This window comes from Magnolia sinica, chromosome 6 (assembly GCF_029962835.1).
Source record: "Magnolia sinica isolate HGM2019 chromosome 6, MsV1, whole genome shotgun sequence".
Taxonomy (NCBI): domain Eukaryota; kingdom Viridiplantae; phylum Streptophyta; class Magnoliopsida; order Magnoliales; family Magnoliaceae; genus Magnolia; species Magnolia sinica.
In genome coordinates this window covers 103,175,358-103,444,366 of record NC_080578.1, presented here as the reverse complement: position 1 = coordinate 103,444,366, position 269,009 = coordinate 103,175,358, and the positions used below count along the sequence as shown (strand labels likewise).

Genomic DNA, 269,009 nt, shown 5'->3' with positions numbered 1-269,009 from the left:
CACCTTGAGGTTTATTTACCCTCCAATCTTTTGATGAGGTTATACGTAGGGATATACACCTCGCCTCAACCATTAGTTGACCTAAGCTCGAACTCGGCTCGGCTCAGTCCTCAAACCTGACGGGCCAGCTTGGTTCGGTCAGTAGCTCGGGCCAATACGAGCCGAGTTCGAGCCAAGATCAAACTGAGTTCACCTGTGCAACATTTTCACAAATAGATGAACTGCACCTTTAAAATCTCACTATATATAAAACAACAGCAGTGATTTTACAGGTATTTAATAAAACACCTTCTAAGCAACATAAAAATTGAAAAAAAAAAAAAGGCATTCATTTCATATACATACATTCTTTGCCACCAGCCACACTTCGTCGAGTAATTCCATCAAACACCTGGTAAGCAACATCATAATCAAAGTAATCAAGTCACCGATTTGGTGTAATCAGAGTTCGATTCAAGTTGGATTCAATTCGAGTTGATCTGTGGCTAACTTTTTTTTTTAAGTTTTTTTTTATATATTTTTATTAGCTTTTTAGTACACCCATTGTCAAATCACACTTCACTATTAGCCACCCCAATTAGGGAATCGATGCCAAGACCTCAGTGTTGAAACAAGGTATCTTTCACTCAGTCTACCACTTGAGCTAACTCAAACTCATTTTTGAGCTCAAAAAATCAGCTTAACTCGGCTCAAACTCAACTTTGAATCGAGCTTTTTCGAGTTGAGTTGAGTGAACTAATCGAGCTAGCTCACTTCACATACACCCCTAGTTACATATACCTGAATGAATGGAAAAAATAAATGTCAGTTTGATCCAAAACTTTTATATCCCATGTGGAAGTATATAATTTTTTTCCTGGCGAGTGGTCCACCTTAGATTTGGATCTACTATATATTTTTTGTCTCGTTCCCGAGTTGATCGGGAAAGAGAGACATACGGCGCTGATATACAATACATACATCAAGGTAGTATAAGATTCGGATGTGGAATAGTCATAGGACGTTGTTGTGCATTGGATATGGAAATCAAGAATATTAAATACATGGCGTACCTGACTGAGACGTCATTGTTGTGGATAGGATCGCTGAGGTCTTCCTCTCCTTATACCCTTTAAAGAAGTCGTGATGGCGCTGAAACTTCTGTCGGTGGTGTTGGATTGGAGACCCAACCCTATTTTTATAAAACTTAGGGCAGAGGAGTTTGAAACCCATCAAAACTCCTCTCCTTATGGCTCCACACGAATTTGACAATCTTAGTTCCTCTAAAATACTGCTTGTGCATCACAGTTGTAGCACTTCACCCCTTACACAAATTTCTGAATGTATCATAATATAATGAGGCTCACTGGTATGCCCGATCACATTATCCAACCCATAGGACAATCCAAACCGTTAATTAATAAGGCCCACCTTATAGAATTCTTGCAGGTAGGCCCCACCTCAAGTCCGCACCATGTAGAGTGAGGCCAGGGCTACACCTAATCCACTCCCCATAAAAACTATCACAAAGTTCCTACATCACGAAGCCATGTGGGACCCACCGTGATATGGTATAAAATCTACTATCTGTTAGCTTCACCAGCTCATGTTACCATAAGAACCCATCAAATGAACCAGATCCAAAGCTCAAGCAGGTAACACCACAAATAAGTGATGGGATTGATTGCCTATGCTTGAAAGCTGCTTGGGCTCAAATAAGTTTTGGATTTAGCTTAAATTTGTGTTTTCCCTTCATCATAATCCAAAACACTTACCAACGAGTTTGATGTGACATAACACCACTGTGTTCACTGGGAAGAATCTTCCAATGAGGGCCATTTCAATACCCATTGTTCCTATGGTATGAGCCACTTAGGTCATGGATCCACCTCGCTCGAGGCTTTCTACATGGACATCAATGTAGCCCTAAGAACCCATGTGTGGGAAATTCTACCTCTTACCTCGAGGGTTTAAGATCCTTCAGACCTATCGTGCTATATGTGTTTTATCCACTCTATGCTTTTCATCGACTTGGTTTTGAAGGTCTAAGCTCCTTGGTGCCTATTGTACTATGTGTTTTGTCCATCTTATATATCTGTGTTTACCAACTTGTTTTACCACACACATTGACAGATAACGACTCCTACCATAAAAACTTTCCTAAAACCCCATCCAATGTTTATTTTCCACAAATCATTTATATGTCTACTCTCAAGTCTGACTTAAAAGGGAAAACACACATACATCTTGATCCACGACTACTATAGCTTTGGAAAGTATTCAATTTCCATTGTTTCTTGCAACGTGGTTCACATAAGTCATGTAAGGTCTCGATTCATCTCAAGTTTGAATACACGTCTTAAAAAGGGCAGTCAAATTAATGAATGCAATGTATATAACAATACATCATAATAGCCATGCAAAAGTTCAAGGTTTCAAAGTCCCTTTACTCAATCTGCATCTTCGCAGTACCCATGCCAGTTTTCTCACAACACCTTATAGAGAGGGTTCTCACAACACAGCCTAGCAGGTTTCGTTAGCTCATATGAATGTGATAGCCTTCTTGTTTTTCACACACACACCCCTCCCTCATACACTCATGCACTTGCACCCTTATACCAGGGGTTGTTTGGCATCGTGGATTGGAGGGGTTTTAGATTCCCTTGGTTGTTTGATAGCATAAAGTAACTAGGGGTTTCTAATCCAGGGGGTTTCGGTTTGCAATCCACAAGAGCATGGATTACACCTAAAAGCATTTCAATAATTGCAAGTGTAACATATGCGTCGCTATACACTATCATTCTATTGGGCACATGGCCCACTAATGATAATCAGCACAGTCCAAACATTGTCCATGTAAATCAGCATCGTCCAAACATTGTCTATATTAATTAACATTTAAAAATCGTTGGTTAGTCATTTAGACATGATCTTGTGCCTATGGTCCATCTGAGACTCGGAATTTCATCATTTTCAAGCAAAGCATATATTTCAACAGCTTATCACAACCATTGTATCAAAAATTATATATCTCACTAATTAAAGATATTAAAGTTAATTTAGTAATTAAATTCAAATCCCTATAAATATACATGCAGAGATATTTTTTTATTAAAGTTGATTCTCACTCCAGGGTGCTAAACATACTGGGAGGTTTGTCAATCAGGGGTTTTCTAATCCCGTGGGTTCTGAATCCAAAGGGTTCCAAATCCACTCCCACAAACAGGCCCTAATACACTCGCAGGCACAAGAGGTGCTCGAACTTGTAATTATATATTTTTTTTAAATGAGTAGATCCAAAATCAAAGTTGGCTCATTGCAACAAAATGTAAGAATCGAAACACCTGTCATTGAAATGACAAGTGATGTTTATCTCAATCCAAAACTTCTTTGGGCCCACTAAGGTTTCAAAGGCAGGTAACCAGTGGACATTTTTCTTTTTGGTGTACTCCACCTTTAGATTTTAATTTGCCTGGGCTTTCATCCATCTTAGCATGAGTTGGCAAAATTTATGAATGAAGTGGATTTCCCCCCACCAAATCCAAATACACTTTTTTGACTAACCATTTCAGCTTGACGAGGTGGACTAGATGAATGGATTGGATGGCATATAAACACCACGATTCACGTTGGATGTCCCATACCAACTGCTTCCAATGGTGGGACCCACCTGAGTTTTGGACGATCATGATTTTTTATTCCGACGTGAACATGAGGCAGTGTAACTGATGGATGGGGTGGATCTCGTGAAAGTTACACGCAGCGCTCGGTCAACTTCCGGTCAGCACCCACGCGAGGTATGGTCGCGCGGTTGTTAGGTTCACCGCGGCGACAAATCTCGTTCTCGCCAAGGGAGATTTTCAGATTTGAACGTGTTTTCTCGTGATTTAATTGAGAAAATCTTCGCTGGAAATAAAGTATAAAAAATATAAATAAATTTAAATACAGATACATATAATTATAAGTTGAACTATTTTTTTATAAATAAATTCATTTACGTACAAAAAGCACTTGTAAATCATTATTTCATGATATCGTTTGATCAATTTTTCGAGATGCTCACGATATTTTCAAATATCGGAGGTATTTCTCACATTGGTGTTTGATATCCACTCTGTCCGTCGCCCCCACATGTTCATCGTATATTCCGAAAAAAAAATGGCCTGATTCAAAACTCAGTTGCGCCACAAACTCATTACTGAAATCTCTAAATTCGTGTGGAATTTTTCAATGGTTGTGGTGTGGCCCACTTGGGTGGCCGATGGCATGCAACCCCCACCGTAGGATGTTCCTGGGCAGTCCGAAGGAGCTAAGTGGGTCCCACCGTGGTACTCGCGAAAAATCCACCCGTCCATCTGTTTTGCCAGCTCCTGCTAGGATACGAGCCTAAAAGTTGGCAGATCCAAAGCTCCAGCGGCTACACGAAGTAAAAGGTAGGCTTTTTGCCAGGGCACCCCTTCAGTACATCCTTGACTGTAGGGCCCACCATGATGTATGTACCTTAAATCCACGCTGTCCATCCGTTTTGAAAGATCATTTTAGAGCATGTTATAAAAAATTAATTAGATTCAAATCTTAGATGGACCACACCACAGGAAATAGTGGTGATTGAATAATTACCATTAAAAACTTATTGGGGGCCGCCGAAATGTTTATTTTCCATTCAAACCGTTGATAATGTCACTTGGGCCTGGATTAAGGTACCACACAAATATTAGCTTGATCCAAAACGTTGTGGTCCACAATAAGTTTTCAATGGTCAATCACAACTGTTTCCTGAGGTGTGGTCCATATGACATCTGGATCTACTTCATTTTTAGAATAATGGCCTAAATGAACTGTCAAAATGAATGGACGTCGTGGATGTAAGGAACATACATCAAGGTGGGCCCCACAGACAAGGATCCACCAAAGCCGCGCCCTCTCTGCAGTAATCCGCGCACTCGAGTGTTGATTGGGCTGATTTTTACTCGTGGTGTGACCCACCCGAGCCGTGGATTGGGGCTGATTTTTTGCCAGGGCCTACTACTGAAGGAACTCACCTGATGCAACATGGTGGGCCCCACATAGCCGCCCAAGCTGGCAGGTTGCATCGTACGGTTGAGCTCTCAGGATGCGTTGTTTGTGATTTTTTTTTTCCAGCGGTTGGTTTCTCTGATATGGCCCACATGATGAAAATAGGCCTCGGATTGGCTTGGATGCGCTGCACGTGTGTCACCTTACACGCGTGTTCGCACTCGGAGAACCTGATTTCTTCATGCGCGAATCTCTGTCGTACTCCCCGTTGGTATGCGTACTGAACGGGGTGGACTTTTTTTGCCAGAGAGGATGACCAGCAGGGGAAGGCGTGCGAACTTTCCATCAAGGCCTTTACCGCCAATATGCCACGTGTACACGACATCCTACCGTGCAAAAGGAACGACCCAGAAGGGACACTATTCATGCGGAAAATCAAACTGATCCACCCATTGGTTGGGTCATTACCGTTTGTTGAGTTAGATCGTCAGTTGTAAATTGATTCTGAAGGTGTGGCCCACATAATAATAAGGAAGGCCTGATTTTTGTGCCATATGATATTCATGACGTGGTCAACCGTTTTCATGGTATAGATATGGCATGTTGGCGTGGATGATAGGCTTACGTGGCCCCTAAGTAATCAATTCTCTTCTTCTACAACAGCCTCTCAAACGTGGCAGCGTGGTACACGTACGAGAGATCTAGCCCACCAGCGGATCCGCCAGGCTCATAAGGTCGGCCGACACATCTACTGAATAAATGGACGGTCCATATTTGACGTTCACGTGTGACCAACATGATGAGTACACCATCCCGATTTTTGGGCAATCGTACGGTCACGTGGACTGCCTGCGATGGATGATCCTGATCTACCAGTCGTGTGCAACGTCGCACGTCCGTACTCTCACGCGTGCGAGTACGTCGTAGCTTCCCGAGCAAGGAAAAGAGAATGCGGTCCGCAGCCTTCTTTAGCAGCCATCATATAACGCGGATAGTTCACGAGCGCTACAGTTTCCGCGGGCCATGCGAGTACAATAGGTACCACAGCGAGGAGAGATGGAAGAGCCGACTCGCAGCCACGTGCGAAAAAACTCGGATTGGGTACTACCCCACCGTCAAAGGCAAGGGCCCCAAGTGAACTCCGTGATGAGTAGGTTTTATCCACACCGTCCATCCATTTTTTCATACCATTTTAGTGCATAAGACCAAAAATCAGCCACATCCAATGCTCAAGTGGATCACACGGTGGAGATTACACCCCTAGTGTTGAAAGCTTCCTGCGGACCACAGAAGTTTTGTATCAAGCTTATGTTTGTGGCACACTATTATCACCGCTGCTTCCTGTGGTGTGGACCACTTGAGCTTTGGATCCAAATAGGACTACCTCATTTTTAAGCTTATATTTAGGAATGAGATGACAAAATGGATGGACGGTGTGGATAAAACCCATACATCACGGTGGCCCCTCTGAGTCTGTGTTGTGCCAGGCTTGGGACAAGCGTCCGCGTCCCGTGCGAGCGTGTCGCACACGTGGGGGATTGGGACAACTCGTTAAGACAAAAAACCGGACGTTATAGTGGACCAGCTCGGTTTTAGGCAATGATCCTGAGGCAGCGCATCACTCTTGTACCCTTTTTCAAATCCTTTCAAGAAGGAGCCTGTGAGAGGATGACACGTGGCATGAAATAAAGATTGAAAAGGTTTAAAAATATTTTTAAGATATTCGATTTTTTTTTTTAAAAAAATATAATTGAAATATAGCTAGTGCTAATTTGGTGCTACACAATACCAGTATATTATTCACGTCATCGGAAGGTAATGGAAATAACGTGCCCGAATATTTAAGAAGTTTGAAGTGCGGCCCATGAGACAAATACAAATTTGTATATTAGTAACAAAGTATATTTAATGGAAGATGAATAATAGTAAAAGAGAAACATAATAATTATTCAATTTTCGTAACCTTTGACAATAAAAGAAGAAATTTCCAAAAAAAGTTATAGTAAATATCTATAAATACCAGAGAGAATTAGTAAAAGACATCCCATCCAACAAAACAATACACATTGAAATATATTAATTTACTTTATATTAAGTTATCATGAGAATAGTGATAATCCAATAGTTATAATTATTAATTATAATTCTTAGTTGTAATCTTAACATACCTTGTAAATTAGACTTGACATTTATTTAATATTAGCAGTTCTTTCAAAGTAGGCATTCTTACCATCATTTTTAGTGATTAGTTATAAGTTATTTTCTTTTATCTTATTGCATTATCAAAATGTCTTTCCTGTGAAAGACAAACTATAAATTATCATCGAAGCAAGGATCATGCCATCTTAAAATCGCATGATCATTATAAATATTTTGTAAGTGGTTAAGTAGTCGATTGATCTCCACGAATTATGGTCATATACATTCGTATGGGGGGTATCTACTTATTTCAATGCCCGGGGTCAAAGTCAATCGATTTGAATCAAGCCAGATTTTCGCATGCCTGCACATACGCACATGACAGATAACAAACTAAGTGCCAACAATTTTTTGCATGCACAGCGGGATTACAAAATATACTTGGTTCTCATAAATATTCTTTTTTGCACTAGCCGTGTAAAAATCAATGATTGTTTGCACGTTCGATGAGACACTTATCGTGAGTATACTTACCGATGCAATAATTATATGGAATCATGAGCCGAATAGGTGGTCATAATACTTTTATAGCAACTAATATTATTTTAGCTCATAAACTAGTTGTTTTTGCTCAAGAGAAAGAGTTACAAGTGCAATAGGTACTTGAGCAAGTGAATCCACCACCACCAAACCCTGATAGGGCATCGACAACTCGAGTCAAACCTTTTGAGATAATATTAGTCGGGATAGTTGAAGTTCAAATGGGAATTCAACACATCACATATGAACAATCATGAGTTCAAACATAAGCCTTTAATAGGTCGATGGTTAGTCATACCGATAGCATGAATCGGTTGATGAATATGTTTGCCGAAATGACACCTATTGTGCCTCAACAACATGTCGATACTAGTTCTGTTGAGAATCTGACACTAATACCCCCAATACATCCAACGCCACAAGTACCCCCTCTACAGCGAAATATGCATCCTACCCTTATTTTGGTACTGAACGTGTAAAATTCACTACCACCTGGGGATTTCAAGGGCCCTAAATGCGAGCATATAAACTTTGTCCATAAAGTCAAGATTCAATGGATATTTGTGGGGCAGCCTGTGCCAATAATCAACCTTATAATGAGGAACAATACCTATTTGGTCTGAATCCACCGTTGATGGTGAGACAACAAAATTGGGACCACAATCAAATTCTACAATTGGTCCAGGAGATAGTAAGTCAGGTTCTTAGTCGAACTGCTACTATAGTATATCACGAGCTACATCCTGATTGGATCGATCATCAATATATATTGCCAATGAATTATCAATATGATTTTACACTATTTACAGGCGATACTAGTCAACCAACCATATAACATATATGTCGTTTTATTATATAGTACGGGAGAATTGGTCAATAATAATTACAACAAACTATAAATATTTGGACATTTACTAACTGGAGTAGAATTTACTTAGTGGTCAAATTTGTTACCAAACTCCATATAATTTTGACAAGAAATGGAAGAAAAAGTTTCACACCAAGTTCTTTTGCAATGACATAAATTTTTTCATGGTCAATCCTACACATTTTCGGCAATTATCAGGAAAATCAATCAAAATTTATATCGCTCAGTTTAAAAGAGAAAAAAACCGATGCATAATGGTCACGGCCGATGCCTTATTAGTTTAAATGACTCAGGATGGTTTATAATTTAAAGTTAGAAATAAATTAATCGGGATATGATTTATCAATTTATACGATCTAACAAAAAATGTCTATCGATGTGAAGCTTTGCTTTGGGAGGGGAAATGATAGAAGAATTCGTTAATATGAACACACTATTATGATCATAATTATGACGTGGCAATTGCGGGGGTAGTGGTTAAACAACCATTTATATGCTCAACATTGATTAAAACATAAGCAATCACGTAATCCAACCATAAAATTCAAAGGACATACACCTTTGATATTATTCGGGCTGACGAAATCTTATACATTATGTCGACCAAGATATTTATTATCTATCAAACATAAGATTACTACGACCAAAGAAATTTTTTTTAAAAATAATTATTGAACCTAGTGTCGTTCTACTAACAAATGCATTATTTTTATGAATGTTATCCAATACAACATCGACAAAGGATTGCTGAAATTTCTTAAAAAGGTGAAAGAGTTAATGTTGATTAATACTGATTCATCTCCAGTCAACATGAAAGTCAATATAGCCACGATTGATCATCATAGGTTAGTTCGGATACGACAAAAAATTAACCTTGGATTTCAAAATGATCAAGCCAACGAACTGGAAGTTGGCAACAGAAATGAGCAATTTATGTGTGCGGCTGAGAAAACCGGAGAATATCTAAAGGTAGTAAACTCAGTTTGCTAAATGTCATATTTGTGTAAGCAATGTGCAAGGCAGATTCAACTAATGTAGGCGATATTATCGACCAAACTACCAAGCAAAATCATCGGTCTATTAGGGCAGTGACGAGGGTAACTCTATTTACCAACAAAGCGACAAGTACAGGTCAACTTTTGGACAATTGGTGGTTAAACCTTGGCATGATCGAGATATAATATAGAAAAGGCTAATCCATCAAAAGTTCCTAATTATACCAAAAGGAATTACATGTACTTAAAAATTGACATTGGCAAAGGCAATATGCAACCAAATGAAGATAATTAGCCATTGTGAGAAGAGAATCTCAAATGATGGGTATGCGAATACAATCGATGTTGGTCACTTCAAAACTAAAAAATAACAAAAAAAACAATTAATATGGTCGAACTTTATTTGGGAATGGGTTTAGCAAATAATGACCAAATTTTTTTAAAATAAGGCATAGGTACTGAACAATCAACCGAATATCTCGGTAATAAATATTTTTTGAATAATCTTTTAGTTGAGGGACTGCTTGCAAAAATAAAGCCATTGGGACTAATCTCATCCACACCGAATGAGGCTGTTAGGTCAGAAATAGTAAAAGAGGTGGACAAGTGATTGAATTCGAATATACTTGGGGATGATGTTTTAATTTGGTTATCCAGTTTGGGTCATTCTCGTCGGTTGTATTGGATTGCAATATGATACTCAAATTACCACCGACTTTTTAAGCTAAATTGTCTTAACCAAAAAGGATGGAAGGCGATGTGGAAGAATTGAGTCCTCTTGTAATCATGCAATATGCTTCATTTGATTCGGAAGAGGACACCAAGAATGTGTTGACTGTTTTAATTGAACCAGGGTCACCCTCTTATAAAATAGTGTGAACGCTGGGAAATCGGTGCCCACGATGGTTTCGGTGATTCAATGAATGACACAGGGGGCGATGGGGCTAATTCGAATTGTTATGTGATAGTCTTGGAGTCGCCATTAGCCACTTGATTCAAAATCCCACGGTCGGCTAGAACCTGCAGAATGTACAAGGCCGGAGAATCCGAGGACCCTCTTGCCTTAAATAGACTCCTGATTTGCGGTTTGAGATTCTAAGTAAGGGACCTTGGTGACAGAGAGGGAAGGCGTTAGGCATCCTCTTTGCCCGTACAGATGTACGGTCTCTAATTTGTGTGGTAAAACAGTCTAGAGGGATATGTTGATAATGTTGAAAATAGGACTAGGTAGACCTGAATTTTTGATATGGCAATATCCGGAACTCCAGCAAGCTGTAGAGCATACGTTCGGGGAATGCCTAAAAGAGTTTTGAACATATATGATAATGATGAATGTTATTAAAAATGGACTAGGCTAGAATGAGTTTCTGATGTTACAGGTTCCAGAGTTCTGACAAGTCATAGAGTATACATTCAATGGTAATCTAGAGGAGCAAGGGAGTTGAGAAGGGAAATAATAGTGCGATATGAAATATGAATGCTAATGATGATTGCATGATCTTTGGCTTGCGCTCAAAATGGCTTGGATGTTTGGATAGGCCATGGTTTGGAATGATTGACCCAAGTGAGATTGGGAGGCTAAAGAGATGGTTGGAGGAGGCTAAAAGGGGATTAAAGATGAGAGCTTGAGAACTCAAGTACTCCTCTCACTCTCACTCACTTTCTCTCTCTCTCACTCTTGGTGGATTAGTAGTTGTGTTGTTGTTCTCCTTAAATGAAGAGAAGTGAAGGTTATTAATAGCCTTTTGGGATGTCATTTTGGTAATTCCAGAGTTTTTTAGGGTGAATGCTGATGTGGCAGCTCGTGATTGGTTGAGGGAAAGGTAACGCCACATAGCATGCTTTCATAAGCTCTTGGGCTTTGGTATGATGGTAGATTTGGTGAAAAGTTAGGGGTAATTCTTTATGAGAGTTAACTTTTGGAGGGGAGACAGCTGTGTGCTCAGAGGAGACACCTGTCGGGAGAGGACGTTAATCAGATTACCGCCGGCAATAATTAGACTACCGCTTGGGTATGGTTGCTCCCGCGGTTTAGCCGGTGGGCATATTTCGAGCCCTAAGATCAGCCCGAAGCCCATTTTTGGATGTTTGACTCAAAATAACTAAAAAATGGATAGACTTTTGGGCATGCTCTGGCTCAAATGTTGGCTTGAATTAGGGTTTCTGGTAATGTAGTGATTCAGGTTTGGTTAGGGTTTGGATCAAGTTCGAGGAATGACTGCGGTTGAGGTTTAGGTTCAGTTCCTAAGGGTCATCCATGCCTTATCATGTTACTAGCCTGGGTGGGGTGTTTACAAATAGTAATTGAAATACTGACTCATCTTTGATGCAACATTTAAATCCACCATATATTTCTGCACACTTTGAATGATGTCCAATCACTAGGGTCCTAATCAATGATGAAGCTGTTCTCAACATACTTTTCAGTTGGAATGATGGCTAAATTGGGTAAAACTCAATATGACTTAACTCCGATCAAAGCCATGGTGAGTAATTTTGTTGGAGAAGTAACACGAACGCATGTTGTTTTGCCAATTGAGCTGATGGTGGGAACTAAGAAGGTGCTGGCCATTTTCCTGTGATCAGCACTTCATCAAACTACAATGATTTACTTGGGACTTTTATAGCTTCTGAGCAAGTTTCTCATTTTGAGCAACTAACTTTGGTTTCTTGCCAAGGAAGTCTTAACACTGAAGTTATTTTCCTACTTAGACAACCAACAACCGATAGAGAAATCTAAGGGGAGGAGGATCTCCGCATGGTCTTTATTAACTCAGAGAAGGCTTATGATAAGGTCCCGAGAGAATTAATCCAGTCTGAGAAAGGAATTTTGAGAAGATTTATTGACATGATCAAGTGATCAAGCATGCATAGCAATAATAAATGTGAAGACTACTAACGGAGAAATGAGCTCAATCACTCTAGGCTTGCCCTAGAAGCTGGCGGTGAGTCCGTGTCTTTTTACATAGGATAGCTATAAGACTCAAAATGTAGAGTAGTTAAGGAACAACTTGTTCATAGGAAGAGTATAGCTTAAATGAGGATGTTGAGATGAATGAGTGATAAGATAGATAAAATTAGAAATGAATACATAGGAAGGAATTGTGTAGCACAAATAGGTAATAATATGAGAAGTAGACTTAGATGGTTTAGTTATGTGCAAAGAGAAGACTTAATGACCTATGGTCTAATTGATGTTATGACCCTTGATAGAGTGAAATGGCGGAAAAGGATTCATGTAGCCAACCTAATTAATTGAGATAAGGCTTAGATGGTGACAAAGACAACATATTTGGCAAATCTCCACTAAAAAATGAACATAAAATTTGAATTTCCCAAATCCCTCACCCAAACAGCTTGTTAGAGAAGTAACTACTTTTTTAGGGCTATACACTAAGGGATTAATTGGCAATTTCAAAATGGGCACACTCATCCAACATAGATGGCCATACATGCATGGTGTAAGACTCGTATCCTAGTTCGTACCGTTCTGATGGCTTCCGCGGTCCTTCCGGTCAAATTCTGGCAATCTTCGACCTGTATCCAACGTTTGCGCGTGATCCTAAGCTGGGTTCCGCACACCAAAGTCGGCTCAAACCGAAACTTGTACTTTAACGACCGCGCCATCACCGCAATCCCAACGCCGCGACTGCGTACCAAACCGATACCCAGGCCAGGAGATGTGGGCCTGCGTTCATTCCGAAGAAACGCCGCGCGTTGTGAATATCGAGGGAATCTCTACGATATGTCCCATCAATCAATGTCAAGTACAAGCCATATCCCAAGTATAACAACCCATCCCTACCTTTTCAAAAGTCAACTCTCTCTCTCCCCTCACCATTCCTCTTTTTTTCCATTTTCAACCACAACCATACCTCCCATCACCCTTTCCTTACAACCACCACATCACCCCATCCCTTAAGTCACTACTTCTCTTTCTCTCTCTCATTTCATCTCTTCACTTCCCAAACAACACACCATCCCACGTCCAAGCTCTCTCCCTCTCAAACAACATGTGTGGCCCACTTTCCCTACCCTCTCATCTTACATCTCAACCGTTCATTCATCATCTACCACTATCAAACTTGAAGGCAAGGAGCTAAGGAAGATATGGAAGTAAGAAGAAGGCCTAGAGGTGGGTGATCTTTGAATTTCTACCGTTGATTTCATAATTAGGGGACCCACTTGTATGAGGGACCCAACTTGATGTATGTGTTGCAATCATATGAGGGACCCATAGTGGCGGGGTCCCTCCATCTACACCGCTTATTTCTCTCTTCTTCTCTTTCTCTTTCTCTCTCTTTTATGATGGGTGTGGCCCACTAGATCCACACCGATCATAGACCCACTATGATGGATGTATTTTAGTGATGGCGTCCACCTATTTTATCCAGCCCATCTAGTGGGCCTGGATGATGAGAAAACACAAATATCATGTTGATTTGAATAGGTGGGCCACGTGCATGTGGGACCCACCATGATGCAGTATTTATCCATGCTGTCCAGCGTCCCTAGACGCTGGATTAGGAGTGGCTAACATGGAGTGCGTGTACTGACATGGGCGTGGACTGACAGCTAACAAAAAAAAAAAAATTTAAGTTTGGGGTGGGCTGCTCATGCAGGTCCCACCTTAATGTATGTATATAATCCACGCCATCCATTTCACTTCTCAACCCATTTTAGGCGTTGAGCCAAAAGATGAGGCTAATCTGATAATCAAGCAGGCCATACCATAGAAAATAGTAGTGTGTACGTTAAAACTCGCCTTAATGTTTTTATTTGCCAAAATATGCTGCGTATTGGGCTTGATGCGTTTGTATTGAGCCACAGAGACCAATGGGCGGGGCAGATTTCCTTAATGTGGGCCCCACCTCTGAAAAACCATGGGAAGATGAAATTTTCAAAAAAAATAAAATACACAGGCAGCGCTGACACTGCTCTGCAGGCGCAGGCGCTGACGGACGGATTGGGTTGGGCCACGGGTCCCAGCCATGGACCCCACCATGATGTGTTTGAACATCAACACCGTACATTTTGATGGGCTCCTTCTAATCAGGGGCCACCCCAAAAATCAGCCATATCCGCCACTCAAGTGGCCCACATCATAGGAAACAGTGGTGATTGCACGGCTGCCATTGAAACTCACTTGGGCATTGCAGAAGTTTCAGATCAAATATTAAATTTGTTTTTCCTATTCGTTTAGGTTCTTTGACCTTATCAACAGTTTAGATTGCATATAAATATTACGGTGGGCCCCATGCCTATTTGGCCTCGTCAACAGATTGGATGATAAATAAACATTACGGTAGCCCCTGGTCTGTGGGACCCCACCAACAGGCTGGGTGTAAAATAAACATTATGATGGGCCCAGGTCCACGTGACCTCATCAACAGGTTGGGAGGAAAATAAACATTACAGTGGACCCCATGTTTCTGTGACCTTGTTAACGGGCTGGATGGAAAATAAACGTTATGGTGGGCCCCACGTGGGACCCACTGATGTATGTATTGCAATCCACACCTTCCATTAGTGTGGGCCCCACCATGGGGTATGCACCTCATCTATGCCATCCATCCTTTCCATCCCTATGGGATCCACCATAATGCATGGGTTGCATCTAAGCCATCCAACCACTTTTAAAAGATCATTTTAAGGCTTGAGACTGAAAAAAGAAGAAGGCAGAACTAGGATCAGGTGGACCACATTATAGAAAAAAAATGGGTTTGAATGTCCACCATTAAACCCTTAGAAATTTTAATGGTGAGCATCCTTATCACCACTTATATTTGGGTGTGGCCCATTTGATATACGCATGGCCCGTCGATGAGACCCACCTTAATATAAATATGAGGCCCATATTATAAGGCCCATTGTGATGTATGTAAGGCCCATGTGACTAGGCCCATCTTGATGCATTTGTGGCTCGTCGTTGAGGCCCACCTTGATATATATATGAGACCCATGTATAAGGCCATTTGATGTACTGGATGCCTATGGGTCAAGGCCCAATAGGACGTACATAAAGCCCATTGTAGCGTGATTCCACCATGGTATATGTGTTGATTTTATAGTGGGTTATACCTTGGGAGCAATGATGGTTAGATATCCACATTGTAAGGATGATGTTGGTTAAATGTCCGCATTGTCACTCTCTCCCTAGGGCCCATTGATAGGCCCATACCTATAGCTTATAGGTCGTCTAGGTCCATCTTCGTTTTGATCAGAGCCCATCACCACATAACATATTTAGTATAGATCCATGATTCCTGATCATACGCATCATATGTATGCCTGATATGAGAAGTGACTGATTATAGCATATGCCTTCGGGCAGATCGTTTATGGGCTCCCTGATAGGTGGAGTTGGCCTACATGAGTGCGCGGTACGCGAAAGATTATTGCATGTCTGGTAGTATGATTTATGCATATGCATTTGAGTGGTTGTGATTATTATGTGCCCTAGCGACATCAGGGTCATAGCCTCCACAGACACATCATGGGTGGTTGGATTGAATACCAGAAATATTGTTACTAAGCATCAGGGCGTCATAGATATCCCTGGGTGAAAATTCCTAAATCCTATAGTACCAGAGGACGACTCCAACGTCGAGACCGAGTGGATATATGAGCGCACGAGGGCCCAATACCAAGAGGCCACGTCTCCCACTGTGTCGTGGTCAGTTGGAAAGGGGTGTGGCCTTACTCGCCTGAGGGTAGGGGGCAATACTAGGCTGAGTTTGACCAGCTCGTGAATGGGTCCGCTATCGACGTGCCGGATAGGTATTGATAGACTATTGGCCAGGCGGATAGTAAGGTTTCTTACGCTCACTTGGACTGTGCGGCTATGAGAGCAGCAGTGCCATTTGGAGTGTACCAAACCCCGGTGATTATCCAGAATGAGAATTGTACTGATATATGATGAGGATTGACATGCTTGAGTTGCATCTCACATCGCATGGCCTTGTTATGGCCGATAGCATTCATATCCTACACCGCATAGCCTTGGTATGGCTGATTGCATTCATGTACTCATCAGCATGATTCCGCATTACTATGACCTTGCATTCTGAGCATGCTTTTATTGCGTACACATTTACACCACCCTCTATGCTTTCTATAAGCTTATGCACGATTGATGCGTGCAGGCGACGCCAAGATGCAGGCGACGCAGGAGACGCCAAGACGCAGGCGTAGCTTTGCCGCAGTTGGAGCGTGCAGTCGAACTTTTGGAGTTTCCGTTATTTGCGCTATCTTACATTTCCCTTTATACGCATTGTACTCAAAAGTTTTTTATCATAGTGGATTTTGTGATGGTGTTCTTGTGGTTATTGTTCGTGGGTTATGCTTTTGGTTATGCTCATTACAAATCAAATTGATGATTAGAAATCCTCCTTATAGCATCCCAGGATCGGAACTTGATGTATGGGTGCCGGGAGCCGAGAATGGGGTACTACGGAGGTTGTCGACGCCGGATTCGGCGATCGAAAATTTTGTGAGCCCGGTTTCCGAGTTCGGGGCGTGACACATGGCTTCATTAGATCTTGACTGTTGGATTTGGGCCTCTAAGAGCTTACTACTAATTAGATGGTTAGGTCCATTTGATGAATTTGATTTTCTTTTTTAGCCTAATTCTCCATCTACAATGTGCTGCAATGTAGACAGTTTTTATTTGTTTTATACGTTTATGCCATATATATATGATGTGCCTCACCACTATCAATAAAATGAACTATCACCTTAATCTTGTCCATGTCTCAAGCGGGATACTCTGATAGTCACATCAGCCATTCAAATATTGTACATGTCCAGCAAGATCGATTGTCCAAATAGTGGGCCGCCCATTAGGGATGGGGTAGGTTGAAAGACTCAGTGATAACCCATTTGGTTTCACCTGTTCATTCTGGTCCATTGGCTCTAATCAGGCCGGCTACATAACGGTATTGATTAGTTTTTGAAAGCTTGTAGGATATACCATTCTTCTATAATTGATGATTTATGTCTTTAAACTTTTTAATAATTTATGCAGGGGCCAGTTATGTGGATCTTGGGCATTCGATGCTATTAATATGTATGGTTTCTATAGCGGACCTTTCCCGTCTAAGATAGTTGTTGGGGCTGAAAGATACATTACCCTCTTCAAGAAAGTGAGGAATCATTGTTCGGTAGCCTTACAAGAGGCCAAGTTTGTAAAGTTGGCCATAAACAGTATGGACATCTAGCTTTGAAAAAAGTTTGAAGCCATGATGTTTGAATATCTTTTCGAGCTCTCTACCCATGCTAACAAATATGAGTGGATTCTTTACGAGGATAATTAAATGAATGCATTGTAAAGGACCTATTATCAGGACCTTAATTACGATTTAGCTGTTGTTGAGGTAGCGGCTAAGAGACCGTTTATTTATCCGACCTAAACAAGAAAAGACGTTTAAACCCTACAGGAATGGATCCTTGGAAGAATACCTCTAAGTTTAACATGGAGTGTTCTTTAGATATTACTAATGGCAGTGAAATTTGTGACCATCTTTTGGAAGCTAAATTTTTTAACCTCCTGGATTTTAAAAAAATTCCATCAGCTAAATATTTGAAGTGTTGTGTGGATGCCTTGGATTCTGCACAGTCTGGGAGATGAAGCAAGGCTCTATCGATTGGTCCGAACTGGGTTTCGGTCTAACCTACAGAATGTAAGATTTATCAGGAGTAGAGCATGACTCTATCGGTCCGACCAAAGGTGAGTTCGGTCCGACTGACAAATACAGAATCTATTACACATTTTTGTGTAAGTTTGGGCATTTAAGTCTAGTTTTGATTAGAGCTTTTCAGATACAAGTATTTTCTGGGTGAAAGAGTTTTATACACTTGTAAAGGCATGGGAATGGATTTTTCTCAAGGCATAGGAATTTTCCTAAGGTGTGCATTACAAGGGGAGATCGTATTGCTTCTATAATTTGAGAATGTGAGTGGTGTAACTCTAAGGTTTCAATTATATTGGAGATCTTTGTCGCTTTGTGCCATGGTTTTTTCTCGCAATGGTTTTCCACGTAAAATTGTGTATTTGTGATTGTTTGATTGATTATTTTCTATATATTTTGATTATTCTATCTTTGTTGAATGTGCTTTGGCAAAGTGCATGATTGACAATAGTATTAGATTCGAATTTTTAATATCTACGGTTGATTTGGGTTTATTGTGAGTTCAAAATTATAATAAGTGGTATCAGAGCGTTAAGTTAAGGACGTTTGGAAATTTAGTGAAGATATTAAGGTTGAAGTTTGATATTAAAAATTTTGATGAGAATAATAATTTCAATTTATAGCAGCAAAAGGTTAAGGATATTCTAGTGTTATAAGGGTTGAGCAAGACATTATTGGAGAATAAATCAAAGAAAATGTCGAAAGACGACTTTAGCGAACTCAGGGAGAGGGCTATGAGCATCATCTGTCTATGTCTATCGAATGAAGTCATATATAACGTTTTGGACAAGGAATCAGCCCTGAGTATGTGGAAGAAACTAGAAGTCTCTTTACTAACAAGTTGTTTGTGAATAAGCAACTTTACGAGCTACAAATGAAGGAATGATCTAATTTTTTAGAGTATATGAATTCGTTTATGAAGATATGTGACGAGTTATTAAGGCTCGGAAAGATGATCAAGGATGAAGATAAAGTGTTACTACTTCTAGTATCGCTTCCTACATCAAACAACCATCTCGTTATTACTCTACTATATGGAAAGTGTACATTGAAAATGGAGAACGTCATCGCAGCTCTCATGTCTAACAAGGTGAGGAAGAAAACAAATAATGAGGATTCTCGGGCGAAGGGGTTAGTTGCGAAATGTGGTCAAGGACGTGGGAGATCCGTGGAACGATCTCCATCTAACAAGAAGTCTGGATTGAAATTGAACGCTAATGATGGATGCTTTTACTATGGTGTGAAGGGGCACTTCAAGAGAAACTGCCATAAACAAAAGGATGACCTAGAAAGAAAGAATAAAAAGAACATGAACAAATCGTCTAGTGTAGCGCAAGAGAGCTCAGAAGGAGACATGTCGGTCTCCTCAGGTACGAGTCATCTTACAGATACGTGGATACTCAATTTGGAATGTTCATATCATATGTGCCCAAATAGGACTTAGTTCAATACCCACAAGTCCTATGATGGTGAGAGTATTTTGATGAAGAATGACACTGCATGTAAAGCCAATGGAATAGGGACCATTAATGTAAGGATGTTTGATGGAGTCGTATAGACTCTTAGTGATGTCAGGCATGTCCCTGATCTGAAAAAGAACTTGATATCCTTGGGTGTTCTAGATAAAAATGGATACACATTCTGTGGGACTTAATCTATATGCGGAATAGGCCCACAGATCTTTCTGTGCATGGGACATGGCGATTAGGGGTTCAGATAGCTTACCTAGTTGAGATGCCGCCATGGAAGCCGGATAAGAACACCAGAATACCAGAATTCCTTTAGAGCTTAGGATCTTCCTCTCATTCACACCCTTTCTGCAAATCAGTAGATGAGACTCGAATTTCTGCTGTGGTGTAGGATTGGGGACCCAGCTCTCTTTTATAGAGTCTGTGGAGAGGGAGTTTGAAACCCATCACAACTCTCTCTCCCATGCTCCACATTGTAGCATCTCAGTACAACTAAAATTACTGTCTGCGTAAGACAGTTATAACATTCCAGCTCTAGTCGCAAAGCTGCGCAGATAGACTGCGCATCGCATCACCTGAAGTGGGGCCCAATGTTCTACTCAATCATCCAGTCCAACTGAATGACAATCCATACCGTTGATCAGTAAAGCCCACTAAACAGAGTTCTTACATTCTCCCACTTGGGCCTCATTAAGCAACGTCAATGATAGTCATATAGAATAATTTTGAACTTAAGTTTTGATCCTTTAAGAAAATATCTAAATGGTTAACCAATGAAACAGTTGGACAGTATGAGTAATGCTATTTAATCTGGTCCATTAAGACAGTCAGTATCGAAACGCGGTAGTCATCACAACATTTAATTTAGGCGAAGTGAGTCTAAGCGCGATCACAAATACTTTCAATCTTAATGACATGGATCACGAACTAGGAACTGTGGTATAAGGATTACACACTTTAGTGTGATAATATGTGTCTATCCTTAAGGGGTCCTGAAGCTTTTTCATGTCTCCAACGAGACACAACTGTAGTTCTACTTACTTAAAATTTGCGCATATATATAAATAAGCAGAAATAAATCTTTATATCAAAATCATCTAAACAAACTGTATAAAATGAGATCTCTAAGTGTCTATGAAAATCAAAGTACGCTCAACTCCCACTAACTGAAAACATCTGTGGGATCAATGACTCCCATGGATGTTATATGCTCCTGAAATGGCGTGATAGGGAGCCCTTTAGTGAGTGGATCTGCAATCATTTGCTTAGTGCCGATGAATTTCACGGACACTTGATGATTCTGAACTCTTTTCTTTACAGTAAGGTATTTGATGTCGATATGCCTCGACCTTGACGAATGCTTGTTGTTACTAGAGAAGGAAATAATAGTCGAGTTATCGCAAAATATTCTCAATGGTTTCGGGATATGCTCCAGTACCCACAAACCTGAGAAGAAACTCTATAACCATAGTGCCTGATTAGATGCATCATGGCAGGTAATAAATTCAGCTTCCATAGTGGATGAGGCTGTGGTAGACTGTTTCACGCTTTTCCACGACACAGCTCCTCCCACCATCATGAAGATGTATCCTGAAGTAGACTTCTTAGTGTCAACGCAGCCTGCGAAGTCTGCGTCTGAATATCCGATCAACTCCAATTGATTAGATCTTCTGTATGTGAGTCCGAAGTCTTTCGTTCTCTGAAGATACCGTAATACTTTCTTTGCAGCTATCCAATGTTGCATTCCTGGATTAGATAGATATCTTCCCAACATTCCAGTGACATAGGCAATGTTCGATCGCGTACAGACTTGAGCATACATGACGCTCCCTACTACTGATGCGTACGAAAATTCTTTCATTCGATTCTTTTCTAAATCATTCTTTGGACACTGAAATAAACCAAATTTGTCGCCCTTCACAATGGGCGACTTTCCTGAAGCACAATTTTGCATGCCATACCTTTCGAGTACTCTAGTAATATAGGCCCTCTGTGACAAGCTGAGCAGTCCAAGTATTCTGTCACGGGGAATCTCAATGCCGATGACATAAGAAGCTTCACCAAGGTCTTTCATTTCAAACCTTTGAGATAAGAATTTCTTAGTGTCGCTCAACATCCTAGTATCACTACTAGCTAACAGAATGTCATCAACATACAAAATCATCATAACGAACTTACTCCCACTGGTTTTAATGTAGATACATTCATTTGCAGTATTTTCTACAAAGCCATATGAAGAAATTACTTCATGAAACTTAAGGTACCACTGTCGCGATGCCTGTTTCAACCCATAGATGGACTTCTTAAGTTTGCAAACCAAATGGTCTGAGCTAGTAGCTACAAAACCTTCGGGCTGCAACACGTATACGTTCTCATTCAGATCCCCATTGAGAAATGCAGTCTTTACATCCATCGGATGTAACTCTAAATCCATATAAGCTACAAGAGCTATTATGATCCTAAATGAGTCTTTCTTGGATACTGGTGAGAAAGCCTCCTTAAAGTCAATGCCCTCACGTTGGTTAAAACCCTTGGCAACAAGTTTGGCTTTATATCGTTCGACATTACCTTTGGAGTCCCACTTGGTTTTAAATATCCATTTACAACCAATCGGCCTTATTCCAGTGGGTACCTCTACAAGATCTCATACTTTATTGTCCTGCATGGATTTCAACTCATCTTTCATGACATTAAACCAACGAGAAGGATCAGCACTTTGTTTGACTTGTGTAAAGGATTCAGGATCCTTTTCCACCCCTATGTCAAAGTCGTGTTCCTATAAGTATACGATGTAATCGTCTCGATTTACAGGCCTTCTCTCTCTTTCAGATCTTCTTAATGGTTCAGCTTGTTAGGTCTGATTTTGATTTTCATCAGTGGTTTGTATATGAGGTTCTACGTGGTGCTCTGCAGTGACTGCAGAATCGACTGCATCATTAATGTCCACGTGATCTGGATTGACTATGACAGGAGTTACAGTCCTTTATTCCTCAAATACAAAATTTCTTATGTTCGTGCTCTCACTGTTTTTAGTGTCCTCAATGAATCTGGCATTCCCAGTCTCAACAATCCTGATGGAGTGGGAAGGACAGTAGAATCGATAGCCTTTTGATCTTTCTGGGTATCCAATGAAGAAACAACTTATGGTTCTAGGATCAAGCTTCTTTTCATGCGGGTTATAAATTTTGGCCTTAGCAGAACAACCCCAAATATGTAGATATCAGAGACTTGGTTTTCTCCCATTCCACAACTCAAAAGGAGTTTTGCTTACTGCGTTGCTGGGAACCCTTTTTAATATATGAACTGCAGTTTTGATCGCATCACCCCACAGAGATTCTGGCAATGTTGAATTGCTGACCATACTTCGTACCATATCCATAAGGGTGCGATTACGTCTCTCAGCAACTCCATTCTGCTCTGGAGTACCAGGAATAGTGTACTGAGTAACAATGCCACAATCTTGCAGGTATTTAGCGAATGGCCCTGGATTGCGTCCTGATTCGTCATATCTGCCATAGTATTCACCACCACGGTCAGATCTGACAACTTTAATTCTCTTATCGAGTTGATTTTCAACCTCGGCCTTATAAATTTTAAAAGCATCCAGGGCATCTGATTTCTCACTGATAAGGTATAGGTACCCAAAGCGAGAGTAGTCATCTATAAAGGTAATGAAATATTTGTGGCCACTCTATGAGGCTATAGGGAATAGTCCATAGATATCTGTATGTATAACCTCTAATAGATCTACACTCCTGGTTGCACCTTTCTTTCTCGTTCTAGTCTGTTTCCCTTTTATGCAATCAATGCATACTTTATAGTTAGATAAGTCTAGAGAATGTAAAATTCTTTCTCGCACAAGCCTGTCTAATCTCTCACGAGATATATGGCATAGCCGCCTGTGCCACAACATGGAGGAATTCTTATAGTCTAATCTTCGCTTGGATCCCACTACATTTCCATGCAAGGTATTAATATTATAGACGTGAGAGGCAATCGAGTCTAACTGGTATAAGTTGTTTACTAAAGAACCGGTTTCAACTTTAATCGAATTAAAGTAAATACTAAAACTTTTATTTTCAAAGTGGAACGAATATCCCAACTTATCCAAACAGGAAATTGAAACTAAATTGTGCCTTATAGACGGCACACAGAATGTATTTACTAAATTCAAAAAATGACCTAACTTCAACTTAAGCCTATAGACTCCTATTGCCTCCACGTCAACTTTGACACCATTGCCTACGTATACTGAGCGCTCCACATCAGTTGGTGGCCTGGCTTGTAGTAATTCCTGCATAAAAGTGCATATGTGAATAGTAGTTCCTGAATCTATCCACCAGGAATCCGCCGACACATTGGTCAGATTAGATTCAAAACAAACAAGAACAGAATGATTACCTTTCTTTATGAGTCAATCCTTAAAACCTTCGCAGTCTTTCTTTAGATGACCCGTCTTTTTACAAAAGAAGCATGGTTTGCCTTTAACCCGTTTGCGTTTAGATCCATTTCCAGATTGATTCTCATGGTTTCTAGATGGAGGACCAGAGAATCCATAATTAGAACCTTGTTTTCTCTTCCTTTTACCTTTATTCCCTTGCCCATGCCCTTGTCCTGAAGTCACCATATTAACATTTTGAACTTTTATCATCTGTCCGATCCTGTCTTCTTCTTGGACGCACTGAGTGATGAGTTCATCCAATGTCCACATGTCCTTCAGAGTGTTATAGTTTACCAGGAACGTGCCGAATTGGGGAGGTAGGTTGTTCATGATTAAATGAACCAGTTGATCATCAGTGAGTACAAGCCCTAGAGCACGGATCTTAGAAACAACTTCGATCTGCTCTACAATGTATTCACGAATGTTGCCTTTTCCATCGTAGGACGAGCGAGTCAATTTATTCAAAAGAATGCCCACTTCAGATTTATCAGATTTCTTGAATCGTTTTCCCATTTCAGTCAGGAAAACTTTAGCCTTATCTGTTTCAGGCATGGCACCCTTCAATGATTCAGAAATTGAATACTTAATGACTTTCAGGCATGTATCATTTGATCTAAACCATGCAACCCATCGATTATATTCAGCTTCAGTGGCATTATTAGATGGCTTTGGCGGTTCTGGTGTTATCAGAGCAAGATTTAATTGAAGACAACCCAGTACAACTTCAATGGTGTTCTTCCATTGAGTATAATTAGACCCATTTAAGGCAGGGACTTGATGTGTATTAGTTGGAATTGAGACTGAAATATAAGAGATACACATATACTCACATTAGTTCATAGTTTCACAAAAGCAATTTTGTGAATGTAAACAAATACCAGGCAAAGTTAATCAATTAAGTTGCTAAGGGAGGCATCAATTGAATCATCCAGGATGAAAATGGGCCCAACTATCACATCCTGGTGAAAATCTGTTACATCATCATCATTCCTCCTATGGGAGGAAATAATAACATGTTAGTGATCCTCCTGAACATGAAGCTAAGTGATGTCAGTGATGTAAATCTGAGACACTTAACACCTGTGGGTGAGATGAGTCTTTTAGTTTTACATTACTAGCACTATTTACTTCACCCGTTCACGTGTTTGCCAAACGGTAATCATCTGTGTTTTCGTTACTGCATGCATGAAGACGTGAACGCAACTGTATGCAATCATTCTAATCCAATGTTACAAGTCTGTATTTGCAGAATTTTTATCGATTGAGGTCACTATGGTGGCTAACATAACCAAATCCAAAACTACACATTTAGACTTTAAGATTGCTTTTATAATTCCGCCTCTCTATGGATTATATCTAAATTATTCTGATGTGGCCCATAAGATATTCAGTTTTGATCATTGGAAAATGGATGAACTATAAAGAGAAACTGTCAGATATGTTTCGCTTCCTATGATCCAATGGTCTATGTAAGACTATTAAGGATGGGTAATGGGCCTAAATAGGGATTTCATCAGAATTTGATCTGTATGAGCTATACATCATCCTTAAGGCACTCATAATTAAATTAGAATTATCATAAGATGGACGGTAATAATCAACGATCTGTTTAGTTCAATTATAGTGTATACACACCCTTATCCCACCTAGTGAATATTCTATATGAGATGCCAATGGAATGCATCATGGATGGTTTAGATCAACCATTACTATTTATAATGTAAACATAATGATTACAATGTCAACTACATACGAGTTTGGCCCAACAGCCTTATGAAATATTAGGCTCGTAAAGGTTATGGAAAAATTGGGCCCATGAATGTCTATAGAAGACTAATGGCCTAAATAGGCCTATTTGTTTTGACAGGGCCAAAACAAAATACCTAAGATTTCATAAATATGTGGGATTTAATGGGCCTCGAACTGATGTCAGGCCCATAATAAATATCAGGAGGATCCAAAACTCGAGACTGGGCCCCTGAATAAGCATTAGGCCCAGTTGAAAATCCCGCACATATCAAATCGGGTCTAAATCTAAAACCCGAATACATGAAAATCGGGTCTGTAAATCCCATCCTTATGTCGAGCGGTTTTCGACCTAACATACGAAAAACCCAAAAATGCAGTCGCTCTCGACCGTAAGAGGGAATCGATGGGAGAGAGCTCGATCACGAGCTGTGCTGCCAGCATCTGCCAAGAGACTTTCTCCATGCGACGTTAACGGCTGCCGCAAAGAGAGATGGAGATGCTGGTGTGGATGAGGATGAAGTAGAAGACGCATAACCGTCCAACAGAGATGGCGGCTACAGTCTCCATGGTCATCTCCCAGAAATACAGGTAAGGTATATGAAATCTCCAATTTGGGACTATCGTATGCGAATCTGAGCTTTGGAATCTGGAATCTGAAAACGTTAAATAGATGTGGGTTTCGTATTTCCAGATTACCCTAATTACTGGATCCAGATTTGGAGATTCGAATCTAAATCCCTAATAAGTCTGATTTCAAAATCCAGGGATTCAAAAATTCCTAATCTCAACTTGATTTTGGGGTTGTATATCTGAAATCCCCAATTTGAGATTTGGGATTTGAAATCCCTAATTTATCTGATTTGGGGATCCAAATCTGAAAACCCTAATTTCCTGATTTGGGGATTCCGAATCCAAAATCCTTTATTTTACTCATGTCTGAATTCCGGGAACAATCCCTAATAGTTGATTTCTGAATTCAGGGAAAAAACCCTGATTTCAATTGTTCCAGGAATTCGAAAATCTCTAATGCTGATGTGATATGACTGAATATGATCATCCATACCTATGCACAGATGGCTCTGATACCAACTGTGGGACTTAATCTATATGCGGAATAGGCCCACGGATCTGTCTGTGCATGGGACATGGCGATTAGGGGTTCAGATAGCTTACCTAGCTGAAACGCCGCTATGGAAGCCGGATAAGAACACTAGAATACCAGAATTCCTTTAGAGCTTAGGATCTTCCTCTCCTTCACACCCTTTCTGCAAATTAGTAGATGGGACTCGAATTTCTGCTGTGGTGTAGGATTGGGGACCCAGCTCTCTTTTATAGAGTCTGTGGAGAGGGAGTTTGAAACCCATCACAACTCTCTCTCCCATGCTCCACATTGTAGCATCCTATTACAACTCAAATTACTGTTTGCATAAGACAGTTATAGCATTCCAGCCCTAGTACGCAAAGCTGCGCAGATAGACTGCGCAACGCATCACCTGAAGTGGGGCCCACTGTTCTACTCAATCATCCAGTCCAACTGAATGACAATCCAGACTGTTAATCAGTAAGGCCCACTAAACAGAGTTCTTACACATTCACCACATCTGGCGGTATAATTAAGGTCACTAGATGTGCAATATGGTGTTAATGAAGGGACCTAAAACGATGAATCCGCATAAGTTAGTTGGGAGCACAATTATAAGCGATGTTGCTACCACCCCACTCACAGAATCCGGCACAGATGACACAAATGTATGGCATATGCGATTAGAGCACATAAGCGAAAGGGGTATGGTGGAATTTTATAAACGGAAACTATTAAATAGAGTTAATGTGTGCAAGGTGGATTTCTGCGAGCATTGCATTTATGAGAAGCAATACAAGGTAAGGTTCAAGACTGCTACGCATACTAGAGCAGTGTGCTCAATTACATAATTTCAATGTCTGGGGGCTAGTGATTGTACCATCTAAGGGAGGAGTACACGATTCTTTGTGAACTTCATAAATGATTACTCGAGGAAGGTTTGGCTCTACTTCTTAAAGCACAAGTTTAAAGTGTTTGTCAAGTTCAAGGAATGGAAGGAGGAACTAGAGAAGCAAACGAGAGACATGTTAAGTGTCCCAGATCAGATAACGATACAGATTATAAAGAAGCAGAATTCATGCAATTCTGGAAGGAATGGGGCATCACAATGACTTCTCAACTCTAGGGACCCCATATAAGAATAGGATGGTAGAGAGAATGAACAAAACTCTATTGAAGAAGGCGAGAAGTATTTAATTACATACGAGGCTATCTAAAAGCTTTTGGGCAGAAGCAGTTGACATGCTTTATTGTGAATCAGTCACCATCTATAGCGCTGGACTTCAAAGTTGCAGAGAAAATCTAAACAGGTAAGGATGCTGATTACTTATGATTGAGTATCTTCGGGTGTCCAGAATATGTCCACGCACAAAGTGGACAGAGGATAAAGTTGGATTCCAAATCTAAACAATGCATCCTTATCGGGTATGAGAAAGATGATAAGTGTAACGTCCTAGATTTTTGCTGTTTTGGATTTCTAAAAACCCTTGAAAATTTCTCATTATAATTAGCTCACGTTGTGACTAACTGACCCTTAATACTCGAGGTGAACCTATACACTAGTGGTACCGGATAAGGACTTATGATATAATGTCGGTATCTTATCTTCGCCAATATATTGTATGAATTGAAAATTAATAATCACTTGACTAATCATGCACATCAATTGCATTGCATTAGATAGGATGTTGCGATTTGGCATTAGAGTCGCTTGAGAGGGAGTGTTGGCATTTGTGAAATATGCATTGAAGTCGCTTGTGAGGGAGTGTTGGATTGTAAGCTGTATGCACCATTCCATAATCTCATTCGTGCATTTAACATGAGTATTTAGGAAATGCTTGATTTCTTATTTATCATTAATTGTGCTGATTGAGTTGATAATATGTGTAACTCTGGACTAATGAAACTACCGAGTTAGCTACTCACTCCCACATGGGACGGTGTTTTAAAACACCAACCAGACGATGTTGTTGATGTAGGTGCTATCGAGATTTTCAGTGAGTGTACTTTATGTGTTAATTTTGGGTATGTATATTGCAGCTTGTATAATCCTCATTTGGGCGAATACTACTTTTTCTATTGTATTTTGACACTTAGCCCTATATTCATTATTTTTTGTTATCTCTACCTTGCTTTGGATCCGCTAATTTGAATTACGCTACTCTAATCGCTCGTGTGCGAAATGAATGTGAATCTTAATGAAGTCATATGTACATTTTCATTTGGCTCACACTCAGGAACTTGGGACCAGAGTCTCTGTACTCGGGTGCTGATTTTTGGGGCGTTACAAGGTATAATAACCCTATGATATAATCCTAAAATATGTTCTTTAGGATTTAATGATGATGCGAATGGAATGACGCAAATAGCTGCAAGGCTTTGGCTATCTGAAGTAATGACAAAAAGATTACTCACGATCCAAAAAAGATCGCTCTCATTAGTCCAACAAAGAAACATGACCATGGAAATCTCCTCTTAAAGTTTTCCAAGACAATTGGAGGTTCCCCAATCATTCAATACATGATCAGGCCGAGCAATAGACCTAACCAATCTATTAGAAGGATTATCCGATATTATTTTTTCCTTGACGACAACCTTTATTGTAAAAGCGTCAACGATCTTTTTCTAAAATATTTAGAAACAGATGAAGCAATGATCATAATGGGTTAAGTTCATGAATGCATTTGCAGAGCTCACCAAGCAGGGTAAAAAATGTAGTGGCTTATTTGCTGACATAGCTATTATTGGTCGTTGATATTGAAAGATTGCATGAAATATGCAATAGGATGTCAAGCCTGATAGAAGCATAGGTCACTCTAGGACATCCTAGTTGAAGAACACTATCGTATTGTTAAACCATGGCCTTTTCAAATGATGGACCATTAACTTGATTGGCAAAATATCCCCCCTTTCATCTAATCAGCATAGCTTTATAATCGTTGTACCTGACTACTTCAACAAATGCATTGAAGCTAAACCGGTGAAAGGGGAAGGCCAGGAGGATGTAATCGACTTTATATAAGAAATACATTATACACATATTTGGAATTCCAAAATGATTATAGTTGACAAGGGAGCCACATTTTTGGAGAGCTAGGTAAAAGCATTCGCAGAAGCTTGTAAATTCAAGTTCCTTATTCTACTCTATGTTATGCTCAAGTTAATGGTCAAGCCGAGTCGATCAATAAAATTCGAAAAACTATGTTGAAATGCATTATGGTAGATAACCCTCGGTCATGAAACAAGACTTTTTTAGAAGTTCACATACTATCTCTCCGATTAGGTTTTTAGCATTAGCTTACCCCACAAGAATTTATCAAATTAATGATGATTGAAATAGAAGAATTGGATAAGGTCAAGACACGGAGTTTGGATTCGTTAAAAGTTCAGAAGACCATGATAGCTGAGGCTTATATAAAAAAAGTGAAAGAAAAATCATTCGATGAAGGAACACTTATATGAAAAACTATCATTCCTATTGGTACTAAGAGCCTCGTATAGAAAGTGGTCTCCAACTTAAGAATGACCATTTATGGTAAAGGAAGTATTACACGGAGGTTTTTATTTGTTGCAAGACCTCGACAGCTAAGAAGGTAGTGATATTATCAACGACCGTTGTTTTAAAAAGGTACGTCCTTAATTTGTGGGAATCTATGCAAAGACAAACCAAAATAGCTTAAACACCGGCAAAATAAATATGCAATAGAAGGTTCATCAATAACTATAGGCTCCAGTGTAAAAATATCTTTCATTCAAATTGACGAGATAAGCTTCATTACATCCACTATATACTCAAAGGAGAGAGCCTTTGTAAACAATAAACTACCACCATCACCTAACCCACTACAGATGAAAGTAAGGGTGAGGTATTTTTCTTTGGCGGATTATCCAAATTTCGGCAAGCTCAAAAGAAGGGAAGCCCATGATAGTTGGCAGGACAAGTGACAAGCAATCCTTTAAGCTTTGACCTTTGCACATAAAAGGTGTTATTATTCCACAACGCCATTTTATGTCCAATTTAATGTGTCATTCATAACATACAACATACAGTAGGCAAGACCTTTGGTAAGAAACAATAAAAGATAAAGTTTAGAGAGGTAAGTATGAGCTTTTGCCAATGAAGTCCAACTTGTAGTAGTTGTCGATTCTTATACTTGCAAACGCTGGGATATTTAGAAACGTATGTACAACCGAAACTCTAGAGGTGGTCATACTCTCGATGACACATGGTAAACAAGTTCGAGTTGGGCACTGGATGACTCGAGTTGTTCGACTTGTTCAGACCCGGCTTGACCCGAACCGAGTGGGTGAGTCGATCCGAACCGAGTAGACTTCGTCCAATCCGAACTCAAAACGAGTTGAGTTCGGGTCACCCAGTAACTCAACTTGACTCAACCCGAAATATGACTCGGTACTAACCTAAATCGACTGAAACCCGACTAGTACATATATTAAAAAACCTAGATTTGACGTTTCAGATCTGAGATGCTATGTAGTTGATGGAGAGGCTACCATTCTGGCACGTGCACCTAAATTTTGAGTTGTGATTTTAGCCCGCGGATACCCATCGCACCCGACCCGACTCGATGCTGACTCGACCTGATTCGGTACCTGTGACCGGGTCAAACTCGGCTCGGGTCAGTTCAGGCCAGACCTGGACTTGGATCGGGTCAGTCATGCTGGACTCAGTACAGACTCAAGTCGAGTTCGAGTCAGGTATACTTCAAAATCGAATCGAGTCGGGTTAGCCTTAACTCGATGCGACTTGACTTGATGCCCAGCTTTAAAACAAATACAAGCTACATATACATAAAACACTCAGAGAACATGCATAACCTAGTATAAGACTAGGGCATCATACATAGTGACACATGGCCAGATCTAATTGGCCATATGTAACTATATATTCATAAGCGGTAGGCTAAGAGAAGAAAGCCATTTGAAAATGGAAATATGACGATACACATCATCATAATGGTTAGTTGGTCCCATCTTATAATAGAATCATATCAAGCTAAGGCCGTTAATTGATCAGAACATCAATCCCGAAAGCTAAGGAACCATGTGCAAGGCTACCATCTCACCCAAGTCCATAAACCATCATATAACAAAGAGCTCCAAGACGTCGCCATTTCAAACAAACACAACTCTTTTCAGTTCATTTTATGGTATGAGACCAAAAAAAAATGAGGTATATAAAAATCTCAACCGGACCACATCATAGGAAACAGTGTTGAATGACGTGGATCATTAAAAACTTTTTGGGGGCCATAAAAGTTTTGGATCAAGTTGATCTTTGGTTTTTCCCTTCATCTGAGTCTGTATGACCTAATCAACAGGTTGGATGTCAAATAAACAGTACAGTGGTCATCAGGAGGATTTTAATGGTGGATCTCCAATCACTATTGTTTTCCCATGGTGTGGTCCACCTGAGATTTATATCCCTTTCATTTTTTGTATCAACGCCTAAAATGATATGTAAAAATGGATGAACGGAATGGATGAAACACATACATCATTGTGGGGCCCACAGAGCACTGACCACTAGCCCGAGGGCTGATGGCAGGGGGAGTACCCAATCCATTTCCCTCTGTAGGTACCACTGTGATTTATGTATTTTATCCACACCGTCCATCCATTTTTGAAGATCATTTTAGGGCTTCATACTAAAAATGAGGCAGATCTCCATTTCGAGTGGAACACACTAACGGAAAACAGTAGCGATTGAATTGCCACCATTCAAAACCTCCTATGTCCGATTGTAGTGTTTATTTGACAATTTGACATCCAACCTCTTGATTAGGTCATAAGAACCTGGATGGATGAAGGGAAAAAATAAATATCAACTTGATCCAAATATTTTATGGCCTCCGAGAAGTTGTTAAATGTGTGAGTTCAATCAACACTGGGTGGTCCACCTGAGATTTTAATCTACCTTATTTTCACGCGATAAAATAAAATGGAAAAATGGATGAAGGGCATGGATGAAACACACACTTCACGGTGGGGCCCACAGAACAGCTACCAGTGGCAGGGTCACAGCTCAGCCGATCCATTTCCTCTCATGTCATCCTACGCAACTATATTGGGAAGGGGACACCATTGATATAGCTCGTGTGGGTACTAGTCGCGCGAAGACGAGCACTGACACTCTTCGAGCTCCCAGTTATATTAACGGTTAAGATGAAATCAAAGTTATGTGCCCCCGAAATGATGTATTTATTATATGTAAACCGTTCATCCATTTTTAGATATCATTTTAGAGCATGAGCTAAAAAATAAATCATATCTAAATCTTAACCTAACCACACCACAAATAGTAGCGGATAATAATGTTCATCGTTAAAACATTCGTAGGGCCCACCATAACGTTTATTTTCCATCCAATCTGTTCATAAGGTCACAAAGACCTGGATGAAGATGAAATCAATTATCATATTGATCCAAAACTTCTATGACCCCAAAAATGATATCAATGGTAGACGTTCAATCCCCTACTTCTTTCTACTTTATCTTTAGATCTGTCTTATTTTTCTTCTCAAACCTTAATACGAGCTCTCTAAATGGATGAACGGTTTGGATGTAACAGATACCTCATGATTGCGGGATCTGCGGTTAATGTCACAAGTTCCGTGACCCACCATGATCCAAATCTTCCGTCCATTTGATAGGATCATTTTACAGCTTGATCCCAAAAAACAAAAAGTAGACATATCCAAACCTCAGGTACACCACAAAAATCAATGGAGATTTAACATTTATCATTGAAAACTTCTTCACATATAATTTGTATCAATCTGATATTTATGTTTTTCTTTCATCATGACTCTCTAATTGGTTAGATTGCAAATAAACATCATGTTGCGGTGGAAATCATTATCCCTACTTCTTTCTTTAGTATGGATCATTTGAACTATGAATCTACTTCATTTTTTGACTCAAGCCCTAATACAGTTTGACAAATTGATGGATAGTTTTTGATATAACACATACATTACAGTGCGACGCAGATTTCCTGCACAAGCCTTTAGAAGGAAGTTTAGGCACTGGAAACCTTGGTGGGCCTACTGTAATGTTTATAAGAAATCACCCCATGTTTTAAGTTCATCTCAATAGTAATGATATTAGTAACATGGATGGCATCATGTAAACATATGTCGAAGCCAAGAGGGAGGTTTTAACTGTAGTAATTTGACTAATCACTTTTCCTTTAGTGCAGCCCACTTGAGTCTTAGATCATGTTTATTTTTTTTCTCAAGTCCTAAAGTGAGCTCACAAAATGGATGGATAGGATAAATTTGTCACAAACATTAGGGTGGGCTTCACTAAGGTTTCCACACAAGGAACTTCACCTCATATCCTAAGCCTTTCCAAGGAAGTTCCGGCACGAGATGTTGTGTGGGGCCCACCACCATGTTTGTATAAAATTTACCCTATTCATCCGTTTTGTGAGATTATTTTAAGTCATACAACCAAATTGAAGTAGATCCAAAATTCAAGTGGGCCACACTAGAGGAAATAATGGGGATTTAGTGAGAACCATTGAAACATTTTTGTGGCTATAAAGTTTTGTATCATGCAATTATTTTATTTTATTTTTCGGTATTTTCACTTCATCCTAATGTTAATGAAGTTATTAATGGTTTGTATGGCATATAAACATCAAGGTGGAGCTAAAGAAGGTTTCAAATGTAGGAATTTCTTTCCCCTATTTTCCCTATCGATGTGACCCACTTGATTTTTGAATCCACTTGATTATTTATCTCATATCCTAAAATGAGTTTGCAAAATGGAGGAACGAGGTAGATTTTTGGCAAACATCACGGTGGGCCCAAACTAGCATTCTTAGGCAAGAGCTTCCTGCGAAAGGCTTTGTCAGGAAATCGGCCTCCCTGTATATCTCTTTTTCCAAATTATTTCAGACCACTATCCAGAAATAAAATAGATAGAATTCTCAGATGGACCATGCTAAAATAGATGCAATTCTCAGTTGGACAATACTATAAGAAAAATTGTAGATTGACCATTAATGGGCCACGTGTTCTTAGTTTGGATGGATACAAAAGTTACATAAACATGACGATGGGCCATAGGAAGTTTTTAATGATAGGGCACTCAATCACTACCGTGTCGCTCTTCTTCTTTTTTGGGCTCATGCAATAAAATGATATGGAAAATGGCATGGATTAAAAAAAAAAAACATATATCGTCATGGCCCCCACAGTAAGTGATGCACTATCTTGGGTGAGGCCACACCACCACAACTAATCCGCTCCCTAATTTGCAGTGACGGTTGGTCCTTGTTACAATGAGGTCCATAAGATGCATCTCAATCCACCTTAACTAGAAGACCCCTCATCTTCACATTCCATGGTTGAAAATTGTTTCTTTGAGTGAACTTTTCTATTTCATACTTCATGTTTGAACCTTTCAATAACATGCTTCAAATTCAAACTCGAAACATAACATTAGCTCTGATACCACTTGTCGAGAAATCACGAAAGCAAACTCCGAATTCGAATCAAACATAAATGAAATAAATGTAAACAAGCACCACAAAGAACACATGACTTTTACGTTGAAAATCCTTGCGTGAAAAAACTACGACACAAGGCGACAAGCAAATCTACTATGATAAACAAATCACGAGATATGATTGCACTTACACATATGAGAATCCCTTGAAAAAAAACATCTCAAGAACCCTAAATTTCTTTCTAGAACTCCTTAATGATGTCTTTAGAATATATGATCCTAATTACAACCATATATATAGTGTTATAATCAAAATAGAAAACAAATTGCACAATTACGTAAAATTGTGTACGCTGCCAATTTAAGCATCGATCGATCGGCATTGATCGATTTCAGTCTCACATGTTTGATCGCTCGAACATACTCAAAAAGTATCTAGAGAGTTTTCAAATATTTGTAAATTTTTTTGACCTATTAATTTGAAAGTTTGATCGGACGAGATGGTTCAAAACTGTCTCGAGACCAATATATATAATTTGGGGTGCTTTCGATTAATCAATAATCGATCGATCGAACCCTGATACATGTACATATTGAAGACATCTAACAACACATCTCACTTGAGTTTTGAATCGGCCTCATTTTTTAGCTAACATGGGCCGGCAGAATGTATAAACAAAGTAGATTTCTAGTAAACATACAGTGGACCTGCATAGGTATTATCATTGGCTCTGGCAGGAAATCCCCTCCATAACTAGTACACTTGTCTGTGACCCCACCTCATGAAGATTTTGTGGTCCGAGATATGTGGGGCTCATAGAGATGTCAGTGTCCACCCCTTTTGCAAGACAACAATAGGACATAGTTTTAAAAATTACTTAGCTGGACCACACCACATGAAACAGTGAAAACGGAAACATCCACGGCTTAAAACCTGCCGGGAGCAGACCATGATGTTTATATGCCACCTAATCCTATAAACAGTGGGCACAATATCATCGTGATACAAAACTTATATGACCCCACAAAGTTTCTAACAGGGAGTCGTGTAGTATGGCCTAAGGCATTGAATTTGCTTTAATTTTTTGGACTCCTTTAATATTGTGATCTCCGTAAATGGATGGGGGTGGATTTATCACAACTACTTCTGTGGGCCCACATAACTCCCAACCACCCAAGCGAATAGTGGACAGAGTAAGTCTGCACAATAAACTCCGTTGGGCCTACCTTGAATATATTTGGCTTATCTGCACCTTACATCCAATTTTTTCAGCTCATTTTAGAAGTTGAGTCCAAAATTCAAGTATACCCCACATTCAAGTGGACCACACTACAGGAAACGGTAGGGATAACGGCGTTTATTTGTCTGCCAACCCACAAGCCAACTTGTTCATAATGACACACACACACACACACATGAATGAAGGGAAAACACAAATATCAGCTTGATCCACATATTTTGTGGCTCATGAGAAGATTTCAATGGTTGGTGTTCAATTCACATTGCTTCTTTTAGTGTAGTCCACTTGAATTTTGAATATGTTTCAATTTTGGACTCATATTGTTAAAATAAGCCGTAAAATGGATATAAAACATGGATAAAACTACATAAATTGCAACGGCTAACTCCAGCCACAAGAACTCCCCAGCAAGTGGGAAGCGGATTGGCAGGTGTACCACACGTCAGCTATATAGCTTGTGTACTGGTGTCAGCAAGTTCCATAGGTCAGATCATGAGGTATGTATTATATCCAAACTGTCCATCCATTTTACTAGTTCATATTAATGCTTGAGCCGAAGAATAAGGCGGATCTAAAAATCAAGTGGACCACACTATAAAAAGTGGTGGGGGATTGCATGTCTACCATTGAAACTCTTTTAGGAGTTACATAAGTTTAAGATCAATATGAAATTTGTTTTTCCTCTTCATCCCGGTATGTTTGACCTTATGAACAGATGGGATGGAAAATAAAAATCACGCTTGAGCTGAAGAATAAGGCAGATTGAAAAATAATCATGAGGTATGTATTATATCCAAACTGTCCATCCATTTTACGAGTTCATATTAATGCTTGAGCCGAAGAATAAGGCAGATCTTAAAATCAAGTGGACCACACTATAAAAAGTGGCAGGGGATTGAATGTCTGCCATTGAAACTCTTTTCGGAGTCGCAGAAGTTTAAGATCAATATGAAATTTGTTTTTCCTCTTCATCCAGGTATGTTTGAGCTTATGAGCAGATTGGATGGAAAATAAACATCATGGTGGGCCCTACTAATTTCTTAACGGTGAAAATCATTATCCCCCGGCTATTTTAGGTGTGGTCCATTTGAGCGTTGGATATGATTATTTTTTGGATAGTGCTTTAAAATAATCTGAAAAAATAATCTCGTGTGGATATAATAAATACATCATCGTGGGGCCATGTAACTTTGATTTCCTTGGAACCGTTCGTACAACTCGAGCTCGAGGAGCGTTGGCGTCGTCTTCGCACAACACGTATCTACACCAGCTATATAGCTGGCGTGTGGTACACCCACCAATCCGCTTCCCTGCAAGTGGTGTTGGTCTGAGCCAGACCCTAGGGTACATCTCCATGCATGCATTGTGCATTGACACCATCATCATGGCCTAAAAATTAAGTAGACCACCACAGGAAACAATGGTTATTGAACCGCATACAGATATCAACTCATCCAAGACTTTTGTGGCCCACGAAAGGTTTTTAATAGCAGTAACTGTCCACCCGAAATTTTTATCTGTGTCATGTTTGGGACCATGCTCCACAATATAGTTACAAAACATATGGACGGCGTGGATATACAATACATACATCGAAGTGGGTCATACAGTCATGCTCGCACCCACATCAATGGTTCCGGGGTCGCAGCCGCACTCCACGGGACCACAACAACAACCATCCCCTCTTCTCTTCTCTCATCCGGAGTCGTTTGGCACCCACAAAATCTTCGATTTCGTAAAATGTCGTCGAGAAGAGCTGCCGCTGCCGCCGCTCAAAAGGGTAAAACTCTCTCCTCTCCAGCTTCTATTGAAATTACCATTTCTGCCCTTGATTCTAAAATCATAGAGAACAAGATCCCTACTCCCGTCAAATTCAACCATTTGGTGAATGATTTATTCAATTCGATTCGAGCCGGTGCTTTTGTGAGGTTAGAGGATGCAGTGGGCCTCTTCAATCGTATGGTCCGCACGCAGCCGCTGCCTTCAATCCTGACCTTTAATCGCCTGTTAACTACTATTGCTAGAATGAAACACTATTCGACCGTGATTTCTTTGCATCGAGAGATGAATTGGTTAGGGGTCCCATCTGATATCTATACATGGAACATTCTTCTCAATTGTTCGTGCCGCTTGAATGGCGTCGGTTTCGGTTTCGCTGTTCTCAGCAACATCCTGAAACGTGGCCATGAGCCAAATGCTGCGACTCTGGCTACTTTTATTAAGGGGTTTTGTATGGAAGGGCGGATTGGGCAAGCGAGTAGTTTCTTTCTGAAGACGGTAGAAATGGGATATCCTTATAATGTGGTGTCGTTCGGGATACTAATCGACGGTCTTTGCAAGTCGGGGAACAATGCAATGGCTCTTGGGTTGCTTCGGAAAATGGAGAAGGGAGCAGGTAAATGTAGTCCTGACGTTGTTGTTTATAACACAATCATCGACAGTCTATGCAAAGATGGGCTCACAAAGGAGGCCCTTAACCTCTTCTCAGAAATGGTTGGTAAAGGGATTTTGCCGGATGTTTGTACTTACAATTCTTTAATTCATGGACTATGCAATTTAGGGCAATGGAAAGAAGCAATGAGTCTGTTCGAGGAAATGTTGAATCGAGGAATCTCTCCTAATGTGACAACCTTCAACATACTGGTGAATGCTCTTTGCAAAGAAGGAGTGGTTAAAGAAGCCCATGGATTGCTAGAATTGATGACTCAGAGAGGTGTGGAGCCTGATGTAATCACATACAATGCATTGATGAATGGCTACTGTTTTATTGGCGAAATGGATGCCGCCTTAAAGATATTTGATTACATGGTGTGTAAAGGTCATAAGCCTTGTGTTGTGACTTATAGCATGTTAATCAACGGCTATTGCAAGAAGCAGATGGTAGACAAGGCTATGCAGCTTTTCCGAGAAATGCCTTGCAAGGGATTGAAGCCCGATGTTGTTACTTATAATTCTTTAATTCACGGACTATGCAATTTAGGGCAATGGAAAGAAGCAATGAGTCTGTTCGAGGAAATGTCGAATCGAGGAATCTCTCCTAATGTGACAACCTTCAACATACTAGTGAATGCTCTTTGCAAAGAAGGAGTGGTTAAAGAAGCCCATGGATTACTAGAATTGATGACTTAGAGAGGTGTGGAGCCTGATGTAATCACATACACTACATTGATGAATGGCTACTGTTTTATTGGCGAAATGGATGCCGCCTTAAAGATATTTGATTACATGGTGTGTAAAGGTCATAAGCCTCGTGTTGTGACTTATACCATGTTAATCAACGGCTATTGCAAGAAGCAGATGGTAGACAAGGCTATGTAGCTTTTCCGAGAAATGCCTTGCAAGGGATTGAAGCCCGATGTTGTTACTTACAACACTCTTATAGATGGGCTGTACCGGGTACGGAGAATTGTGGCTGCACAAGAGCTCTTCAATGAGATGCAAGCTCATGGACAATGTCCAAATCTCTTCACATACACCATTTTGATGGATGGGCTGTGTAAAAGTGAGTGTCCTGTCGAGGCAATGAAACTACTTAATGAGATGCAAATTAGAGGAATTGAACTAAATAATGAAGTTATTGGTGTCCTTATCTATGGGATGTGCGAAGCTAGGGAACTTAAATATGCGAAGGAGCTTTTCAGTTGGGCCTCCACCAAAGGCTTGGGGAATAATGTTAGGACATATAACACACTAATCAATGGCCTTTGTAAAGAAGGGCTTTTGGAGGAAGCTAATGGATTGTTCTTACAAATGGAAGAGAAGGGTTTCCAACCAGACAGTGTCACCTTCAATGCTTTAATTAGGGGCTTTCTACAAAAGAATGAGACCCTCAAGGCAATGCAACTTCTTGGGGAAATGGCTAAAAGACACTTTTCTACGGATGCATTCACCGCAACTATGTTAGTGGGCTTGCTTACAGAGGATGAAAAAGGTCAAGAATACCTGGGAATGCTTCATAAATTTGTGCCCTAGGGCGAAGGAGAGGTGATTTGGTGAACATCGATTCAACATCAACTCTCTCTCTCTCTCTCTCTCTCTCAAGTTGTAAAGGCCCATACCATAATTGTAACAATAGTATCTGTTCTGACCACTGTTACTGTTAGGGAATACCTTGCTTGTAAGAGGTTGATACACATTCAACTCCTCCCATGTTCCTTTGAGTTCCTGTAATATTCACCTAGCAATTTATCTCCTTGTTGGAAAGAAAAAAACCTCTTCAAATAATTGGTGTGGATTGAGTGATGTTTTTATTTTTATTTTATTTTTTATGAATACATCTCTCATGGATAGAGTTGTACATGAATCGAGTTAGCTCAGTCATCTCGCTCAACTCGACTCGGTAAAGCTCAACTCGCCTTAGTTCGAATTTGGATTCGAGAGCTCAAAAAAAATTTCAAGTTGAGTTCAAGCTTGCCTGAGCTCGACTCGACTCAGATCGAACCTTAACTCGAATCGACTCAGATTGAATCGGCTCAATGACTCGGTTATTTTGATATTGATGTTGCTCGCCTAGTGGTTGATGAAATGACTCAGTGAAGTGTTGTTTCGGGTGCATACATTCTCTGCAGGATCGGCTGGTGGCGAGGAAGGAATGAAATCGAAACAAATCACTACAAAAAAAACTTTACATTATAAGACTGCCCTCATATCTTGATTTTGATGTTGCTCATTGTGTGTCTGATGAAATACCTGTAAAGTGCTATCACTGTTTTACATTTTGTTTGAAATTGAAGATACACTCTATGTGTTTGAGAAAATGTCGCACAAGCTTGAACTTGTCTGAGCTGTTGATTGAATCAAGCCGAGCTGGCCAGATAGGCTCAAGAAACGAGCCGAGCCGAGTTCGAGCTAGGGTTAGCTATTGGCTGAGCCAAGCCGAGCCGTGCCAAGCTCGTCTCGGTTCAACTCATTTACAACTCTACTCATGAAGAATCCTAAACCTTATTTTCCATATATAGAAACATCTCTAACAGACATTTCCATACTATTCCACAAGCACGTCACGATCTGAGCATTGTCCTAAATCCATTCATCATATTTACTTCTTTTCATCCAATTTCTCCTATTGTTCCCCTTGGCTGTTAAGACTCGTATAGATTTAGAATACTGGCCATTTAACTTGATAGTGGATATTCGAACCCTCAAAAAGTCATATGGATTTACGAACGTGATTTTTGCTTACCCTTCATATCCATTACAAATAGAGGCAATAAAAATCAGAAGAAATGGATGTACAATGCTTATGGAAGTAAGGGCTAATGCTTTTGGAAACTTGAATGCTTCAGCCACACAATCCAACACAATGCGTACACAATACAAGATGCACCAATCAGCCCATGCACCTTAACCAAATACTAGAAAGAACTACGATCATGTACACATCACCAACACCATTCACACATAGGCCATTGAAGAGGACAATGCACTAAAAATAACCCTAAGTTTCTTAAAAAGCTATGAGCACAAGAGAACATGAAGGAAAGGAAGAGAATGTTTTTGATAGGTAAGGGAAAAGAAAGTGATTGGAACTTGATCGATTACCGCTCTAATACCATCTAGTTTGATGTAAGAGAGAAGAAAAAGTGGAAAAGGGAACAAAGAGAATGGGAAAGGAAGAGAGTTACTGTTGGACGTCCCCCACCCTCTTGCTTATATTTACTTAAATCATAAAACAAAGTCTGTATCCAAATTTGGAACCTCCCTTTCAAATTTTGGATAAACAAAGTGTTCACAGAAATCAAGGCTTGTATCAAAATGGCAGTAGAGATTGATTTGTTGTTCGAATATTGTGAGAAAATTCGTTTTGCTATAATCTAAATACGGAAGAAAAAACTACAAATGGTGCCGAAAAATATTTGAATAGAGTAAAAAATGATAGCATTTTTATAAAGTTGCAGAAGGAATCTCAGGAGTTGGTTATAGGTGTAGGGAAAGATAGCTCGAGCTCGTCGTTGATAGCGAATCAGAATATGGAAGATGATGGAACACCATATCAAGCAACGGATGATAAATCATTGTGTTGTAAGTCCCTCATTGGTGGGCAGAAAGGTGGAGGGAATAAAAGAGAAGAGGTATTGATGCATGGTAGTAATAATACCAATGTCAGTCATGGCCAAAGCTTTCAACGGGTGTGGGTCTCTTTAGGGAGGTCAAGAAGCTTCGAACGAGAAGTCGAGCAATAAGCGTAGGGTACTTTTCTTGTTTTAATGAAGGAGAAGAGAATGGTGACATGTGGTCGTGATGTCACAAAAAATGCTTTTTAGCGTAGCAAAGTTTTAAATGAAACTTTTAATGTGGGCCTCACATTGCGTGTGGAAGGTGTATCGCGAGTGGTTTTGTTAACACAAATGGGAACCACACGTGTGGTTTGCTTCACATAGATGGGGGAAAGTAGTGACGGCATGTGCTTGAAATTAATATAACGATATGGTGGTTTGTCTCTTTCTTCTTCTTCTTCTTTTTTGACTTCGGATTGCTAGGAGAAAGAGAATATCTTCAGGAGCAATCAAACGTTTCTATTTTGAAATTATTGGAGGATTAAATAGAGTTTGGAGAGTGCAATGGGGTCTACGTTAAGCATCAATCAGTTGAAAGTTCCGACCAAGTGATGATGATTCATAAAGGTACACTGTCGTCATTGTTAGATCTACAGAGGCAAGAGGAAGATGAAGAGGCATTGACAGAGAGTTTGGCAATGGTTGATCTGATAGTTTCTCACGAGGTGTAGAAGAAAGAGAGGAGCTCAACAAAGAGAAGGACAAACACAATTTCTCTATGAAGATAATAAGTTGGAACACGCGTCATCTGAGGTGTCTGTAAAAGAGGGCACATATTAGGAATAATTGTAAACAATACAAGGCTTAAATAGTAGCTTTCCAGGCAAGGTATTTCGTATAGGTAACTATGGCTGTCACGGTCACCACCATTACCAATATGGGTATCGGCCGTAACGGCCGATACGGGGGGCATAACGACCATTACGGCCTCCATAATGGTTGAATTTATTTTTTTCCCTGAAAAGTTTTGGAATAATATAAATATTCCAAATATTTATTCTTTTTTAAAAAAAAAACATGTTTATGGTAGCATAACAATCTACTCTTTTGGCGAGAGTGTTGTATCTGGTTGTTTGGTGAATTTATAAACATGGTTACATGTGTTTGGTGAATTTATGAACATGGTTACATGTCTCTAATATTTACACATTACAATTAAGCAATAGAACTAGAAAATGTAAAAAGGCATAAATAACATGTTTTTTTTTTTAAGAAGAAAAAAAAGACCCTTGAAGCTTCTATTCGCCTAAATCGCTTCAACCTATGGTTTTAATCCTAAAAAAATATAGTAAGAGTGGTGGAAATCTGTTGTAGAATAATCTAAAAAAGTTTTTAGAATGAGAAAAGTGAAAAAATGAATTTAAATAGAAAAAAGTTGTCATTTTTTGACCGTTATGGGGGTAATGGTTGTTATGCCCCATAATGGCCGTTATAGCCCCAAAAAAGCCAATTGCCCCGTTACATCCCCGTATTGTGTAATGGTCATTGCCATTACGTATACGTATCGGCCTTTATGGCCATATTAGAATAAATACAGAACACTTTACTTCCAAGAATCAAAGCTGCAATCATATGATTAGAGGATAGTGGATTTGTTGTCCAGGGAAAAATTCAAAGGCTGGGTGGCGTAAAACACAAATTGTTCAATAGGTAGAATTTTAACTATCTAGAACTCAAAGTTGTGGTCAAAGGAGAACTATTGGGAGGGGCATTTCTCCCTATTTCTGCTAGTAAAAGAGGTTTTATCAAGTTTTAAGTGGGTTTTTACAGTTGTCTACGAGCCAAATAGATTGACCTCATGACAATTATTCTGAGCTGAATTGGATTCATGCCAGAGTAAACAATAGTTGCCATGAGTGGTGGGTGGAGACTTCAATGTTGTGAGATTCTCTTTTCAAGAATCAAGTGGCAACCATATAACCAAAAGCACGGGGAATTTCTCAAAATGGATAGTCTATAATGACATGGTAGATTTACCAATGGGCGAAGTAAAATTCACGTGATCTAATGGTCAGACTAGGGCAGTTAAGTTGAAGTTGGATTGATTTTTGCTCTAAACGGATTGGGTTGAAAAGTTTCCTTTAGTTTTTCAAAGAGTTCTGTTTAGGCCAATATCCGATCACTGCCCGATCTTTTTAGAGATGAAAGATGAGGATTGGGCCTTGGGTCCTTTTATGTTCGAGCTTGCTTCCTTAGTGGTGTAGGGTTTCTCGGATAAGGTGAAAGTATGTGGGTCTTCTTTCTCAGTTTGGGGTGGGGCCAGTCTCTCTTTTCCAGAAATTAAATTTGCTTAAGGGAAAGTTTTTGTTTTTTTTGGAAAAAGAGGTTTTGGAGAACTAGGAGGAGGAATCCTTGAAGAAATTCAGATACTTAACGTAAAAGAAGAGGGAGGCGAACATTCAGTTGATGAAATGGCATGGAGAAAAATTCGTAGGGCGAAGTTCAATGCGAGCTTAGGAAGGAAGAAATCAAATGGGGACAATATTCTAGGACTCTTTGGTTAAAAGTGGGAGGCAAAAATACGAAATTCTTTCACACAATGGCTAGTGTGCGAGCTCGGAACAACAAAATTAAAAGTGTGGTGGTTGAGGGGGAAAGGGTTGAAGGGAAAGCAAGGGTATATGCATTGATAGTAAAACTTTACAATGAGCTTGTCTAGGGAAGATTGGGAAAGACCAACATTTGATAATCTTCCTTTGGGTTCTATTTTGCGGGAGGCAGCAGAGTCTCTAGAGGAAGCTTTCACAGTTAAGGAAATAGAGGCAACCATTTCGGATTTGGTGAGTCAAAAGCCCCTGGTCCTGACGGCTATTCGATTGCAATTTATCAAAAGTTTCGGGATCTATTAAAGGCGGATGTGATTGATTTTGTAGAGGTTTTTTTTTAAAGGAGTACTAGCGGTGGAAGTAGGGACCACTTTTGTTGCACTAATCTCAAAAACACAAGGGGTGGAAAGCTTGAGGGAAGGTTCATTTCCGACTACATATCTTGGGTATCAATCTGTATAGGAAAGTTGGCCAAACACCTATAGGATAAAGTAATCGAGAGATTTGAAAGAAAGTTATGAGGTTCGAAGAGAAGGCACTTGTATTTGGGAGGAGGGTTAATGGTAATTAAGGTGGAAATGTCTAACTTACAAGTCTACTACATGTCCTTATTTAAGTATCCGAAAGCGGTGGTGGAGAAGCTCTAAAAAATTTTGCGGGATTTCTTGTGGAAGGGGGCAAAACCAAAGCATAAGTTTCATCTTTTGAAGTGGGAGGAAGTATGTTAGCCATGGGATGGAGGAGCCGGTCTTAGGGTCTTGGGAGAGATGAATTTAGCATTATTGGGTAAGTGGGTGTGGAGGTTTGGTGTTGAAGATGATAGTTTATGGAGAGAAGTGGGAAGAAAGTATGGATTTCAAGAAGCTTCTTGGTGGATTAAGGCATCATCATTGCATAGGGCACTGTTTCTTTGGAAAGCGGTGGCCTCTTTAAAAAATTAGGTTTGGGAAGGAGTGGGGGTTTCTTTAGGTAATGGTGAGGGGTGTAGATTTTGAGAGGATGTTTGGCTACATGATAAAAAATTGAGGGAGTTGCTCCCCCTTTTAGCAGGGCTTTTGCAAGAGGTTAACTTGTCCGTGGCAAGGTGTTATTCTTTCCAAGGAGCCCAGGAGAAACTTAAATGAGGAAGCGGTAGAGGAGTTGTTGAGATTGTTGGAAATGTTGAGCAAGGCATGCCCTTTGGTCTTACAAAGAGATTTGCCCTTTGGTCTTACAAAGAGATTTGATCTGGTGGTTAGAAGAAAAGTCTGGCAAGTTTTCAGTTAAATCTCTCCACCAAATGATCAGTTGCAGGTTAAATGTCAACGGGGTTAGTCACACAACTTAATCTTTGGAGATATGGCACTCCTTTGAAGGTGGCTGCTCTAGCTTGGCTAGTGGGAAGTAACAAAGTGCCTACAGTCGACAATTTTCTCAAGAGAAAAATGATTCTTCTAAATGTGTCTTATGTGTTACCAGGATGAGGAATCAGTGAATCATCTATTCGTTCATTGTGTAGTTGTAAAGAAAGTATGGGAGGGGTTTCTTGGCATGTTTGGTTCTCGGTGGGTCATGCTGTGTTCCATAGACTCTTTCTTTTTGTCTTGGCATGGTGGGGGTAAAGGGTAGATCAACATGGAATGGGTGATCAAACCAAAGGCTATTGTGGCAGATCAGTTTCCTTAAAATTGGGTAGATTTTTGTAGTTTCTCTTTCTTTTTCTTTTTTCTTTTTTTACTTTTTCTTGTAATTCTTTAGGCTTTGGCCTCTTTGCAATAAAATCATCAAAGTTCAAGGAAAAAGAAAAAGAAAGAGAGACATAAATACCTCCCACGTATTGCAATTTAACATGTGCATTGTAAGTGTACCAAATATGACTAGAGGCTACATGATAAATAAAGAGACTAGGTGGGCCATACAACTTTATGGTCCTTATTACTATTATCTAGGTGTGCTATACGATTGTACACCCACATTCGTCAACATTAACATAATTGATGCATGCGGGTTTCTTCTCCTTCTGTTTGCTGTAATTTTTGTTTGTTTTAATTAGTTTATGCATGGTTAATCTCCTTCAATCTGACAAACAATTGATTTGCATGTTTAGTTTGAAGTTACAATCTGGTGGTAGTAATCGGTCACTCTGATCTTTCCCTCTCCATCTTTGTTTCAGTGATTCTCTATTTGCTGAGCTAAAATTTATCTCCCTTTTTTATATTTTTTTAATACCCTTTTTCTATTGAAGGTGATGTCCATGATGTTGATTATGACAATGGTGGTGGTGAATATGGTTATGATGATAAATTGATAATATTGGACTATGTTGTTGAACAACAGATTATGATGAAGAACGTAGCATTGGGATATGCATGTTGGGTGGAATGGCCTTGGTAGTTTTGAGTGTGATCAATTGTTGGAATTGTATATAGTGGCTGGAATTTATCATTTATTGTTTATCTCTACTGCCATTATTTTTCAGATTCATGATGAAAGTCAGGCCCTTGATTGAGTGGAATGGCCATGGGATAAGGCTTAGATGACGACGACGACAATGATGACCTCTGCTGCTATTGGATTTTCTACTTGAAGTTCTGAATATATGTTAGTCATGAGTTTTGGTGTTGATGAAGATAGAATGTGGCTTTTGTTTTAAGGCTCCATATTTGATTCGCAGCTTCTTGTTTTGACAATTAAAGAGCTTTAATTGCCCTTTTCAGGAGTTTGCACTTCTATTCTTCATATGCTCAGTTGGTTTTCTGTGGGCTTCTATCCTTCAATCCTTCAGCTCATGGGAGTGAATTTGGTGGTGCTATGCTTGTCATGAGCAGTGGGGTTTTGCTGGGCAGTTTCATATCAAATTCCATGGTTTTAAGCTGTAGTGCAGAATTGCAGGCCAGTAACAGCCCCACGGATCTGTTGTGATTTTGATTGATTCATAGAGTTTGGTTGTTATCATCAAATGGAATGGCCCCATGTGCTATTTGTATGGGCTGCTCAGATGTCAGACACCCTTTCAGTGATTCATGCGTTGCAGTATCTTTTTGTTTTTGAATTGATGCAGTTGGAGCCGATTTCTTTCTTACTTCTTCTTACTTGGTTTCTTTCTTTTCTTGTCTTCTTTTTTTGTTAGCTGAGTGCAGATGATGTCCAATGTTAATGGTCAATCTATGCATTAGTGGCTAGCTATTGCCGTCTGCTCAGGATAGTTTATTTTACAGTGGATTCATTGATGGAGACTAGGTGCAGGCCAGTGGCAGCTTGATTTTTCTCCAATTTTCTGTGCATTCATGGCCTTCTGATGTTGGTATAGTGATGTCTTAGATACGGGCAATTCGTCTAACTTTGAGTAGTTAAAAGTAGCCCACTTTCTTTATGCATTGTCAATTTGCAAACTTCATGTGAGAAGCTTTTCCGATCTCCTTGGCATAGGTTTATACACTGATGCAGGGAGGGACATGACGAGGTCAATCACGATCTTCCTCAGGGGATATCTGCTCTGAATCCATGGAGCTCTTTGGATTCCTAACAGAGCTTCCTCAAATTCACAAGGGATAAAAGTAGAAATAATTTCTAATAAATTCAATACAACTTGATTGATGATAAAAAAATGAAATTACAAGTCTTTAAATAAAGAAGTCAAACCTAGGATGGAGTTTTAGACTTAGACTCCAACTCAAACACCCTAAAAACGTGACTTATTATAAAGAGTAAACTTGCTATCTATAGACAACCTCTATACCTACTAGACCTCATGGTTTTTGGCTAACTGAGATTTATATCCCTTTCATTTTTTGTATCAACGCCTAAAATGATATGTAAAAATGGATGAATGGAATGGATGAAACACATACATCATTGTGGGGCCCACAGAGCACTGACCACCAGCCCCAGGGCTGATGGCAGGGGGAGTAGCCAATCCATTTCCCTCTGTAGGTACCACTGTGATTTATGTATTTTATCCACATCGTCCATCGATTTTCGAAGATCATTTTAGGGCTTCATACTAAAAATGAGGCAGATCTCCATTTCGAGTGGAACACACTAACGGAAAACAGTAGCGATTGAATTGCCACCATTCAAAACCTCCTATGTCCGATTATAGTGTTTATTTGACAATTTGACATCCAACCTCTTGATTAGGTCATAAGAACCTGGATGGATGAAGGGAAAAAATAAATATCAACTTGATCCAAATATTTTATGGCCTCCAAGAAGTTGTTAAATGTGTGAGTTCAATCAACACTGGGTGGTCCACCTGAGATTTTAATCTACCTTATTTTCACGTGATAAAATAATATGGAAAAATGGATGAAGGGCATGGATGAAACACACACTTCACGGTGGGGCCCACAGAACAGCTACCAGTGGCAGGGTCATAGCTCAGCCGATCCATTTCCTCTCATGTCATCCTACGCAGCTGTATTGGGAAGGGGACACCATTGATATAGCTTGTGTGGGTACTAGTCGCGCGAAGACGAGCACTGACGCCCTTCGAGCTCCTAGTTATATTAACGGTTAAGATGAAATCAAAGTTATGTGCCCCCGAAATGATGTATTTATTATATGTAAACCGTTCATCCATTTTTAGATATCATTTTAGAGCATGAGCCAAAAAATAAATCATATCTAAATCTTAACCTAACCACACCACAAATAGTAGCGGATAATAATGTTCATCATTAAAACATTCGTAGGGCCCACCATAACGTTTATTTTCCATCCAATCAGTTCATAAGGTCACAAAGACCTGGATGAAGATGAAATCAATTATCATATTGATCCAAAACTTCTGTGACCCCAAAAATGATATCAATGGTAGACGTTCAATCCCCTACTTCTTTCTACTTTATCTTTAGATCTGTCTTATTTTTCTTCTCAAACCTTAATACGAGCTCTCTAAATGGATGAACGGTTTGGATATAACAGATACCTCATGATTGCGGGATCTGCGGTTAATGTCACAAGTTCCGTGACCCACCATGATCCAAATCTTCCGTCCATTTGATAGGATCATTTTACAGCTTGATCCCAAAAAACAAAAAGTAGACATATCCAAACCTCATGTACACCACAAAAATCAACGGAGATTTAACATTTATCATTGAAAACTTCTTCACATATAATTTGTATCAATCTGATATTTATGTTTTTCTTTCATCATGACTCTCTAATCGGTTAGATTGCAAATAAACATCATGTTGGGGTGGAAATCATTATCCCTACTTCTTTCTTTAGTATGGATCATTTGAACTATGAATCTACTTCATTTTTTGACTCAAGCCCTAATACGGTTTGACAAATTGATGGATAGTTTTTGATATAACACATACATTACAGTGCGACGCAGATTTCCTGCACAAGCCTTTAGAAGGAAGTTTAGGCACTGGAAACCTTGGTGGGCCTACTGTAATGTTTATAAGAAATCACCCCATGTTTTAAGTTCATCTCAATAGTAATGATATTAGTAACATGGATGGCATCATGTAAACATATGTCGAAGCCAAGAGGGAGGTTTTAACTGTAGTAATTTCACTAATCACTTTTCCTTTAGTGCAGCCCACTTGAGTCTTAGATCATGTTTATTTTTTTTCTCAAGTCCTAAAATGAGCTCACAAAATGGATGGATAGGATAAATTTGTCACAAACATTAGGGTGGGCTTCACTAAGGTTTCCACACAAGGAACTTCACCTCATATCCTAAGCCTTTCCAAGGAAGTTCCTGCACGAGATGTTGTGTGGGGCCCACCACCATGTTTGTATAAAATTTACCCTGTTCATCCGTTTTGGGAGATTATTTTAAGTCATACAACCAAATTGAAGTAGATCCAAAATTCAAGTGGGCCACACTAGAGGAAATAATGGGGATTTAGTGAGAACCATTGAAACATTTTTGTGGCTATAAAGTTTTGTATCATGCAATTATTTTATTTTATTTTTCGGTATTTTCACTTCATCCTAATGTTAATGAAGTTATTAATGGTTTGTATGGCATATAAACATCAAGGTGGAGCTAAAGAAGGTTTCAAATGTAGGAATTTCTTTCCCCTATTTTCCCTATCGATGTGACCCACTTGATTTTTGAATCCACTTGATTATTTATCTCATATCCTAAAATGAGTTTGCAAAATGGAGGAACGAGGTAGATTTTCGGCAAACATCACGGTGGGCCCAAACTAGCATTCTTAGGCAAGAGCTTCCTGCGAAAGGCTTTGTCAGGAAATCGGCCTCCCTGTATATCTCTTTTTCCAAATTATTTCATACCACTATCCAGAAATAAAATAGATAGAATTCTCAGATGGACCATGCTAAAATAGATGCAATTCTCAGTCGGACAATACTATAAGAAAAATTGTAGATTGACCATTAATGGGCCACGTGTTCTTAGTTTGGATGGATACAAAAGTTACATAAACATGACGATGGGCCATAGGAAGTTTTTAATGATAGGGCACTCAATCACTACCGTGTCGCTCTTCTTCTTTTTTGGGCTCAAGCAATAAAATGATATGGAAAATGGCATGGATTAAAAAAAAAAAAAACATATATCATCATGGCCCCCACAGTAAGTGATGCACTATCTTGGGTGAGGCCACACCACCGCAACTAATCCGCTCCCTAATTTGCAATGACGGTTGGTCCTTGTTACAATGAGGTCCATAAGATGCATCTCAATCCACCTTAACTAGAAGACCCCTCATCTTCACATTCCATGGTTGAAAATTGTTTCTTTGAGTGAACTTTTCTATTTCATACTTCATGTTTGAACCTTTCAATAACATGCTTCAAATTCAAACTCGAAACATAACATTAGCTCTGATACCACTTGTCGAGAAATCACGAAAGCAAACTCCGAATTCGAATCAAACATAAATGAAATAAATGTAAACAAGCACCACAAATAACACATGACTTTTACATTGAAAATCCTTGCGTGAAAAAACTACGACACAAGGCGACAAGCAAATCTACTATGATAAACAAATCACGAGATATGATTGCACTTACACATATGAGAATCCCTTGAAAAAAAACATCTCAAGAACCCTAAATTTCTTTCTAGAACTCCCTAATGATGTCTTTAGAATATATGATCCTAATTACAACCATATATATAGTGTTATAATCAAAATAGAAAACAAATTGCACAATTACGTAAAATTGTGTACGCTGCCAATTTAAGCATCGATCGATCGGCATTGATCGATTTCAGTCTCACATGTTTGATCGCTCGAACATACTCAAAAAGTATCTAGAGAGTTTTCAAATATTTTTAAATTTTTTTGACCTATTAATTTGAAAGTTTGATCGAACGAGATGGTTCAAAACTGTCTAGAGACCAATATATATAATTTGGGGTGCTTTCGATTAATCAATAATCGATCGATCGAACCCTGATACATGTACATATTGAAGACATCTAACAACATATCTCACTTGAGTTTTGAATCGGCCTCATTTTTTAGCTAACATGGGCCGGCAGAATGTATAAACAAAGTAGATTTCTAGTAAACATACAGTGGACCTGCATAGGTATTATCATTGGCTCTGGCAGGAAATCCCCTCCATAACTAGTACACTTGTTTGTGACCCCACCTCATGAAGATTTTGTGGTCTGAGATATGTGGGGCTCATAGAGATGTCAGTGTCCACCCCTTTTGCAAGACAACAATAGGACATAGTTTTAAAAATTACTTAGCTGGACCACACCACATGAAACAGTGAAAACGGAAACATCCACGGCTTAAAACCTGCCGGGAGCAGACCATGATGTTTATATGCCACCTAATCCTATAAACAGTGGGCACAATATCATGATACAGAACTTATATGACCCCACAAAGTTTCTAACAGGGAGTCGTGTAGTATGGCCTAAGGCATTGAATTTGCTTTAATTTTTTGGACTCCTTTAATATTGTGATCTCCGTAAATGGATGGGGGTGGATTTATCACAACTACTTCTGTGGGCCCACATAACTCCCAACCACCCAAGCGAATAGTGGACAGAGTAAGTCTGCACAATAAACTCCGTTGGGCCTACCTTGAATATATTTGGCTTATCTGCACCTTACATCCAATTTTTTCAGCTCATTTTAGAAGTTGAGTCCAAAATTCAAGTATACCCCACATTCAAGTGGACCACACCACAGGAAATGGTAGGGATAACGGCGTTTATTTGTCTGCCAACCCACAAGCCAACTTGTTCATAATGACACACACACACACACACATGAATGAAGGGAAAACACAAATATCAGCTTGATCCACATATTTTGTGGCTCATGAGAAGATTTCAATGGTTGGTGTTCAATTCACATTGCTTCTTTTAGTGTAGTCCACTTGAATTTTGAATATGTTTCAATTTTGGACTCATATTGTTAAAATAAGCCGTAAAATGGATATAAAACATGAATAAAACTACATAAATTGCAACGGCTAACTCCAGCCACAAGAACTCCCCAGCAAGTGGGAAGCGGATTGGCAGGTGTACCACACGTCAGCTATATAGCTTGTGTACTGGTGTCAGAAGTTCCATAGGTCAAATCATGAGGTATGTATTATATCCAAACTGTCCATCCATTTTACTAGTTCATATTAATGCTTGAGCCGAAGAATAAGGTGGATCTAAAAATCAAGTGGACCACACTATAAAAAGTGGTGGGGGATTGCATGTCTACCATTGAAACTCTTTTAGGAGCTACAGAAGTTTAAGATCAATATGAAATTTGTTTTTCCGCTTCATCCCTGTATGTTTGACCTTATGAACAGATGGGATGGAAAATAAACATCACGCTTGAGCTGAAGAATAAGGTAGATTGAAAAATAATCATGAGGTACGTATTATATCCAAACTGTCAATTCATTTTACGAGTTCATATTAATGCTTGAGCCGAAGAATAAGGCAGATCTTAAAATCAAGTGGACCACACTATAAAAAGTGGCAGGGGATTGAATGTCTGCCATTGAAACTCTTTTCGGAGTCGCAGAAGTTTAAGATCAATATGAAATTTGTTTTTCCTCTTCATTCAGGTATGTTTGAGCTTATGAGCAGATTGGATGGAAAATAAACATCATGGTGGGCCCTACTAATTTCTTAACGGTGAAAATCATTATCCCCCGGCTATTTTAGGTGTGGTCCATTTGAGCGTTGGATATGATTATTTTTTGGATAGTGCTTTAAAATAATCTGAAAAAATAATCTCGTGTGGATATAATAAATACATCATCGTGGGGCCATGTAACTTTGATCTCCTTGGAACCGTTCGTACAACTCGAGCTCGAGGAGCGTTGGCGTCGTCTTCGCACAACACGTATCTACACCAGCTATATAGCTGGTGTGTGGTACACCCGCCAGTCCGCTTCCCTGCAAGTGGTGTTGGTCTGAGCCAGACCCTAGGGTACATCTCCATGCATGCATTGTGCATTGACACCACCATCATGGCCTAAAATTTAAGTAGACCACCACAGGAAACAATGGTTACTGAACCGCATACAAATATCAACTCATCCAAGACTTTTGTGGCCCACGAAAGGTTTTTAATAGCAGTAACTGTCCACCTGAAATTTTTATCTGTGTCATGTTTGGGACCATGCTCCACAATATAGTTACAAAACATATGGACGGCGTGGATATACAATACATACATCGAAGTGGGTCATACAGTCAGGCTCGCACCCACATCAATGGTTCCGGGGTCGCAGCCGCACTCCACGGGACCACAACAACAACCATCCCCTCTTCTCTTCTCTCATCAGGAGTCGTTTGGCACCCACAAAATCTTCGATTTCGTAAAATGTCGTCGAGAAGAGCTGCCGCTGCCGCTGCCGCTGCTCAAAAGGGTAAAACTCTCTCCTCTCCAGCTTCTATTGAAATTACCATTTCTGCCCTTGATTCTAAAATCATAGAGAACAAGATCCCTACTCCCGTCAAATTCAACCATTTGGTGAATGATTTATTCAATTCGATTCGAGCCGGTGCTTTTGTGAGGTTAGAGGATGCAGTGGGCCTCTTCAATCGTATGGTCTGCACGCAGCCGCTGCCTTCAATCCTGACCTTTAATCGCCTGTTAACTACTATTGCTAGAATGAAACACTATTCGACCGTGATTTCTTTGCATCGAGAGATGAATTGGTTAGGGGTCCCATCTGATATCTATACATGGAACATTCTTCTCAATTGTTCGTGCCGCTTGAATGGTGTCGGTTTCGGTTTCACTGTTCTCAGCAACATCCTGAAACGTGGCCATGAGCCAAATGCTGCGACTCTGGCTACTTTTATTAAGGGGTTTTGTATGGAAGGGCGGATTGGGCAAGCGAGTAGTTTCTTTCTGAAGACGGTAGAAATGGGATATCCTTATAATGTGGTGTCGTTCGGGATACTAATCGACAGTCTTTGCAAGTCGGGGAACAATGCAATGGCTCTTGGGTTGCTTCGGAAAATGGAGAAGGGAGCAGGTAAATGTAGTCCTGACATTGTTGTTTATAACACAATCATCGACAGTCTATGCAAAGATGGGCTTACAAAGGAGGCCCTTAAACTCTTCTCAGAAATGGTTGGTAAAGGGATTTTGCCGGATGTTTGTACTTACAATTCTTTAATTCATGGACTATGCAATTTAGGGCAATGGAAAGAAGCAATGAGTTTGTTCGAGGAAATGTTGAATCGAGGAATCTCTCCTAATGTGACAACCTTCAACATACTGGTGAATGCTCTTTGCAAAGAAGGAGTGGTTAAAGAAGCCCATGGATTACTAGAATTGATGACTCAGAGAGGTGTGGAGCCTGATGTAATCACATACAATGCTTGATGAATGGCTACTGTTTTATTGGCGAAATGGATGCCGCCTTAAAGATATTTGATTACATGGTGTGTAAAGGTCATAAGCCTTGTGTTGTGACTTATAGCATGTTAATCAACGGCTATTGCAAGAAGCAGATGGTAGATAAGGCTATGCAGCTTTTCCGAGAAATGCCTTGCAAGGGATTGAAGCCCGATGTTGTTACTTATAATTCTTTAATTCACGGACTATGCAATTTAGGGCAATGGAAAGAAGCAATGAGTCTGTTCGAGGAAATGTCGAATCGAGGAATCTCTCCTAATGTGACAACCTTCAACATACTGGTGAATGCTCTTTGCGAAGGAGTGGTTAAAGAAGCCTATGGATTACTAGAATTGATGACTCAGAGAGGTGTGGAGCCTGATGTAATCACATACAGTGCATTGATGAATGGCTACTGTTTTATTGGCGAAATGGATGCTGCCTTAAAAATATTTGATTACATGGTGTGTAAAGGGCATAACCCTTGTGTTGTGACTTACACCATGTCAATCAACGGCTATTGTAAGAATCAGATGGTAGACAAGGCTATGCAGCTTTTCCGAGAAATGCCTTGCAAGGGATTGAAGCCCGATGTTGTTACTTACAACACTCTTATAGATGGGCTGTACCGGGTACGGAGAATTGTGGCTGCACAAGAGCTCTTCAATGAGATGCAAGCTCATGGACAATGTCCAAATCTCTTCACATACACCATTTTGATGGATGGGCTGTGTAAAAGTGAGTGTCCTGTCGAGGCAATGAAATTACTTAATGAGATGCAAATTAGAGGAATTGAACTAAATAATGAAGTTATTGGTGTCCTTATCAATGGGATGTGCGAAGCTAGGAAACTTAAATATGCGAAGGAGATTTTCAGTTGGGCCTCCACCAAGGGCTTGGGGAATAATGTTAAGACATATAACACACTAATCAATGGCCTTTGTAAAGAAGGGCTTTTGGAGGAAGCTAATGGATTATTCTTATAAATGGAAGAGAAGGGTTTCCAACCAGACAGTGTCACCTTCAATGCTTTAATTAGGGGCTTTCTACAAAAGAATGAGACCCTCAAGGCAATGCAACTTCTCGGGGAAATGGCTAAAAGACATTTTTCTGCGGATGCATCCACCGCAACTATGTTAGTGGGCTTGCTCACAGAGGACGAAAAAGGTCAAGAATACCTGAGAATGCTTCATAAATTTGTGCCCCAGGGCGAAGGAGAGGTGATTTGGTGAACATTGATTCAACATCAACTCTCTCTCTCTCTCTCTCTCTCTCTCTCTCAAGTTGTAACAGCCCATACCATAATTGTAACAATAGTATCTGTTCTGACCACTGTTACTGTTAGGGAATACCTTGCTTGTAAGAGGTTGATACACATTCAACTCCTCCCATGTTCCTCTGAGTTCCTGTAATATTCACCTAGCAATTTATCTCCTTGTTGGAAAGAAAAAAACCTCTTCAAATAATTGGTGTGGATTGAGTGATGTTTTTATTTTTATTTTATTTTTTTATGAATACATCTCTCATGGATAGAGTTGTACGTGAATCGAGTTAGCTCAGTCATCTCGCTTGACTCAACTCGGAAAAGCTCAACTCGCCTTAGTTCGAATTTGGATTCGAGAGCTCAAAAAAAAATTCAAGTTGAGTTCAAGCTTGCCTGAGCTCGACTCGACTCAGATCGAACCTCAACTTGAATCGACTCAGATTGAATTGGCTCGATGACTCAATTATTTTGATATTGATGTTGCTCGCCTAGTGGTTGATGAAATGACTCAGCGAAGTGTTGTTTCGGGTGCATGCATTCTCTGCAGGATCGGCTGGTGGCGAGGAAGGAATGAAATCGAAACAAATCACTACAAAAAAAACTTTACATTACAAGACTACCCTCATATCTTGATTTTGATGTTGCTCACTGTGTGTCTGATGAAATACCTGTAAAGTGTTATCACTGTTTTACATTTTGTTTGAAATTGAAGATGCACTTTATGTGTTTGAGAAAATGTCGCACAGGCTTGAACTTGTCTCGAACTTGTCTGAGCTATTGATTGAATCAAGCCGAGTTGGCCAGATAGGCTCAAGAAACGAGCCGAGCCGAGTTCGAGCTGGGGTTAGCTACTGGCTGAGCCAAGCCGAGCTGTGCCAAGCTTACAACTCTACTTATGAAGAATCCTAAACCTTATTTTCCATATCTAGAAACATCTTTAACAGACATTTCCATACTATTCCACAAGCACGTCACGATCTGAGCATTGTCCTAAGTCCATTCATCATATTTACTTCTTTTCATCCAATTTCTCCTATTGTTCCCCTTGGCTGTTAAGACTCGTATAGATTTAGAATAGTAGCCATTTAACTTGATAGTGGATATTTGAACCCTCAAAAAGTCATATGGATTTACGAACCTGATTTTTGCTTACCCTTCATATCCATTACAAATAGAGGCAATAAAAACTAGAAGAAATGGATGTACAATGCTTATGGAAGTAAGGGCTAATGCTTTTGGAAACTTGAATGCTTCAGCCACACAATCCAACACAATGCGTACACATTACAAGATGCACCAATCAGCCCATACACCTTAACCAAATACTAGAAAGAACTACGATCATGTACACATCACCAACACCATTCACACATAGGCCATTGAAGAGGAAAATGCACTAGAAATAACCCTAAGTTTCTTAAGAAGCTATGAGCACAAGAGAACATGAAGGAAAGGAAGAGAAGGTTTTTGATAGGTAAGGGAAAAGAAAGTGATTGGAACTTGATCGATTACCGCTCTAATACCATCTAGTTTGATGTAAGAGAGAAGAAAAAGTGGAAAAGGGAACAAAGAGAATGGGAAAGGAAGAGAGTTACTGTTGGACGTCCCCCACCCTCTTGCTTATATTTACTTAAATCATAAAACAAAGTCTGTATCCAAATTTGGAACCTCCCTTTCAAATTTTGGATAAACAAAGTGTTCACAGAAATCAAGGCTTGTATCAAAATGGTAGTAGAGATTGATTTGTTGTTCGAATATTGTAAGAAAATTCATTTTGCTATAGTCTAAGTACAGAAGAAAAAACTGCAAATGGTGCCGAAAAATATTTGAATAGAGTAAAAAATGATAGCATTTTCAAAAAGTTGCAGAAGGAATCTCAGGAGTTGGTTATAGGTGTAGGGAAAGATAGCTCGAGCTCGTTGTTGATAGCGAATCAGAACATGGAAGATGATGGAACACCATATTAAGCAATGGATGATAAATCATTGTGTTGTAAGTCCCTCATTGGTGGGCAGAAAGGTGGAGGGAATAAAAGAGAAGAGGTATTGATGCATGGTAGTAATGATACCAATGTCAGTCATGGCCAAAGCTTTTAACGGGTGTGGGTCTCTTTAGGGGGGTCAAGACGCTTCGAACGAGAAGTCGAGCAATAAGCGCAGGGTACTTTTCTTGTTTTAATGAAGGAGAAGAGAATGATGACATGTGGTCGTGATGTCATAAAAAAATGCTTTTTAGCGTAGCGAAGTTTTGAATAAAACTTTTAATGTGGGCCTCACATTGCGTGTGGAAGGTGTCTTGCGAGTGGTTTTGTTAACACAAATGGGAACCACACGTGTGGTTTGCTTCACATAGATGGGGGAAAGTAGTGACGGCATGTGCTTGAAATTAATATAACGATATCGTGGTTTGTCTCTTTCTTCTTCTTCTTCTTTTTTGACTTCGGATTGCTAGGAGAGAGAATATCTTCAGGAGCAATCAAACGTTTCCATTTTGAAATTATTGGAGGATTAAATAGAGTTTGGAGAGTGCAATGGGGTCTACGTTAAGCATCAATCAGTTGAAAGTTCCGACCAAGTGATGATGATTCAAAACGGTACACTGTCGTCATTGTTAGATCTACAAAGGCAAGAGGAAGATGAATAGGCATCGACAAAGAGTTTGGCAATGGTTGATCTGATAGTTTCTCACAAGGTGTAGAAGAAAGAGAGGAGCTCAGCAAAGAGAAGGGCAAACACAATTTCTCTATGAAGATAATAAGTTGGAACACACGTCATCTGAGGTGTCTGTAAAAGAGGGCACATATTAGGAATAATTGTAAACAATACAAGACTTAAATAGTAGCTTTTCAAAAAAGGTATTTCGTATAGGTAACTATGGCCGTAATGGTCACCACCATTACCAATATGGGTATCGGCCATAACGGCCGATACGGGGGGCATAATGACCATTACGGCCTCCATAATGGTTGAATTTATTTTTTTCCCTGAAAAGTTTTGGAATAATATAAATATTCCAAATATTTATTCTTTTTTAAAAAAAAAACATGTTTATGGTAGCATAACAATCTACTCTTTTGGCGAGAGTGTTGTATCTGGTTGTTTGGTGAATTTATAAACATGGTTACATGTGTTTGGTGAATTTATGAACATGGTTACATGTCTCTAATATTTACACATCACAATTAAGCAATAGAACTAGAAAATGAAAAAAGGCATAAAGAACATGTTTTTTGAAGAAAAAAAAAAAGAAGACCCTCGAAGCTTCTATTCGCCTAAATCGCTTCAACCTATGGTTTTAATCCTAAAAAAATATAGTAAGAGCGGTGGAAATCTGTTGTAGAATAATCTAAACAATCCTTATCCGAAGGTGTAGTTTTTGGTCCAATCAGATGATAAAAATATGTGATGTATTTGGTTAACGATGCATTGAAAATGGAAATATAAAATCTGAAATATTTGTATGCGTGTTCAATTTCCAAGTAAAATTTTGAGTACCTGCGTATCATCCAACACACTCTACCCGAGTATCAAAGTTGTACTCTACTTGAAGCTCCACATCAATGGCTTCTCTCTCTCTCCGCCTTCTCTCCCCTCATTTCTAAGGTCTGCTAAAAATCCCAGAAGAGAGAAGAAAACCATTTCACCAAACTACCCCTACCATGAAGAGGTATTTACAATCCCTTTCTAGAATCGCTTCCAGAAACCCTAGTTTCTCCTTCTCCTCTTCCTCTCCTTCTACCTCAACGCCCTGGAACCGTTCGATCTTCGCCTTTCAATCCACAGCCACTGCCCCGGACTCACAGGAATCAAGACCGCCGATCATCCCCACCGAACGCGTCTCGGCGATCGTCGATGACATCTCCGGTCTCACCCTCCTCGAAGTCGCCGATCTCACCGAGATCCTCCGCAAGAAGTTCAACGTCGAAGAGATGCCGATCATGACCGTTATGATGCCCGGGATGGCCTACGGCGGGACCCGGGGTGGGGCGGGTGGCAAGGGCGGGGCGAAGGCGGAGGAGAAGAAGGCTGAGAAGACGGCATTCGATCTGAAGCTCGAGGGATTTGATGCCGCGTCAAAGATCAAGATCATCAAGGAGGTCAGAACTTTCACGGATTTGGGGCTCAAGGAGGCGAAGGATTTGGTGGAGAAGGCACCGACCCTGCTGAAGAAGGGGGTCACGAAAGAGGAGGCGGTGAAGATTATTGAGAAGATGAAGGAAGTCGGAGCGAAAGTTGTCATGGAGTGAGTGAGGATTCTCTCTGTTGTAATTTTTGTTTCACCTGCTTCTGTTCTTTCTCCCAATGTTGGGATAGTTCTTTTAGTAGATTGGATTCTCCCCCCTCCAATAGAAGTAGAAATGATCGGTTTTCTTACAATTCTCAATTTGGAAAATGGTTTACAATTCTCAATTTGGAAAATGGTTTTGATGCACTTCTGAATCGATTTGCAATTAGGGATAATTTGGCAGCTTGGACTTGGAATTATTATATAGGGGTCGTTTGGATGCCTAAGAAGTTTTTAATTTATAAACATTTTACACCTAACATATAATTTGATTACAGGTGTAAAGTGTTTATATGCGGTTCTGTTTGGCTTTAAGCTATAATATGATTATGGGAAATAATTGTCTGTGCTTGGATAACTTGAAATCTATTTACAGCCTGTGTTTAGGTATTCACTCACAACATAGCTTGGGAGTGGTAAATCCTTTAAAAATAATTAAAGGACATATACAATTTTTATGTAAAATAGATCATTGGGATAAACCCAAATCAATAAAGCCCGTGACCAATTTTTACAGTAAATAAATCATTTGGTGGGCCACATAAGTGGGCCCACTAATTCAAACACAATACTAAGGTTTGACAACATCCCAATAAATGAGATGTTTTAACCCTAGCAACAGTAACAGAGAGAGAGAGAGAGAGAGAGAGAGAGAGAGAGAGAGAGAGAGAGAGAGGTTTGTCTTCTTCTTTCGCTTTGGGTCCTTGTAACCATTGGAAGATGATCCGCAACTCTATCTGCTTTGATTTTTTATATATTTTTTTTTTTGAATTTTAGTTCTTGCCTTCCTTTACTTGTAATATGAAACATGACTTTTTCTCATGTTTCATATTACAACTAAAAGCTGTAACCGGATTAAGGCCTGCAATCTGATTGCAGGTAGATATACCTAGTCAAACGACCATTGTAATCTAATTAACTATAAACAAAATCGTACTTGAGCACTTTACAGGCATTCAAACGACCCCTTAGGTAATCAAATTACAAGGGCTGATTGGATGGATATATCTGTTTGTAATCAGATTGCGTGTTGTAATCCGATTATAACTTTTACCTGTAATCTGAAACATGAGAAAAAGTCATGTTTCATATTACAGGTGAAGGGATTTCAGGCAACAACTATAATTTTTGAAAAATTTCGAAGCAGGGAGAATTGTAGATCATTTTCCCACACGGTTACAAGGACCTAAAACGAAAGAAGAAGATGAAGAAGAAGAAAACGAAGACAAATCTCTTCCTCTCTCCCTATTACTGTTGCTAGGGTTGAAACTTTTCATATGTTGGGATATTGTCAAACCTTAGTGTTATGTTTGAATTAGTGGGCCTACTTTTGTGGCCTACCAAATGATTTGTTTATCATACAAATCGACCACATGCTTTATTGATTTGGGCTTATCCCAATGATCTATCTTACATAAAAACTTTATATGTCCTTTAATTATTTTTAAAGGATTTACTACTCCAAGCTCTGTTGTAAGCGAATACCTAAATACATGCTGTAAATAGATTTCAAGTTATCCAAGCATAGTTTCCATGTAATCAGATTACAGCTTAAAGCCAAATAGAATCGCATGTAAACACTTTACATCTATAATCACATTACTTGTAATCGGATTGCAACTTAATGACTTTACAAGCATCCGAACGACCCCTAAAATGAGTTTCAGGTGTAAAATGTTTATATGTTATTTTGTTTGGTTTTCAGGCCGTTTAGATGCCGGTAAAGTTTTAAGCTATAAACACTTTACACCTGAAAAGAGTTTCAGGTGTAAATTATTTACATGCTATTTTGTTTGGCTTTTAAGCGGTAATCTGTTTACAGGCAAGCAGATTATGTGTTTGGCTAACTTGTAAGGTGTTTACAATGTATAAAATAGGTATTCACACAAATAGAACTTGGGGCCTTAAATTTCCCGAAAAATGGAAAATTACATTAAAAGGATATGATTTTTATTATTATTAACTTTCCCTCTTGAGCCTTAGGAGAGCTTCAAAGCATGCATTGGACGGATTGGATGTCCTTCACCCATCATAGTTGGCCTCAAACGCAATCCGGAAGTTTTTAATGGTGGACATCCCACCCTTCCCTCTCGTGTGGTCCATTTGATGATCAATCGTGTGGTCCACAACTCATGAGATGTGGGGGGTGTAGGTAGGAGAGCATCAAGAGAAGCACATGATGGATAGATTGAACATACTGTACACATGATGGTGGGTTCGAAACATCACGAGTGCATATCAACCTTTGTGTTATATTATGTATAAATTTAGCTGTAAAGGCTTTACCCCTATTACGAAACATGGCTTTTTGCCAAGTTTCGGATTACAGCTATAAGCTGTAATGTTGATGCAGGACAATTAATCGCTTGCTCTAAAAGCTTGAACTGCTAGAGTATGACGAATTAATCTCTTTATCTCATAGCCCAGGCTCCACATCTCATGAGTTAGGACCTTGGCCGAACCCCCTTCGTGGGCCCCAAATCACATGGGCCGCCCACCCCGAGTGTGTCCCGGTATCCCACAGGGGACCCCACTCAAGCCCGGTGTGAAATGCGCAGTAATCACCCCTGGTAAGGAGTCTCGAACACGAGACCTCCCCCGTGGGTCCCAAATCGCATGGGTCACCCACCCCGAGTGTGCCCTTACATCCAACAAGCGACCCCACTTGAGCCTAGTGTGAAAATGCCTCTGTATTAATCACCCCCGGTGAGGAGTCTAGAACACGAGACCTCCCGCTCTGATACCAATTTGATGTAGGACAATTAACCGCTTGCTCTAAAAGCTCGAACTGTTAGAGTATGACGAATTAATCCCTTTATCTTATAGCCCAGGCCCCACATCTCATGGGTTAGGACCTCGGCCGAACCCCCTTCGTGGGGCCCCAAATCACGTGGGCCGCCCACCGCAAGTATGTCCCCGCATCCCACAGGCGACCCCACTCAAGCCCGGTGTGAAATGCGCTTTAATCACTCCTGGTAAGGATCTCGAACACGAGACCTCCCTCGTGGCCCCCAAATCGCATGGGTCACCCACCTCGAGTGTGCCCTTGCATCCAACAAGCGACCTCACTTGAGGCCAGTGTGAAAATGCCCCTGCATTAAATGTGTTTATAGCCTGTAAAGCCTTTAGGGCCATTTGGATGCCTGTAAATGGGGCTAACTGTTAATGATTTTCAGGTAAATGGTTTACAGTTCGTGTTTGGATGCTGAAAAATGCATGTAAATAATTTAAAATCATTTACAACTTTCAGCCCCATTTGATTCACAAACAAAAAGTTGTGATTTCATTTACGGGCTCTCCATTTACAGCCTAATGGCTATAAATGGAACTATTAGCTTTCTATTTACAGGGGACTCAAACAATTTTTTGGCTATCCAAACACAAACAATCATTTACCTGTAAATCATTTGTGGCTTAAAGCAAAACAGGACAGGCTGCAAATGATTTACACCTGTAAATAATGTAGCACTTGAAACATTTACAGGCATACAAACAACCCCTTAGAGGCAATTGCAGGTATCCGAGCAGCTTTTGCAATTCAATTACCTGGAATCCCTTTACAACTTGAGGATTTTACAGGCATCCAAATGACCCCTAGGGTAACATATTATGTATTTGGCTAATTTGTAAAGTGTTTACAATGTGTAAAGTGGCTATTCACAACACATAGAGCCTGGGGTAGTAAATTCCGCCAAAATATGCAAATCACATAAGAAGGGTTGATTTTTTTATTATTTGCCATTGGAGAGTATCAAAGTATGCACATACTGGACGGATCAGATGTCTTGCACCCATCATAGTGGGCCCCACATAATCTGGAAGGATTTGTGATGGGCATCTCATCTCAAAATTTTCCCCTCATGTGGCCCATCTGATTATCAATCGGGCCGTCTTTTTGGGGCCATGGAACAACATCAAGGGCTGCACATGATGAACAGATTGGATGTAATGTATACATCACAATAGGCTCCATACATCAGGCGCGAGTATCATCTATTTTGTTCTAGTATGTATAATGTCCTTTTTTTGAAAAGGATAAAGACTTCACCTGTAACCTAAAATATGGCTTTTATTCCTGGAAAAAAAGGGTGGGTTTATATTTAAAGTGTTTACAACTTGTAAACATTTCACATGCAAATATTCCATCCAAACACCTACTTGTAAATTGTTTACCTGTAACTCCTTTACAATTAAGTATTTTATAGGCATCCAAATGACCCCTTAGTTGTGAAGGGTTTACTAGTAGGTGTCTAGATGGCAATACTAGTAAACTCATCCTTTTTTCAAGCTTAAAATCTAGTTTCATATTACCGGTAGTGTTTTTACAACTGAAAATACATTATACATAGTAGAATATGGTTGATAATACTCATGCTATATGGGGGCCATCATGATGTGTACAATACATCTAATCTGTCCATCATGTGCATCTCTTGATGCTCTCCTATGGCCCTGAAAAAAAAAAAAAACGACTCCATTGATCATTAGACAAGCCACATGAGATGGAACATTTGGGATGGGACACACTAGATTGTGCATGAGGCCCACTTTGATGGATGCAAGATATCCAATTTGCCTAGCATGTGCATACTTTGATGCTCTCCTGGTCCCTACAGAACTTAGGTCTTTTTTTAAAAAAAAAATGTGATTTGCAGATTTTGTCAGGATTTACCATCCCAAGCTCCATGTGGTGTGCATACCTACTTTATACATTGTTAAACACTTCACAAATTAGCCAAACAAATAATTTGTTTACCTGGTTATCAAGCAACCTTTCAATAAAACAGAACTATGATCTATTATCCTTAAAAAAAGTGTTTACCAATAAACAATTCAGGACTTAAAAAGTCAAACAGAATAGCATGTAAACAGTTTACACCTGAAACTCTTTTCAAGTGTGTAAAGTGTTTACAACTTAAAACTTTACTGGCATCTAAATAATCCCTTGAGAATTCAAACCTAGGTTTTGAACTCCTTGAGATTTGGATTCTATCAATTGTGTCTGGCAACCTGGATTTGTGAAATCCTATATTTTTCTGGGGTCATTGTGATCTGAAAATGACATCTAATCCATTTAAAATGTGCACCCTCTCACGTTTCCTTGGCTGCCAAAAATCAGGTAGATTGAAAGCTCAGGTGGGCCACACTGGAGGGAACAGTTGGGACACCCACCATTAAAACCTTCCGGATTACCTTTAGGCCTGTCTTCATTATTTATTTATTATTATTATTTTTTATATGCGGGCCAATCCTTTCAGGAGATGCATCAGACTAGGATGCATGGACACTCTAAAAATCAGGCCATTCTTAAAGTCAGGTGGGCCACGCCAAAGGGAACTGTTTACAAAATTTAGTAGTTGGGTTGGATTTTTGCAACCCAGCTTTTAGAAAGGAAGACAATGTGGCTCGAAATCTGAATTTGAAATCCAGCCAGGCAAAACCGAGGTTACCAAACGTAAAGAGTGATGTCCAAATCCAGGGTGCCAAACAACCTCTTAGGCTACACGTTGGACTCGAAAGAAAGGGTACTGCAATTCAAGGACTTCTCCATCATTAAAAATACTAGAAACATGGTTAATTTCCTTTGTTAGTTCCTCTTGTAAACCAAATGTTTGCAATTTGATTCACTTGCATATTCAAACACAGGCTATGTGAGTTCTCTAATTCATGTCTAAGGTTGTAAGAATGGCAATTCACCCAAATTGTGTAGCTATTCTGCTCATTTCTTGTACTAATAGAAACAAACTCGCTTTGCAAATTGCCCATTTTTTAGTTTCACTAACCATTTGAACCCCACTTCTTGTACAGCTAGGATTGAATTATTGGTGTGCTCTTTCTACGGTAGGTCATCCATGGCACAGCATTCCACATGGGGCATCTGCATTTACCAACAGTACAGTCACTTGTACTCGGGAGTTTCCGTGAGCCAAGAACGGTCATTGCAGAATTCTCTAGAGTAATTCTTTAGTTTACTCACAAGTATTGCCGTATACATGGACGGTGGAAGATAGTTGATCTTTTCTTCTTCGATGAATCAATTGAATGTCTTTTCTAAGCAGGGGGTGGTGCATCTAAAAAAAAACGCCGTAGGGATGTAAGTGGATCGTCACGAAGGCAACACATAGGTCCTTGGAAGAAATCTAGGATTTGGGAAGGGACTCAAGGTCATATGGTTGGGATTTAGGGCCTGTTTAGGTAAGAGAGCTGGGAAATTGTTTCATGGACTGTGTAGGAGGTGCTGTCACATGGTTTTGTAATGTGAGGAAAGGGTTAGACTAGGGCTTAGGAATGTATTTTGGCCTTTTGGAGTTGTGTATGGGTAGATTATCTTTTTCTTCTTCTTTTTTCTTTTCTTTTTATCCCCTTTTCTTTTCTTCTTTTGATGAGGGGTTGTGGTTGACTGCAGTTGGTGAATTTTTTAGTTGATAATAAAATTTTAAGATCATTAGAATCAGTGCATATATTACACAACCAAGGAAAACCCAACTAATGCTTATGGATTGCTTGACAGGTCGCGAGTTTGAATTAAGATTTATTGAAATATAAACTGAGGAAATGTGACGTTTTCATTGTTTGTTTTTGTTTCTTGAAAATCCAGTTTTCATTTTCGAAAAATGTCAATTTTTTGTTTCTTTACTAGACTTTAGAAATGACATAGAAATTGAGTAAAATGAGAGGAAAAGACTTCTCTTTTTATAAAGTGCCCCCATATGGTAGTGACATGTGCCACTGCCCATCTTCTCAAGTGCTCCACATGCACAACCATCCATCTTCAAGTGTCCCATGCGTGCCAATATGTCACGTGTAGTATTTGCGCCATCCATCTCAAAGCGCCACACTCGTGCAATTGTGTCATATGTGTAACATGTGCCATCACCTATCTTTTTATTCGCTCCTGTTTCAATGTGTCGCACCCACACCCCAAGGTGCCATGTGCAACATATCCCACTCTCATCTTCCAAAGCTCTACATGTGTCACATGTTATTGAGTCATTTGTGCCAAATGGCCAGCCATTTTTATACGGTTCACATACATGACATGTGCCAATGTGTGACATGTGCAACATGCACCCCGACTACTTTTAAGCACCCAACATGTGCAGATGTCCATTCAAGTGCCCCATGTATACCAATGTATCACAAGTGCCACAATTCATCTTAAAGCACGGTACACACACACATGCCAATGCATCACATGGTCAAAATGTTCAACCACCCATCTTTAAGCGAGTCAACCCTCATGGGCAACATGCGCCACCCTTATCTTCAAGTAACCTATGTGTGCTATTGTGCCACATGTACGACCATCCATCTTTAAGCACTCCACATGTGACACACGTGAACGTGCCAAATGTGCAATATGTGTCACCATCCATCTTTAAGCATCCACACATGCCAATGTCCCATATGTGCCAATGCGACACGTGCTGCAATCCATTCATCTTCAATGCACACATATGTTACATTCCATCTTTAATTAGAGTTTTATATATATATATATATATATATATATATATATATATATATATATATATATATATATATATATATATATATATATATATATATATTCCAAACAATAGATATGGAAATGAAGATTAAAAAAAAGAAGAAGAAAATCTTGTTGAAAAAACAACCAATGGAAATGGCTTTTCATTTCTTATCGTTTTCTATATATCTGAGAAACACCATTTTCCTCAAAAAAGTAAAAAATAAAATAAAATCCACTAATCCAAATAGCTCCAAATGGCAGTTGAAAGGGTGGATTACACGGTAAGTTGTATCGAGTTGGCCGAGTTGTTCAGCTGACTTGATGAGCCCTGTCAAGTCTGGATCAAGACTCGGCTCAAAATCTCATCAAGTCGAGTTGATTTGGCCCAGTTTTGAGTTGAAGTCAGCAAGTTTTCAATCCACGCTGCGTATTGGTTGTTTCTACATCCATCCAATATGTAGTAGTACTTTGGTCATTTCAGCAATGATAGGAAGTACTTTAGTCTTTATTCAGCAACCAGTTAACTTTCTTTGATTCCCCTCACGTCACCCACTTTGGTTGAATCAGATCCTCTTCCCCACTTGTGTCATTATTTGAACAGTAATTCTCAAATCCAAAAGTGGTTGCAACTAGAGCATCATCCAAACGCACGGATGCTTGTTCCAAACGGCTATTCACCTACCTGGAAAACATCTCTGAACATATTCCATTTCCTACTCATCAGCACCGTGTTCAACTTGCAAATTAGTCCTAGTGTCAATATCCTATAACACCAACCAGGTCACAATCTCTACCTTGAATTACAGTAGCAGCTCACCTCACAGGAAGTTTAGCCATCAATTCTCAAAATCCATGCACAGAAATATATAATAGATGAGACCCAGATGCTGGTAGTTTGAACAATGCAACTGTCGAGGTGTCGAACTTCCATTCCGTCTTGGGTGATTCCTTCTAAATGGTGGAGGATTAGGAATTGATTTATTTCCTATATGCTTTGACATAAACTAGTCCGAGCGAGATACTTCCTCTTTGATCATGATTTGGAAAGGTGTTCACTCCCCAAGTATAGGGTTGTGATGTAGTAATAAACTCGGTAAGACCGAGGTCGAATCCACAGGGACTGATACCTGTACGTTTCCTGAAACTAGGTAGAAATAGAACCAGACTAAGATGTGACCTAAACCAAATAGAATTTGATGAATAATGGTGAGAGATTGATGTAAAACTCTAAGAAATTCAAGGGAAGGAAACTAGGGATTCAGAGGATCCACTTGTAGAGATCATTTAACTAAACTTGATCTGGTTTTCAAGAGATGAAAGGTATATGAATTAGAATGGATTCCATCATCTAACCATGCCCAAGAGACAAAGCAAACAACATGATTAAACTAATTACCAACCAATCAAAAGTACATGAAAGTTAGGAAGAGTACTATCATCCAACCATGCCCAGGAGACGATGGTGAACAGCAGGCCTCGACGTCATAAACATCAAAAGAGAAAAAGAGATATTCAAAGCCATTGAAACCCATTTGTAATTTCAACCAAAACATTAAAGATCGAGAAAATATTCTTTTAATAATCAACTCAAAACCAAGTTCAGTTCATAAATTTAAATGGAAAGCAGGAAATAGTGTCTCCCATCTCGCTACAGGCTTCACCTCTTAGCCCTAGCTAAGAGGATTAGCCACACATGGATGGGCTGATTAAGCAACAAAATAAAAATAAACTGGAAAAGAAAAGAAAAGAAGAAAACACTTATTCTTTCTTCACGCTCTCCCGTTCCAGCATCATATTCCAGCCAAGCCAACCTCTGGACACGTCTCTTCAATCCTTCTCCAAACAGTTACAGCAGCAGACCACCTGTGCTCTCTGTCTACAACCCAAAAACCGATCACCCTGCACTCCACCTTCAGCTCCTTTCCTCAAGAAAACAAAACCCAAAGCTCTTCCCAGCCGTGCACTCCAGCACCTTCCTTCCTTTCTCTCCTCACGTTGCCAGAGTTTCCAAAAACTAATGCTCAAAACGTGCATCAGCAGCCGGGACTCCTCTTCCTTCAAACGCTGCCTCCCTTCCCAAAAACTAAGCTTTTTCTTTTCTTTTCTTTTTTTTTTTTTCTTCCAACCCCAGATGCCCCGTTCAAGCCTTCCAAAACTCTCCCATCCCCCTCTCCGAATCCTCTTCTTCCCTTATATAGAGCAGGAGGGTGTGCAGGAAGGCCGGAGTCCGCGGACGACTTGGCTGCGGAGACGCCGTTTACGCACAACAGCTAGATCGGAGTCTTCCCCTACTCTTCTTCTTTGCTTTCCTTCCAAAAGGACAACGTCCTCTGGGGGCTTTCGAGCAGACCTTCATGATGAACGGTTCAGATCGTCCGTCCGATCGGCTCCACGAGCGCACAATCTGCCGCAAAAACCGGACGGCGTCGGTTGCGAAACAGAGTGCGTTACGTACTTACGCTGGCTGATGGTGGGGCCCACATGGCTTTCGTTTTTGGAAATCCACACCGTCCATTCATATCAGCTCCAAAAAACAGGTAGGATGCACTGTTTTTGGATAAAAATCGGTGCGGTCCAGGGACGATTTCATTCAGCCGTCCGTCGCTCTTTTGGGGCAGCTAGAGATCAGTATCCATTGTATCGTCAAATTCTGTCGCCTAGGACTTAGTGAGCAGGCCGTTATGGACTCGATGAATGGCTTGGATTCTTTATTTGGCCAATGGGTGGGGCCCACAGGAAAGAGCGCAAGATTTTCTTCCTTCCGCAGGGAGGAATTTGAATCGGAGAAGGAGAGCTCGGTCAGCGCTTGCTGACCGAGGTTTGGATTTTTGGTGCGCGCCCGGTGCACCTGCACAACATGTACGTGCACTACTATATGGGTCCCACAGAGATGTTTGTGAGAAATCTACTCCGTCCATCTGGTTTTTCACACGATTTAAGGCATTGAAACCGAAGATGAGGTGTATCCAGAGATCAGGTGGGCCCCAGATCAGAAATTTATGGGCTGATCTGTCCGTTGGGCCACTTTCACAGTGATCCAGGAGCTGAAATTTTACGTGTACGGTTCATTTATGGTCCTCAGGCCACGTATGAAGTTTCGAACTGATCAGATGGTGGGAACCCTATAATCTTGCATTCTGGACACTTTTCAGGCCACTTGAGCTTCGATTCCTCGATTTCCGCGGACCCCTGGTGTATAATTTCGTCGCTCTTGGTCTTCTAGAGTCCGTCCCATGCTTTAGTGTCATCAGATCGGTAAATTCATGCTTTTTAGTGTCCTTTCCCAGTCCAAGCTCATGAAGACGCCCTGCATCACAAATTCAATTAAATTAGGCTATTAAACGGTGCCATGCTTGTAAATCCATGCAATAAATGGGTCTGATATGCAATATTTGACCCTCAACAAAAGGCGTCTTGGCTCTATCAACATTTCCGCGAGCATCTTGTTTACCATCTCTCTGCAAATTATCTGTTTTCTCATGAAGAATAGAGAACTGCTTTGCCTCCAAAGCATGCCCAGAGAGGACACAAAGTCATAGATGGTGGGTGATCTCCTTGCTACCATCTAGTCCTGATTTTCTCTGAACTAACCATCTCCCTCTTGGTTGATCCCACCATTTTTTTTTTTTTTAACACACGCACACACACCCAACACACTCATGCCTTAGTGGGATTTCACCACCTATGGATAGTCGAACCCTTGACCGGGTGTTGACACTCCTGGGAGTCTACCACCGGAGCAAGAGTAAGGATCCCTCCATGCAAATGCTTGCATACACTGAGTTAATTTCGCATTCGTAAATCTAACAAAGAGTTTCCTAGAGGCAACTGTGATTCTCATTAAACATAGTTTCTCCCACGAATGAAAATTTGAATTTGGAGCCTAATCTACTTGAGATTTTTCTTTGAAATGTCATTCAATTTCAAACTAGAATCCCATTGGGGAAGAACAAATACCACCCATCAGCCATATTATCCTGCATGCAAATCCTTTTACAGCAAGCACTACCCAAGTGCAGATTGTTTGCCAGCCAGCCAAGTGTATCCAAGCTACTTGGAAGAGGAGAGAGCACACGAGCAAAAGAGCTTGTATTGCACTATAACTTTACAGGGTTTAAAACTTATTGAGGTTTGGTTATGAATGAAGATTCCTCACTTCTTGTATAGAACTGAGAACTCTTAAGAATATTTACATAGATGCCTAGGATGATAGTCATATAGAGATCATCCAACGGTTAAGAACACTCTAGAAACTTTTCAGAATCTAACTCTTCTTCTAAGACTTCACTGAAGATTATCCCATTTGCATATCAAGCATCATATCCAGCCAGAGTATCAAATAACCCCACTTGGATGATTTCTTTCATACTCTAGCATTGTATGATAGATGATATACATGTACTCACAAGTTACTTAAATTGCATATGTGACATAACAGTAACTAAAATAAATTGTCCAAATTATGGTTCCCTGTTTAGATGTATCATGAATAAAAAATTACGTTCATTTGATTCTTTGACAATAAGATTGGTGGACATATATTGGATGGTTGAAAATGAAGAATAGCTTATGGTCCTATTTGAACAAGCAAATGTTCACAAATCATAGGTTATGATTGTTGACCGTGATTTCACAGCAATGAGTTCCACACACAAGAGTGAACTTTATGCAGGTTTTAATGAAAATATGGAGTGAAAAAGAGACCCCTATATGTGTCCATTTATACAAAATGATGGGTCATATCTTCATCATCTAAGCCTTATCTCAACTAATTGGGTCAGCTACATAAATCATTTTTTGCTATTCCACTCTTTTAAGGGCCATAACTTCAATTCGACCATAGGTCATCATTCCTTTTTTTTACTGCTTGAATTTAACCCACTTCCGTTAAGCACTCCCCTTTGCTATCTTAGAGCCATCAACTAGTATCAACTTACTTCTAATAGCCAACGCAATTCATGATCTTCATTGCACATGACCAAACTATTTAAGTGTATTTTCCCTCATCTCATTACCTACTGGTGCTACTCCTGAATTTCCTTGGATGCAATCATTTCTAGTTCCATCTCCCTGTCTTGCCACTCGTCATCTTAACTTCCTCATTTTAAATGCATGAATCTTATGGACATGTTTTTCCTTAACTACCCAACATTATATTCTATAAAAGCATGGCGGGTCTTATAGCCATCCTCTAAAATTCCCTTTCAGTTTGTGCGGTACATGATGATCTACATGATGATCGCATGAAACTTTAGAGGCATATCTCTATTTCTTCCACTCCGCTTCAATTCTATGGGCCTCACCTTTTCAATCTCTCAACTCTTATGAATTATCTTCCTAAGGTATCGAAAGTTGTTATTGTGGAAAACTACGTGGTAAACAATCTTAATTAATTCTAACATTAAAAAATAATCTTAATTATTATTTTTTCACTTTTATTATTACTAAAATTATAGTCCATATAATATGTTTTAGTCTAACAAATTTTAAATCATTTAGATTCTAAGTGCCCTTCCATCAATGTTGCTTTGTGCTTTGTGTTTACATCATTGCTCATCTTGTCAATCAAAATTATGTCATCTACAAACAACATACACCATGGTAGATGCTCTGTTAACTCGTCTATAACCAACATGAAAGCTTAATGCCAACCTTAGTACAAAACTATAATGAACGAAAACCCACTTCTCTCTCTTATAATGATCCTCACATTTGTTATCGCCCCCTTATGCATATCCTTAACCAATGGTGGGTTACTTATCCGTACATTTTCCTGTGCTGGTACCTACTCAAGCTTGAAATTTGCCTTTTTAAAGCTGACTTCCTACTATGAACCGGCACAAAAATAAATAAAAAAAATAAAATAAAAAAATAAAATAAATGTACGATATTGATTTCATGTGGTTACCTTGGGGAACCCCATAAAGCTTTTGTTACACAATCTTCCCACTAGTATACTTCATGGAGACTACATACAAAGAGAATGAGAAGTTCAAGTGAACTACTCAGCATCAAAGAATTGAAAGACAAAAATATTTAGTTACAAGTAAAATCTAAGCCATCTGCAGGCTTTTCTGCAAGTGAAAATTTTAAACCATACATTGAACAAGAACCACGTTCTCCAGTCTCCAAAATACTCCAACTTCATTATTTCTTCTTATATCCTTTTAATGGAGGTAAAAATGCCTAAAAGCTTTTAGCACCATATATAATATAGATATGAATAAATAATATTTGGGCCAAATGGACTACTTGCATTGGTTTTGAAATCTTCTTTCATAAAAAAAAGAAGTCTACTTTTGTATGTTATTGACAGAATGAAAAAGCTTCTCTAATCAATGTGAACTTTTAATGGTGGCCAAATAACATTAATTGTCGGTTGCTGATAGATTTGGGGGTCACTGATTGGGTGGTGACCCAACACCACCCACCACAGAGGGGACCGCTCTAATATATGTATTTTATATCCATACCATCTATCTGTTTTACCAACTCATTTCAAGGCACTATCTAAAAAATGAAGCTGACTCAAAAGCTTAAGCTGATAACACCATAGGAATTGTAGTGATTGAATGTTCACCATTAAAAAACTTCATGAGACTGACAATTTTTTTGAATCACAATGATATTTAATTTTTCTCTAAATTCTGGTAAGGTGTAACCTTAAGCACAAGTTGGATAAAAAATAAACATTATCATAGGCCTTGGGAAGGTTTCAACGGTGGATGATGACCTCATCATCGTTACTGGTTTATTTGGTGTGGCCCATTTGAGGTTTGGATTTGTTTAAGCTCATTCTTGCCAGAAGAAACAAATGAACAGTGTGAATATAAATCACACATCATGTGGGCCCCACAATGCTCAACGCCACCTAACTGGGTGGGGCCTTCGATCTCCAGGACGGGATTCAAGGATTTGTTAGTGCTTGATGTGGTGAGATCTAATGGGGTTACGCACTATTGTTAGAGATGGCCTACGCAACGCATGATTTGCATGTTAGAAAGTGGTTTGGCTCACGCAACGGATGAGTTTTTTTATAATCAATCAATCAGCGACGTGGTACGACGTTGACCATAGGGCCTACTTCGAAATGTATATCCACACCGTCCATCTATTTTTTTCATATTATTTTAGACAGTGTTCTTTAAAGAAAATAAGAACAAATTTCAGATGAACCACACCATAGGAAACAATGGTCATTGAACACTCACCCTTAAAATCTTCCTAGGTCCTTCGTAATTTTATTTTGACCATCCAACCTGTTGACAAGGTCCTGGATGAAAGGTAAAAAACAAATGTCAGCTTAATCCAAACTTTCGTGGCCCACAAAACATTTTTAGTGATCAATAACTACAATTTCCCATGGTGTGGCCCACCTGAACATTTTTTAAGCTTTATTCATGTGAACTGAACATCTACCCCATCAGTCAGATGCATCATTCCATGGTGGGCCTAGGTTTCAAAAATCAAGTCAATCCGTGACTTGTGTGGGCCACACCACATACAGAAGTTGAGAGGGGCTACCCTCCATTAAAAAATTCATAATCATTTTTTGGGTCCACCGAGATGTGGTTTGCAAATCCAGCCCCCATCCATTATGTGTGTCCCACTTGGATGAGGGTTAAGACCAAGTTTCAGATGCATCCAAATTTTAGATGGGCCCCGCCAAGTGATTTTATATGTTTTAGGCATGTCTTCACATGCTTTAAGATGGTATGACCTACCTGAGTTCTGTATACGGCTGATTTTTAGGATATCCCATAATTTAAAGGGGAACCATCAAATGCACGGTGTTGATGTTCGACAAGCATCACAGTGGGGCCCACACAGCTCGACCTCATGGGAAGTTCCCATGAGCTCGACCGCATAGTACCTTTTCCCATATATATATATGAGAAATTTACGACTGTGGACCCCACCTTTTATCCAATGGTTTTTACAAAACAATACAAACTTAACATACGCACTTAGACCTCCTCGTACGGCCACCGAATTTGAGGATGAAAATACCCTTGCCTTCCTCTGGCTGGCGTGCAGAGACGAGCGCTGACAGACGATCCAGCGATGGGGAACTCAGGTGGGACCCACTGTGATGTTTGTGAGAAATCCTCCCTGTCTAAATTCATTCATAGGGTCACAAAGACCTGAATGAAGAGGAAAAACAAATTTCATAATGATCCAAAACTTCTGTAACCCCTAAAAGGGTTTTGATGGTAGACGTTCAATTACCCACTGCCATTTACAATGTGGTCCACTTGATAGCTAGATTTGTCTTATTTTTCATCTCAAGCCTTAATACGAGTTCGCCAAATAGATGGACGGTTTGGATATAACACATACCTCAAAATGGGACCCACAAAAATGGGGATCACAACAGGGAAGAAAGAAGAAGAAAAAAAAAGGATCCAGCGAGTTGGGGTCGACCGGGTTGGGGGCCGGTCGACCGGGTCATAGCTGGGCCTATGGCTACGGATTATAATCGCAGCTATAACTGTAATGCTATGCACTTTTTTCTTATTCTTTTTTTTTAAAAAAAAATTTTAATTTTTTACATGGAGAACTTTTTCCCCCTTACATTTTTCTCTAATACATAATTATGTAAATATGTATATATAAGTATATAAAAATATTTTTCTATCTTTTAATTCATTTCTTTGTCTATTTATTTAACAAGCATATCTCCTAAACTAGAATGATTTACTTAACTTACCACATATGATTTTAGGGTAGGAGAAGCTAATTTAGCCAACCAATCTAGTTATCTCCTAAACCTCTTTTCAGTTTCCCCCGCTGATTTTCTAGCTTCCCCCACTGATTTTTCAATTTGCCCCGCTGATTTTCTAGTTTGCCCCGTTGATTTTCTAGTTTGCCCCGCTGATTTTTCAGTTTCTCCCGCTGATTTTCCAGTTTGCCCCGCTGAATTCCTAGTTTGCCCCGCTGATCTTCTAGTTTCCCCCGCTGATTTTCCAGTTTGCCCCGCTGAATTTAATGATTTGCCCTGCTGAATCTCATGTTTCCCTCGCTGAATATCAAGTTTGCCCCGACCAATTTCATATTTTCCCCACTAAATTTCATGTTTTCCCCATTGAATTTAATGTCTCCCTCACTGAATTTCATGTTTGTCCCGTTCAATTTCATGTTTGTCCCGCTGAATGTCTAGGTTTCCTCCCTCAATGTCTACGTTCCCTTCCACAAATGAGGTTTTGGTGTATACATATTGCGATGAAAACGGAAGGGTATTACATAATCCGATGAACATGATGTATTACAAATAAAACACCATTGTGGGGCGTAGCAAGCGTAATCAGATTATGTACTGAGTTAATCAGTACGCTCCCATTATACTAAGTAAACTAAGTTGGTCCCACATTGAATGTATATAGTATATCCACGCCGTCCATCCGTTTTTCCATTTATTTTAAGGGGTTTAGCCCCCAAATTGAAGCATATCAAAAGATCAAGTGGATCATACCACGGGAAACAGTGGGCATAATGATTTCCACCGCCGAAACCATAGTCGGCCCAACAGTGATGTTTGTTTGTTATCAAACCTATTCATAAGATCATACAAATATGAATTAATAGAAAACACAATTATAAGCTTGATCTAAAACTTCTGTGGCCCCTAAGAAATGATCAACATTAGAAGTTCAATTCAAAATTTCATGTGGTGTGGTCCATTTGAACATTGGATATGTTTAGATTTTTCGGTTTAAGCCACGAAATTATTCGTTAAGTTTGTCCCGCTCATTTTCATGTTTGCCCCACTGATTTTTCAGTTTGCCCCACTGATTTTCTAGTTTGCCCCGCTGATTTTCTAGTTTCACTCGCTGATTTTCCAGTTTGCCCCGCTGATTTTCCAGTTTGCCCCGCTGATCTTCTAGTTTGCCCCGCTGAATTTAATGATTTGCCCTGCTGAATCTGTAGTTTGCCCTGCTGATTATCTAGTTTGCCCTCCTCAATTTCATGTTACCTCCGCTGAAATTCAAGTTTGTCTCGCTGAATTTTATGTTTTCGTAACGAGGTTTAGGCGTGCTTCTTTGAAGATGACAACTCTCTTCAAGAAGAAAATGTGACCAATTACACAAGCAGGACATCTAGAGTTTGTAGTGCTAGATGAGCCCGCTAAGCATGCATGCAAATATGCCACTATCCAATACCGAGTGAAATAGGACATGTTCGAGTATTTATTGCCGAGAATAGGGCATAGCTCATTGATGCATGATTACACCACTCACATGCCAGCAAAATTATGCCTAAACTGGACTTGAGGCCTAACTATTATACATTATCTATAAATAGGGCTGTACATCGAGCCGACCCGAGTCGAGGTGGGCCAAGCTCGGCTTGACTCGTCCATGCTATACTCGAGTTTGAGCTCGAGCTCGAGCTTGCCTTCGAGCTCAACATTGAGGCTTGGCTTGTTTGCCAAAACTTTCGAGTCGAGTTCGACTTGAGCTAGTGGTTCGAGTCGAGTCGAGTTTATCTTGAGTTTTGAAACTCAATTGAGTCATATGCAAACTAAATTGTCTAAAAGTTATGCGACTTACCTGTAACCCAGGGTTAGATGAATTCCCTATAATCCAAAGGGATGCAGATTGCCCACAACAACTTAGGGTAGGAATTCTTTACTATTGAAAGCTATGTGGGTCTCATGTCAATTCATTTTGACTACTCTTGTTATGATATAAGACAAAAAATGAAACAAATCTAAAAAAATGAATTGACTACTCTCATTATGATATAAGACAAAAAATGAGACAAATCTAAAAAAACAAGTGGGCAAGACAACCAACCCGGTCGACCCCAACTAGCTGACCCAGTTTATCAAGTCCCTGGACCAAGGTACTTATGGCTACAGATTCGTGGTACCTATGGCTACGGTTATAATTCGTAGCCATAGAGTCCGCTAAATCCGTAGCCATAGGCCGGCTTACTTAAAAACAAAACTAGCGAGTTGAGGTTGACCGGGTTGGGACCCGGTCGACCGGGTCAGAGCTTGGCCTATTGCTACGGATTATAACCGTAGCCATATCTGTAGTGCTATGTACTTTTTTCTTTTTTCTCTTTTTATTTTTTTTATTTTTATTTTTTACATGGAGAACATTTTCCCCCTTGCATTTTTCTATAATACATAATTAAGTAAATATGTATATATAAGTATATAAAAATATTTTTCTATCTTTTAATTCATTTCTTTGTCTATTTATTTAACAAGCATATCTCCTAAACTAGAATGATTTACTTAACTTACCACATATGATTTTGGGGTAGGAGAAGCTAATTTAGCCAACCAACTTATTTTCCAAGATTCTATCGGGTCGATGCTCGAAAATCCATTTCATTCAGTTCGTGGTCAATTTCAATCACTTCGCGGTTCCTAGTCAATTTCAATCCTCCACTTGGAATCCTTCACCAGAACATGATTGCGACCATTTATCTTTGAATCGTTGGAGTAACATACTCTCTAGTACATTACCATTTTCTTCTGCCCCTTCAAAAAAATCAAGACTCTTGATTGGTGGAATAACATACCCTCTAAATCACTACCGTCTCCTCCCCCTTCATGCAAATGGAGATTCTCAATTGGAAGATGGTCGCCCACCTCCTCCACTTTAGATCCTCCACCTAATGATGAAAGTGACCCTTTCTCTATTGATGAAAATGATGTCTCCAAATTCATTTCAAAATAAGAAGCTCAAGCGAGCCACGTGATAGAAAACAGTGCAGATTGAAAGCTATCAAAATGAAAAAAAAGTCGGGATCGACCGGGCCTGACCCGGTCGACCCCAACTCACTAGACAGTTACCCGGTCGACCCCATTTAGGTGAAATTTATCTAAATGGGGTCGACCGGGTCACGACCTGGTCGACCGGGTAACTGTCCAAGAAGTTGGGGTCGACCGGGTTAAACCCGGTCGACCCTGACTGTTTTTTATGGCGATGACATTCATTCTCCACTGTTTTCTATCATGTGGCCCATTGAACTCTGGATCTACATCATTTCTATCATGCTTTAACAATCTAATTCATGGTTGCCCAAGGTCGTCAAATGGTAGATATCAAGTGACCGTTCCAACAAATGCACAATCCAATTGACATTTCTAATATTCGTAGAATTGAACGTTATGATGTTTTTAAATAGAACGAAACGACATAGGCAATCAGAACTCTTAAAAAAAAAAAAAAAAAGATGATGAAATTTTATAAAAGAAGAGAACTAGAGAACCATCATTCATTCACCAAGTTTGAGAATCCCTCCACTTTCACCACATCAACTCAAACCTGAACAACCATGGTCCCAAATCATCTTACTCCACTTCCAAAACAATCAGGCAGTGTCTTTAAAATGTTGGCTATCCAGATGTCATTGTCCTTTCTAGATAATGCGTAATAGTTAAGCCTTAATTCAAATTTAAAAATCACAGGATTTAGACCTATCAATGACTCGGTGGGGTTTGTATTCTCGACCGGACAAAGGGGAAATAAAAAATAAAGAAAAGGGAGGGTTTTGCTGGAAGGTGGACAGTCACAGAGGGGGAAAAGTAATCGGAGAATCAGATCCGGTCGGATAGGATGAAGGAGCAGGGAGAGGAGAGAAGAAATAATCAGATTTTTGGTGGAGATGGGGCTGACAGCGTTGGAAGGAGCGTCTGTTTTAAAGCAGGGGCATTTTCGTCATGTACAAGGGCGTCTGTACACCTGAGGAGTATTCTTGACAACTAAAAAGAAATGGGCTTAAAAAGATTGTGGGCCATATACTGGTCGTACAGATGGAAATTTCTCTTTATGTTCTTCACTTGGTTAGGTATGTATGGGAACAATGGACTAACTCAGATTATCAATGAAAGTGTTTCCACTTTGGTTTATGATGTGCAGTAGTGTATGGATGTTCTCATTTTATCACTTTTAATCTCCTTCATCATGCATCTCAGATTGATTCTGTCATTCCTCATCCCAGGTATGAAAATGAGTTAGGGAACCATAAAAACAGCGGGGCAAACTAAAATATAAGCGGGGCAAATTGAATTATGAGCGGGGTAAACTAGAAAAGCAGCGGGGCAAACTAGAAAAACAGTGGGGCAAATTGAAATATGAGCGGAGCAAACTAGAAAAACAGCAAGGCAAACTGAAATATGAGTGGGGCAAACTAGAAAAACAGCGGGGCAAATTGAATTATGAGCAGGGCAAACTAGAAAAACAGCAGGACAAACTGAAAAATAAGCGGGGCAACCTGAATTATGAGCGGGGCAAACTAGAAAAACAGTGAGGCAAACTGAAATATGAGTGGGGCAAATTAGAAAAACAGTGGGGCAAATTGAAATATGAGCGAAGCAAACTAGAAAAACAGCGGGGCAAATTGAAATATGAGCGGGGCAGACTAGAAAAATAGCGGGGCAAATTGAAATATGAGCAGGGCAAATAAAAAAACAGCGGGGCAAACTGAAATATGAGTGGGACAAATTAGAAAAACAGCGAGGCAAACTGAAATATGAGCAGGGCAAACAAGAAAAACAGCAGGGCAAACTGAAATATAGCGGGGCAAACTAGAAAAACAGTGGGGCTAACTGAAATATGAGCGGGGCAAACTAGAAAAACAGCGAAGTAAACTGAAATATGAGCGGGGCAAATTAGAAAAACAGTGGGGCAAACTGAAATATGAGTGGGGCAAACAAGAAAAACAGTGGGGCAAACAAGAAAAATAGTGGGGTAAACTAGAAAAACAGCGGGACAAACTGAAATATGAGCAGGGCAAACAAGAAAAACAGCGGAGCAAATGTCGGGTCTCGTTTGTCCACGTCATTTCCAAGGACTCAAGCTAACAAGATATGCCAGATTTTTCTCTCCCAAATAGACTGCGTGCTATGCTATATGACTTTTTAAAGGAGTAGTTCTATATTTTAGCTTAGTTTTTTAAAGAAAAAATGAAGTTCTTTATGATGAATAATCACGTATATAATTAATAAAATCATAGATAATAAAAATAAGTCCTATATTGAAATATAATAAACTAATGTAATAACAAAAATATTAGTACGTAATGGATTGACACGTAATTGAAACAACAAATCAATGTAATAACAAAAATATTAGCACGTAATTGAAATATAATAAACTAATGTAATAAGTCTTATATTGAAATATAACAAAAATAAAGTTCTTTCAACGCTCTTATTCATTTTCACATTTCATTTCAGGGCTTCCGCGATGTGATTGAAATTGACCACGAATTGAATGAAATGGATTTTCGACCAATGACCCGATGGAATCTTGGAAAATAACTAGGTTGATTGGCTAAATTAGCTTCTCCTACCCCAAAATCATATGTGGTAAGTTAAGTAAATCATTCTAGGTTAGGAGATATGCTTGTTAACATAGACAAAGAAATGAATTAAAAGATAGAAAAATATTTTTATATACTTATATATACATATTTACATAATTATGCATTATAGAAAAATATAAGGGGAAAAACGTTCTCCATGTAAAAAATAAAAATAATAAAAAAAAGAGAAAAAAGTGCATAGCACTACAGTTTTGGCTACGGTTATAATCCGTAGCGATAGACCCAACTCTGACCCAGTCGACCCCAACTCGTTGGATTCATTTTTTTTTTCCTTCTTCTTCTTTTTCTCCTGTTGTAATTCCCACCGATTTTTGTAGGTCCCATTATGAGATATGTGTTATATCCAAACCGTCCATCTACTTGGCGAACTTGAATTAAGGCTTGAGGTGAAAAATAAGACAGATCTAGCTATCAATTGGACCACATGGTAAAAGGCAGTGGGGAATTGAATGTCTACCATTGAAACCCTTTTAGGGGTTACACAAGTTTTTGATCATTATGAAATTTGTTTTTCCTCTTCATCCAAGTCTTTGTGACCCTATGAATGAACTTAGATGGGGAGGATTTCTCACAAACATCACAGTGGGCTCCACCTGAGTTTCTAATGGTTGACGCTCACTCAACACTGTTTCTTGTAATGTGGTACAATTGAGATTTGGATATATCTCATTTTTGGTCTCATACCATAAAATGATCTGGAAAAATATATGGACGGCATGGATGAAAAGTATACATCATGGTGGGGCCCACAGACCACCGACCATCCGCCATTAGCCGGTGGCATGTGGAGTAGAGTACCGAATCTATTTCCCTCAAAAGAAGGGGTATTTTCGTCCTGAAATTCCGACTCGGTACGAGGAGGTACAAGTGCGTATTCTAAGTTTGTATTGCTTCATAAAATCTGCTGGATAACAGGTGGGTCCACAGTCGTAAATTTCTCTTATATATATATATATATATATAGAAGGGCAGCCGGAGGCTGATTGGGTACGGCCCTTGCCTGTACACAGCTCGGAATAGGCTGAGGCTCTGAGGGTCCCACCGTGGTGTACGGGATAATCCATACCGTTACCGTTCATCTATTTTTTCATGTCAATATAAGATATAAGTGCAAATATGAAGGAGATCCAAGGCTCAAGTGGGCCACACCATAGTAAGCAGAGGTGATAATTATGTCTACCGTTGAAACCTTCCTAAGGTCCACCGTGATGTTTATTTTCCATCCAACCTGTTCATGGTCACGTAGACCCGGATGATGGCAAAACGAAAATATCATCTTGATGCAACTTGTGCGTCTCGCATGAAGCTTTTAACGGTTGACGTTTGATCCTCACCGTGTGGTCCACTTGAGACTCGTATAACCCTCAATTTTGGGATTTTATCGTAGAATGACGTGGCAAAATGGATGAACAGTATTTCTAAACCAATACATCAAGGTGGCCCCTTAGAGCCCCTGCATGTTGCGAGCTGGGACAGGCGGGGTAGTACCTAATCCGTGTACGTCGCGCTCCCGACGCATGGTTCGCATGTTGTGTGCTGGACCAATCAAACCTAACCACGTCAGCGGCTCACTGAACTCTGTATTTCCCTGGCTCCATTGACTGGGCGCGGCTTCGTCGAAGTCGATTGCGTACTGAGTTACTCAGCACGCACGCACGGCGTGGATGTAAGGCACGTACATAACGGTGGGCCCCACAGTCAGGTATCCCACCCATCTCTCGTGGATCACCGAAACCGCGCCCCATCGACTCCGGTTCCCAAGTCAGGACGGACGGTCGTGAAATTTTCTAAGAGCCTGCGTATCATCCACCACACTCTGCCAGAGTATCAAAGCTCTTCTCATAAAAGAGTCCGTACGTCTTCTTCTACTTTACGCTGCTTGTTCTCTCACAGAGGGCGAAACAAACGAAGGAGAAGAAGCGACAGCCAAACGATCTAAGTCTAACGACGCGAGTCTCTCTCTCAATTTCTCAATTGGAATCTTCAAGAAGCTTCTCCGTCTCTCTCTTGATTTCTCAGTAGGTATCTTCTAGAAACTTCTAACTCTCTCTCTTTCAATTTCTAGGTAGGAATCTTCTAGAAACATCTCTCTCAATTTCTCAGTGGGAATAGTCTAGAAACTTCTTTCTCTCTCTCTCTCTCTCTATCTCAATTTCTTAGTAAGAATCATCTAGATACTTACCCCCCCTCTCTCTCTCTTTCATTTTCTCAGTAGGAATCTTCTAGAAACATCTTCCTCTCTCTGATTTCTCAAGTAGGAATCTTCTAGAAATTTCTTCTTATCTATTCTCAGTAGAAATCTTGTAGAAAGTTCTTCCTCTCTCCTTCTCAGAATTCGCTTTTATAACCTCCATCACTACACAATTCTAGGGTTTTTCTTCTCCACTTCTGTTTTCTTGTAATGCTAGGAGCTGCCGTACATTTCTAGGGTTTCATGTTTGCCATTCCTACCTTTTACAGAAAAAGGAAGAACAGAATCGGAATGTGGAATGCAACTTATTTGTGAAGAGGAATTGTACTATTCTCCCAGCTCGAGGCTTTTTCCAGTGTACTCAGGAGTTTTCGTGGTTCAGTGATCCTGACCGTTGGTCTGTTGCATCCTGCTGTTGATTGACCATGCCCTGAATGTGTCCTTGATTCAAAGTAGCTATGCATCAATCTCAGGCTTTCTTTAAATTGCAATGCAGTGTTGTTGTGTTTCTCCTTCTAACCATCTATTTGGAGGCCACTGAGGTGAAGGTTAGGTTTCGAGGAGATGTTTGGGGCATGGTCTATCTGTAGTGAGGAACAGCAGAACAATGACCTGGATAGCTGAACCGTGGACTCCATTTTGTTCTAACTGGAATTCTAGGTATACTGTGTGAAGCATTGGGTCGAGAATCATATGATTCCTGATTAGTAAAAGCAACAATGTTCGATGAATTTAATTGATTTCAAGAAAAAGAATTCGTTTGTGACTAGGTTGAACAAATGCTGGCTCCTATCAAAGAAATCCCGTAATCATTGTGGCCTTGTTCCAGCTCAGGTCAACTTTACATGTTGCATTTCTCTGATAATATGAAAGTAGGAATTCTCATGATTGCTTGGCAAAAGTTCAACGACCAGCTGCCTAATGGACGTGAACCGTGTCCCTTTACCTTGGCTTGGGCAGACAGTTGGACATGGCTTGAATAAAAACTACTTTAAAAAAAACCTTCATTGCATTGGTGATGAGCATTATTTTCAAATTGTTGGTGAATGTGCTTATTGATCGGGGCTGCTGTTAGAATGATCATCTCTTGGATAGGCCATTCTTTGAAACATGATTTTTGAAGCATGCAAAATGATCCAATAGGGTCCATCAAGTTGGCAACCGACATTATTCTAGCCCTTTCCCCCCAACTTTTTAGGCTAAATATATTTCAGTGTCCAATTTTGGATGGTCTAGACTATCCAATCTTTTTGGGTTTCACATTCACAGATGGGGGCTAGTAAAGGTTGGTGAAAGTTTAACGCTCTTCACCAATGTGGAAGTGGTTAACAAAGCCTGTAATTAAGTTACCATTTGGTTGACAGCCCTGAAATAATTTTCTTAAGAAAGCATATCTGTGGAACTGACATTCTAGGGTATCAGTTCTTGAAAGTTAATTTTATGTAGAATGGTGTTTGGTTGAGACTGTTTTACTGCCTTTTCCCCTTACAATGCTGTTCGGATGTTAGTGTCTTTTATTTTTTATTTTTAAATGAAAAGAATGCAGCAGGATAATGAGGATGATGAGCTTGTGGCGGGCCTTGTATCATATTGCATTCAATAGGTTGGTGAGGGTGATAGTTTGGGCATCATAATGATCATCATTTAAGCACAATCATCATCATCATCTAGGCACCACCGCCACCGCCACCTAAGCAACATCATCATATGATCAGAATACATCTTCACCATCACTTATCATCCATCGCCATCCAAGCATAATCAATCGCCACCATCTGAGTATCATCATCACCGCCATCATCATTTGAGCATATCAACCCCCCCCCAATATATATATATATATAAATCATCCATGGACACCATAACAGTTCCTGTTACTTTTTTTTTTGAAAAAAATTTGTTTCAGCCCCATTAGGGGCTGTTACGGGTCGTTTTTATCTTTAACGGCCATTATGGCCGTTTCAGCCCCTTCACTCGTAATGTTTATCACCATTACTGTTACCTAACCATTTTGACATACCATGATGGACACACATGCACCAAAATTTATTTAAGTAGCCCCTGCAGGAGTTGGCATCTATCGAACAATCCCGATTCCTTGCTCCTTTTATTATCATAAATTATTTCTAACTAGCTGCTTTTATAAGATTAGCGCTGTTGACATTGATGAACTCCTTGCAAACTAGTGCCAGTGCTATAATTCTCCCTCGGGTTCCCTCCAGGCCCTATGACCTTATTTGGCTTACAGGCTTGGTTTGAAGGACATGTGTTTGTGATTTTTTTTTTTTTTTTTTTTTTTTTTTTTAAATTTTATAATTTGAAAGTTTGAATATCAATAAAGGTACTTCTCTCCCTTCAATATTTCTTGTGAGTATAAACTTGTTCATTTCTTTGCGATTAGAGCGTCGAGATCTCATTGATTCGATAACTGGGTTGCACCAAGTGGCAATGAGATGGTTCTTATGAAACAGAAGCCACTTGAGTTCTTGAAGTAACTGTCTCTGTGGCCTATATGTTGGGTGGTGTGGCCTAATTAGGGAGCTGAGAGATTCTAGTATAAGATACTGTAATCCACATTGTCATATCATATCTATATTCTTATTATTATTGTTATGTATTTTTTGCCTTTCCTTTTCGTTCAGTATGGGTAAAAATGTCAAAGTAAATGGCAGCGGCACAGGAATGATGATACAATGATGACCTATTCAGTACTCATGACAATGCACAATGTATGTATTGGATGCACCGTGATGTAAAGAAGTCTATAATGTCAAGGTTGAAACATTCTGCTTTCTATGATGTGTTTTGTTGTATTGGGATCTTTTTCACTCACAGGAGGTGTTCTGTTGTATTGGGATCTCCACAATTTTTCGTATTTCATTGTAACAAGTCAACATTTATTTATCCATAGAAAAATTCAAGGTTTAGTGTTGCGTGATGGCAGTTTGGGTTGAAGGGTGGTCGATGCCTTTTTTTCAGTGAACGATGTGGAGAAAGGGCATTTCACATCATAGTTTGGCAGAAGCTGAATTTCTGCTGCCGGATCAAGTGAAGTTTGAACAACCGAATCCCAAAGGTACAAGTAGTACATACTTTGTGATACCTCTACCTTATGTCTTTTATTATTATTATTATTATTATTATTATTATTATTTATAATTGAAGACCTTTGGCTAGTTCATTTTCATGACCACAAACCTTTCTCTTGAAGTCCTGATTGGCTTCTCTCTACATTGTTTCTACAATGCACATTCTTGCATTTCGTGGTGAAGTGCATGCTGATGAGTCACATGCCTTGTTGCCTAGCTTAAATGAATCCACGACGATGACATACTTTCTACTTTCTCTCTATTAAATTGATGTGTAGACCGTTATCACCAACTTGTGTTATTAGGATTGATCTTAATAAGCTACATGTATCATTTGTAACTACTCACCTTTTCATGCAAACTTTATTGTGTATGGAAGTACTATTCTATGGTGTTTCTGCTTAGTTGTGTGTCTCATATCTTTCTCAGCTTCTCTAATGAAATTTGTTATTGACAGAAAAGAGATGATATAACATCTTTTTGGCTAGCCATTTGACAAGAATTGATAATTGTTGCATTAAATATGGGAAACTGAGTGGAAATGACAATTTGAAAGAATTTTAGGCGAGTTTATTTTATTTTATTTAATTTAAGTGGTTGAAACTAAAAATATGATTTCATGAGAACTATAGAGAATTCATTGATTTATTTTGGTGTTAAGGTTTTACGAGTCTTGAGCCATCCCTTGCGAAGGAGGTTTGATGCAGGACAATTAATCATTTGCTCTAAAAGCTCGAACTGATAGAGCATGACGAATTAATCCCTTTATCTCATAAGCCTTGGGCCCCACATCACATGGGTACCGCCTCACATGAGCCACCTGCCCCGAGTGTGCCCTTGCATCCCATAGGCAACCCCACTCGAGCCCTGTGTGAAAATGACCCTGCATTAATCACCCTCGGTGAGGAGTCTCGCACATGAGACCTCCCGCTCTGATACCACTTTGATGCAGGACAATTAACCACTTGCTCTAAAAGCTTGAACTGATAGAGCATGGCGAATTAATCCTTTTATCTCATAGCCTAGGCCCCATATCACATCGGTTAGGACCTCAGTCAAACCCCCCTCGTGGGCCCCACATCACATGGGTACTACCTCACACGGGCTGCCCACCCCAAGTGTGCCCCTGAATCCCACAGGCAACCCCACTCGAGCTCGGTGTGAAAATGCCCCTACATTAAGGCTACTGCCTTATTGAAAGATTGCTAGACCCAGAAATCAATTGTTGAAAGCTGGACCATTGTGCTAAGGCAACGATACCTCCCTTGGGTGAGATATTTATGTTCAATAAGGGCCGTTCATCGTTCATTAATTTTTTTTTCCTGAAGAGTGGTTGCAAGTTGGCTTTTTCTATTATTCTGAGAGATACAACAAGGAGATGAGTTGGTACTTCCTATTTCCAAGCAATCTTCTATTATTAGGGGTTTCAAATTTGTTTGTTTAGACGTCGAATCGGAGGTGGAAGTGCTGGTTGATTAGCTAAATGACAGACCACTTCCCGGGAGGAGGATGAAAGTCTAGCTTGTGAAATGGGCCTAGGGTTCTTTGATTGTTGGGGGAAAAATCCCCATATTGAATCCAAGGGTGGGGTTGTGAGCACTCAGGAAGTATAGAAACTTGATGTGTCACGCCCCGAAATTCGGACAGAGAGTGTGCACCCTCTGACCCGAGTTACGGCACATGACTCGTACACCAAGTGTACTAAAACCATTTCTTCATATCGTTTTCCAGAGGCTTAGTTTATATTTACTCTAAGCCCACCATCTCAAACATTTAGCAAGACATCTTTCATTCAATCATTCCAATCATACATTTATACGAATCCCCAAGAATTTATAAACCATTCAGTTCACGTATTTATGTTATTTAAAAAAAAACTAAGCATTGTACAACCACCCACCCATTTGGGGCTTTATTAAACCATTGACTAACAATACTGTAAAATATTTAAGATTTCCCAACCATTCAACTAAAATTGGCTAAAAAATATAGCAAATGATAATTCAACTAGATATGCTACTTAGAGGTGTACACGAGTCAATTCGAGTCGAGGTTAGCACAGCTCGACTCGGCTTGGCCACTTGCTGACCTCAGCTCGAACTCGGCTCGGCATGGTCCTCGAGCCTGATTGGCCAGCTCAGCTTGGTTCGGTCAGCAGCTCGGGCCAGTTTGAGCTGAGTTCGAGCCACGATCGAGCTGAGTTCACCTGTGCAGCATTTTCACAAACACATGAACTGCACTTTCAAAATCTTGTTGTATGTAAAACAACAACAATGTATTTATAGGTATTTCACCAAACACCTTGTAAACAACATAAAAATCAAGAAAAAAATGGTGTCTGTTTCATATACGTACCTTCCTTGCCACCAGCCACACTTCACTGAGTTATTTCATCAAACACTTGGTGAGCAACAACAATATCAAAGTAACCGAGTCACCGAACTGAATCAATCCGAGTTCGAGTTGAGTCGAGCTCGGGCAAGCTCGAACTCGGTTCGAAATTTTTTCGAGCTTAAAAAATCAGCTCGACTCGGCTCAAACTCAGTTTCGAACCGAGTCGAATCGAGCTTTTTCGAGTCGAGTTGAGCGAGTTACCGAGCTAACTCTGCTCGTGTACAACCCTAATGCTACTGATTTATCACATTCAGCTCGTCTTCATCAAGATAGGGCCATTGCCCTTGTGGATCGTCTGCTGGTTTACCTTCCTGCCCTAAAACTTGAGTAAATGTTTCATTGTCCGCTAAATCTATACGGTTTTTCTGTCAGTATAACGTCAGATGGCTAAGTCCAGTGAGTGAACCCATCATGGTTCTTGCACATCATAATTAAAATAGTAATGCATGAATTTCATGAGATGCATGAATGCGTGAATGTATCAAGTGGGTTGATCAGTCCACTTGCTTGAGTTGGATTCCATTAACCCGCATCTCCCGTTTTGGGGTAGGCTTCCACCATCTTGGTGGGCATCTACATATTGTGGGCATCTAGGGATAGTCCCCTAGGTCACCCGATCTTGTAAGTACCTATAGGTCATCCATTGAGTGCCCCCCTGGTATTCAGCGCAGTGTGCGATGCATGAGATGGATGCATGAGAATGACTAATGCATCATATTAACGATTGTCACATATATATAATAGTATACAACATTTCGATTCTAAGCAGATTCAACAAAGCACTCGATACTAAGAATCACAATCAACAAAATAACCAATCAACCAACTATTTTAATCACAACGGAGAGGAAGCATGTCGGGATCACTCACCTAAAATTTGGTGATGTGGATTTCGAGATGTTATCCCCAGATCAATTAGTTTGAAATCACCTAAATAATTGAAATTTAAATCATATTTCTATTGGTATACATCAGTGCAATCAACCCACTCATGGTTAATCATTTCCCTAAATCTGAAATATATATAGAAATCATTGTCATTTACTTTATTTTTCCACAAAATTTTGGAAAGATTTCATCCCAATGTGGGGCACAATCCAATTAACCAAGGTGTTCTGATCATCCCAATATTATATGAAAAACAAAGCTTGTTAATAATTTCCATCATGCAAATAAGACTTCAAATTTTTAATTAAACAGAACATTCCAGCGTATTGTCGACTGGTCGAACCAATTAGTCGACACTAACTTTGACTGGTTGGGGTTCAATCGATACCTACTTTGATCGGTCGAAATAAATATGAATTTTAACAAAATTCACTGGACAGTTTCTGTGCCTTTCGATCGGTCGAAATACCCTTCAATTGGTTGAATTGCCCTATCGACTGGTCAAACACATTTTGATTTTTGGGATTTAGTTGCTGGACTAACTAGGCTGTTTTCGACTGATCGAAATGATCGCTCGATCAATCGAATCGACCCTGCTGGAATTTTCTAGATGATCCGAAATTTATAACTTTTTAAGTTTCCTTATTTTTCTTAATTCCTCTTGTTTTAAATGATCCATTGATCATATGAGACAGTTCTGAGCCATCATTGACATCACAAAGTCCCAATTTAGGAATGGTAAATAGATTGCTTATATCTGATCCATCCATACTTTCAAACTTTAATTCAAGTATGATATGTATGATTCTACCATTTCATCTTTATGGCCATCAAACGGTCATATCCATCCATACTCCTTGGACAAAAAGTTAGATCTATCCCAAATGGAGCACAAATGGTGGGGATCAAATTCGATCTGTTTGATCACCATCTTAGAATCGAAGGTATAACATGATTCCTATGGTTAGATCTGATTGACGTAACCATCATAAGATTTGATCAATATATAAACGGTTCGGATTAGATCTAACACCACTGATGGTTCACACACAACTTATTATATAATTTCGTGTCTATGATTAGATCGGATTAATATGGCCCCATCCACTGATCAGATCGATCTGAAAATTAGGGCTCTAATTTCTTTCAGTCCTTGGGATCAAATGATCCGTTCCGATCCATCCTAACATAGTCCGATCCATCCTAACGCAGTAGGATGCAAGCAATTAAATCCATTCATAAACTACCATTGCCTAGATATGAAATTCTAAATCATCTCTTTCTTAAGATTTCTCTATGCACCTATGCAATGATCGTGTGACCTATCCACACCGTCCATTGCACAGATTGGGCAAAAATAAACAAAATAACATGAAAATAAAAAGATCCAATGGTTGCAACTTACTTGATTAAGCCCCTTCTAGAATCTCCTCTATCTCTAAGGTTTTCTCTCTCCTTTGATTTTTCTACAGGAAACCTCTCTTGTACCCATTTTTAAAGAGAGTTTTTCTAAATAAGATAGGATGAGCACATCCTCCCTTATCCAGAATTTGAAATCTTTGTGTCATTTGGCAAAAAGTTATTATTATTGCCCCAGGAATCAATCCTCTGACCTTACCCGCAACCGAGAGTCGCGGCGGCAAGAGTCAATCCTTTGACCTCTCTCACAACAAAGAGTGTCTGTACCAAATTAGTTATTGACTTGTTTTTATTCTTAACTTAAAAATTATTTTTTACTACTAATTGCAATTCTAAGTGCACGAAAATTCAGGGTCGTTACATTCTACCCCCTTGAATAAAATTTTCGTCTTCGAAATTTACCTGAACTATTCTTCGAGTAGGTGTGGATACCTTTATTGAAGCTGAGCTTCCTGTTCCCATGAGGCTTCATATGATCCATGATGATTACATAATACTCTGACCAACGACACTGTCTTGTTTCATAACACATGTTCCTTTCGGTCCAAAATGCGCAATGGTTTCTCCAAGTAAGAGATCTTCTTGAAACTCCAGATCTTGCCAATCGATAACATGCGAAACGTCCCTTTCGTACTTCTGTAACATGGACGCATGGAAGATGTTGTGAACACTTGCTAACTGTGGTGGCAATGCAAGTCTGTATGCAACGGCTCCCACTCGAACCAATACCTCGAAGGTCCGATAAATCGAGGAGCAAGCTTCCCTTTTGTACGAAATCGCATCAAGCCTTTTATTTGCGAACACTTAACATGGTCTCTTACTGGAAATTCCAAATCACGTCTTCGATTATCAACATAACTTTTCTGCCGACTTTGACCTGCTTGAAGTTGCTTCCGGATAGGTTCTACATTCTCAGTTGCTTCTTGAACAACATCTGACCCAATTAATCATTTCTCCCCTATTTCAGTCCAACAATTTTGGCGCGCAGCATGGACAGCCATATAATGCTTCATACGGAGCCATCCCAATGCTAGTATGGTAGTTGTTATTATAAGCGAATTTTGCAAAATGTAAACTATTGTCTAAACTTCCTTTGAAATCGAGAGCGCAAGCCTGTTATAGGTCCTCAAGATTCTGGTTTGCACACTCGGTTTGACCATCAGAATGTAGATATGTTGTGCTAAAATCCAGTGTCGTGCCTATGGCTTCTTGCAAACTTTGTCTAGAATCATGAGGTAAAACGAGGGTCGCGATCTGATACAGTAGAGCTAGGTACTCCATATAGTCTCACCACTTCTTTGATGTATAGCTTGGCTGGAATGTCCATTGAATAATTTATACGGATGGGAATGAAATGTGTTGATTTTGTTAATCGATCCACAATCATCCATGTAGAGTCATGCTTCTTTTGTGTAAAGGGAAGTCCAACTATGAAGTCCATAGAAATACAATCCCACTCCCACTTAGGAATCTTCAGAGGCTATAACAATCTTGATGGGTTCTAGTGATCGGCTTTTACTTGTTGACAAACGAAACACCGTGCACCATAGTCAGCAATATCTCTCTTCATATTTGGCCATCAAAATGAACGCTTCACATCCTGATACATCTTGGTACCTCTTGGATGAATGATAAATTTGGTCCTGTGTGCTTGCTCCAAAATTTCTTCATTCAATTCTGGGATATCTGGTATGCAAAGATGGTTGTGATATCGAATTCCTTTGTTTTCCCATACTTCCCATTCTGGTACATCCTTTGGTGCTTAGTCACCATTTTTTATAACCATTCATCACCTTTTTCTGCTTCTATGATTCGTTCCTTCAACGTCTGTTTCACGATTAAATTACATAGGCCAACACGTCACACTCGATACTGTAGCTCAACATCGAAGTCCTTCACTACATGGGAGGAAACAAAAGAAAATAGAGAGGGAAGAAGAGAAAAGTGAAAATAATACCTTGAAGAGGAGAGAGAGAGAGAGAGAGAGAGAGAGAGAGAGAGAGAGAGAGAGAGAGAGTCACTCCGTGGCTCCACACCAAACTCCAATCACGTGAGGAATTTTGCTCCAAAACAAAGTAAGAAGAAAATTTCATTCAATAACCAATAATATCCTAGGCTTCACACATTAAAGCCTTATGTGCTCTATTTGGGGTGTTTTTACAAAAATACCTTTTATACTATAAAATGTCTAAAACTCTCCTAATTTTAGCTAAATCATAAAATAAACCAAAGTAATCAAACTAAAGAAAATAACTAAATCTAGTGTCCAATATGAGTCCATGTTTAAGACGACCCAACAATCAAAATGGTTTAATGGTCAAGATGGTCCATCGTGCAAAATCCAATGGTCTGATGTGAAATCAAAAGGTCTGATCGATATATGCAATCGAGCTAACAGTCCATTACTCTCAACTAAGCAGCCCACATGCATCTTCCCAGCGTGGGGTCTTCAGAGATGCACAATCATGCATGTGGGGTCTTCAACGTGGCTAGGAACTCGAATTGGGCCCACTGGGCTCCATGCAATAATCACTAGGGTTGTAAATGGTTAGTTTTGGGGCGGGTTTAGCCAAAACCAAACCTGTCCATTTACTAATTGGGCTTGGGTCCAAATTTTAGATCCAGACCCTTTTAATAAATGGGCGGGTTTGGGCCAAGTCTGAGTCAACCCCATCAGACCCATTTATAAATGGGTCCGGGTCTAGTAGAGGGAGATCCACCCAGATCCATTTATAAATGCGTCGGGTCTAACAGGTCTGTTAAGGGATATCTAGACCCCGAACTAGTCTCACTTATAAACGAGTCTAACAGGTCTGGGTCACCTTGATTATATATCAAAATTAATCAATGCCAATTAATGATAAGAATTAAATTTAGCAACGTCTCATAATAATAAAAATGCAAATAATGGTGTAGGTAAAGATTGGAATGATAAAGATGATTATCTTACTTGGTTAGTTGGTCCTCTTTGGCCATGGTGCATATTCTCCTTGAACTTTTCATGGGGTGCATTTCTCATTTTCTCATGTTACTTGTCAAGGTATGTAAGCATTTTTACCGGGTTTAAAACCGGGTTTGGGCGGGTCCGGGTCTGGATGGGTCCCCTGCAACATAGATCATACATGCCTATTTGCTAAATGGGTTTGGGTCAGGTCGGGTCGGGCTAATAATATAAAGGAAACCAGATCCAGACCTTTTTAGCAACTAGGTTTGTTCTTGGACCCAGACTCGTACCATTTAACAAACGGGTCGGGTCAGGGTACCCCATTAGATCCACCGACCCATTTACAGCCCTAATGATGACCTAGTCATAAAGAAATTGGGGTAGCTCTCCTCCTCCTCCGATAAACTCTAAAAGGTGCTCAGATGTTGGTGGGTTTTTGGGCGATTTCAGAAGAGAGAAATGGGAGATGTTTTTATAATGTCACCTATAATTATGAGTGGGTGATAAGGAGTGTGAGGGGCTTTGATTTAGAATGGGCTTTGTGTATGAAAGTCTTCATTTTGCCTTCATAATTCGGTAGGGGGCAAGGTATTCAAAATCGGTTACGTATAGGCTATAACGGCCGATACGTAACGGTAGCGGTTGATACCGTTACCCGATACGGCCTCGAAATAGGGCACCTCTATTTTTTGGGTTTGTGACGGTCGTTATGGTACTGTAACAACTGTTACGGGCCATAACCCTAAAGAAAATGAGAAAAAAACAAAAAAAAAACATACTTTTTCTTTTCTTTTCTTCTTCTTCTTCTTTTTGGGCTGCTGCCCTTCTTCTTGTTTCTTCCCATCTCTCTCTCTTTTTCTCTTTCTCTCTCCCTCGCTCTTTTCAGTTTTCTCTCTTCTTTCCCTCATTTCTTTTCAGTTTCCCTCTCTTCTTTTCATTCTCCCTCTTAGAAAAAATGAATGGACCGCATGGCTTTTTCACAGTAACGCACTTAATTTTTTTTAATACTCTGCAGTGCACGCAGCGCAGTGCGCTTGCACTGTTTTGTTATGTGGGGCCCACCTTGATTTACGTGTATTATATCCATGCCGTCCATCAATTTTTCAGGTTCATTAGGGCACGATCCTTAAAATGAAGGGATCCAAATCTCAATTGGACCACGTAGTTAGGATTGAATGCCTGCCGTTAAAATCTTCCTAGGGCCCACTATAATGTTTATTTTCCATCAAACCAGTTGATAAGGTCACATAGACCTTGACCTTGATGAAGGGAGAACACAAATAACAACTTGATCCCAAAAGAAATGTCTTAAGAAAAATTTAATGGTGGGAATTAAATCCTTATTTTGTTGTCCAACTATGATTTAGATCAACCTCATTTTTTGGACCATGCCCTAAAATAAGTTGTCAAAAAGGATGGACCACATGGATATACAACAAATGCATTGAGGTGGGCCCCACTTTTAAAGGGATACTCACTAGTGGTCCATCGAAGATTTAGATCTACCTGAATTTTTGGACCATGTCTTAAAATGAGTTGGCAAAACGGATTGACGGCATGGGTATCCAAATACATCGAGGTGGCTTGCCTGACCCACTAGTGGTCCACCTGAGATATGTATTTACCTCATTTTTTTTCCAATGCCCTTAAATGAGTTGCTAAAATAGATGGATGACATGGATATATAATACATAATCGAGTGGACCCCACGTACATGGCCCTAAAAAATTTTACATGAGGTATATATCAACTCAAAATTAAGCAATTAAATTTTGGGACCATTGTTGCTAAGTCACAATCCCAAAATTAAATTGTTTGAACAATTTTCACCATTAGTTTGCAGACACCTTTTTTTTGGAATAGGACCATTTGATAATTTTCATTTTTCATTGTCCAATAAATGTCTACCAATTCATTAGCGGGATAAGTGCCAATTGATTGCATTAATTTGAGGCTATTTTAGGGCATCAAATAGTCCCCAAATCAGCCCCGTATCGACAACACTATTTACCCCAATTTAATTTTAATTTTTTTAAAAAGATCTATGGGGGAAAATGATAAGGGGGTAGCTGTCACTTCGAGATATTTGCAAGTAAAGCATGTGTACCAGGTGTTAAGCGGCAAGAATTAGATGCCACTTCTGCCAAATTCATTTTCATTAAATTGTTAGATATATGAATTACATAATAGGATACAAAAGTCCCTAAACTCTTATATATTGAAATGAAATGAATGTGAGTCACGAAGTATGAAATGCACTAGCATTATAAATAAAAGGAAAACTTGAAAATATAAGATGTTTTGGTATTACATTCGTTATGGTAAATTTATTTAGATATTATATAGTTAGAAAACTAAATATAAAAGGTTTGCAGTTAATTCCAGGTTGTCAGGTTCATAAATCCATCAGACAGCCCGACATAACATTCTCACCAAAGATTGGACTGTTACACTACCATAAACATCTTCAAAATTATAAATGAATGCATAATTGGAATATTAAGAATATTCTGAATTTAATGGATATTTTTCTTGATTTTTTTGACAAAAAAAAAAATAAAATCGACTGTTACACACCCTATATCGGTCGACACGGGGCGTATCCGTATCGGTAACGGTGGGGACCGTTGCGCCCACCGTTACTACAATGGAACAACTTGGTTGGGGGTTTGTTTGTTTTGTTTTTGTGTTTTCTTTTTATTCGTTGCTGCCTTTTGGCGCTTTGTTTTAATTTTTTGTTACCTCTCAAAAAAAGAAAAAAAAGGAAGAAAAAGAGGAGAGTGATCAGGGTTAACTTTGAGATTTTTCTTCTTCTTCTTCTTTATTCATTTTGTTTTTAAACTTAAACCAAAAGAGGAGAGTAATCCGTGTTAATCTTGCATGCCACCCTTTCAGCTTCTCTTTGTCAATCTAATGAGTGGAAAATATACCTTGAGAGTCTTCCCCTTTTAGTATTGGTCAATGGAAGCAAGTATTGGCTTGGAATTATGATTCTTGGTCTTTTTGAACAAGTCTATCTATTTCTCTTTAAATGAGTAGTTACCCCCTATGATTCTTAGTGTATAAAGTTTTTCAATGAATACATCTATCCTTTAGCATACCATTAACCTTTACTTCTTCAAAGTCATCCCACATTGTTGATATTTTATTTCCTCTTTCCGAAGTTGAAAACACTTTTGCCCTCCATGTTAAGGGGAGATGTGGCTGATGCACTGCCATCGATGGTAGTTGGGACTTCATCACTAGTTTATAAATACAAATATAAGAAACTAATTTTTAGGCATTTATCAAAACAAAGGTTAGATAAATTATAATGCTTTCATTTTTCTAAATTGTAATCTTCACCTGCCACTCCATAGATTGTAATCCTTTCCTAGAATTGCCTAACTGTCTAAATCAATCACTCATTCAAGGTTGGATAGATTGTAATGCTTTCAATTTTCAATTTAAATGCTATGTCAAAATTGCGACAACATCTCTCATTCTCTCTAGAAATATTGATCTTGCATTTGATTTCCATGTCAAGTATCCACACAAAGTGTGGACATTTGACGACGAAAATAAATGTAAGAAATATATCCAAAGAAAAATGGAGAGACGAATCAGAACAAGCGTATGCATTTAAATTAGAATTAAATGAAAGCATTCCAATCTATCTAACCTTGAACTGTAAAAAAAAGAAGATAATTTGAGGATTTCTATGCCTCAAAAACACACATTGTATCTATGTCTAGCAATATAGAAATCCTCAAACGGGTAACTGATTATCCTATACTATAGAACCTAATAATAAAAATCTAATATACAACCTAACAATAAGAATAAAAATTTAACAACAAAAATCTAACCTTAACAATCATATAACTAACAATTTAAGTATTTAACATTAAAAATCTAATATACCATTTAACAATAAAAATCTAACAACCTAACAATAATTATTCAACAATAACAATAACAATTTAACATTAACAATAACAATAGCAATCTAACAAAAAAATAATAATATTAATAATAACAATAACAATCCAACAACCTAACAATAATAATAACATTCTATAACAATCACATAAAAATCTAAGAACCTAATAGTAACAATAACAATCTAAAAGTCATAGGGACGGCTGGGTGGCCATTGACAACGGCCAACTGTTAGTCATGGAGAACCGGAATGGTCGGATGGCCATTGATAGTGGCTCGGTGTCCAGCTCAGGTAGGCACCCAAAATTAAAATGACATGGAGAATGACTGGGTTGTCAGTAATGGAGAACATGGATGGCTGGACGATCATTGATAGTGGCTTGGTGTCTAGCTCGGACAGGTGCCCAAAATCGAAATGTGAGAGAGAGAGAGAGAGAGAGAGAGAGAGAGAGAGAGAGAGAGAGAGGATGCTTCGGATGGATAGTCGGGCTCACCTGCTACAGGGATGGCTGGACAGACAGTCAGGGCTCAGGACTCGGGTTAGAGAGAGAAAAGGGGGCTCAGATCGGGCTGGGGCAAGAGGGGAGTGGGGGGAGCTCAGGTCGGGCTAGGGAAAAATTGAAAGGGGGGGGGGGGGGGTGGTTTGTTTCATGTTATATATAATTAAAAAAATAAAAAAAAGCCGAGTTGAGCGAGTTAACCGAGCTAGCTCAGTTCATGTCCAACTCTAGCTAGATGCTTTATAAATGAGAGTGAAAAAGTAGAGTGTTTCCTAAAGGGCTAGATTTTTAGTTGTTGAGTGGGCTGTAAATGTTCCAAAGCTTAAGATTGAAATCTTTTCTTTCTTGGGATTTAACTAGGTTGCCACCTCGGTGGCTCTATTTTTAGTTGTTGTTGTTTCTTTGTTTCTTTCTTTTAGTAAATATTTTTTTCTTGTTATCTCTCTCAAAAAAGAAAAACAAGAAAAAAAAAGAAAAACGAAGGAAAGAACAATAATAATTATCTAATGATGATTTTTATGAGCACTATTGAAACATGGATTTCAGTTTTTGGGTTCTTGTTTGCATAGCAAGTGGAATGATCGTATTCCTCTCACAACGACAGTCACTTAGGTTCTTGCGCCAGGATTCAAATTATGAAAAGTGTAATGATTGCTTTGTGGAATCCATCCTTTTCTTTGCTATCCAAACAATAAAAATTGTCACATCAAAGGAAAACTGTTTTCCTGTTCCATTGTTTGGCATGGAATCCCTGTTATCCAAACGTGGCCTTATATTTATGTCCGAGTCCGACAGCAAGCAGCTTGGTCCCAGGTTTCATCTTGAAGGCTGGGCTTGGACAGATCCAGACCCTATACCTGCCTATTGACAGCCCTACTGAAAACTGTATAGACAGCTAGATGATGCTTCAATCTGATTGCATTTTCCGCACTTGTTCAACATGAATATCTGAGCATAATAAGAAAAAAATGAACTAGCAGTTCATGGATGGCCAACCAATGACGATTCTCAAATTCCGCAAATTCTGTGCGCATCACTAACTACTCATTTCTTGATTCTTTAGACTCATTCCTCTGCATCATCTAAAATCTCCCTTGCACATCAACCTTAGCTGTGTTTTCATAACCAGGACTTTTGCATTTCCAGAAACTAGAACTCACGATGACCTTTGAAGTACTCATGTGACTGTCGAGAAGTCCAAATTTGTAGACCATTCATCTCATTTCTTATTGTAGAACGTGCAAGAAATCCATTTGCTGATCACCGGTTCTGGGAGTCCATTGGTTATCTTCGAGTCTGTCTTTTTGTGCATTTTGATCTGGGGACATGGTCATCTTTTTGGAATAATTTACATTTTTGAGTCTTGTCTTTTTGTGCATTTTTTTCTGGGGACAAGTTCATCTGTTTGGAATAATTTGTGTCACTATCTCCCTCTCTCTCTCTGTGTATCTTTTATTATTTTGTTAGAAACACTGCAAGTCACTCTAGGACAAGGTAGCAACATCTCTCTCTAGTTTGTTGGTCCAACATGGTCATATGAAGGAACCTTGTATAAGGAAATCTTTGAGCTGGTGTGCTTTTGGTGTATTTTTTATATGCTGCTCCTGGAATCGTTGGTTTCTTTAATTGGCAGTTTTGAGTTCTTCTCATGGTTCCCAATGCTATCAAGGCATATTTTCTTCTGTGCTCTGCTATTTGTCACTGCTTAAGGATGTTGGCTCTCTTCATATTCATGTTATTTGTGTCTAACCCTTTGTATTTGGAAAACAGAGCCATATACCAGGGTATACAAAAGGGCAAAAAACTGCAATGGTGAAAAGGATTTTCGTAATGTGGCTCTGGTAGCAGGTGTGTGCAGTGATATTGCAAACAAAGAAATAAGGTCTCACTCCAATGTAAAGGACTATTCAGATCCATCCACTTTACGCAGTCTACTGGAAGGAGTGGACAACAGTGTGTATGGAAGTGTTACCAAAGAAATTGAAGACATCCATACTCAATGGATGTCAGTTTCAGCTTTGTGTCTGGCTCCAGTATCTCAGCCTTCTACAGCCAGATTAAATGGTGACCTCCCATTATTGGGGCGGAGGGAGGCGGACCTAGTGTTAACAAATCAGCAAAATAGCCAATCCATCTTTCCAGGTATAATTGACTTGGACGTTGATTTATCTGCAAATAATGAAGTTTTGGCTGTAGAAAATCTCAAACATCACAAATCATCTTCAGAAGACCAGCAGAAATGTGTTGGTGGAAGTTCTGCATATGTGCCTGGTTACCGTAGCTCCACAAGTCAAGGCAAAATATCAGATATTTCATGTGACATTCCTGAACTTTCGTTGTATAAAAAAGGGACGGATAAAACATCCATTGTTATTATCGAATCAGATGAAGAAGATGGTGTTGGTCAGATTATGACTACGCATGTTTCCAGTGCTAAACTTGAGCCATGCAATTCGGAAGTGTGGTTGGGGTCTCAAAGTGAAAACTTCTATAATATAGAGAAAGAAATGAGTCGGGGAAACATTGAGCTTGGGTTCTCTATGATGGATAGCAGCGTTACTATTGAAGCGAACAAGCAGTCTTCTTATCTATATCAGAAGGTTGTCTTGAGTGCCATTGATGAAAATCCAATTCATGACGTAGTGGTATGTTATTTCTGCATTTATAATTCCATTATTTGCATTGCTGAGAATGCGTGCATCGAATGGCTGTCTGTGACAATGTTCAAATATCACCATGTGTGTGTGTGTGTGTGTGTGTGTGGCAACTATTGTTTCTTTGGGGACATTCTCCGTGGACTTTGTGAGTTTCATTATGGTTATTGAAGGACTGTGCTTGGCTGGTGATGACCCCATTTTGGAATGAACACCTGCATCCAGTATATAGGATTTTAGATGCTTGTGATCTGCAGTGTCTAATCTCTTATCCTTGAATGGTATAGTTTGATCTTGCTGTTAGCAAGAAAAAAATGAACTGCATAGTGAATCCTGAAAGTTTATGTCACACAACTTTTTCTCCTTTTTTGGTAGGCAACTGATGCAGCCCTGAATGGATTAAATTCTCAACCCGCCCAGAGTTGCAGCAACGGGATCGAGTTAACACGGAAGCGAAGGAAAACCAAGACTAAAATACATGCTTTTCACAAGAAAGCTCAGCGTGGATTGCACGTACCCAAAAAAGCTAAACAAGAAGGGGTAAAAATTCCTTCTCGTATTTCTCAAGCAATTGTTCTAGCAAAGATAACAGAAGTTCCCTTTCTTCTTCTTGTGTTCTCCAAGTAAGAAACTTCATTAATAAGAAAATCTTTTCCTCTCTAAATTAAATCCACAGATTAGGAATTTATTGAAGAGGGTAGAAGGGGTAAAAAGCCCCTCTTATTTTTCAAGCAATAGTTTTAGCAAAGACAACCCAAGTTCCCTTTCTTCTTTTTGTGTTCTCCAAGTAAGAACCTTCATTAATAAGTAAATCTTTTCCTCTCTAAATTAAATCCATAGATTAGGAAGTTATTGAAGAGTGTAGAGGAAAGAAGTTCTACAAGCCTTTCCATGTCTACTGTGTAGTATGGTCCTACTTGTCAACACGTTTAGGATTTTATACAATTGCCGAGAATTCGACAATTTGGATGTGGTCTGGATATCACGTTATGGGCCCATATGGCCTTGGTCTTATGGCCAATCGTTGTTGGCCTCCTGTCATATGATCTCGACCCTCCACAAATCTAAGGGCCATGAAGTCCACATCAGCAAGCATTACAAGTTTATATAATTTATAACCAATTTTCCTAATGGCGAATAAAATAAATTGAGTGATCCTCTGAGGGACTGAAATTCTTCTAGTAGTACATTTGTTTCTGTTTTTTCTTTTTTTAAGTCTTAAATATAACCCTTGTTTTAAAGAAAGTGATTGTTTCTGAATTTCATTTTTTATTTTTAAACTATTATTTGGATTTGTTTTGTACAATTCTTAGGTTGTCTTCTTTTCACAGAAAAAATCTTATTGTAATTCTTGTCTTTCAGAAATTTGGTTTTTTGACTTCAAATTAATTTACTGAGCCAAAGATAATCTTTTACCCTGCAGATTCATCCAATAAAAAGAAAATAGGTTAGAAGTTTGGTTAAATCGTCATCATCATTATCATAGCTATCCAACCGCTTATGTTTTGATTTACGAATCCTACTTTGCTAACCGTTATTGTAAGGCCCTATCTTTGGTAAATGGTAAGTGAAGAAGACTTATATCCTTCTCACCACCTCAATCCAAGTTCATTTAGGTGTTCCTCTTATCCTTTTTTTCTGTGTTTCAGGCCCTTCAAATCCCATGAATGTTCACCTCCTTACAGGAGCCATCTTTTGTCTTCATTGCAGATGACCGAACTATCTCAATATGCTCTCCACATTTTATCCATTATCAGGACTACTCATAGGCTACTTCTGATGGCCCTATTCTTGATTCTTTGTTTATCTTCCCACTCCATCTCAACATCCTCATCTTTGTAATGCGCAATTTTTGCTCACACTGCTATCTAATTGCCCAATACTCTGCCTATATACTATGGTTGAATGACCGTCTTATAAAATTCTCTTGGGAGTGTGGGTAAATGATTCATAATTGTATGAACCTTGCTCTGTGCAGAAATGAAGGTTGCTCTTATCTTATGCAGGTTGGACATTCCACTGAGAGTAAATTTGAAAGAGAAGAAGACAGAACAAATTGTAATGAAACAAATTCTAATGCTAAACAAGAAGATGATGAAAGAAATGGTGATGAAACAGCGCCAGAAGAGGCAGCACAAGCAGGGTTTGATTCTTATTCTCTCTTACAAGATGATTTTTTGACCATGAAGAGCTTTCATAAAGGCGATATGGAAAATGATGGCCTCGCAAATATTTGGAATGAAATGACTCTAGCTTTAGAGTATTCTAAGGTATCGTCATCCCTTATCATTCTTTATATTGACAGAAATCTGTATTTTCATTTCATTCCTCTAAATATAGCTCTTCCATGGAGAACCTTTTTATTCTATCTGAGAAGCGAATGTACTTGGTAAGGGCTAAGGACTACTGGTTGTCTTTGTGGCTAAGGATATTAATTTGTGGGATTCTGTACAAAATGATATATCCATCTATTTTCCATATCTCCATGTACATGAACATGCCTACTGCTTAGATATGTATCCACATAATCATATACATATACACAACACATGCATATACCTTTAGCAATTTTTCTGAGGTACCTTTTCGTTTATAAATATCTGATTTTCACAAAACAATTGCTGCAATTCTTCAATTTCTGTGATAATGCTTTTACCTGGAATATAATCAGATTTTTTTAAAGGTTGGAATAAAATCATATTTGTGCTTTTGTCCTGGGTCGGCAAATCTTAGATAGTGCCTTTATATCTCATGAATGCCTGGATTCGAGGCACAACGGGGGATCTAAAGGTAGGGGTGTACATGAACCGAGCTAGCTCGGTTAGCTCACTTGACTCGACTCGAAAAAGCTCGATTCGACTCGGTTCGAAGCTGAGTTCGAGTTGGCCCCAACTCGACTTGACTCGACTCGACTCGACTCGGATCGAACCCAACTCGAATCGAACTTGAATCGAACCAGTTCGGTGACTCGGTTACTTTGATATTGATGTTGCTCACCAAGTGTTTGATGAAGTGACTAAACGAAGTGTGGCTAGTGGCAAGGAAGGTATGTACATGAAACAAATACCCTTTTTTTCTTGGTTTTTATGTTGCTTGGAAGGTGTTTGATAAAATACCTGTAAAACCATTGCTGTTGTTTTACATTCAGTGGGATTTTGAAGGTGCAGTCCAGGTGTTTGTGGAAATGCTGCACAGGCGAACTCGGCTTGATCTTGGCTCGAATTGGCCCAAGCTGTTGACTGAACCGAGCCGAGCTGGCCAGTCAGGCTCGAGGACCGAGCCGAGTTCGAGCTGAGGTCAGCTAGTGGCCGAGCCGAGTCGAGCTAAGGCCAACTCGACTCGATGTACACCCCTATCTAAAGGATTACTGTGCAAGTTGGATATTGAGATCACGTCTATTGAAGCTTCTTGGATTATATGATGCAACATATGGGTTGTGGGCTGAAATGGAGGCATTGGTTTGTGAATGTGTTGGTTTGGCTCACTTCTTGATTCTTATAAATGGATCCACCAAAGGATTCTTCAAAAGCTCTAGGGGCCTTTGTCAAGGTGACCCCTTGTCTCCATTCCTTTTTCTTATGGTAGTTGAGGCATTGGGGAGAATGGTTGTCAAAGGGCAAGAGGAGAACTTCATCGGTGGTTTCAAGGTGGAGGGATTGCCACCCCTATCTCTCACTTCCAATTTGTGGATGACAATCTTCTTTTTCATGATGCCGATCCCATCATGGTGGAAAGTTTAAGAACGATTATTTGATGTTTTGAGGCAATATCTAGACTCAAAGTCAATATTACTAAAATCAAAATGTTGGGGTGTGGATGGACATCGATTAGGTCGACTATTTTGCTGGTATCTTTGGATGTGAGGCCAGATCTCTCCCAGCTTCATTTGTGGAACTCCTGCTTTGTGATAGACAACACCTTTGGGATTAGGTTGTTGAAGAATTCGAGAGGAGGCTTGGTGTGTAGACAAGTCGGTATCTCTCACTTGGAGCGCGCATCACTCTTGTCAAAGTGGCTTTGTCAAATCTTCTATTATATTTTATGTCACTCTTTAAATTTACTTGATTAATTGGAATGATGTGTGCAACCCTTGTATAAAAGATCTTAAAACCTTGAACTTGGGCTTGTTTGGGAAGTATCTTTAGAGCGTTTTGGAGGAAGGTGAAGTGCTTTGGAAGTCGGTGTTCAAAAGCAAATATGGATGCTTGAATAGTGGGTGGTGACAAGGGAATCTTTTGCTTATAGAGCCTTCACATTATGGAAATGTGTTTCCTCCATGAAGACGACCTTTGAGGAAGGTTGGTTTCTCTTTTGGTAATGGAGAAAGAATTCGGTTTTTGGAGGACTCTTGGGTAGGCTCGCCCCATCAAAAGTCGACTTTTCGAGAATCTTTAGGTTGGTTCCGGCCCCAGCCCCGGCTATTATGATTGCAGATTGCTTATTGATGTAGGATGATGGAAGCTATCCTAGGATGCAAGATGAGAGATCAGTTACACATTAATTTCAACAATCAACATGTAAAATCAAGCATACCCACATAATAGATTCAGAAATTTAGATTTATAACACTAAGATCCTAGGTTATGACATATGCGGTGTATGAAAATATAAAATGATTCAAGAGTGGCCCACTTGGAAATGGGGACTTCCAATCTAGCATGAGTAGTGCAACAAACATGTTGATAGATAATAATGCAAGCAAAATTCTGGTTTGGGTAAAGTTTCACAAAAAAATTCTGATTTTCATTAGGGTTTTTGCATTCATGGATGGAGATTTAGGACGGGGGTTTCTAGGGATTCAAAGGATCTAGGTATTAGGGAGGTTTGGAGGGAAATCAAAGAGGGAAAACACCATACGGGGGCCCACAAGTGGCTGTCCGTACGGATGCACGAGCACGCGTATGCATGTGCGGATCCACACGTGGCTATGTGAAAGGAAAGAAAGAGAGGGTGGTTTAAGTAGGGTTTTGATGGGTTGCGAATGTTGTAAGGGAAGGGGAAGGAGGAAAGACGAGAAGAAGAATACTTTGTTGGAGAAGAGAAAAAGGAAGAATGCACCCTGGGGAATCCAGCACCAAATATCTTGGATTTGGTGCGCATTTCTGCACCCATTGCATGTGAAGTTCACATACAAATGTGTTGTAGGCAGTGTTTCAAATATCAGCAATATTATTGATAATATTGCCAAATATTATTAGTATTGCCGGATCAGCAATACCTAAACTGAAGTAATATAGAAAATTTCAAATATCATTGATAATTTCATTATTATCGGGAATGTGGTGATACAAGCTATATTTTGGTCTCTGACAGTATAGAAGTTCCCTAGTCTAGGTGATACTGGCGATACTTCTGTAGAACTCTGGAAATTCGTGAGAATTAAAATCATTGATTTGTGTGTGCGTGCGCGCGCGTGGGTGTGTAATTTTTGTTCTTAGTTGATATCCACCACTCCTTTTGGTTTTTTGTTGAATCAAAGCTTGGATTGTGGGGAGAAATCTCAACTTGAAGTGAAGGCGGGCCAGAACTCAAAGGTGACAAATTTTTGTTTGAAAGGTAGCTGGGGATTGAACCCTAGATCACTCACACACTACACTGTCCACCAGCTCATCTAATGAGTAGGAGGCCAAAGGTGACAAAAAATCATAGAACTTCATTCTTTTTCAAATGTTAATATGGATTGCAAATCTCTATGCATGATTCTAGTGCATTGATATGGATTTATGATGAATAAATCAACATTTGAGTGAATGAATAGGGGAAATTGGGGGAATCCTAGTTTCCTTCATTTTAACCCCCGTAATTGAGAATGGATTCTTTTACTTGTGTTGTATGGTATTTGAATGATCTGAACTCATTTTGGATAAAATCGCCCACTGCTTTTTTCCCCTGACAACACATGGTTTTGGACGTTATAAAATGGAAACTTATTATGTATAGTTGTTTATTGCAATATTTTGATTTCCTAAATGTGTAAACATGTTTCCTAAATAGTTGTCCACCTCTGTACAAATGTTTCCCTGATTCGGCAATATTTTATGAGTCATCGGCGCATGTACTGATACCAATATTCTGAACACTAGTTGTAGATGAGCATCCTCACATACGCACAGATGCAGTTTTACATAGTTTCTATTTGAGGTTGGGTTGGATGGTAGCATTTATAAACAATTATTTGTCAGTTTTTTGCTAGGCACTAGTGATTTTTGCTTGAAATTATATGAGACATGCAAGCAACTTACCTTTTCGCCAATACATGCCAGAAGCATGTGCTGTTATAGCACAGGTGTATGACATATACATCGTTTGCAGTATGTTTTGGGGCTCTGGAATGTCTAAGTCAATTCCTCTAGGATAACCTCTTGATGTTTTTTTTTTTTTTGTTTTTTGCGGCTTTTGCTAGGATGCGGCTGCAGATGGTTCAGTTCCTGTACAAGAAGGAGAAGAATGTGATCATTCATGTTTTCTGAAAGATGATTTGGGCTATGTTTGCCGTATATGTGGAGTTATCCAGAAAAGCATAGAGACTATATTTGACTACCAGTGGATTAAGGTACTGAAGTGCTTGACTTAGTCATTTGTAACATTATGGAGCTGGAAATTCTGTTCATCTCTAGAGGGCTGTTTGGTTACAGGGACAACCATATAAAAAAAAAAAAAAAGACTGGAGCAAGCAATAAGAGTTTCATTCTGTACAGAAACTTAGATTTAGTTTCAGAATCGCCAAAATATGCAAATAGTTATTTTGTTTCAAGAACTCATCAAATTTTCTCTTGTTGTTTGGACTCTTTTGTTGGCTTTGATTATGATCTTCCGAACCAACTCTTAAGTCAAAAAGCATTGGCCCTTCCTGCTTTGCAGTTTTTGTTGAAACTCTGAAACTCTCACCTGTGTACACTCAATTATCCATTTTCCTAGATGCAGTTGCATGCATCTGCAGTTCCATGAAAACCTATTACACAAGCATGCATTTCCTCCTCACAATAGTTGTGAATCAATATCAATATACTTTGATTGGTTGTGCACTGCTATTGCAAATACTTGTGAAGATTGATATATTATACACTGTGGATTTGCCCCATCAAACTGGTTGTACTTTTTTGCATTTGTCATGTCCCTCCTGGTAGAAAATGGCATAGATCTGTGAAACCCTTTGGTGCAGTGCAGACAAAGAACAAAGGCGTGAAGCCTGGATAGTGGAAGTAAAAGCAGCTCTAAGCTGCTAGTTCATACAGCAATTGTCAACAAATCAATTTTCCGGGTTTACTAAAATACACATAACTCAAATTTATCGCAGCACAATAAATTTATTGTCTTGAAAATGGTGTAAGAATAACTTATAAGGAATCTAATTGTGAATCAGGAACCTGAAAATATTGTAGGTTACAGGATTTCAAACAGGTCTCTGAACAATTATTTCTGTTCCTAAAGGCCATTTTCTAAATAAAAAAACGTTGTCAAATATCAGATTTAAAATAGCATTCCAGAAGAAACATGAAGCCTATTATACTATGGTGACAATACTGGTCAAAAAGGGCTTTTGACATATAAATCCTTGCCTTTTGGCCTATACTGAAATTCTCCCTACCTTTCGAGTATTCCTAAATAAACCTCTACTTTTTCGACCCCCAGTAGTATTTCTGTCGCGCTAGCTTGACTGAAAGGAGAGAAAGCAATCATTTGCAGCATGCAGAAGGATTTGCAGATTATTTCCAAGCTTATGGATGGATCAAATCTCATACACATGTTTCATATTTACATGTGCCCACATGTGCATGTGTATGGCTTTACACGTGGGGCACTGGCAAAAGTTGTAGTAACAGGTGTGAAGGTATGCCATGATAGTTGGTAACTGTTGCGGTAAAAGGTGTAATAGCCCATAAGTAAATACAAGGACAGTTTTGTAATTTTGAAAATGCAGCAATCATACGGATGGCTCTTTGGCAGCAGGTATTTTTTTTTTCAACTAACGTTTGAAAAGATAGAGATTTATTAGGAATACTTGAAAGGCAGTGGTTTTTTTGGTATAAAAAAAAAAGGAAAAAAAAATGCTACCATTTTAAACATTATCAAATTCCACAGAGTACTGCTTCGGGAATGGAGATTCACTGGCTGGTGAGAGTAGCACTATGAGTAATCCAATTGCAAAATGATGGAACTTTGGAGGGCTCTCTTTGTTGAGTTTTAAAGATGAGCTGCATTTTGTCCCTATTTAAGTTGGTCGGAAAATCTTCTCTTGTTGAGGATTAGCAGACAGTTTTGATGTATTCATTGTTTGGTTCTTATTAATTCACCTGTTTCATTCTATCTATAATTGGTGTTTGGCTTCACTTTCCTTTTTTGTAAATTGGAGATTTCCTTTTACATGGTTTCAGGAACCGTTAACGAATGAATCTTACTGCACATTAAATGCCCCTTCAATTGCTGACCTTGCTACTTAATATCATAGATGTAGACTTTATCTTTCTTGAATGGCATCTTGGCTTTATTATTTTTTATTTTTTGTGTGTATGCAATTGCTGGTTGCAGTTGTTTACCATGTAATCTGTTTTATTGACGAAGGTGCTGTTACCATCCACTCATCACAGTACCGTTTACATATGCCTGTGTTTTGGATCACCATCAAACTTGCTTGCACCAATATAGTTACTTAAATGTTAATGGAGATCTCGATTTAATTTTTTCTGGTCCATGCCCTTGGTCTAAAGTTCGTCTATCTGAAACCTAAATTTTCTTATGGTCAGGGTTCAAAGAGTACAAGGACATACATGTCCAACTCTCGAAGTATCAGGGATGCTGATGGAGCTGCATCAAATCTGTTTTCTGGACATTCTGATCACGATCTTACAGTGACGGAAATCACTGTTCATCCCAGGCATATGAAGCAAATGAAGCCCCATCAGTTAGAGGGTTTTAATTTCTTGTTAAGGAACTTAATAACAGATAAGCCTGGTGGTTGCATTTTGGCACATGCCCCAGGATCCGGAAAGACATTCATGATAATCAGTTTTATTCAGAGCTTTTTGGCTAAGTATCCCCACGCTCGACCACTGATTGTACTCCCTAAGGGAATTCTTCCCACTTGGAAGAAGGAGTTCCAGAGATGGCAAGTCGAGAACATCCCTTTACTTGACTTCTACTCTTCAAAGGCCGATAACAGGTCCCAGCAGCTAGTGGTATTAAATAATTGGGTTGAAAAAAAGAGCATCCTTTTTCTAGGTTACAAGCAGTTCTCGAACATCATCTGTGACTGCAAAAGCAGCAAGACAGAAGCGGCTTGTCGGGAAATGTTGCTGAAGGTCCCTAGCCTTCTTATTCTAGATGAAGGTCACACACCTAGGAACGATAACACAGATGTACAACATTCCCTTTCTAAGGTGCAAACACCTCGCAAGGTAGTGTTATCCGGGACGCTATTCCAAAATCATGTCCAGGAAGTATTCAACATCCTGAACCTCGTGCGGCCGAAGTTTTTGAAGTTGGAAGATTCTCGAGCTGTCGTGAGGCGTGTGCTGAGCAGAGTGCATATATCAGGCGGGAGCAGGAGGCAGTGTAGAACTGGTGTGGATACGACCTTTTTTGATCTGGTCGAAGAGACGCTCCAGAACGATGATGATTTCAAAACAAGGATTTCAGTAATTCAGGACCTCCGGGAAATGACGAAAAATGTGCTTCATTATTACAAAGGAGACTTCTTGGAGGAACTGCCTGGACTGGTCGACTTCACTGTGCTTCTAAATCTCTCGACCAAGCAGAAAAATTCCATTGAAAGATTGACAAAGTTGGATAAGTTCAAGAGGAGAGCTGTGACGAGCGCTGTCTATATTCACCCGCACTTGAAGGAAATTTCGGAGAATGTGGAGGGAGGCGAGAAGGGGGTCGTCCTCAGTGATGAGAAGATAGATAAGGTGGTAGAGAAAGTGGAAGTGAAGGATGGAGTGAAGACGAAATTCTTTCTCAATATTTTGGGCCTGTCTGTATCTTCTGGAGAGAAGCTTTTGGTGTTCAGTCAGTATCTTCTCCCGCTGAAGTTTTTGGAGAGATTGCTTGTCAGAGTAAAGGGCTGGAGTCCTGGGAAGGAAATCTTTATGATCTCTGGTGACTCGATGACCGAGCACCGTGAGTGGTCAATGGAGCAATTTAACAACTCGCCTGATGCTAAGGTTCTCTTTGGCTCCATCAAGGCCTGCGGAGAAGGCATATCCCTGGTGGGTGCGTCTCGGGTGCTGATTTTGGATGTACATTTGAACCCATCAGTTACCCGCCAAGCAATTGGACGTGCGTTTCGGCCAGGCCAACTGAAGAAAGTTTACACGTACAGGTTGGTTGCTGCCGACTCCCAAGAAGAGGAAGACCAACGTACTTGTTCTAGGAAGGAGTTGATTTCGAAGATGTGGTTTGAATGGAGTGAACTTTGCAACAGCAGTGACTTTGATATGGAAGAGATTGATGTGAAAAGCTGTGAAGACTCGTTCTTTGAAAGCTCATTTTTAGGAGAAGATGTGAAGCTTCTTTACAGAAAGTTAGTCTTGTATCCACCATGACCTGGAATATTAGCTCTTAACTCTTGTTGTCCTCTAATAGTTGGATTGCCATGCAGGTGAATCCACTCATGGGCTGATGCAGCAGAACATTAGCTGATAACTGCATATCCTTCAACAATCCTACTCACAGCAGGCTAATTCTCAGTATGTGTCACTGTTATAACTTTTTTTCATCTTCTTCTTAAACTGTGGGTCTTAAATTCTTAATGCTTACAAAGGTTTGCTAGCCCCACAAACCTTCTCGACATTCTTTTAAATGTGGCACACGTTAGGAGTGCGACTCCGGCGGGTTGGGTCAAGTTGAGGGTTAACTCGAGCTGGACCTGACCTCAAAGAGAACCCAACCCGACCTGAGTTCCAACCCAAACCCAACCTGAATTCCTAATAATCGACCCACACAGATCCAATTCCAACCTGACCCAAATCATCATCATCATCTAAGCCTTGTCCCTGTTAATTGGGGTGGGCTCCAAACCCAACCCAAACATATTTGATTAATTCCAACCTACCCTAATTAGCTCAATCCGAACCCAACCTTTATTTGAAACCAGGTTGGTGTTTTCCAACACAAACCCAACCCAAGGACCTTGATATCCCTACCAAACCTGACCTGAACTTGGATTGGGTCAATTGGGTTCAGGTTGACCTGAACTTGGGTTGGGTCAATTAACTCAATTGGGTTCATGTGCTTTCCCAAAACTTGATTGCGTTTCCAAGAACTTGCTTGCTTCTTAAACAAAACTTGTTTGCTTTCCCAAGAAAAGAGTTTCAGCCCCCTAGTACACATGCCGCCTGACATTTCTTGGACATCTGAGCTGTGAAGAAGGCTCACTCGGCTGTGAATTCAATCTGGAACATAAATCAGGCGATCCACTCATAAGGCAGGCCAACCTGCATGAAAACAATGAACTGTTTGAGAAACTTGCCAACCTGCATTCAACATAAAACTGACCTAGGTGGACCAGTCTGATATTTTTTGCTGATCATCCGCATGGAATGGGCCCATCTTATGCTTGGGATTGGCGCCCAACTCACATGTAAAGGTGCATATGGAGAAGGGTTCTCGTAGGGGTGCAACTCGGGCGGGTCGGGTCGGGTTGAGGGTTAACCCAAGCCCAATTTGACCTCAAGAAGACCGAACCTGCAACCCGACCCGACCCAAATTTCAACCCGAGATGCCCAACTAGAACACAACCCGACCAAAATACATGTGATTATTCCCAGTCTGACCTAAGTTGACTTAAATATGCTCTTGGTCAAACACAAACCCAGCTCAATTTCAAATTGGGTTGGTGTTTTCTAACCCCATCCTGATCCGAACTTGGGCTGGGTAAATTCGTTTAGGGTTGACCTGAATCCAAATTGCATCCCTAGGTTCATGTGAAGCCCAAGGCATAAAATGGCTTTCGTTCGGAAGTTTATTTATCTGGAATTGCTTTGTTTTTGTTCTTCAGGGACTAGCAAGGCCATATTTGCAGATGAGAGCTGAAGCTGCTGTTTTTTGCTTGTTTTGCAATGACTGGGTGGTTGTTCCCAGTCTATGTAGATGCGGCAACTGAACACCGTAAGCATGTTGTGCCTGTACAGCTGTCTTTAAATTTGCTGGTCTTTTCTCATACATTAATGTGTTGATGCATTTTGTCCTTGCCACTTTTTCTTCGATGGTAGGTGGTGCAAAAGCTGTATAGTGTACATAGCTTAGTGTGGAACTTGGCCTATCCAGTAATTTGTTTTGAGCGCTTACCTTGGAGTCCTTTAAGAGCTGCTCGCTGTAAAGCAGTACACCTGTTATCTATTAGTTTCCAGTTGAAAAACTCTTGCTTTGATTTTTGACACATTTTCCAGATAAGAGAACAAGTCATCAATCATATCATCTTTATGAGGAACTCGTAGGGAATTGTATGATGTGCAATGCATGTGGCAGGTAAGGCCCACCTATGTTTTGAACTACACCAAATTTTGGATTTTTTATTTTTATTTTTTCCTTTTTCCTAATGAGGCTCACTTGAGGAATGTGTTAGATGGAACCTATATACCGTTGAGGACCCTGCACAACCATATGATCTCCTCTCCCTGTTGTTCCTTGTGGTGTGGGCCAACTAAGTCGTTGGTAGGTCAAATTTTTAGCTGCGTGGCCTAACAATAAGTGGTTCACTTTATGGATGGAGTAGATGTGTCATGCACAACACAGTGGGCCATAGATTTCGGGCAGTGACCACCCTGATAGGGTGTGAAGAAGCAATGGGTTGGTGAAATGATGGATTACATACTTCTTAGAATCTTCATTTTCATGGCTGTCTAGATTGTTAGGTAGACTTGGGATCATTAAATTTATAATGGATAAAGTCTTTGAGATAAGTAGGTGGTTAGATGAATGTTTGAAGAAGAGGGATAGCGGTGTAATATAAGTGGGTGGTTGTTGTAATACCTGTGGTCAACCCCATATGGCAAATTCAAGCATCAAATGTCAGAGATAAGTCCCCTATTCTGATAGACTGACAAATGGAGGAAAAGGAAAGCACTATTTAATTCGTGTTCTGCCTGAAATAAGAGCTCAACTCCTTTTTTCACCTAACCGACCAGAAACTCGCTTGACGTCTTGAAATAGGAAATCGAACTCATTATATTTAAGCAGGATTTACTTTGAAGCAACTATTCCCTAGATACATATGCCGTAGTATTTCACAGTTAGATCAATTTGAAAAAGACCTAAAGTTAGAAATTATCAATATGTAATGTAAGGGGTGGCCTTTATAAAAGATATAGTTACTATTGATGAACTTTAGCAGGATTGCATCGATTTATCATACTGGATTAATCTGAGAAGAAAGATTAAGGTAATATTCAATCTCTTTACAAGCCCATGGACGAAGTGCTTTGTTTCAAATCAATTCTTCACTGCAATAGCTTTGAATCACATCTTTAGTTAAAAGCTGTGAATTGTGATACGCCTTGTGGAATTCCTCCCCATGGACTTCCCTGTACTAAAGTGAATGAAAGTTACTTATAGATTGTTACACTCGTGCTTGAGAAGCGCTTATTTTCAGTTTACTTTGGTTATTCCCCCTGCCTAAATCCAATTTCCCTTGGTGTATTTAAGATTAAAGATACACCACCCATCTTTTGTTGGTTACCACCCCTGAATTTACAAAGGATTAACAGAACTCCTGCCAAATAAGGAATAGGGTCTTGATTCAATAAGTGGCTCCTCATGTGAGAAGGCCCCATAATGTGTAACGGTTATGGCTGTTACCATTAAATAACAGCCGTTACATAACCATTTTTTTATACCATGGATATGGTTCAAAGATGTAACCCCGCATGTTTCCACTGATAAACCAATAATAACTTAGTAACTTTTTGTATTGGTCCAGAACGTGGAATTCAGTGATATGTTCGCAAGTTTGATTGATTATTTACATTCTTGAAAAGGTGGGGTTGGAATCCATGATTTCAATCGTGGAAAACTGAAATTCAATCCAACCACAACAGCTGGATTGAGGGCTACTTCGCTTTCACACCATGAGTAAGTTGGAGAGATCCTTTGTGATATGTTATATGTTGGGAAGCAGGCTTTGGTTCTTTACTTGAGTGTTCCTTTTCATCTTGTACTCCTACAATGATGGTTTGCAGTTTAGAGTGCTTGCTCGACTATAATTGCTGTCCAATCTGATCTTGTGGGCCTCGGGGGAAGAACTTCAAATTGATTGTTGGGCCGGGTCTTACAGCATGCGTGCTGGGTCCGATTTCATTCTTGAATACTCGAACTCACATGCAACCAGGTCCAGATATCTGTTGGGTACCGTTTAAGTGAAACAAGAACATTTACATGTTTCGGCCACTTTGACACATGCTTGGCATATAAATGGGCTCCCTTTTGCATGCCTATGGTTTGGGAAACCTCATCAGGTTGCAGGAACAAACAAACAAATATATGTACATTTTTTTTTTTTTTTCCATTTTTATAGCCCATCAAAACTTTTAGGCCTGTTTGATTTTTCAAAGCTTGTGTAACCCTGTAAATGGGTAATTATTACCATTTCACCCCGTTTGAAAATTCATAGGAGTCGAGCCTTGGAATCCGATTTAAAAGAGCTTAGTTTAAATTTGTGGACCCTATGGTGATGTATATTATATATACATTATGTCCATCTATTTTACCATAATATTTTGATGCATGAGTTGAAAAATGAGCAAGATCCAACACTCAAGTGGCCCACACTAAAAGAAACTGTGGCCCCAAGGGGTTTTTAACTGTTAGTGTTTGATTTTCTTTTTCCCATAGCGTGGTCCACTTGAGGTTTGGATATGCCTCCTTTTGTGGCTCATGCCATAAATTCTGCTGCCATAATAGATGAACAGTGTGGATAAGTAACATGCACCACGGTGGGACCCACAAATATTTTGCAGCATTCTCAATTTTTGCATCTAAAGAGTAGTTGGCCAAATTAAGGAAGAGTAACGTAAATATCAAATGAAATAATTATTACCCATTTACAGGGTATTTACCAATGAATTGAAAAATCAAACAAGCCCAAACTGGTCATTGAGGGTTAATGGTTCTCAGCTTATGCGCGGAATGGATATATACATAAAATACAGTGGACCTCAATGAGATTGCGGTGTGCATAAATGGTCGAGGTGGTGTGCTTAAACTGTCACGCCCCGAAATCCGGGTACAGAGTGTGCACCCTCAGACCCGAGTTTCAGTTCGTAACTCGTACATAAAGTGTACTAATTTAATTCATTAATCAGTTTAATCAGAGATGATAATTATATTCAATATAAGATCCATCATAATCTCAATCACACATGCAAATACTTAGCACCAATCAACTAAACATATATAAATCTTGACAACTCTTAAAATAAAATAAACCTTAAAATCATTTATTTATTATACCATTATAATATAATAATATTTATTCCATGCTAACATTATTACAAAGAAATAAATCTAAATAATTGCTTAAAGTCTCAAAATAAATGTCAGTATGCATTATTCGTTAATTAAACTGTGCTAACAAAATAAAACATATAATTAAAAATTTTCTAATGCCGCCACTTCATCCTTGGATAGGTATGGCCATGTTTCAGGCAGGTCGTGTTCAGGTACGGTAGATCCTTCCGGTTCTTGCGTCACATCATCTGCTAATGGCTCCTCTGTACGGTTTTTCCATCAATAAAAATGTAAGCTGGCCAGGCTTAGTGATATAACCCAGCATGATTCATAATTATAGCAATTAAAATAATACATAAATACATGTACAATGATATGAATGTAAAATGATATATGAATGCATCAGATGGGATGATCGTCTATCTGCTTGGGTTGGAGGTCGTCAAACCGCATCCACCCGTTGGGTAGGCTTCCACTTTTCGGTAGGCTTGGGCATAGCCCGCATCTGGTAACGCTCTACCAGGATCAACATTTCTTCCAGGGAGGGCCCCTAGGATCGACCATGCATTATGCAATGTAATGAATGAAGGATGATATGTAAATGCATATTTTTTATATTTGGCATAGTTTTCTTGATTAAAATATTCACATATAAATTTATCGTACAATTATCATATCAAAATATTCAAACCAGTAAATCAATCAAACAATCACAATGATGTATTTTAATTTTAATGAATTATGAGACAAGTTGGGTTACTCACCTGAGTCTGGTAGTGTAGAATCCACAGGGTAATTATATTGGTTTGAATTCAGAAATTCTATCAGTTATATCAACAACATTATTATTCATATGTTTTTATTACATGGTGGGGCCTACCTCTGATTAACATCCTAGGTGGCCAGATCCAAAATAATCAAATAATTAAAATTTCTATTCTATTTTTTTCTCCCTTTTAAGATTATAAAATTGAATGATAATTACTTGATCGGGGTGGTCCATCGGATGGTCAGATCATTCAGATTCTTGAGGTATTATCATGTTTTGTCTCTACACATTAGATGGATGGTATGGATCTAACCATACATACACCGATGACCCATCTCGACCTTCTACGCTAAGTGATACCAACACTTGCGCAAAAAATCTAAGATTCCTTTATTAAACACTTTTAGATCTGACTAATGTGGCCTATCTGATTATTAGATTGATCTAAAAATCATGGCCCTGGTATATTTTGGCCTTAAGGATCATATGATCCGTACAGATCTATCTTAGCACAATCAGATTTCATCCATTTAATTTATTCCTAAAATATTACTAATTAGACCAAAATCATAAAAACATCACTTTATTAAAATTGACTCTACACACCTATACAATGATGGTGTGGATGATCCACGCCATCCATTGTATAGATCAAGAAGAAATTAACAACATAATAAAAAGTTAAAAAGATCTAACGATTAAAACTTACCTGATCGAGCCTTCTTAGAATTTTCTCTTCCTTTTACTTTAGGGCTTCCTATCTCTTTTTTTTTAATGCAGAAACCTTTCGTATCCTTTTTTAAAGAAAATTCTCATAAGATAGGATGAGCACATCCTCCCTTATCTTGAATTTGAATTTTTTTTATGATATTTAATAAAAAAATTATTATTACCATTTCAAGAATGGATCCCTAAACCTCTCTCTCAACTAAGAATTTCGCTACCAACTCAACTATTGACTTGATTTTATTTTTTATTCAAAAATAAAATATTTAAATATTTAATTTAGTTTTTTAATAATGTACCAAAATTTAGGGTTGTTACATAAACAGTCGCCACTGCCAAAATCTCCAGCTGTGTTCAGAATGGTTCATCTGGTGGGCTTATTACGTGCAGACAATAGCCAGCTATATCCACTTATTGAGTGATCCACAACTGTAATTTCATATTTATCAATGACTAGATATTGTTTTCTATAGTCCTGTTCATCCTTTTAATAGCTCATTTTAAGACATAAGCCCAAAAATGGGCCAGATCCAAGATTAATGGAAAATATTAGAGCAGGAAATGCCTTCGCGAGAGAGAGAGAGAGAGAGAGAGAGAGAGAGAGAGGAGCTGAAGGTGCCTAAAATTGAAACCCTCCTAAGGTCCATTGATGTTTATATGCCTTGTAAACCGTTCATAAGGGTACTCCCACTGAAATGAACTGGAAAAATAAAAATATCTGTCTGATCCAAAACTTCTGTGGCTCCAATGAATATTTGAACGGTGGGCATTCAGTCCTATTGTTTCCTATCATGGGGTCCACCTGAGTTTTGGATTTGCCTCATTTTGAGGTCATGTCCTAACATGAGCTGAAAAAATGGATGTACCGGATGATTTCTCACAAACATATCCGTAGGTTTTCACAAACATCACGGTGGGTCCCACTTAGGGGGTTGAGTAAAGTCTGTGGAGAACTAATTTACTATGGGCGTGAAGGAGCGTTCTGAGTAAAGTCTGTTTGGCCATGGTGATGTATGTGTTTTATCAACGCCATCCATTCATAGAAGGGGACAACGTAATAGCCACAAAAATGCTTATTTTCCGGTAAAAGTACAAAGAAAAACAAAACCATTCTCAGCAATAAAATAAAACAGAGAGTGACAAAGCCTTCCAAAGAAGTAATTAATACAACAATAACTTCAAAATAAATATAGAAGACATAGTGAGCTCCTAGAAATGCTTTTACACGTTCGGAGGCTACCATTGCCGGAGACTGATTGCGTACCTCTTTGACGTGTTAAGTAGCAATGTTCTGTGGACCCAAAATGATGTATGTATTACATCCACACCGTCTATTCATTTCTAGATATCATTTCAGGGCATGAGCATGAAAATGAGGTAGATTCAAAGGCCAAGGGAATCACACCACAAAAGCAGTAGGACAATGATTTCTACCATTGAAATCTTCCAAGGGTCCTCCATGATGTTTATTTGCCATCCAAAACTTCTCATAAGGTCACACGTACCAGGATGAATGGAAAATACAGATATCAGCTTGATAGAAAACTTCTTTGGCCCCAAGAAGGTGGGTGTTCAATCTCCATTACTTCCTAATGGTGTGGTCGCACTTAATCTTTGGATCTGTCTGATGTTTTGTTTCATTCCCTAAAAGGATCTTAAAAAATGAATGGACAGTGTGGATATAATATATACATCATGGTAGCGGCCACAGAACTTTGCAATGTCATCAAACCACTGAGATTGCGACACCACGCAATCCACGTCCCCAATTGCTTGTAAAGGCAATAATTCATACAGTAATGACAGACCGATTTCTCAGCATGGGAATATCTCGGGAGACTTTGGATCTTCATGTTCTCCTCCCGGTATTATCCAGCAAATCTCTCTGCAAGTAATTAAAAAAAGAAGTATAATAAATAATAAATAATTTCTAACTTTTAAATGTACGAGCACAAAAGAAATTTCTTTATAGTAAAAAAATTAAAATATTGTATGATTTTTAAAATATCACGCTATTATAAAGATAGAATCCAATTATCAATTTCCCGTGAAAGTGTCGAGAGATTAAAAATAAATAAATTTAGTCGCAAAGTAAAACTTGAGATAACGAAAGAAATCTACGTAACCTTTTTTTATACAGGAAGCTTCTTCATTTGCAAATCAACTAGCCTTGTAAATTCTGGTGTAGAGGGACTTGGCCTTCTCGTCTTCCCACTCTAATCCTTCCCACCATTCTCTCTCGCCTTCTATTACTCCTTTTATTTCATGGATGCTTGAGCTGAAGAGAGGGAGCTTCTTCAACTTTGGACAGGAAATTACTTTCATATCTTCCAAAGATATAAACATAAATCGCTGGCTGAAAATGCTTTCCAATTCTGGTAATCTATCCAATTCTAGGATGCGTAATTTTGGGAATGAATTATGGGGCAGCTTGTCTCCTTCTATAATCTCTTTCATTTGGATACATTGAATTATTTCAAGCTCCTCTAACTGATGTAGTTGCTCTACCATACTAGAAGAGAAGAGACTACTTAACTTTTCACAATTAAAAACCCGTATTATTCTGAGGTTTTGCAGGCTTGTGTTCAGCGGAGGAGGCGCTCCACCATCGAATACCTTCTCCAAGTTTGGTAAATGATAGAGATCCAACCTCTGTAAACATTGGAATGCACCATCTCCAACCTCTCTCCAGTCTATAAAGCATTCCACTCCACTGCATTCACTGACTCGAAGTTTTCTTAAGCTCTTTAAATCGCCTTGGAACTTAGAAAGACTTGTTAAACCTTTGCTTTTATACAAGTCTAAAGAGAATGCATGTTTTGTCAACCCCTCAATCCCGCAGGGGAATTTGTCACATTCACAAATGCTTATCTGCTTATTAGAAAGCTGCCGGAAAAATCTTTTGTTAACATCAACAAGGAAACTTGTCAAGCCCGAAAACCATCTATGGAACATATCATGTGCGATGAAGCCATTAAGACTGGACAAACTGATACGTAAAGATCTCAGGCGTTTCATGTTCACAGCCTCACTGAAAGTAGCTCCGTCGACGTTTTCCTTCAAATCCATCATGCTTACTTCCTCCAGACTAGTTAGCCCGTATATCATAGTGTAGGGAATTGCAGTGAATGAAGTCTCTGATATATCCAACCTCTTGAGTTTAACCAAGCTTTCAATGCCTTGAGGGAAGTTTTTGAGGCCAGAATATGAGAGATCAAGAATTTGGAGTTCCTTCAGCTCTCCCAATGGCGGCACCTCCACTAGATCTCTGCATGAGCTTAGAATGAGCACACGTAGATTCACCAATTGCAATAATGACATCGGGAGAGATTCAATGCCAGTAGAACTTAGATCAAGGATCTGTAGTTTTGGCATGAGCTCGAAGAAATTACTGTGAATGGTACGTAATTGATAGTTTTCATTGAGGAACAAGGAGATCAAGTTAGGACAAGCAGGTGAAATTTTCAGATGCTCTATCTTGTTGCGTATCAATGAAATCCTTACAACCCCTCTCCACATATTCTCTTCCGGTGGCTGCACTAGTCCCTCCCCGGCTTTCACAAGGAATTTTGAGCCTTCCATGGATGACGATGAAGTGATCCAAATAGCCAAGTCACGGAGCAAATCATGCATCCTAACAAATTTAGATATTTGAGACCAATCCTCCAAGAGGCATGCGTCCTTGATTCTTTCAATGATGTCATGGCCCTTGTTTGATGCTTCTTCCAAGTTATTCACATTTTCTATGAATCCTTCCTCCATTGCCCAGTATCTTACTAGCCCATCTATTGGTATATGATAATCTTCCGGAAACAATGAACAATACAGGAAACATGATTTGATCCTATCATTTTCTAGGCAATCGTAACTAAGTTTCAAAGGAAGAAACACCTCACGCTCCATACCTGGAACCTCAGGTGATGCTCCTTTCAATGCCCTCAATGCATTCCTCCATACCTCTTTCTTATCCTTGCCACACATGGCCCTACCCACTGTCTTAATCGCAAGCGGTAATCCACTGCACTCCTTTGCAACGTCCTCAGCTACCGGTCGAATCTCGGATGACAGAACTACATCCCCACATCTTTCACTGAACAAATTCCACGCTTCCTCAGGCGTAAGAGCTCTGACTTTAATAGACTTATCAGCCCCCATTGCATTGCACACTGTGACGGATCGGGATGTTATCGCGATCTTGCATCTGTTTTGCTTGTCTGGCTTGGGAATTCCAACTTGAACCAAGCTAAATGAATCCCATAGATCATCTAAGATGAGCAGATACCTAAGATTCTTCAACCGAGCAAACAGCTTGTCCCCCTTATCTTCGTTTCCGTCAAATTTCATACCCAATCTGTTTCCAATCTCCTCTTGGATTAATCCCAAGTTGAGATCCTTGGACACAGTTATCCAAATCACGACATCGAAGTCACGTGTTTTGGTGCACCTATTGTTTATTTCTTTCATGAGAGTGGTTTTTCCTATTCCACCCATCCCACAAATACCTATGATTCCATTCTTTTCCTCGTTTAAGCATTGCCATATCTCCTCCAAGGTTCGCCCAGACGTGCTTTGTTGTCCTCGTGGTAGTGATGTTTGCTTTTCCAACACCCTTGGATGTCGACTGCTCTCAGCCACCTCATGGAAGACCCCTTTTACTTTGAGTTTTTTGTTGAGCTTTTTGATGTCTTCGAGCTTTTCAACGACCCTTTTTCCCAATGTATAACGAGACGAGTGATGGGTGCATATTCTCCTTAGTGCCAGCTCCAATCTTATTGAATCAACTTGGTTTTCGGTATTTCTGACTTCCGTGAGCCAATTCTCCACAAGGGCTTTCTGTCTCTTTCCGACTGGTATAGCATCCTCGACTTCTGCTTGAATTTCATCATGCTTGCGTTTTAGCTTTTTCGTTTTCCTTTTCAGAGTCTCTACATTGTTGTTGAGGTCTTTGAAATAACCGATGTGCCGAGAAATAGGAGCCCAGAAGAAGAGAATGATTTCCCACAAGTCCATTCTAGATAGATAGATGGATGGGAGATAACGGTGCTTTTGAAAGCAGCAGAGGAATGAAATGAAGGCACCGTTGAAAGTAATGCTGTAAAAATCTCCGTTTATATGACTTCACTTTTCAGAAGCTGAGGAGAGGAAGGAAGAGAAACTGGCAAGAAAAGAGAGATTAAGCTGGATCGTCTGGACGCGGCGGATTAGCTACTGAGATGTTGAGCAGCGAGACTCGCTACTGAAGTGACGTCACCAAGTTATGTGGGCCCCACCATGATCTATGTTTTGTATCCACACCGTTCATACATTTGTAGAGATCATTTTAGCGTATGAACCAAAGAATGATGAGGATCCAAGGTTGGAGTGGACCCCACCACAGAAAACACTGGGGAGAGTGACGCCTACCGTTGAAACCTTCCAAAGGTCCACCATGATGTTTCTTTGAGATCCAACGTGTTCATGTGTTAACTCATGCATGAAAGTAGGGAAAACACAAATATCAGCTTCATCGGAAACTTTTGTGTCCCTTGGAACTTTTTAACGGTGGACATCACTCTCCCCACTGTTTTCTGTGGTGAGGTCCGCTCGAGATTTCGATCTGAATGATTGTTTGGATCTTTCCCTAATATGATCTCTCCAGATGGATAGACGGTGTGGATACAAAACATACATCATGGTTGTTCCTGATCCACTGGATACAGATTGCCTACGAGGTGGCTATTGACAGTGCTTCGTGAATCCAATCATGATGTATATCTCCTGCCCATGCCATCTATCCATTTTTTTTTCACTCTGTCTTATAGTATGAGACAAAAAATTAAATATATCTAAATCTCATATGAACCATACCGTGAAAAAGGAATGATGATTGAATGCTCACCGTTAAAAACTTCTCAGTGGCCAAAAAAGTTTTAGATTAATATGATATTTGATTTTCCTCTTCAAACTGATAGGGGTGTCCTAATCAATGGGTTGGATGACAAATAAACATTACATTGATAGGGGTGTCCTAATCAATGGGTTGGATGACAAATAAACATTACATTGAGCCCTAGGATGTTTTTAATGGTAGGCATTCATTCGCCAATGTTTTCTTTTGGTGTGGTCCATTAGAGATTTCGATCTCTCTTATTTTTTCGTTTCATGCTATGTAATGATATGGAAAAATGGATGGAGAGCTTGGATAAAAGTTACCACATATGGTTGATAGAGCTTTGTCAGTATCGAGGCTGCTACTGACGGTGTTAGTACGCAATCCGCGTCCGGATCGACTGGATAAGCTTCCACAAAATCCAGTCTACGGGGCCACCTGGATAAATAGGAAATCGGATTGGGTGTACTGAGTTACTCAGCGGGTCTCATCGTACTGAGTAAACTCAGTTGGGCCCACCTTGAATGTACCTAGTCTATCCACGCTGTAGTTTTTTCATCTAATTTAAGGGGTTTAGCCCAAAAATTAAGCATATGCGAAGATTAAGTGGACAATACCACAGAAACCGTGGGGATTATGATTTCCACATATTGAAACTTTGTTAGGCCCTATAGTGATGTTTATTTGTCATCCAAATTGTTAATAAGATCATATAGATATGGATAAAGGGAAAAATCAAATATAAGCTTTATCCAAAACTTCTGTGGCCCCTCAAGAATTTTTCAACGGTATGTATTCAATTTAACTTTTTCATGTGGTGTGGTCCATTTGAAAACTTTCTATGCTTAAATTTTGGTATCCAGCCCTAAAATTATCTGTTAAAATGGATGGACGAAGTGGATGAAATATATAAATCATGGTGGACCTCACTGAGTCTATTCAGTACGCCAAGCGTAGTGAGTTACTCACTACGCAATCGGCTTCCGACAAGTAGCTGTGCAAGAGTCCAACCGAGCTTCGCCCGGGCTCGGCTCAACTGAGCCATCAGGCTACCCCAGCTCGAATTTGGCTCAGCTCTAGCTCAATTTAAGCTCCAGCTTAGGCCAGATCTTTCGAGTTCGAGCCTACCAGCTACGTTCGAGTTATGTTTTATAGCTTTTAATATATATAATATATAATATATATTATAATTGCAAATAAAAAATATATATATGTATACACACACACTAAGTGAACTTGATCCGAGTCTAATCCATTAGAACTGAGTCAATTTTGAGTCAAGTTCCGAGTTAAGTCGAGTCAAGTTCAGTGTAGTTCTACCTCAAAGATTAGCTCCACTCAGCTTGAACCTAGTTTCAAACCGGGTTGGTTTGAGCTTTTCCAAGTTGAGTAAGAACAAATTAACCAAGCTAGCTCAGTTAATGTATAGCTCTAGGCTGATAATGATGTTTTATTAACCTCCAATCATGTGCTGCCCCTTCCATTCGGAAGCTGATTCCGTCCAACCACCGCTTGAATAATAAATTGTCTGAGAGGACCCCACCATGATATATCTGTTTATCCCATGCTGTTTATACATTTTCCCAGATCATGTTAATGTATGATCATGTTAATGTATGGGCTAAAAAATGAGGCATATAACTATACCAGAGTTGACTCTTGCATTTAATGTTTTGTGCATTTAATACAACCCAAGGTCACTATTTGGTGTAATCCACTTGAGTGTTAGATCTACATTATTTTTTAACCCATACCTTAATATGACATGAGCACTGGGATGGACAGTGTAGATATACAGATACATCACGGTGGGCCCCCACATAGATCTAGTCAGATGTTATGTTGTTTGAGCGGGTTGTTGGTATGTACCACACCTTGACCTTTCTAAAAAAATTCACCCCATATAATATTTTCGTTAGCTCAATTTAGGGGGTGTGCCCTAATATGAGGCAGATCCAATACTCAAGTGGGCCATGCGAATTGCAACACTGGTATTGAACATCTATTGCTGAAATAGCTCCAACACCCACTAAAAATTGTGCCATCCAATTGTGGTGTTTTTAAGAAATCTACCTAGTCCAGCAATTTGCCAATTCATTTTAGTCAGTGGGCCCAAAGATGAAGAGCCAAAACTCAAGTGGGCCACACTGCTTCAAACAATGTATTGAATGTTAGACCATAGAAGCTCCAAAAACTTGTGTGGTCCACTGTGATGTTTTTGAGGAATCTACCTATCAACAATTTTTGTGAGTCCATTTTAAGTGGTGGGCCCAAATATGAGGCAGTTTCTACAATACTCCAATGGGCCACACCACTTAAAACTGCCCATTATTCAATTATGCCCCACCCACCTTTTGAAATATTCATGGCAAACCATGAGTGTTTTTTTTACAAATTCATCCTATCCATCAGTTTCATCATATCATTTTACCAGGTGGGTCTAAATATGAGGCAAATCCAATACACAAGTGGGCACTGGAAAAATTACAATGGTAGTTGTGCAATCTCCACTGTTTCCTTCAATGTGGCCCATTTAAGCTTCGGATCTACCTCATTTTGGGGCCCACCCACAAACATGAGCTGGAAAAATGGATGGATGGAGTGGACTTCTCAACATGCATCACAGTGGCCTGGGTGATGGAGTGGACTTCTCGACATGCATCACGGTGGTCATTTGGATGACATATAAATATCTCAATGGACCCAGGTAGGTTTCACCGGTAGTCATTGCGCCCTATGTACTCACATCGTGTGGCTTATTTGACTTTTAAATCTACCTCATTTTTTAGCCTACCCCTAACATAAGTTGTGGGCCCACATACATCAACTGGCCCAAAGAGTCATGGCAGGGTTGGCATGTAGCAATTCATATCGGTTAACATTGTGCATGCAACAAAGCGTGGAGATTGAATGGCAGCCATTGCAATACTCGAGCCTACTGTGATGTTTCCCACAATTCTACTCAGTCCATCATTTCAACCGGATCAGTTTAGGGGTAGGCTCAAAAATGAGGTGGATCCAAAACTCAAGTCTGCCATAAGGGTGTATATGGAACATTGACCGTTCAAACATCTTTTGATCAACTTGAGTTTCAGAATCCAACAAGAATAGGAGGGGCCACATGTGAAGGATGGATTAGATGTCATCAAAACATCACAGTAAGCCCCACACAATGAGTTTGTGGGTAGAAACGTGAGTGTGTATTGGATCCGGCCTAAAGGCTAAAACAATGAACCGATGATCGTGACTATCAGGTAGATTGATGAATTTATAGCAAATGAAAATAGAATTTTCAATGACCAATGACTAGCATTCAATTCTAAAAATAAAAGGTTAGGATATTCTACCAAGCTTGATTATGGACCAATAGTTGGTTGCTCCTGGCTAGAATATGGGCAGTTCAAATCATACACCTCAGCTTGTGGCCATAGGAGGGAAAATGACCTTGCACTGGGAAACAAAAGGAAAATAAACAGGAGAAAAAGAAATTTGCATTTCGCACAAAGATATAAACACCTCCTAAATGTTGTCAAATGTCTTTAATGTAATTGAGGTCAAGGGCACGTAGATTCCATTAACTAACCACTGACTGCCATAAAAAAATCTAAAAAAATTCCAGTTGCTCTGTTAAATGGTTTTGAAGTTGCTACTCGATGCCAGGGAAGGCGGCTTCAATGTCATCTATTAGTCTTTTATGGCAGTCAATGCCACCAAATGTCCCATCGATGGAGCGCGTATCATTGTGTAAGTGCATGATTTGTTTCTAATTCCGATTGTGATAGAATATATATCGAGTGTAATTGGAATTAAGATATTCTAAGTGAATATTAAGACATTCCTAGGGTGTTTTAGAGCAAAGCTAGGGTTTTGAGAAGAGATTTTGGGGTTGTTCATATTAGTAATCGCATTTATATCTTGTAATATCATTTCATAGTGTCTAGATTGTCGCTTTGTGCCTGGTTTTTTTCTATGAAAGTTTTTCCACATAAAAATCATGTGATCTTTGCGTGTTTCGATTTGTGTTTGATTTCGCCTTGCTTGATTGAATTTGAGTTTGCTTCTACGCGATCCCCTAACATACCCACCGTGTATAGATCATCACATCAATGTATTTTGGGACCATATTGACATGTTTCAAATTCAAATTGTGCTTCATGTTCGGCTTGCCATAAATATAAGCAACCCAAAATACTAAGTTGCTTCAAAACTCAAGTGGGTGTAACCGAAAGAAATAATGTAAAATAAATTCACCAACCTAATATTCCTATTTCAAGTGATTTGACCAACCTGATATTCCAAAAGTCTTGAACTTGATAGGGTGCATCTTACTAATGGGCTGGATGGGTATAGACACAAGGGTAGGCAACAATACAATTGTATATTTTTCTATGGTGGGCCCTTTCCTCGATCGTTCTCACTATTTTGGCACCTGAGTTTGATTTTGGGCTGAATTTTAGATAAGAGTTAATAATAAATGGGTGCAACTGGTGAATGAAATGTATTTCAGAAAAAAAAAAAAAAAACATGACGGAATAACTACAGAGCTCTCCTTTTGTATCAGATCGACACGGCCCAGTTGCAATGACAGACAGATCAAGTACAGAACAGGTCGGGTCAGCAATGAATGCAACAACTCATGCCAATTGATCAAAGGTGTAAAATCATGCCTAAAATCACTAAATTCACCATGGTGTGGCCCATATGAGTCCATCTTGGTGGGGCATGTTAGACGAATGAATTGGATAGCATATACAAACCATAATGGATACCACACACCTTTTAAAAGGTTTTTAGGTGGGTGTCTATCTGAACGTTCCCACCTGCTTTTCAAATCAGCTAGATTTTTGGGTTCATGTCCGAATTTGACCTTTGCTCCCATTCAAATAAGTTAGATTTTTGGTTTCATGTCCAAAATTGGCCTTTGTTCCCAAAAAGTTAGCTACGTTTTTGGGTTCATGTCCAAATTTGACCTTTGCTCTTGTTATGGGAAAAATAGGCCGGCCAATAATTCAAGGTCAGGTCAGACACTCGTGCACTTAATTAGGTTGGGCAACAATAAACCTAAATGGGAAATCTGTCACTCGACTTCGGAATGAGTAGCAGCTGGGCTCGAGCTCGGTCTCTCGTTAGCAGGTCTTGAAATAGGCCGACCTACACAACACCAAAGGAAGCCCAAACATGTGACGAAAGGATCAGGTCAGGCCTCTGGTTAGCGTCCCCCTAGCTCGGGTCGGCTAAGACCACATTAGCCTCCTACTGCACACCTCTAGTGATTCCGAACAATCAGAAATTTGCTCGGGATCTTCTCCAAAGAACTCAAAAAGTATCCGCGACACACTCGGGATCCCGAGATCTTCACCAAGGATCTCGGGAAATTCTCTTACTCATTTAGGATCCAAATTCCTCTGCAATACATACCTACCAAATAGGAAGATCTCCCCTACGTCATTGTCTCTCCTCAACTATAAATATGAGAACCTCTAATGGTAAAAGGTACGCACAATCTCTAGCCTAAAACCCCCTTACTAGACCCAGATTCCTTACTTGATTTAGGCATCGGAGGGTCCCTCGTACTAGCCAGGGTCTCCTTTGTTCGTCCCTTGTACAAGTATACAAAGGTGAAACGAAAAGATTTTTGTATCAACAGCTCCCAAAAAATCAAGTTGATTCAATACTTAAGTGCATCACTGCTAAAGTTTTTGAAAACAAAGCAGAAAATAAAATTTCTTAAAGGTTTAGATTAATTAATTAAGCTTTGTGGATCACCATCAGATATCATGAAGCATCTACAATTAATTAAAAATATTGAGACTTTGGATCTACTCATACCTTTTTATCGTTGCTATTGAGTACTGTTAGATGGTCGATGCTGTATTTGAAAGGAAAAGGTTCTTTTTCAGATCTATATCAAATGAGCAGATGAAGAAGGCCTACATACACAACCTTAGGAAAAGGGTGTGGTAGATGGATGGATGGGCAGATAGTGTTTTTTTTTTTTATTTTTTTTATTTTTTTTATTTTTTATTTTTATAGATTGCAGAGGAATGAAACAAAGGTATTGATGGAAGTGGTGCTGTGAAAAATCTATGGATGTGACTTCACTTTTAAGAAGCTGAGGAGAGGAAGGCAGAGAAACTGCTGAGAAAAGAGAGAGTAAATCACTTGAAATTAGAGCAAATCACTTTTAAGAAGCTGAGGAGAGGAAGGTAGAGAAACTGCTGAGAAAAGGGAAAGTAAATCACTTGAAATTAGAGCAAAGAGGAGAGGAACAAAGAGAAACTTCTGAGAAAAAGAGGAAGGTAGAGAAACTGCTGAGAAAAGAGAAAGTAAATCACTTGAAATTAGAGCAAAGGAGAGGAAGAAAGAGAAACTGCTGAGAAAAAGAGGAAGGAAATCGCTTGAAATTAGAGCTGAGGTGAGGAAGGAAGAGAAACCAGTGAGAAAAGAGAGAGTAATTAAAATCACTTGAAATTAGAGCTGAGGACAGAAGGAATAGAAACTACAAAGAAAAGAAAGTAAATCACCGAAATGACAATGTTTTAGTGACGTCAACTCAACCTATCATGCGCGGCCCTCCTCTTCTCGTGGATTCCTAGTCCAGCCAGCAGGCGAGCAGTCAAGTTCACGTCGTTGGAAGCTACAAGGGGCCTACCAAGATATGTGTGAGAAATCTACACGGTCCATTAATTTTTCTAGCTCATGTTAGGACATGATTTGAAAAATGAAACAAATCCACAACTCAAATACACTACACTAATACGAAATTGTTGGGTTGAAATGCTCAACGTTTAACTTCATGGGGCCACAAAAGTCTTGGAATCAGTTGCACTAGTTCTCATGAGAACTTTTTGAGAATACATCATACTTGATGTGCATCCTTAATCTGAACAGTCCACGTGTGATGTAGCACCCCGTGAGACTTTTAGAGCCCAAACTTTGGTGGGCTATGAAAAAAGAAAACAATTTCCTGCCTTGATTTACGTCTCTTTGCTATGACTCACCAAAGTTTTAGATCAGGGTGAAAATTAGACCTTAGGGTTTCATGGGATGCCACATCACATGAACCGTTTGGATTAGACGCCCATGACATATGCATAAAGGTGAGCATGCCCCACACACACACATAGAATGACCTGATCAATGGTTTGAATGGCATATAAACAATATAGTGGGCCCTAAGAGGGTTTTAGTGGTGGGCATTTCTATCCACACTCCATGGAGTGGTCCCATTAAGTTTTGGATCTGCCTCATTTTTGGCGTGACCTACTAATATGAGCTGGATAAACTGATGACCTGGCCTTTAATGTCCAATCATCCTAATCAGATGCATCTTTCGAATGGATTAGATGACATACAAAATGTGGTAGGCTCAAATACAACCTGGAAGGATTTTACCATGGGTGTCCACATCCCAGCTATAACATTTGTGGCATAGCTCACTTGAGTTCTGAGTTGGCCGCATTTTTGTTTGCAACCGAGAACATTAGGGGTCATTTGGCACCATGAATTTGGGAGGATTTGATGGTATATTTGGCCCCGTAAAGTAATTGGGGTTTCAAATCCCCATCCATGGTGAAAGCTTGGATTACATCTAAAATCCTTAAAGAGTTACATGTGTAACATGTGTGTCATGCTAGACTACTAAATTATTGTGCACATGACCCACTGATGATATCCCAAAACAATTAGATTATCAATTGCATCACTATAATTACTTTAATATGATAATATGCACTGTCCAAACATTGTTCATGTAAATCAACAATTAAAAATCATTGATTAGTCTTTCAGATGTGATCTTGTGCTTGTGGCCCATCAGAGACTTAGAATTTCATCATTTTCAGACAAAGTATATATTTCAACAGGCTTATTATATAGTGTCAAACATTACATACGTACATTAATTATAGATATTAAAATTGATTTAGTAATTAAATTCAAATCCTTATAAATATATTATACACAATTACTTTTGGAATACAGGAGACTATGAATCTATGGTGCCAAATACAATAGGAGGATTTCAAATATAGGGGGTTCCGCATCCATGCTCCCAAACAGACTTTTAGGAGTCTATTAGTGGCCCTATCACGCTGAATTGTGGATTAAGCTTCAAAAATGTTTGTACCCGGGACAGAACAAAAGCAAAAGAAAAAGCATTAGTCAACATCGACGGTGAAATTTGTGTAGCTGTCTTCCAATCAAATGGAAATGCATACACACAACACATGCGCCCCTTTCTTTCCCCCTGACATGTCATTTCCTGTCAGAAAAAGAAAATTGGGCCTCAACATAAGGATCACCAAAACCAGGATAGATAGTCTACTTATTCTCATTTTATGGTCGTGGCCCACCTAATGAGCATATAGGTCTAATTATTTCCCTAAAAGACGTTTATGGTACAGCCTACCTTTTGAACGGCTCGGATGATCCACAAAAATGATATGATGGAAGGAAACAAATCATTGTAAGAAAATTCACATAAGGGCTCTTGCACGCGGACATTTCTCCACTAAGAAGCGTTTGAACAAATCGGCGCTATTTCCTTCCTCGGCCTCACCACAGTGAGTGATAGGGATGTGATGCATGCCATGAAAGACTTCTTAGATAAGTAACTTATTTTAGATAAGTAAGTTTGATTTAAGATTAATTATAAGTAACTTTTTTACTTACAAATTTCTTAATTACTTAAAAAAATCAAAATAAGCAACTTGAGGCATTAACTTACAATCCAAATGCCCACTAAAAGTCTTTCAAATTGTATTTGGGGCCTATTGTCTTTTGCATCTAATCCACTGGGAGAAAGCATCCATTCAGGATAAATGAATAATTTAAAAAATGGAGCCATTACAAAAATCAGATGAGCCACAAAATGTGATTTTAGAGGTTTTGGGCATGATTTTACAAGATAAGGCCCGCTGGAGTTTTGGACCAACCAAAGTTCTAGAAGCTAAAAAGATTAGATCGAGGCATATCAATGAAGGATGGATTAGATGTCGCTAAAACATCAAGATGAGCCCCACAAGTGGATTTGATCTGTCCTAAAAAAAAAAAAAAGAAGCTATTTTGCTACTGGTGCTGCTTATTGTAGAGTGTGTAGATGATCTGATGATTTTTATCAGCACTCGATGTAGATGAGTTTATAACAATGGAAATAAACTTCCCACGAAATAGCATTCAATTGTAAAAAGCGAAAATTAAAATCCTCTTTAAAGTATTCTTATGGACCAATAATTCATTTGTCCTGGCAAGACATGCACAGCTGGAGCCGAATCACTCAGCATGTGAGCCCCAGGAGGTGGCAAAATGAGCTGGAATTGGAAAACGAAAGCCAAAGATATAGAAAGAGATAATAAAGGGGCGCGGATGGGCTGGTGTACCTCAGTAGTTACACCAGCTATATGACGTAAGCAAGTTCTTTGGGTCTGGTCATGAGGTATTTGTTATATCCAAACCGTACATACATTTGGCGAGCTCGTCTTAAGGGTTGAGACGAAAAATAAGACATATATAACTATCAAGTGGACCACACTGCAAAAAGCAGTGGGGGATTGAATGTCTACCATTGAAACTTTTTTTGGGCTCAATGAAGTTTTGGATGAATATGAAATTTGTTTTTCCTCTTCATTTAGGTCTTTGTAACTTTATAGATAGATTGGATAGAAAGTAAACGTTGTAGTGGGCCTACGAATTTATTAATGGTAAAAATCATTATCTCAGCGGCTATTTGTGGTGTGGTCCACATGATCTTTGAATATGATTTATTTTTTGGGTAATGCTCTAAAATGATATCTAAAAATAGATGAACGGTGCAGATATAATAAATACATTACTGTGAGGCCCATGTAACTTTGATCTCCTTTGAGCCGTTCGTACAACTCGGAGGTCGAGTTGCGTCAGTGGGAAACGGATTGGCTACTCCCCTGACATCGTCCTCGTGGCTGGTGGTTGGTGCTCTTTGGGCCCCACAATGATGTATGTATTTCATCACATCCGTTCACCCATTTTCAAAGATTATTTTAGGGTTCTATGCCAAAAATGGGGGAGATATAAATCTTAGGTGGACCACACCACAGGAAAAGAATAGTGATTGGATATCCATCATTTAAATCCTCCTAAGGCCCAGTGTACTGTTTATTTGACATCCAATCTGTTGATTAGGTCATAAAGACCCAAATTAAGGGATAAAACAAAGATCATCTTAATCCAATATTTTTATGGCTCCCAAAAAAGTTTTAATGGTCAATGTTCATTCAACTCTGTTTCTAGTAATGTGGTCCACTTGAAATTGGGATATAATTCATTTTTTTTGTAATACTATGAAATGATCTAGAACGATAGATGGACGGCATGGATGAAACACATACATCATGGTGGATCCCACAGAGCACCGACTACCAGCCATTGGCCGGTGGGCCAATCCGTATCCGCGTCAGTGCTCGTCTTCGCACGATACGTACATAGAAGCCGTGCCCAGTGGTTTGTTTACAGAGTGGCGGGCTCCACCCCACGGAGGTGAAAATTCATGGATGTACTACGAAGAAATGCAGTCCACGTCTCATGGAATTCCTTCGTTGCCAAGAAATGCAAGGCAATGCGATTCACGCGAGAAGAAATTGAAAATGTCACTCGCGGCATCTGCTCCAACACGGAACATTCGTGCCGGATCTGAACCACTCATCACTGACGGGCAATCGCACAAACCCTGGACTAACCCACCAGAACATAACGCAATGTCGATGTTCATAATTTTCAGATCATTCACTCATGCTGTCATTATGTATGTGCGACTACACATTGGGGCCCACTATTTGGACGGACTGGATTGACGTACATGTATGCCACACGTGCGAAAGGTGAGCTACCACAGCAGTTGCAACGACGAAAGGAGCAAAACGCGAGTCGTACGGATTTCGAATAATTTTAAATGTTACGAATGACCATGACATCCATGCCATGAGTCTCAAAACCATGCCGAGATACCATCAATATCACCACAAGAAGTTTGCTTGAATACGTTTGGACGTAGTACAATGTGATACGTCGCGATTTTATCCATTTAATATGTAAATATTTCAATGATCCAAGCGGTTTATAAGATGGTCCTCAACTTCTTTCGTACATAAAAAACAAATATTATTTTCATTGAGTTATTTTAACCATTTGAAATTTGGCTATTTTCTTTGAAGATAGACGATCTATATTTGTATAATAAGATAGTATTTTCTTGAATCTCCTATCCAATGGAACTAATATCACATGAACGGTCTGGATCATTGAAAACAAAAACAAATGCAATGGATAAAAAACAGACGTATTGTATCAAATTACGTGGGGATGTACTTGACTAAGCCTCTCCCCCATAAGGAAGACCAGGAGGCGAGAGAAAAACAAGCCTACTCACGCGAGTAGGATTAACATACTAAACGAAGGAAGCACGTGTACTAGTCGCATACTTGCCCAAGATCCAGACCGTTCACCTAGTAGCCGGTGAGACACACGTGCAACTTTTCTATTGGTTGGTTTCATGATCTATGTTTTGGTAGGCCCAACTGTGACCAGATAGGCCTGGCATTTGTGGCCAGTTGCATACCCCATGCCATGTGAAGACCTGCATGTCTTCTAACACGCGTGCCAGGCTGCATGTGTGCCCGTGAGTAGTACTATTACATTATATTCTATTGGTCTAACAGGCACCGTGGTCTATACGCCGAGAGATGATAAAAAGGAAGTTATGTGCACGTACACGCTAGCCCTGTTGCTAATGGAAAGAAAGTGACATGCATTGGAGATGTAATTTTTTTTTAATGATTTTTGATTGTATTGTTATAAAAAAAATTGATTTCAAATATACAAATATGTGTATAAATTTGATGATTTAACGCTGAAGTAAGTTGTCATTTGGACGGGAGTAAATGAGATATTTTAAGAGGAATAAAAATTAAATGAGAAAGAGGTGGGTTTTGATAGGCCTAAATACAGTAAATGAGACCAATTTGAAATTGATGATTAGTATAAGATGCTTTATTTTGTCTCTTTTGGAGAGTCCGATGATTAAACAATAATCCTTCATGCGACTAAGCCTCTAACTTCTTAAATAAATGATCTGTTTTTGTTCAATTTTACTTGATATGGTAGTGCAACATTGTAATGTTCCATATCACTAAATTAAGAAATGAGACCACCCAAAAGAAAAGCATTTCAAATGAAGAATTGTGGCATGCCCATGCGCAATCAAATAAGGGCACATTATACCTGCACAAGCCATCAAGTGCACCACCTAATATTTGGCCTTCAAACGGAACATGACATCGGTCCATACTTGAGACCAACTTCACCATAGAAAACAATATAAAATCATGGTAAACTTGGTGCATCCCTCGTGGGTTTTATAGCACTATTATTCATTCCACCTATTTGCGTCATATGAGCGTTGAGCCCAACACTCAACTAATGGTGGGCATTCCATACCAACCCTTTCTAGGGTGAACAGACCGATTTTTTGGTTTTGGGGTGAAAATGAGGCCAACACTAAAAGCTCATTTGGATACCACCAAATAAGTTACTTTTTCTACTTATAGCAATAAATAAGTGGCTTATTTTAGATAAGTAAATTTGGTTTATGATTAGTTATAAATAACTTTTTAACTTAAAAGTACATAATCACTTCAATTAGTGTTTTTAGCTTTTCTATTTATTTTATAAGTTACTGAAGAGAGGCATATAGAGGAGAAGTTGATACGTTTGTTATTTGCCAAAAGTACTTATCTTCTTAATAAGTAGAAATTAAGATAAGCTACCTGTGAAATAAGTACATGGTTAGAGTACCCATAGGTGGTGAAATCCCACTATGGTGTGAGTGTGTGGTTGTGTGTGCATGTGTGCATGTGTGGGTGTATATGCATGTGGAAAAAATGATAATTTGTCTTGAGCAACTTAGAATCCAAATGCCCCCTAAATGATCTCGGTGGACCTCTTGCTCGTTGTCCCTACGTGCTGATCAATTAGTAGCTCTTAATCTGATTACCCTTCTTTGATTTGTTTCCTATATTTCTGTTTAAGCATGTATTGCTTGCCAACATTGAGAAAGTTAAGAGTAGACTAATTTAGTAGGATATTCCAAGATCGGTCCATCTAGATGAAAGAGTTCAGGCAAATGGCTTGGATAGGTCAACCACTGCAAGCTATGCTCAGAACGAGGAAGTTTCCTGCTTGAAATGGCATAGGAAACTTGACCTATGCAAGAGCGGATTAGGCGAGGCCCAGGCCCACCATGATGTATTATGCATCCACACCGTCCACCCATTTTTCTAGATCATTTTTGGGAATTGTTCCAAAAATGAAGCAAATCCAATTATCAGGTGGACCATGCTATAGGAAAGAATGGTCATTCACCATTTATCGAATTTTTTTTTTCTTTTTCTTTTTCTTTTCACACACACACACCACCACACACTCACACTAGCGGAATTTCACCACCTATGGATACTCGAACCCTTGACCTGGTGTTGAAACTCCGGAGAGTCTACCACCCGAGCAAGAATAAGGATCCTTATCAACAGATTGGATTGAAATTAAACACTACTTAAACATTTAGGTGCGACCTAAGAAGTTTTTAATGGTAGGGCATTCAATCACAACTGTTTCCCATGGTATGGTCCACCACATAATTAGATCAACTTCATTTTTGGATAATGCCCTAGAATGATCTAGAAAAATGGACGGACACTGTGGATACAGAATAAATACATCAAGGTGGGCCCTACAATAAGGGCTGCATCATCTAGGGCGAGTCCGGGGTCTCACCTAATCCGCTCCCTGCCTACAATTTCTTTTATTGAAAAAGCTCGTTTGTTAAGCTTTAAACATGAGAAACTACAGGGTAATGACCCAAGGAATTATCGTTATAAAACGTGGCTGGATGCTTTCGCAAGGATACTATGTTTTCATTCCCGGTAAGTGGATCCAAGTTTTCATAATCCAAACTATTAATCTATTGATCATCATTATAAATAAAGAATGCCCCAAGCAAATCCCCAATTTAAGAATTTTTAAGGAGAAATCTCAAGACAGGTAAATTTAGACTCCTGTTACGTTTCTCTTCTCACCTTGTATGTTACACCATAAATATAAAATGTTACTATCATTCCACTAAGGAAATGCTTTTGAATGCTCCTTGTTGCAATTGGATATGACTTTAAGTTACAGAGAACTCATTGAAGATCCATTAATCCAGTAAGGTTTCTTTGGATGCTTGCAAGATGAGCACTTCTGCAAAAAATGATAAAATTCCAAGCCTTGGATGGGTCACATGCATAGGATCATAGACGATTAACTAATCAACATTTTTTAAGTTTTTATTTACATGGCCCATATTTAAACTAATTATATCATTCTATTGATGTAATTTAATTTCATAATGCAGTTGATAATATGATTGTTTTAGGACATCATCAATGGATCATGCATGGTACAATAGATTAGTAGCCTAGTAACACATGTTACATATGCAATTCACTTTATTTAAAAAAAATAAAAGAAAATAAAAAATAAAAAAACTAATCAATAATCCAAGGAAAAGGGAGAGATCATTAAACTCACCAAAAGTGAGCATCTAAATTTCCTGTTAAATGACTGGTGAGTTTGGAATATCCTTAAAATCCCTTTAAATTTGCAATGCCAAACAACCCCTAGAGAGGAAGTAAAAACGCGGAGAGGCTTTTCTAAGGTTGTCCAATTTGGAAGTTGATAATGCCTCATTATTTAGTTGATATTATGGTAGATGAACAATGTCCATTCAATACAATTATTTTGGTGAGCAACATATGGTACATATTTCACAAAGTCATTGTACGCCATGCACAATGAATACTTTCGACCCTATAGGAAGTAGGTGGGCCCCACTATAATGTTTGTTAAAAATCTATCCGGTTCATCTGCTTTGCAAGCTCATGTGAGGACGTGAGCCCAAGAATAACGCAAATAGATAAGGGCCTGTTTGGGGGCGTGGATTTGAAATCATCTTGTTATGTTTTGCACCATATATTGAGAATCAACTTTAACCCAAAGTAGATATAGGTAGTATATATGTAGGGATTTGAATTTAATTATTGAATCAACTTTAATATCCCTAATTACTGAACTTATAAAATTTTTGACACAATAGTTGTAATGAGCCTGTTGAAATATATACTTTGCCAAAAATGATGAAATTCTAAGTCTCGGATGGGCCACAACCACAAGATCACATCCAAGTGACTAGCCAACGATTTTTAACCGTTGATTTACATAGACAATGTTTGGATAGTGTTGATCATCGTATTAAAGTAGTTAGAGTGGTGCAATTAATAATCTAATTATTTTAAGATATTGTTAGTGGGCCATGTGTCCAATAGATTAATAGTATGGTGTTACGCATGTTACACGTGTAACTATGAGGATGATTTCAGATGTAATCCAAAGTCCCGCCTTGGATTTCAAACCCCTAATTGAGGGGATCTGAAATCCTGTGGATCTACAACCCGCGGGTACTTTATGGTGCCAAACAACGAGTGGATTTAAAATCCCCCTAAAACCATGGTACCAAACGACCCCTAACTCAAGTAATCCACGTGGTAGAAAAAGTGATGAGGATTGAATATCCACCGTTGAAACATTCTTTCGACCACGTAAATTTTGAATCACGTTGATATTTTTGTGAACTCATCTCAATAGAAATGATGAAAGGTTTAGATGGCATATAAACATTAAGGTGTACTTTGTAAAGGTTTCAATGGCAGGCATTTCCCCCTCCACTTTTTACTATGGTGTGGCCCACTTTAGAATCTGCTAAATTTTAAGCACGTGAGCTGACTAATCGGATGGATGGAGGGATTTCTGGCAAACATCGCGGTGGGCAGGCAATAAGCGTCCGAAAGCGGTCTAACCCAATAAACCATTGACTTGCCCATTGGTGTAATATGAACCGTTCTATGGCCAATAATCGAATGGAAACACAAAAAACAAATTTATTTTATTTTATTTTCCACTAATTTATCGCTGCCTTGGAGATGGACGCGGATTTCCTGCGAAAGCCTTTCGCAGGAAGTTCCTGCGCAAGGATGCTGGGTGGGGCCACCACCATTGTTTTTGGGAAATATACTCCGTTCATCCGTTTTGCAAGATAATTTTAGGACAAGCTACAAAAAACGAGGTGGATCCAAGACTCAAGTGGGCCACACGAGAGGAAACAGGAGGGATTCAGTTAGAACCGTTGAAGCATTCTTATGACCATAAAAGCTTTGTTTCAGGCTAATTTTTTTATATTTTCACTTCATCCTTGTGTTAATAACCTTAAAAACGGTTTGGATGGCATATAAACATCAAGGTGGAGCCGAAGAAGCTTTTAACGGTAGGTATTTCTTTCCCTCTCGTGTGGCCCACTTTAGTTTTGGATCCGCTTCGTTTTTGGTCAATTCTCCTAAAATGAGCTCACCAAACGGATGAACGGAGTACATTTCCCAAAAACATGATGGTAGGCCCCACACAGCATTCTTGCGCAGGAACTTCCTGCGAAAGGCTTTCGCAGGAAATCCGCGTCCCTTGGAGATCCTGAACCGTGAAAATCGTGTATCATTAGTCAGAGAACACGTGGAGCAAAAACTGAGACAATCCAACCACAAACTTACGTGTGTAGGACCCTTCGGCTGCCCGCTGGTTTCAACCGTATAGCCTTCTTGATGAGTGGAACATCCTTATGTTTTACTAAGCTGATCTTGATGTTGTGTGTCACCATTCGTACGGCTCGGATGTGATAAACAAACGACACACAGGTGAGAAAGAAAGTGTTGGAAGCGGATTGGCTGGTGTACCACACACTAGCTATATAGCTACTGTAAGTACGTGTCGTACGAAGACGAGCACGGGCGCTCCACGAGCACCGAGTTGTACGATCGGTTCAAAGGAGATCAAAGTTACATGGCCCCACATTGATGTATTTATTGTATCTACACCGTTTATGTATTTTTATCTATTTTTAGAGAATTATCCAAAACATGAATCATATCCAAGGAAAATCTGGACTACACCCTAAATAGCAGTGGAACAAATTTCATATTTATCCAAAACTTCTGTGAGGTGGAGAAGGGTTTCAATGGTTGACGTTCAATCCCCCGCTGCCTTTTGCAATGTGGTCCACTTGATACTCAGATCTGTCTTATTTTTCATCTCAAGCCTTAAACGAGCTCGCCAAATGGATGGACAATTTGGATATAACAAATTTCTCTTGATCAGATCCACAGAACTTGTTAACGTCAATAAGCAACTATATAGCAGGTGTGATGTACACCAGCGAATCGGATTCCATTTTTAAGCCATCTTAAACTGATGCATGTCTGCATGGGACGCGATTTGCAAGATATACACGAGTAGAGTTAGCTCGGTAACACGCTCGACTTAGCTTGAAAAAGCTCAACTCGACTTGGATTGAAATTTTGTCCAAATTGAATTGAGCCATTTTTTAGGAGTTCGAAACATTTCGAGTCGAGTCCGACCTGGACCTATCTCGGCTTAGCTTGAATCGGTATTGAGCTCGACTCAGATTAAGTTTTAAGTGCATATATAAGGGTTTTTTTAAAAAAAACCTTCATTTGCCCGACTTTACTTATTTCGCTCAACCTAGCAACCCTAACTCATTTCTTTATCCCTTTTGCTTAAATCGTCTGACCCTAATCCATTTTTCTCTCCCTTTCATCTAAATAGGTCGTTCGTTCGCTCACTACTCTCGCCGTTCTCTATCGCCCAACGAAATTCTTCCTTCCAGTGTCTGTTTGGACGATCTCCTTTCCCAAAGCGAGTCCTCTCCTCCCCTCTCTCCATTTTTTCCGATGAGCAGCGTCCGTCTGAGTAACGAAACTCGACTCGAAAATTAAAGCTCGAACTCGAGTCGAACTGGACCGACGTGCTGGTCGAGCCGAGCATGAGGTGCTGCTCCAAGCTCGAAAGCCGAACACGGGCTGCCGTCCGGGGCTCGACTCGTGTACACCTCTACTGCTACCCTGTCCGTCTCTAGTGGGGAACTCTCTTTATCCACGCCGTTCATCCTTTCTACGCCCATAATGCAAGAGTCATCTGTGGTGTGGTCTACTTACTAGATAAGACTCATTTTTGGACTTCCAAATTAAAATGATATGGGATAAGAGATGGACGGCGTGGATAAACGGATACATTACGAGACTCCCCACATACCTGTCCATACGTGGCTGGCGACGGCAGGGGTTGACGCATTCCGCGTCCGTGTGCACCACAAGCGCACTAGCCTTTTGCTTGGTGAGCAAGTTACCATCCAGAACGCCCCAGTCAGTCGGACGCGGATTTCGAAGTTCCTGCGCAAGGATTCTGGATGGGGCCCACTGTGAAGTTTGTTAGAAATCCAACCCGTCCATCCGTTTTTTGAACTCATTTTAGGACATGAGACCGAAAATTATTAGGATCCAAAACTCAAGTGGGCCATACTAAATGAAACAGTGTGGAAAGGAATTTCTACCGTTGAAACCTTTCCAGGATCCACCTTGATGTTTATATTCCATCTAAACCGTTTATAAGGTCATTTTCACTGAGATGAAGTGAAAAACCCAAGAAATTAAACCGATACAAAACTTTTGTGGCCATATAAATGCTTCAACGGTGGTCACCAAATCCCCACAGTTTCCTCTCGTGTGGCCCAATTGAGTCTCTGATGCTATCATGTTTGGTCTCATGTCTTGAAATGAAGTCTAAAGACGGATGGACGGAGTGGATTTCTCAAAAACATCGTAGTGGGCCCCACACAATCTTGCGCAGGAACAAATCCGCGTCCCAGTCAGGATGCTTCTAGAGGAGCGAGAAACGCCACGTCAGCACACGCAGTTGGCCCTAGTCTCGACACGTGGACTGACGGCTAACGATACACGAGAAACACCCAGTAGAGACGCTTGTACCGAACCTCCAATGCATGATACCGTTCACGATATCCGTTGCAAGGCGCATGTGTGAATTCGGACCGTCCAGTCATTCGAATCAAGGCTCACTTTTTGGATGGAAACTGATCGAAAAACCCTATCAATTGTTTCTCCAGCATTTCCTTATGAACGACGTACATTGACCATCCATTAAAAGGACCCAGATTATACGTGTCAGATCATCTGACTGCTTTGCCGCTTGAAATGTAGCGTGCTCATGTCCAGGCTCGCTGGATCGATGAAAAAAAATTTTAAAATCTACGAATGGTGAAAGGTAAGGTGTAGGAGAGATTCGGTAGATACGACTCTGCCGATTTGTTTATCGAGAAAGGTTCGGCGAAACCAGGGTCTGTTTGTTTTTTTAATTCGTTGGTAAATACATTTTTCCCCAGCATTGCCTGTTTGAATCTCCAAAACAACGGTAAATACGGGGAAAGGAGTAATGATTACTCTTACATCTGTTTGAAAACTCAGATGTATTTCCGCTTGGAAAACCGGTCCAAATGAACTGGTTTAAGTTTGTGAGCCCCTTTGTGATATATATGATGTATCTGTGCCGTTCATTCATTCTAGCATAACATTTTGAGGCTTGAGCCAAAAAATGAAGGTGATCAAACACTCAAGTGACCCACACCAAAGGAAACAGTGGCCTCAAAAGTTTTTACAGGTAGTTATTTGATTTCCTAAATCCTGTGGTGTGGCCCACTTGAGCTTTTGATCTTCCTCATCTTTTTTTTATGATACCTTAATTTTAATTGGGATAATGGATAGACGGTGTGAATAAGCCACATATATCATCGTAGGCCTAGGTATATTTCACAGCAGTTTGTGACGGTATCGCTGCTGTAATTACTCAAGAAAATCATTATTATTTCTTTTCCGTTGCTCTGGAAATTCAAACAGGCCATCAAGAAGTTATCATAGCTAGTTTGGAAATGGCAGAAAATGCATGTGCGGAAATTAGCATAGCTAGTTTGGAAATGGCAGAAAATGCATGTGCGGAAATTAACAGGTTGACGGAACCCGGTGGTGTACCCACTATTAACTAAGGTCTAATCACGAGGTATGTGTTATATCCAAACCGTCCAATCAATTGTCGAACATGTCTTAGGCTTGAGACGAAAAATTAGACAGATCTACCTATCAAGTGGACCACACTGCAAAAGCCAGTGGGGGATTGAACGTTATGGTGGGCCCTACAAACCTTTTAACGGTGAAAATCATTATCACCGCAGTTATTTATGGTGTGGTCCATATGATCTACAGATATGATTATTTTTTCCATAATGCTATGTCGAAGGTTGTGCACTCCATCAAATACTCTCGTGAACTACCGAAAGCTCCATCAGTCTTGTCTAACCTTCCAGCCAAGAACCCATAGATTTTCCTTAGAAATCTCCTCTGCAGTTGGGATTTCACATTTTCCATCCGACCGCCCTTTCTTTTTGGGTCAGATCTTAAAAAATGCCAAAAATGGATGGCCGGCATGATAAAACACATACATCATGGTGGGCCCAACGCAGATCCAAAACAAGGTCTAACCTCCTGTGTTAGTTCACCACTAGTAAAATAAAAAAGTGGCGATCCATCCCCCTCACATGTTACACCCATATATAGCTATCAAGACCATCCAAATTAAGCGTCCCATTGTGGACGGATCATATCTTTAAAATCGCACCAATGAAGCAATCGTAACCATCCAATTACCAGTTAACAAAGGGATATTTATGAGTAAAATAACTACTCTATGTTAGAAGTAAAAAAATAAAATAAAATCAGTTATGCTCCATCCACAGCTGGGTCAATGATTTGGACGGTCTGATTTCCCATAAAACTATACGATGTACATGGTTGAAGGGTCACTATTCAGTATTCACGCCATTTTATTTTGAATGGTGTAGAAATAGTGTAGGAGTATGGCCCAGTGGACAAATTCCAAAGCATTTGGGAGGTGATGTGGAGGTGATAACGCACACGGGTTTTAAAAACGAAATAGGAATCGAATCGGCAAAAGAAAAACAATTTCGGTGGTTGCTAATCCATATATGTTTGTGTCTCTTAGGAATCTGGTTCGTGAGGGAGAGAGTGGCATCCACGTGTCAATTTTGGATGTATTTCCCAGACCTTCGCTGAACCCACGCACGCGTGTGCAATCAGCTCGTTTACACGCCACATTTGTGCCAGTATGCCATGTAGGCCCAAGATCCAATCAATCAATGAGAATGGAACTGCTATGTTGAAACCCAAGCCCAAAAAACAGATTGATCCATTCATCACGTGGGCCACGGTTTAGGACGCAAATGTACTGTTGTGAAAATTTGGCTGAATTTCTAACCCGTCCACCTGTTTCTAATATTGGGGGAAACAGATTGATCCATTTATCAGGTGGGCCACGGTTTGGGACAAAATTGTAGGGTTGTGAAAATTTTGGCTGAAGTTTCTAACCCGTCCACCTGTTTCCAAATTAGAGCCGACCTGATGAGTGGATCGAATTTGTTGTGGACAAACATCTAAATGGTCCGACCAATCTGATGGATGGCTTAGATCTTGGGTCTACTTACCGTGTTGGCAGATGTTGAGCATGTACCTGAGGCGTGGTGCACGCATGTGTGCTTTAGCAAAAGTACTGCAAATGCTTCGATTATCGAGACCGTTGATCTGATAAGATATTCATCTGATGGACCTGTTTGGAAAACCTCAACATATAAATTTAATCAGAGGTCCATGGAGCTGTTAAGAAAAGCAGTCCATTTTCGAAGTAAAATAGCTCAATTATGGACTTGGATTCGGTGGTGTCCCCTCTGGTACCCAGCCGGGTAATGTTCTTGCCTTTATAAAAAAGCTATATGAACCCTAGGGATGCACACGAACTGGGCTAGCTCGGGTAGCTAGCTGGACTCGACCCGGCTCGAAAAAGCCTGATTCGACTTGGTTTGAAGCTGAATTCGAGCTGAGTCGAGCTGATTTTTTCAGCTCAAAAATAAGTTCGAGCCGAGTTCAAGCATGCCCCAGCTCAACTCAACTCGGATCGAATCCAGCTCGAATTGAACTAGTTCGGTGACTCAATTACTTTGTCATTGATGTTGCTCACCAACTGTTTGATAAAATGACTCAATGAAATGTGGCTGGTGGCAAGGAAGGTATGTACATGAAATAAATACCATTTTTCTCTTCTTTTTTTTTTTTAAAAAATAATTTATATTACTTAAAAGGTGTTTGAGAAAATACCTGTAAAATCATTGCCTCTATTTGTAAAATAGTGGCATTTTGAAGTTACAGTTCGGGTGTTTGTGGAAATGCCTCAACAGCTAACTCGGCTCGATCTTGGCTCAAACTCGACTCGAGCTGGCCCGAGTTGCTGATCGAACCGACTTGAATTGTCCAATCAGGCTCGAGGACCGAGCCGAGCTGAGTTTGAGCTGAGGTCAGTCACTGTCCGAGCCAAGTCGAGCTGATGCCAACTCGACCCGACTCGACTCGATTTACACCCTTAATGAACCCTACTACGTGTTTTATCCATACATTAGCCAAAAAATGAGCCCTACAATGACACATGTTTTATCCCTACAATTAGCCAAAAAATGAGACAGGTTTATATCTCAGGTGGACCCTATCCTAAGAAATACGGGTAAATGAACGCTCATCATTAATAGCTATTTTGGGCCACAAAAGTCATAGATCAAGATGTTATTTGTGTTTTCCATTCATCTTAGGGTCTTGGAACCTTACTCTTGCTCCGGTGGTGGACTCTGAAGAGTTTTATATTTTTTACTTCTAAAATATATAGGCAAAGGGGATTTATCACGGACATCTCTGTGGACCCCGTAGATCTACGGGAACAAGCATATTTCCTTCGTCTGTATCTGTATGATCTTACCAAGCTGTTGGATGACAAATAAACATTATTTTAGCCTTAAGAAGATTTAAACGGTGGACATGATTATATTCACTATTTCCTGTGTATGGTCCACCTGATATTTAAATATATGTACGGATTAGGTTATGCCCAGCACTGGGTAGTGGATTGGCTGGTGTACCACACACCTGCTATATACCTGCTGTAGGCAGGTGTCGTGCGATAGATGAGCACTGACGCTCCTCAAGCTCCGAGTTGTACGAAGGGTTCAAAAGAGATCAAAGTTACATGGACCCACAGTGATGTATTTATTATATCTACACCGTTCATCTATTTTCAGGGATCATTTTAAGCATTATCCAAAAAATGAAACATATCCAAAGATCATCTGGACCGCACCACAAATATCAGCGGAGATGATGATTTTCACCATTAAACAATTTATAGGGTCCACCATAACGTTTATTTTCTATCTAATCTGTTCATAAGGTCAAAAAGACCTGAATGAAGAGGAAAAACAAATATCATATTGATCCAAAACTTCTGTGACCCAAAAAGGGTTTCAATGGTAGATGTTCAATGTCCAACTGCTTTTTTCAGTGTGGTCCACTTGATAGTTATATCTATTTTATTTTTATTCTCAAGCCTTAAGACGAGCTCGCCAAATGGATGGACGGTTTGGATATAACATATACCTCATCAAACCCATAGAACTTACCGGCATCAATGCAGTAGCTATGTAGCTGGTGTGAGGTACACCAGCCAATCCGCTTCCCAGCATTGGGTGCATACTAAGCCCACCGGTCTTCAGCTGCGAACAAGCAGGAGCTTCGAGTTGCCAACGTAATATATGGTCTTACCCACACTGTCTATCAAATTTTTTTCATATTATTTTAAGGCTATAAGCTTAAAAATGAGGTAGATCCAAAGCTTAGCTGGACCACATGATGGGAATTAAACTCTTACCGTTGAAAACTTATTAGGTGCCACATAACTTTATGAATATGTTGGATGAAAATAATTATTACAATGGGCCCTAGAAAAGTTTCAACGGTGAGAATCATTATCACCGCTTCTCCCCATGGTGTGGTCCATTTGGCCTTGGATCCACTTCATTTTTTGAAGCGGATTGGCTGGTGTACCACACACCAGATATATAGCTGGTGTATGAACGTGTCGTCCGAAGTCGAGCGCTGATGCTCCTCGAGCTCCAGGTTGTACGAACGGTTTAAAGAAGATCAAAGTTACATGGCCCCACAATGATGTATTTATTATATCTACACGGTTCATCCATTTTTCAATATCATTTTAGAGTACTATTCAGAAAATGAATCATATCCAACGATTGAATGGACCATACCACAAATAGCCGTAGAGATAATGATTTTCACTGTTAAAAACTTCGTAGCGCCCACCATAATGTTTATTTTCCATCCAATCGGTTAATAAGGTCACAAAGACCTGGATGAAGAGTAAAAATAAAAATAAAAATTCATATTGATCTAAAACTTCCGTGAACCCCAAAAGGGTTTCAATGGCGGACGTTCAATCCTCCACTGCCTTTTGTAATGTGGTCCATTTGATCTTTAGATCTGTCTTATTTTTCGTCTCAAGATTTAAGATGAGCTCGCAAAATATATGGATGGTTGGGATGTATCACATACATCATGATGGGACCTACAGAACTTGCTGAAGTCAATACATCAGATATACAGCTGGTGTATGTTACACTAGCCAATCTGCTTCCCTCATTTTTAGGCTTATTCCTTAAAATGATAAAATAAATAAATAAATAAATAAAATAAAATAAAATAAAATAGATGAAAAGTATGATAAGCGCCGTATTATCACAGTGGCTACTCAAAACTCCTGCCCGTTCCCAGCTGGAGACTGGCGGGGTAGGACGCAATCAGCGTCCCTCAATTATCAAAAGGCTAGAATATTCCACTGCATGGTTGAATCATGTAACCCAATGTAGGTAGTACCTTTGCTGCTGGAGCATGTCCAGGGCCTGTTTGGACTATCACCCAAGAGGAATCTCATATAACGAGTGCCGTCTCACGTGCGTTTCCTTGAGGTGGGGAATCGTTTGCCGTACATGTTAATGCTCACGTCTGCAAAAATCAGCCCAATCGAGATCCCACACTGGAGTGGGCCACACCTGTTTTCATCACATTCCCACTTTGGGCAGTAGATGAACGGTGATAATGAAAGAGATCAATACCAGCTAACCGCAATTTGTAGAGTGCACGTCCACCTGGTTTTCTTACTATAGAAGCCAAATGGTTCAAAATTCTCTTAGACGGAAATAAAGTAAAATCATCCCATCTCTGTGACCTTCAAAGCAATGGTATTCTTGTATATTTAAAACAATGCACAGGTTATGCAGATGTGGTTCTTGATTTTGGGCCATACATGGTGACGCCTCAGGTTCTTTTTTCAATGAAATCTAATAACTCGATATTTCTAAAATGGAAAGATGGAAAATGATTCATGTAGCTGGTCCACTTAGGATATGGTTTAGATGATGGCTATGATAATGATGGCAACAAGGTCCACTGTATGAGTGGCCCGGAGTCCACCAAACAAATTATAATTAAGAGTATTCATCCGGTTAACACAAGGAAATGATTTAAATGCATGTACATGGAATGATCCTAGCCAACCGATCAGTGGCCATCAAAGGCTCATAGCTGCTGTGGGGAAAAACAGAGGCAATTGATGGTCAACGATAGACATTCATGGTGTGTTTGGATGGTGGAGAAATTGAAAAAATGTAATAGTTATTAAATAATTATTTTTCAGGATTTCTCGTCACTATAGATTCCTATCGATTTCATTTTGGCGGTTCTTGCTTAAATAATAAGGGAAATTTTAAATAAAGCTCTTATAAAAGTAATATTTTATTTTGTGTTTAAGAATTTAATTATGCTGTTTGGATAATAATTGCATCTTAAAATTGAATAGTTTATTTATTATTTAAATGATAAGAATCATTGACCTAACATGCCACGTAATGTTTGTGAACACCATTTACAAACTTTCATTTACGATCTATGATGACATCAACAAGACGAGTGGCTTGTCCCAAATGGATCCAAATCACTGATTTGTGAATATTTGTTCTTTGATTTGGACCATTGACCAATTTTGTTTTAAGCATTGTTGGTTGTCCAGTAGGCATCTTTTAGGCCTAAGGTTTAATGCAATTTTTGGTTTATGACCTATCAATGATAAGGCCTATGATTTGGATTGTTGTGCTTTATTTTCGATTGTTCTTGAAATAGACAATGAGGCCACAGCTATATATATTCCATGTAATGACACACTGTAGTTTCGTGAAAATGGCCCCACCCTCCGGCAGTCACTTAATCCACTTATCATATCATTCGGTCCCAATAGTAAATATGCAGGATTCTGCTAGATTTCGAAATCCACCATATTGGTGGGTCTCATGTTGATGTATGTGTTTTATTCCTACTGACCATCTGTATGCCTTTTACGCTGGACATTCAATTTATATATGCACATAGGTGATAGTCATTTGTTATGAAATTTGGTCGGCTGATTTCAATTAAATGGTCCACCAAATGTAAGTTTCATTTAATACCATATTTTTCTCAAAGAAAAGATCTGATCTCAAACGCATAATTAAACTCTCAAAATGTTGTGATATTTCAAGACTTGCAATCATTGTGTAATAATGGTGTTAATTCCATCAAATGTAATTCCATACGATTTAATCCTGCATGCCAAATATGTCCAATGGATTTTGAAATCTGTCAGAAATCCTAGCGTATCTATTATTAACATTGGATGATATAATAATGTGATGCTAGGTGGGACCACCCTTATGTTTGGGAGAAATCCACCCCGTCCATCCTTTTTGCGAGATCATTAACGGACGTGCTACAAAAAATAGGCAGATTTAAAACTCAAGTGAGCCATGAGAAAGAGTTTCTTATTAGTGAAACCTTTATGGGCTTCACTTTGATGTTTATCCAATCCAAACCGTTTCTCTGATACGAAGCTTTTGTGGCGCATGAATGTTTCAACTGTTATCACTAAATTCCTACGGTTTTCTCTCGTGTTACATTCTAGTTTTAGATCCACCCCGTTTTCGTTGAATGTCCTAAAATGATCTGTCAAAACGGATGGACGGAGTGGATTTCTCCCAAACATAATGGTGGGCCCCACCTAGCATTCCAAGGCAGCAAAAGGCTTTAGCAGGAAACCCGCGTCCCCTGCCCTTCCACGTTGTATATATAATCCAAAAGTCCCTTAAAAGGGGTTGGGTAATCCGCACAGGGAATCTGCATCACTCCTATAATTGTACGTGCTTGTGACATGAAACATGTATCACAGGATCACACATCAAGGCAAAGTTTGTACCAACACACGTGCCAAGTGACACGTGTAGAAAATCCATGTGTTATTTGTGATGGGTCATACGGAAGCGGATTGGCTTTTGGTGGTGTGTTGATGTCACTAAGTTATGTGGGTCTCACCATAATATATATGTTATATTCATAATGTCCATTCATTGTGTAGGATTATTTTATTGCATGGGTAAAAAAAATGAGGCAGATCTATATCTCGAGTAGACTACACCACTGAAGTAGAGGGGATTGTATGGGTCAAAAAATGAGGCAGATCTAAATCCCTAGTAGACTACACCATATGAAGTAGCGGGGATTGTATGCCTACCATTGAAAGCTTCACAGGGCGCAGAGGTCTTGAATCAAGCTAATATTTGTGTTCTCCCTTCATCCAAGTCTATCTAACCTTGTGAATAGGTTGGATGGCAAATGAACATTACGATGTGCCTAGGAAGGTTGCAGCTCAGTATTTTTCCAGCTGCTTTATGTGATGTGGTCCACTTGAACCATGGATCTGCCTAATTTTTTGGCCCAGGCCCTAAAAGGATCTCCTAAATGGATGGACAATGTGGATACAACACAAAAGTCATGGTGGGTCCCATAGAACTTGGTGACATAAACACACCACCTACGTCCGTGGTGCATGGCACACAACGCAATCCGCTTCCGTTTGCCACATTGCACGAAGAATAATAATAATAATAATAATAATAATAATAATAATAATAATAATAACAAAGCCAGACAAAGTTTTCCTACACTTTGGCCAACATCACGAGTGGGCCAGCCTAGTTTCTGGCTCAGGTCATCTATAACGTGGGTCCCACACCTGGACAGCTCATGTGATCTTGCTGGCAAGGAAGATGAATACACAACACAATTCAATAATGGAAGAAGAAGGATACCACCTCTTCAGTTCGATATTGCTTACAAGAAATACGAAACCTCATTTTCCTGAAGTTGACATTGCCTGCAAAAAAACCTTAGCTGATTAAGTTTCTAAATTATCGGATTTTTGAATTGTCAAGCCGTCGTCGAAGTGGTTACTTGGGTTTAGCAACTATAAAAGGAGTTTATCGTAATTGATCCTTAGCTACGTGCTCTCACCGCAATGTCCATGAAGAGAGCGGATAAAGTGAGACTAGAGTTGGGCAGGGGATGACTCAACTCAATTGAATTAACTCGTCCGACTCATTTAGACCCGACCTGACTCGACCCGAACCGAATGTGTGAGTTGGTCCAAACCAAATAGGCTTCGCCCATTCCAAACTCGAAACGAGTCGAGCCCGAGTTACTTAGTAACTCGACCTGAAACCCGATTTAGTTACATTCGAATCGATTCAAAACCCGACTCAATTCAGGTGTGTGTGTATGTGTGTATACCTAATTTCTAACTATCTCTAACCTTACCCGCCGCACCCAACCCCGACCCGATCTCAAACTCTCTCTCTCTCTCTATCTCTCCCTCTCTCCCTCATCCTCCTCCTCTTTTAAGCCCACCACCTACCCACCACCACCCCCTCCTCCTCCTCCTCCTCCTCCTCTCTCTCTCTCTCTCTCTCTCTCTCTCTCTCTCTCTCTCTCTCTCGCCTCCACTCACTCCTTCCCTCATTTCTCAAGCCTGGGCCCCCATAGCCACTCGATCAGAAGTTTGCACCCACCCAGCCGCAGTTGTCGATTAGCGATCGAGGTCGATTATCATGACCGAGTATTGATTCCGATTGACGAGACCAATTTGCCGAATTCTGATCGTCGTGATCGATTGTCGATTCCGATTGCCGATTCCGATTGACGTAACCGATTTGCCGATTTCTAATCGTCATGATCGATTGTCGATTCCGATTGCCGATTCCGATTGACGTGACCGATTTGCCGATTCTGGTTATCGATCGATTTTAATTGACGTGACCGATTTGTCGATTCTGATTGTCGTGACCGATTGCCAATTCTGATTATCGATCGATTCTGATTGTCGCGGCCGATTGCCAATTCTGATTATCGATCGATTCTGATTGTCGCGGTCGATTGCCAATTCTGATTATCGATCGATTCTGATTGTCATAACCGATTGCTGATTCCGATTAACGTAACTGATTTGCCGATTCTGATTATCGATTGATTCCAATTATCAAGTCCAATTCCGATGATTCTGATTTGTCGAGGCCGATTGTATAGGCTGATTCTAATTATCGAGGCTGAGTATCGAGGCCGATTCTGATCTGTCGAGACTGAGTATCAAGGTTGATTCCGATTGTCGAGGCCGAATGTCGAAGCTGATTCCGATTGTTGAGGTCGAGTATCGAGGTTGATTCTAAGTGTCAATTTCGATTGTCAAGGCCGAGGCCGATTGTCGAGACCTATATGATGTATATGCGACCCGTAGTTGGGGCCCATTGTGATGTATTCGTGGCTTATGGGCAAGGCCCATTGTGATATGTATTAGGCCCATGATGCATGACCCATTTGATGTATTTGAGACTCATGTGTAGGGCCCACATGTCATGTATTTAAGGCCCACGAGTAGGGCCCACCTGTTGTGTATATGTGACTCTCAGGTAAGGCCCACTGTGTTGTATATTAGGCCTTTGTGTGAGGCCGTTCGCCCATTATATGTTTGGCTCTATGTGGGCCATTCCTTGAGGCAATGTTAGTTAGATGTCCACATTGTCGAGGCCGAGTGTTGATGCTGATTATGGATACCGATTATGAGTATGTGATAGCATGGCATCATGATACATGCCCATACGCATCATCTACAAGTTTGTTATGAGATGTGGTTGACCATTGCATACGACATTGGGCAAGTTGTTATGAAACTCCCAGATAGGCGGATGTTATCTCACATGAGCGCATGGTATGTACAGGATTGATGCATGACTAGATTGTATGACTCATGCATCTTGCATTATGATTACTGTACGCCCTAGCGACATCAGGGCCGTAGCATCCACAGGCATATCGTGGATGGCCAGATGGGATACCGAAAATTTGTTACTAGCATCGGGCTGCCATAGATGATCCTGGGTGAAAATTCCTAAACCATCTTGGTACTAGAGGAAGCCCCAACATCGAGACCGTGTGGATATATGAGCGCCCGAATACTGAATACCAGGAGGCCGCGTCTCCCACTATGTCATGGTCGGTTGAGAGGGGGTGTGGCTTTACCCGCCCGAGCGTAGGGGGCAGAGTTAGGCTGAGTTTGACCAGCTCGTAAATGGGTCCGCTATCGACGTGCCGGATAAGTATTGGCAGACTATCGGCTAGGTGAATAGTGAGGTTTCTTATTCTCACTTGAACTGTACTGCTGGGAGAGGGGCAGTGCCATTTAGAGTGTACTAAACCCCGGTGATGATCTCAGAGATGAACAGTACTGATATGTGGACTTATTTAGCAGGAGTTGCATACTCATTCATTCATTCATTCACTATCCACTTGGGCTGGTGGTGCGCAACTATTTGTTACGTGTACCTTCGCAATGTCCAGGATTTTGGTTGGAGTGCGCGACTAACCTGAGATCAGGAGTTTACCACATTGAGTCTGACTATCCAAATTTATGTATGGGACTGGTTTGGATAGAAGTCTCTTGTGATGGACCCTACAGCCTGCAATATTACGTACTATTATCCTGACTTCACACTCCAGCATGGTCATTCCATTCACATCGCATATTGCATTACATTCGCGGCATATGACATTTTGGGTTACCTGTGTTTCTGCATTTATATGCTTTAGATACGACATCTGATATTTAGCTCTTTATAACTCCTCATTTGTATAGTTGATTTGTATCACGTATTCTGATATTATTCCTCATTTGTATAATTGATCTGTATTGTGCATTATGATATTGCTTGACTCATGGACTTATCAGTATTTTCGCTTACTCTGATAACATATGATTCATAACCTTGCGCCTATTTTGACATTGTATGATTATAACATTGCATTGAATACTAGACACTTACCTTGTGCACACACTTACACCACCCTCTAAGCTTTCTATAAGCTTATGCACGATAGATGCGTGCAGGTGATGTTAGGTTACAGCAGTGTTGAGTTTGGAGCGTGCAGTGGTCTTCTGGAGCTTGATTTTCGATTTATGTATTTCCTTTTCAGCATTGTACTCAAATGATTATATTAGTGGATATATGATGATGATGTTGCCTTTGTGAATTGGGTAATCTTGTGGTTATGCTTATTACGAGTTAAATATATATAAAAAAATCCTCCTTGTAGGATCCCAAGATCGGAATCTGGCGTATGAACGCTAGGAGCCGAGAATGGGGTACTACGGAGGCTGTCGGCACCGGATTCGGCGATCGAGATTCCTGTGAATCCGATCTCCGGGTTTGGGGCGTGACACGATCCATTTAGACTTGACTCACGATTGACCTATTTGTTAAATTGTATGAGTTTGGGTCTAACACCAGAACCAATTACTAAATGAGTTTGGATTTAATTTCCTTTATATTAAGCCCGACTCGATCTAACCCGAACCCATTTAGTAAATGGACGGGTATGGTATAAGTTGCAAGCCCATTCATATCCGAACTTATCCAGACTTTGTTTTAAACCTGATAAAAATGCTTATATACTTTGGCAAGTAATATGGAAAAATGAAAAATCCACTTTGTAATTGGTTGAGAATATGGGACACAACAAAATCTACCGCACTTGGGTTATGGATTTGCCTCATTTCTGTCTCATGTCCTAAACTGAGCTAAAAAAATGATAGGCGGGGCATATTTCTCACAAACATCATGATGACCCACCCAGCATCCCAACGTAGGAACTTCCCGCTTCCTATTAGAATACAAAAGTTATTTACTGAATTGCATGGTAGTGACGGCCGGTGATGGTTAGAGGTGTACACGAACCAATCTAGCTCGGTTTGCTCGCTCAACTCGACTCGAAAAAGCTCGATTCGGCTCAGTTCAAAGCTGAGTTCGAGCCAAGTCAAGCTGATTTTTTGAGCTCGAAAATGAATTCTAGCCGAGTTCGAGCTGGCCCCACCTCGACTTGACTCAGATCGAACCCAGCTCGAATTGAACTCGGATCTAACCCAGCTCGAATCGAACTCGGATTGAACCAGTTCGGTGACTCGATTACTTTGATATTGATGCTTACCAAGTGTTTGATGAAATGACTAAAAAAAGTGTGGCTGGTGGCAAGGAAGGTATGTATATTAAACCAACACCCTTTTTTTCTTGATTTTTATGTTGCTTAGAAGGTGCTTAGAAGGTGTTTGATGAAATACCTGTAAAACCATTGCTGGTGTCTCAAATACAGCGAGATTTTGAAGGTGTAGTCCAAGTGTTTGTGAAAATGCTGCAATGGAGAACTCGACTCGATCTTGGCTTGAACTCGGCTCGAACTGGCCCAAGATGCTGATCGAACCGAATCGAGCTGAGCTAGCTAGTCAGGCTCGAGGACTGAGCCGAGCCGAGTTCGAGCTGAGGTTAGCTAGAGGCCGAGCCGAGTCGAGCTGAGGCCAACTCGACTCGGTTCAACTCGATGTACACCCCTAGTGATGGTGTGTTGACGTCAGTTACGTCACCAAAATTTGTGAGCCTCACCATGATGTATGTGTTAGATCCAACAAAACTTATTTATAAGTGGGTCTAGTTCAGGTCTGAAAATCTCTTTATCAGATCATATCCATTTATAAATGAATTTGGGTGGATTTCCCTCCATCAGGCCCCGGACAAATGACTGAGACACATTTTTAAATGGATTTGATGGGGCAGACTTGACCCACCCATTTAGTAAAAACATCTGGGTTTAAAATTTAGACTTTGGCTTATTTAATAAATGGACGGATTTGATTTTAACTAAACTCACTTCAAACCTAACCATTTACCGCCTTATATTTGATTTTCAATTTTCAATCATGTCATATTCAAGCCACGCTACAAAAGAAGGGCCGACCTAGGTTTGGCTTCGGCTGGATTTTGAATTGATCGGGTCAGACCTGATGAGCTGAGCCATTTCAAAATTTTAATTTTGCTGGGCATGAGTCCGGCATATGGACATCCCTAATTCAAACATGGCATTAGTAAAATTGAATTCCGTTGTAATTTCCAACAAAAGGATAGATTAGATTTCACACCCCCGTTCCAAGTTGGCACGTGTGCATACTTCTACACGTGCAGAGCTTCACACATTGGAATTACCTTCTTATAGCCTGTTTGGGAGCATGGATTTGGAACCCAGGATTGGAAATCCCCTGGATTTGCAATCCTCCCGGTGTGTTTGGCACCGTGGAGTGTGAATCAACTTTAATCCGAAAGTACCATGGTATATTTAAAGGGTTGGAATTTAATTACTAAATCAACTTTAATATTTCTAATTACTGAGATATGTAATTTTTGACACCATGGTTGTAATAAGCCTATTAAAATATATGCTTTGCCTGCAAATGATGAAATTCCAAGTCTCTGATGGGCCACAAGCACAAGATTATGTCTGAGTGACTAACCAATAATTTTTAACCATTGATTTACATGGACAATGTTTGGACGGTGCTGGACAATGTTTGGACGGTGCTGATTTACATTGACAATGTTTGGACAGTGCTGATCATCATTAGCGGGCCATGTGGCCAATAGAACGATAGTGTATAGTGATACACATGTTACACTTGCAACTATTGAAATAATTTTAGGCGTAATCCAAGCTCTCACCGTGGATTGCAAACCCCCTCAAAGAGTGCATTTGAAACCCAACTACTTATATGCTGCTAGACAATAAGAGGATTTGAAACCCCCTCAAATCCCCTATAATCCCCGCCAATCCACCGTGCCAAACGACCCCTTAATGTGCTGTTATAGCACAGGTGTATGACATATACATCGTTTGCAGTATGTTTTGAGGCTCTGGAATGTCCAGGTCAATTCCTCTAGGATAACCTCTTGATCTGATTTATTTATTTATTTTTGCAGCTTTTGCTAGGATGCTGCCGCAGATGGTTCAGTTCCTGTACAAGAACTAGAAGAATGTGATCATTCAATGTTTTCCGAGAGATGATTTGGGCTATGTTTGCCGTATATGTGGAGTTATCCAGAAAAGCATAGAGACGATATTTGACTACCAGTGGATTAAGGTACTGACGTACTTGACTTAGTCATTTGTAACATTATGGAGCTGGAAATTCTGTTCATCTCTAGAGGGCTGTTTGGTTACAGGGACAACCATAAAAAAAAATAAAAAAAGACTGGAGCAAGCAATACGAGTTTCATTCTGTACAGAAACTCAGATTTAGTTTCAGAATCGCCAAAATATGCAAATAGCTATTTTGTTTCAAGAACTCATCAAATTTTCTCTTGTTGTTTGGACTCTTTTGTTGGCTTTGATTATGATCGTCCAAACCAACTCTTAAGTCAAAAAGCATTGGCCCTTCCTGTTTTGCAGTTTTTGTTGAAACTCTGAAACTCTTACCTGTGTACACTCAATCCATTTTCCTGGATGCAGTTGCATGCATCTGCAGTTCCATGAAAACCTATTACACTAGCATGCATTTCCTCCTCACAATAGTTGTGAATCAATATCAATATACTTTGATTGGTTGTGCACTGCTATTGCAAATACTTGTGATGATTGATATATTATACACTGCGGATTTGCTCCATCAAACTGGTTGTACTTTTTTGCATTTGTCATGTCCTTCCTGGTAGAAAATGGCATAGATCTGTGAAACCCTTTGGTGCAGTGCAGACTAAGAACAAAGGCGTGAAGCCTGGATAGTGGAAGTAAAAGCAGCTCTAAGCTGCTAGTTCATACAGCAATTGTCAACAAATCAATTTTTCGGGTTTACTAAAATTCACATAGCTCAAATTTATCGCAGCACAATAAATTCGTCGTCTTGAAAATGCTGTAAGAATAACTTATAAGGAATCTAATTGTGAATCAGGAACCTGAAAATATTGTAGGTTACAGGATTTCAAACAGGTCTCTGAACAATTATTTCTGTTCCTAAAGGCCATTTTCTAAATAAAAAAAGTTGTCAAATATCAGATTTAAAATAGCATTCCAGAAGAAACATGAAGCCTATTATACTATAGTGGCAATACTGGTCAATAAGGGCTTTTGACATATAAATGCTTGCCTTTTGGCCTATACTGAAATTCTCCCTACCTTTCGAGTATTGCTAAATAAACCTCTACTTTTTCGACCCTCAGTAGTATTTCTGTCACGCTAGCTTGATGGAAAGGAGAGAAAGCAATCATTTGCTGCATGCAGAAGGATTTGCAGATTATTTCCAAGCTTATGGATGGATCAAATCTCATTCACGTGTTTCATATTTACATGTGCCCGCATGTGCATGTGCATGGCTTTACACGTGTGGCACTGGCAAAAGTTGTAGGTAACAGGTGCGAAGGTATGCCATAATAGTTGGTAACTGTTGTGGTAAAAGGTGTAATAGCCCATAAGCAAATACAAGGACAGTTTTGTAATTTTGAAAATGCAGCAATCATACGGATGGCTCTTTGGCTGCAGGGATTTTTGTTTTGTTTTTTCCAACTAACGTTTGAAAAGATAGAGATTTATTAGGAATACCTGAAAGGCAGTGGGTTTTTTGGTATAAAAAAAAAAGAAAAAAAAATGCTACCATTTAAAACATTATCAAATTCCACAGATCGCTGCTTCGGAAATGGAGATTCACTGGCTGGTGAGAGTAGCACTATGAGTAATCCAATTGCAAACTGATGGAACTTTGGAGGGCTCTCTTTGTTGAGTTTTAAAGATGAGCTGCATTTTGTCCCTATTTAAGTTGGTCGGAAAATCTTCTCTTGTTGAGGATTAGCAGACAGTTTTGATGTATTCATTGTTTGGTTCTTATTAATTCACCTGTTCCATTCTATTTATAATTGGTGTTTGGCTTCACTTTCCTTTTTTATTCATGTATGCTAACCCCCTCCCACCTCCCCCCGGCGCGCGGTAAATTGGAGATTTCCTTTTACATGGTTTCAGGAACCGTTAACGAATGAATCTTACTGCACATTAAATGCCCCTTCAATTGCTGACCTTGCTACTTAATATCATACATGTAGACTTTATCTTTCTTGAATGGCATCTTGGCTTTATTATTTTTTATTTTTTGTGTGTATACAATTGCTGGTTGCAGTTTTTTACCATGTTATCTTTTTTTATCGACGAAGGTGCTCACCATCTGCTCATCACAGTACCGTTTACATATGCCTGTGTTTTGGATCACCATCAAACTTGCTTGCACCAATATAGTTACTTAAATGTTAATGGAGATCTCGATTTAATTTTTTCTGGTCCATGCCCTTGGTCTAAAAGTTCCTCGATCTGAAACCTAAATTTTCTTATGGTCAGGGTTCAAAGAGTACAAGGACATACATGTCCAACTCTCGAAGTACCAGGGATGCTGATGGAGCTGCATCAAATCTGTTTTCTGGACATTCTGATCACGATCTTACAGTGACAGAAATCACTGTTCATCCCAGGCATATGAAGCAAATGAACAGAAATCACTGTTCATCCCAGGCGTATGAAGCAAATGAAGCCCCATCAGTTAGAGGGTTTTAATTTCTTGTTAAGGAACTTAATAACAGATAAGCCTGGTGGTTGCATTTTGGCACATGCCCCAGGATCCGGAAAGACATTCATGATAATCAGTTTTATTCAGAACCTTTTGGGTAAGTATCCCCACGCTCGACCGCTGATTGTACCCCCTAAGGGAATTCTTCCCACTTGGAAGGAGTTCCAGAGATGGCAAGTCGAGAACATCCCTTTACTTGACTTCTACTCTTCAAAGGCTGATAACAGGTCCCAGCAGCTAGTTGTATTAAATAATTGGGTTGAATAAAAGAGCATCCTTTTTCTAGGTTACAAGCAGTTCTCGAACATCATCTGCGACTGCAAAAGCAGCAAGACAGAAGCGGCTTGTCGGGAAATGTTGCTGAAGGTCCCTAGCCTTCTTATTCTAGATGAAGGTCACACACCTAGGAACGATAACACAGATGTACAACATTCCCTTTCTAAGGTGCAAACACCTCGCAAGGTAGTGTTATCCGGGACGCTATTCCAAAATCATGTCCAGGAAGTATTCAACATCCTGAACCTCGTGCGGCCGAAGTTTTTGAAGTTGGAAGATTCTCGGGCTGTCGTGAGGCGTGTGCTGAGCAGAGTGCATATATCAGGCGGGAGCAGGAGGCAGTGTAGAACTGGTGTGGATACGACCTTTTTTGATCTGGTCGAAGAGACGCTCCAGAACGATGATGATTTCAAAACAAGGATTTCAGTAATTCAGGACCTCCGGGAAATGACGAAAAATGTGCTTCATTATTACAAAGGAGACTTCTTGGAGGAACTGCCTGGACTGGTCGACTTCACTGTGCTTCTAAATCTCTCGACCAAGCAGAAAAATTCCATTGAAAGATTGACAAAGTTGGATAAGTTCAAGAGGAGAGCTGTGACGAGCGCTTTCTATATTCACCCACACTCGAAGGAAATTTCGGAGAATGTGGAGGGAGGCGAGAAGGGGGTCGTCCTCAGTGATGAGAAGATAGATAAGGTGGTAGAGAAAGTGGAAGTGAAGGATGGAGTGAAGACGAAATTCTTTCTCAATATTTTGGGCCTGTATGTATCTTCTGGAGAGAAGCTTTTGGTGTTCAGTCAGTATCTTCTCCCGCTGAAGTTTTTGGAGAGATTGCTTGTCAGAGTAAAGGGCTGGAGTCCTGGGAAGGAAATCTTTATGATCTCTGGTGACTCGATGACCGAGCACCGGGAGTGGTCAATGGAGCAATTTAACAACTCGCCTGATGCTAAGGTTCTCTTTGGCTCCATCAAGGCCTGCGGAGAAGGCATATCCCTGGTGGGTGCGTCTCGGGTGCTGATTTTGGATGTACATTTGAACCCATCAGTTACCCGCCAAGCAATTGGACGTGCGTTTCGGCCAGGCCAACTGAAGAAAGTTTACACGTACAGGTTGGTTGCTGCCGACTCCCAAGAAGAGGAAGACCAACGTACTTGTTCTAGGAAGGAGTTGATTTCGAAGATGTGGTTTGAATGGAGTGAACTTTGCAACAGCAGTGACTTTGATATGGAAGAGATTGATGTGAAAAGCTGTGAAGACTCGTTCTTTGAAAGCTCATTTTTAGGAGAAGATGTGAAGCTTCTTTACAGAAAGTTAGTCTTGTATCCACCATGACCTTGAATATTAGCTCTTAACTCTTGTTGTCCTCTAATATTTGGATTGCCATGCAGGTGAATCCACTCATGGGCTGATGCAGCAGAACATTAGCTGATAACCGCATATCCTTCAACAATCCTACACACAGCTGGCTAATTCTCAGTATGTGTCACTGTTATAACTTTTTTTTCTTCTTCTTCTTAAACTGTGGGTCTTAAATTCTTAATGCTTACAAAGGTTTGCTAGCCCCACAAACCTTCTCGACATTCTTTTAAATGTGGCACACGTTAGGAGTGCGACTCCGGCGGGTTGGGTCAAGTTGAGGGTTAACTCGAGCTGGACCTGACCTCAAAGAGAACCCAACCCGACCTGAGTTCCAACCCAAACCCAACCTGAATTCCTAATAATCGACCCACACAGACCCAATTCCAACCTGACCCAAATCATCATCATCATCTAAGCCTTGTCCCTGTTAATTGGGGTGGGTTCCAAACCCAACCCAAACATATTTGATTAATTCCAACCTACCCTAATTAGCTCAACCCGAACCCAACCTTTATTTGAAACCAGGTTGGTGTTTTCCAACACAAACCCAACCCAAGGACCTTGATATCCCTACCAAACCTGAACTGAACTTGGATTGGGTCAATTGGGTTCAGGTTGACCTGAACTTGGGTTGGGTCAATTAACTCAATTGGGTTCATGTGCTTTCCCAAAACTTGATTGCGTTTCCAAGAACTTGCTTGCTTCCTAAACAAAACTTGTTTGCTTTCCCAAGAAAAGAGTTTCAGCCCCCTAGTACACATGCCGCCTGACATTTCTTGGACATCTGAGCTGTGAAGAAGGCTCACTCGGCTGTGAATTCAATCTGGAACATAAATCAGGCGATCCACTCATAAGGCAGGCCAACCTGCATGAAAACAATGAACTGTTTGAGAAACTTGCCAACCTGCATTCAACATAAAACTGACCTAGGTGGACCAGTCTGATATTTTTTGCTGATCATCTGCATGGAATGGGCCCATCTTATGCTTGGGATTGGTGGCCAACTCACATGTAAAGGTGCATATGGAGAAGGGTTCTCGTAGGGGTGCAACTCGGGCGGGTCGGGTCGGGTCGGGTTGAGGGTTAACCCAAGCCCAATTTGACCTCAAGAAGACCGAACCTGCAACCCGACCCGACCCAAATTTCAACCCGAGATGCCCAACTAGAACACAACCCGACCAAAATACATGTGATTATTCCCAGTCTGACCTAAGTTGACTTAAATATGCTCTTGGTCAAACACAAACCCAGCTCAATTTCAAATCGGGTTGGTGTTTTCTAACCCCATCCTGATCCGAACTTGGGCTGGGTAAATTGGTTTAGGGTTGACCTGAATCCAAATTGCATCCCTAGGTTCATGTGAAACCCAAGGCATAAAATGGCTTTCATTCGGAAGTTTATTTATCTGGAATTGCTTTGTTTTTGTTCTTCAGGGACTAGCAAGGCCATATTTGCAGATGAGAGCTGAAGCTGCTGTTTTTTGCTTGTTTTGCAATGACTGGGTGGTTGTTCCCAGTTTATGTAGATGCGGCAACTGAACACCGTAAGCATGTTGTGCCTGTACAGCTGTCTTTAAATTTGCTGGTCTTTTCTCATACATTAATGTGTTGATGCATTTTGTCCTTGCCACTTTTTCTTCCATGGTAGGTGGTGCAAAAGCTGTATAGTGTACATAGCTTAGTGTGGAACTTGGCCTATCCAGTAATTTGTTTTGAGCGCTTACCTTGGAGTCCTTTAAGAGCTGCTCGCTGTAAAGCAGTACACCTGTTATCTATTAGTTTCCTGTTGAAAAACTCTTGCTTTGATTTTTGACACATTTTCCAGATAAGAGAACAAGTCATCAATCATATCATCTTTATGAAGAACTCGTAGGGAATTGTATGATGTGCAATGCATGTGGCAGGTAAGGCCCACCTATGTTTTGAACTACACCAAATTTTGGATTTTTTATTTTTATTTTTTCCTTTTTCCTAATGAGGCTCACTTGAGGAATGTGTTAGATGGAACCTATATACCGTTGAGGACCCTGCACAACCATATGATCTCCTCTCCCTGTTGTTCCTTGTGGTGTGGCCAACTAAGTCGTTGGTAGGTCAAATTTTTAGCTGCGTGGCCTAACAATAAGTGGTTCACTTTATGGATGGAGTAGATGTGTCATGCACAACACAGTGGGCCATAGATTTCGGGCAGTGACCACCCTGATAGGATGTGAAGAAGCAATGGGTTGGTGAAATGATGGATTACATACTTCTTAGAATCTTCATTTTCATGGCTGTCTAGATTGTTAGGTAGACTTGAGATCATTAAATTTATAATGGATAAAGTTTTTGAGATAAGTAGGTGGTTAGATGAATGTTTGAAGAAGAGGGATAGCGGTTTAATATAAGTGGGTGGTTGTTGTAATACCTGTGGTCAACCCCATATGGCAAATTCAAGCATCAAATGTCAGAGATAAGTCCCCTATTCTGATAGACTGACAAATGGAGGAAAAGGAAAGCACTATTTAATTTGTGTTCTGCCTGAAATAAGAACTCAACTCCTTTTTTCACCTAACCGACCAGAAACTCGCTTGACGTCTTGAAATAGGAAATCGAACTCATTATATTTAAGGAGGATTTACTTTGAAGCGACTATTCCCTAGATACATATGCTGTAGTATTTCACAGTTAGATCAATTTGAAAAAGACCTAAAGTTAGAAATTATCAATATGTAATGTAAGGGGTGGCCTTTATAAAAGATATAGTTACTATTGATGAACTTTAGCAGGATTGCATCGATGTATCATACTGGATTAATCTGAGAAGAAAGATTAAGGTAATATTCAATCTCTTTACAAGCCCATGGACGAAGTGCTTTGTTTTAGATCAATTCTTCACTGCAATAGCTTTGAATCACATCTTTAGTTAAAAGCTGTGAATTGTGATACGCCTTGTGGAATTCCTCCCCATGGACTTCCCTGTACTAAAGTGAATGATTAAGTTACTTATAGATTGTTACACTCGTGCTTGGGAAGCGCTTATTTTCAGTTTACTTTGGTTATTCCCCCTGCCTAAATCCAATTTCCCTTGGTGTATTTAAGATTAAAGATACACCACCCATCTTTTGTTGGTTACCACCCCTGAATTTACAAAGGATTAACAGAACTCCTGCCAAATAAGGAATAGGGTCTTGATTCAATAAGTGGCTCCTCATGTGAGAAGGCCCCATAATGTGTAACGGTTATGGCTGTTACCATCAAATAACAGCCCTTACATAACCATTTTTTTATACCATGGATATGATTCAAAGATGTAACCCCGCATGTTTCCACTGATAAACCAATAATAACTTAGTAACTTTTTGTATTGGTCCATAACGTGGAATTCAGTGATATGTTCGCAGGTTTGATTGATTATTTACATTCTTGAAAAGGTGGGGTTGGAATCCATGATTTCAATCGTGGAAAACTGAGATCCAATCCAACCACAACAGCTGGATTGAGGGCTACTTCGCTTTCACACCATGAGTAAGTTGGAGAGATCCTTTGTGATATGTTATATGCTGGTAAGCAGGCTTTGGTTCTTTACTTGAGTGTTCCTTTTCATCTTGTACTCCTACAATGATGGTTTGCAGTTTAGAGTGCTTGCTCGACTATAATTGCTGTCCAATCTGATCTTGTGGGCCTGGGGGGAAGAACTTCAAATTGATTGTTGGGTCGGGTCTTACAGCATGCGTGCTGGGTCCGATTTTATTCTTGAATACTGGAACTCACATGCAACCAGGTCCAGATATCTGTTGGGTACCGTTTAAGTGAAACAAGAACATTTACATGTTTCGGCCCACTTGATGGATGGCTTTATATTACACATGCATGTGCCACTTTGACACATGCTTGGCATATAAATGGGCTCCCTTTTGCATGCCTATGGTTTGGGAAACCTCATAAGGTTGCAGGAACAAACTAACAAATATATGTACATTTTTTTTTTTTTTTTTATTGTAGCCCATCAAAACTTTTAGGCCTGTTTGATTTTTCAAAGCTTGTGTAACCCTGTAAATGGGTAATTATTACCATTTCACCCCGTTTGAAAATTCATAGGAAGTCCTGCCTTGGAAACCGATTTAAAGGAGCTTAGTTTAAATTTGTGGACCCTAAGGTGATGTATATTATATATACATTATGTCCATCCATTTTACCATAATATTTTGACGCATGAGTTGAAAAATGAGCCAGATCCAACACTCAAGTGGCCCACACTAAAAGAAACAGTGGCCCCAAGGGGTTTTTAACTGTTAGTGTTTGATTTTCTTTTTCCCATGGCGTGGTCCACTTGAGCTTTGGATATGCCTCATTTTGTGGCTCATGCCATAAATTCTGCTGCCATAATAGATGAACGGTGTGGATAAGTAACACGCACCACGGTGGGACCCACAAATATTTTGCAGCATTCTCAGTTTTTGTATCTAAAGAGTAGTTGGTCAAATTAAGGAAGAGTAACGTAAATACCAAATGAAATAATTATTACCCATTTACAGGGTATTTACCAATGAATTGAAAAATCAAACAAGCCCAAACTGGTCATTGAGGGTTAATGGTTCTCAGCTGATGGGAGGAATGGATTTATACATAAAATACAGTGGACCTCAATGAGATTGAGGTGTGCATAAATAGTCATGGTGGTGTGCTTAAACAGTCGCTGCTGCCAAAATCTCCAGCTGTGTTCAGAATGGTTCATCTGGTGGGCTTTTTACGTGCAGACAATACAATAGCCAGCTATATCCACTTATTGAGTGATCCACAACTGTAATTTCATATTTATCAATGACAAGATATTGTTTTCTATAGTCCTGTTCATCCTTTTAATAGCTCATTTTAAGACATAAGCCCAAAAATGGGCCAGATCCAAGATTCACGGAAAATATTGGAGTAGCAAAATGCCTGAGAGAGAGAGAGAGAGAGAGAGAGAGAGAGAGAGAGAGAGAGGAGCTGAAGGTGCCTAAAGTTGAAACCCTCCTAAGGTCCATTGATGTTTATATGCCTTCTAAACCGTTCATGAGGGTCCATTGATGTTTATATGCCTTCTAAACCGTTCATAAGGTTACTCCCACTGAAATGAACTGGAAAAATAAAAATATTTGTCTGATCCAAAACTTCTGTGGCTCCAATGAATATTTGAACGGTGGGCATTCAGTCCTATTGTTTCTTATCATGGGGTCCACCTGAGTTTTCGATTTGCCTCATTTTGAGGTCATGTCCTGACATGAGCTGAAAAAAATGGATGTACCGGATGATTTCTCACAAACATATCCGTAGGTTTTCACAAACATCACGGTGGGTCCCACTTAGGGGGTTGAGTAAAGTCTGTGGAGAACTAATTTACTATGGGCGTGAAGGAGAGTTTTGAGTAAAGTCTGTTTGGCCACGGTGATGTGTGTGTTTTGTCAACCCCATCCATTCATCGAAGGGGACAACGTAATAGCCACAAAAATGCTTATTTTCCGGTAAAAGTACAAAGAAAAAAAAAAAAACCATTCTCAGCAATTAAATAAAACAGAGAGTGACAAAGCCTTCCAAAGCAGTAATTAATACAACAATAACTTCAAAATAAATATAAAAGACATAGTGAGCTCCTAGAAATGCTTTTACACGTTCGGAGGTAACCATTGCCGGAGACTGATTGCGTACCTCTCTGGCGTGTTACGTAGCAATGTTCTGTGGACCCAAAATGATGTATGTATTACATCCACATCGTCTATTCATTTCTAGATATCATTTTAGGGCATGAGCATGAAAATGAGGTAGATTCAAAGCCCAAGGGAATCACACCACAAAAGCAGTAGGACAATGATTTCTACCATTGAAATCTTCCAAGGGTCCTCCATGATGTTTATTTGCCATCCAAAACTTCTCATAAGGTCACACGTACCAGGATGAATGGAAAATACAGATATCAGCTTGATAGAAAACTTCTTTGGCCCCAAGAAGATGGGTGTTCAATCTCCATTACTTCCTAATGGTGTGGTCTCACTTAATCTTTGGATCTGTCTGATGTGTTGTTTCATTCCCTAAAAGGATCTTAAAAAATGAATGGACAGTGTGGATATAATACATACATCATGGTAGCGCCCACAGAACTTTGCAATGTCATCAAACCACTGAGATTGCGACACCACGCAATCCACGTCCCCAATTGCTTGTAAAGGCAATAATTCATACAGCAATAACAGACCGATTTCTCAGCATGGGAATATCTCGGGAGACTTTGGATCTTCATGTTCTCCTCCCGGTATTATCCAGCAAATCTCTCTGCAAGTAATTAAAAAAAGAAGTATAATAAATAATAAATAATTTCTAACTTTTAAATGTACGAGCACAAAAGAAATTTCTTTATTGTAAAAAAATTAAAATATTGTATGATTTTTAAAATATCACGCTATTATAAAGATAGAATCCAATTATCAATTTCCCGTGAAAGTGTCGAGAGATTAAAAATAAATAAATTTAGTCGCAAAGTAAAACTTGAGATGACGAAAGAAATCTACGTAACCTTTTTTATACAGGAAGCTTCTTCATTTGCAAATCAACTAGCCTTGTAAATTCTGGTGTAGAGGGACTTGGCCTTCTCGTCTTCCCACTCTAATCCTTCCCACCATTCTCTCTCGCCTTCTATTTTTCCTTTTATTTCATGGATGCTTGAGCAGAAGAGGGGGAGCTTCTTCAACTTTGGACAGGAAATTACTTTCATATCTTCCAAAGATATAAACATAAATCGCTGGCTGAAAATGCTTTCTAATTCTGGTAAGTCATCCAATTCTAGGATGCGTAATTTTGGGAATGAATTATGGGGCAGCTTGTCTCCTTCTATAATCTCTTTCATTTGGATACATTTCTTTATCATAAGCTTCTCTAACTGATGTAGTTGCTCTACCATACTAGAAGAGAAGAGACTCCTTAACTTTTCACAATGAGAAACCCATATTCTTCTGAGGTTTTGCAGGCTTGTGTTCAGCGGAGGAGGTGCTCCAGCATCGAATACCTTCTCCAAGTTTGGCAAACTATATAGATCCAACCTCTGTAAACATTGGAATGCATCATCTCCAACCTCTCTCCAGTCTATAATGCATTCCACTCCACTGCATTCAATGACTTCAAGTTTTCTTAAGCTCTTTAAATCGCCTCGGAACTTAGAAAGACTTGTTAAACCTATGCTTTCATACAAGTCTAAAGAGAATGCATGTTTTATCAACCCCCCAATCCCGCACGGTAATTTGTCACATTCACCAATGCTTATATGCTTATTAGAAACAGGCACGAAAGGTGTATAGTTAACCATAACATGGAAACTTGTCAAGCCCGAAAACCATTGATGGAACATATCATGTGCGATGAAGCCATTAAGATTGGACACACCGATACTTAAAGATCTCAGGCGTTTCATGTTCACAGCCTCACTGAAAGTAGCTCCGTCGACGTATCTATTCCTCCCCATTGTTCTTAGTTCCTCCAGACTAGGTAGCCCGTATATCATAGTGTAGGGAATTGCAGTGAATGAAGTCCCTGATATATCCAACCTCTTGAGTTTAACCAAGCTTGCAATGCCTTGAGGGAAGTTTTTGAGGCCAGAATATGAGAGATCAAGAATTTGGAGTTCCTTCAGCTCTCCCAATGGCGGCACCTCCACTAGATCTCTGCATGAGCTTAGAATGAGCACACGTAGATTCACCAATTGCAATAATGACATCGGGAGAGATTCAATGCCAGTAGAACTTAGATCAAGGATCTGTAGTTTTGGCATTAGCTCGAAGAAATTACTGTGAATGGTACGTAATTGATGGTTTTCATTGAGGAACAAGGAGATCAAGTTAGGACAAGCAGGTGAAATTTCCAGATGCTCTATCTTGTTGCGTATCAATGAAATCCTTACAACCCCTCTCCACATATTCTCTTCCGGTGGCTGCACTAGTCCCTCCCCGGCTTTCACAAGGAATTTTGAGCGACGATGAAGTGATCCAAATAGCCAAGTCACGGAGCAAATCATGCATCCTAACAAATTTAGATATTTGATACAGATCCTCCAAGAGGCATGCGTCCTTGATTCTTTCAACGATGTCATGGCCCTTGTTTGATGCTTCTTCCAAGTTATTCACATTTTCTATGAATCCTTCCTCCATTGCCCAGTATCTTACTAGCCGATCTATTGGTATATGATAATCTTCCGGAAACAATGAACAATACAGGAAACATGATTTGATCCTATCATTTTCTAGGCAATCGTAACTAAGTTTCAAAGGAAGAAACACCTCACGCTCCATACCTGGAACCTCAGGTGATGCTCCTTTCAATGCCCTCAATGCATTCCTCCGCACCTCTTTCTTATCCTTGCCACACATGGCCCTACCCACTGTCTTAATCGCAAGCGGTAATCCACTGCACTCCTTTGCAACGTCCTCAGCTACCGGTCGAATCTCGGATGACAGAACTACATCCCGACATCTTTCACTGAACAAATTCCACGCTTCCTCTGGCGTAAGAGCTCTGACTTTAATAGACTTATCAGCCCCCATTGCATTGCACACTGTGACGGATCGGGATGTTATCGCGATCTTGCATCTGTTTTGCTTGTCTGGCTTGGGAATTCCAACTTGAACCAAGCTAAATGAATCCCATAGATCATCTAAGATGAGCAGATACCTAAGATTCTTCAACCGAGCAAACAGCTTGTCCCCCTTATCTTCGTTTCCGTCAAATTTCATACCCAATCTGTTTCCAATCTCCTCTTGGATTAATCCCAAGTTGAGATCCTTGGACACAGTTATCCAAAGCACGACATCGAAGTCACGTGTTTTGGTGCACCTATTGTTTATTTCTTTCATGAGAGTGGTTTTTCCTATTCCACCCATCCCACAAATACCTATGATTCCATTCTCTTCCTCGTGTAAGCATTGCCATATCTCCTCCAAGGTTCGCTCAGAAGTGCTTTGTTGTCCTCGTGGTAGTGATGTTTGCTTTTCCAACACCCTTGGATGTCGACTGCTTTCAGCCACCTCATGGAAGACCCCTTTTACTTTGAGTTTTTTGTTGAGCTTTTTGATGTCTTCGAGCTTTTCAACGACCCTTTTTCCCAATGTATAACGAGACGAGTGATGGGTGCATATTCTCCTTAGTGCCAGCTCCAATCTTATTGAATCAACTTGGTTTTCGGTATTTCTGACTTCCGTGAGCCAATTCTCCACAAGGGCTTTCTGTCTCTTTCCGACTGGTATAGCATCCTCGACTTCTGCTTGAATTTCATCATGCTTGCGTTTTAGCTTTTTCGTTTTCCTTTTCAGAGTCTCTACATTGTTGTTGAGGTCTTTGAAATAACCGATGTGCCGAGAAATAGGAGCCCAGAAGAAGAGAATGATTTCCCACAAGTCCATTCTAGATAGATGGATGGATGGGGGATAACGGTGCTTTTGAAAGCAGCAGAGGAACGAAATGAAGGCACCGTTGAAAGTAATGCTGTAAAAATCTCCGTTTATATGACTTCACTTTTCAGAAGCTGAGGAGAGGAAGGAAGAGAAACTGGCAAGAAAAGAGAGATTAAGCTGGATCGTCTGGACGCGGCGGATTAGCTACTGAGACGTTGAGTAGCGAGACTCGCTACTGAAGTGACGTCACCAAGTTATGTGGGCCCCACCATGATCTATGTTTTTTATCCACACCGTTCATACATTTGTAGAGATCATTTTAGCGTATGAACCAAAGAATGATGAGGATCCAAGGTTGGAGTGGACCCCACCACAGAAAACACTGGGGAGACTGACGCCTACCGTTGAAACCTTCCAAAGGTCCACCATGATGTTTCTTTGAGATCCAACGTGTTCATGTGTTAACTCATACATGAAAGAAGGGAAAACACAAATATCAGCTTCATCGGAAACTTTTGTGACCCTTAGAACTTTTTAACGGTGGACATCACTCTCCCCACTGTTTTCTGTGGTGAGGTCCGCTTGAGATTTCGATCTGAATGATTGTTTGGATCTTTCCCTGTTATGATATCTCCAGATGGATAGACGGTGTGGATACAAAACATACATCATGGTTGTTCCTAATCCACTGGATACAGATTGCCTACGAGGTGGCTATTGACAGTGCTTCGTGAATCCAATCATGATGTATATCTCCTGTCCATGCCATCCATCCATTTTTTTTTTCACTTTGTTTTATAGTATGAGACAAAAAATTAAATATATCTAAATCTCATATGAACCATACCGTGTAAAAGGAATGATGATTGAATGCTCACCGTTAAAAACTTCTCAGTGGCTAAAAAAGTTTTAGATTAATATGATATTTGATTTTCCTCTTCAAACTGATAGGGGTGTCCTAATCAATGGGTTGGATGACAAATAAACATTACATTGAGCCCTAGGATGTTTTTAATGGTGGGCATTCATTCGCTAATGTTTTCTTTTGGTGTGGTCCATTAGAGATTTCCATCTCCCTTATTTTTTCGTTTCATGCTATGTAATGATATGGAAAAAATGGATGGAGGGCTTGGATAAAAGTTACCACACATGGTTGATAGAGCTTTGTCGGTATCGAGGCTGCTACGGACGGTGTTAGTACGCAATCCGCGTCCGGATCGACTGGATAAGCTTCCACAAAATCCAGTCTACGAGGCCACCTGGATAAATAGGAAATCGGATTGGGTGTACTGAGTTACTCAGTCGGGTCTCATCGTACTGAGTAAACTCAGTTGGGCCCACCTTGAATGTACCTAGTCTATCCACGCTGTAGTTTTTTCATCTAATTTAAGGGGTTTAGCCCAAAAATTAAGCATATGCGAAGATTAAGTGGGCAATACCACGGAAACCGTGGGGATTATGATTTCCACCGATTGAAACTTTGTTAGGCCCCTACAGTGATGTTTATTTGTCATCCAAAATGTTAATAAGATCGTATAGATATGGATAAAAGGAAAAATCAAATATAAGCTTTATCCAAAACTTCTATGACCCCCAAGAATTTTTCAACGGTATATATTCAATTTAACTTTTTCATGTGGTGTGGTCCACTTGAAAACTTTCTATGCTTAAATTTTGGTATCCAGCCCTAAAATTATCTGTTAAAATGGATGGATGAAGTGGATGAAATACATAAATCATGGTGGACCTCACGGAGTCTATTCAGTACGCCAAGCGTGGTGAGTTACTCACTACGCAATCGGCTTCCGGCAAGTAGCTGTGCAAGAGTCCAACCGAGCTTGGCCCGGGCTCGGCTCAGCTGAGCCACCAGGCTACCCCAGCTCGAATTTGGCTCAGCATGGGCTAGCTCAATTTAAGCTCCAGCTTAGGCCAGATCTTTCGAGTTCCAGCCTACTAGCTACGTTCGAGTTATGTTTTATAGCTTTTAACATATATAATATATAATATATATTATAATGCAAATAAAAAAAAAAATATATATATATATATACACACACACACAAAGTGAACTTGATCCGAGTTTAATCCATTCGAACTGAGTCAATTTTGAGTCAAGTTCCGAGTTAAGTCGAGTCAAGTTCAGTGTAGTTCTACCTCAAAGATTAGCTCCACTCAGCTTGAACCTAGTTTCAAACCGAGTTGATTTGAGCTTTTCCAAGTTGAGTAAGAACAAATTAACCAAGCTAGCTCAATTAATGTATAGCTCTAGGCTGATAATGATGTTTTATTAACCTCCAATCATGTGCTGCCCCTTCCATTCGGAAGCTGATTCCGTCCAACCACCGCTTGAATAATAAATTGTCTGAGAGGACCCCCCCATGATATATCTGTTTATCCCATGCTGTTTATCCATTTTCCCATATCATGTTAATGTATGGGCTAAAAAATGAGGCATATCCAACTACAACTATATCAGAGTTGACTCTTGCATTTAATGTTTTGTGCATTTAATACAACCCAAGGCCACTATTTGGTGTAATCCACTTGAGTGTTAGATCTACATTATTTTTTAACCCATACCTTAATATGACATGAGCACTGGGATGGACAGTGTAAATATACAGATACATCACGGTGGCCCCCACATAGATCTAGTCAGATGTTATGTTGTTTGAGCGGGTTGTTGGTATGTACCACACCTTGACCTTTCTAAAAAAATTCACCCCATATAATATTTTTGTTAGCTCAATTTAGGGGTGTGCCCTAATATGAGGCAGATCCAATACTCAAGTGGGCCACGCGAATTGCAACACTGGTATTGAATACCTATTGCTGAAATAGCTCCAACACCCACTAAATATTGTGCCATCCAATTGTGGTGTTTTTAAGAAATCTACCTAGTCCAGCAATTTGCCAATTCATTTTAGTCAGTGGGCCCAAAGATGAAGAGCCAAAACTCAAGTGGGCCACACTGCTTCAAACAATGTATTGAATGTTAGACCATAGAAGCTCCAAAAACTCGTGTGGTCCACTGTGATGTTTTTGAGGAATCTACCTATCAACAATTTTTGTGAGTCCATTTTAAGTGGTGGGCCCAAATATGAGGCAGTTTCTACAATACTCCAATGGGCCACACCACTTAAAATTGCCCATTATTCAATTATGCCCCACCTACCTTTTGAAATATTCATGGCAAACCATGAGTTTTTTTTACAAATTCATCCTATCCATCAGTTTCATCATATCATTTTACCAGGTGGGTCTAAATATGAGGCAAATCCAATACACAAGTGGGCACTGGAAAAATTACAATGGTAGTTGTGCAATCTCCACTGTTTCCTTCATTGTGGCCCATTTAAGCTTCGGATCTACCTCATTTTGGGGCCCACCCACAAACATGAGTTGGAAAAATGGATGGATGGAGTGGACTTCTCAACATGCATCACAGTGGCCTGGGTGATGGAGTGGACTTCTCAACATGCATCACGGTGGCCATTGAATGACATATAACTATCTCAATGGACCCAGGTAGGTCTCACCAGTAGTCATTGCGCCCTATGTACTCATGTCGTGTGGCTTACTTGAGTTTTAGATCTACCTCATTTTTTAGCCTACCCCTAACATGAGTTGTGGCCCCACATACATCAACCGGCCCACAGAGTCATGGCAGGGATGGTACGTAGCAATTCATATGGGTTAACATTATGCATGCAACAAAGCATGGAGATTGAATGGCAGCCCTTGCAATACTCGAGCCTACTGTGATGTTTTCCACAATTCTACTCTGTCCACCATTTCAACCAGATCAGTTTAGGGGTAGGGCCAAAAATGAGGTGGATCCAAAACTCAAGTCTGCCACAAGGGTGTATATGGAACATTGACCGTTCAATCATCTTTTGATCAACCTAAGTTTCAGAATCCAATAAGAATAGGAGGGGCCACACATGAAGGGTGGATTAGATGTCATTAAAACATCACAATAAGCCCCACACGTGAGTTTGTGGGTAGAAACGCGCATGTGTATTGGATCCGGCCTAAAACAATAAACCGATGATTGTGACTATCATTTAGGTAGATAGATGAATTTACAGCAAATGAAAATAAAATTTCCTATGACCAATGACTAGCATTCAATTCTAAAAATCAAAGGTTAGGATATTCTACCAAGTTTAATTATGGACTAATAGTTGATTGCTGGTGGCTGCGCACCAGTTCTCATGGTTCTTGTGAGAACCTTTTGAGAACTCATCATACATGATGTGAGTCCAAAATTTGAAGGGTTCACATGATGCAGCACCCCATGAAACTCTCGGGGCCCAACTTTTACATGGGCCATTGCAAAAGTAAACAATTTCCTCCCTTGATTTGCATCTCTCATTGCTATGGCCCACCAGAGTTTTAGATCAGGGTGAAAATTGGCCCATAGGGATTTCATGGGATGCCGCATCTCATGGACCGTTCTGATTAAAGGCCCATGACATGTGTGCAAAGGTGCACAGGTCACAGGTGATCATCTCTCTCTCTCTCTCTCTCTCTCTCTCTCTCTCTCTCTCTCTCTCTCTCTCTCTCTCTCGTTCTCTCTCACGCCCCAGATCCGTGCAAAGGTGCACAGGTCACAGGTGATCATCTCTCTCTCTCTCTCTCTCTCTCTCTCTCTCTCTCTCTCTCTCTATATATATATATATATATGGAAAAGGTTCTATATGGTCGAGCTCATGGGAACTCCCCATGAGGTCGAGTTGTGTGGGCCCCACCATGATGTATGTCAAACATCAACACCGTGCATTTGATGGGTCCCCTTTAAATTATGGGATATACCAAAACTCAGCCATTTACGGAGCTCCCTATGGGCCATACCATCTAAAATCATATGAAGACATGCCTAAAACATATAAAGCACTTGGTGGGGCCCACCTAAAATTCAGATGCATCTGAAACTTGGTCTGACCCCTCATCCAATGGGACACACATAATGGATGGGCTGGATTTGTGAACCACATCTCGGTGCGCCCAAAAAATGATTATGAATGTTTTAGTGGAGGGTAACCCCTCTAAACTTTTGTATGTGGTGTGGCCTACAAAAGTCACGGATTAACTTGAATTTTAAGCCCTGGACCCACTATGGAATGGTGCATATTACTGATGGGGTAGATGTTCGACATACATCATGGTGGGGCCTACACAGATCGACCTCATGGAGAGTTCCCATGAGCTAGACCGTATAGAACCTTTTCCCAGGAAATGGTTCTATGCGCGCCGGCGAGCTCATGGGAACTTCCCATATATGTTTGGCTTGTTCCCATACACAGCAGAAAAATAAATGTCTTAAAGGTTTAGATTAATTGAATAAGCCCTATGAATCACCAATAGATATTATCAAGTTCTCACAATTACTCAAAATAGATATTTTAGATCAGATCATACGTTTTGATTGTTGCTATCAAATATTGTTGGATTGCTGATGATCAATGATCAATGCCGTGTCTTTGAAGTAGAAGTAGAAGGTTTTCTTCCAAAATAAGAGAAAAAGAAAACTTATATTCAAAGCACCAGGATAGAACTAGTGGGGAAACGTTGGATACACATACGTGGATGTGTGATGGATGGATGAATGGGCAAGTAATGGTGTTTTTGAAGGTTGCAGAGGAATGAAACGAAAGTACTAATCCCTTGAAAATTCTGGGTATATCATGACTCCACTTTTAAGTAGCTGTGGAGAGGTAGGAAGAAAGACTATTAAGAAAAGAGGGGGCAAAAGCAAAAGAAAAATTAATTAAATACAAGAAGGTGGATCCAGCACAAATGCTACTAAGAGGAGCTTATTTAATTGATGCCTAGGGCCCACCATGATGTGATGTTTTAATCACGTCCAATCTTTTCATCACCTTGGATTCCAAAGTCCAGGACCCGAGTTGCCTAAGCCCTTGCCAAAGGAAAGTTCCTGTGGTTGGAAGCTTCGTGGGGCCCACCTAGATGTCCTAAGGATTTCACCCCGATTCATTCACTTTTCAAGCTCTTGTTAGGACATGACTCCAAAAATGAGGTAGATCCAAAACTCAGGTGGACAACACTAAAAGAAAGAGTTGGAATGGAACGCCTACCTCGATACCTTTGCAGTGTCATGGAAGCCTTGGGTCAGTTCATCTCAATTAGAACGACTTTCTGAACGGTTTGGATAGCATGTAAACAGCATGTTGGGTCCTATATAATAGTGGGCATTTCTATCCTGTTTCCAGTAGTGTGGTCCATTTAAATCTTGGATTTGCTTATTTTTGGGATCATGGGGTGACATGAGCTGGAGAAACTAATGTACGGGGTAGGGTGGTGGGGCCACGTAGCTTCCACCCAAAGCTCATTTGATCTAAAATTTAGGTGGTTTACTCCATGTAATCATGCTTCAAACCTGTAAAATCGTCTGTTGTGGCCCAACTAAGTTTCTAATGGCATGGTTTTATTATTATTATTATTATTATTATTATTATTATTATTATGTTAGTGTTCAATGATTTTGGCCAGATGCATCTTCTGAATAGATTAGATGACCTCACATACAATCTGGAGAGATTTTACGGTGGGTGTCCCGCATCCTAATTATACCGGTGGTGTCGTCTATATTAGTTTTGGATCAGCAATATTTTTGGATGCCACAAACGACATTAGGTTTCTAACGTTATGAACGGATTATATGTGATTAAAACGTCATGGTGGGCCCATGCGCCAATTTGCAGTCAAAGCTTCTGAAAAAACGATTGTATTAGATCCACCTCAACTCAAGACATAATAAAAGCAAAACAAAATGGATTATGCAAATGAGATCGTGAAATCTGTCAGTTGTTCACATGCAGCATGGAAACGGATTGGCTACTCCCCCAGCCACCAGCCAATGCCTGATGGTCCGTGCTCTGTGGGTCCCACCATGATGTATGTTTTTCATCCATGCTGCCCATTCGTTTTTATAGATCATTTTATGGAATGAAACCGAAAATGAGGTATATCCCACTACAAGAAAGTGGGCCATTACCGACTCTTTTTTTCGCGGATGACCAATACGAACTGCGGGCAAAGGTAAGAATCGTTGGGCTTCGTGTGGCTGTTGACGATAGGAGGAAATGAGCGCCACCGAAAGTGTGGTGTTAGGGAACTCTTTGCGCTGATTAAAAGCAACCGCTAGAAAAAGCTAAAAGAAACCAGCGTTTTTCTTATGTCATCTCTCTTCCAGCGCCCTCCATCCCCATTCCCTCTCTCTCTCTCTCTCTCTCTCTCTCTCTCTCTCTCTCAGCACCCTCTTCCCCTAGTACCTTTCCCTCCCTCTCTCTCTCTCTCTACAACTTGGAGCAGATCTAGTTTGGATTTCCTTTAGCCTTTCCCCCTTCACTCGTTTTTAGGGTTTTGAATATGGCTTGGAGCAAATCTAGTTGAGGTCGAAGCATTTGGTGGAGGGTTTCTTGTAGAAATTGCATTTTGTGAGAAGTCCTGTTTTTTGATTTTTTAGGCATTTGGAGTTATAGATCTGATTGGCATTAAAGTGCAAATTCCAGACGTGCTGAAGAAAGCAGAAGAGGAGTCCGATTTCCAGACGTGCAGGGGCCTAATTTTATCATGTGAGGTGGGTTGTTTCAAAGGAGTTTTGAAGATTCTCGAGAAGGACGAGCAAAATTCTATGGGGTGGGCCTGGAAGAGATTTTTAAGATATTTTTTGAAGTGAGTTTTGATCCTTGCAAGGAAGCTACTTCATTCTTCTGATGATGTGTAATCCTCATAATAACTCTGTGATAGGCACTGGATTCTCATTTTCAGTTTTTAATTTTTAATTATTTTTTTTGCCATTTCCTTATCTTAGAACTAAAATGCAGATGAACTGTTTGATCCTTGGCCCCAAGATATACAGCATACTCATTTTCAGTTTGTGTAATGTTCTGTTATCTAGACCGTTTGTCAGCTGGGCCCCACTTTGGAAGGACCATTGCTTGAAAAATTCTCATGGATAGGACCATCCTAAGTTCAATAATTTAGCCTGCAAAGTGACAGTTTAGAAGTGAAATGCGGCAATGGTCCACATTTGGCTTTCAATTTGGGAGGGTTGGGAAGTGTGGTCCATCCACAGCAGGTCACATACCCAAGAATATATAAAGCATGCTTGAGTCTTCAAGTTAAGCTTCCTTTATTTCAGGTATCGTCAGATTTTAAGGATTGGGCCCTAAGACTGGATATGAGCTCAAGTTTTTTGCTGATTTATTTGGGCTCATCAGGCCAAAATCTCTTTGAAATTCATGTGTGTGTGTGTGTGTCACCATCAATGTAGAGATTTAGTTTAAGTGTGTAGTCTCTTTACCTTTATTTCCTGAAACCTTGGCTGAGGAGAAGTCCTGTGCTCAACTATGGCTATTATGATTGGATCTGCTCATTTCTGATTTTTCCTATGTAACAGGGGACTTCACTTCTTTATATTTTACTGCGTCGATGCTTGTCCATTTCTGTGCACCCAACAATCCTGTATGCGGCTCATATAAAGATGATTTTTTTTTTCTTTCTAATTGTTTAGCACATTTCATTTTGGTTAACTTGTCATTTGAAGCTTACAGTTCAAGTTCTGTGATATTCTTACATTTGCAACTTCTTTTACTTTTGACTTCTTTATTACTTACATATGCAATTTCTTGTTTTCATTTTTTTGATAAGTATTATTGTTTAACTCATTTTTTTTGAATTATCTTCTCCACTAAACTTTCCTTTATGTTCCTATCTCAGGCTAAAAGAAAAGAATGACCAATTGAGAAGCTGAGGAAGTTTGAGGTCCCCAAAGCTCCAAAATATATTTTCCTATCATTTGTCTACTGGGACATGCACCACACTACGCCAAAATCGTTGATTTGCGACGGACCAAATCCGTCGTAAAACCAAATAAACGACGGACTTCGTCCGTCGCTGTTTACTGGGTCGTTTTTTATTTTCGACGGATAAAATCCGTCGTTTAATCAGCGACGGATAAGGTCCGTCGCATTATCGCGACGGATAGAATCCGTCGTAAAAAATAAAAAAACAGTCGGCAAAATTCAAAAAATTAGTCGTCACTTAAAACATTAGCGACGGATTAGGTCCGTCGCTAATATGACTAAACGACGGACCTCAAATACGTTGTTGATTGTCAACGGTCAAAATTAGCGACGGATAAGATCCGTCGCTAATATGAGAATTGGTTTTCATCGTTCAAAAATTAGCGACGGACTAAAATATCTGTGAATTAAAAAAATATTGATAAATTATTATTATTATTATTTTTAATCTTGCACCTGATAGTCATTCAAAAAATAATTCACACTATTATTTGATAAGAATCCTATTCAAAAAATTGGTAACAGCTCACATGGTTAGAATCATTGAACCAAAGTGCTACTTTGGAATCATAAACAGTACAAAGTGAGATCTATATAATAGATGTTTCAAGTGATGACTGGACCTATTTTGTTTTACAAAATATTGACGGTCCATTTTCCGCACTATTGATCAGATGTTTACAATCATCTTGGTGTGACTTTTGAACTATGGCTTGCCCCAAGTTTTGTGAATGAAAAGACAGTTCAAATCAATGATAGGCATCCCACAGGATAAAGAAGGTTTATGATTCCAAAACTACTTAATCCTATGCCTTCAATTTTTTGGTAGAGTCTTGGAGGTTCTGATCTTCTAGTCATGTATCCTAGTTCAATTCTTTCAAGTAGTGCTACATCATTGGATGATGCCTTGCAGACCAGGCTGGGCTCAAGCCTGGATCCTTGGCTCGAGTTGGGCACGTCTCTTTTCCAACCAACAACGAAAGCTACAATTCATCTTTGCATATACTAATAACAGAAACAAGGATGCAAACTATAAACAGGCAGTCAAAAACTTACTTAAGCATGGAATTCCATCTAGCCTTGTAAACTGCAGCCAATGATGTAATCATTTGCTCTCTCTTGCCACTGAGGACCACTAACAGCAAACTCGAACTTCACAATGCCTAGAGAGAAGTCCTCAAATGAAATTTATCATAGGGAATCTACTAACAGAGAAGAATCATAAGTTTTGCAGCAGGAAGGAAAATGAAAGTTGTAACATAGCAACTTGATCAGCAAAGAACAACAAAAATTGCAGAGGAGATTGGCAAAAACTTAAACAATAAAATTAAGGATAAACAAGCTCCAAATAAAAGCAATACAAAGTATAGTTGGGAAAACAATACGGACAAAAGGAAACAGGTTTTATGGAGTTTGGCTCCAATCTCCAAGGGAACAAACAAGTACCAATGGATCTTTCTTTTTCTGCCTTGAACAAAAGGAGGAGAAAACCAGTTTGAAATGGATCTCATTGTTCTCTGTCACAAGAAAAGCTTCCTTTCCAGCAGATTGAAATGGAAACATACTATTTTGGTACTAAAGAGGGACGCATCTTTGATTTTTGATAGTGTGAAGGGAATCCAGAGTAAGGTTTGCAAACATGAAGGTGTATGGTTGCTGTGACAGCTCTGGGAGCAGTAGGATGTTTTTAGATAAATCACAGCTTCAATTAGCATACAAGTATTCCCTTCACATTACCCAATACAGTGGTAAAATCAAGTCCATTTTCCCAATTCCAAAGCATATCTTAAGCTAATAATTAAAATTTGAACCAGACAACCATAATAAATAATTTAAAAAATAAAAATAAAAAAAAGATTCGGAGGATCAATACAGCTTGAATAAAATCTTAAATGAGTGATTCAGAGAACGGTATGACAGAAGGTCAATGAATGCAAAAGTTGCCAGCTTTTCAAAAAAATAAATCCAATAGTTGCCGATACATGTCCAGCTGTGGTGTGGAATGGACACCAAATGAGAAAGTAACAAAGTGAACAATAAATTTGGAGGTGCACCGACCTGTAGTACCATGTTCATTGACTCTCACTACATCAGTTGGTCGTAGACGAAGTTTAACCAGAGCAGTTTCAACCTGAAACACCATATTTGACACCACGAAATAATAAGCTCCAACTATATAAGATAAAGAAGACAAAAATCTCAACCGCATATAATCATGAAACCTACACTTTCACTTTGCTGACACTCAATATGAATGAGATTATCAGTTGGCCATTCTAAACTAGCAGATCCGCTGCTTTCACATTCATTCAAATCCTCAAGCTTGATGTGATCGGTAAAGAAAGTTAATTGAGACGGAGTTAATAGACTATCCCCATATGAAAGATAATCAGGGAAAATAACAACCTCCTGCCAAAAATATTAAAGAACAGCAGTGAATGCCAATATGGCTGCAGGAAGCAGAACATCAAAATGAAAGAAACAATCGATCGTATTCAAATATCCGAAGTGCAGAAAGTGAACAACATTAACATGGCAACTGATAAAGTGAAGAGTTTTTTGTTTGTGATGTTAAAATAAAATGAGACTGAGATTTATGCGTGGCAATGGGTCAAATCTGTTAGTGGTTGAGCTGGTCCAACCCACTTCTTAGAAAGGTTTGAGCCACACTTAATGGACCGTTGGTCAGGTTCGGCCATAAAATGAGTTCTGTTAAGTAGATAGGTAGGAGTTTGCTCTGTCCCCAATTGGGCCCACTTTTAAGAAGCTTATAAATAGTAATAGATAGCTTTAATCCCAAACCTAGACAGGTCAAGTTGAGTCGGACTTGAGCCTAATAATTTGTTTCAAGTTGGGCCTCAGGCTTAAATTCTAGACTATATAGTAAGTCTGCTTGGGTTGCAGTTCAAGGGTTCTAGGCTCTAGTTTGAATCTCAGCCTATTTAGTAAATGGGCTGTGCATGGGTTTGACTTGTTGCTACTTTGAACCACCCGAATTTATGGTTCTACGCCTTTATTGTTGATTAATTTGTAATGCAAATTTATACTTACAATGTAGAGATTTTGTACTTTGCTTTATTCGGTAGCATGCATATGATATAATGCTATGCATGCTGTGTTTATAATAATAGCATTAATGATTTCACATATAAATTGCAAAAGATGTTTTGGACATCTAAAGAAAAACGGTCAATCATACAAGGAAACTTGATGGTAGAATGATGATGCACAAAAAACTAGTCACGAGGAATGTTTATGTTTAAAAGCCTTGTAAGGTTTCGAGAACTTACATCCACCTCACTCTTATTGCCAAGTAGTCCTGATGAAAATGCATCCACACTACGAGAAGGGGAGAAAAAAATAAAAATTGTGGCTGCACCGATACGGTCTAGTATGAACGGCTGCCTACGTACCCAATGTTGGAAGATTGGGATCAAGCCACTACGTAGTTCTTAATATCTAAATCAGAACATTTTACGCATAAGCAAAGAAACAATCAAAACAAATCATAATAGAAATGTGTACCTTCTGTCACGCATAAAGAGATGAAAAGCTGAAACAAATTACTAGATTAGTCAAGCAAAACTACTAAATAATTCAAGATAAAGATTTAGTCAAATAAGAAGATGAAAAGCTAGCTTAGGTGTTTTGCATTTTTTTTGCATTCCTTTTATTTTATTTTACTTATTTATTTAGTTTTTGAATTTTTGCTTGTGGGTGTTGTTGCAGGATTGCTAAGGTGTGGGAAAAGCTGCAGATTAAGGTGGACCAACTACCTCAGGCCTGATTTGAAGAGAGGCCTCTTATCAGAATCTGAAGAGAAGATGGTCATTGATCTCCATGCCAGTCTTGGCAATAGGTACTCTTCCCATCATCTCAACCCTTTTTCTTTTCTTTTTTTCATCTTTTTTTTTTTTTTTTTTTTTTTTTTTTTTTTTTTTTTTTTTTTCCCATTTTTTTTTTTCAATTTGGACCACATTTTTTTAGCACATTAGTATATATATTCTACCTATATTCATTGTGTCTCATCTCCTGTATTTGTTTTTTTCTTGCAGGTGGTCTAAAATAGCTGCGCATTTTCCTGGCAGAACTGACAATGAAATAAAGAACCATTGGAACACCCACATTAAAAAGAAGTTAAGAAGATGGGCATTGACCCCATCACACATACACCATTCTCTCCTTCAATTGAAGAACCACAACAACAACAACCATCACAAAAACAACAGCCACAGCAACAACCACAACAAGAGCAATACAATACTCTACTTTCAAAAGAAGAAAATGGCGTTACAAGTGCATTGAATTCTATAGAAGCTGATGCTTTCCTCAGCAATTCCCATCTTTTGTACTGATGAGGTCCCTTTGATTCAACCCAATTAAATCCTAGTCTCATCTGCCTCTTCTTCATCTTGTTGTGATTCAAGCTCTTCCACCTTGCCTGGAGAACTTGACTTTTCTAGTTTGGATTGGGCAGACCCTATGTACTTGTGGGGGATGGATGATTTCAATGGATGGGATTTGATTTGTGATGATGGTGACAGGAAACTAGCTGTTGATCCTTTCAATCAGTATGATTCGTGGAAGTTGGAGCTGATGTGATTGAATTTCTCATTTGGGTCTATTTGGAATTGGAAGATTTAGAGAATAATCCGGCAATTGAGAAATCCCATCATGATTTTTGCCATTTTATTCTCTGTAGAGTGGAGTTTTATGGGTCATTTTCTGTAATATCTTTCTCTTTGAAAGTAAGAGAGAGGGAGAGAGAGGTATGAGAATTTGAAATTTCTATAAATTATTATAGCTGCAGTTTGCAGATTGTAAATGTGGAAAAAAGGAGCGTTTTAATGCAAATAAAGAAAATCTTAAACGTAACTTGGTTATCTCTTTTAATGTTGACCTTTCAGTTCAGTGCACACTCTTTCTTCACATTTATGCTTTGGTTGTGTGAATTGAGCTTGTCTCTTATCATGCGAACATGTTACTAGATCTTGTTCTTCTTGTTTCCTTCTAAATCTCCCTTGGTTCATAGATAATTTTTGAGATCATGATTCAGTTCAGGAATAGTCCAGTTGACCCTTTTAGTAGCCTGAAAGAATGATGGGCTAAAAAGAGTTGGGTTTTGCAACCAACGATATTTCCAATTACCTTAAACTAAGTACCATCACAGCTATTTAAGGATGAACTATTTCATAATAAACTAGGGGTGAAAAAGTCAAGACATCTAGCTCTTGAGAGACAACCAAGTCCATTTCTATTGTCATAATGGAATATCATATGAGTTTTAAGGTTTCAAATGCAACAGACTGAAACTAGACTGCTGAAGCATTAACAGATACAAAGCCAAGATCAGAAACTTCAATGCAAAGTGAAATAATGAAGACCAACTCAGATAAATGCATAGCCAATGCATGTTGATGTCTAGATGAGTATTCTGAAGTTGGCAGTGGTCAGTGTACAAGGTAACTTTCTTTGTATGAATAAAGCAGAGGATGGCTTAGACTTCAGATGCGATGGTAAAATGTATACGAATCACAAACGAGTAATGGCATATTATCTTTCAAGAAAAGAAATCTTAGCAAGTTTCAGTGATTAATGTTGAAACATTTTTATTTTTATTTTTTGCAAAAATGGTGGCAATTTTAGCCATGCTCTATTCCACAATTTGGGTGGATCCACGATTGGCACCAATATGCACAGTGCCAGCACATAACAAAATGCAAAGAGACTCATTTCCACACACACACAAGCTATGTCATGTCCTCTTCATCTTTCAGTTTCTAACAGGTCAGTTGTTAGAATGTAGAGAAGAGATTGCAGATTTGGTTTGATTACGGCACCAGATTAATGTTGAAACATACTCCGAAATAAATAAATAAACAAACATAATCACGCAAGCCTATACTCCGAAAACCAAAACAGTCTCGATCTTCTCAAAATGTATACACCATTGAAAAACCTCTCAACCATCTAATGTTTTCCAACAAAAAATAAAAATAAAAACCCGAGCCAAAAGAAACTCCAGTTAGATGAATATTAGACTATCGCCATACCCATTTCTCCTCTAGGATGAAACTGACATATCCAAAAAAGGAATGAAATAAGCCAAGAACTGAAGAACGCATTACATGAAAGAACCCTTGACTATCAGCAGTTCCAAACAGCCAAGCTTCAAAGGAGAAAACCTAAACCCAAAACCCGATTTGCAAAAATCCAACATCCAGATATTACCAACCACTGCAAAGAGTAATAAGCTAACATACCAAAAACCCAATTACAGAAAAACCCAAATTCCAGGTAAAAGAAACTCACATCTGAAAACTACTGTTTTAAAAAAAAAAAAAAAAAAAAAAAAAAAAAAACCAAACAAACAGCGATCACCAAACATCAAACACCTGTTCCCCGGAAAAAAAAAAATTTTTTGTAGAAAAACCCAATTCCAGAAAGCAACATATCCAAAAAGAAAAACCCATTTCAATAAAAAATAAAGCAAACAATCAAATATCAGAAATATATATATCCAGCAAACCCAAATCCAGAAATCCGTAAATCCGACACTCCAAAAAACCCAGATATCAGAATCCAATAACAAACGCAATCGTATTTCAAACGAGAATAGAAAGATGGAAGGGAGCTAAAACTAGGTTTTGGGGATCTAAATTAGATAAATGAGTACATACCTAGATTGAAGACCTCAGCTTGAAAAAGGCGAAAGGGAGGCCGGTTCCGACGAAGAACAGAACAGAAATGGAATTCAACAGAGGGAGAAATGGAATTCGAAAGAGGGTTTTAGAAATCCCTCTTCGAAAATGAAATTTGCATTCAAATTCACACAATGTGTGTTTTACATCATTTAAATAATATCATATGTTATCATCCGTACATTTAACGGACCACCTAATGGTTGTTTATAATTTTATTATATGGTAAAATTATCAATATTAACAATCTACAAGTGTAACCACTATTTGGATGGTCTGGATAACCCTAAATCATTGCCACAAGTGATATGAACAAATCACCACCATTTTACATTATATCCACAACTACGAACGACACCATTACGGACGGGTTTGGCCAGTGATGCTGGTCGGTGCTCTGTGGGCCCCACTATGATGTATGTGTTATATCCACACCGTACATCCATTTTGAGATATCATGTTAAGTCATGAGCCAAAGAATGAGGCAGATAAAAATCTGTAGTGGACCCCACCACAGAAAACAGCGGGAGAGTAATTCCCACTGTTGAAACCATCCTAAGGCCCATCATAATGTTTATTTGAAATCCAACCTGTTCAAAAGTTAAAAAAGACATGAAATAAGGGAAAACACAAATATCAGCTTGATCTAACACTTTTGTGGCCTTTAAAAGTTTCTAACTGTTTTCTGTGTTAGGGTCCTCTAGAGCAGTGGATTTAACTCATTCTTTGGATATTGCAAATGGATGAAAGGTGTGGATATAAAACATACATCATGTTGGGCCCAGGGAACTTGCTGACGTCACTTCGGTAGCTAGTCTTGCTATTCTCCCTGACACCAGCCTCGTGGGTGGTGGTTGGTGCTCTGTGGGCTCCACCATAATGTATGTATTTCATCCTTTACTTTCATCCATTTTTAAAGATTATTTTAGGGATTTATTCCAAAAATGAGAGGTATATAAATCTTAGGTGGACCACACCACATGAAAACAATAGTGATTGGATATCCATCATTAAAATCCTCCTAAGGCCCAATGTATTGTTTATTTAACATCCAATCCATTTATTAAGTCATACAGGCCCAGTTGAAGGAGAAAAACAAAAATCATCTCGATCCAAAACTATGGCCCCAAAATGTTTTTAATGGTTGACGCTCATTCAACACTGTTTCCTGTAATGTGGTCCATTTCAGATTGGGATATACCTCATTTTTGGTCTCATGCCATAAGATGGTCTTTAAAAATAGATGGAGGCATGGATGAAACACATGCATCATGGTGGGGCCCATAGAGCACCGACCAGGCGGAGTAGTAGCCAATCTTTTCCCCTTATTTGTGGTGTGGTCCATTTAATCTTTGGATATAATTCATTTTTGGATAATTCTCTAAAATGATTTCGAAAAATGGATGAACAGTGGTTGATCCTAAATTTTCAATAAATCCAAAACTCAAGAAACCACGCCACACGAAACAGTGTGGAATAATGATTTCCATCGTTGATACCTTCCTTGGGCCCACAGTAATGTTTATTTTTCATCCAACCTGTTAATAATATAAAAAGGATATGAGTGAAGAGAAAACACAAACATCAGCTTCATCCAAAACTTCTATGGCCTTCTAGAAATTTTCAACGGTAGAGGTTCAATCACACTATTTCCTGTGGTGTGGTCCACTTGGGCTTTGGATATGCTTCCTTTTGTTCTTTAGACCTAAAATTATTTGTCAACGTGGATAAACGGAATGGATTAAATAAATAAATAACGGTGGACCCCACAAAGTTTACTTTGGTAAAGGTAATGACTAACTCACCTAAATGAAGAGGGGTTTTCTTAAAACGTTCATAATCATATATTGGGCTTGTCTTAATATGATTCACATATCCAACCCACTCATTATGTGTGTCCCACTTGGATGAGGGGTCAAACCAAGTTTTAGCCGCATCCAAAACTCATGTGGGCCCCACCAAGTGCTTTTATATTTTTTAAGATGTCTTGACATGGTTTTAGATAGTATGGTCCACCTGAGTTTCGTTTACGGATGATTTTTGAGATATCTCATAACCTAAAGGAGACACATTAAATGCATGGTGTTGATGTTCGACACACATCATGATGGGGCCCACAAAACTTATTAACATCAATTCATAGGTTCCCGAGAGGTCAATAAGTTGGGTCACAATTTTGGCAATAATATTTAGCCCATTTTATATGTATAGTCTATTCACTCTATTTTATTGATCAATACCCTCAATATGACTAGTTACTCGCCCCAATCAGGCTAGCTATATGTGAGAAAGGTATTGGGAATACAAGATTGATCAACAGTTTGAGTAAAATTTGATTTAAACATATGAAGTTATTTACTCTTCAATCTGGATTAATTCAATTGTCCAAAAACGGTTAAATGTTCAATTAGTAGATGTGCCAAATAATTTATTAAAAAATATTTTTTTTCATAGATAAATATCAATTTCCATTTAAAAATTACATTTTTTTTTCAAAATGTATTTTTTTTTTTACTCTTAATTTTTCTTTGAAGACTTTTAACAAAATATCATTTTTATTATAAAATATTTCAAAAAATAAATTAAAATACAAATTCTGAATTTTTATTTTCAAAATATCTTAAATTTTCACAATTTTTTATTTTTTATCCCAAAAATTCCAAAATGCCGATTTTTTTCTTCAAAAGCATCATGTTGTTTTCAACTTTTCAATTTTTTTAAAAAAATTATATATATTTTTTCAAAATCTTAGTGTTTTTATAGATAACTTTTTCTTTTAATTTCGAATTTTGAACATTTTCAATTATTTTTCAAAATCACAAAATTTTTCAACTTATTTATTTTTCGTTTTAAAATGTTTGTTTTTTGATAAAGTATCAATTTTTTAATATTGTTTTATTTAAAAAATTTTCAATTCTTTTTCACTTCTCCATTTTTTTAAAAGCATTTTATTCGAATTTGTCAATTTTTATTGAACTTCACAATATATTTTTTTTTTCAAATTTCAAACTCCCATTTTCTTTTTTAAAATATTTTCATTTTTCAACATTGTGAAAATTTTCACATTTTTTAAAATATTTTTAATTTTCTTTTTTAGGATATTATTTTTTCTCAAAATAAAATGCTTTTTTTTTTTCAAATTTATCAACCTTATTAAATATTCTTTTTTGTTCCCACAAAATAGATTTTTATTAAATAACGATTTTTATTTTTTCAAAATCTAATTTTTTCCTCAAACATTGTTAAATTTTTTAAACTTCTCAATATTCTTTTTCATGTGATAGTACAAATCATTTAAATATTAGTTATAAATTAAATAATAAAAATAAAAATTCCACTCATTTGATATAAAAACAAAATAAATTTTCTCTGTGTGTTCAATCAATTGTTAAAAAATAATCTTAGATACAAATATGTACAATTAAACCACTGAAATTCTATTAAAAAACAATTATTAGACTACAAAAAAAACTTAATTTTCCACCATATTCTAAAAAAAAAAAAATTTAAATAAATTTAAGGCGAAAGTCTTTTTACGACGGACCTGATCCGTCGCAAAATCAACTGAAAAGCGCGCCATTTGTTATTTTGAGCGGGAATTTGCAACTATTCATTTTCCGTCGCAAATCAAAATTTGCGACGAATTTTGTCCGTCGCTTAGTTACGACGGACAAAAATCTGTCGTAAATAGGTCGTAAACAGATTTTAGCGACGGATTTTGGTCCGTCGCTAAATTCTGCGACGTTCGGACTACGGATATTCGAGAAGGACGAGCGTAGCGACGGACTTTTTCAGTTAGCGACGGATTAAATCCGTCGTTAAACCAAGAGATTGCTGCGACGGATGAAATCCGTCGCAAAAGTACGTCGCAAATTGGCCATTTTGGCGTAGTGCCAATACACTGCCAACACTCTTATGTAACCTGTCTTGCTGCAGCAGAAAAAAAATGTAATTTCTATCTCAAAATCCTCAAGCAAATTTCATTTATTTTTTGTGTTAGTTTCATTTGATAGCATACGAACGACACGTCTCTTCAATTTATACATTTTCTTGTGGAAGGTCTTTTCTTGTTTAACAGGGAACTTTATTAACACAAAGATCTCTAAAAACATGTTTTCCCAATCTGAGCTACAATCAAATTGTAGGACACTTTTTTTTACCCTTATGTTTGTCATCCCCTGCTCAATTAAGTGTTTTTTTGGATTAGAAGACTCACCAAATTCTAGTTATAAATGCAGTTGGAAAGAGACTACGAGTGTGTGTATTCACCTTTAAATAAATTTTTTTAAAAAATTCTGAAATGGTTTTCATTCATTTTCTCACAAATCTTCTCAAGAGTAGGCAAAATAGAGAAAAGACCCATTTCAGATTTATTTATTTTTTTCTTTCTTTTTGAAACGAATGGTCTTTTTTTTGGGTGAGAAGGAAACTTGTTGGTCTTTTCTGTTATGCATCAGCTCAAACAAAATTGCATTTACTTGATACATTAGTCTGGGTATCAACCTTGCCACTGCAGATGTTATCATTCTCTATGAAAGTGATTGGTGTACATTTTCCATTCTGCTTTGCTAGTATCATTTTAAATTGGTATTTTTTACTGTCTGGCTTCATCTCTCTTATGTATATGCCAGTTTTTCCAGGTTGAGAGAAAAATCAATTTGGTTTATGATGGTGGAAGAAAGTGTAGGCTAATGGGTCTAATTTCTCATACTATTTTTAATGGTGGATGCCATGCTCTTGGGTATATATGGCTTTCATTGATCTACTTTTTTGTAGAAAAATAATGCTGCCTAGATGCCTAGCGGTGTTGATAGCAATCACGTTGTAGACCTTTATCCTATATATGCATTGACAGATGCAGGTGAAAAGTTTGGAGCTCTATTATGAGCATCATATCTTTGATTTCTATTTTCTTTCTAGACTTTTCATGGTGCTTGTGTTATTATTGTCAGGGCTCAAAGGAGAATATATATTCCTTACAACAACAAAACAAGGAAACTTGCAAAAGCTATGCCAAGGAAATATGGTAACATCCATAGATTTGTTGTAGAAAAACTCAACTTCGCCCAATCAAGTCGACCTGATCACATACCATCAGCCATAGCCGACCGATGGGGCTAACCTTTGCCCGTAGCCAGTTTTAAGGGCTGCTGGAAAAGGCTGTTTTACAAGGTTGGGCATGAGGCCCACCAATTGTGTGGCATCTAATTAACCTATCCAATAGGATTGCTCTATCATGAAATTAAACATTTGTGTAACATCTATGTAGTCTCTGCTTTCTATATAAACTGTAATAGAATCTGAACCAAAGCAAGAAAACAACCTTCTCTCTCTCTCTCTCACATCTTTTACATACTTTACATACGCGTGGCCCATTTGTCATTTCTTTATAAATTTTAGCATATTATCCTTCATGGGAAGTGAGAAATTGGAGTATAGTCCCAATGCATTAGAATTTAAAATGGTAGTTAGTATCTTGATGTACCCATTTCGTACATGGGGGGCTCATTATCGTTGATCCACAATATTGATCTTGTGGGAACCATTGCAGATTGAGGATGAGCCATGCTCTTCTAGATTGAGAGACTGTAACCATTTTTGGGCATGGTCCATTGACAGTGAGTAATAGTGTATTACATTGTGTTTTTGGATTTTCGGTAATTGGCATTTTTTTATACGAGGTCTGCCATCTCATGCACAATATGAAAGGTGGATGTTGATGCAGCAGCAGTTAAAATAGTCATGGCTGGAGCTGGGTGTGAAAATGGTAGTAAAGTGGAACAAGTAAGAAATGGCCTTCATATTGTTATATTTAACATTGTTGCTTTGTGGAATAAAACTGCAAATCCCATATAAAAGAGAGGATATGTGGCTATTAGAGTCTTTTTTCTTCACTTTGAAACTGGACTTTATGGAGGATGCATTTTCTTAGGTTTGAGACATGTCCTGCCATTTCTTTACTTTGTTATTATTGAGATTAATGCCCCTAAAATTGATTTATCAAATTTTATTATGCCTTTCTTTTAATAAAAGATGTTTGAGATCCTATCTTGATCTCTGTAAGTTTATTTGCTGATTTGTTGTTTATTGAGATCCTATCTTCCTTTCTTTCTTTCTTTCTTCTTCTTACTTGGTTTCTTTGTTCTTCTTTATTTATTTATTTATTTATTTATTTATTTTTATTAGCTGAGTGCAGATGATGTCCATTGTTAATGGTCAATCTATGCATTAGTGGCTAGCTGAATCCACAACTCTTCACAACTCTCATAACTGGTCTTTTTGTTGGTGCGCAAGTAATCACAAAGTGTGAAGGTAAGCAGGAACTGATTTGAGCATGGGAATGGAGAAGCTTCAGCTTCAAAATGTTAGCAAGTATGAACAGCTAGGAGGCAGGAGTAGGAGCACAAATCAAAAACACAATTCAAAGTGACAGTAGCACCTGGGTAGAAAATTTTGCAGCCGAGGTTGTGCAGTTCTCTTGATGTTGTGTTTTTTTTTTTTTGTCCAGCATGAGCATGCATATCTGACATCTTTTATTATTGTTTTTTTTTTTTTTTCTTTTAACCGTCATCATCATCATCATCTAAGCCTTTATAGTAGGCAGTCGTCTAAGTCCAGAATGGTTCTTGTAAATTCTATTCCTAAACCACTGGAAGCTCGGCTCACATTCAGCTGGTTCCAAGGATTCCAATCTATGTGCGGGCACTGTAAAGGAATAACAATTCTTCCACTGTCTCTCTCTGTCTTTGTTACCATTGCCAATTTAATACCCGACTCAGGCAAGTCACGACTCAACTCAAGACCCAAGGAATCGATCCAAGTTGTTGAGTCTAAAAAACATGGATGGGGCTGATTTTTGCACAAGGTGATCCTCATGGTGGAAGGGCATGGGCAAGCCAGGCCCACTTTCACCCCATCTTTAACCAGTCAGTATCTGCAAATAGCTCGTGTGGGTGTAACAAATTCCTCTAGAATACCGTTTACTGGAATTGATATTACCAAAGAAGGGGATTTTTCGGAGTTATTGTTGTACATGCTTATGTCAAAGGCTCGATTTTGAGCCACAAAACCGTTTACTGGAATTGATATTTCCAAAGGAGGGGATTTCTCCTGCCCCTTCTGCTACATCCATTTACAACTTCTTAGGTACAGATGATTCATTCTTTTTGCAATATAGCATTTCTTGCAAACTTGATTCACTTTACATTCCCTTTATGAAACTACTGATTCACTTCACATTCCGTTCTTGTATTCGAAAGTAGAAAATGCATGACAGAACTTTTTCTCTGCATATCATTGTAAAAATCTGTAATAATTTAAAATTGTTCTCATTTAGCACTTATTATGTGGATATATTGTAGAGAAAGACATCTAACAGATGTGTAACTTCATGGAGTGATGAAGTCTCATGGTTATGTTTTCCTTCTGTGTCCACTTACATAGACATACACAACTGATTGTTTGTCAAAATAACTCGAAGTATACTCCAGGTTTGTATGTGGTCTCTTACATTTATAGTTTGCTGAATTCCCAGTTAAACACATAATTTCAGGGGAATGCAGGGTTTTATCTTGTAGGGAGAGCAGGTTTTTAGATCTGATCCCTTATCCTAGACGGAATACTCAGCTGAGCCAACATGCGCATGAAGGGATCCATTGATACACTTTCTACTTTCCATCATCCAAATTTGAAGTCTCTAGATATAATAGTAAATTTCTGACAATGAGTAAAATTGTCTTGTGATCTTTATTTTGTGGCCTATGAAATATATGTTGAACCTAGTAGATCTTCAACAACATAGGGAAGACAAAAACCTTTAAACTAATGGAGTTTCAATGGTCCCATAGTCTCTCTAAATCAACAGTCTTATATGTAGAGATAAAGGCAGGCAATTAGTTTTAAAATTATGATTTAAATATCTTGATACTACAATCAAGAATTAAATGAGTTTGTGACAAAGAATTTAAGCATGGATGGCATTGACTTGAATATATTGGATTTATTTTTTGTGCAGTTAGGAAAATCTTTTTCCTTGGGCGACCCAAATGCCAAGATTAGTGTCCTCCATGCAGCCCTGTCTTTTGAAGCCCCCAAATTATTTAAATCTTGTTATGTGCAAAACAACATAAACCCATTGTAATCTCCCTTTGTGCAGGTTCTGGACCGTGGTGAGAAGATGAGCTTCTGGTAGACAAAACAGAGAACCTCTGCTCACAGGTGGTGAACCTCAATATCATTGAGGGCTTGAACCTGTTGAAGGACTCCGAAATACTGGTGCTGATGCCTTTTACTGTTACACAGCTCACCAAAGATCGACAGAAGAAACGAGTCCCTTGGAAACAATGGCAATCATTAGCAACAAGGAGATCATTGACATTAACCAAGGTATGTTAGCTGCTTAGAATGGTGTTTTAAAAAAAAAAAAAAAAAAAAAAAACTAGGATGCATGTGGGTCACCTTTTCTTCTTTTTTTTTTTGACACGAAAGATTTTCACTATTGCTACGGATTGTTGGTGGCCATGATCACAATAGCTACGGGTTTAATCTGTAGCAAGATTTTAACCAGCTACGATACATTTAGCTACGGTTTTTATTCGTAGCTTTTGACCAATTTTCTGGTAGTGTAGCAAAAAAGTGGCGATTTAGCGGCGTCCAGCACAATTGTCAGTAAAGGTTCTGACCGCCGGTAAAGCCTTTACCGACAGTGGCTTTACCGGCTGTTAGCTGACTGCGGGCAAAGGATTTAGCGGCGGTTTTTTAGGCCTTTGCCGACGGTTTTGACCGCCGGTAAAGTCCAGTTTTCTTGTAGTGTCCAATCTCAAGTCGACCACATTACAGGAAACATTGTTGATTGAATATCGACCATTAAAAACTTTTTGGGGGCCATAAAATTTTTGGATCAAGATGATCTTTGTTTTATCCTTTCATTTAGGTCTTTATGACCTAATCAACAGATTGGATGTCAAATAAACAGTACAGTGGGCCTTAGGAGGATTTTAATGGTGGATATCCAATCATTATTGTTTTCCTGTGGTGTGGTCCAATTGAGATTTTTATCCCTCTCATATTTTGGATCAAGCCTAAAATGATCTGTAAAAATGGATGAACGGCATGGATGAAACACATAGATCATAGTGGGGCCCAGTGAGCACTGATCATCAGCCACTGGGCTAGTTACAGGGGTGTTTTTACCCCTTTGTAAGGATGATGATTAATACAAAGTAGATCCAAATCTCAAGTGGACTATACTACAGGAAACAAGTGGTGATTGGACACCCGCCATGAAAAACTTCCTAATGCAACTGTAATGCTTTTATAATGTATATTTGCCATCCAACAAGGTGACAAGGTGACACAAAACTGGTAACGTTTCTATAATGTTTAATTGGCATCCAACGGTCTTGGTATCGATCCCTAGTGGGGGTGGCTAACAGTAGAGTGTGTACTAACATGGGTGTGTACTAACAAGCTAACCCAAAAAAAATAAAAATTGGCATCCAACCTAGTGATAAGGTGATACAAAACTGGTAATGTTTCTGTATTGTTTATTTGCCATCCAACATATGGATAAGGTGACACAAAATTAGACGAACAAAAAAAAATTAAATAAAAAATCACCTTGATCTAAACTTTTGTGCATGGCCCATAGGAAGTTTTTAATGGTCAAATGCCACAGTTTCGTATGATATGGTCCACTTAAGATTCCGACATGGTTACTTTTTTTGGGCTGATGCCTTAAAATGGTGTGGCATAACAGACGAATGATGTGGATGTAGAATACATAGATCAAGGTTAGCCTCATGGTAAGGGCTGCCCCGTCCTGGGTGTGGTTGGGGCCGCACATAACCTGTTCCAACATGCAATGTGTGACTTAATGTGGTGGGAGTTAATTGAGACATGTGTTGCTGTCAGAGATGGGGACATATCAAGTATATAGTATTTCAAGTCACCACACAATCAAACTTCCAGATCCTCATTGAATCTTAACCATTAAAATGGCTCGAAATCCTCAACAGCACAATAAGTCTGTCTATCAAGTGCCCTTGACGCTAGGTCATGGAGAAAAATATCAATCGGACCCATGGCTCAGATGAGCCAAACTATGGAGTCAATGGGGATGGCTAGGACAAAACAGTAGGTTTGTGTATGTGGCCTCCATGATGTGTATCTTTCATCAAACTTATTCATCAAGTATGACTCACCATGATGAATGGAAGATGCAAAGATCAGCTTGACCCAACTCATGCATGCAAGCTACACTGCATGAACTTTGTGGTTTGGTGATGTAGGGATGAACATGATGAGGTTGATCACCATCTTTCTCAAGGGGATAACTTTTCTGAAGCCACGGAGCTTCTCTAAACTCCTCATAGAGATGCCTCAAATCGATGAGGAAAATAAGAAAATAGAAATAAATTCTAAAAAATTTGTAAATTAATTTATAGATGAAATAAATGAATTTACATCCCTTTAAATAGGGATACCATGCCTTGGAATAAGTTTCAAAATTAAACTACAACAAAAACCCCAAGAATACGTGACCTACTATAAATAGTAAGACGGTCGTTATTCCTGCTAGAAATCATGGTTTTTGGCCAAAAATAATAAGTGTCCTATTTGGCTTAACCATGCTATTCTCCTAGATTTTCTAAGCACTTTTCCTAGTTGGACGCAAGTTCTAAAACTCAAAGGTCGAAGAGTTATAATCAAACTAAAACTTACTATAAATAGTAAAATGAAAATAAAATAGAAATTTAACCATTGATGGGATGAAATCTCACAAATTCGGTGTGCGCAACCCGGCGTAGGGTTGGGTGGCTAAAGTAGCTCGTCTTATCCAAAATTATATAAGACATGTCAGATAACTCATTTCGATTTGCAAGATACACCCGTTTTAAGGTCCCAACAGTCTGGATCACTTCCACTTCAAATTGGGCCTTTGTTGTCCATCTTGGTCATGAAATTGTCGGTGACCCGCGCTACATCATTTGGGATGTAATTATACATTGTTTCCATTAAGATAGCCGTATATTCTTTAGTAGTGGGTGATCTTTTATATGTACAGTGAACAATAGGGCTCTCACTTGATGGACGGAGTGGGTTTCATGTACACATGGTGGGCCTTACAGAGTTTGGGTGTTTAACATGGGAATGGATTGGCTACTCCCCCGCCATTTGCAAATGGCTGGTGGTCGGTGCTCTATGGACCCCGCCATGATGTATGTGTTTCATCCATGACGTCCATCTATTTTTATAGATCATTTTATGGTAGGAGACCAAAAATGAGATATATCCCAAGCTCAAGTGGACCACATTACAGGAAACAATGTTGAATGAACATAGATCATCAAAAACTTTTTGGGGGCCATAAAAGTTTTGGATCAAGCTGCTCTTTGTTTTTTCCCTTCATCTGGGTCCGTATGACCTAATCAACAGATTGGATGTCAAATAAACAGTACAGTAGGCCTTAGGAGGATTTTAATAGTGGATATCCAATATCTATTGTTTTCCTGTGGTGTGGTCCACCTGAGATTTATATCCCTCTAATTTTTGGGACAAAGCCATAAAATGATCTTTAAAAATGGATGAACGGAATGGATGAAACACATGCATCATGGTGAGGCCCACAGAGAACCAAACATAAGCCACGGGGCTGGTGGCAGAGGGAGTAGCCAATCCGTTTCCGTTTAACATGCTGTGTGAGAATAATTCCAATCCATTCAAACCCATGGCCCTACAAGGTGGGAACACGCGTCCTGAGTCAAAAACGCTCGAAGTTCAAGGAAAAAAGCAAAAGATAAGACGGAATAAAGGCAGAGCAAAAGGAAACCACGTGTAAAAACAAGAGGAGTAAGTGGACCACTGACATATTTATTTTAATAGATGTTAGGTATAGTTACTTTTGGTGAGGAAAGCAAGTGGGCGTTTTATTTTTTCTGGCAATTCAATAATAAGTCAGATTTGCAACTACGACCTATCCGGGCCCTCAAAGATCCCCACCATAAATCACCTTTGTCCGTCAATTTATCAGGCCGATAATAATTCACGAGTCCAAAATTCAAGCAAAACCAAAATTAAATTGCATCGAGCGACAGAACATAGTGAGAATGGAAACATCCACTGTTGAAACCGTACTATAATCCACCAAGATGTTTATATGCCACCCAAATAATTCATGGGGTTATTATCTGTTGGATGAATATTGTAGGCATAAATATTATCTTGGTTCAAAACTTTATGACCCCAACGAAGTTTCCAACGGTGGGCATTCAATTCCCACCGTTTTGTGTGGCCTGGTCCACATGAGTTTTCTATCTGCCCGATTTTTGGACTCATGTCCCTATTATAAGCTTGAGGAACTAATGGATGGAGTGGAGTTGTCACAGGCATTCCTGTGGGCCCTATGTAGCTTCTAGCCACAAATCCGTGACACATCTAAATTGGGACTATAATGTGAACTATTTGGTTTAACTTAGTTGTATGCCAAGAATGCAATTTCGTAGTAAATTCTAAGTGCCTGCATATCATCCATCACACTATTGGAGTACGAAAGTTTTTCTCTTACATGACTTGTCTAGGCCAGCCCAACCTGGTTTCCTAAACCATGCTTTGGCCACCGGACATGGCCCGCTTTATCTTAGTGGCAACATTAATTTTAAATCTAGTGTGCATAGCTTAGTGTGGAACTTGGTCTGTCCAGTAATTTGTTTTAAGCGTTTACCTTGGAGTCCTTTAAGAGCTGCTCGCTGTAAAGCAGTACACCTGTTATCTATTAGTTTCCAGTTGAAAAACTCTTGCTTTGGTTTTTGACACATTTTCCAAATAAGAGAACAAGTCATCAATCATATCATCTTTATGAGAAACTTGTAGGGAATTGTTTTGAACTACACCAAATTTTGGATTTTTTATTTTTATTTTTTCCTTTTTTCTAATGAGGCTCACTTGAGGAATGTGTTAGATGGAACCTATATACCATGGAGGACCCTGCACAACCATGTGATCTCCTCTCCCTGTTGTTCCTTGTGGTGTGGGCCAACTAAGTTGTTGGTAGGTCAAATTTTTAGCTGCTTGGCCTAACAATAAGTTATTCACTTTATGGATGGAGTAGATGTGTCATGCACAACACAGTGGCCCATAGATTTCGGGCAGTAATCACCCTGATAGGGTGTGAAGAAGCAATGGGTTGGTGAAATGATGGATTACATACTTCTTAGAATCTTCATTTTCATGGCTGTCTAGATTGTTAGGTAGACTTGAGATCATTAAATTTATAATGGATAAAGTTTTTGAGATAAGTAGGTGGTTAGATGAATGTTTGAAGAAGAGGGATAGTGGTTTAATATAAGTGGGCAGTTGTTGTAATACCTGTGGTCAACCCCATATGGCAAATTCAAGCGTCAAATGTCACAGATAAGTCCCCTATTCTGATAGACTGACAAGTGGAGGAAAAGGAAAGCACTATTTAATTCGTGTTCTGCCTGGAATAAGAACTCAACTCCTTTTTTCACCTAACCGACTAGTAACTCGCTTGACGTCTTGAAATAGGAAATCGAACTCATTATATTTGAGGAGGATTTACTTTGAAGCGACTATTCCCTAGATACATACACGGTAGTATTTCACAATTTGATCAATTTGAAAAAGACTTGAAGCTAGAAATTATCAATATGTAATGTAAGGGGTGGCCTTTATAATAGATATAGTTACTATTGATGAACTTTAGCAGGATTGCATCAATTTATCATTCTGGATCAATCTGACAAGAACGATTAGGGTAATATTCAATCTCTTTACAAGCCCATGGACGAAGTGCTTTGTTTCAGATCAATTCTTCACTACAATAGCTTTGAATCACATCTTTAGTTAAAAGTTGTGATACGCCTTGTGGAATTCCTCCCCATGGACTTCCCTGTACTAAAGTGAATGATTAAATTACTTATAGATTGTTACACTCGTGTTTAGGAAGCGCTTATTTTCAATTTACTTTGGTTATTCCCCTTGCCTAAATCCAATTTCCCTTGGTGTATTTAAGATTAAAGATACACCACCCATCTTTTGTTGGTTACTGATGTAGAGCAGGTCGCGGACAGTTTCATGGCCAAGATGGATCAGAAAAGGCACTACAAGAAAACTGGCCTTTATCGGAGGTCAAAACTGCTGGCAAAGGCCCAAAAAACTGCTGGTAAATCCTTTGCTCACGGTCAGCTAACAGTCGGTAAATCCTCAGTCGGTAAAGGCTTTACTGGCGGTCAGTATCTTTACTGATGGTTTTGCTGGACGCCACTAAATCGTTTGTCTTTCTACATACAGAAAATTGGTCTAAAGCTACTGATAAAAGCCGTAGCAAAATATGGCTACACAGTACCACTGCATAGCTCTTTAAAGCTTTGCTACGAATCCGTAGCCACCTAGAAAATCTTTCTTATTAAAAAAAGGTTTCCCACATGTATCCGAATTCTGTTTTTTTATTTTTTTTTATTTTTTTATACACCAATCTAAGCAGCTAACATACTTTGGTTAATGTCAATGATCTCCCTATTGCCAATGATTGCCATTGTTTCCAAGGGACTGGTTTCTTCTGTCGATCTTTGGTGGGCTGTGTAGTAGTAAAAGGCATAAACATCAGTATTTTGGAGTCCTTCAGCAGGTTTAGGCCCTCAATGATATTGAGGTTCACCACCTGTTAAAATGATTAGCTTGATGATCCAATCTTGTTCCCATTTGGCTGAGAGGATTATCATTGCTGCAACCAAATAATGCAAATTATTTGTGGAAACTGAGCATAAATAGCACACGAAATTAGAATTGCATTTGAACCGACATGTTAATGTTCTTCTTTTATTTCCCACAGAGAGAAGATTTTGTGCGATATAAAATATTCATTGCAGTGTATATGGATTTTAACTTGAAACTAGCAAGCTATGAAAGCAGGGTAAAAGCTGTTCAAGGGAAAATAAAATATTAGACAATGGCGAAAAGACGCTGTAACCTTTTTCTGGTGATGATGATAAATTTTAGAAACACATTGCATATGAATTTCAAAAACTGGCCTTTTCACGGCTGCATCTAAGTCTGGCTCCTCTTTGTAATTGAAAGCTTTTAATATACTGTTGTGCATAAAAATTTTAATTACATAGTCATGATAAGCATTGGGCACATGAAGTCCAAATTCCCACTAGTCACTACCACAAGAGATATCTATACATTTAGATCAATCTGACAAACAAAAAAAAATAAAATAAATCAAAATAAGTACAATAGTTAGAAAAGTGATACCTTTAACTCCAAAGTAGGGGTGTCGACACTAATAAGAAAAGAGTACAAATTAAGCCCCACAACAAGAGGACTAATGAGGGAAACAGATAAATTTAATACCAGAACTTATCATTTGAACAGTCTACTAATCTAGAACTACTTACTCTTTAAAAACCTCCTTAATACGTCTCTGCATTGGACTTTGTAGCTTGTAGTCATGATACTTGGGCAATTTGGAAACCCCAGGCCAGTTGTCTTCATCAGCAGATCCACACAACAAATAAATTTTATGCGATTGATCTGCCTGCAGCAAGCAAAAACAGGAGAACAAGCATCAACCTTCTCTACTGGGATCATCATTTCCAGCTAGCAAGTCTATCACCTAAATCTGTTGAGGAAACAAAGGAACAGAAAAGTACAACTATTTCCAGCTTTAAAAGAAATTGGTCCGCTGATTCATACTATGCATCAGTCCTATACAAAAATCGGCCAAGTTTTGCATTGACCTGGCCAATCCACCGGGCCATGAAAACTCAGCCGAGTCAATATTTGTCTTATAAAAATATTTACACCAAAATTTGACTGTCCATTCAATGTAATGCCTTATATAAGTAAGATGTACATCATTAGTACTTTGCAAAATCTCTGTAATGTACAAGATTACCGTAAATTCAGTCAAGTCCATGACTTAGGCCCATGAGGATGAATTTCCTGTGACAACTTGGCGGCCATGAGAATGAACTTCCTGTGACAACATGGCACCATGTCAAAAGAATGGCAGCACAGTAAAACCCTCATCCTATAATTTGAAAACAAAATCTAAATAGGAAGTGAGAAGAGATACCACATAAAGGAAATGGACTCCCATGCCACCATCTGTACATCCATCTCCCATTTACAAAATGGCATTTTCATATAGAAAACACAAATAACAATTATGATTCAAAAACAAAGCCTCTATTCTCTAAGTTGAAAGTCATCATCTGAAATTGAATAGAGAATAATTAAGAAAAAAAAATTAAAGATAAATAGACGTGCCTCTGATCATATATTTTTTTTCGTAGTTATAACTCAAAAGTATATTTAAAGCCATCATAGGCACTTCAAATAATTCAAGCACGAGCTGGGAAATATCATCCAAAGTCGAAACAAAATAAGAAATTATGATTCAAAAACAAGACATAATTTTCCAAATTATTAAGTCTTGTGTCCTTGCCTCTTGGATCTCAACTAAGAATGAAGTTCATGTTTCATCTCATGGCTGCTACGGAGTTCTACACTAAAAAAACAAGCACACATGTGTAAAGAAGCACACAAGTATAAAAGTACAAGTTCATGTTTCATCTCATGGTTGCTACGGAGTTCTACACTCCAAAACACGGGCAGAATATGTGTAAAGAAGCAGACAAGTACAAAAGTCTTAAGGAAATGCTAGGATCTCTAACCTTGGGAGATATTATGAAATGGTCCATCCACAGTGGAGCCCAACAGACCAATGTTCTGGATAAAAGAACTATCAGCATGATCCTCTAGGCAGATTGAATTCCTAAACTAAAAAGAGAGACACATCCGCACTTTCAAACACATAGAAGAATGCAGGTATAGCTTAATGAGTAATGACTGAACAAGATATTGTTAGAGCAATGGATGAGTAATGAATTGCACAAGTAATTAAATGATCACATTGTTAATAGAAGAGCATAATTTAAAATTGCTTTTCCTCAAGCTAATACCTACATGTCATTGCTAGTTGAAAACATGAAGGAATCATTTGAAGAACACTAAGGAAATCCATCTCTTCAAGCTGACAAGAATCAGATTGTGAGAACCAAAATATCTCATTTATACCAAAACCCTACCAGTATTTCAAAATCTAACAATAGGGAAAGAGCATATTCAGTTGGAATGGTGTAGGTCTGAACAAGCTAGGGGATTACACTTACAATTATCTTGATCTTGTAAGCTTCCAAGAAGGGATGTCTGCTATCTAGTAGAGGACATCAAATACCTTCTTCTGAAGACTGCAAAAGAAATGTCAGGATCATAACCAAAATTTATACACCATTTTCTAAAATTCAACCTCTAATGGCTCACTACCTCCAAAAACCTAGTTTCCCACATATTTGCAAGAAGAAGAAAAAAAAAAAAAAACTGATTTGTAGATAAAAGAAGGCCGCAAAAGAAACAGAAGTACAGACCTGCATATCACATCTTTTATCGAAATTCCTTTCGAGGCAACATAGGTCATGCTGCTATATATATGATTCAAAACCATGCAAGATTTTCAAACTTAGTTTCTAGAATCCACACATATACAAAGGAAAAGAATAAAAAAACAAGAAAAAATATACAAAATACACAATCCAAAAATGCATTCCATTAACCTGCAAGCAATAAAATGAAATTGAAAATTACAATGGACATACATTTTGCATAAACAATCCATAGAAATAAAGAGGTAATCTGAAATTTGAAAGTTCTCGAGACATACCTCTGAAATTCAAAATTGCAACCAAGGCCACAAGCTCGGTAATCTCGTTCAATATAGTCAAACCTGTTTCAAGGTTGGACTAAGACCCATTAACTTAAAAAAGCAAAAATAAGACTTAATCATGATTTCCTTCTTTTTATCAATTTAAACATGAAACACACAAATAAATGCTTGGACACTACCAAGGTATATTTTGAACATGAATTCTCAATAGACGACTCAAAAGAGAAGAAACTCATGAGCACAATACAAATCCTAAAAATGAGTATCAACCTAACAGAAATATCATGATAAGCATAGTTTCCTACTAAAGTTAACTAAATAAAGAAGTAGCACCATTAACCAACCTGATCAAGTCCTAAAAGTTAGCAAGCAACCACCAGCAAAACAATACGAAACTGAGAAAAAGCACCTACAAGAAACCACCTATAAGAGAACAACAAAACTATGTGTTGTCCAAATATAAGCATACTGTTTGCATATTGTTTGCTACTCCAAACAAACAATATCAACTCACCTAAGGCCCTGTTTGGTAGACACCTGAAAAATGAGTTGATCTCATTTTGGTTAACAGAAACTATGCATTAATGTTGATCTCTAATAGATGATGAGTTCATGTTAAAAGTGATTATGTAATACAGATAACAATCTCTAATACATAATTATTGTTAACTAAAATGAGATGAACACATTTTTGCATCTACCAAACAGGTACTAAATGTGTCAAATAAAATTGCAAATTCAACTAAACAGAAAATATGAAGTAGAATTGCTTAGTCTATTTGTTCCTAATATAAAGAAGCATAAGAATTAACATCTTTTAAGACTGAGATTATTGGCATTGTTAAGCCAACATTTATTACATGATTAGAAAGCCATAGCATAGATCTAAGCAAAAATGGTAATATTGTAGCTTGAAAATAGCTTTTTTCCTTCTAAGTTAAAAGTGAATAAAGAAAACAAAAAAACAAAAAAAACAAAAGAAAAGAAAACAGAATAAAGGAAAAAAAATAGTAGTGAATGTAACAAGCAATCACATTAAGGCAATATGTACATCCAAAAATGGAATACAAAACGCAATATGTAGGATCCCATTGCTTTAAGTAAGGAATTTGAGAAGCTCTTGTTAAATTTTAGTACTACTGTGAAGTGAGCAGATAACAGCTTTTCATGATTGGTGACAAACGCATTGAGATCAAAAACCTTATAGGGCTATTTAGCATGAGTAAGTTTTAAAAAGAAAAACAAAAAAAGAACAAGTAGTAGAAGTGATATAGTGAGAGCCATAGCTTTGATGTATGTGCCTGATTGTGGGACCCACCGTGATGTATGTGCCTTACATCCACACCGTCCATCTGTTTTGATAGCTCATTTTAGGGCATGATCTCAAAATGAAGTAGATCCAAATCTCAGGTGGACCACAACACAGAAATAGAGTGGTGATTAAATACCCATCATTAAAAATTTCTTGGTGGCTACCAGAATGTTTATTTGCCATCTAAACTTTTGTTAAGGTCACAAAGACCTGGATGAAGGGACCACACAGATATAAGCTTGATCCAAAACTTTTGTGGCCCACAAGTTTTTAGTATGGTCCCCCCTGAGATTTGGATCTGCTTCATTTTTTTTTAGATCATGCCCCAAAATGAGCTGTCAAAATGGATGGACCACATTGATATAACACACATACATCACGGTGGGCCCCACAGTCAGGAATCCACTGACGCCACATCCAATCAATTTGTCCCACGTTAATGTGGGCCATTGATCTAATAGATGAGCAAGATCATGATCGGGAAGGCATTAGGACAAGCCTTGAGATTGGATCTGACAGAATTTCAAGCACATAGATTTGTAAGTTTCATTGTAAACATTTCTCAAAAATACAGGTACAAAAGGTTTCCTCTAGAGCTGTTGTTGATGAAAATCATCCACAACCAGTTGCATCTGGGGCCCGCTGTTGTGTGTACATGGGCATCCAACCTTGTCCAGAAGGGCTGTACCACCATGAAATTGGGAGGCACCAATAATCAGGCTGATCCAATTGGAGGGCTTTGGGTGGCTGTCCATTGTTTTTCTATGATGTGGCCCACCTGATGATTGGGTCAGCCTGACTTTTTATGCACCCCACTTTCATGGTGGGCTGTCCCTACTAGACAGGTTCGATGCCATACACACCATGGTGGGGCCATAAACACAAGACAAGCTGTAGATGATTCTCATATATAAAAGAAGCATTGGTACTGGGAAAAAAAAAGTGCATGCCAACCCTAATAAGGGTTTCGACAATGCAAATCCCTAAAAAGGGATTCCACAATGCAAATCCCTAATTAGGCATTCGACCATGCATATTCCTAATTAGATATTTGATCGAAAGCTGGTTTTTGAGGCGGAGGAAATCGTCCGGGTCCATCAGGAGGTGTAGATCTTCGATCTCTGTTAGAAGCTTCCAGATTCGCTCGAGCAACCAACAATCACTTGCAGCCTTCTCGTATTCCTTTTCTTCCACCCGATCCCCAATCCGCTGTAGCAGCTCTCACGCGGCGAAGATCCAGGACTCTAGGATCTGGTGGATGGTGAAGAGGATCCCATTTTCAAAATTTTCGAGGCTTCTAAGGGCTTTTTCAGGGCGTGGAGATCGGATGGCTTACAGACGAGATCGTACTCAGGGTTCGGTTTCCCAGTAAAGTTTGGCTCGCCTAACCCGAGCGTGAACGGCGATCCCTGCATCTCGCACTCGATCGCAAACGCGATCTTCCTCGCTATGTCCGCCGATTCACGAGAGGGAAGGAGAGCGAGAGGGAGTGAAGAGGGAGAGGCAGAGGGAGAGCGAGAGACGGCGCAATAGGTTAGGGCTTTTTTTTGTTTTTTTTTTTTAATTAATAGGACCCTTTGCCTGTAGCCGTTAAAACTGGCTGCGGGCAAAGGGTTACCCCATTAGTCAGCCAAGCTCTGTTTTGTTGTAGTGAGGCACGGTTAACGACAGAAGTGATCCGGACCATCAGACCTTAGATCGGGCGTATCTCGCAATCTGGAATGAGTTATCTGACGTAAAATATATGATTTTGGGGTAGAACAAGCTACTTTAGCCAACCAACCCCACTATGCCGGGTTGCGCAAGCCGAATTTGCGAAAAACACCTGGATCGACGGTCGTTTCCCTGTTTTAATTTCATTTTTACTATAGATAGTAAGTTTTAGTTTGTTTATAATTCTTCATCCGTTGGGCTTTAGGAGTTGTGTCCAACATGAAAAGTACTTAGAATAATTAGGAGAACGGTTTGGTGAAGCCAAATAGGACACTTACTATTTTTAGCCGAAAACCTTGCGCACTAGTAGACATTACGACCGTCTATAAATAGTAAGTTTACTATTAATAGTAAGTCACGGATTCTAGGAGTTTTAGTTGTAGTTTGCTTTTGATTTCTTTCCTATTGCTTGGTACCCTTATTTAAAGGGTTGTAAACTCGTTTTTAGTCATTCATTAATCAATTTTGAATTTATTAGAATTTATTTCTATTTTCTGCTTTCTTTTCCCGTTGATTCGAGAAGTCTCTGTGAGGATTCCAGAGAAGTTCCGTGGATTCAAGATAATTATCCTCTTGAGGAAGATAGTGCTCAACCTCACGTCCTCCCTTGCGTCAGTTTGGTATTAAAGCAAGGCTTTTCCTCGGGTAGATGGCTTCTAATGACAGGTCGGGCAACAATCCCATGGGCGGTATTCCAGGAAATTTACCTTTAACGGCGGGAGCTTTCGAAGCAGTGCAACAAGAGAATCGGCAAGCCATGCAAGGGCTGCAGGCTTTCATAAACCGCATAGCAGATCTCTTGGTGGAAACCTTAGGCCAACTCCGTGTTCCTGGTGGTAATCCTTCACCGCCGATTGCTGAAACTCGCAATCGCCCTGATCGCAAGATAGTACCGGCAGTGCATCCACGGGTCATTCCTGAGGAAGGGGGCTTTAGCGAGGAAGAAATCGATGACATAATCTTTCAACATTCCAGACAAGACGGCGATCAAGTAGATCGGATAGATCGAGAATTCAAGATGCGAGTTGATATTCCTAACTTCAATGGCCAACTACACATTGAGGATTTTCTCGATTAACATTATGAAGTTGAGCGATTTTTCGACTATATGGACATCCCTGAAGTAAAGAAGGTCAAGCTTGTGGCCTACAAGTTGAAAGGAGGAGTTTCAGCTTGGTGGGAACAACTGCAACTCGCACAAACCAGACAGATGAAAGCACCAATCTGCACAATACCAAAATTGTCGACAGGGTGATTGGTCAATGAGAGAATACGCAGAAGAATTTTACCGCTTGGCGACGCATAACGATTTAGTCAAGACTGAATCGCAGCAAGTCGCTCGATTCAATGATGGACTGCGTATGGCGATCCAGGATCGGGTCCAGATGCAGCCCATCTGGACGATGAATGATGCGATCAAGTTGGCTACTTGGGCAGAAGCGCAACTTGAACGTCCTACCACATGGCCCTATTCTACCGTAAGGATCACTGCGCCAAGTCCACCCCAGTGAGCTCCACAGTCTAAGGAGAAGGAACCCGTAGGAGCACACAGTCAACCTCCTGCGTCTGAGAGCCGAGATCAGGGAAGTGGACAAGCTAGACCCCAAAGGGACGTATCGACTGCTTCTAGTCCAAGTAGAATCCTGAACTCCTATACTCGACCCCGGCCCGAAAACTGCTATCGTTGTGGCCAACCGGGCCACCTATCAAATACTTGTCCTCAGAGAAAGGTGGCAAACCTCGCCATCAATGATGGTAGTGCTGATAACGCCTATGAAGATCCAAATGCTGAAGAACAGGAGCATACCACCGAGGACGAGGCAGATGAATCAAGTTGGGTTCAGTAAGATCGCGGCGAGTCACTCGTCATGAGGCGGCTATTATATGCGCCAAGAAAAGAAGTGCATCCACAGAAGCATAACATCTTCCGCACTAGGTGTACGGTGAATCAAAAGGTTTGTGACGTGATTATTGACAGTTGCAGCAGCGAAAATATAGTCTCCAAGGTTATGGTGAAGAAATTACAATTGAAAATGGAGCGTCATCCCTCCCCATATACAATCGGTTGGATCAAGATGGTCAGGGAAACAAAGGTAACTGAACGGTGCACTATACCCTTTTCAATTGGTAAACATTATAAGGATGAAGTAGTATGCAATATGGTTAACATGGAAGCATGTCACATACTACTCAGTCGGCCCTGGCAATCTGACCGTGGCGCCACTCATAAAGGGCGAGATAACATATATATCTTCATCAAGGACGGCCGGAAGATCATATTGGCCCTTATGGATCTAGAGGGACCACCTGAAACTTTTAAAGTAGAGGGTCGTTTTCTCTTAACCATACGGGACTTCATGAAAGAATCCAAAGAAACGGGACAGGCTTATGCATTAATGTAAAAGGGGAAGAACTCGAGCCTACCATCATCCCTGAAAGATTAAGGCCTTTACTACATGAATTCAAAGAAATCTAGCCCGATGACCTTTCCGATGGGTTACCCCTCATGCTGGATATTCAACACCATATCGACTTTGTCCCCGGGTCCAGTCTACCCAATCGGCCTCATTATCGAATGAGTCTGAATGAGTTGAGATTCTGCAATGACAAGTGGAGGAATTGATCCGTAAGGGTCTTATTCGAGAAAGCATGAGTCCATGTGTTGTACCAAATCTATTAACTCCAAAGAAACATGGGAGTTGGCACATGTGTGTCGACAGCCGAGCCATCAACAAAATCATCATAAAATAAAGGTTTCCTATACTACGGTTGGACGATATGCTGGACATGCTAGAGGGTGCCAAAATATTCTCTAAATTAGACCTGAGGAGCGGCTACCATCAGATTCGAATACGGCCGGGTGATGAGTGGAAAACGGCCTTTAAGACCAAGGAAGGATTGTACGAATGGATGGTCATGCCCTTCGGTCTTTCGAATGCGCCTAGCACATTCATGAGATTGATGAATCAAGTTCTGAAACCTTTCATTGGGCGATTTGTTGTGGTTTATTTCGATGATATTTTGATATACAGTCAAGATGAAACTACCCATATGGAACACCTCAAGAAGGTCCTTCAGGTGCTTACTGAAAATAAACTGTATCTCAATTTAAAGAAGTGCAGCTTCATGACTAATAACTTATTGTTTCTGGGTTTTGTCGTAACATCCACGGGCATTATGGTGGATGAGGAAAGGGTGAAGGCAATTAGAGAATGGTCAGTTCCTACAAATATTCACAAAGTGCGAAGTTTTCATAGACTGACGACATTCTATAGTCCGTTCGTGAGAAATTTCAATACTATTATATCACCAATCACAGATTGTATGAAGAAAGGGCAGTTTCAGTGGACTGATGAAGCCGACAAGAACTTTGCCGAAATCAAGCACAGATTATCCACAACCTTGGTTCTTGTACTTCCCAACTTCGACAAACTGTTTGAAGTCGAATGTGATGCCTCATATGTCGGAATTGGGGGAGTTTTGTCTCAAGAAGGTAGACCGGTAGCCTTCTACAGTGAGAAACTTAGTGATGCACACAAAAAGTGATCTACATATGAGATCGAGTTATACACAGTGGTCCAGGCACTGTGACACTGGCGACATTATTTGATTCAAAGGGAATTCATACTTTACACGAACCATCAAGCTCTCAAGTTCATTAATAGTCGAGCTAACATTAATCGTATGCATGCTAGATAAATCTCAGGAATTCATGTTCATGCTAAAACATAAATCAGGACAACAGAACAAGGTACCGATGCGCTGAGTCGCCGTGCGACTTTGCTAGTCACTATGAGCAATGAAGTTGTCGGGTTCGAGCGCCTCAATGACATATATGCCGACGACGACGACTTCAAGGATGCATGGGTTAGATGCCAAGAAGGCCACTCTGGCGACTTACATGTGCAAGACGGGTTCCTTTTCAAGGAAAATCGATTGTACATCCCCAACAGTTCGCTAAGGGAACAGATAATCCAAGAGCTACATGGATGTGGCCTTAGCGGACACCTTGGGAGAGACAAGACGCGAGCTCTTGTGGAAGAATAGTATTACTGGCCGCAATTGGTACGTGATGTGGGAAATGCAGTCCAATGTTGTTATATTTGTCAGACCTCAAAGGGACAATCTTATAATACGGGCCTCTATACCTCGTTACCCATGCCTGATGGCCCTTAGGAGGATTTATCTATGGACTTCGTGCTTGGTCTCCCACGAACACAATGCGGCATGGATTCGGTGTTCGTGGTAGTAGATCGTTTTTCCAAAATGACGCACTTTATTCCATGCAAGAAGACTCTCGATGTAATACACATGGCGAATTTATTCTTCAGAGAAATTATGCGACTACAAGGGGTTCCCAAGACTATTACTTCTGACCGTGACATAAAGTTTATAAGCCACTTTTGGCGGACTTTGTACACTCGATTCGATACACGACTTTAGTTCAGCAGCGCCTACCACCCACAGACTGATGGTTAAACTGAGGTTATGAATCGCACGTTGGGAAACCTCCTTCGATATATTTTAGGAGAAAAATCGAAGCAGTGAGATTTGACCTTGTCTCAAGCAGAGTTTGCATTCAACAACATAGTGAACCGCTCAACAGGGAAATCCCCGTTCCAGGTTATTTACGGATGAGTACCTCGCCACACACTAGACTTGGTCCTCTGCCCAAGCTCCCGGGCATGAGCATTGCAGCAGAACATATGGCAGACAGGATCATGGGTATTCATACGGAGGTGCAGACCAAGCTACATGCCTCAAATGAAAAGTACAAGGAACAAGCGGACAAGCATCGGTGACAAAAGGTGTTCAAGGTGGGCGACCAAGTAATGGTCCATCTATGGAAAAAAATATTTCTGACCGGAACGTACAACAAGTTGAAGAATAAAAAGATTGGATTGGTACCAATCATCCGAAAGATCAATGACAATGCTTATATTGTTAATCTTCCAGATGACATAGCGATCTCACGGACTTTCAACGTCGCGGACTTGACCAAGTATCATGAACCAGAGCAGGAGGAGAACTCGAGGACGAATTCTTTTCAAGTGGAGGGGACTAATGTAGAGTGGGTCGTGGACAGTTTCATGGCCAAGATGGATCAGAAAAGGCACAGTCGACGACAGAAGTGATCCAGACCGTCGGACCTTAGATTAGGCGTATCTCGCAATCCGGAATGAGTTATCTGACGTAAAATATTTGATTTTAGGGTAGAACGAGCTACTTTAGCCAACCAACCCTGCTACGCCGGGTTACGCAAGCCAGATTTGTGAAAAACACCTGGATCGACGGTTGTTTCCCTGTTTTAATTTCATTTTTACTATAATTAGTAAGTTTTAGTTTGTTTATAACTCTTCATCCATTGGGCTTTAGGAGTTGTGTCCAACATGAAAAGTGCTTAGAATAATTAGGAGAACGGTTTGGTGAAGCCAAATAGGACACTATTTTTAGCCGAAAACCTTGCGTACTAGTAGACATCACGACCGTCTATATATAGTAAGTTTACTATTTATAGTAATTCGCGGATTCTAGGAGTTTTAGTTGTAGTTTGCTTCTGATTTCTTTCCTATTGCTTGGTACCCTTATTTAAAGGGTTGTGAATTCATTTTTAGTCATTCATTAATCAATTTCAAATTTATTAGAATTTATTTCTATTTTCTGCTTTCTTTCCTCCTGGATTCGAGAAGTCTCTGTGAGGAGTCTAGAGAAGTTCCGTGGATTCGGGATAATTATCCTCTTGAGGAAGACGGTGCTCGACCTCATGTCCTCCCCTGCGTCAGTTAGCACCCCTGAATTTACAAAGGATTAACAAAACTTCTGCCAAATAAGGAATAGGGTCTTGATTCAATAAGTGGCTCCTCATGTGAGAAAGGCCCATAATGTGTAACGGTTATGGCTGTTACCATTAAATAACAGCCATTACAAAACCAATTTTTTTATACCATGGATATGATTCAAAGATGTAACTCCACATGTTTCCACTGATAAACCAATAATAACTTCGTAACTTTTTGTATTGGTCCAGAATGCGGAATTCAGTGGTGTGTTTGCAGGTTTGATTGATTATTTACATTCTTGAAAAGGTGCGGTTGGAATCCATGATTTCAATCGTGGAAAACTGAGATCCAATCCAACCACAACAGCTGGATTGAGGGCTACTTCGCTTTCACACCATGAGGAAGTTGGAGAGATCCTTTGTGATATGTTATATGCTAGGAAGCAGGCTTTGGTTCTTTACTTGTGTTCCTTTTCATCTTGTACTTCTACAATGATGCTTTGCAGTTAAGAGTGCTTGCTCGACTATAATTGCTGTCTGATCTGATCTTGTGGGCCTGGGGGAAGAACTTCAAATTGATTGTTGGGTCGGGTCTTACAACATGGGTGCTCGGGCTAACTGAGTTCATATCTTGCTGGGTCGGGGTCCTTTTGGGTCCGATTTCATTCTTGAATACTCGAACTCACATGCAACCAGGTCCAGATATCTGTTGGGTACCGTTTAAGTGAAACAAGAGCATTTACATGTTTGGGCCCACTTGATGGATGGCTTTATATCACACATGCATTTGCCACTTTCACACATGCTTGGTGTGTAAATGGGCTCCCTTTTGCATGCCTATGGTTTGGGAAACCTGTTGCAGGAACAAACAAACAAATATATGTACATTTTTTTTTTTCCATTTTTGTAGCCCATCAAAACTTTTATGGAACTGGTCATTGAGGGTTAATGGTTCTCAGCTGACGGGCGAAATGGATTTATACATAAAATACAGTGGACCTCAATGAGATTGCGGTGTGCATAAACGGTCGTGGTGGTGTGCTTAAACAGTCACCGCTGCCAACATCTCCAGCTGTGTTCAAAATGGTTCAACTGGTGGGCTTATTATGTGCAGACAATACAATAGCCAGCTATATCCACTTATTGAGTGATCCACAACTGTAATTTCATATTTATCAATGACTAGATATTGTTTTCTATAGTCCTGTTCATCCTTTTAATAGCTCATTTTGGGACATAAGCCCAAAAATGGGGTAGATCTGAGACTCAAGTGGGCCATATGACGGGGAATATTGGAGCAGGAAATGCCTTTAAAAAAAATATAGAGAGAGAGAGAGGAGCCGAATGTGCCTAAAATTGAAACCGTCCTAAGGTCCATTGATGTTTATATGCCTTATAAACCGTTCATAAGGTTTTTTTTTATTAAAAAAAAAAAAAACAAAAAACACCGAAGCCTAGGAAATTCATTGATCAGCTGAATTTACAGACATTCAGGAGGGCCCCACAAAAAGGAAAGGCAGCCCCTCCTATCATTTACCTCAGTACAGAATAGAAAAAATAGGGCTAAAAGGGAACACAACAAAACAACAGAGAAAAAAAGGAGGAGAGAGGAGCTGCACAAGAGGACAACAGAAAGGACAAACCAGCAAAAACAATCAGTGGCACCTGAGAGCTCCAAGACTTGCATTATCTAACACTAAAGCCCCTCTGACTGGCCTCGGGAGATGAGCGCGATGGAAGAAAATTTTGTTTGGACACCCTTCACTGGCGGTACGAGCAAGAGCATCGGCCACTGCATTCTCTTCTCTGAAAGTATGGTTAATCACCAGGTTAAGGTCCCGCGATTTATCTCTAATTTTCCCCAAAGTATACCAGATTTTCCAAAGTTTAGAGGAGTCAGTCTCTCTCAGATCATCAACAATGACTTTAGAGTTAGTTTGGAGAATGATATTCGAAAGCCCCAGGTTGGAGCAGATGTTGAGGCCATCCAGCATGGCCCTAACTTCAGCCTTAGTGTTTGTAAAGGTCCCATAGTACTTGTGAAAGGCGAAAATGAGGCGGCCAAGGTGGTCCTGGCAAACACCACCTCCACCACTTTCACCTAGGTTGCCTCTCGAGGACCCGTCGGTGTTTAGTTTCAGCCAAAGTGCTGGCGGCTTTGTCCATCGAATAATGGAGGGCATAGATACAGGGGAGTTGGAGAGTGAGGGGAGCCTTAACAGTTGAACGGTAAGGTGCTCAGCCAGGGAATTGCTGTCCATGGCTGGGATGAGGGACCCAATCTCACGCAGCCAACAAGAAACTCTGTAGATGATAGAAGAGGTAGACATTTGCTGGCCCTCAAAACGGGCTGCATTCCGATCATTCCACAACTCCCAAATTATGAAACAGGGGAGGAAACCAGTTAGCATCCTGATCCTAGACTTCTTGCTAGCCAAAGCAGACCAATGGTTCAGCCTTGCCATAATTGTGTGGGTCTGCAGTGCCGGGAGGCCAAACTTGACCCCGAAATGGGCCCAAACCAGAGAAGCAATGCTGCCCAGGCTGAACAGATGGTCCAGCGTCTCCTCAGCATGATGATAAGGTTACTCCCATTGAAATGAACTGGAAAAATAAAAATATTTGCCTGATCCAGAACTTTTTGTGGCTCCAATGAATGTTTTAACGGTGGGCATTCAGTCCTATTATTTCCTATCATGGGGTCCACTTGAGTTTTGGATTTGCCTCATTTTGAGGTCATGTCCTAACATGAGGGGGCAAAATGGATGGACGGGGTGATTTCTCACAAACATCACAATGGGTCCCACTTAGGGGGTTAAGTAAAGTCAATGGAGAACTAATTTACTAGGGGCGTGAAGGAAAGTTTTGAGTGAAGTCTGTTGGGCCATGGTGATGTATGTGTTTTATTTATGCTATCCATTCATTTTTCAAGCTCATTTTATGGCATGGCCCCAAAATTGAGAATATCAAAAGATCAACTAAACCACACCATAGGAATAAGTGGGAATTGAACGCCCAGCGTTGAAAGCTTCTTGGGGGGTATGCACAAGTTTTGGATCAAGCTTATATTTGTGTTTTTCTTTCATTCATGTTTACGCAGCCTGCAAATAAAGGAGAGTGTGGTTATAGAAGGAAAGAAATAGTTACGGACAATGTAATAGCCATAAAAGTGCTTATTTTCCGGTAAAAGTACAAAGAAACAAAAACCATTCTCACCAATAAAATAAAACAGAGTGACAAAGTCTTCCAAAGCAGTAATTAATATAACAATAACTTCAAAATAAATATAGAAGACGTAGTGAGCTCCTAGAAATGCTTCTATACGTTCGGAGGTTACCATTGCCGGATACCGATAGCGTTAACTCCTTGGCGTGTCACGTGGCAATGTTCTGTGGACCCAAAATAATGTATGTATTACATCCACACCGTCTATTTATTTCTAGAGATCATTTTAGGGAATGAGCATGAAAATGAGGTAGATCCAAAGCCCAAGTGAACCACACCACAGAAGCAGTAGGACAATGATATCTACCATTGAAATCTTCCTAGGGTCCATCATGATATTAATTTTCCATCCAAAACTTCTCATAAAGTCACACAGACTTGGATAAATGGAAAATACAGATATCAGATATCAGCTTGATAGAAAACTTCTTTGGCCCTAAGAAATTGGTGTGGTCTCACTTAATCTTTGGATCTGTCTGATGTTTTGGTTCATTCCCTAAAAGGATCTCAAAAATTGAATGGACACTGTGGATATAATACATATATCATGGTAACTACCACAGAACTTTGCCATGTCATCAAACCACTGAGATTGCGACACCACGCAATCCACGTCCACGATAGTAAAGGCAATAATACATACAGTAATAACAGAACAATTTCTCGACATGGGAATATCTTGGGAGACTTTGGAGCTTCATGTTCTCCTCGCAATATTATCCAGCAAATCTCTCTGCAAGTAAATAAAAAAAATTGTATAATAAATAATAAATAATTTCAAACTTTTAAATGTATGAGCCCAAAAGAAATGTCTTTATAATAATAAATTTTAAGATACAACTGAAAAAAAATTAAAGTATTCTAAGATTTTGAAAATATCACGCTATTGAACGGATTGGCTACTTCCCCAGCCACCAGCCAATGGCTGCTGGTCGGTGCTTTGTGGGACCTACGATGATGTATGTGTTTCATCCATGCCGTCCATCTAGTTTTTAAGATCATTTTATGGTATAGGACAAAAAATTAGGTATATCAAAATCTCAAGTGGACCACATTACAGGAAACAGTGTTGAATAAGCATAGACCATTAAAAACCTTTTGGGGGCCATAAAGTTTTGGATCAATCTGATATTTTTTTTTTCCCCTTCATCTGCGCCTTTATGACCTAATAAACAGATTGGATGTCAAATAAACAGTACAGTGTGCCGTAGGAGGATTTTAATGGTGGATATCCAATCGTTATTTTTTCCTATGGTGTGGTCCACCTGAGATTTATATCCCTCTAATATTTTATGATGAGCACTAAAATGATCTGTTAAAATGTATGAACAGAATGGATGAAACACATACATCATGAAAGGGCCCACAAAGCACCGACCACCAGCCACCGTGCTAGTGGCAGGGGGAGTAGCCGATCCGTTTCCATTATAAGGATGGAATTCAATTATCAATTTCCCGTGAAAGTATCGAGAGCTTTTAAAATTTTAAAAAATAATAATAATAATTGTAAAGTAAAACATGAGATAATGAAAGAAATCTACATAACCTTTTTTGTACATGAAGGAAAGAGGGAGGGACCCTGGCAAATTCTGGTGTAGAGGGACTTGGCCTTCTCGTCTTCCCACTCTAATCCTTCCCACCATTCTCTCTCGCCTTCCATTTTTCCTTTTATTTCATGGATGCTTAAGCTGAAGAGAGGTAGCTTTTTCAACATACGACACCAACGTACATGGATCTCTTCCCAAGATATAAACATAAATCGCTGGCTACAAATGCTTTCTAATTCTGGTAAGTGATACAATTCTAGGATGCGTAATTTTGGGAATGAATTATGGGGCAGCTTGTCTCCTTCTATAATCTCTTTCATTAGGACATAATTCCTTATGTTAAGCTCCTCTAACTGATGTAGTTGCTCTACCATACTAGAAGAGGAGACTCCTTAACTTTTTCACATTCATAAACGAATATTCTTCTGAGGTTTTGCAGGCATGTGTTCAGCAGAGGAGGCGCTCCACCATCGAATAACTTATCCAAGTTTGGCAAGCTAACGAGAGACAACGACTGTAAACATTGGAATGCATCATCTCCAACCTCTCTCCAGTCTATAAAGCATTCCACTCCACCGCATTCCTTGACTACAAGATCTCTTAAGCTCTTTAAATAGCCTTGGAACTTAGAAAGACTTGTTAAATCTTTGCTTCTAAACAAGTCTAAAGAGGATGCATATTTTATCAACCCCTCAATCCCGCAGGGGAATTTGTCACATTCACAAATGCTTATCTGCTTATTAGAAATAGTAGGGTAAAGTAATCTGTTAACCGTACAAGGAAACTTGTCAAGCCCGAAAACCATTGATGGAACATATCATGTGCGATGAAGCCATTAAGATTGGACAGACTGATACTTAAAGATCTCAGGCGTTTCATGTTCACAGCCTCACTGAATGTAGCTCCGTCCACGTGTCCTTTCATCTCCATTGTTCTTAGTTCCTCCAGACTAGGTAGCCCGAATATCATAGTGTAGGGAATTGCAGTGAATGAAGTCCATGATATATCCAACCTCTTGAGTTTAACCAAGCTTTCAATGCCTTGAGGGAAGTTTTTGATGCGGCAAGCATGTGAGAGATCACGAATTTGGAGTTCCTTCAGCTTTCCCAATGGCAGCACCTCCACTAGATCATTACAGAATCTTAGAATGAGCACACGTAGATTCACCAATAGCAATAATGACATCGGAAGGGATTCAATGCCAGTACCACTTAGATCAAGGATCTGTAGTTTTGGCATGAGCTCGAAGAAATTACTGTGAATGGCAAGTAATTGATCATTTTCATTGAGGAACAAGGAGACCAAGTTAGGACAATCAGGCGTAATTTTGAGATCTTTTATCTTGTTGCGCATCAATGAAATCCTTACAACCCCTCCACATTTTTTCTTCAGGTGGCTGCATTAGTCCCTCCCCAGCTTTCACAAGGAATTTTGAGCCTTCAATGGACTACAATGGTGAAGTGATCCATATAGCCAAGTCACGGAGCAAATCATGCATCCTAACATATTTATTTTCGTAAGACCCTTTCTCCAAGAGGCATGCATCCTTGATTCTTTCAAGGATGTCGTGTCCCTTGTTTGATGCTTCTTCCAAGTTATTCACATTTTCTATAAATCCTTCCTCCCCGGCCCAACATCTTACTAGCTCATCGATTGGTATTTCCAAATCTTCCGGAAACAATGAGCAATACAGGAAACAAGATTTTATCTCTTCATTTTCTAAGTAATCATAGCTAAGTTTCAAAGGAAGAAACACTTGACACTCCATACTTGGAACCTCAGATGATGATCTTTTCAATGCCCTCAATGCATTCTCCCAAAACTCCTTCTTATCCTTGCCATGCATGGCCCTTCCCACTGTCTTAATCGCAAGTGGTAATCCGCTGCACTCTTTTGCAACCTCTTCAGCTACCGGTCGAATCTCCGATGACAGTACTACATCCCCGCATCTTTCACAGAACAAATTCCACGCTTCATCAGGCATAAGAGCTCTGACATTAATAGACTGATCAGCCCCCATTGCATTACACACTGCAACGCACTATGCCAAAATCGCTGATTTGCGACGGACCAAATCCGTCGTAAAACCAAATAAACGACGGACTTCATCCGTCGCTGTTTACTGGGTCGTTTTTTGTTTCGACGAATAAAATTCGTCGTTTAATTTGCGACGGATAAGGTCATATTAGCGACGGACCTCGAATCCGTCGTTTAGTTCAGAAATTAGCAACGGATTTGGTCCGTCGCTAAAATATCTGTAAATTATTATTATTATTATTATTATTTGTCTTGCACCTGATAGGTAAATTATTATTATTATTATTATTATTTTCATCTTGCACTTGATAGTCATTCAAAAAATAATTCACACTATTGTTTGATAAGAATCCTATTCACAAATTTGGTAACAATTCAATTCAATAAAAGAGGAAATGACCAGTGGCCCACTCCAACAAAAATTCACTTTTTAACCCTCCTAACTAAACACTTCTCCTCCTAAACTAGAAAGCATACAAAAGAAATTATCCGGAACTTCAACTGTTGGCTATGCCTTGCTTTGTATTGGCTACTTAGTATCTGCTCTTGTTCAACCTTCTTTCGAGCCATGCCTACATATATTACAGACAACCAGATTCAATCCAAGAAAAGACTAGTTTAGTCAACCCTCCATATATTTCAAATAACCAGCTCAAATCCATGGAAAGTGAATAGTTTAATCAACTGAAACCAATTAACAAAATAAAAGATTAGAATTCATCCTACCCATTAGAGGTTCAGGTAAGAGCATTTCTTAACTTCATAGCATTCACTGGGAGAGCACAATACCGTTTGAAAAGATCTTTAGATGTTGAAATCAATTCTATGCAGCTCTCGACTTCTTAGTTATCTACGGTGAAATGAAAAATGCATATATGCTGGAGAAAGAAGAAAAACATGTTAACATTGACACATTACCATTACAACTGACTAAAACGGTGTTGTTTTTGTCGATTCTAACATCATATTCAAGTCTACACACCAGCTAATTTCAACATCCACTGTTTCGTAAAGGGATTACCTCTTGACTACGATTCACAACACCAACATAACCAAATTGAAGAGGGATCACTTTTCCAAGCAAAAAATTGTGGGCATCAATACCTATATCCATGACATCCAAATAAACACAAAACAAGATATCATTTCCATGCCCCAAGATAACTGTAGACGACAACATGCAAACATTACCTAAGTGTTGGAATAAACTAAGACCACACCATTCATTTATTTTGCATAGAAGGGGAATAAGAATTGTTCAATACTTGTTGATTGAACCATTCCTCTTCTATATACTGATGCTCCAAGAATTGTTTCAAAACTTTTAGACATATTTCCTGACAGCCATGTACTGAAACATGATGAATTAGATGTAGGTATGATCTTCTGCAATGAGTGCAACGCCCTTCGCATCATGATTCCTTTCATGGATGAAGGAAAGCAGAATCTATTGAGTAAAGCCTATTCAAAGAGAAACTAGTTTCTTATTCAGAAGATACGAGTTATGAGGGGAAAATGCTACCTCTAATTGGTGTACTGATCGGAAGACGATGTGAAGTGCGGTGGATAATCTCCAATCTCTTAAGCTTACATTTATGTGAGATATGGATGTGGATTGAAACAAGGGCCGCTACGCAGCTTACTACAAATACTGCTGCACCAACTATAGAAATTATTCCAGGTCCCAGCCACTTGTGATTATGGATATCTGCAATATATGCCAAAAAAAAAAAGAGAGAAAAATGATAACGCAATATACTAAAATCTAGCCGTACATATTTCTTTCTTTATCTTGCTGTTGCTACTGGAAATTCAAATTCAAATATGAATTTTTCCTCACCTTCCAAGCATTCTCAATGCTCTGATCCACCAATGAACAACATTTACAATATCATTGCAATTTACAAACAATATGGAAAGAACATGAAAGTTATTAAAGAAAAGAAAATAAAGGGTTCAAGTTTCCCATGAACCATGACTATAGACATCGATTGTTCACCTATTTTGTATCTGAAAGCTTGACGAACTCTCGAATACATTGATATGTTTGGCAAAATGAATCTGTGAAAGGGAAGCCAAGGTGATTACATTCATACCAAAGATTGTATGGATGGATTGATTGGAAGGTTCACACATCTGGCCTAAGCTATATGATACATGAAAGAAACTATCGAGTAGAAGGAACCTCACCCATGTGAAGGAAGAACAAAAAAAAAAACCAGGCATCTGCATATACATGCACCAAGAAAACCATATCAATTTCAGCACACATGGCCCTTACCTTGTGAGCTGCTGCCTCAGTGGCAAACTCAACATGGCCGAATCCCTTGAAGACACCCTCTTCATTTGATGCAAATCGGGCGTCAACAACTTCACCAGCACCTTTGAAGAATTCCTCTCTGTAGGTGAACAAAGGAAGCAGATTACCTCATTTTATCAGATGTAGCCATCTCATTTCCCATACACATTGAAAGATTAAAATCTCGTCACAAGAGTAGTTCTCTGGAATTAAATGATACTTACACATCAGCTCTTTCGACTGAATAGGATAGGTTGCCAACAAATAGGGTTTTTGATCTAGAAGTCTGGGCACTAGGAGTTGCAGATGTTTTAGGCTGTATCAATTTAGTACATGGTTGTCAGGTTCTGTAATATAGAGCTGAAAAATGTATCATATTCATAGCCCCATAGTCAAGAAAATTACCGCCTTCTTTTCGGTCTTTGCTGTTGTGGCATCTGCCATTTTGACATCACCATCTTGCAGGGCAACATAAACAATTTGCATGAGGAAAGAGAAACAGTGCATGTGCAACACTTCATCATTATGATGCCATCTTTGCAAATACATGAGATACCATTCTGAAGTAATTAGTATAATGAAGAGGATGTAGCCTTGTATTGCAGCAAACTTGCAAATACCATCAAAGATACTAGCACAAAAAGCAAGGGGGAAAACATCTAAAACATATAACACCAGCAGTATTGGACAATTTTGCCCATGTAATTAGTCTCAAGATTAACAACGGTAAATCGATGTTCTTTACTTTTCTCTACCACATTCGTGCATGCAGCACATGCCTACAATGATCAAGACCATTGAAATGGTGGGCCACCACTTGGATTTGAGCATTCTCCAAACTCAATGTCAGCAGATGATCCCAGTTTAGTGCAACTTTACAAATTGAAATTGGACCACTGTTCTTTCTTCCTTCTCTCTCAAAGTTGTTCTAACTATCCATTTGAGATGACAGTTTCAATGACTCTTGGTTGTTGAACACTCTTAAACAAAAAAAAGAACCAAAATAGAACTTTTTTTTTCCTTTTCTTTTCTTTTTTGGAAAGAGAGATTTCGAAGGAGATTTACTTGCATTACTTGCATCGAAGGAGATTTCGATCCTCCAACGTCCAATGCTCCTGAGCTATCCTTGTACCATTTGAACAGAGTAATTGAAGGAGATCTAGAGGCCTGTGTTGAAGTTTTCCCTTGAATGCCTATAAGAAAATTAGATATATATTAATACAAAGGCATGTTCTTTCAACAGGAAAGTACATTTTGGGTGTTCTTTTGACTACAAGAGGACTACTCTTTCATACAAAGCCTTGTAAGACCAAAGTCAGATATCTTTGGTATAAGATCCCGATCGAGCAGTACATTGGTGGCTTTGATGTCTCTATGAACAATTTTTAGTTTCCATTCTTCATGGAGATAAGCTAGACCTCTTGCTATACCAACACAAATCTTGTGCCTTGTTGGCCAATCAAGCTGCAATTGATATTCTTCTGGGCCTATAAATCATCCAGGATTTTTATTTTATTTTTATTATTTTTTATTTTTTTTAAGGTATAGATTCGCCCCACTTGTTATGGGCCACTATGAAAATTTCATATTGATGGAAGGATTCTAAGATTCTAAACAACAACACCTATTTTATAACCATTGCCATTGAATAGATGGTTATGGTTATCTGATCAAAGGGCTAACTCCAATGTTAGTTTTGTGCCATCTAAAAAAATGGTGGTGACTCTCTGAACATACACAGGGTAGTTGCCTGGCAATCCAATCCATCCAAATCGCTGAACTATGAAGGGAGCATAACTGAAAATTTGCACTAAGAAGATAATATTAACCACACATTTCCCTTTGAATTTATATCAACACCCTTGTTGATATGTATAAATCAAATTATGCATGTCAGGATTAGTATCTTGGCCTGTAGATATGAATGCATGAGAATAGATTTTCAAAAATTTTAATCCAAAAATAGTGGGGCCAACCTGATAAAGTGTTAAGGCCTACCCAAAGTTGAGCCCCAGCAGTACAGTGCTGGGCCAAACAAGAAAATTCCATTTCTTTCAATCAAGCATCATATAGCAGATCTGAATTCTAAGAAAGGTGCTTTGATGGAAATCCAAGATCTTTGAGTAGGATGCAAAAAGTTTCACTTACCTTTAAATGCTGGGCCCATTCACAGCCCATTGATAACCAATTATGCCCTGTACCTGGAGGTAAAATCCATACATCATATCTATTGACAACCATGGTGTATCTGTGTTGTATCTGGATACCATATTCCAAGTGATTTTTTAATGCATGGAGCACGTCATATGCATGGTGTACTGATTACATGCATTTCCATTGTCATATCTATCCATTTAGGAAGGGATGTTGATATGGTATATGTGATGTACAATTTGCGTATGCAGCATATCCTGAACAATGTACATGTTTAGCATTTGCACAATCATTTGCAGCTAGGAACTTAAAATGATGTGCATGGCGGTTTTGGATTTAGAAGAAATGAATTCAATTTCCTTCAACATGGAGTTTACCACTGTTTCTGTAATGAAGTAACTACAAAATTCGATTTCTAATTCTAAAGTTTTACTTAAAAAATGTGGATATCTATTTCTCCCAAAAAAAAAAAAAAAATGTTAGATGCCGATTTCCAAGGTTATGAGATACAGCTCATAGTGTTTAACTGCTGACCTCTTAACATTTCCATGGAAAACTGCACCTTGGAAGCAAACAACATATATCTACTGTGGATCTGTAGTTCTCCATTATCTAAGTATTCTAGAGGGGTTTTCCATGTCCACATTTTGGATTGTCATGTCCAAACAGGCCCAGGTCATTCTTTTTCTTCTCCAAGCTACTTTGGACAGGAGCAATCTACATGTGAAGAAAAAATAAAAATAAACCCATCTAAAAGAAGCCACAAAACCATAATACAATACCTTAATTGCAATCCCTTCTTTTGATAGCTAGGCCCATTTTTCTGCCATTTCCTGACAGAAAGTTCCAGACTATAAAGAAAGGATGCAAATATCATTTTCCTCACAAATACCTATAAAAACTCAGAGACCCAAAAAAACCCCATCTGACAAAAACCATAAAATTCAAGAGGAGAAAAAATAACCACAAAACCAAAAGCACAACATACCACAGAAAATGCATTTTACAAGCACACATGTGAAAGTGAAATGTCAGAAAATGAAAAAGCTCAGAATTCCACAAATACAAAGATCTCTGACAAAACCAACAAAACCCATCACCCAAACACATGATCCAGAGGTACCCAAACATGAGTTTTTTTTCCAAAACCAAGTACACATAAACCCACATCTGACAAAACAAAGTGCATTGCAACATTACAATGATAATGAGTTCAAAAAGGGGGTTATCTATCAAAACCAAGGGGCTGAAAATATCAATTCCCATAACAATTACACAAACCCAACACCCAAAAAAACAGGGGGTTTCCAATCATGGCATTGGGAGTGAGAGATTGAGAGAGAACCACCACTATCAATCGATTGAGAGAGAGATTGAGAGAACCACCGCTATCAATCGATTGAGAGAGAGAGATTGAGAGAGAGAACGAGAGCTCCTATCTGGACGGAGTTCGTCCTTGCAGGGTTGCGTCCATCTTAAATGGTGGGGGCCACTCATCTACCGTCTGCATGTGCATGTGTAGCTAGCTATCACTCATCATATACCCATCCAAAACCACATTTCCAAAGCCACAAGACAACAGAGAGAGACATCCACAGGCCCCGATTGTTTCAATGGTGGACAGGCATTAATTCAACAGAAAGTGGAGATCTAAACACAATAGAAAGTGGTGTGGAGAAAGAAAAACTCACCTATTTGAAGATGATGCTCGATGGAAGATGACGCTCCAACGGCCCTGGGAGGATTTCTCGATGGAAGATGAAGGAGAGGGAAAAGATGAAAAGAGGGAAAAGAGGAGCGGGCGTGGGATGGTTTCCTGTTGAAAATAAGATAAAATTTTCAAATCCATATATTGTGAGTTTATCATAATTTATAACACAATCTCTATTAATGGTCGTACATTCATGGGACCATTTTCTGCATGGTTAAGATATTTTTATGTAATAAAATTATAAATATTTACTATTTGCACCTAGACTGATTATTTGGATGGTCTGGATAACTCTTTATCTCATCCATTATTGTTATGTACGAGTCACCACTATTTTACGTAAAATACAAGACTCACAATGCAAAGCTTGGATTCAAAACAGTGAGTTGACGTTTAGACCTGGCATCGCTCTATGGGCTGCACCATGATATATTTTCTTCATCCACTTCGTCCATCCATTTTACGACATAATTTCGTATAAGATCACCAAAAACTAGATTGAAATAAATCTTTTTTGGACCACAAAATCATAAAACATTATTGGTTGGACGTACGTGGGCCGGTCCACTAGAGCTTTGGATTTAAATCTTGGGTGGACCACACAATCTTTGGATTCAACTCGTTCTTTGGATATTGCCTTAAAATTATCTCTCCAAATGGATGGAAGGTGTGGATACAAAACGTACATCATGGTGGGGCCTACGGAGTTTGCTGACGTCACTTCAATAGCAACTCTCCGGACGCGGATTTCCTGCGAAAGGCTTTCGCAGGAACTTCCTGCGCAAGAATGCTGGGTGGGGCCCACCGAGATATTTTGGAGAAATACACTCCGTTCATCCGTTTTAGTAGATCATTTTAGGACACGTGACCAAAAATTAGGTGGATTCAAAGCTCAAGTGAGCCACAATAGAGGAAACAATGGGGATTCGGTGAGCACCGCTGAAATATTCTTATGGACGTGAAAGTTCTGTATCGGGATATTTTTTTCAGTTCTTTCACTTTATCCTATTGAGAGTGACCTTATAAACGGTTTGGATGGCCCATAGACATCAGAATGGAGCCCAGGAAGGTTTCAACGATACAAATTTCTTTTCCCTACTTTCCCTCTTGTGTGACTCAATTGAGTTGTGGATCTAACTCATTTTTTATCAGACATCCTACAATGAGCTATAAAAACGTATGGACGGGGTGGATTGATAAAAAACATCACGGTGGGCCCCACCCAACATCCTTGCGCTGGAACTTGATGCGAAAGGCTTTGGCAGGAAATTGCGTCCCTAGTCTCCCCAGCACCAGCCCCTTGGCTGGTGGTCGGTGCTCTGTGGGCCCCACCATAATGTATGTATTTCATCCATTACATTCATCCATTTTAAAATATCATTTTAGAAATTTATTCTAAAAATGAGAGGTATATAAATCTCATGTGGACCACACTACATGAAAACAATAGTGATTGGATATCCATCATTAAAATCCTCCAAAGGCCCACTGTACTGTTTATTTGACATCCAATCTGTTTATTAGGTCATATAGGCCTAGATGAAGGGGAAAAACAAAAATCATTTGGATCCAAAACTTTTATGGCCCCCGAAATGTTTTTAATGGTTGACGCTCATTAAACAATGTTTCCTATAATATGGTCCATTTCAGATTGGGATATATCTCATTTTTGGTCTCATGCCGTAAGATGATCTTTAAAAATAGATGGACGGCATGGATGAAACACATACATCATGGTGGGGCCCACAGAGCACCGACCACCAGCCATTGGTGGGTGCTAAGGGGAGTAGCCAATCCGTTTCCCTTATTTGTAGCGTGGTCCATTTAATCTTTGGATATGATTTATTTTTTGGATAATTCTCTAAAATGATCTCGAAAAATGGATGAACGATATGGATTGATTCCAAATTTTCAATAAATTCAAAACTCAAGTGGACCATGCCACATGGAACAGTGTGGAATAATGATTTCCACGTTCATACCTTCCTTGGGCCCACAGTAATATTTATTTTCCATCCAACCTGTTCATAATATCAAAAATATATGAATGAAGATAAACACAAACATCAGCTTGATCCAAAACTTCTATGGCCTCCAAGAAGTTTTCAATGGTAGAGGTTTAATCACACTATTTCCTGTGGTTTGGTCTACTTGAGCTTTGGATATGCTTCATTTTTGTTCTTTACACCTCAAATTATCTGTTAACATGCATGAACGGAGTGGATAAAATAAATAAATAACGGTGGACCCCACAGAGTTTACTCTAGTAAGGGTAATGAGTAACTCACCTAAATATAGTTGAGAGGGGTTTCCTTGAAACATTCATAATCATATATTGGGTCTGCCTAAATGTGATTCACATATCCAACCCACTCATTATGTGTGTCCTACTTGGATGAGGGGTTAGACCAAGTTTCAGCCGCATCCAAAACTCATGTAGGCCCCACCAAGTGTTTTTATATTTTTTAGGTGTAACGCCTTAAAAATCGGGGGTCGAGCATAACTCAGCTTCCGAGTTTCAAAATATCACTTATGCAACATATTTAGTGATGGTTATATGTCGTTTGTATGAGTGCATAAAACATGGAATAGATTAAGCCAAACTGCAAACATAATCCAGGGATAAATAAAAGACGCAAGTGGAAGACTTAAAAAATATGTGTACATGTGTAAGTCCCTGAAATACGTATACTCTGCCAAGTCATAATTACAAGTGTTGATTTCAAAATATAAGTATCAAATGACATCATCTATTACAATTACAAAGAAAACCCAGAATCCCCGCATATCAGGACATGACTCACATGAACCCGCCTGAGAACTGCATAAAAGAAAACGCATCCTCATCATCCTCGTAATCTTGCTCTGCCTCAGGGATCGCGTCAACATCTGTATCTAAGATAGGGTCTGGTTGGTGTTGAAACACCGTCCCAGAATGTGGGAGTGAGTGATCAACTCAGTGGAATTATACAGTAAAAGTTAACATGATATCAAATCAGTCAAGCAGTAATGATAAGGCAATACAATCAACACGTCCTATGTACTCTTATTAATGCAAGGATGTATGAAGAAATGATGCATGCCCTCGCCTGCACTCCCTCAACGTCTTCATCTTACGTTACGCATGACAACTCTCGCAGTACCAACGACTCCTACGCACATGCAATGCGGTGCATGAACATGATTACCAAGTTGTTATTAGTCATTTTCATACAGTAGGATTGGGAAGCTAAGATACCTTCCTCATATCAATTTCCAAACAGTGATCCATTCTAGGGTCGTTAGTCCTAGGCAGTCTCATACGATCATATGGTTCTAGGTCGCTGCAAAGGGCTCGTCACCAATCAATGCATGCCCATCATACCTTAGTTACTACCCTAAGGCTCGTCGCCTCAATGCAGTAGCAAGGTATGCTCGAGGTCACTACAAAGGGCTCGTCACCAATCAATGTAGGCCGACAGCACGAATATAGTGTCCCATACCACCATAATTGGCTCACGAGTCTGGTGTGCTCACTGGTCACTACGGGGAGGCTCGTCACCCCAGCGTAGGCCGACAGCTCGACCACGGTGTCCCATACCACCATGTCCGGCTCATGAAGCTTAGCGGATCGAAGTACAACGGTTAACGGGATTACATCGGTAAGTTTGGTATCCTAGATTCAAACAATAGCGTCCATACATGGTGAACATACATCGAACAATCGGGTTACTTGACGAACTCGACTAACACGAGCGCACGTTGAGTTGAACGACATAGAGTGCGCAAACAATCCTTGTGGTCAAACCACTGCCGACAACTCTAATACGACTCGGTTTCGTCAAACACGTCCTACGTGGCAAAAACAACCTCAGCCACGAACTCAAGGATTGTTACCGATTTCCTAGACTATTCCATAGTCCCAAACATGTTCAATTATAACAGAGATTCATAATAACAATTTAGAACAGTAATGGAGCAATAATTTTAATCATACAATATGGAAGCATGTGATGAATATCAACTTAGCATGAATTACACATAAGTAGCGCTTGAAGTTAAACAACAAAGAATGTAAATTGCATGTAGGAAATCATACACACCAATAGGATATTTGAGAATCTCTTCTCAACGCCCATAATAGGTTAATATATTACACACTTAACCATTCTGACATTTCTACAAATACTTAGACTACATAGTCCCGCATACATGACGTATGTTGGCGATAACACACATTTGGACAATTCCTTTCGCCAAGGAGTTGACACACATACAACTAGTACAAGTACACGACAATTAATCATGGCAAACACATGTTCATATTTTATACGTATACGATACTTCCTACATATACATAGAATACACAAATCTCAATATAACACATATATATCAGGAACGTAAAAAAAACATCATAGTTGGCATGTGAAATTGCATCCATAACAATAATAAACCATTACTCAATATTGAAAGCCTTGAAAACCATAACCTATACGAATATAGTCCGCACCTTAAACCAGAAAAGCACAATAGATCTGATTCAGACGATAAGTCTTCGTCAACGGCGACTAGATAACCTAAGGCAAGAATAGAAATGAGCTAGATCAACACTTAGACAAGTTTAAGCTCTAACACATGCTAGGGTTTAATTAACTTACCCAAGAAGGAACTTAGAATCGCCGGAATAACAATTCAAAAGTGATGGTTTAGGTACGAGTAACAAGAAAGAAGTTCAAGATGATTCACCAACTTCCCTCTCACTTTCTCTCTCTTTTCCTCTCTCTTTCTTAGCTAGGGTTAGGAAATTCGTATGGAAAAGAGAGTGAGGGTTTTAAGGTCTTTATATAGGCCTAAAATAGATGAAAATAGCCCCAGGGCCAAGGTATACTTAGGTTATAACCAAATCAGGCCTATTCCGATCCAACGGAACACTTCTGGTGGTCCTTTATCCAACGGAACACTTCTGGTGGTCCTTTCTCCACGTGCAGTCGGACTTAAGCTCACTGACCATGGATCTAGGTCAGGCTGAGTTTTCGTACCAATCGGATTTACAGATCAGCCGTGGCGGACCACTCTCAATTCAACGATCATCGAAACTCGATTAGGTCCACCGGCACTAGGACATGCCTAGGCCATCTTTCCTGATCCGAGGGTGAAATTAGGTCAAAATCCAATGGTCAGAGTGCTTAAAATCATCGTGCAAGCGATACGACTCAGATTTCATAAAATTATATTTGATTTCTCACCGTTCTTACACTCTTTACTCCAGACTCAATCAAATCGACCCAGGACATCATCTGGACTTGATTTTTGAGGTGATGGTCAAGTCCAACATGGTGACCATAACCGCCTAAGATCATCGCTATCGGGCTTTCGACGCGCGGTCCATGTCCGATCCAAAGTTTCTAAAAATTCCCAAGAGCAACTGGACTTAGCGTTGAATCCTAGATTTCAGGGTAACATAGCATTAACGATTCTACAGGTTTTGAGTCCTGCAAATCAAATTTAAAGTGATTGATGCAAATTTCACAAGCAATCGAGTTTAGCGCTAATTAACCCACACATAACTTCTGAGGAAAAATATAGGTAGTACTCGGGTCTTGGCATGAAATTTTTCGGGTCATTACATTAGGATGTCTTCACATGATTTTAGATGGTATGGCCCACCTGAGTTTCGTATACAGATGATTTTTGAGATATCTCATAGTCTAAAGGGGACACATCAAATGCATGGTGTTGATGTTCGACACACATCATGATGGGGCCCACAAAACTTACTAACATCAATTTTTAGGTTCTCACGATGTTACTAAGTTGGGTCATAATTTCGACCAAAATATTTGGCCCATTTTACATGTGTGGTCCATTCACTCTACTTTACTGATCAATACCCACAATTTGACTAGTTACTCACCCCGATCAAGCTACATATGAGGAAGATATTGGGCATACAAGATTGATCAACAATTTGAGTGAAATTTGATTTTAACGTTTAAAGGTTCAATTAGTGGATGTACCTAATAATTTATTAACAAATATTTTTTATTTCATAGATAAATTTCAATTTCTATTTAAAAATAACATTTTTTTTTCAAAATGTATATTTTTTTACTCTTAATTTTTCTTTGAAAACTTTTAACAAAATATCATTTTTATTATAAAATATTTCAAAAAATAAAAATATAAATTCTGAATTTTTATTTTCAAAATCTCAAAAAATTTCCCAAATTTTAATTTTTTTCCCAAAAATTCCAAAATGCTTATTTTTTTTTTTTCCTTTAAAAGCATCATTTTGTTTTCAACTTTTCAATTTTCCTTTTTAAAATGATATTTTGTTTTTCAAAATCTCATCGTTTTTATAAAATATTATGGTGGGCCCACATTATGAAAATTCTCACATTTAAAAAAAAATTATTTTCTTTTTCAGGATATTATTTTTTCTGAAAATCAAATGCTTTTTTTTTTTTTTTCAAATTTATCAACTTTATTCAAAATTCTTTTTTCCCACAAAATAGTTTTTTATTAAATCACTATTTTTATTTTTTCAAAATCTAATTTTTTTCTCAAACATTGTTAATTTTTTTTAAACTTCTTAATATTCTTTTTCTTTTTGCAAATCATTTGATATAAATTTTAAATCCTTTAAATATTAATTTTAAATTAAAAAATAAAAATAAAAATTTCACTCATTTGATATAAAATCAAAATAAATTTTCTTTTTGCATTCAATCAATTGTTAAAAAATAATCTTAGAAACAAATATGTACAATTAGGCCACTGAAATTCTATTAAAAAATAATTATTAGACTACAAAAAAACTTAATTTTCCACCATATTCCTATAAAAATGAAAAAAATTAAGGTTAAGGCAAGTCCTTTTACGACGGACCATGATCCGTCACAAAAGTTACTGAAAAGCGCGCCATTTGGTCTTTTGGGCGGGAATTTATAGGTGGCAGACAATGAAAATGTGCGACGGATTTCGTCCGTCGCCTACCAACGACGGACCGAAATCCGTCGTAAATCAGATTTTAGCGACGGATTTTGGTTCGTCGCTAAATTCAGCGACGTTCAGACAGATTTTCGACTAACACGGGCTTAGCGACAAACCTTTTCCATTAGTGACGGATTAAATTTGTCGTTAAACTAAGGTTTTAGCGACAGACAAAGTCCATTGCAAAAATACGTCGCAAATTGCCCATTTTGGCGGTGCTATTCTGATAGACTGGCAAGTTGAGGAAAAGGAAAGCGCTATTTAATTCATGTTTTGCCTGAAATAAGCACAACTTTTTTCACCTAACCGACCAGAAACTTGATTGACGTCTTGAAATAGGAAATCGAACTCATTATATTTAAGGAGGATTTAATTTGAAGCGACTATTCCCTAGATACATATGCTGTAGTATTTCACGGTTAGATCAATTTGAAAAAGACCCAAAGTTAGATTTTTTATTTTTTTTTGAAAGATGATTGCATTAAACGAAAAGAACCTGGAACAAAGAGAGCAAGCAAAACAACAAAAACAAAAACAGAAAAAACAGAAAACACAGGAAAAGCAAAAACTGAGAATGAAAGATCCGCTGAGATAGCAGAACAGAACAGCTCAACTCACGCCCCCTAAAAACAGCATATTAGCGTTCTTCAGTGCGTCAACCTGCATGGCCCATTCTATCAGGGCCTTCTTCGCCTTCAAGGATACATACTGAGCAGTATGGGCGTCATCCTTGAAGCATCTTCCCAAATAAACCACCAGATGGCTAGGACCGCCATCCTCCAGATCTTTGTTCTCTCCTTGCCCATATGCACACCATGCCACGCTTGCAGGAAAGAGTCCACCCTCTTAGGGAAACAGGTACTAATATTGAAACTAGGAAGGAAATCGGCCCCAGATGTGGTAAATAAGGGAACAGTTCACCAGTAAATGATCCACTGATCCCTCCTGACGCATACAGCATAAGCAATTGTTAGGAAGGATCATCCCTTTTTCCAAAAATTATCAATGGTCAGGATCTTCCTAATCCCCGCCAGCTAACCAAAAGCCACAATTTTGAGAGGGGCAGCGTATTTCCATAAAAAAGCCTCCCCTATAGACTAATTATGGGATCTGAATCATCTGATGGAGGAGATGTGGCTGTACAGAGAGGAAACCGAGAAGCAACCCATCTTACAATGCTTCCAGACCAGCCTGTTGGGAGTCGATTTGATAGGAGAGTAGATATACACTCTTAACAACTCAGCGAATTCCATGACTTCCCAGTCTTGCAAATTATGCTTGCAAACGATACTCCATACAATGTTGCTGCCAACTATCTCATAACAGTCCGCCATGGGAACTGATTTGGCTAGAGCAAGGGCGAAAATCTGCGGAAATCTATCTTTAAGAAGGCTGTCCCCTACCTAGTTAGCTTCCCAAAATCGAATATTCACTCCATCGCCAAGCTCGAAACTAATACCATTGATCACCTCCCTTTTAGTTTTCAGAATATCCTGCCAGATAGTTGACGCCCTGTAAGTGGAGGACTCTTTAGTCCACCAGCCCCTGCTCGCTTTTCCGTATTTATGCTTGATAACCTCATTCCAAAAACTGTTGTTTTCCACCCCTAATCTCCAGATCCATTTACCTAGTAAGGCCTAATTCATAGCCTTGAGATCCCTTAATCCAGCCCCTCCATCTACCGTACGCCTACAAACATCCTTCCATTTCATCAAATGAAATTTTTTCCTGATGTCATTACCATGCCAAAGAAAGTCACGCCTGCACTTTTCAAGAGATGCCAACACTGCTCAGGGACACTTGAGGAGTGACATAAAATAAATAGGAATATTGGAAAGGGCGGCTTTTATAAGGGTAAGACAACCGCCAAGAGATAAGTATTGACTCTTCCATCTCGCAAGAAGCTTCTCGAACCTGGAGGAGACTTTCTCCCACATTCTTTTGGGCGGTCTGCCGATAGAAAGGGCGAGCCCTACGAAAGAACAGGGGCGCGAAGCTGTGACGCACCCAAAAATACATGCCAGGGCCGCGAGCTATTGATGCCATACATATTGGATTTAGCTAGATTGACTTTTAGCCCTGAAAATGCCTCGAAACACTGAATAGCAGTGTGCAAATTTTCAACCTTTTTGACCTCGGCTTCCAAAAAAAGCAAGGAATTGTTTGCATTTGTATTATCTGATGGGGTTTTCCTCCTCAGCTCAGGGGAGAGACAGTGCAACGGGTGAAAAAATCGGAGTAACGGTCATAGGTGGTCCACGACCGATCGTGGGTGGCGCTCGACCAATCGCAAGTACGAGCCTTGGCACGACTCAAAGTCCAGCAACTTTGGATAATATTTCTCCGGGGTGCTCGACCAGTCGTAGGTGGTCCACGACCGGTCATAGGTGGCTCACGACCGGTCGTGGACTCGGTAAGACCAGTCGTAGTTACGCAGATTCGTTCCACGATTTTGCATGAATTTCGTTTCGCAAGTCCTTTCGCAACTGGGATGCGGAAGGGAGTTTCCTAAAACTATAAAAAGGGGTCCCTAGGATTTTTTCTAGGGTATTATGTGTATGAGAAAAATACAAGAAGGGTTTTCTAAAAGCTTTGTAAGGGTTTGCTAAAGGGTTTAGGGTGAGAGAGTGAGAGAAAAGAGAGAGAGGAAGCATGTGGAAGGGAGTTGTCGTCTCAGCGCTTCTACATCCTCATGATCCGTAAGATCTCTTTATTTTTTTATTCTCTTATTGTTTATCCACTCTTGCGAGAGTGAAGAAGGTTGTAACGTTCTGCTTTATAGTGGATTATTGATCTGGACGAGGTCCCGTGGTTTTTACCTCTTTGAGGGTTTTCCACGTAAAAATCTCTTGTGTGGTGTGTGATTGATGCTTTGATTTATTTCATTGCTTTGTTATTCCATAATTCTAGTTTGTTCTGAAGGGCTAGATCCTAAGGTTTTGTGCAAGGCCCCCAACAAAGTGGTATCAGATCTAAGTTTATTGAACGAGTAGGATCGGTTTGGAATTATTGAAGGTGGCTCATCAAGGATGATCAGCCTCAATGGTTTTAACTGGACCATATGGAAGGCTAAGATGGAGGACTTGCTTTATTGTAAGGACTTATATTCTCCAATTTTAGTTATATCAGCAAAATTCAAGGATATGTCTGATGATGATTGGAAGAAGATGGACTGGAAGGCGATGAGATTTATTAGACAATGGCTGGATGATTCTGTGTTCCACCATGTGTCTATGGAAACCTTAGCCGTTAGCCTATGGCTGAAATTAGAAAGGCTGTATGAGAGGAAGATAGCCGGTAATAAAAATTTTCTGATAAGACAATTTGTGAATCTCAAGTTCAAGGATGGCGGTTCTGTGGCCGAGCACATGAATAAGATCAGCAATATAGTGAACCAACTCTCCTATATGAAGATGGTCTTGGATGATGAATTGGAGGCTTTGTTATTGCTTAGTTTGTTGCCTGACAGTTGGGAGACATTGGTGGTGTCTCTAAGTAACTCTGCGCCAGACGAAAAGATATCCATGGAACTGATTACTAGCTGTCTCTTCAATGAGGAGACAAGGAGGAAGTCTCAGGTGTCTACTCAGCAAGGGGCCCTTGTGACATAGGAACGGGGGAGAGGAAAGAACAAGAAGGGCGGGAATGCACGAGATAAATCAAGAGGCAAGTCGAGTAATAGAAAAGATGTTGAATGCTGGAATTATGGCAAGGGCCACTATAAGCATGAATGTCGTAAGGCTAAGGAAAGGAGAAAGAAGATGAATCAGATTCCACTGCGGTTGCTTCAGATAGCGACGTTATAGTTATTCTTTTTACAAATCATGATATATGTCTTACGACTACGAGTCAGGACACTAACTGGGTGATAGACTCGGGAGACTCTTTTCATGCGACTCCACACTGGGATTTCTTTACAAGCTATAAGTCAAGCGACTATGGGACCGTGAAGATGAGAAATTCTGGCCTCTCGAAGATCGTAGGGGTTGGTGATATCTGTGTGAAGACCAATGTGGGCTGCACATTGGTTCTCAGGGATGTGAGGCATATCCCAAACCTTCGCCTCAACTTGATGTCGACGGGAAGGTTGGATGATGATGGCTATGAAAGCCAGTTTGCTGGTGGGCACTGGAAGCTCATCAAGGGTTCATTGATCGCAGCCAAAGGAAAGAAGTGTTGCACCCTTTACAAGGCATGTCTCAGTGTGTGCAAGGGTGGGTTGAACGCAGCGGAAGATTCAGCTATTGACATGTGGCACAGGCGTCTATGCCATATGAGTGAAAAAGGGCTTTAGCTACTAGCGAGGAAGCGGCTCCTTCCAAATATGACAGGTACGCCTCTTAAAACTTGTCTTGATTGTTTATCAGGGAAACAACATAGAGTTTCATTCATTAAAACTGCTTCTCATGTTAATAAAGTGCATGCATTAGATTTGGTTTATTCTGATATTTGTGGTCCAATGAGGACAAAAACCTTGGGTGGGGCATTGTATTTTGTTACTTTTATAGATGATGCATCTAAGAGGGTTTGGTTTATGCATTGAAATCCAAGGACGAGGTCTTTGGTGTGTTTAAATTATTTCATGCTATGGTCGAGAGAGAGACAGGTAGATCATTGAAGTGCATCTGCACTAACAATAGTGGTGAATACATTAGGTATATGGCATGAACAGACAGTTCCCAAGACCCCCCAGCATAATGGTGTAGCTGAGCGAATGAATCGCACCATTATTGAGAGAATCAGAAGCATGTTATCCCATGCGAAGTTGCCCAATACGTTCTGGGGAGAAGCAATGCACACAGCGGTGTATCTGATAAAAAGGTCTCCATTAGCCTCGTTAAATGGAGAAGTACCTGAGAATGTGTGGACTGGACAGGATCCATCGTACAGTCATCTCAGGGTGTTTAGATGCAGGGTATCCGTTCACGTACCAAAGGACGAGAGGTCCAAGCTCAATATGAAGATTAGGCAATGTGTGTTCTTAGGGTACGGTGATGAAAAGTTCAGTTATAGATTGTGGGATCCGACCGAGAGGAAGCTCGTCAGGAGCAGAGATGTAGTTTTCTTTGAAGATCAGTGTATAGAAGACATTGGTAAGCTAGAGAAGAACCAGCCTAGTTCAGGTGAGCTAGAGGACATGGATTCAGTTATTCCTCTCGTGGTGCCTAATGACAGGGGAGTACAACAAGGTGCAGAGGATGAGATAGTTCCTACAGAAGATGGACCGGGGGAGCAGCCCCCACCTGATCCACCTGTTAAGCCACAAGTGAGGAGGTCATCTAGGGACAGGTAGCCGTCCAAGAGGTACTCGTCGCATGAATACATTATGCTAACCGATGGGGGAGAGCTAGAAGATTATTCTGAGGCCCTAGCCGACGAGCATAAGGAGGAGTAGTTGAAAGCTATGCAATAGGAGATGGAATCCTTGCATAAGAACCACACCTATGACATGGTGAAACTGCCTAAGGGCAAGAAAGCTTTAAGTAACAAGTGGGTGTTCAGAAAGAAGGTTGAGTAGAAGAATTCACAGACGAGGTTCAAGGCCAGACTTGCGGTAAAAGGGTTTGGTCAGAGGAAAGGCATAAACTTCGAGGAGATATTCTCACCAGTTGTGAAGATGACATTCATACGGGTGTTGCTTGGGTTGGCGGCTAGCATGGATCTGGAGATAGAGCATTTGGACATTAAAATTGCTTTCCTCCATGGTTACCTGGAAGAAGAGATCTACATGCACCAACCAAGGGGGTTTGAAGTCAAGAGCAAAGTGCATATGGTGTGTAGGCTGAAGAAGAGCTTGTATGGGCTGAAACAAGCTCCACGGCAATGGTACAAGAAGTTTGATTCTTTCATGTTATAGCATGGGTATGAGAGAACGGAGTCGGACCATTGTGTATTCACGCGCAAGTTCTCAGATGGTGATTTCTTAGTTCTACTGTTATACATTGATGACATGCTCATCATGGGTAAAGACATCAAGAAGATCGACAGGCTGAAACAGGAGTTAGGCAAGTCTTTTGTGATGAAAGACTTGGGCCCAGCTAAACAGATCCTAAGAATGGAGATAACCTATGACAGAAGCAGCAGGAAGTTTTGGCTGTCACAAGAGTGGTATATTGAGAAAGTCCTAAAACGGTTCAATATGAATGTAGCGAAGCTGGTCAGTACTCCACTGGATGGTCACTTCAGATTGAGCGACAGGCAGTGTCCCAAGACGAAGGCAGAGGTGGAAAAGATGCAGAAAATACCCTACGCGTCAGCCATAGGAAGTTTGATGTATGCTATGGTGTGTACACGCCCAGACATAGCGTATGTGGTTAGTGTTGTCAGCCGGTATCTTGCCAATCCTGACTAAGAGCATTGGGCAGCGGTGATGTGGATACTACGGTATTTAAGAGGCTCATCCAGGTTGAGTCTATGCTATGGTGATGATAAACCTATACTAGAGGGCTACACAGATGCAGATATGGTAGGTGACATAGACTCTAGGAAGTCTACATCGAGGTTCATGTTCACGTTTGTAGGGGGAGCGATTTCTTGGCAGAGTAGGCTACAGAGGGTCGTAGCATTGTCGACGACAAAGGCCAAGTATATTACAGTCACAGAAGCATGTAAATAGATGCTTTAGATGAAGAGGTTCCTATAGAAACTTAGCCTAAAGCAGGAGCAGCACGTGGTCTATTGCGATAGTCAGAGTGCTATATACTTAAGCAATAATCCAAGTCAACATTTCAAGTAGAAGCACATAAAGATTCGGTATCACTAGATCAAGGATACATTGGAACAGAAGGTGTTACAGCTTGAGAAGGTCCACACGGACGATAATGGGTCAGACATGATGACCAAAGCTTTGCTCAAAGGCAAGTTTGAGGTTTATAGAAACCAGGCTGGCTTGAAGAAGATGCATCCTTCCTGAGTCAGAAAGGGAGAGATTTGATGGGATTTTCCTCCTCAGTTCAGGGGAGAGACAGAGCAGCGGGTGAAAAAATTGGAGTAATTCATCGCGCTGCTCGACCGGTCATAAGTGGTCCACGACCGGTCGTGGGTGGTGCTCGACCAGTCGTAGGTACGAGCCTTGGCACGACTCAAAGTCCAGCGACTTTTGGTAATATTTCTCTGGAGTGCTCGATCGGTCGTAGGTGGTCTACGACCGATCGTAGGTGGCTCACGACCAGTCGTGGACTCGGTACGACCAGTCGTATTTACGCAAATTCATTCTGCGATTTTACACGGATTTCGTTTCACAAGTCCTTTCGCAACTGGGATGCAGAAGGAAGTTTCCTAAAACTATAAAAAGGGGTCCCTAGGGTTTTTTCTAGGGTATTATGTGTATGAGAAAAATACAAGAAGGGTTTCCTAAAATCTTTGCAAGGGTTTGCTAAAGGGTTTAGGGTGAGAGAGTGAGAGAAAAGAGAGAGGAAGCTTGTGGAAGGGAGCCATTGTCTCAACGCTTCTACGTCCTCGTGATCGGTGAGATCTCTCTATTTTTTTATTCTCTTATTGTTTATCTACTCCTACGAGAGTGAAGAAGGTTGTAACGTTCTGCTTTATAGTGGATTGTTGATCTGGACAAGATCCCGTGGTTTTTACCTCTTTGAGGGTTTTCCACGTAAAAATCTCTTGTGTGGTGTGTGATTGATGCTTTGATTTGTTTCATTACTTTGTTATTCCATAATTCTGGTTTGTTCTGGAGGGCTAGATCCTAAGGTTTTGTGCAAGGCCCCCAACATTATCGATATCGGATTCATCAGCCCTTTAATGTTAATCCCACTTAAGACACCTTCCACCTGACCTTTGTGAAGCATTCTAGAGAGGGCTTCCATGACTATTAGAAACAAGAAAAGGGAAAGGGGGTCTTCTTGCCTAAGCCCCCTTAAGCTCTGAAAAAAGCCTTTAGGAGAGCCATTTAAGAGAACAGAAAAAGAGGCTAAGCCGATGCATTCCTTGATCCAAACTCGCCACTTCAACTCGAAACCCATCCGCTTCATGAGATAGAACAAAAAATCCCAATTCACATGATTGTACGCCTTTTCAATGTCAAGCTTACAGATCATTGACTTCTTCCTGGAAGAGGAGACTGAATCCAAACACTCGTTCGCGATGAGGGCCGCATCCACTATCTGTCTGCCGGCAATAAACGCGCACTGATTACCAGAGATGATCCTCCCAATCACTCGACTCAAATGGGAAGCGAGCACTTTGGCTAGGATTTTATGGGGGCTTCCCAACAAACTAATCGGCCTGACTTCCTTCAAGGAGGCAGCTCCCGGAACTTTAGTGATGAGGGCAATAAACGAAGCACCAAAGCTCTTGGAGATCCTACCGTTTTCATGAAACACAGTGAGAAATTATCAATATGTAATGTAAGGGGTGGCCTTTATAAAAGATATAGTTACAATTGATGAACTTTAGCAGGATTGCATCGATTTATCATATTGGATCAATCTGAGAAGAAAGATTAGAATAATATTCTATCTCTTTACAAGCCCATAGACAAAGTGCTTTGTTTCAGATCAATTCTTCTCTACAATAGCTATGAATCACCTCTTTAGTTAAAAGCTGTGATACGCCTTGTGGAATTCCTCCCTATGGACTTCCCTATACCAAAGTGAATGATTAAGTTACTTATAGATGTATGCATGTGGTCTAGGAACACTTTGGGGTGGACACCTATGTGATATAGCTTAGTATTTAGACTGTGATATAGATTAGTATTTAGGCCGGAATAATTAGCAACAAACAAATCTTTAACCCAATGAGTGCTCTCTAGACCAAAAGAGGTAGGGGGTAGTGGTGGTGTCAAAGTTGGTCATTCGAATATTTTTCTAAGTGTGAGTTTTCTTAAAGTCTTCGTAAGAGAAGAAGGTTGACATTAATAAAGTTCTCTGAGAAGAAGGTTGGTCATTCGACTATTCTCTGGTTTTTGCTTGTCTGTTATTCTTTAGGTGAGGCCCTTTTTGTAATTGCGGAGCCCACCTGATTTCAGTGGTTTGTACTCCCGCTGTTCATATATACAAAGTAGTAGAAGTTTTATAAAAATAAAAAATAAAGTTCTCTCCCTCCACCCCATTATTCCTGTAGGTAATACTTTTTTTTTAATTATTTTTTGCAATTTGGCTTTCAAGATCTCATTGAGTCGATAATTGATTTGCACTAGCTCGTTAGTGGCTCTACTTATTGGGTATAAAATAAATCTGCTTTTCTTAGTTCATATGAACAAAATTACTCAATTAATACCAAGGGAATGGAATAAATATTAACCCTCGCTTCGGCATAATCCATTAAAAAGGTGAGGTCCATAGCATAGTCTTTATCAATGTGATAAAGTACGCATTATCTATTTTTACTTTGATAAAGGGGTATATCCATGGGTTTGCCTTGGTATTGTGTTCATACCGTTGTATTGAATGATCCTGTTTTGCTTTCTGTAAATTTTTTGTTGATGACAATGCAACTGTTGGTTGTTCTGTACTTTATTAAGAAATTGCACTTACCAAACTGAACATGTACCTAATGTTTGACCTGCGAGTAAAATGATTTTTTGCCCAGTCTTTATTAGATAATCATATTAACCTAGGAGCAACTCCTGCCTAATACGGAAGTTCATATTTCTCCGTGCACCGAACATATCTCAATAATCGATGAACTGCTTCTAGATGGGGCTTCCTCGGATTCTTCATGAACTGGCTTTCAGCACCAACTGCAAAAACAATATCTAGCTTGGTTTTGTCAATCTACCCACCAACTAAAGATACATGCGCTTATCATCCTCTATGTCCCCAATTTCTACTCTCAGCTTCAGATTTGCTTCCGTTGGCGAAGCAGTTCATCATTTAAACTTGCTTAACATGTCCGAAGACACAAGATGATTCCCTATTCACATTTTACCACTTCCAAACCAAGTGCTTCTGCCCACCAAGCTTCATCTTGAGCTGAATAGAGAGAGATGTTCACATATTCTTTGTATCTCCCCTAAATCATCTCCCGTGGTGATGAGGTCATCCACATATAGTAGAATGATCAAGAATTTCTCGTTAGCCTGCTTCCCCTAGGGTAGCCATTGCATTTTAGGTAAATGAGGGTGGGATAAGGGTGGATGTTGTCCTAGTACCCACCATAAGTACTGATTAAAGCGGCAGGCCACTTCACAAACAGAGACACCCATACATTATTCCTTTGTAAAATGACCAAAGGCACAACATTGGATTTTTATGAAAGAATATGCCCATTGCTATAATCGATTGTTACACTCTGCTAGGGAAGCACTTCTCTTCAGTAGTAACAACTGAGGAGAATAGTTTACTTTGGTTACTCTCCCTTCCCAAATCCAATTTCTCTTGTTGTATTTAATATTAAAGATACACCACCCATCTTTGGTTGGTAACCACCCCTGAATTTACTAAGGATTAACAGAACTGCTAAATAAGGAATAGTTTCTTGATTCAATAAGTGGCTCCTCATGTGAGAAGGGCCCATAATGCATAATGATATGGCTGTTACCATTAAATAACGGCCGATATGTAACCATTTTTTATACCATGGATGTGATTCAAAGATGTAACTCTACATATTTCCACTGATAAACCAATAATAACTTCATAACCTTTTGTATTGGTCCATAATGCCGAATTCAGTGCTGTGTTTGTCGGTTTGATTAATTATTTACATTCTTGAAAAGATGGGGTTGGAATCCATGATTTCATTCCTGGAAAACTGAGATCCAATCCAACCACAGCGGCTGGATTGAGGGCTACTTCGCTTTCACACCATGAGGAAGTTGGAAAGATCCTTTGTGATATGATATATGATGGGAAGCAGGCTTTGGTTCTTTACTTGAGTCATTCCTTTCCATCTTGTACTTCTCCTATAATGGTTTGCAGTTAAGAGTGCTTGCTCGACTATAATTGTTGTCCGATCTGATCTTGTGGGACACCGGGGGTGTGGGGGGTGTTCCTTTTGGGTCCGTTTTTATTCTTGAATACTCGAACCCACATCCAACCAAGTCCACATGTCTGTTGGGTATTGTTTAAGTGAAACGAAAGCATTTACATGTTTGGGCCCACTTGATGGATGACTTTATATCACACATGTATGTGCCACTTTGACACATGCTTGGTGTGAAAATTGATGGGGTTTTTTGCCCCGTGTTCGACCGGTCGAAGGTTGGTACGACCAGTCGTGGGAGTCGAGTCGTAGCTCGACTCAAAGTCCAGCGATTGGACTATTTTTTTTGGGGTGCTCGACCGGTCGTAGGTGGTCCACGACTGGTCGTAGGAGGTGCTCGACCGGTTGTAGGAGGTCCACGATCGGTCGAACTTACACAGATTCGTTCCGCGATTTTGCGCGGATTTCATGTCGCAAGTCCTTTCGCAACTGAGATGCGGAAAAGAGTTTCCTAAAACTATAACTAGGGGTTCCTAGGGTTTTTCTATGTATAGAGAAATCACAAGAGGGTTTCCTAAAAGCTTTGCAAGGGTTTGCTAAAGGGTTTAGGTGAGAGAGTGAGAGAAAAGAGAGAGAGGAAGCTTGTGGAAGGGAGCCGTCGTCTCAGCGCTTCTACGTCCTCGTGATCGGTGAGATCTCTCCATTTTCTTTTTATTCTCTTATTGTTTATCCGCTTCTGCGAGAGTGAAGAAGGTTGTAGCGTTCTACTTTATAGTGGATTGTTGATCTGAACGAGGTCCCGTAGTTTTTACTTCTATGACGGTTTTTCACGTAAAAATATCTTGTGTGGTGTGTGATTGATGCTTTGATTTATTTCATTACTTTGTTATTTCATAATTCTGGTTTATTCTGGAGGGCTAGATCCTAAGGTTTTGTGTAAGGCCCCCAACAAAGTGGTATCAGAGCTAAGTTCATTGAACGTATAAGATCGGTTTGGAATTATGGAAGGTGGTTCATCAAGGATGATCAGCCTCAATGGTTCTAACTGGACCATATGGAAGGCTAAGATGGAGGCCTTGATTTATTGCAAGGACCTATATTCTCTAATTTTAGGCATATCAGTAAAATTCAAGGATATATCTGATGAGGATTGGAAGAAGATGGACCGAAAGGCGGTGAGGTTTATTAGACAATGGTTAGATGATTCTGTGTTCCACCATGTGTCTACGGAAACCTCAGCCGCTAGCCTATGGCTGAAACTAGAAGGGGTATATGAGAGGAAGACAGCTGGTAATAAGATTTTTCTGATAAGGCGACTTGTGAATCTCAAGTTCAAAGATGGTGGTTCTGTGGCCGAGCACATGAATGAGGTCAGCAATATAGTGAACCAGCTCTTCACAATGAAGATGGTCCTGGATGATGAATTGCAGGCTTTACTTTTGCTTAGTTCATTGCCTGACAGTTGAGAGACATTGGTAGTGTCTCTAAGTAACTCCGCGCCAAACGGAAAGATATCCATGGAACAGGTGACTAGCTGTCTCTTTAATGAGGAGACAAGGAGGAAGTCTCAGGGGTCTACTCAGCAAGAGGCCCTTGTGACATAGGAACGGGGGAGAGGAAAGAACAGGAAGGGCGGGAAGGCCCGAGATAAATCAAGAGGCAAGTCGAGTAACAGAAAAGATGTTGAATGCTGGAATTGTGGCAAGAAGGGTCATTATAAGCATGAATGTCGTAAGGCTAAGAACAACAAGAAATGAAAAGGAAATGAGAAAGAAGATGAATTAGATTCCACTGCGGTCACTTCAGATGGCGACGTTGTAGTTATTCTTTCAGCAGATCATGATGTATGTCTCATGGCTACGAGTCAGGACACCGACTACATGATAGACTCAGGAGCCTCATTTCATGCAACTCCACGCAGGAATTTCTTCACAAGCTACAAGTCAGGTGACTATGGGACCGTGAAGATGGGGAATTCTGGTGTATCGAAGATCGTAGGGGTCGATGATATTTATATGAAGACCGATGTGGGTTGTACATTGGTTCTCAGGGATGTGAGGTATATTTCAGACCTTCATCTCAACTTGATGTCGACGTGAAGGTTGGATGATGATGGCTATGAAAGTCGGTTTGCTGGTGGGCGCCAGAGGAAAGAAGTGTTGCACCCTTTACAAGGCATGTCTCAGTGTATGCAAGGGTGAGTTGAACGCAGCGGAAGATTCAGCTATTGTCACGCCCCAAACTCGGAAAACGGGCTCACAAAATTCCCGATCGCCGAATCCGGTGCCGACAGCCTCCGTAGTGCCCCATTTTCGGATTCCGGCATTCTCATGCCAGGTTCCGATCCTGGGATCCTACAAGGAGGGTTTTCAAAATTTTTTTTTTTTGTAATAGAGCATAACCACAAGCATAACCAAGTCACAAAACAACATCACCACATATCCACTAAATCAAAAACTTTAAGTACAATGCAGAAAGGGAAATACAGGGTGATCAAAAGCTTCAAAATAAACTGATGTGCACTCCTGCCTCAGCGCTGCTGCTGTCCAACACTACCTGCATGCAACGGTCGTGCATAAGCTTACAAAAGCTTAGAGGGTACTGAAAGTGTGTGTGCAAGGCCAGCGCCAAGTGTACAATATCAGAGTAATGCGGAAATATACGATAAGTCCATGAATGCTATCAGCTGTACCAACGCTATATGATGCAAGACATGTATGCTATCGGCCATACCAAGGCCATGCGATGCGAGGCCTATGTGACCAAATGTCATATGCGAGATGCGAAGCAAGCATGTCAGTCCTCATCAAGTACACATATAAGTACAGTTCCTCTCTGGATATCACCGGGGTCTAATACACCTCACACTGACTGCCTCCTCCCTAGCTGCACAGTCAAGCAAGTGGAAGAGACCACACTATCCGCCTGACCAGTAGTCTGCCAATACCTACCCGGCTCGTCGATAGCGGACTCATTTACGAGCTGGTCAAACTCAGCCTAGCTTATAGCCCCCTCACTCGGGCGGATAAGGCCACACCCCCTTCCAACCGACTATGACACAGTGGGAGACGCGGCCTACTGGTATTCGGCACTCGGGTGCTCGTGTATCCACTCGGTCTAGACGTTGAAGCATCTCCTGATACCAAAAAGGTTCTTGGACTTTCATCGAAGGACATCCTAAGTGCCCACAGTGCTAGAACCAAGCAGTTCCGGTATTCGATACGGCCATCCACAATGTGTCTGTGGAGCCACGGCCTTGATGTCGCTAGGGCATGCAGTGATCATGACACACAATGTGAAATGCATGAGTCACACCGTCAATCATGCAACAATCCTGCGCTACCACACAATCATGTGGGGCACTCCGTCTCATAAGGAGTCCCGTAAATGTCTCAGCCCAACGGCTTATACTATGATCAAGCATTCCTCATATCAAGCATACATATGATGCATATGGGCATGTATCATGGAGCTATACTAAGCATGTTATAAAGTCAGGAACTATCAACAAGTATGGGCCTATCAATGGGCCTTAAGGAGAGTTACAATGCGGACATTTAACCAACATTGTATTTACAATGTGGACGTCAAACCAACATCGCTCCCAAGGCATGGCTCGCCATAAAATACCATTACACAAACCATATGGAATCACACATTGCAATGGACCCTAAGGACATCCCATTGGGCCTCGACCCATGGGCCTTAGACACATTAAATGGGCCGTATCACATGGGCCTTACATTCGTCAAATGGGCCGCATTAATGGGCCTTACCAACGGGCCTTATGTACATTGCAAGGGGCTATAACCCACGTGCCTTAGAATATATCAGAATGGGCCTAATCACATGGGTTTTACATTCATCAAATGAGCCACATTAATGGGCCTTACCAACGGGCCTTATGTACATTGCAATGGGCTATATCCCACGGCCTTAGAATATATCACAATGGGCCTTGTAACATGGGCCTCAAATACATTGAATGGGCCCCATCACATGGGCCTTACATGTATACCAAGGTGGGCCATACCAAAACACAAGTGGTGATGATGATTTCCACCATTAAAATCCCTAAGGCCCACCAACAAATGTATATTATATAATATAATATATAATATATACAATATAACATATATAATATAATATATATTATATACAATATAACATTTATAATATAATATATATATATATAAATATATATATTTATATACACACACCACACGCACGCACGCACACAGCACGCACGCACACACACGCACAGGGGGGGTCCCACCGTCCAGGGAGGACGATGCGGACGAACACATACAGCAAGGTAGGCCCCACCGTCTGTCTGGACGGTGGGTACAACACATACATCACTGTGGGTCCCATGTGGGGCCCACCATAACATTTATATGGCATCCAATCCGTCCATAAGGTCACTGAGACCTATATGAAGAGTATAAACAAATTTCAGCTTGATCCGAAAACTGCCGTGGACCCAAAAAGGGTTTTAATGGTATACATTCAATCCCACTGTTTCCTTTGGTGTGGGCCAACTGAGTCTTGGATCTGGCTGATTTTTGGAGGGGACCCACCTCGAGGGGTGGTCCACCTCATGGACGGCGTAGATACAAAATATACATCATGGTGGGGCCCACATGAGGGGCCGTGGGTCCCTGCACGGACGCCCGCCTACACGCGTAGGCAGCGCCTCCGCCTCTGGCGCTGTCAGCGGTTTGAAAAAAACTTTGTTCTCAAGGTTTTGCACACGTGGGCCCGCATCAGGGAGATCCGAGCTCGCCATCGATCCCCATAGCTCAAGACAAGAAGGATGAGCCCAATATTCAATATGTTTTGGTGAATAAAAACAACAGTTGGATTTTTAACGGTAACCACCACTGTTTCTCATGCTATGGCCCACCAGTTACTCGGATCTGCTTCATTTTTCGGCTCAACGCCTAAAATGAACTCAAGAATGGAATGGACGGCATGGATTGATCTCATACATCAATGTGGGGTCCACACAAGTGGACCACCTCAATAGGGTGTGAACCAAGCTGATATTTGTGCTTTCATTTCAGTCCAGGGACGTCCCTGGACAGGGACGGCCTATGCATATTGCATGCACAAGGTGGGCCTTGCTCCTGTGGGCCACCAAATGGATGAACGGTAAGGATAAAACATACCTTAAGGTGGGGCCCATCCAAGTGGGTCACATGGCCACCCCATCACACACAAAGATAAATAAATGAATAAATAAAAGAGAGGGAGAAAGAGAGATAGAGAGAGAAATGGGACACGCATGATGGAGGGCTTCGCCACTATGAGCCCTCCCTTACAAGCAATCATACATCGAGTGGGTCCCATTGCATGTGGGCCCACCAAATCAAGGATCAACGGTGGGGATCCCTTCTCCACCAAAATGAAAGGTCTAGATGACCCTTTACAAGCTAGAAAATAGACATCATGATGGGGTTCATAGAGAATGGCCCCATCACGGAATGATCATGAAGATCAAGGTGGGCCATCGACCACATCTTAAGGTCCCAAGTGAGATCCACACCATTGATCGGTAGGCCTCACTTGGTCCATCATCAAAACATAAAAAAACTATCCTATAAGGCACCCATCGTCCGATCTTCTTGGTCCGATGGAAAGCCGACCTCCTTGCGCTTCACTTTGATGGTGGGAGATGAAGATTCAAGGGCTAAGATGGAAGATTTTGGGATGGAAAGTGGGCCACACTACTCACTTCTCTTTTTCTCTCCTTGGAAAAATGTGGACGTGTGAGGCTTATGGGTTGCTTGGAATTGGGTTGGGAAATGAGAAAGAGAGAGGGAGAGATGGGATGTAAAGAGAGAGAGTGATGGATGTGAGTGATGGGTGAGGTGATGTGTACTTGACTAGCATGGGTGTGTAAGAGAGAGGGTGAGAAAGGGTTGACTTTGGAGAGAGAAAGCATGGGTTGCTTGTACTTGACATGAGGTGATGGATGGGATTGATTGATGGGATTGATTTGACACATTGAAGAGATTCTCTTGGGATTACAAACGCGCGGCGTTTTCTTCGAAATAAACGCCGGCTCACATCTTCCTGCCAGGGTATCGGATCGGTGCGAGAGACGCGGCGTCGGAACCGCGGCGACGGTGCGGTCGCAATGGTACAAGTCTTGATTTAAGCCGACTCAAATGCACAACATAAGGTTTAGGGTCGATCGCAACGTCGATTATACGTCACAGGTTGCCGAAATTTGACAGGAAGGATCGCGGGACTCGACGGAACAGAACGGACTAGGATACGGGTCTTACAGCTATTGACATGTGGCACAGGCGTCTAGGCCACATGAGTGAAAAAGGGCTTCAGCTACTAGCGAGGAAGCGACTCCTTCCAGACGTGACAGGTATACCTCTCAAAACCTGTCTTGATTGTTTATCAGGGAAACAGCATAGAGTTTCATTTGTTAAAACTGCTTCTCATGTTAATAAAGTTCTTGCATTAGATTTGGTTTATTCTGATGTTTGTGGTCCTATGAAGATAAAAATCTTGGGTGGGGCATTGTATTTTGTTACTTTTATAGATGATGCATCTACGAGGGCTTAGGTTTATGCATTGAAATCCAAGGACGAGGTCTTTGATGTGTTTAAATTATTTCATGCTATGGTCGAGAGAGAGACAGGTAGATCATTGAAGTGCATCCGCACTGACAATGGTGGTGAATATATTAGCGACTTTCATGAGTACTGTAAGTCCTTGGGTATACGGCATGAACAGACGGTTCCCAAGACCTCCCAGTATAATGGTGTAGCTGAGTGAATGAATCATACCATTGTTGAGAGAATCAGATGCATGTTATCCCATGCGAAGTTGTCCAAGACGTTATGGGGAGAAGCAATGCACATGGCGGTGTATCTGATAAACAGGTCTCCATCAGCCCCGTTGAATGGAGAAGTACTTGAGAAGGTGTGGATTGGACAGGATCCATCGTATATTCATCTCAGGGTGTTTGGATGCAGGACATCCGTTCACGTACCAAAGGACGAGAGGTCCAAACTCGATATGAAGATCAGGCAGTGTGTGTTCTTGGGGTGTGGTAATGAAAAGTTCGGTTACAGATTATGGGATCCGACCGAGAGAAAGCTCGTCAGGAGCAGAGATGTGGTTTTCTTTGAAGATCAGTGTATAGAAGACATTGGTAAGTCAGAGAAGAACCAGCCTAGTTCAGGTGAGCTAGAGGATATGTATCCGGTTAATCCTCCCGTGGTGCCTGATGACGGGGGAGTATAGAAAGGTGCAAAGGATGAGGGAGTTCCTACAAAAGATGGACCGGGGGAGCAGCCCCCACCTGATCCACCTGTTGAGCCACAGGTGAGGAGGTCATCTAGGGACAGACAGCCGTCCAAGAGGTACTCGCCGCATGAGTACATTATGCTAACTGATGGGGGAGATCCAGAAGATTATTCTAAGGCCCTAGCCGACGAGCATAAGGAGGAGTGGTTGAAAGCTATGCAAGAGAAGATGGAATCCTTGCATAAGAACCACACTTATGACATGGTGAAACTGCCTAAGGGCAAGAAAGCTTTGAGTAACAAGTGGGTGTTCAGAAAGAAGGTTAAGCAGAAGAATTAACAGACGAGGTTCAAGGCCAGACTTGTGGTGAAAGGGTTTGGTCAGAGGAAAGGCATAGACTTCGAGGAGATATTCTCACCAGTGGTGAAGATGACATCCATACAGGTGTTGCTTGGGTTGACGGCTAACATGGATCTGGAGATAGAGCAGTTGGACGTTAAAACTACCTTTCTCCATGGTGACCTGGAAGAAGAGATCTACAAGCACCAACCAGCGGGGTTCGAAGTCAAGGGCAAAGAGCATATGGTGTGTAGGCTGAGGAATAGCTTGTATGGGCTGAAACAAGCTCCACGGCAATGGTACAAGAAGTTTGATTCGTTCATGTTACAATATGGGTATAACAGAACGGAGTCGGACCACTGTGTGTTCACGTGCAAATTCTCAAATGCTGATTTCTTAGTTCTGCTGTTATACGTTAATGACATGCTCATCATGGAAAAAGACATCAAAAAGATCGACAAGCTGAAACAAGAGTTGGGCAAGTCGTTTGCGATGAAAGACTTGGGCCCGGCTAAACAGATCCTAGGAATGGAGATAACCTGTGACTGAAGCAGTAGAAAGCTTTGGCTGTCACAAGAGCAGTATATTGAGAAAGTCCTAGAGCGGCTCAATATGAATGCAGCGAAGCCGGTTAGTACTCCACTGGATGGTCACTTCAGATTGAGCGACAGACAGTGTCCCAAGATGAAGGCAGAGGTGGAAGAGATGCAAAAGATACCCTACGCGTCTGCTGTAGGAAGTTTGATATATGTTATGGTGTGTACACGCCCAAACATAACATATGCGGTTGGTGTTGTTAGCCAGTATCTTGCCAATCCTGGCAAAGAGCATTGGGCAGCGGTGAAGTGGATACTGCGGTATTTAAGAGGCTCATCCAGGTTGAGCCTATGCTATGGTGACAGTAAACCTGTGCTAGAGGGCTACATAGATGCGGATATGGCGGGTGACATAGACTCTAGGAAGTCTACATCGGGATTTATGTTTACGTTTGCAGGGGGAGCGATTTCTTGACAGAGCAACCTACAAAAGATCGTAGCATTGTCGATGACAGAGGCCGAGTACATTGCAGTCACAGAGGCATGTAAAGAGATGCTTTGGATGAAGAGGTTCCTACATGAACTTAACCTGAAGCAGGAGCAGCACGTGGTCTATTGCGATAGTCAGAGTGCTATACACTTGAGTAAGAATCCAAGTCAGCATTCCAAGTCAAAGCATATAGAGATTCGGTATCACTGGATCAGAGATACTTTGGAACAGAAGGTGTTACAGCTTGAGAAGGTCCACACGGACGATAATGGGTCAGACATGATGACCAAGGCTTTGCTCAAGGACAAATTTGAGGTTTGTAGAAACCTGGCTGGCTTGAAGAAGGAGGATCCCTCCCGGGTCAAAAGGGGAGAGATTTGATGGGGTTTTTTGCCCCGTGTTCGACCGGTCGTAGGCCCTACTCGACCGGTCGAAGGCTGGTACGACCAGTTGGGGGAGTCGAGTCGTAGCTCGACTCAAAGTCCAGCGATCGGACTATTTTTTCTTGGGGGTGCTCGACCGGTCGTAGGTGGTCCACGACCGGTCATAGGAGGTGCTCGATCGGTCGTAGGAGGTCCACGATAGGTCGAACCTACGCAGATTCGTTCCGCGATTTTGCATGGATTTCGTGTCGCAAGTCCTTTCGCAACTGGGATGCGAAAAGGAGTTTCCTAAAACTATAACTAGGGGTTCCTAGGGTTTTTCTATGTACAGAGAAATCACAAGAGGGTTTCCTCAAAGCTTTACAAGGGTTTGTTAAAGGGTTTAGGGTGAGAGAGTGAGAGAAAAGAGAGAGAGGAAGCTTGTGGAAGGGAGCCGTCGTCTCAGCGCTTCTACGTCCTCGTGATCGGTGAGATCTCTCCGTTTTCTTTTTATTCTTTTATTGTTTATCCGCTCCTGCAAGAGTGAAGAAGGTTGTAACGTTCTACTTTAAAGTGAATTGTTGATCTGGACGAGGTCCCGTGGTTTTTACCTCTATGACGGTTTTCCACGTAAAAATATCTTGTGTGGTGTGTGATTGATGCTTTGATTTATTTCATTACTTTGTTATTCCATAATTCTGGTTTGTTCTAGAGGGCTAGATCCTAAGGTTTTGTGTAAGGCCCCCAACAAAAATGGGCCCCTTTTGCATGCCTATGGTTTGAGAAACATCATAAGGTTGCAGGAACAAACAAACAAATATACATACATCTTTTTTTTTCCAATTTTGTAGCCCATCAAAACTTTTAGGGCCTGTTCAATTTTTGAAAGCTTGTGTAAACACCTTGTAAATGGGTAATTATTACCATTCCTATGGTAATTATTACCATAGGAATTCCTGCCTTGGAAACCGATTTAAAAGAGCTAGTTTAAATTTGTGGACCCTAAGGTGATGTATATTATATATCCATTCTGTCCATTCATTTTACCATAATATTTTGAGGCATGAGTCAAAAAATGAGGCAGATCCAACACTCAAGTAGCCCACACCAAAAGAAACATTGCCCCAGGAGGTTTTTAACTGCAAGTGTTCAATTTTTTTTTACCCATGGTGTGGTCCACTTGAGCTTTGGATATGCTTCATTTTTAGGCTCATGCCATAATTGATGAACAGTGTGGATAAGCAACATGCATCACGGTGGGACCCACAAATATTTTGCAGTATTCTCAGTTTTTGCATCTAAAGAGTACTTGGTCGAATCAAGCATAATGAAGAGTAATGTAGATACCAAATGAAATAATTATTACCCATTTACTGGGTATTCACCGATGAATTGAAAATTCAAACAAGCCCGAATTGGTCTTCGAGGGTGAATGGTTCTTAGCTGATGGGCGGAATGGATTTATACATAAAATACTGTGGACCTCAATGAGATCATGGTGTGCATAAACGGTCGTGGTGGTGTGCATAAACAGTCACTGCTACCAAAATCTCCAACTGTGTTCAGAATGGTTCATCAGGTGGGCTTATTATGTGCAGCCCACAATGCAATAGCCAGCTATATCCACTTATTGTGTGATCCACAACTGTGTTTTCATATTTATCAATGACTAGATATTGTTTTCTATAGTCCCGTACGTTCATCCTTTTAGTAGCTCATTTTAGGACATAAGCCCAAAAATGGGGCAGATCCAAGACTCAAGTGCACCATATGACAGGGAGTGTTGGAATAGGAAATGCCTTAGAGAGAGAGAGAGGAGCCGAAGGTGCCTACCATTGAAACCCTCCTAGGGTCCATTGATGTTTATATGCATTCTAAACCGTTCATAAGGTTACTCCCACTGACATGAACTAGAAAGAAAAAACATTTGCCTGATCCAAAACTTTCGTGGCTCCAATGAATGTTTGAGCGGTGGGCATTCAGTCCTATTATTTCCTATCATGGGTCAACTTGAGTTTTGGATTTGCCTCATTTTGAGGTCATGTCCTAACATGAGCTGGCAAAATGGATGGACCAGGTTATTTCTCACAAACATCCCTGTGGATTCTCACAAACATCACTGTGGGTCCCACTTAGGGGGTTGAGTAAAGTCAATGGAGAACTAATTTACTCTAGGCGTGAAGGAGAGTTTTGAGTAAAGTCTATAAGGCCATGGTGATGTATGTGTTTTATCCACGCTATCCGTTCATTTTTCAAGCTCATTTCACGGCATGGCCCCAAAATTGAGTATATCCAAAGTTCAAGTAAACCACACTATAAGAATAAGTGGGAATTGAAAACTTCTCGGCGGTATACACAAGTTTTGGATCAAGCTTATATTTGTGTTTTCCTTTCATTAATGTTTAGAATCCTTCCAAAACCAGCAAATAAAGGAGAGTGCTGTTATAGGAAAGAAATAGTTAGGGACAACGCAATAGCCACAAAAATGCTTATTTCCCGGTAAAAGTACAAAGAAACAAAAACCATTCTCACCAATAAAATAAAATAGATAGTGACAAAGCCTTCCAAAGCAGTAATTAACACAACAAAAAGTACTTCAAAATAAATATAGAAGACACAGTGAGCTCCTAGAAATGCTTCTACACGTTGGGAGGTTACCATTGCCGGCGTACCTCCCTGGCGTGGCAATGTTCTGTGAACCCAAAATGATGTATGTATTACATCCACACCGTCTATTTGTTTCTAGAGATCATTTTAGGGCATGAACACGAAAATGAGGTAGATCCAAAGCCCAAGTGAATCACACCACAAAAGCAGTGGGACAATGATATCTACCATTGAAATCTTCCTAGGGTCCACCATGATGTTTATTTTCCATCCAAACTTCTCATAAGGTCACACAGACCTGGATGAATGGAAAATACAGATATCAGCTTGATTGAAAAGTTCTTTGGTCCCAAGAAGTTGGGTGTTCAATCTCCATTACCTCCTAATGGTGTGGTCTCACTTAATCTTTGGATCTGTCCGATGTTTTGGTTCATTCCCTGTAAGGATCTCAAAAAATGAATGGACAGTATCGATATAATACATACATCATAGTAACTCCCACAGAACTTTGCCATGTCATCAAAACCACTGAGATTGTGACACCACACAATCCACGTCCACGATTGCTTGTAAAGGCAATAATTAATTCATACAGTAATAACAGACCAATTTCTCATTATGGGAATATCTCGGGAGGCTTTGAAGCTTCATGTTCTCCTCGCGGTATTATCAAGCAAATCTCTCTGCAAGTAAATTTTTTTTTTTATAAAAAGTATAATAAATAATAAATAATTTCAAACTTTTAAATGTACGAGCACAAAAGAAATTTCTTTATACAAATTTTTTTTTTTTAATATTCTAAGATTTTGAAAATATCACGTTATTATAAAGATAGAATCCAATTATCAATTTCCCGTGAAAGTATCGAGAGCTTTTAGAAAAAAAAAAAAAAAATAGTCGTAAAGTAAAACTGGAGATAATGAAAGAAATCTACAAAACCTTTTTTGTACATCAAGGAGAGAGGAAGCTTCTTCATCTGCAAATCAGGGACCCTTATAAATTCTGGTGTAGAGGGACTTGGCCTTCTCGTCTTCCCACTCTAATCCTTCCCACCATTCTCTCTCGCCTTCTATATTTCCTTTTATTTCATGGATGCTTGAGCTGAAGAGAGGGAGCTTTTTCAACATAGGACAGGAAATTACTTTCATCTCTTCCAAAGATATAAACATAAATCGCTGGCTACAAATGCTTTCTAATTCTCGTAAGTAAACCAATCTTAGGACGCGTAATTTTGGGAATGAATTATGGGGCAGCTTGTCTACTGCTATAATCTCTTTCATTTGGAAACATTTCATTATGGTAAGCTCCTCTAACTGATGTAGTTGCTCTACCATACTAGAAGAGAAGAGACTCCTTAACTTTTCACATTCATCAACCCATATTCTTCTGAGGTTTTGCAGGCTTGTGTTCAGAGGAGGAGGTGCTCCACCATCGAATACCTTCTCCAAGTTTGGCAAACTATATAGATCCAACCTCTGTAAACATTGGAATGCATCATCTCCAACCTCTCTCCAGTCTATAATGCATTCCACTTCACTGCATTCATCGACTCGAAGATCTCTTAAGCTCTTTAAATCGCCTTGGAACTTAGAAAGACTTGTTAAACCTTTGCTTTTATACAAGTCTAAAGAGAAGGCATATTTTATCAACCCCTCAATCCCGCAGGGGAATTTGTCACATTCACCAATGCTTATCTGCTTATTAGAAAGAGGCAGGCAAAATGCAGATTTAACCGTAACATGGAAACTTGTCAAACCCGAAAACCATCGATGGAACATATCAAGTGCGATGAAGCCATTAAGATTGGACACACTGATACTTAAAGATCTCAGGCGTTTCATGTTCACAGCCTCACTGAAAGTAGCTCCGTCCACGTGTTCCTCCAAATTCGTCATGCTTACTTCCTCCAGACTAGGAAGCCCGTATATCATAGCGTAGGGAATTGTAGTGAATGAAGTCAATGATATATCCAACCTCTTGAGTTTAACCAAGCTTGCAATGCCTTGAGGGAAGTTTTTGAGGCCAGATTCTGAGAGATCAAGAATTTGGAGTTCCTTCAGTTTTCCCAACGGCGGCACCTCCACTAGATCTTTGCAGTATCTTAGACTGAGCACACGTAGATTCACCAATAGCAACAATGACATCGGGAGAGATTCAATGCCAGTAGCACTTAGATCAAGGATCTGTAGTTTTGGCATGAGCTGGAAGAAATTACTGTGAATGGTACGTAATTGACTGTTTTGATTGAGGAACAAGGAGACCAAGTTAGGACAATCAGGCGTAATTTGGAGATGTTTTATCTTACTGCATATCAATGAAATCCTTACAACCCCTCCCCACATTTTCTCTTCTGGTGGCTGCACTAGTCCCTCCCCAGCTTTCACAAGGAATTTTGTGCCTTCAATGGACGATGACGATGGTGAAGTGATCCATATAGCCAAGTCACGGAGCAAATCATGCATCCTAACGAATTCATTTCCGCAAGACACTTTCTCCAAGAGGCATGCGTCCTTCATTCTTTCAAGGATATCATGTCCCTTGTTTGATGCTTCTTCCAAATTATTCACATTTTCTATGAATCCTTCCTCCATTGCCCAGTATCTTACTAGCACATCTATTGGTATAAGATAATCTTCCGGAAACAATGAACAATACAGGAAACATGATTTGATCTCATCATTTTCTAGGCTATCATAACTAAGTTTCAAAGGAAGAAACACTTGACGCTCCATACCTGAAACCTCAGGTGATGCTCCTTCCAATGCCCTCAATGCATTCCTCCATACCTCTTTCTTATCCTTGCCACGCATGGCCCCACCCACTGTCTTAATCGCAAGTGGTAATCCGCTGCACTCCTTTGCAACCTCCTCAGCTACCGGTCGAGTTTCTGATAACAGAACTGCATCCCCACATGTTTCACAGAACAAATTCCATGCTTCCTCAGTCGTAAGAGCTCTGACTTTAATAGACTTATCAGCCCCCATTGCATTACACACTGCGACGGATCGGGATGTTATCGCGATCTTGCATCTGTTTTGCTTGTCTGGCTTGGGAATTCCAACTTGAATCAAGCTAAATGATTCCCATAGATCATCTAAGATGAGCAGATACCTAAGATTCTTCAACCGAGCAAACAGCTTGTCAACCTTATCTTCGTTTCTGTCGAATTTCATACCCAATCTGTTTCCAATCTCCTCTTGGATTAATCCCAAGTTGAGATCCTTGGACACAGTTATCCAAATCACGACATCGAAGTCACGGGTATTGGTGCACCTATTGTTTATTTCTTTCATGAGAGTGGTTTTTCCTATTCCACCCATCCCACAAATACCTATGATTCCATTCTCTTCCTCGTTTAAGCATTGCCATATCTCCTCCAAGGTTTGCTCAAACGTGCTTTGTTGTCCTCGTGGTAGTGATGTTTGCTTTTCCAACACCCTTGGATGTCGACTGCTCTCAGCCACCTTATCGAAGACCCCTTTAGCTTTGAGCTTTTTGTTGAGCTTTTTGATGTCTTCGAGCTTTTCAACGACCCTTTTTCCCAATGTATAACGAGACGAGTGATCGGTGCATATTCTCCTTAGTGCCAGCTCCAATCTTATTGAATCAACTTGGTTTTCGGTATTTCTGACTTCCGTGAGCCAATTCTCCACAAGGGTTTTCTGTCTCTTTCCGACTGGTATAGCATCCTCGACTTCTGCTTGAATTTCATCATGCTTGCGTTTTAGCTTTTTCGTTTTCCTATTCAGAGTCTCTACATTGTTGTTGAGGTCTTTGAAATAACCGATGTGCCGACAAATAGGAGCCCAGAAGAAGAGAATGATTTCCCACAGGTCCATTCTAGATAGATGGATGGATGAATGGATGGATGGGAGGTAACGGTGCTTTTGAAAGCAGCAGAGGAATGAAATGAAGGCACCGTTCAAAGTAATGCTGTGAAATCTCCGTTTATATGACTTCACTTTTCAGAAGCTGAGGAGAGGAAGGAAGAGAAACTGTTAAGAAAAGAGAGAATAAGCTGGATCGACTGGACGCGGATTAGCTACTGAGACGTTGAGTAGCGAGACTCGCTACTCAAGTGACGTCACCAGGTTATGTTTTGTATCCACACCGTTCATACATTTGTAGAGATCATTTTAGCGTATAAGCCAAAGAATGATGAGGATCGAAGGCTGGAGTTGACCCCACCACAGAAAACACTGGGGAGAGTGACGCCCACCGTTGAAACCTTCTGAAGGTCCACCATGATGTTTTTTTTTGAGATCCAACATGTTCATGTGTTAACGCATACATGAAAGAAGGGAAAACACAAATATCAGCTTCAATGGAAACTTTGGTGGCCCTTGGAACTTTTTAAGGGTGAACGTTACTCTCCACAATGTTTTCTATTGTGGGGTCCACTCAAGATTTTGATCTGAATGATTCTATGGATCATGCCCTAGTATGATCTCTCCAAATGGATAGACGGTGTGGATGCAAAACATACATCATGGTTGGGCCCACCGAACTTGGTGACGTCACTTCAGTCTCTCTACTCAACTTTTCAGTAGCTAATCCGCGTCCGGATCGACCGGTACTGATGTTTATTAACGTCGAAATCGGATTGCGTACTGAGTTACTTATCTTACTGAGTAAACTCAGATGGGCCCACTATGAATGTACGTAGTTTATCCACACTGTCCATCCTTTTTTTTTCAAAGTTCATTTAAGGGGTCGATCTCAAAATTAGAGCATATCCAAAGCTCTCAAGTAGATCATACTACAGGAAAGAGCGGGAATAATGATTTCCACCGTTGAAACCTTTTTAGGCCCCACGGTAATGTATATTTGTTATCCAATATGTTCATAAAATCATACAGACATGCATGAAGGTAAAAAAGAAATATAACCTTGAGTCAAAAATTCTGTGACCCCGAGAAATTTTCAATGGTAGAAATTCAATTAATACTATTTCCTGTGGTGTGGTCCATTTGAGTCTTAGATAAGCTTAAATTTTTGCCAAATGAGTTAAAATTACCTGGTAAAATGGATGGACGGAGTGGATAAAATTCATAAATTACAGTAAACCTTAACGAGTTTACTCAGTACGCTAATGGTGTTGAGTTACTCGGTACGCAGCCCGCTTACGATCTGGGAAGGCGAATGCGGATTGCGCCTTAAGTAGAATCCGTCCGGGCAGAGCTATGCGAAAGTGGCGTGAATGTTTTATCCACGCGCCGTTCATAATTTTTTTCAGATCATTTTAATGTATTGGTACAAAAAAATGAGGCAGGCTCAGGGATTAAGTGACCCACAAAATGGGGATTTAACTTCCAGCATTAAAAACTTCTTGGGAGCTGGAGAAGTTTGGGATCAAGCTGATATTTGTGTTTTAACTTCATCTACGTCTGCATGACATTATTAATAGGTTGGATGGTATAAAAAAACATTATTGTGACCCTTAGAAAGCTTTCAACGGTGAGAGTCATTATCACTGCAGCTTCCTTTGATGTGGTCCACTGGAGGTGTGGATTTGCTTAAGTTTTTGTTTTATACATTAAAATGATTTGAGAAAAGCGATGAACAGCGTGGATAAAACACTTGCAACACCTTGGGCCCTACATAGCCCTACCCGAACCGATTACTGTCAGGGGTTGGACACAATCCGCGTCCCCGATTCCGTCCAACCCCTGCTCGGATAAGAAGCGGATTGTGTACTACGCCCCACTGTAATGTTTATTTGACATTGAACCTGCTGATTAGGTCATACAGGTTGATCCAAACTTTTGTGTCTGTGAGAAAGTTTTTAATGGTGGTCATTCAATCAACAATAATTTTTATGATATGGTCCACTTGAGACTTCGATCTACCTCATTTTTTCTCTCATACTATCAAATGATATGGAAAAATGGATGAACAACATAAATGAAAGAGGTACATCATGGTGGGGCCATGAGCACCAACTACTATGCATTTGTTACTGGCAGGGTCACCAGCCAATCCGCATCTGCCCCTAACATGCTAAAGTTACCATGTTACACCATTCCCCGTGCCAGCATGTCACATGTGTAGGACGTCCAAACTACCCAAAAGATCTGGACCCCACCATGAATATCACCTCGACCAAAATCAAGCATATCTAATTCTCAAATGAACCACACTGCAGGAAACTGCGCAAATTGAAAGTCTACTGCGGAAAAATTCTTGGGGCCCACCGAAGTTTTGGATCAAGCATATATTTTTATTTTCCCTTCATCCATGTTGGTTTGATCTTATGAACAGGTTAGACGACAAATAAATATCACTGTGGGGTTTAGTAGGGTTTCAACAGTAGAAATCATTATTCCCACTTTTTCATGTGGTATGATACGGTTGAGCCTTTTATATGCTTCAATTTTGGGCCGAACCCCTTAAATGAAGTGGAAAAATGGATGGACAGCGTGGATAGACCACGGATAATAAGTTATTTGAGTGGACCCCACCATGATATATCTGTTTATCCCATGCTGTTCATCCATTTTCTCAGATCATGTTAATGCATGGGCTAAAAATTGAGGCATATCCAACGTGGTAGTGGACGACACCAAATTGACTCTTACATTTAATGTTTTGTGCATTTGATACAACCTAAGCTCATTATTTGGTGTAGTCCACTTGAGTGTTGGATCTACATTATTTTTAACCCACACCTTAATATGACATGAGCACAGGGATGGATAGTGTAGATATGCAGATACATTACGGTGGGCCCCCACACAGATCTAGTCGGTCTAAGCAGGTTGTTGGTATGTACCACACCTTGAACTTTTTAAAAAAATTCACCACATATAATATTTTGTTAGCTCAATTTATTAGGTGTGCCCTAATATGAGGTTGATCCAACACTCAAATGGGCCACACGAATTGCAACACTGGTATTGAACACCTATTGTTGAAATAGGTCCAACGCCCACTAAAAATTGTGCCATTCAATTGTGGTGTTTTTAAGAAATCTACCCAGTCCACTAATTTGCCAATTCATTTTAGTCAGTGGGCCCAAATATGATGAAGATCCAAAACTCAAGTGGGCCACACTGCTTCAAACAATGTATTGAATGTTAGAGCATAGAAGCTCCAAAAACTTGTGTGGTCCACCTATCAACAATTTTTGTCAGTGCATTTTAGGTAGTGGGCCCAAATATGAGGCAGTTTCTACAACACTCCAATGGGCCACACCACTTAAAACTGCCCATTATTCAATTATCCCGAACCCATCTTTTGAAATATTCGTGGCAAACCATGAGTTTTTTTTTTCAAATTCACCCTATCCATCATTTTCATCATATCATTTTACCAGGTGGGTCTAAATATGAGGCAAATCCAATACACAAGTGGGCACTGGAAAAATAACAATGGTGGTTGTGCAATCTCCGCTGTTTCCATCATTGTGGCCCATTTAAGCTTCGGATCTACCTCAATTTGAGGCCCACCCACAAACATGAGCTCGAAAAATGGATGGATGGAGTGGACTTCTCAACATGCATCACAGTGGGCTGGGTGATGGAGTGGACTTCTCAACATGCATCCCGTGGCCATTAGATGACATATAAATATCTCAATGGACCCAGGTAGGTTTCACCAGTAGTCATTGCGCCCTATGAACTCATGTCGTGTGGCTTACTTGACTGTTAAATCTACCTCATTTTTCAGCCTACCCATAACATGAGTTGTGGGCTCACATATATCAACTGGCCCACCAGTCATGGCAGGGTTGTTATGTAGCAATTCATATCGGTTAACATTATGCATGCAACAAAGCGTAGAGATTGAATGGCAGCCCTTGCAATACTCGAGCCTACTGCGATGTTTCCCACAATTCTACTCTTTCCACCATTTCAACCAGATCAGTTTAGGGGTAGGCTCAAAAATGAGGTGGATCCAAAACTCAAGTCTGCCCTAAGGGTGTATATGGAACATATTGACCGTTCAATCATCTTTTCATGGGCTGCGCACCAGTTCTCATGGGTTATTGTGAGAACCTTTTGAGAACTCATCATACATGATGTGAGTCCAAAATCTAAATGGTTCACATGATGCAGCACCCCATGAAACTCTCAGGGCCCAACTTTTACATGGGCCATTGCAAAAGAAAACAATTTCCGCCCTTGATTTGCATCTCTCATTGCTATGGCCCACCAGAGTTTTAGATCAAGGTGAAAATTGGTCCATAGGGATTTCATGGGATGCCGCATCACATGGACCGTTCCGATTAAAGGCCCATGACACGTTTGCAAAGGTGCACAGGTCACAGGTGATCATCTCTCTCTCTCTCTCTCTCTCTCTCTCTCTCTCTCTCTCTCTCTCTCTCTCTCTCTCTATATATATATATATATATATATGGAAAAGGTTCTATATGGTCGAGTTCACGGGAACTCCGAATGAGGTCGAGCTGTGTGGGCCCCACCATGATGTATGTCAAACATCAACACTATGCATTTGATGGGTCCCCTTTAAATTATGGGATATACCAAAACTCAGCCGTATACAGAACTCCGTGGGCCATACCGTCTAAAATCATATGAAGACATGCCTAAAACATATAAAAGCACTTGGTGGGGCCCACCTGAAATTTGGATGCATTTGAAACTTGGCCTGACCCCTCATCGAAGTGGGACACACATAATGGATGGGCTGGATTTGTGAACCACATCTCGGTGCGCCCAAAAAATGATTATGAATGTTTTAATGGAGGGTAACCCCTCTCAACTTTTGTATGTGGTGTGGCCTACATAAGTAACAGATTGACTAGATTTTTAAGCTCTGGGCCCATTATGGAATGGTGCATCTTACTGATGGGGTAGATTCTCGACATACATCATCGTGGGGCCCACACAGCTCGACCTCATGGAGAGTTCCCATGAGCTAGACCGTATAGAACCTTTTCCCATGAGATGGTTCTATGCGCGCGGTCGAGCTCATGGGAACTTCCCATACATGTTTGGCTTGTTCCCATACACAGCAGAAAAATAAATTTCTTAAAGGTTTAGATTAATTGACTAAGCCCTATGAATCACCAATATATATTATCAAGTTCTCACAATTACTCAAAATAGATATTTTAGATCAGATCATACCTTTTGATTGTTGCTATCAAATATTGTTCGATAGCCGATGCCGATGCCGTGTCTTTGAAGTAGAAGTAGAAGGTTTTCTTCCAAAATAAGAGAAAAAGAAAACCTATATTCAAAGCACTAGAATAGAACTACCGGAGAAATGTTGGATACACACATGGGGATGTGCGATGGATGGCTGAATGGGCAAGTAATGGTGTTTTTGAAGGTTGCAGAGGAATGAAATGAAAGTACTAATGCCGTGAAAATTCTGGTTATATCATGACTTCACTTTTAAGTAGCTGTGGAGAGGTAGGAAGAAAGACTATTAAGAAAAGAAAGGACAAAAGCAAAAGAAAAATTAAAGACAAGAAGGTGGATCCAGCACAAATGCCACTAAGAGGAGCTTATTTAATTGATGCTTAGGGCCCACCATGATGTGATGTTTTAATCACGTCCAATCTTTTCATCACCTCCGGCCCCTTTATTCTCCTTGGATTCCAAAGTCTAGGACCCGAGTTGCCTAAGCCCTTGCCAAAGGAAAGTTCCTGTGGTTGGAAGCTTCATGGGGCCCACCTAGATGTCCCAAGGATTTCCCCCTGATTCATTCACTTTTCAAGCTCTTGTTAGGACATGACTCCAAAAATGAGGTCGATCCAAAACTCAGGTGGACAACACTCAAAGAAAGAGTTGGAATGGAACGCCTACCTCGATACCTTTGCAGTGTCATGGAAGCCTTGGGTTAGTTCATCTCAATTAGAACCACTTTATGAACGGTTTGGATAGCATGTAAACAGCATGGTGGGTCCTATATAATAGTGGGCATTTCTATCCTGTTTCCAGTACTGTGATCCATTTACATCTTGGATTTGCTTATTTTTGGGATCATGTGGTGACATGAGCTGGAGAAACTAATGTACGGGGTAGGGTAGTGGGGCCACGTAGCTTCCACCCAAAGCTCATTTGATCTAAAATCTAGGTGGTTTACTCCATGTAATCACGCTTCAAACCTGTAAAATCGTCTGTTGTGGCCCAACTAAGTTTCTAATGGCATGGTTTTTTTATTTTTTTTTGTTATTATTATTATTATTATTATTATTATTATTATGTCAGTGTTCAATGATTTTGGCCAGATGCATCTTCTGAATAGATTAGATGACCTCACATACAATCTGGAGAGATTTTACGGTGGGTGTCCCGCATCGTAATTATACCGGTGGTGTCGTCCATTTTAGTTTTGGATCAGCAATATTTTTGGATGCCACGAACGACATTAGGTTTCTAACGTTATGAACGGATTATATGTGATTAAAACGTCATGGTGGGCCCATGCGCCAATT

General features: G+C 39.8%; 9 protein-coding genes, 1 long non-coding RNA gene, 1 other non-coding gene and 3 pseudogenes across 37 annotated transcripts; 7 read left to right on the top strand and 7 right to left on the bottom strand.

The window, feature by feature from the left end:
* Positions 1-38,423: 38,423 nt before the first annotated feature.
* LOC131249810 (putative pentatricopeptide repeat-containing protein At1g12700, mitochondrial) lies at positions 38,424-40,925 on the top strand (annotated as a pseudogene).
* Positions 40,926-55,055: 14,130 nt separating this feature from the next.
* LOC131249809 (pentatricopeptide repeat-containing protein At1g63330-like) lies at positions 55,056-57,547 on the top strand. The gene is made up of 2 exons (XM_058250566.1): positions 55,056-56,063; positions 56,198-57,547. Exons 1-2 carry the CDS (start codon positions 55,056-55,058, stop codon positions 57,065-57,067), a joined length of 1,878 nt encoding a protein of 625 aa, XP_058106549.1. The 3' UTR covers positions 57,068-57,547.
* A 3,289-nt stretch (positions 57,548-60,836) lies between these two features.
* On the top strand, positions 60,837-67,684 carry LOC131249365 (uncharacterized). Of its 4 annotated transcripts, none has more exons than XM_058250078.1 (2): positions 60,837-61,587; positions 67,442-67,684. In XM_058250078.1, exons 1-2 carry the CDS (start codon positions 61,004-61,006, stop codon positions 67,587-67,589), a joined length of 732 nt encoding a protein of 243 aa, XP_058106061.1. In that variant the 5' UTR covers positions 60,837-61,003; the 3' UTR covers positions 67,590-67,684. The 4 variants fall into 4 exon arrangements, with proteins under 4 accessions (XP_058106061.1, XP_058106062.1, XP_058106064.1 ...); XM_058250079.1 differs by having other exon boundaries at positions 60,839-61,587; positions 67,475-67,684; XM_058250081.1 differs by having other exon boundaries at positions 60,845-61,587; positions 67,438-67,684.
* A 17,536-nt stretch (positions 67,685-85,220) lies between these two features.
* Positions 85,221-115,897, top strand: LOC131249349 (protein CHROMATIN REMODELING 35-like). Of its 8 annotated transcripts, none has more exons than XM_058250046.1 (10): positions 85,221-85,489; positions 88,603-88,734; positions 102,584-102,955; positions 103,040-103,458; positions 103,843-104,007; positions 105,474-105,737; positions 109,871-110,020; positions 112,212-113,989; positions 114,068-114,155; positions 115,466-115,897. In XM_058250046.1, the coding sequence occupies exons 2-9, from the start codon at positions 88,644-88,646 to the stop codon at positions 114,069-114,071; spliced, it is 3,243 nt and encodes a 1,080-aa protein (XP_058106029.1). In that variant the 5' UTR covers positions 85,221-85,489; positions 88,603-88,643; the 3' UTR covers positions 114,072-114,155; positions 115,466-115,897. The 8 variants fall into 8 exon arrangements, with proteins under 8 accessions (XP_058106029.1, XP_058106027.1, XP_058106028.1 ...); XM_058250044.1 differs by having other exon boundaries at positions 102,584-103,458; positions 115,466-115,575; positions 115,680-115,897; XM_058250045.1 differs by having other exon boundaries at positions 85,221-85,485; positions 88,638-88,734; positions 102,584-103,458.
* A 6,653-nt stretch (positions 115,898-122,550) lies between these two features.
* Positions 122,551-179,841, bottom strand: LOC131249354 (probable disease resistance protein At1g62630). Of its 8 annotated transcripts, XM_058250069.1 has the most exons (4): positions 179,506-179,841; positions 132,800-132,912; positions 129,623-129,725; positions 122,551-125,561 (listed from the first exon to the last, which is right to left on the bottom strand). In XM_058250069.1, the coding sequence occupies exon 4, from the start codon at positions 125,414-125,416 to the stop codon at positions 122,567-122,569; it is 2,850 nt and encodes a 949-aa protein (XP_058106052.1). In that variant the 5' UTR covers positions 125,417-125,561; positions 129,623-129,725; positions 132,800-132,912; positions 179,506-179,841; the 3' UTR covers positions 122,551-122,566. The 8 variants fall into 8 exon arrangements, with proteins under 8 accessions (XP_058106052.1, XP_058106053.1, XP_058106050.1 ...); XM_058250070.1 differs by lacking the exon at positions 132,800-132,912 and having other exon boundaries at positions 129,623-129,719; XM_058250067.1 differs by lacking the exon at positions 179,506-179,841 and having other exon boundaries at positions 132,800-133,915.
* On the top strand, positions 132,381-132,724 carry LOC131249360 (uncharacterized). The gene is made up of 2 exons (XR_009172803.1): positions 132,381-132,481; positions 132,575-132,724. It is a non-coding gene; the product is annotated as an uncharacterized LOC131249360 (long non-coding RNA).
* LOC131249808 (protein CHROMATIN REMODELING 35-like) lies at positions 144,455-166,537 on the top strand. Its single transcript, XM_058250565.1, is given in 7 exon segments — positions 144,455-144,610; positions 160,439-160,504; positions 160,506-160,589; positions 162,827-162,957; positions 162,998-164,641; positions 164,720-164,807; positions 166,124-166,537. Coding segments are annotated over 6 exon segments (2,085 nt in total). The 3' UTR covers positions 164,724-164,807; positions 166,124-166,537.
* LOC131249353 (probable disease resistance protein At4g27220) lies at positions 170,148-268,749 on the bottom strand. Of its 9 annotated transcripts, XM_058250059.1 has the most exons (4): positions 268,582-268,749; positions 267,694-268,192; positions 259,541-262,573; positions 219,425-220,127 (listed from the first exon to the last, which is right to left on the bottom strand). In XM_058250059.1, exon 3 carries the CDS (start codon positions 262,438-262,440, stop codon positions 259,585-259,587), a length of 2,856 nt encoding a protein of 951 aa, XP_058106042.1. In that variant the 5' UTR covers positions 262,441-262,573; positions 267,694-268,192; positions 268,582-268,749; the 3' UTR covers positions 219,425-220,127; positions 259,541-259,584. The 9 variants fall into 9 exon arrangements, 6 of the variants coding, with proteins under 6 accessions (XP_058106041.1, XP_058106042.1, XP_058106043.1 ...); XR_009172801.1 differs by lacking the exons at positions 219,425-220,127; positions 267,694-268,192; positions 268,582-268,749 and adding an exon at positions 170,148-170,977 and having other exon boundaries at positions 259,541-259,618; positions 259,696-263,192; XR_009172799.1 differs by lacking the exons at positions 267,694-268,192; positions 268,582-268,749 and having other exon boundaries at positions 219,420-220,127; positions 259,541-259,618; positions 259,696-263,192.
* Positions 171,252-172,466, bottom strand: LOC131249807 (disease resistance protein At4g27190-like). Its single transcript, XM_058250564.1, has one exon. The coding sequence runs from the start codon at positions 172,464-172,466 to the stop codon at positions 171,252-171,254; it is 1,215 nt and encodes a 404-aa protein (XP_058106547.1).
* LOC131249806 (probable disease resistance protein At5g63020) lies at positions 172,534-174,090 on the bottom strand. The gene has a single exon (XM_058250563.1). It carries the CDS (start codon positions 174,088-174,090, stop codon positions 172,534-172,536), a length of 1,557 nt encoding a protein of 518 aa, XP_058106546.1.
* On the top strand, positions 184,555-187,790 carry LOC131249805 (transcription factor MYB20-like; annotated as a pseudogene).
* On the bottom strand, positions 205,903-205,976 carry LOC131250449 (small nucleolar RNA Z267). Its single transcript, XR_009173376.1, has one exon. It is a non-coding gene; the product is annotated as a small nucleolar RNA Z267 (small nucleolar RNA).
* On the bottom strand, positions 209,689-210,364 carry LOC131249804 (nematode resistance protein-like HSPRO1; annotated as a pseudogene).
* Positions 224,852-226,234, bottom strand: LOC131249357 (nucleolin 1-like). Of its 2 annotated transcripts, XM_058250075.1 has the most exons (4): positions 225,683-226,234; positions 225,502-225,593; positions 225,260-225,377; positions 224,852-225,039 (listed from the first exon to the last, which is right to left on the bottom strand). In XM_058250075.1, the coding sequence occupies exons 1-4, from the start codon at positions 225,824-225,826 to the stop codon at positions 224,974-224,976; spliced, it is 420 nt and encodes a 139-aa protein (XP_058106058.1). In that variant the 5' UTR covers positions 225,827-226,234; the 3' UTR covers positions 224,852-224,973. The 2 variants fall into 2 exon arrangements, with proteins under 2 accessions (XP_058106058.1, XP_058106057.1); XM_058250074.1 differs by lacking the exon at positions 224,852-225,039 and having other exon boundaries at positions 225,075-225,377.
* Positions 268,750-269,009: the final 260 nt, after the last annotated feature.

Excerpts from the sequence above, each read along its gene's own strand:
- LOC131249809 (XM_058250566.1), top strand. The coding sequence starts at position 55,056 with ATGTCGTCGAGAAGAGCTGCCGCTGCCGCTGCCGCTGCTCAAAAGGGT. Across the intron at positions 56,064-56,197 it reads CTGATGTAATCACATACAAT|ATGGTAGATAAGGCTATGCA; the intron begins GCTTGATGAATG and ends TGCAAGAAGCAG.
- LOC131249365 (XM_058250078.1), top strand. The coding sequence starts at position 61,004 with ATGAAGAGGTATTTACAATCCCTTTCTAGAATCGCTTCCAGAAACCCT. Across the intron at positions 61,588-67,441 it reads GGAGCGAAAGTTGTCATGGA|GATTGAATTATTGGTGTGCT; the intron begins GTGAGTGAGGAT and ends TTGTACAGCTAG.
- LOC131249349 (XM_058250045.1), top strand. The coding sequence starts at position 88,644 with ATGTGGAGAAAGGGCATTTCACATCATAGTTTGGCAGAAGCTGAATTT. Across the intron at positions 88,735-102,583 it reads TGAACAACCGAATCCCAAAG|AGCCATATACCAGGGTATAC; the intron begins GTACAAGTAGTA and ends TTTGGAAAACAG. Across the intron at positions 104,008-105,473 it reads AAAAAGCTAAACAAGAAGGG|GTTGGACATTCCACTGAGAG; the intron begins GTAAAAATTCCT and ends TATCTTATGCAG.
- LOC131249354 (XM_058250069.1), bottom strand. The coding sequence starts at position 125,416 with ATGGACTTGTGGGAAATCATTCTCTTCTTCTGGGCTCCTATTTCTCGG.
- LOC131249807 (XM_058250564.1), bottom strand. The coding sequence starts at position 172,466 with ATGCCAAAACTACAGATCCTTGATCTAAGTTCTACTGGCATTGAATCT.
- LOC131249806 (XM_058250563.1), bottom strand. The coding sequence starts at position 174,090 with ATGGACTTGTGGGAAATCATTCTCTTCTTCTGGGCTCCTATTTCTCGG.
- LOC131249357 (XM_058250074.1), bottom strand. The coding sequence starts at position 225,826 with ATGTATTTGCAAAGATGGCATCATAATGATGAAGTGTTGCACATGCAC. Across the intron at positions 225,594-225,682 it reads CAAAGACCGAAAAGAAGGCG|CCTAAAACATCTGCAACTCC; the intron begins GTAATTTTCTTG and ends AAATTGATACAG. Across the intron at positions 225,378-225,501 it reads TCAGTCGAAAGAGCTGATGT|AGAGGAATTCTTCAAAGGTG; the intron begins GTAAGTATCATT and ends GTTCACCTACAG.
- LOC131249353 (XM_058250059.1), bottom strand. The coding sequence starts at position 262,440 with ATGGACCTGTGGGAAATCATTCTCTTCTTCTGGGCTCCTATTTGTCGG.